Here is a 288358-nt window from a genome sequence, read left to right on the forward strand (position 1 = left end):
CTTTTATATCTTTAGTAATGCTTAGTGGTTACTTTCATCAAGGTGTTCTTACTGACTTCCCTCTAGAAACTTACTGGGTGCACAAATGGTATGCTATTCCAACATATAATTTGCACAAAACTAGCTGAAAAACAACATGCATTAACCTTTTCCTTAACAATTAACGCACCAACATGTCTTCATCACGCTATTTGCCCTTTTGCACCAGAATTCTCTTCCGGGCACTGCAACTGTCAGTAAATGAATGGGTGTAAGGGTTTAATAAATATATATAGCCCAAGTTATTGGATAGAAGGATTAGAAGGCTGAACTGGTATTTATTATACGAAGCCTCCTTGTCCATAGTAAATTTCCTCGGTCATCATTGATGTCGGTCTCTTTTGATGCCTTACACACGCTTGTGTCCATTCTATTAATAAGTTTGGAGTTTCGAACATTAACATTGTTATTCTTGTTTTAGATGAATCCAACATTTTAAAAGAAGGGATGGATGGGTTAGTCAATGAACAAACAGACAGTAAGTGGAATGAACATTTAACTAAAGATTTTAAAAATGTTTTATTGTATTTTCTGGGGGGAAAAAATCAATTATTTTTCATGTGTAGTTCCTCACCCTCTACTTCATGTAACCCGATCATACCATTGTCTGGTCTTTAGAAATTGCATCCTGTTGACTTTCCTATAATATGTTCATAGAAAATTATATAAAAACAAGTTTTTCAGCAGGCATTGCAAGGGACGGTTGCAAATTATTTTGTTTATATGTCCCACACATATCTATCCAGTGCTTAGTATAACATGTTCCGGCTTTACATGGTTTATCATCAAAGCAGGCTTGGTCATGCTTGGTTGTGCTTTTTCTAAAAATCTAGTAATGTTAATTTTCAGATGACCCATTAACCAGCAAGGATGTTCTGGTCAAAGCAGAACAAAGCCTGGAGATAACACAAGAAACCCCCAAAACATTGATAGATCTTGATGTTGCAGGTTTGTAAATACATTTTTGCCCACTTTTTATTTTATTAGTACTTTTATTACTAATAAATAAAGCCCCACATGTACTGAGAAAACCAATATACACCGATCAGCCATAACATTATAACCTCTGACAAGTGACGGGACTAACACTGATAATCTTGTTATCATGGCACTTATCAGTAGGTGGGATATATTAGGCAGCAAGTGATCATTTTGTCCTCAAAGCTCTTGTGTTAGAGGCAGGAAAATGGACAAGCGTAAGGATCTGCGTGACTTTGACAAGGGCAAAATTGTGATGACTAGACGACTGGATCAGAACATATCCAAAACTGCAGCTGGGGCTACATGGCTGCAGAGCAGTCAGGGTGCCCATGCTGACTCCTGTCCACTGCCGAAAGTGCCTACAATGGGCATGTAAACACTGGACCACAGCGCAATGGAATAAGGTGGCCTGGTCTGATGAATCACATTGAACTACTGCAGTAGTTCAGTGAGGTGTATTTAATTCAGCAACACGGGCAACGTTTCCACCTTACGGTCTTTATCAGCCTCACTGAACTACTGGAGTGCTGTGTCACTGTTCAAATAAACCTACCATTAAAAAATGTTATGGCTGATCAGTGTATATTTGTGTTAGTATACTAAACACAAGAAAAAGTAATTGTGGTTGAAAATGGGTTGTCATAAAAATGGTGGGGGGGGGGGACAAATGAATGCAAATTCAAATGGAGTGTCTGTTGTGAATTTTAAACATTAAATGTTAAATACCAAATTACTTGTTTAATGTTTTTATTAGTATTGTGCTTTATCAAGAAACAATTGAACGCTCATTATCTGGTTCATCGAAGGGAAAATGCTTGCTAATCTTTCAGTATTGTGGTCTTTATGGAAGCACCAGAAGCCTTTATTAGTGTGGCATGTTATTTTGACAGTCTAGGCCTATGATATGGTTCAGCTCAGGGCTAGTAGCTTTAAACATATACTATATTTATAAATCCAGCAGATCATTCTAACAGGTCAAGTAGGCTATTGTTGTTTATATATACACACGCACCCAACAGTGGAAGAGATATATTTTATGCATTGTGCTACTTTTCCATTTTTTAATACGGGCTTTAATATTTAATATATAAAACGAATGCTCATTTACAGGTGACCCGTTAGCCAACAAGGATGTGCCAGTCAAAGCAAAACCAGTGTTGGAGTTTACTCAGGAAACAGAACAAACATTCATAGATATGAATGTCGAAGGTTTGTGAAAACAATCTGGTGCCAAGAGGGACTATCATGTCTGCTTTTTTAAATGTATACATGTTAAAACCCCCCATACATCTGTATAGTAATGCATGGTGTTTCTATGTTAAACTGGGGCTATTCACTAAGGAAGAGTTGTCGTTTCCATTCTTATGAAGGTCCAACCAGTGAGTGTTTGTTGAAGACAGACTATGATTTAACTACGCATTATACAGGGCTAGCCAGAGAGATTTCTTCACCCCTTGAATTATGCAGGGCCAGCTCATTGCAAGAGGTTGTTGCCATTGCTGGCCCTTTGGGAGCTGAAACCACAACTCTCAATGCAAACTGACATCTCGCTCTAGTAGACCCCAGTGTGTTTTTTTTTGTTAATCCTCTGCCCTTTTTTGTTCACTGACAACCAAGCTTGATAGCATCTGGATTATTTTCTGAATCCACCAGTCAGGGATTGTTTTGCGATCTATATCTTCACTTCACCAGTTAGAGAGGTTTGTTTTAAATGTTGTCCTACTTTCCCATCCCTAAACATCTTTACCATTTAATTTCATTTACAGGGGAAACATTAGATAAAAATAATGTGTTTGGCGAAACAGCACCAGTCCTGGAGAGAAAACAGGAGACCCCCAAGACATTGATAGATCTGGATGTTGCAGGTTTGAGGAAAAAAAAATATTTTTCATTCAAACGTTTGGTAGGTCAATTTTGGTACTAAATTGTCTAGTTCAGGTATATATCTGATGGCTGATTTTATTTGTCTTCTTCTTAAAGAATAATAGAAAAGGCGTTATGCTGATAAAACATTTTAATTTCAGGAAAACATATCTCGATTCAGAAAAGACTGGGTGACTTGGAGGCTTTTGCCGAACAAACGAATGGTAAGTAAACAGTGTTCAGTAACCTTTTGGTTTTAGATGTTTCCACTGATTCAGAATTGGTTATGGATAATGCGCACACACAAACCCTGTATGAGATACATGTTATCTAAATGTTGATATTCAACTGGTTTTAACTGGAGATAATAATCTGTGTCTGCATTATATTCAGAGCTGACCAAGATTTCCAAGGGGTCTAATGAGACCTCTCTATACTAAAAGTGTTCCCATTTATTTCAATGGGAGTGTTTTCCTTTATGCAAAATGCAGACAGTGAAGCTTTAACCAAGGTTAGTTAGATTTTTTGAACTTACAAAGTACTTTATTACCCTACCAAAGGTGAATGCACATTAAACTGTCCCTTTACTGACACATCTGTTTTAAACACAGAACAGTATCTAAATCATTCATGTTACAGCTCAAGTTTCACTGTTGCATATGTATTTTTTTAAACCATATTTGTGAGTAAATCCCAACGACCTGTTTCAACTTTGCTATGATTACTTCACAAAGCAAAAGCAATTAGTCAAATGGAGTCTATTTCAAGAGGGGAAAGGTTTTATGTATCAAATGCTCCATTTGCTAAATCTGATGTATGTGATATTCTCCAACTTTGTTTTACTCAGATACTTCTAAATCAGTGACATATATTGTAAGAGATAGAGAGAGCATAATCTGTAGCCAGTTTTAATAAATATATTTAAAGACTAGAAGATGGTTCTTGATGACATTGTTTTTTATGTTTTGGTTTTAGGTGAAAAGAAACCTTGTCCTCTGTGTCCAGAAGAAAGGTTCAGGGCCTGCCATATCAATAAGCTCTTTAAACACCTAACAAATTTGCACTGGAAAGTGTCAGTTGAATTTGAAGGTTTGTTTTCCATTGACTTTAATAAATATTTGTTTGGATTTTATCTAGCATGCTGCATAGGTCAAAACTATGTTTTGGAAGGAATCATGCTTTATTAGACAGCATACAAAGAAATGTGATGTGCGGATATAAACATTAGTTTAGCAGAACCATAAACCATAACCTGGCTATAAGATGAGTGATCTAATGGATGTTTAAGTTATAAATATATTGGTTGTTTTATAAACATTATATATATATATATATATATATATATATATATATATATATATATATATATATATATATATTGTTCTTTTCCTCCAAATAGTGTATAATAAAAAAAAATTCTTGTATTTTCAGTGTTTACTTTAATGCTTATGGAATTACACTATGTAATTAACTAGATGTTGTGTTGTCTCTGGGAGCTGTGAAATACAAGCTTTACAAATAAAGACAACAACATTTATATGAGAAGTTGGAAATTCTGTAACATATCACAGAAGTACATTAGTAATGCTTGTTTCATATATGTATAAAAGTGTATATAATAGATAATAACTCCTTATACATAAGTTTTTGTATGTTGTAGGGTCTAAATTCTGTTTTGTTTTCAAGAGAAAAATCGCTTTGCAAAAGTATTGTATTGCATTATTGTAGAGTGTTTATTTTTTCTAGGGTACAGAATGTGTATATGTTGCTTACCCTGCCTGGAACTGAATGCAGTTCAAAATGACGACGAGGTAATTTCTATCCATGTTTTTTCTTAGATTTTAGCAAACATTCCATTAAATGGGGAAAAGAAAAAATGTCGGTGCGCTAAGCTAGTCTCAGGCTCAAATAATACAAATGTATAATACCAGGCCTACCAAACAGTGTAAGCATGCTGCAAATATAGTGTGTTGGCTGTACAATGTATACAAAAAACAAAATACTGTCTGCGCTTCTTACCCTAATAAAGAGGTTTTGATTATATGAATTGGCCAAAGCATAATTAAGCTCACCCGCCATGAGTGTGCCTTGACGTGGCGGGTGAGCTTAATTATGCTTTGGACAATTCATATAACCAAAACCTCTCGTTTATATTATGTTTATATATTTGTTGCCAACTTTATTAGAGTAAGAAGCACAGACAGTTTTTGGTTTTTGTGTTCCATTAAATGGACCCAAAACTGTTGATCTGAAATTTTTAGCCTGTATTTCTTTTAGATTTTTCTTTCAAAAACCCACATATAAAATCCATTTTATTTTGAAACCCATACATGGCATGGTTAATTATTTTATCTCAAACCATCTTATATTGTATTTTTCTTGACAACCAGTGAATTGCAGCTGTTCTTTTAAAGGTAACCCGTAAATGTGTTTCTTTCAGTTGCCTGGTAAGGTTGGGGCACATTATCACTGCATCATCTGCTCTGCTCTTGTTGCTAGAAGACGATCTGAAATGATAAGTCACATTAAACGACATGTTAACAAAGGAGAAACAGAAGTAAAAGTATCATCTGGTAAGCAATCTTTAATTGTACCTTAATGCCATGTAATACACAGTACAGCCTAGTACTACACTGTAAATAATGTGTGTCTGATGCTTGTACCGGTTTAACTTATGTGTGCTCTGTGTGCCTTTTCAGACACTGTCATTATTTCTCTGATTTTTCTTACGTTTATTACATTGGTTTCCTGGATTTCCACAGGCAGGTTGCAAGAAATTTTCCACGAGTCAAACGCTGATGTCCAAGTTCTTCCTAATTCCAAGACGCCACAAAAATCGGGAACATTTTTCAACCCAAAAATGAAAACTAACCGGTGAGCTGTGAAACCCTATGAACGGAGTGGGAAAACCATTTCTCTCTGACCTTTGCAAAGACCCTAGTTGTGCTGTCACTGGTCTGTATAAAATACCAGGAAGTAGCATATTTTTTATTAAAGTGTAGTAGACGGCTGTTTATAATACCCACTGGTGTACTTTATTTTCTTTAAGGCAGCTAATATTCTGTGCTTTGGCAGTACTTGCTGAAGAGAGAAAACCACTGGAGTGCCTCGATGCATTTGGTTCAACAGGTATGCAACATCAAACATTGACACAGCAAAACAGTACCAGGCTTCTGAGAATGGCAGAGAAACCCTGTTAGCAAGGGTTTGTCTAATAATAGTTTTTAATAATTTTAAAGTGTTTTACTTCTATGGTTTTTATTATATCATCCCACTACATTTAGATACATTTGTGTGTGTATCCGTAACTTGTGTATTTTTCACCTTGGTTTTTCACAGGCATCATGGGTTTACAGTGGGCAAAACATCTTGGGAATTCAGTGAAAGTCACAATCAATGATATAAGTGACAGTTCAGTAGCAATGATTCGTGAAAACTGTTGTCTCAACAAGATGAAAGTGTTGATGAAGAGGGAAGAGGAAGCTGAAGAGAAGCCAGAATCATTAGAAGAGGGGGAGGAATATCTGGGGGCTGTAGAAGTGACCCAATCAGATGCTAACGTCTTGATGCATCTCCGATCATTTGACTTCATGTGAGCAACATGCACTGTTTCCTTAAATTAGAGTCCTACACTACAATTAACCCTGCCATGTTCTCTATTCTTCTTTTCTTTATAAGTGTAATTTTTCATATATATATTTGGTCCATCAGACACCTCGATCCTTTCGGGACATCTGTGAATTACCTAGATGCAGCTTTTCGAAACGTCAGGAATATGGGGATTGTATCTGTGACCTCAACTGACACTGGATCTCTGTACGCTAAAAATCTGCATGTAGCAAAGCGTCATTATGGATGCAATATTATTAGAACCGAATACTTCAAAGAGCTGGCTGCAAGAATTATTTTGTGCTCGATTGCCAGGTAATGTCTGCACAGATAAAAAGGCAACTTCTGACATAAAAAAGAGAAATCTTTATATTTTGTTATCCTGGCACTTTTCAGTTTGATATAAGGAATTATTATTGATATATAAAACTTCTGATGCACATTTACATAGCTGACAATAGCCATCTTGTTTCCTTCGTAGCCGTCTCTTGGGACAGGGTTGGTGATGTAAATACCTTGAGATAATGATCATTATGTAAACGTGTCTTTATACATGTAATCACTCATTTTCTTTGATGAATGTTTTTGATTATAATTGAAAATCCAACTCATGATACTTGAAGCAAAAGCAGAGTAAATCCAGCAACTTGCTGACTTTATTCATGCATATAAAAAGATCAGAACTTCACATTTTATAAATTATATCAGGGTTATAGGCCTTGTTTCTATGGTGGTAACTCTTTTTGGCAGAGTTTCATATACAATCAATTGTATGCAATTGGCACTGCTTGCGTTTTTGGGGGTAGCACTTGAATGAATATTACCCAATTGCTTGCAGTGGCAACGTTCGGGTTTACATGTTAATAGAATGATGAAACAAAGCAAACCTTACTTTACAACCCAGCTGACTCGTAAGCGTTTCTTGCTCCATTTATGTGTAAAATGCCTATTTCATATTTTTTAGAGCGGCTGCTCGTTGTAACAAAGGAATTGAGGTCCTGTTTTCTGTAGCTGTGGAACATTTTGTCCTAGTCGTCGTCCGGGTTTTGAGAGGACCTGCTCAGGCTGATGAAAGTTTAAAGAAGATAAACATGCTCATCCACTGCCACTGGTGTGAAGAAAGAATCTTTCAGAAAGAAGGAAACATGGTAGAAGGTGATTACTAGAACTAGGGCTGCAACAACTAATCGATAAAATCGATAATAATCGATAATGAAATTCGTTGGCAACGAATTTCATTATCGATTAGTTGAATCGATTATTATCGATTATAAAATGAGGGTTTTTTTCAGAGCAAACGCTCTGAAAAATCCCCCTCATTATATAATCCGTTTAGTCTGACTCACCGTCTCACAGCAGCAGCTCCTACTTACTCCCCCTCCCTGTAATCACTGTGACAACTGGCCCCGCCCCTTCCTTCTCCAGGCCAGAACCACATGGCTGTGACACTCATCTAACTGTAAGTATATGTATGTGTATATATATATATATATATATATATATATATATATATATATATATATATATAATGTGTATGTGTATATATATATATATATATATATATATATATATAATGTGTATATGTGTATATATGTATGTAATATATATATATATATATATATATATATATATATATATATATATATTTGGGCTACTGAAAGTTAGGGGAGGTGGGGGTTAATTTAGGGGCAGTTATGTTAATAGGGTGTTTAGGGTTAATTTAGGAGCAGCTGTGGTTAATGGGGTGTTTGGGGTTAATTTGAGGCAGTTGTGGTTAATGGTGTGTTTAGGGTTAATTTAGGGGATGCTGTGGTTGATGGGGTCTTTAGGGTTAATTTAGGGGATGCTGTGGTTAAGGGGGTGTTAAGGGTTAATTTAGGGGCAGTTATGGTTAATGGGGAGTTTAGGGTTAATTTAGGGGAATCTAAATCCTGGGGGCAGTGAAGTGACATATCTGGGGGTATAAGGCATATACAGTATATAAGGTATATGTGGGGAGGGCAGTGTGGCATGTCTGGGGAGGACGGAGTGGTGTATCAGGGTGTATAAGGCATATCTGGGGGTGGAGTGGCATATCTGGGGGTAGAGAAGTGGCATGTCTGGGAGGCAGGGTGGCATGTCTGGGGAGGATGGAGTGGGGTATCAGGGGATGTAAGGTGTATCAGGCACAGTGGCAGATGTGGGAGGCAGCGTGGAGTGGCATATGTGGGAGGCAGCGTGGAGTGGCAGATGTGGGAGGCAGCATGGCGTGGCATATGTGAGGAGGGCAGGGTGGCATGTCTGGGGAGGATGGAGTGGTGTTTCAGGGGGTATAAGGCGTATCAGGCACAGTGGCATGTGGGGGGTAGAGTGGCGTGGCAGATGTGGGAGGCAGCGTGGAGTGGCAGATGTAGGAGGCAGCGTGGCGTGGTATATGTGGGAGGCAGCGTGGAGTGGCAGATGTGGGAGGCAGCGTGGCGTGGCAGATGTGGGAGGCAGCGTGGCGTGGCAGATGTGGGAGGCAGCGTGGAGTGGCATATGTGGGAGGCAGCGTGGAGTGGCAGATGTGGGAGGCAGCGTGGTGTGGTATATGTGGGAGGCAGCGTGGAGTGCTGTGGTAGGCAGCGTGGCATATGTGGGGGGGCAGCATGGCATGTCTGGGAGGCAGCGTAGCAAGCCTGGGCTCAAATGTGCATATATTGGGGGGCTGGTTGGGAAATAAAGACAAGAAATGTATTATCAAAGTTTTTTTATTCTGTTGTTTGTATTTAACATCATTTGTTTATTAAATTATTTTAAATACATGAAAAATTTACATTCATTTTTTTTATCCAATTAATCGATTAATCGAAAAAATAATCGGCCAACTAATCGATTATTAAAATAATCGTTAGTTGCAGCCCTAACTAGAACATTTCATAGTCACATCTTTCTCTGATAGAGCCATTAGTCATGACTATAATACCTTTAGTTGGGAGAGTTGTGTTTCAGCTCCTTAACTTCACTGTACATTATGAGTCTGTGCTGCAAGAAGATAGGCCTTATGCAATGTGTAGATAAATCGGCAGCATTAAAGTCTCCCCACCCATTAAATTATGCATTATACAGGGCCAGTTCAGGCCTTAACAATGGAGACAGTTGCTAGTGTTGGCCCTTTATAACAGTGAAGAGACCTAAAACCGCAACTCTCCTACCAACTCTGCCTTTAATGAACAAACCCCTTCTTTTAGCCACCAATACAAGTTTATACATTTTCATATCTCTGAGAAACGTTCACATAGGAAGATCTGATTGAAATGTTTCTATATGTGTAGTTATATTTTATCACTCTAGTAGATGTAATGTGTTTTTTGGTATGTTTTTTTGCTATATATTTATTTTTAATAGAAAATCCTTACAACCAACTACCATGCGATTGTCATAAGAGTATGCCAGGAAGATCCGCAGTTATGTTGGGTCCGATGTGGTAAGCAATACTTTTCATTTTACATAAATCAATGAAATGACAGAATACTTACTGTGAAAATAAAGTACACCCAGTACTGGTTAAAACACCGTATTTGTGTAACGTGATAAAATAATTTAGTCACTGTTCCTGGGAGGATGTCTTTGTGTGTCTGATCACTTTTTAATTTGTTGCTCTTTTGAAAATATTCTATGTAGTCAAAGGAAAAGTATATAAATGTACACTTTCTGTCTTCGCTCCACATGACCGTACTATATGCTTTTATGCTATAGGGCTGGATCTCTGTATAACTCTGGATTCCTCAGGCGAATGCTTTTTGAATCTGTGCAACATGGAGCCGATGACATCCAACCTTTATTGAAGACTCTTGTTTGTGAGGGTGAATGTACAATATTAAAACAATTCACCATACAGTCAAACCTCAGCAGTCAGGGTAGGCAATTGTCCTTTGCAATGGACCCAGGGGTGTATTAAATCATACATCCAAAACGTATTACAAACTTGGTTGCAAATGTTTCACTACTAGGAAGCGGTTAAAAGTTTCCTTATGTTTATTTTGCAGAAGAAAGCGGGGTGTTCATCAAAATTACAGAACCTTCTGCAGACAATGGTATGATTTGAGTTGATGGTTATGATGATGATAAAAGTAACTTAGTAGAGAAGCCTTAGGAGAAGCAAATATTTCTTCTGCAGTTAAATTATTTATGATGGAATAACAAGTTAATTATTGGAAGCAAGTGGTAATGCTTCACGTGCAAAATCATTTTGTAGGTTGATTGAAATAAACGCACTCTTTAATACAGTTTAATACAGTGGAGTATATGGAAGATTGAAACAGACATATTTTTCAACAACACCAAGCCAAGTACTTAATAAATGATGATGATGTACATCAGAAAATCAATATTGCTGTCCAGATTCAGTATCCCATGTGAAGATAGAGAAGCCAATAGTTTTTAGGAAAAACATTTTCCATTAACGCCTCTCGATATTTTGTGTAGGACACAAGTTAATGGCTCAGGGAGTATATTTCAGCTTAGATATCAATAGCTGCACATTCTCATTCTTGCTTAGGGATAAATTATTGCAATACATATGACAGCTTTATTCTGAATTGAGTTTTCAGCCAATCAGAAAACAGTTTGCATTCAAGCAATGGCAGCTGTTTAAAAATACACAGATTTAACTAATGTAAAGATAACCCCTGTTGTAAAAAAGACAGACTTGTTAACATTTATTTCAATCTATCTATGTGTATTCATTAAAAAAGCTGACCTTTTGTTTAGTTACCCTATCATGTTTATAATGGATCCATGTGTGTTAAATGTATGTATGGAACCACTAATTCTTTATCAGCATTAGTAACACTATGAAACTCTTTCTATCACAAACATATATATATCCTATTCTGGCCTAGGTCTATGGTGTCAGGTTACGGTGGGGGGGGGGGGTGACAGCCTATGACCCTCTTTGGTCAGGTCACCCTTTTGGCCAGTCGGGTAACTACTTTAGTCTTTTATATATGTGGGAAGTCAATTAAATGTAATAGAAAAGTGGGTAGCTCAAGAATGAGGATGAATGGCTTTTCAGCATCCATGGAGTGTATTTGTCAATAATAATAAACCAATACTATTTTTTTTATATTCCAGTTAAAAGGAAACGTCAAGATATAAATATGTGTCACATATCCAAACGCTTCAAAAATGAGGCCCGCATAGAGCACCCCCCGTTTTATTATAGCATTCACAGGCACACTATCGGGGGAATGAATATCCCAAAGTAAGTTCCTTACATTGCCTCTTATATTGATGACCTAAAGCACTTTTTAAGAAAAAAAGAGAAAAGAGTTGTAGATAACGCATCAGTTTCATCTTTGTTTAGAAAGTTGCTATTTTTGGTTGTCATTAAAATCCATTGTATTAGAAGTGTAAGCTTGAAATCAGCTGGTGTTCAGATTTAAGTCAACAAGATTTAGCTTAAACAAATGTAACAATGTTTTGGAGTCAAAACGGATAAAGCATAAACTTTAACATCGTATCATAAGCTGCGCCTGTTCAATGTAACATTATTCTGTGGTTGATTAAACGAGGGGCAAGTTACAAGTCAAATCCTGTCATATTACAAGCGACGTCCCCGCTGGCTTTTCCCTGCATGGTTCATATTTAAATCTGTGAGACAGTCACTTCAGTTGGAAAAGGGAGGAAGGCATGATGCGTTGTCCTATCAAATCATGTACTGGGGGGGAATAACGTGTTCGCTATGATAACATAGCTTCACCATACATTTGGAGTTTATCAATACATGATGCATTGTCAAGAGGTAACCTCCAAAATGTATAGAGAAGCCAGTGAGTCAAAACTACTATTCTGCAAAATCGCCTGCTTTAGAGACTTTCTTATCATAGAGATCACGTTATTCCAACTAGTCTTTGTAATCTGTTTAGAAAGTTAGAAGGCCTGCCTCTTCATTTATGTCTTTCACTTTGTGTTCATTATATTTGTTACCTTTATGCTTCTCTCACTCTTGTTCTGTTTCCGCATGCATTCTTGTTTGTAATTAATGTTCTCTTTTTCTCAATTTTGCCTTTTTTTTCTACTGTAACGTATAAATAGATCTATGAATTCTACCAAATTCTATCAGAAAACATTACTTCTGATGATCAATGAGTGCTTCCATTGATTTGTAAACTGTGCTTTTTTCCCATCTTTATAACTAGATTGAACAAGATCTTGCAATATCTGTCAGAAGCTGGCTTCCTAGTAAGCCGGACGCATTTTGACCCCACGGGAATTCGTACGAGTGCTCCTTTGTCCATGCTAACATCTATTCTTCAGAAATACAGTACTCTGTCAAGTACATCTCAAGCAAGCAGCCACCCTGATACCACAGAAAGTGCAGGAGATGAGCCGGACACAGAAGAAACCTCCTCCGTTTCTGACTCAAAATCCATCTAATGTTTTTCATTTTTCCCCCACAAAATGTTACGATTTATTCCTTGTTAAGGGTTTTAATTACTAAACGGTGAGCGTAAACGTTTCAAATTCCCAACTAAATAGACCCAGAGGGTTTCTTCTGTAAGAACGGCTGAGTTGGTCTGACATTTCAGAACTATTTCAGTACAAACCATGTCTTCTTTCAGTAGAAACGTTATGGTTTTTAAGCCATGCAGGTATCAGGGTTGACATATTTCATCCCATCTACAAACACATAGTTTAGTGCACAAACTCATGCATTTATGAACACAATAAAGTTGATTTACGACCCTACAATCTTTATGAAGTTTTCTTTAGAACCGGTTTGCTGCTCTGTAAGCTTTCTAACTGCATTTAATAAGCTGGTAGACACATAGTTTCAGTCTTCTTGGGAACAAGCATATTTAATATATTAAAGGAGTGATTATCCCATGTGTACGAGATTTTTAGGAGCTCAGCTTGAGTAACCCACTACCATGCTGACCCTTCCATCACTTCCATCAAAAAAAAATGAATATTGTTTTCCTGTAAAAATAAAATGGGCAATTAATTGTGTATTCTTCTCTCTCACCTTTCCTTTGTTTTAATTCTCTGACTCCCTAATAAGGCAGTTCTGTAAATCTGTTATTCTCCAGATCCTTTTTCTATCCATATACGTAATATACAATATGTTATGTTTTCTGTTGTGCTGTATGATGTCATCTGCTTTTTCCCTAAGATAACTGTAGTGTGAGCTTAACAGAGGAACAGCATAGTTGTGAGCAGTGTCTAAGTATGCTCATGCTGCGTAACAATAATAATACGTGATAGACGACTCTCGGTTATGTATTCAATTAGAATTTTACCTCTGCCATGATAGTTTGGTTTTAAGGAACTAGGAGGAACTAGCCGTTCAAAGGTGTACCTGGGAACTCGCTGGGTTTTTCCTGGAGTCTCGAATGATTGATATCTTGTTTGATACCCCACATTTCATAAAGTTGTTCCTCACATGGACTTAAATGCAGACATGTATAGGATGGTAGGCTGGTTGAAGAACCTCACTGTCAGACCATGTTAGGAGTTGTAACACCTTACTTGGTTAGAATGTTGGTTAGATTGTAAGTAAGCAAGCTTATGGTGATAGGAAATGCTTACAACTGTTAAACTACTCCGTAAAGTTATCTTGTGCTGAAGCAGTGACCACAACATACAGCATAACAGTGGTGTTTTTGCTATTAGTTGAAAACAAACCACATGTTGCCTATAGGTAAGGATTGGGATGATATGGATTGCATGTTTTCCTATATTCAGCAGTGAATTGCCTTCATACTGCCACGTTAGACATAATTGGAACTTCAGAGGGTATTAGCTAAACAAAGCTGTGCTGAACCATCCTTTGTTAATATATCCACCAACCGGAGTTTTCAGGATGTTTAAAATGTTTGAGTTATTAGGCGATATCTCCCCAATTATTCATAGCTCTAAGCAACAAAGTTCACCAATGACAAATCTGATTATTCTATAGTCATACCACTATATGTATTGGTATATACACCTATGTTTCCACTGGGATACTTTGGAAAGTTATGTCTTTTACCCTCATTAAAGTTCGTGGGTTAATATTTTTTTAAAAGATTTGTAAGTTAATGTTTTTGCTTTTATTTTAAGATAGTAAATGATAAAGCCAAACAAATTTAGCTTCCAGTTGAATTTGGTGTTTTTCATTCGACAAAAAGGCAAAAAAAAAAAAGTTTGTGCTTTCTCCTATGTAATAAAATACATTCCTAACATGCATGTTAATTTTATTATTGTCATGTCAATATATACCTACTTAATATACCTACTTTAATCAGAGATGTCATTAATATATCATCCTACACACCGCTTAGCAATGTTAAGTGTTTAAGGACGGACCAGCCATAGCGTGATCCGGCTGTAATACGCATGCGATGATTGGAGTCTTTAGAAAATGCAATCTACATGGAGTTGGGTGTTCTGCTCTTGGTCACTCAACAGCCATCCATTCATCTATCTATCATATAGCGTGCCAAAGTCCATCATCACCAACTGGTATTTTATTACGAATACAAACACACAGTCATACACATTCACACTGTAACACTTACTGTTGTAACTGGAACCCAAATTTTGGGATAGGACCAACACAGCAGATGACTGAATATGATATATGGGAGCAAGGACTGGTAAGTGGAACAGTATGTCAGGAACAAATCAGAAGACAGAATCAACGTCAGAAGAGCAAACCTGAGGCCTGGGGTTTAAACAAAAACCCAGCGGGCAATGAGGTGACATAGAAAAGTTAACATCACGCATGCACAGTTCCTACAATTGTGCAATCGCAGTGCCATGCGGTCACCAAGCCACCTACTGCAAGGAAGACCTGGAATCGAGGCTTCTCGTGGATGGGGGGAATAGAGAGGGGCAGAATCATGTCAATGCGTGATCCTCACGTGGCCATGGAGGCAAGTTATGGCACATTTATGCTAATACATCCCCACTCTTTTCTTCCCGCATCACAGCTTTAAGCTCGGCCAGAGCCTTTCCTTCTCGCGCTGTGCAAGCAGCCATGATGTTAACGTGTGGCCACATAACAGGCAAACAAGTCAAAAGGTGGCCATAACGAATATTGAGAATTTTAGATTTTCAAAATAAACTAACAAGCTTTCACGATCAGTGTTTTGCTAAATTAATGTATTACCCGAAAGATACATTGTTCTGTAAACTGAAAATATTTTATTTACAATAAAACATGGTCTTCTGTAGCATACACATAATAACCTGCATCGACTAGTTAAAACAAGTTTATTTGTTTGCAAACTCTGACCAATAGTATAGACGCAAACATTTGCATGCCAACAGTAATTTAAAGCACACGTATACAAGTGGCAATGTACAGGGCCCTCTTCTCATAACAGTACTGGTTCTGACGTTATACTTTCTGGTGCGAAAGGCGTTGGCACAATCCTCAAGCGCTAAAAGGGTAAAGAAAGAGGTACGTTCTCAGTTCAAGAGTCAAAATAAAGTCTTGTGTCAGCAGAAACACTATCGTATAAATATTTCACTTGTGTGGATGGCAGATTATGTGTCCAATTTAAATGGTATCCAGCTGGTAATTTCCATTTCCTTTTGTTGTTTTTTTTTTATTATTATTATTATATTTTAGTTGTATAACGAGAACCAATAGCTCATAATCACAAGCATGATTTTTTTTAATCAAACCAAAAAGTTATAAAGAAGAAACTAAGAACAAAAAAGCCTGTATATATATATATATATAACATTTATGTTTGCTTATAATCCCACATCATGTCTATTTGTTTAAGCAAATTTGACAACTCGATCAACGTATTTAATAAATAAATGTGTATTAGAAAAACACAAAAAAAAGTACAAAAACCCCCCCACTCCGTCATGGATTTTGTAATAGGATAAGATCTTCCTCCATGTTGCAAGCCGCTTGTTTTGGTGGCTAGTTATTGTCAGAATGTTTATTCTGAAATTGCATTAGTGATGTCTGCTGTGCAAAATATCCAGGAGCCGCTTGTATTAAAAAGAGGTATTGTCTACGAGAGCGTCTGCCTCCTCTGCTAAAAGTCTGGCACTATTTGTGTTCCTTGGTTGGTGCGTAGTACAGTTCCATTGGCTTGTTCACCTTCCAATATTTTTCACTGACTAACTCCAAGGAAAATGAACCATTTAGCACCTGTGAAGAAAAGGGAAAATAAGGACTGAATACATTGTATAATCAATAAACTTTGTTATTAGAGGGGATACTGAATTTTGAAAATTTCTAACTTTGCTTAATATTCCAAAAACCTTTATGATGTGTTCGGGGGTCTGAAATATTTATTACTGTGTCCCTTTGGTGGGTTTACCAGTAAACATGCATACGTTATTGGACACTTGCTGTTACTGGCCTATTCATCCCCATTCATTATTTTTCCAGGACAACTATAAAAGTTTTGCTATTGTACTATGCAGTTCATACTCTGCAGTAGGAGAGACACAGGTACAAGTTAACATTTTCAGGAAGTCCCGCAAAGAGACAGGGATACCCTCAAGACGTGAATATGGGTAGAGGAGTAAACATTTCAGTCTGAATTGACCAGGATCAATGTTTCAGTCCACACATGAGAACAGAAGTCTGTGCTGTCAAAGGTATAGGCGTTGCTGATATACAGCGTGTCTACGGGATCCCAAGTACGAGGGTGAGGACCACAAGCCAGAGTTAAGGAGGCTAAAATAATTCAGGAAAATTATGTTTTATGCTCCAGAGTAGAGCCCTGCGCGGGATGGCTTTTTTAATCCCACTGCTGCCCGCTCCCGCAATGTGGGTGTTACACTCCTGCCACATTTGAGGCCAATCACGCCCACCTCCTTACCTGAACTGCAGAGTTCCCGCGCAGTCCCGCAAGGCTGCCTTCTCGCTGCTCCCTCACAGTGTCTCTTCTCTTGCTCCGCCCAGGAACAAGGCGGAGTCACGGGAAGTGACATCACATCACGTGACTCCGTTTTGTTCCTGGGCAGAGCAAGAGAGGAGACACTGTAAGGGAGCAGCGAGAAGGCAGCCTTGCGGGACTGTGCGGGATTACCGGGACCCGCAGGTACAGTGCCTGACCGCCCGCAGCACCAGCAAGTTTTTTGTCGGGTCCCACGGGACCCACCTCCCAATGCAGTCCTCTACTCCAGAGTCACATGAAAAGGGAAGCTGAACTACTCTGTCTTTTAATGCTTTTTGATGGGTGGTCTCAGGAAACTTGTCTACAGTTTGAGGATGTCTACTACTTACTGTGAATTGGCCGTTGGCTGTTGCAATGTATATAGTATACTGTTTCTCACTGGCAGCATTGAGGCTCATCTGATCGGTTTCTCCTTTACTCCGAAATTCTTCAAGTGCCAACCTCACAGCTAAATATTTTGATAGGTGGTCAACTGTAGCATTACCTGATGTCTTAATGTACCTGTCAGAATAATTAAAGAATATTTACTTGCAAACCAATTATATCCAATATCCAAGACTGGAACAAAAAGCAACCAATAACAAGAACATCTATTGAATTTGTCTCGTCTAGTCTGCCAGTTTTACCTACTGTGAGACCAGGAGTGCATTACCATTTATGCTTAAATTGCTTTACTATCGTCAACTCTTTTTCTTTGAAACAAATGCCCTGCTTTACTTTGTTTTATCCCTTTATGCTTCTGTATCTCTTTCCTCTTTTCAGAACGCTGTATATGTTAAGGTCCTTTAAATCATATTAATTTTCATTCTTCAAATGCACCAATTCAGATCTACAAAATAGAGAATTTTAGATTCACTGGACTACTTCACTAGCCAACACTACTTTACATCATCAAAAACATACCCGTTTTTCCTTACGATACAGAGACTTGGGATAAAAGGGGCCGATACACCGTTAAAATGCCTTTACATTTTCAGAGTGTATTTTATGTAACCATCACTCTTTAACATAAAGTGACAATCCTCTGCTTTTTGTTTTGCTTACCGGGTCTGAGCATTTTCATCTTTCTCCATCAGTGTTGGGTGAGGTCTGAACACTAATTCAATCTCACTGGCACCATCCAACGCAGGATCCAATGTCACGGTCTCATTGTTTGTATCCAGTTCTAAACCGGAATCATCAGATGTTTTGGTCCTCTTATTACTGGGACCGGCTTCTTGGTTACTGTGTACGGACGCGTTACTGCAGTGAGAACTATCTGCGTTATCTTCGGCTCCGCTCCCATTTTCCACTTGCTGCTTCTTGCCTCTTTGTAACCTGAAACACAACAACCATGCAGTGAATGAAGCCCTGGCTCATCAACCACCAAAGCCCAGCAACACAAAGTCAGAGCTGGCCCCATCACATTGGTGGCAATAAAATGACTTACGGAGGGGCTTTTTATCCTCTTCCTTCTTTTACTTAAAAGATCACACCGCACATTGATAAAATAATCTATTTTTCCAGGAGAGGCATCAGGCATGTTTAAATTTGGTCAGTAAATTTAATTACCATATATTTGATATTTTAAAATACCCTTATATTTTCTATATAAATCTCATGCATAGATGCTGATATTCCTTTGTCTTTAATGATATTTGTGACGAACCCTGTCTGATCTTCACTGTTATTATTATTATTATATTTATGTGTAATAACAGTGAAGATCAGACAGGGTTCGTCACAATATTAATCTCCAAGCTATGTACTATTTTGTGTCTCTTCTTTGGACTCTCTCCAGAATATCAGACTTTAAGAGGACACCTTTGTTGAGGACAAGACAGAGGAATGGCTGCAGTTGTCTTTAACTGTAATCCTAAATCACGCTTTCAGCAAACACACAGCGTGATGCTTCAATGCATCACAAGGTAGCCACGTGGAAGCTGTGACAGAGGAACAGCATATACCTTATGTATTATTATCTTTTATTTATACGGAGCGCTTGATACAATACATATATATTTAAGGGGTATGATGACTAGAATTGACAAAATAAGACAAACCGATACATTAGGTGGAGAGTGCTCTGCTCGCAAGTTTACAATCCTGAGGGAATGGGGTGAGGACAAACATAAGGAACAGAGAAAGGCGAGAGGTAGTATATATAGATTAGTCTCTATAGATCTATCTATCTATAGATAGTCTCTATAGATTTCCCAGCATGATGGGAGATTAGAGGACCTTCCCAATTGACCAAATCCCCCACTGCCTGCAAAAGTGGGACAGTGCGGCAGCTTTAAAAGACACTGCCCAGAATACCAGGGTGTCGTGTAAAAAATAGGAGGCTTGGAAGGTAAGCATCAGTACAATCTGCAGTTTCCATGTGATAGATAACATCTAACTGCTAGTTATTCACTTGCATTTCATCTTGTGATAAAGAAAGAGAAACACTAGGTATACGCCTGGTGTACGTGTGTCCTTTTTATTATGCACTTGTTATCCTTCTCATATTTGTACAGAGCTGTAAAATGTGGCATGTTTGGGGCCCTTCACAGCTGGAGTTGCGGACCTCTGGTCTACTTATTGCAATGTCCAAGCGATACCGCAAGCTTTATTTAAATCAGCAAATTGTATTCTGTAAAGGAACTATTATATTAAAGGGTGCTTACCAAAGATATGGTTCATATGTGGTGACTGAGTAACTGGTAAATGGTATTTGTTTAGAAAAGATCTAAAGAAATTCTGGTTTATTAGAGCGTACAACACTATAAGGCAACTCCTTTATCCTTGGCCTACACAAAAGCACGAAGGAAAAGCACAGAAAGCGACAATGAAATAGCCTCGGAATCCAGGAGTACATTTTAATATGAAAGACAGACTGACTTATTACGAAGACACAAACAGAAGCAGTTGGAAAAACAGCATTTAAACTAAAGTGCTCCTTCATAGTTCAATCCTACCTTTTGTTTCTGTAACTCCACATTGTTATGTGATGTACTACTTGTTTAGTAGAATATGACGGTGCAATAATAATAATAATCATAAAGTCAAATGCAACGAGTCCCTGCATATTTTAGCTATTTAACTGGAATATGAGATTTTTCCATTATCACTATATTATAGGCAATTTTGTGCCTATCGGGTATGACTTATATGTTGTAACGATACACGACCACAGGGGTGGGCCAAAAGTAGTTATACAGTACTGATCAGATCATAGCATTTTCATTTAGTATTTCTTTTACTTTACAGGCATTGGAACTTTACTGTATAGCTACTTTTGGCCACTTTGTATAAGGGAATAATTTTGGTTTTATATTATACTGTGTAGTGTACTGGTTTATTAGTCTTGTTCTCTATTTATGTTGAGGAACACTACATACTGGTATAATATTGTAAAATATAGAAAAAGAAAAATCAGAGAGAACTCTCACCTCTGATATCTTACTACATGCACTGATTAGCTTGCAGTAAAATGCATTGGAGCCCATGCAAAGTGGACGCAAATGTGCATAGTTATTAATTTATATAGCTCCATCATATTGGGCATTTACAACAGGCAAACAGGACATAAGTAGTACATTCCATATCAATTTGGATCAACAAATTTTAAAAATGGGGAACGGAAAATAATCGTCTGGACTATTGCTTGTTACGCATCCAACTGCCAAAGAGTCATCACAATCTTTGGGAAGCCTTGACTTTTAGATTGTAAACTCATTTGAGCAGTTCTCCCTTACCTCGTGTTTCTGTAAGTCTAACTGTTATGTTATTTACTACTTGTTATGCCATGCTTACCCATTGTACAGTACTGCAGAATATAATGGCTCTATAAAAAAATTAATAATTCTACTTCTGCTGTTAATTATATCTATTCCCAATATACTGCTTGAAAACTGGAAAAAAAAGGGATCATCAAGGTAGAATTAAAAAAGCAAATGCTGGGGTAGCAGAAAACAGTACATTTAATTATGTCAGTATCACAGCTTAGATTGGACGCCTGCTTGTCTGCTACAAAAGCAAGATATACAGTGCTAATCTACAATTTGTCTTGAATCAGGCCACTTTATTTTCTCAAACCTGAGACATAAAAAAAAGTCCTACCAGTCTGGCTCAACACAAAAGAATAGCAAATAAAACACTGTCCGTATGAAGTCTTAATATAAACACCTCCTAAGGCAGGTATCTGAGAAAAATGTGCACATGTTTTTTCAGCTGGGAGAAAATGTTTAAATAACAATATGTATAAAAATGTATAGAAAGATATATATATATATATATATATATATATATATATATATATATATATATATATATACATACACACACACACACACACAAACAAACAAACAAACCAAAAGCATAATGAGTTCCATGGTGGAGAAGTTAAAATCTATACCACAAATATTTTTCAAAATCATGGTTGGTTTTAATTTAATTCATTTAAATTGTATTTTGTGACAGATCTGCTTTTAATGTTATCTACTGTTATTAACAGAAATGTTAATTTTACTTTTCAAAAAGATGCAACTTTTCCAACTTTTGGGACAAGCAAAATGTATGACAATGTTTTCCGTGGTCACTTGATTTAAAATTTCACCTAAAAGCCAAAGACTCCCAAAATTCTCAGCCCACTAAGCTATAGGCTCTGTCCTTTCAACTCTGATAACTATATTCTGAGCCAAATGACTGCAATGGTGCACTCGCTGTATTGAAGGGTAAACGAACGCCGAAAATAGCGTTCGTTAAGCAGCGTTTGGTTAAAAAAATATAAATAAATGGATTCACCTATTACAAAAGAACAAGTCAAAAAGTAGTCCTTACAAAATCTGCACTATATTACCTGTGATTTTTATCTGTGAAAATAAAATGCAGTGATTTTATCTCAGTTCACGTCTTGGGTTTATAGTCTTAAGAGTAGCAAGGGGGCTATAAAGACAATTTTTGTGTCCAGAACTGGTAAAGTCCTCTTTAGGTCATATAAGATTACCAGTTTAGGTGGCATAAACCTCATCTCTTGAGAACTGAAGAGCACGAGGTTTCAGTCATCCCGTTCAGATTAATCTTTTTTGCTCTGTGTGCTGTTGAAGATTTCTCCATCTTGGCACTCATCATTTTTACCTGTTCATGGCTTGTATCTTCAGTCCCTCCTCTATGCTGTGACTCAAAGCTTGCTGGTTATTATGTTTGCTGATCCTGGCTAACACTCTTTCTTGATGTGCTTCATATTCATCCCGACTGGGATAGATCTTGCTTATTAGAGCATCGAAATTTGGATCTGGACGAAGAGATCTTTTTGACACCAATTTTTTCCGACACGTAGGACACTCTTTGTTTCTGGGCGGAAAAGAGAAAGAAAAACGAGGTTGGAAAATGAAGTCAGAAGAGCAATGGATATTCGCTAAATCAATTTAAAAAAATAAATAAATCATATATTAAACTCATATTTTTACAGGATGCTTTTATGGAAATGATATATTACACAAATGCACTGAAATATATCAAAATAAAATTCAATGGGAAGTATCTCTAGAGTTATTCAGATACAATGCAATAACATTTCTGTTAATACAGTTTTTATGTTATAGCCATTTGGAAAGAAATGCAAGGATTGTAAGAGCAGACCCTAAAAACATGCATCAACCTAAGATCAGATAAGCATTTCAAAGACAACGGGTATATATATATATAGATAGATAGATATATGCAAGGAAGATACAGATGCATATCTATGGTCCAGGTATTACGTTGAGGTTTATTCACTGAAGGAAAGTTGTGATTCCAACTCTCTTACTTCATTACGCCAGGTTTCTCTAACAGGATGGCCGTGCACAATGTATAATTCCAATGAGTGATGAATTTGAAGAAATTTCACTTATTTAACTATGCATTAAACAGGGTCAGCAAAGCATTTATATATAAAGACTGATGCAAAGTCTTCAAAAAAGTCTGCCTAGACTTCTGCATGATAAAATTAACACGGGAAACATGGATACACCTGTAAACAGAAACAACCGCAAGCAAATCAGTACTTACCCACTTCTTAGAGCAGTTATAATGCAGTCGGCGCAAAACCGATGCAAGCATTCTTTAGTTGTCATTGTGTTCTTTAACATGTCGAGACAAATTGGACACATCAATTCGCTGTGTAGGCTTCTGGGGGACACCACTATTTCTAAACCATCCGTTATTGCTTCCTGTAAATAAATATAATATTAAAAAAAAGAAACATTTTCATTTAGATTTTCAAGAATCTGTGGCTAACATAACACTCCGAAACCCAGCGTCACTTTACCTGTGGCGTCCTTTGCAACTCGTACAGACTTAGTTCCCATGTTTTGCTCAGGGGTTGAGCCCCATTCATTTGCACCGCCTGAGACATTGTGTCTGAAACAAACAACAAAAAAAAAATAAACATAAAGAACCTGCTACATTACTGCAATCTGTATAATTAAAAAAAAAATCTGAAAACGTACATTCTTTTTATCTAATGATGTGTAGATACACACACACCAATAGATCCAAACGATTGTACTATTTCAGATTAATATACAGGCTATTCTTTATCGGTAGAGGGGTATTTTATCATCCCAGATACTGGCAGATTGTTTACACCTCCCCCTTTCTATCTCTAAAGATTATATTAAATATAAATGTAAATATGTGTGTGTGTAATGGGTAAACACATTATTGACATTATGTAGCAACACCACAATGACAGCCCCTCCAACTAAATCATGTTTTATAGATTTAATAAAATGCGTGTGATCTAGATGTCTAGATGCTATTCAAACAATGGTGTGTGTAAAATTATATATATATATATATATATATATACACACACACACACACACATTTATTTTAATATAACCTGGGATGATTAAATACTCCTTTACCTATAAAGAATACCCTGTATATTAATCTGAAATAGTACATTCTTTTAGATCTAATAATATACAGATCTATACACACACACACACACACACCATTGTTTGAAGAGCATCTGGATCACACACATTGTATTAGATCTATAAAACATATGATTTAGTTGGAGGGGCTGTCATTGTGTTGTTATTGCATATCAATCAGCCCAGGTACCTCTACATAGGCAATCTGCATTATACACACATATATATTTACATTTATTTTAATATAATCTTTACAGAGAGGGGTAAACAATCTGCCAGACTCCGGGGTGATAAAATTCCCCTCTACCGATGAAGAATAGTCTGTATATGGCTGCATGCATTATATTCTGCGAATCTATAGTATCGCCGGATGTATATGTGGAAGGGATCACCCAGTAAATACAGAAGAAAGGGGGACGGCTAGCATTGTGTGGGAATCTCTGCCAGATACTACACGGAGCGGGTACACGAAACGGATAATGTTGCCACTCACACTCAGTCCGCTAACAGTCACCGGGCGGCGGTGTCGCGGCTCCCGGGTGGTGGTGTCGCGGTTCCCGGGCGGCGGTGTCGGGGCTCCCGGGCTGCGATTTATGTTGTGATGCTGAACCCAATATCCCTGTGATCGCACAATATGGCGCAGGCCCAGCAGCATCCGCAATGGAGCTCGGGAAGATACCGCACTGTGTGTGAGGGGAGGGTAGACGGGAGGAGGGGGAAGGCAAAAGCGAGGCCGGGGATAGGAGGAGATACGGAAAAGACAAACGTGAACCTGCGGGGATTGAAACAGGAGAGGGGGCCAATACAAGAGGAAGTGACGGCAGCCTGGAAAACCAGGCGGACGGCGGACAATGAGGGAACAGGGAAAAGGACATGGCGGGAGGGTGGATGAGAGAAAAGGCACGGTGTAGAGGGCAATATGGAAGCAGAGCCGTTTGATGACAGGAAGAAAGGGGGGTAATTGAAATGAATAGAAGAAAGGAAGGCGAGAATATTGGCCACCAGGCTTCTGACGTTTTACTTTTTCTGGTTCTGTCGCATTACACATGTACATGCTTATCCAATAACAGCTAGGGCAGCAGGCCATCAACTGTCAGGACTGCTCTGAATAAATTGGGCTAGTTGTCATGTATACCCTATATAAAAGGAGGGAAAACACTATCACCCACATTTGCCATCGGTGGGCATTATAGAATGAGAGGGGGCGAGTAAAGCTGAGCGGCCCCTGGCCTCTGGGACCCTCGCGTAACATACGCTAACACACAGATATACTGTATATATACATGCTCTCTGTTACACACACATATACTCCCGCCACTTACCCGTACGTGTTTGAAGAATTTTGGACCACCGCTGTTGACTATGGTCTCCAAAACCTGCACTGCCGTCACAATATACACAATGTTATCAGTTTTTGCTTCAATATTAGATTGTGACAGCCCATCTATTTATCCCCTATGTTCTTTTGGCCCCATATCTGTTTCCCTGTGTTACACCCCATCCCTGTGGTTTTCCCAAGGATTAAAGGCTCACGGACCCTGTATATCCCTAATATTGGTCGGATTCCTCCTTCCCCTTTTCTTGGCTCCTGACAGTGAGCTAGGGTAGGAACCGTGGTGATGCCCGCCGGCAATTGGAACAGCGTACCTACGGATTGCCCCCCCACATCACTCTTTTAAAGGGTTACATTAAGCGTGTTGTGGGCAACACTCGGTGGTGGTTACAGAGAGGGAGCTTGTTCGGGAACCCTAGTTTTATTACCAATCTTAAGGACCGGGTTTTACCCAGCCGGGGGTTGGCCCGGCTACCGCACAGACTATTCCCGGGGAAGTTTCCAGCGCTGTTGTTCAGGGTCTTGACGTTGGATCACGACGCTTTTTAGATCATAACATCTTCGCACCCTGAACTCTCCATTGGTAGCCAGGATTGATGCTGCACCCTCAGGATCACCCCGAAATAGTGAATCTTTGTCGGGTGGGCATTGCTGGCCATAGAACTGTATGGAGGCACCAGGCTATCTGGTAGTTGATGTGATTAAACCCCTAATGCTATCACGTTTGTTGTATAAATATCTGTGCTGTCCACAATAAAGAGAGTTATGTTTTACCCCTACACTAAGTCCCGGTTAGTGCTTGGGGGAATATGAAGAATAATCCTCTGTGAGGACCAAAATACATTTTGGAACTGTTCTTCAGGCACTCTGTGAGGACCAAAAGACATTTTGGAACTGTTCTACAGGGTTATTGCATTTGCGCTTAACCCAAATTTTAAGTGCATTTCTTTATTGTGTCTCCTATTGCAGAGGTACTTTCACCATTGCGGTCTGTTTCACCATTTTAGATTTTTGTGAAGAATAAAATAACCTTTTAAATAATCACTAGATAGGCCTGATATCTCTATTCAAAGTGTGAGTGGAACTTACACATCTTACACATGTAGTCACACATCTGACAATATCACACTATTTAGATTTTTCCTTTATGTTATTGCGCTCCCATTTTGGACACATTTACACTATTGCACTCTAAGGAAGAGCAGAAATTCGCGAAGCAGCAGACTGCGGGAAGTACTATTATTATATTTTGCACTTTTATATACAAGTTGGTGGGGATCACACATTTTCTACATTGCTAAATAAAAGATAATAATAATAATAATTGAACAATTAAGCCTTCAGTGGCAAGGAATATCTCTACGGCGGAGCTACTCAGTCCAAGTACAGGTCTCCGTCAAATTTGGTGGCAGAAGTGGATATTCAAACCACCACCGGGATACCTTCCTCATCCTCCGATGAGTTACAACCAATGGAACAGTTTTATGGGAAGCTCAAGCCCGGGGTAAAGTCGCTAGCAACAAGCCTAAAGCTGCCCTCATCGCAGAACTGCTGGAGGATGATAGGGCCAGCAACACAACCTCCGAGGCTTTGGATGTGAATGATTGTCAGCTGGAGGTTAAGTGGCGGCTGGCACTGTACGGGGCCACCTATGAACCGGGGAGTTTACCCACCTTCCCGAGCTGCTGCACACTGCCTCCACCAGGACACAGAGGAGGAACATCGCTGGGCAGGTGCACCGCCCCATCAAGACAAGGTACAGGAAGATTGGGGCATTCAATACGAGGCAGACCCTGTTCAAGCGGCAGCCGTCAATATTTTGGTCAGATGGTTTGGATTGATGTGCAGGCTGCCCAGGGCTTGCAGTACTCAGGGGCCACCCTTATGTTGGTCCAGCCTCACCATATTTCACCTTCTAAACACACCGGATGATCGGTGGCAGGCAGGCACGTATTGAAAATTCCTACGGCCCCTGTACATTTGGATTGGGGAGCCGATGCCCACAATCTAGAAGTGGGTCTTATGAGAGACTTACCCGCGGAGATGTTGCTAGCTAATGATTTGGGACAACTTACTTCTACGTTCACCCGGGCCTCGGAGGATGAGACCTTGGCCGTCACTACCTACTCTCAGGCTCAGAGCGCCCCCCAGCCGCACTCAGATGAGACCCACGTAAGCCCGATGACAATGACTTGAAACTCCCAGGAGGACTTGGTGAGGGAGGTACAGCAGAACGAGACCAACTTCCTTCTAGGCAACTGGTAATGCCTTGGAAACAGGGCCCCCCTACAGCATGCTGTGCCGCCCCCCAATTGAAACTCCGTCTTTTTTTTTTTTTTTTGTAATAGATGCGGAGGAGAGAGAGAGAGGCACCGAACGGTCGCTGAGGAATAAGTTTTCAGAAACCGTTCAGCGCCTCTCACTCTTCTCCGCGAGGGAGGGAGAGGGGATAGATAGGGAGAAGGGAGTAAGAAGGGATAGATAGGGAGAAGGGAGGGAGAAGTGGTAGATATGGAGAGGGGTAGATAGGAGGGTGGCAAGAATATTGAAATAAAGAGTCAGAATGAGAGAGAATGAATAGATTAATTTGTGGATGCATTAATGAATATGTGTAAATAAGTTGAGTGAAAGAATAAATGATTGTGTGAATGAAAGTGAATTAGTGATTAACTGTAAAAGTGTTTGTGTGAATCATAGTTGTATTATTAATTTGTCAAAAAAGCTAAGATGGTTTAAGTAGGGCGTTTAAGCACTGGGGACAAAGTTGACACAGGTAGCATGTTTATGGGACAAAGATGGCGTATGCTCAGCTGTTTGGGGACAAAGTTGACTCATGCTGGGCTGTTTGGCGACAACCTATGTGTGTGTAATTTGGGTGCTGGCCAGGTTCTATGTGGGCAATGTGGACGGCAGGGTTGGCTTTGGGGTGTGCGACCTGTGATCGATGCCTGTAATTTAGGGGGTTTTTATCTATACCTTTAATGCAGAGTTTATATGTAATTTCCAATTCATTATACCTGCAAAGCTGGGTTTTGTGTTATTCTGTTGATCTGTATCAGCTATATTTCCATACATTATTTATGTTTACCTGCAAATATAGGATTTGTATGTCTTATTCAGTTGATCAATACCTGGAGTGTTGTTTCCATGTGTTGTTTATTTGATCTATACCTTCAGTGCTGAGTTTACATGTGATTTCCAGTTGATCTATACCTGCAATGCTGCGTTTGTGTGTTCTGTTGGTTTATACCTGCAATGCTATGTTTCCATACGTTATTTATGTATACCTGCAAATACAGGGTTTTTTTTTTTGTCTTATTCAGTTGCATGTGCTGTTTCCATGTGTTGTTTATTTGATCTACAGGGTGTAAGTAAAAGAGCGGTGTGGTTTAGTGAATGAGGGGACAAAGGGACTCTGGGGATGATTACAGGGGAGAGGACTCTCAATGTCACAGTGCAGTCAGAAGGACTGACTCTCACTGTCTTCCCCTGATCTGCAGTCAGTGTGGCAAATATATATTTTTTGGGTGTGGTAGCGGAGGGAGTGATTGCATGCAAGGGAGCGTTGAGCGGGGCCCAAGGAAATGCTTGGGTAGGGTCCAATTTTTTCACTATAAAATATATTGGCAACGGGGTCTAATATTTATATAAATATATATTGACAGCAGGGGCGTTTAAAATGGTCTTTCTGGAACTGGTTAGAGACAGTGATGTATCCAGGCTAAGGCCGAAAAGTCCCCCTGGTACAAATCTTGGGTGATCAAGCCAACCAGTGTCCTGCTGTACAATGGGCCTGTTACAAGGGAGATCTTGATCTCCCCAACCAGCCTATTTATGGCTGAGCCATAGACTTCATTAAAAGAATCATATCCCAGCACGCAGTACCATTACTGAATCAGGGAGGCGACTGGGGGAGCTGCCCTGGGTTGGCCTCAAAGGTAAATACATCATTGGTTATTGGCGGGGTTTAACATGTATGACTTTGGGACCTATTAACCCCTTAACGTCCATTGCCGGGTCAGGCACGTCATGCAAAACGGTCACTTAACGACCTATGACGTGCCTGACACGTCATGAGACTTAAACAAGCTTAGAAAGTGATCAACGATCACTTTCTAAGCTTAAACGGTGTTGCTGTAATGCCTCGATGTCGAGGCATTCAGCAACACCGAGATCGGCATGATGGGCCATGTCTGGCCCCTCCCCGGGGCGTCAACAGCCGCCATACATTGTATGGCGGCGGACGCCCGTTTTAAAAGCGTTTAGGAGGCGATCAACGATCACCTCCTAAACGTCAATGGTGTCGCTGGAATGCCTCGATCAGGAGGCATCCAGCGACACCAAACACTTACCTCTGGGTGGGCTGTGACCGCTCCGGAGAGCGGTCACAGCCGTGGCTGCACGTTGTCTTCGCCATCCGCAAGATGGCGGCGGCCCGGGAAAAAGAATAATAAAGTTTTAAAAGTTGGCTAGACGGTCTCCAGACCCTCTAGTGAACTCTGGCTCCACTTGCAGGTTGAATACAGGTACTGCATTCAACCATACAAGTCAATGGAGCCCAGCTTTCTAATCACTATGTGATTAGGAAAATATTTAAAAAAAAAAAAATATATATTAAAAAAAAAATAAAGGAAAAAAAGAAAAAGCTTAAAAAAAACATGGTAACATTTAAAAATTATTATGCTTTAGAGGAACTATCCAGTTCCAGCAAAATGTAAAAAAAAAGCCCAAAAAGAGTAAAATAAATAAAATAAAAAAATAAAGTTTATTATTATGAGCAAGTGCTAAAATTAGCACCGACATGGAAAAATTTAAATAAAAGCATTTCAAATACCCAAGGGGTGTCTAATTTAAAAAAATGAATGGTTTGATGGGGTAAATTGGAGTGGCCGGGCTCAAAGATAGGGCATAGGCACAGACTGACCAAAATGGGGGAAAAAAAAGCGCACTTCCAAAATGTGGCATTTTAACCCCAAACACCAGACAAACCCATACATGTGGGGTATGACTGAACTCGGGAGATGTTCCTGAATACATATTAGGGTGTTGTTTGATAGTGACGTATACCTAGAGCTATAAATTTATACCCAAAGTACAATTTGTGTGAAAAAAATACAAAACAAAATACTACCACAAAGTGTGGCAAAGGCTGGTGGTAGAATCTGATGCATGGAAAGGGTTAAATACTACCATTTTAAGTACCTTGGGGTGTCTAGTTTTCAAAAATATATGGTTTTATGAGGTAAATTGTAGTGGCCAGGCTCAAAGATAGGGCATAGGCACAGACTGACCAAAATAGGGGAAAAAAAGCGCACTTCCCAAATGTGGCCTTTTAACCCCAAACAGCAGTCAAACCCATGCATGGGTGGTATCACTGTACTCGAGAGATGTTGTTGAACACATATTAGGGTGTTGTTTGATAGTGACATATACCAGAACCTGTATATCTATAACTAAAGTACAATTTGTGTAAAAAAAAATACCAAAAAAATACTAACACAAAGTGTGGCAAAGGCTGGTGGTAGAATCTCATGCATGGAAAGGGTTAAAATACTAGCATTTGAAATACCTTGGGGTGTCTAGTTTTCAAAAATATATGGTTTGATGGGGTAAATTGAATTAGCCGGCTTCAAAGATGGTCCTATTAGGACATGGGGGCAGAATGACCAGAGGTAAAAGTTCCAAGTTAAAAAATGTGCACTTCCTAAATGTGGCGTTTTACCTCCCAAACAACCCAACAAACCCATGCATGAGGGGTATGACTGTACTCGGGAGATGTTGCTGAACACATATTGGGGTGTTGTTTGAAAGTGATGTATACCAGGAGCTGTAAATCCATACCTGAAGAGCAATTTTAGCGATAAAAAAACACAAAATAAATTACTACCACAAAGTTTGACAAAGGCTGATGGTAGAATTAGTGCATGGAAAGAGTTAAAATTGTAGCATTTGAAATACCTTGGGGTGTCTAGTTTTCAATAATATATGATTTGATGGGGTAAATTGCATTGGCCGGCTTCAAAGATACCCGAAATGGCACATGGGGGGAAGAATTACCAGATTTGGAAAAAATGGTTTTGAATTAGCAAAACGCTACCTGTACTTATTGCCCCATAATGTGCAGAAAAAAGCAAAAAAACATAAAAACATTGGGTATTTCTAAACTCAGGACAAATAGTAGAATATATTTAGTAGGTTTTTTCATTAGCTTTTTTGGATGAGTAAAAGATTTTTGGGGTAAAAGTCAGAAAATGTGTTTTTTTTTACATTTTTCATCATATTTTATTATTTTTTTTATGGGAAATTAGGTAATATGATTAAAACAATCGTATCTGAAGAAAGCCCTTCTTGTGCTGAAAAAAACAACATATAATTTGTGTGGGTTCACTAAATGAGTGAAGAGAAAATTACATCTAAACACGAACACCGCAAAAGTGTTAAAACAGCCTCGGTCCCAATGGTACAAAAGGTAAAACACAGCCTGGTCCTTAAGGGGTTAATTGTTATTTACGTACTTTACACATCGCTTTGACACATACATTATTTTAACTGGGGCTGTAGAAGACACCCCAGGGCCGTAGGAAGGGTGAGGCAAGAGAAGCACTGTCGCAGCTGTAAAAAAACAGTAGCGTATCTATAGGGGCAGTGTATGTGTGTATATGCGGGGTAATGGGCAGGTGTGTGTGAGGGCAGTGTTTGTGTATATATATGTGTGTGTTTGTAAGCTGGTGTGTATGGACAGTGTGTGTAAGAGCAGTATAGGTATTTGTATGTTTGTAAGCTGGGGAGTGTATGTGTACATGCGTGTTAATGAGCAGCTGTGTGTAAGGGCAGCTGTGTGTAAGGGCAGTGTAGGTGCATATGTGTGTTTATGGGCAGCCATGTGTAAGGGCAGTGTATGCGTATATGCGTATTAATGGGCAGGTGTGTGTAAGGGCAGTCGTGTGTAAAGGCAGCATGTATGTGTGTTTATGGACAGGTGCGTGTAAAGGCAGTGTGTAAGGGCAGGGTAAATAAAATAACCTCTGTAAAAAAAATAGCTGGGGGCACAATTTTCTATTCTTGCCTTGGGAGCAAAATGAGCTAGCTACGGCTCTGTGACACCCATCCATAGCAGACATTCTTATATTTCCTCCTAGAAAACAGGGACACTTGAGAGGCATGGATAAGAGACATTTAAAAAAATGGAATTGTTTTTATACATAAGACCTACAATGAGCTGTAATATAATGAGCCGCATCTCCTCCATTACAAAATAAAAGAATTTCAGAACCTCTTTACATTTTAGTCTTGAGGTGGATTCTCGCCATGCTTGTTTTAGTATTGTGCGCACGGTGGCGCCGCTGAGCACCCAGGTTATTATTAGCTACTGGCTGTGAATGAGTTAATACTAGGTCCTTCAGCACCGGATCTCCGGGTCCACGTCAGATCTGTGATGTCACACGAAAACAACCTACTCGGATTGGCTACGATGCATTGTGGATCCACACGTCAAGGGAGCAGCTGAAAGCCGGAACCTGAAGACGGCCACTGTCTGAGCGTGTGTCCGTGGTTCACCGGTAGGAAGCAGCTGGACAGGACCGGGGATTAGTAGGCCTCACCGGCGCTCCGTCTCTTTTCTAAGAAGAATGTACTTGCTTTAGGCCTAGCAACTGTTGGAGACTCCCCTTCTCTGTGGTGCTCGGTAATGGGCTACTCGGTTAAAGCACCCCGGTGGCGGGGTCTCATGTGGACATCGGTGGTCCCTTTCTTGGTGTTTCCAGTCGTGTTAGGAACCGGATACCCTTCCATGACCAAGGAGGAGAAGTCTCAGCTCAGGTAACTGCCTCAGTGGAAACTTACTGCATTGTCTCCCGTTCCTGCTGTGATGGAGGGAATGGCTGGGGTACCGTTGTGCCGTATGCTCACCTCACGGCTCCTTACCGGCCTCTGGCACGTATAGTGCTTGCGGGTGGCTCATGACATACATGTGGCTGTACTTATTACATGTAATTATAATGCTTTTTGTTCTTTCTCCCCCCTCTTTGTCTGTTACAGTTGTTTGTCAGGCATGTAGTGTGATGATTGGACTCCATATTAATGATAAAATAAATGCAGGGCGCTTTAACCCCTTCTGTGCCCAGAAACCTGAGACTTTCAGCATTTTTACTTTTTCGTTCCCCGCGCTTCTCCTTTTTAATTTTTTGTGCAGCCGCATACATTATAAATTGTTTTTTTCCAAGGATTCTGACCGATAACCAGCACTCACTACACGTGAATGGAGCATCACATTCATTGGGCATAGTGGGTGACGTGCGTGAATGGCGGCGGGTACCATCATTCATGGCCACTGGAGAGTTGACAGGAGAGTTTGAATGAGAGTTGTGTATCTGCTCCTTAAACAGATCCAACCTGAATGAGCTTGCCTGGCCCTGTATAATGCATAGTCAGATCCGTGAGCTTTGTCTCCTCACCCATTAAATGATGCACTTTACAGGGCTCCTCAGCCATTCCAGTTGGAGAAATCTCTGTTGGCCCTTCATAATGAATAGCGAAGAGAGTTAAAACCCAAACTCTCCTTCACGTACTTTAGTGAATAACCCCCTCTGTTTGTGAGACTGCAACAGAAGCGTTTGAGACGTTTTGATATGTATTAATTACCCAATTGAGTGTGGGTTTGATAGATGGTTTTACTTTAGCAGAGATTATAATCTCCTTGTTTTGCCCTTTTAATTGGAGGTTTTTGGTCTTTGTGTCGAATTAATTTATTCACATTTTCCAATTTCTGAAATAATTTAAAAATGCTCTTAGTTTACGTTGTCTGTAGTTGTCTGTATTTCACACGCTGATCTCCATACTATCGATTTTTGCAACTTGCACAAATATCCAGGTTTTTATATACCCTGGAAAGGTCCGGCCGTGGGTGCGAGGGTCGCTTCTGGCTTCTTTCACAGATGGGTTTAGCCTTTCGAAGCTAGCCAGAGACATGAAACGTATCTGCGGCTTATTCAATAAATCTTGAATTTGCGATGAAGCTGGAACATTTTCTCCATCCGTTACGTAGGTCTAATCCTAATGAGTTTCTCCTGCATATAGAATACTTTTGTTAAAGGCGGTAACAATTAATTGGGCCAACACAGAAAAAGTTGCATAAGTGTGAAGAAGAGACCTCTGAGGTCCTGAATGCTTATGTGGTATCTTTATTTTTGGTGTTGGCCCAATATAAGGTATGACCTTTGTCTGAAAACTATATATTGACTCAGATCAATACAGATGTATCTATTTTGTACAGTTAGTAGAGGGTGTACAGGTCGGGAGTGGATAATGGATTAAGGAACATGTTTTTACAGAACTATTCCGTCCCTCTGCATCTAACAGGTTACAGGATCCCGAGAGTAGCCTAAAGTGACCTTGCACCGGTCTGATGCTGAGAGGGTTCAAAGATGAATCCTGGCATTAGGCACAAATACATGTGCTGCCCCCAAACATGAACATACATGTTAAGTACCGTGTTTGCTTGATTATAAACCACCCCCCAAACATCGGATCTTAATGATCGCCTGTGTGGCGGTGCCTCGGATCTGAGATCTGAACAAAAGAAGACCTCCATTATAAGACAAGATGGGTCTAGCAAATACGGTTCATCTGCTGGCAGCGCTCAGTATACTAAGTGAGTGGTGAGTAAAGGGCAGACATGAAGTGGATGGGCTTACTTCATATATTGAAATTTGAAAATGTAAGATGGGGAAAAGTGACAGATCGGATATTAGAGGCACTGTTCCAATTGCCCTGTATTAAAAATAATCATTCCTATTTATTATTTATTGCTCAAAGCATTTCCAGAAATAATTAATTGTACATTTTTGTCCCCTATTCTTACGAAATGATCAATCAATTAGCTTAACATTTTAGACAGGGTAGTTGATGTTTTGTCTAAGTGGAACCAGCACCTTTTAAAGTTAATTATTATTTAAACATTGTCCCGTAATAAAGCACGAGGTTTGCATGAATATGCGTTGCATGGCGATGGGACGATCTAAGGCACGTTCCAGATCTCCGTCGTTATTTTGTGCTGCAGGCATGTTACGATCGAGGAGAGACTTGGCCTCCTCTGAAAACTTTTAATGCAGTGGTTGTCGTTAACTGGATTCTACCCAGTGTTCTTGGTCGTATGGATGCCTCGTAGGGATGTACAGGAGTCTTAGTAGTGCTGTTATGATTGCTGTGTGTGTGTGTGTGTGTGTGTGTGTGTGTGTGTATAGAAATACCTTTCTCACTTAGAGCCTTTTAAGAACATTATACCTTCAAACCTAGGTTTTTTCCACACAAATCCATTTAAAGCTCTCCACAAAATCTATATATATATATATATATATTCAAACTAATATGTCTGAATCCACCATATACATTTTAGACAAACTTTGGAATGACAATAGTTATGGAGTCTACTGAAGTAATGAACACAATTGCATATGTTGAGAGGAGGGATACACGTAAAGCCCCTCGTGTACTTTTAAAGAGAATTTGCCTCCTGAAATATAGACTCGCCTCGCCGACTTCTCTATGAATTCTGAAGGACTGTCTCTTCCAAGACAGGAGATGACCTGGCTCTTCATGGGCCCTGGTTCTTCATGTTAATATTCTTTATCTCCTGTTAAATATAAAAAGGGACTCTCCAGTGTCACAAGGAGCTCCTTATATAAACAATGCATATGAACATACTATTTAAGTACTTTTGTATGCATTGTTTAAGTTGAAAAGGAAAAGTTACTTAACCTTAGTGAGAAGCAGCAGCTCCCAGCCCCATCCGTGTCCCAACATTCTACGCACCTGATAAGCTGCTTAAAGCAGCCAATCAGTGGCAGGGAAGCGCTTCCGTGTAAATCAGCGGAAGTGCTTTCTGTTCATGAACGGAGGGGCCTAACGAGTCCCCCCCCAGCTGGAGCTGACTGGTGGTAAGGAGACCAAAGAGATCTCCTTCGCAGACAATAGCTGGGGAGAAGGAAGGGGCAAATTCATATGGGAAGATGCGGCAGGATCGATAGGCTAGAATCATGAATTTGCAAGGGAGGGGCGCCACATAAGTTCAAAAGGACCGGTCGTCCATGTGCATTAAAATGCGTACAATAAGTGCCCCTTTAAATACTTTTGCTTTGTGAGTGACTTCAGAAGGCTGGGCGTCACACGGAGTCGGATGATAATTGTATGACTGTTTTGTATAAGTGGTTCAGCGATACATGATTCATTACTATAGCCATTAAACAGTCTGCCTTTTTGAAGGAAAGTTAGTTGTGCACAAATTTCCATGGTCCTTTATTTATCGCAAGGGACCGATGTTGAACTAGCATGAGTTAGTGGTCCATATCTTTGACGTGTTTCCGGGCCATCGTGCTAAACACTACACGGTCATCATGAAGATCAACAGAATGTTCCTGCTGACGGCCCCAGGAAAGCTTTGTATCAACATCCCTTCCATCTGATTATATAACTATATGCTGTATTTTTATAATACTCTATTCTCTGCTGTCTACCCCATTTGGAAAACGCTTTGCTTGCCTTGACATAATTGGTGATATTTATATTTAAACTCTTTTTCATTGCAGGAACCAAGTGTTGGAAATGTTTGAGCACGCTTATGGGAGTTATATGGTATGTAAACAGGTTCTTTATCTTGATCATTCAAGCATTTTTCCATTTTTTTTTCTGTTTCTGTTGTACAGGTATTAGCATTGTTGTATATTTCAGATAGTGTGCCATAGTTAAATTGTACTGACCCCGACAGCTCTGCTAAAGAAGAATACATATTAAAGTAAAAAATAAAACCCTTACATGTGGGCCAGTGATGCTTGTCACTGATTGGATGCTTGAGGCATGCGCACGAGGGGGGTCATCTTGCACATAGCATTTTTGATGAGTGTTGGAGCTGGCTGGTGGTAAGTATATCACGTGTCAGCCAAGCACATCTCCTACTCGGAAAATAGCTTGGGGGGGGTGGTGTTACACTACCATTTAAAAGTTTTGGGGTCACTTAGAAATTTCCTAATTTTGCCCTTTAAAATAATCATACAGATCAGAAATGCAGTGTCCACATGGAAACGGCTGATTTTTTATGGAATATCTTCATAGTACGGAGGTGCTTTATCACTCCCATCGCTCCTGTGTTCCTATGGCATGTTGTGTTCAATATTCCCAGTTTACGATAAGGCTAATTGATCATTAGGAAACCTTGTTTTGCGTGAAAACATCTAAGTGACAACACTTGAATGGTAGTGTTGTATGAGATTGAGCAGATTGAGCGGTTTCAGTTCACTTTTTTAGTGCCTTAGCTACATATTAACCTATGTTAAGATTTGGTAGGCACCACTTGTTACTACACTTGGCAGGTGACCTGTTCTCCTTCTATTTTGATCTGTTAGCAGATATAGCACAAAAACATTTTTTTCTGTGCGATTTAAGGTATCTGTGAAAAAAATGGTCTGCATGTTTTAAAACTGTTTATGTATTTAATAGAAATGCTTTATGGTTGCTTAGGTTTGAGTTTCTTAGAAGAAGCGGTGTGTATGCTATAATAAACCTTAAATTCCTTGAAGACTGTTAAAAGGAAATGGAGTTCAATACATTTAATCTTCCCATATCACAAACAGCTCCTTTTCCAAGTATTCCGTAATCTTCCTAATCAGTAGGACTTAAAATCTGCACACCCTTACGCTCGGACCCGTAAGGATGCATTTCTTCATCAGCCAGCACCTTGTGTCTCTGTTAATGTGATCCACCAATTTCCAGCCTTAATCATCTCCACGTTAACTTACAGATCCTACATGATTCACCTTAAGTGAATAAAGTTTTATGCCTGAATTCACAACACATTGTTGGAGTAGATCTCGAGGGCCAGACCTATTGAAATTAAGTGGACAATAAACTGGTGGATTTGGGCGGTTTTCTTTCTTGATGTTCTCTTGACATCTGGAATGCTAAGCTCGCTCATGTGTCAATATCATACGTCTTAAGCAGAGACGTAACAGGAATGAATTAAAGTAATTTTGTGCAAATTCAGCCATTGTGTCTGGCCACATTTTGACATATAATCGCTCAGTTCCCTGTTGAGATTAGAATTTGACCAGCAGAAAATGAGCTTTTTAATGTTCCAGAACTAAAAATGGGTCATTTTCCCTCTCTGGTGTTGAAAAGGTTGGCAGATGAACTGGGATAAACACAAGTCTACATGTGGATCTGCTGCTAAGCCTGCATTTGTTCAGTATGTTGACTTTTGCGAAGTTCAACTTCCAGGCGTGCATCCAAAGTAAATAGCTTGTGATGTATTTTCATTACAGCAGCGATCTCTGGATTTGTACGCATGATTTGAACTGCGAAAGAGGACTCATTTGTTGATTCCATATTCTCTTCTATTGCTCTTGCCGCGTTCTTCAAATGCACCTGCTCGCAATGGTAGCAGATGGCCCACGGGATACACAGAGGGAGCTGATGATTGCCTACTAGTAATAGTGAAATGACACATTAGTCAACTTAGTGTTTTGAAAGGCTAACTGTAGAAAGTTGATAATATATGCAAATCTTGTATACAACTTGCTTAAAGAGGACCACTCAATTCCATAAATATGTGCAAATTATCAAATATATACATTTATGACATCAAAAAACTGTGCAACTCTATATGTGGGTTCTTGGAAAAACATCATGTTCTGTATTTTAAAGTCTCGTACTTGAAATGAATACTTAAGACGGTGGCCTTTTATGTTTTGATTGACTTTATGTGATCACTACTAGATTATTTAGCAACTGTTAATTGTTGATTATGTGACTGCTTGTACCACAAATCCCCATAGATGATCTGTTTGCCACCTGAATTGCGTTGCACGTCCTCAGTGCTTCCGAAATGTTGTAGGGTAATAGATGGAAATACTAGGTGTATGTGCTCTGTGTGTTTCTTAAGATGTTTTAAACCACTTGTGCATACCTCCCAACATTTAAAAATGTAAAAAGGACAATTTTTTTTTTATGACGCGGAATCACCAATACAAGCAATTCCGCGCTTGCATCGCCACTTATAACACGCATCGTTTTTGCCAGCAGTCATGCATATTAAAATTAACCAACACATTGAATTTACTACTTCCATGATGCTGGCTGAGTGTCATGGGAAGTGCAGCAACAGTAAAGCTGCAGATGCTAACTGTGAACAAAAATTCCCATGATTCTCAGCCAGCCAGGTGTCCACCGTAATGCTGGCTGAGTATCATTGGAATAGTAGTCCACAGCAGCAGAGTTTTTTTTAAATGAAAAAAGGCTAATGTTAGCCTCCCTCCCAGGACCCTTACACACCCACCTGCCCATAAACACACACATACACTGCCCTTACACACACCTGCCCATAAACACACATATACACGTACACTGCCTTTACACATACACGTACACTGCCTTTACACACACATATACACGTACACTGCCTTTACACACACACACACACACACACACACACACACACACACGTATACACATACACTGCCCTTACACACACATACACATATACTGCCCTTACACACAAACACACATGTACACTTCTCTCAGACACACACATGTACACTGCCCTTGAACACCGAAATCGGGACTGTCCCGCGTAAATCGAAACAGTTGGGGGGCTTGCTTGTGTGGTTGGTATGCTTGATATTCCTCTGAGGTAAGGGAGCTTTGCTTCTTAGAAATATGTTAGATTGAAAACTCGCATTATAAACAGAATTATATGGATTTACCTTCTTTATTGGCAGATACAGCTTTTTACCATAAATACCCATAGGCCTGTATAGCTTTATGGTCAAGACAAATCTGAATAATGCTGGTCAAACTCATTTTAATATGAGACAAAGATAACCCGAGTACACACAACATGCAGTTTTTAAATGATTTTATGTATAGAAGGAAAAAAGTTATCCGTTTTCACTAGTGTTTTTCTTATTACTACAAGTGGATTTATAAGAATAAAGAGGCTGTGGAATTATGCTGGATTGTCAGCAACAGCCCTTCTTCTTGCCCTGAAACTGATTGTCTGTCATTCATACTTTTTTACCATAAATGTGTAGCATTACACAGCATTAGCCCTTATACAAGAGTAATATCAGAACAAACGGTGTGTGTGTGTGTGTGTGTGTATATATATATGTATATGTTGTCGTGGTGACTAGAAACCACTTCCTGGCCCCCAGGGTTCTGCAGGGCTGCCATCATGAATCCAGTGTAGCGGGTGCCCAGCACGTGACCCTACTTGGTGTCTCACATCACTGGCTTCACCGCACAACATATCTACTGTATTGTAGTGCCAGATTCAGTGTGTAATTTTATATAGGTGTAGTATTAGCCAGTGTATGTACATGTGTATAAGTGTGGGCTAGTGTGTATGGTGTTTATGTTACAGTATTGAATTGGCATGAGTGTGTGTGTCAACGTGTTGTGTTTAGAGTGTGTGTGTGTATTAGTTTATGGTGTTTAGCATGTGCGTGTTGTTGTTGTTTCTGGGCATAAGATGTTAGCGTTTATCTGTTAGTGTCTAATATGTCGAGGTTCAACAAACTCCGGGCGCCAGGTTGGGTAACATATGAAAATAAAGACATGATTGGGGGGGGAAAGCTGACTCCTAGATCCAAACCAAATTTGTCAACCCCTGATTAATAGATAGATATAAATATTATTTATTTATTTTTTCTCCCAGAAACATGCTTATCCTGCTGATGAACTTATGCCCTTGACGTGTCGCGGGAGAATACGTGGCCAGGAACCAAGCCGGGGAGATGTGGATGACGCACTAGGAAAGTAAGCACAGGATCTTCTCTTATTTGTTTAGGTATTGTTGGGCTGTGGTTCAGCTACAGCGTGGACGCGCAACTCAAATGTGAACTAAGCTGCTCATAGTTTCTCCAGACAGACTGTATTCGCTTAATTGAGTCTGAACTGGGTAGTAGATAATTGTTTAACGTTTAATGCTACATGTAAAAACTGTCTTCCAGGGGTTCCGATTGTTTAGCATATGAGTAATTTGCAGTGGTGTTAAACGCCATTATTTTGGTTACTTAAATATTGTATCCATTTACCCTGGTCTGTCCGTTCTAGTTTTGTCATACCCTTTTATTATATGTACTGTAAGAAGCACTGTGTAAATTATTGACACTATACAAATAAAAGATAACAAAAATATATATAGACTGAATAACAAATCACATGTAAATGTCATTTTTATGTGTTTGAGGGCTTTCCATTTTTATTACCTATTTCTGTTAATTCGTGAGGATAAAATGTTTTGTTTCTCCCCCTTTTCTCTTCCAGATTCTCTCTGACGTTAATCGATACACTGGACACTCTAGTGGTAAATATTTAATTCTATAGCTCTGTGATTATCTCGTTAAATTGTGTGCTCTTTTATCTGAAGGTTCAAAATAAAGTTAATATTCGGTGAAATTGCAAACTTAATTAATTTTGAATCTTCTTTAATGAAACCTGGACACTAGGAATGAAGTTTGGTGCAAGTGACTTTCCTTTCAAGCATGTGTCTAAAAATACTCGTAAATGTGAAAAAAGTAGTTTTCTTCAATTTAGTTTTTTTGCAGCCAACTGAATATATGGCAAATTATCAGCGTTTTAAAGTAGATTGTGAAAGCGAAGCATTATTCCAAATGTTGATTATGTGACAAAATCCAAAACTGATAGGTTGTCACGACTTTGCTAAAAGTTTGGTATTTTTACTTCCTTTCTTCCTTCTTTGCAGGTTCTGAACAAAACTGACGCTTTTGAAGACGCTGTCCGAAAAGTGATTAATGATGTAAATTTAGATAATGATATTGTGGTTTCAGTTTTTGAGACAAACATCAGAGTCCTGGGGTGAGTGTTTAAATACACAAAGACTTGGTACATATTTTAGTTGCCATTCTACAGTGGTATGTTTTATTGATGACAAAGAAATGGCAATGGCGCAGTTATTAAAATATCCTCTGAACGGGGAGTTGGGCTTTTTAGGAGCGACACCAGAGGTTAATTGAATGCTAGCAGGTAAAGTTTTATTTGTGTGCCAGAAGATCCAACATCACTATGAATAAATGTTTGGAATATTATAAGATTTCATTATGAAGAACAAACTCTTTTCATAAACACGCTGCAGTACATTTCCAGCGGACCTTTATTTACGCATACATCGGCTGGCTGCATCTGCTGTATGCCTGTCTTTCTGTGCATTTGTATAATAAGGACTATTTGATTTCAGTTAGTCTGCATCCTGATCATTTTGCCTCACTTTGTTCATTTAAAAAAAAAACTTTTGGAAAAAAAAAGTATTTGAAATCCCTAATAGTCTACCAAATTGCTACCTAGGTTGACCACTGTCATAAAATCAAACTTTGTGAAGACAGATGGCCACTAAAATCATCTGGGTAGCTTTAACAATGATCTCTTTGGGAGAGTTTGCATGAGAGTTGTGTGTGGTTTTAACTCCTTGATGTCATTATGCATTACGAATGTTTAACCCCAGTAACAATTTGCCTTAGAAGTGATGGGCCATTGAATTATGCATTATAAAGGACCAGCTCACTGTTCTTGTTAAGGAATCCAGCCACTTCTGGCCCTTCATTAGGAATAGTGGAGAAGGGCTCCAATAGCCCTCTTTGTTGGGGTAGCTGCAACCTGAAGCTGTTACTGAAATTACTGCCAAGATGAATTTCCATCCAGAATCTCTTAATTTCATTGGCTCTTTACATGAAATAAATTGTAATGATCTGATCTTTTTTTTTTTTTTTTGCTGAAAAATACCTACTGAATTTGGGGTATCTAATTCAGGAGATACCTTTTTTTAGTAAATGGATGTTGGCAGAAAATGTAATTCTTGAAACTGCAATAACTCTGAGTGTACCTGAGATTTAATTATATTCAGGGTGATATATTATGGCTGGCTCAGGGCAATTTGATTAGGAAGATACTTAAGAAATCTCAGAATACTAATAGATAACTTAGTATGTTTTATTAAATTATATGCTACAGTGCCATGCTTGTAAAATAACGGTTGTGCTTAAACCCCTAGCGGTCTCCTTGGAGGGCACTCAGTTGCTATAATGCTGAAAGAAAATGGTGACCGTATGGAGTGGTACAATGACGAACTCTTACATATGGCTAAGGAGCTCGGCTACAAACTCCTACCCGCATTCAACACTACAAGTGGCCTTCCCTATCCAAGAGTATGTTGATGTGTCCAGTCAAGCAGATGTTCAAAATAAGCCTTGTAGTGTTGCTTAATTCTGACATTTCACTGATTTTATGAAGGGGTATCAGGGGTCTGAAAATGCATACACCCAATGTTTCATTCCAATTGTTGGATAAAAAGCATTCTGATGTCTTGAGAAGTTTCATACCTTTTAATGAGTCGGTGTTCATAAAGCAGGATGTCGCATCTCATAACCTTTCTATAAGCCCTGAGGGTTCCTTCTTCAGATTTACTTGAATTGGAGCTCTGAGGTCTTAAAAACTTACGTTAGTCTGTGTTAGTAAGATTTACTATGTTGCCTCACTAAAGGTATTACTGCCTTCTTCAGAATCTGTTCTTATTTGGAACCAATATGGCTTTATCCAATTCTGCGTCTATCTCTTAAGGGATACACCTTTGGTTGCTGCTAGATAAGGGGTAATTATTACTACGCTTTATGTACAGAGCATCAGCAGATTCCATAGCACTATTGGAGTAGAATACAGAAAAGCAGCTGAGGTCCCTGCTCTTGCAAAATTACAATTTCCTAGCAGGTACAGGGGACGGAGACAGAAGGTATGGGACTGCCTAGGGCAGAATGATTTGAATGTAGCAAAGGTGAAGGGGAGAGAAGTCAAGATAGGAAATGTAGATCGTTGTGCATTTTATAAGGATACCATAAAAACTTTCTGAGTCCTTGAGGATCAGAGTAAATAATTACTCCTGTAGACTGCACCCTAAGAGATATTCACTAAATGTTAGTCCTTTGAACTGCTTTCAGTATACTGTGTAGATGACCGTTTTCACTTTATGAGCCTTTCTGTGATAGTTGGCTTTGCGGTATGGGTTGTCCGGCCAGTATGCAAAATAATATATGCGCAATATTTCCTTTCCATCTTTTCTATTTCAGATCAATTTAAAGTTTGGTGTGAGACATCCTGAGGCCAGGACAGGCACAGAGACCGATACATGCACAGCTTGCGCTGGGACATTAATCTTGGAATTTGCTGCCCTAAGTCGGTTTACTGGGATATCCATATTTGAGGTTAGTCAGTCTTCCTATTATTTTAAAAATGACTTTAGCTCAATCAGTTGTAAGTTAATTAAGGGCTATTGGCTGATTGATGTATGGAAAAGGTGTTTTTATTGGTACTGTTTGGCCAGTGGTGGTCATCATCTTCTTTCTCCGGTACCATATAGGACAGGGGGTGTCCAGCCTGTAGTCCTGCAGCAGCTGGAGGGCCGCAGGTTGGACACCCCTGATATAGGAACTAGGTTCAGTGAGGTCCTTTGGTAATTAGGTCAAAGAAGCCTAGGGAACACGGCTAGAAAACATAGTTTGGCTCATCTAGTCTGCACTAGGGCTGAAACAACGAATCGATAAAATCGATAATAATCGATAACGGAAATCGTTGTCGACGATTTCCGTTATCGATTAATCGAGTGATCGATTCGTTGTTGGAGCACTCGGCTCCTTTTACTTACCTCCGCGAGCGTTCCCCGCTTCTGCTACACGCTCTGCAGTCTCCGCCTTCTTTTAGCTACGTGACGGATGTGACGCGTTCCGGAGGTAAGTATTCTTCATGTCTATGTGCACAGATCGCACAGAGCGAATCGCTCTGTGCGAATGGAGCCACTCGCACAGAGCGATTCGCTCTGTGCGAGTGGCTCCATTCGCACAGAGCGGTTCGCTCTGTGCGAGTGGCTCCATTCGCACAGAGCGGTTCGCTCTGTGCGAGTGGCTCCATTCGCACAGAACGGTTCGCGGGGGTGGGGGTGGGGTTTCAGGGGATGCTGGGCAGGGTGTGAGTGTGGGTGCAGGGCAGAGTGGGGGTGGGGGTTCAGGGCAGAGTGGGGGTGGGGGGTGCAGGGCAGGAGACTGGGTGCAGGGCAGAGTGGGGGTGGGGATGCAGGGTGTGAGTGTGGGTGCAGGGCAGAGTGGGAGACTGGGTGCAGGGCAGAGTGGGGGTGGGGATGCAGGGCAGGGTGTGAGTGTGGGTGCAGGGCAGAGTGGGTGCAGGGCAGAGTGGGTGCAGGGCAGAGTGTGAGTGTGGGGGCAGGGCTGGGTGCAGGGCAGAGTTGGAGACTGGGTGCAGGGGCACAGTGCAAAGTGCTGGGTGCAAAGTGCCAGGGCTGGGGCAAAGTGCTGGGTGCAAAGTGCCAGGGCTGGGGCAAAGTGCTGGGTGCAAAGTGCCAGGGCTGGGTGCAAAGTGCTGGTGCAAAGTGCTGAGTGCTGGGTGCAAAGTGCTGGGTGCAAAGTGCCAGGGCTGGGTGCAAAGTTCTGGGGCAAAGTGCTGGGTGCAAAGTGCTGGGTGCAAAGTGCTGGGTGCAAAGTGCTGGGTGCAAAGTGCCAGGGCTGGGTGCAAAGTGCTGGGTGCAAAGTGCTGGGTGCAAAGTGCTGGGTGCAAAGTGCTGGGTGCAAAGTGCTGGGTGCAAAGTTTCTTGAACAGTAATAGTCCACCTCTTTTCAGAATGTTTGGGGTTATTTTGTTTCATAAATAGTGTTTGGGTTCTTGTACTTTGAAAATATTGTTTTTTATTACATCATAACAAAATAAGAATGTTAATGTAAATTTTAAGTTGTTTTTTAACATCCAGTTCATTAAATTATTTTAAATAAACGAAAAATTTGCATATTGTTTTTTTTTATCCGATTAATCGATTAATCGAAAAAATAATCGGCCAACTAATCGATTATTAAAATAATCGTTAGTTGCAGCCCTAGTCTGCACATATACTCTACTGTATGACCTCTGACTCCTTTTGGTTCTTGTTATCCCTTGGCTTGTTTAAATATTATGACTAATTTTATTCATACTTTATGTACTCTAGTTCTGATTAATAGTGAACTCAATAAATGCTTTGGTCTGCTTTCCTTGTTTCCACCTAAACATGTTGGGTAGTCTAGCGTGCCATTATGCGATAGAAACAACCGTTATGGGAGAAAGGATTGGGAACATACAAACGTAATTAATACTGGCATCATTTTATTCAAAACAGGAGCATGCCCGAAAAGCACTAGATTTTCTTTGGGAGAAGCGGCAACGCAGCAGTAATTTAGTTGGAGTTACGATAAATATTCATACTGGCGACTGGGTACGCAAAGGTAAGAACGCACGCAATGGGCTTTCTGAATTGGGTAGCTGGGTTCCATCATATGTCAGAAAATCCAATAAATAAGAGACGGCTCTAATTCAAATAGCTTGGAACCACACTTTCATTGTCCCCCTTCAAGACCAAATACAATATAAATGGGAAAAAAAGTGGACAGGAAAGATAAAAAAAAAACAAAAAAACCAAAAAACATATATTTCTTCTGATGTGATGGCATCTGCTTGGTCTTCTGTCAGAATCCCAAAGAGCAGACCTTCCTGTTCATATATCAGCCGATGAAAGCTCTTACCCCAAACTCCACTTTTTTTTTATGTGTTTAGGAGAGTTTGCTTTTTAAATACACCCTTATAGCATTGTGTTCCTGTCACGCTTACTCCATGAAAACATGAATGTCTAATGAGGAAGGTCATTGCGACCCCTTTGCGCTCCACATAAAACTGACCCTTTCTTTGTATGGAAGGACTCCAGGGTATCTGCTGTGAGGAGAACATTTTGTTAAAGACAAAAAAATTAATATTAGAAAAAAGTTGGCGCTAGTACAGTAGTCCGTGTACTCCTTCCCTTATCTGTATGGATCTACTACTAAGGCACGTTGTAAAGGGTTTATATTAGAAAAACTTTAATTTTGCTTTTTGTGTGTTTGTAAAATAATTTTTTTCTTTTTAAGACAGTGGCGTCGGTGCAGGAATAGATTCGTACTACGAGTATTTACTGAAGGCCTATGTACTCCTGGGAGATGACAGCTACCTGGAAAGGTTTAACACTGTATGTTCATGAACATTTAAAACCAGTTACGTACTGGTTACAGTCACTTATCACGTTACATTTCTAACTGCAGCTTTAATGGGAACTATAATTGTAAAAAGAAAATGCAGACAATTGAGTGGCAGCGATGATAGTCCTTGTGCAAGATGCAGACAATCGGGTTATATATTAAGACTTGGGTAATTCTGGTTTTAAGCAATCACCCCAGGAACTATCGCAATGTTAATTGGCTCAAATTTAGTTGCATTCGTCATAGCATTGATAAATATGCATTTCTACATCTAAATGTCTATGTATATTCAGATGTAATCAGTATCAACAATTTTCTTTTTTCAGCATTATGATGCGATTATGCGATATATCAGTCAGCCTCCACTTCTACTCGATGTACATATTCATAAACCGATGCTGACTGCCCGAACTTGGATGGATTCTCTGCTAGCTTTTTTTCCTGGCCTTCAGGTTAGTATTGTAGAAATTGTAATTCATGTAATATCTGCCATTATAGTCATTCATGATGGGTTCTCAACAGTGTGAAAACAAAGTTGTATAAATGTGAACTACTTACTGCTATTAAGTGCTGTCCCCTTACTCAATAAGAGAATATGGGGAATTATATGTGTATACATACATACATACATACATATATATATTTCTTTGTGACAAATATTTTAAGACGCTTTTAACCTGTATAACCCCAATGTACTTGAAACCTCTTTTTTGCATTATTTGATTTCTATTACTAGTTAACAACATGGTTTTAGTGACAGTTTAATGGATAGCCGCATTTTAAGAGGCACTGTCAATGTGTGTATAGAGGGTATAGAACATGTATTTGTTCTTGCAGTACATTTAAAGTCATTCATAAATCAGAAACATAGAATTTGACCATGGAGTCCTCGATCTTTGTCTTAGGTTCAGGATAGCTTTATGCCTATACTTTGCATGTTTAAATTCCCTTACTTTATTAGTCTTTACCACTTCTGTTGGGTGGCTGTTTTATTTATCTACCACCCTCTCGGTAAAGTAAAATTTCCTTATGTTGCATCTAAACGGCAGATCCTCTAGTTCTAGACTTTGCGCTCTTGTAGTAGATTTCCTCCTCCTTTGGAATTGGAGTACATCCTGGAATGTAAATTAATATTAATATAATATATTAATATATTGATTAACTTGCCGAACAGGCTTTATTGTGAGATCACCAAACAGTTATGAAACCCTGTTTTCTTTTCCGTTGTATATTTTGATCCCATGCAGTTCCGCTGGCGTAGTGTATACAGGAAGGTTAAGTATTCCACACATTTGTCACTCGTGGTTTCTTTTCTAACTAGCTCGTATTTAACCGCTGACATCCTCCCTTTATATCATTTACTAGGTCCTGAAAGGGGACATAAGACCTGCAATAGAAACCCATGAAATGCTATACCAGGTCATCAAAAAGCATAATTTTCTACCAGAGGTAAGAATTTTCATACAGTTTCCTTTTAAGCTAAGTGCCGAAGCTTGTAGAAATGGGATGTTTGATTAATAGGGAATTCACCAAATGGTTTGATCTCCCCTGGCTCCATCTCTTTCTTTCTCTTTTTACCCGGCTCCATCCCTTTCCATTTACCCGGCTCCATCCCTTTCCATTTACCCGGCTCCATCCCTTTCCTTTTACCCGGCTCCATCCCTTTCCATTTACCCGGCTCCATCCCTTTCCATTTACCCGGCTCCATCCCTTTCCATTTACCCGGCTCCATCCCTTTCCATTTACCCGGCTCCATCCCTTTCCATTTACCCGGCTCCATCCCTTTCCTTTTACCCGGCTCCATCTCTTTCCTTTTACCCGGCTCCATCTCTTTCCTTTTACCCGGCTCCATCTCTTTCCTTTTACCCGGCTCCATCTCTTTCCTTTTACCTGGCTCCATCTTTTTACCCTGCTTTTACTTAAACCTGTTGGGTAGCCTAACACGCCATTGTACCAGATAGATCCTACTGCTATGGGAGAAAGCCTTGGGAACGTACAAATGTCCGCTCCACAATGTTTGCATGCTCTAGATCTTAAAAGCGATATTCTTGGATGAAGTGCTAAAATGTACAGAAATAATTTTAGACTTCATTTACTACATTACTACATTTTTGTCATATTGTAATATTGTCGTTACAATACGGAATTATAATACTGCTTTATTTCTTGCTGTTGGCAGGATACTTGAGAACTGTGTGAATGTAGTGATTTTTAGTACCCCAAAATATAAGAGAAAGCTCTTTTGAGTCCAAAATTGAATTGAACCAGTTTCTCTGTTTATAAGATGTCATTTGGAAATGTTAGTAATACAGTTTTGACATTGGAAATATTGGGGTGGGATTAGTGTGAAAATCAGATTCATCTGATACCTTCAGTACGAAATAAACGTTTCGGTAGCTTCCTTCTATCCATGTATAAATTGTATTTCTCGCTTAAATGCATTTAACAAAGGACAGACCGGCCAAAACAATATCAAATTGCATGCCATATGTAAATAATACATGATGTCATTCATGTTGTCTGCAAGTTCATAATGCATTTTCTGATCTTTTGTTCTCTTATTTGTTAAAGGCTTTTACTACAGACTTCAGAGTGCACTGGGCTCAACATCCTTTAAGACCAGAGTTTGCAGAAAGTACTTATTTCTTGTATAAAGTAAGAACTGTTTCTTTGTCGCCATTTTGTAGTTAAAGATATGAATCGGGGTTAATTACATCACGACACATTGATGATGTTCTTCTGCTCTCACAAGCAACACATTAACCTGGCGTTTCCTACTGAAATAGTATTTTTGACTTTTTTCCGGTTGCTTATGTACCGTAACTGACGTATGCGGTTCTTTCCATGTATGTAACGCAGGAAAGTTCCTGCAAACAAAAAGAAAAATGCAAGGCCCGGGTATAATCTCATTTACACAAAAAATTAACCCTTATTTCTGTTTTGTCAATCAGGCAACGGGTGATCCTTATTACTTAGAAGTGGGGAAAACTCTCATTGAAAACCTTAATAAGTATGCACGTGTGCCGTGCGGGTTCGCTGCGGTTAAAGATGTGCGCACGGGAAGCCACGAGGACAGGTATCTTGTTCAATCATTTCTCAGATCCGATAAAGTTGGGAACTAAACATGCCGCGTGACGTTGTACCATATGGACTCCTGTCTTTTTATGAGCGTGTTGGAGCCGGCGTGGGAAATTATAACTTCTTGGCTGAATGATAATGGCCAGGTCTAAAAATCTTAATCTGAAAAGCTGTATAGGTTGGCCGTTAACAAATAATATTATTTAGATACTGTCCCAAATCTTTAGGACATAACGTTCCTATGGGAAAAGTTTCACCTGTAAGCTCTTACCTTCCCGTTGTACAGTTATAGCTGGAGATCCGTAATTGACTACTCATGCGGTAGAAGATCATCTGTCACTTTGAATTATTTCTGTATTGATAATGTTTTAAATGTCTCCTAATTAACTTTTTTTCTCCTTTTGTTTAAGGATGGATTCCTTTTTCCTGGCTGAAATGTTTAAATATCTTTATTTGCTGTTTTCTGAACGGGAAGACCTTGTGTTTGATATAGAGGACTATATTTTTACTACAGAAGCCCATCTCTTACCTCTCTGGCTTTCCACAGCAAACCAAACAAAGCCTAAGAAGAACATGGTATATATAAACTTTTTTTTTTTCTCATCGGGGCATAGCATCCCAGATATCCGGATTCTTTTGATTACCTTAAATATTTACATATATACCTTAAATATATTACAGTTTCATTAGCTCATCCTGCTGGCATGTTTCTCTATAGTAAATACCCTTGTTGCTTGTAAATAACAGTATTTTCCCCCTCAATCACCCGCTCACTCCAGTTTTCTTTCTAAAACCCACTCCAGTTTTCTTTATATAACTGCAAAAAGGCAATCTTGGAGACCTTGCCAGAGCAAAATACCCGTCTGAGGAATGGATGACAAGAAGATTGGAATGATACAGGGATACTAATACCCATGTTGTTTGGGTTTTTTAAAATCTGGTTTTATTGTCTAATTATATTTTAAAGAATGTGTTTTTTAAAACACAAAACTACATCTCCAGCCTTGTTATCATTTAAAATGCATTTGGAGTATATTTTGCAAGGATGCGAGTGCATTACTGTATAAATACAGCCTTATATTTCTGGCTGCCTTTACCAGGAAGCATAATTAAGTAAACCAGTCACAATTCACTGAAATTGGTGTATGCTAGTCGGACATCTACGTTCAACTAGCATGCGTGGAACTGGCTGTCATTACTGCTGTGGATTTCAAAGGGAGCTGAACTGTCATTGACTTCACTGTCGCTTCTATAGGGCCTGTGCAGGAAGTGTACTTAAGTATGCTTCTGCCTTCACCGGAGTCAGGCGGAGGGCGCTACAAAATGAGACATCTCTCCAGCAACTAAAGAACCCCTACCACAATCTTCATGCAGTAAAATGCACTGCAAGATAAACTCTAATTTGCATTTTATATAGGGACACTAGACTGTTCATGTAATATGATCTGTAAGCAGAAATTTATAATTTCTGGTCAAGCCATAATACCGTTTTCCTGTGAGAAGTAGGTTCTTGAATTGTGTGATGTTTCTTCAAAAGCATCCGTAAGACTAACACATTTCGCCTCACAGCGGAAGAATGTAATATATAATATATATATGCTCTTCTTATTAGCTTTGTTTATATTTATTCAGCAAAAAATAGTGTGGTTCTTTCTGTGTTGTGCATAATGGGCAGAACATGTATAGAGGTGATATATTTTTTTTATACACAGACTTCACAATACACCGAGCTGGATGACAGTAACTTTGACTGGTCGTGTCCGAACACTCAGATTCTGTTTCGCAATGATCCCATGTACGCTCAGAGCATCAGAGAACCTTTAAAAAACGTGGTCGATAAAAACTGCCCTCGAAATCCCAGAATGTAAGTGTTTGTTTCATTCACTAAATAATGTTTTTATCAGGAACGTGTTATGAGGCTGTAGTAAGTTGCTTTGTTAATGCTGTGTACAGTCGGTGAAAAGTCTGATCTGGTTGTTGGCAGGGAGGAGAGTTCTGGCAATGGGAACAGGCCCCCGTTACGGGCCAGGGACTTCATGGCAAGTAATTCTGAGCATCTGGACATCCTGAAGAAGATGGGAGTGAGTCTGATTCACCTTAAAGATGGACGAGTTCAACTGGTTCAGCATGCCAACCAAGTAAGAGCATTTTATAAAATGCATTGTTCAGGAAATGTCTCATCGGTCTGGATTGGCCAACTATTAGTAAATAGCGACTATAAACTTTAAGAAGTGTGTTTTCTTAATTACAGAATTAAAACGCAGTTCCTTTTATCTTCTTTTTTTATTAGTTTTTATAATTCTAATGATCTTAAGTTCCATTATTTACTTTCTTAAACCCATAACTCACCCATTTTCTACGCAACCCTCGCCAGACTTTTTTTTTATTACTAGTATCAATTTAAAAAGGGTTTTCAAATATATTGTGCTGTTTAGTTTAAAACAAAACAGTTCTAGGTTTTTGCACATTTTCAGGCAGCAATGTGTTATCTACTAAATACCCTGACCCCTTATTCTACAGCCTAAGGTAACCAATACCAATGGTTTAGCCAGCCCTTCACCTTTTAAGCACATTTTAGTTAACAACTTAGCTAGTGTGTAGAATGCATCAAAATTGATATTTAAATTTAAGTCCTCACTTTTGAACTTTTCAAAATCAAAGCATTATCTATAGTGTATTCTGTGTGTATACATTCATTAAATATTGCGAAATATCTTGCAGGCCGCAAGCTCTATAGATGCAGAGGATGGTTTGCGTTTCATGCAAGAAATGATTGAGTTATCCAGCCAGCAACAGAAAGAGCAGCAGCTGCCTCCGCGTGCGGTTCAGATCGTTTCCCACCCGTTTTATGGACGAGTGGTACTGACTGCTGGACCTGCCCAATTTGGAATGGACCTTTCTAAACATGTAGTGGGGGTATGTAGGCAGCGGCTTGTTTTCTGTATCAACCTATTAGGATTTTTTTCACATACCCAATTGGTGCACAGTGTACATTTTATTAGTTAACTCTTTTTAATTTAAAACGATATATTTGTGGTTTGTATATTACGTTCCTTACAGAGTGAAATGTGTCATTTTAGTTTGTTAAATGTAGACTAACTAAACCAATGAAATAAACTTTGCATCCACGTGGTTTCTTATAATGCACACTGCTTGGGCTCCTTTTAAAGGAGATGTGAGAAGGAAGGAGAGTTGGGTTCAGGGGTATAGTTAAGACACATTCACGCCATCAAACACACTTTAATGCATATGATAGTTGAGTGGGTGAACTGACAATTCTCTTTTTTGCGTTCAGATGTATAAAGCGATTCCTCGCAATCCTCTCTGCATTTGTTATTTTTTCCTGGCCCTTCCCATCTCCGCAATACGCATCACTTTCTAGAACTGGCTTGACTAAAAGATCCAGGGTTCTAAGGAAGCCCTCCGCGTGTATGTGCAGAAAGCTCTCTGATTGATTTCATTGAGAGCGTTTTTCTGCCGGTAACTTGATGAGTAATGTTGTAGGCAAGGCAAAGATCCAAAACATCCTATTGTTGGTCAACATGAATGTTATCTAATGTTGGGCTACAGCAAGGCACATTTATTGCAAAATCCTGTTTTCTGCCAGGTTCGAGGCTTTGTAGCAAAGGCCGAGCCATACAGCGGCTGCTCTGAGATCACAAACCCCGAAGCAATAAAAGGGAAAATTGCACTAATGCAACGGGGTCAGTGCATGTTTGCGGAGAAAGCCCGGAATGTGCAGAAATCTGGGGCGATTGGAGGAATTGTCATTGGTAAGTATCTAATATAAGGTTAATAATTCTAGTTTTGTCATACCCTTTAAATGTATGTACTATAAGAAGTGCTGCATGAGTTATTGGCACTGCATAAATAAAAGATGATAATCATAGAGATATAATATTTTTAATTTCCAAATATAAACTAAAAAAGCGAGAACATCAGATACATTCTTAGTGAATCACTTGGATTTTTTGGCCTGAAATACCTGATATAGTGTCCAGGTATCCTGTTCTAATCATTGATTGCCAACTTTTAATCATACGGTCAGATTCTTGGAATGTGGACGGAGCAGATTTTCTAACCATAGCTAATGAACAGCTTTGCCCTATATATTTACAAATGATTGTGAGTCTGTTGGACCCGGTCCTTATGCTCTGGTTAGTATATTGATAAGTGAGTTGCATGTGCTGTAAAGGTGGGTACAGTCAGCTGATTCAAATGTGACAACCTATTTATTTTGTTACATGACCAAAGTAATCCAGTATTGCCCTGCCCAAACAGAAATCCACATATTGGGCATGAAAATGTTTTGTCCATAACAAACTGACAGCACTGCTCCTATAACATGGAGGCCACATGTCCAACAAAGAATCAGCAACACTTTGTATGCACAGTTACAAACTTACCAACTTTTGTTCATAATATGTGGCACCATCACATTGTATGTCAGTTTGTTACGTTGGACCTCTTGGCACTTGTCTCCGGTATTCTTCCTGAGTAGGGAATATAACAGTGTTTTTTTTTGTTTTTTTTTTGTAGATGACAATGATGGCAGCAGCAGTGATACAGCCCCCCTTTTCCAGATGGCTGGAGATGGAAAGAATACAGATGACGTTACGATCCCCATGCTGTTTCTCTTCAGCAAGGAAGGAAATATTATTCTTGATGCAATCCGCGAGTATCGTGATGTAGAGGTTCTTCTGTCAGATAAAGCTAAAGACAGAGGTAAGTCGTTGTACCCCATGTATGTATATATATGTGTGTGTGTGTGTGTGTGTGTATATATGCGCGCGCGCACACACAAAAGTAGAGCCTTTGATATCATCATTTATGTATAAAATTCTTAAAATATGATACGATCTTCATTATAGTTATCTTATAGAACAAACGCAATCTGTTTTAACTAATAGCACACAAATTATCGTATTGTTATTGTCCGTATTAAATACATTATTGAAACATTCACAGTGAGGGTTGGAAAACGTACGTGAACCCCTATTCTAATCACTGCAGGCAATTTAGTCCTGTGGCTACTCTCCTTAGAAGCAATACCCAGCCTAGATCATTCTAAGAGAACAACGCAGCATGCTAAATGAGGGGGAAAAAAATTCCCTAGGGTAAAAGCTGAAGGAATCATTGGAACTGGTTAACTTCTCTGTTCATGAGTCTACCATATGCAAAACATTGAACAGACATGGAGTCCATGTCAGGACACCATGGAGAAAACAACCAATTCTCCAATTTAACATCGCTGTTTGCCTGAAGAAAACCTTGACGCTCCACAACGCTATTGGTAAAAAAAATGTTTGGACCAATGAAACCGAGGTTAAATTGTTTGGGGAGGGGGTGGGGGGGACACGCAGCACTCCATATGATGTAAAAGCAGCACCTCATACTCCCATGAAAACATCATCCCAATGGTATGATAGCACCAAAGTATGATAGAAGAAGCATCATGGTTTAGGGCTGCTCTGCTGCTTCAGGACCTGGACAGCTTGCCACCATCCAGGGGACAATGAATACCCAAGTTTATCAAGGTATCATAAAGGTTAATGCCGGGGTGGCTGTCCACCAGCTGAAGCTCTGCAGCAGGACAATGACCCTAGACTTTAAAGTAAATATACTGTATTAAAAAAATGATACTGTGGAATGACCTCAAGTGAGCCATTCACAGAAGACATGCCCAGAATATGGCTGAGCTCGAGTTATCCAGGTCTGATCCGCATTTACCGGAAGTGCTTGTTTAAGGTTATTACTACCGAGGGAGGTTCGACCGGTTATTAAATCCAAGGCTTCCGCTTACCTTTTCCACCAGCACTGTGAGTGGTTAAGCAATGTTAGTCTTTCATGTCTTTAATGGTGCGTCATTAGTTGAAGCACATTGCGTTTGTCTATACGTGTGACTAATGTAGGGCAGATCGCATTTTATGAACAATTAATGCAGAAGACCAGCTAATTCCAGAGAGTTCACATACCTTTTCTCGCACTGTACATATATGCTATCCAATGTCAGCTGTTACCCATTACTGGTAGCGGCCATTTTTTTCCTGCGGATATCAGCTTCGGTCTCCAGCAGTTTTACGATAATTGCAAATAAAAAATATTTCATTCTTGAGAGTCTGAAACTGTTTACATTGTGAAAATCATTCATGGGTGGCCCATATGGAACTGGACAGAATATGGTGGGGAATGTTTCAAGCCTAGTTAATATATGTTAAAGCTATTGTTAACACCCTCTGTTAAGGCAATGCGGCATTTGTGTGTTATAAAAATATTATCGCACTTCAAATGAAAGTTTAGTATAATGATTTGTTTTTTCATATAAATAATATCTGAACCGCACTGTATATGTGTACACCACTCGGAGCAGCCATCTTTACATGCTTTTAAGATGTTTTTTTTCTGTTACATTATCCTCTGATTTGTTACGTTGCTGACAGGTGGGTTCTGTTTGTGTTTGGAAGGGTGTGCGCAAAATTTAAAGGGATACTGGGGTCCCAGGGAGTAACCTTAATAATGAATGTATATGAAAGTACATTAAAGTGCATTTGATAGCTGGAGTGCCCCCTTAATTCATGCTTTTTTTTCCCCCTGTCTCACCTCCCCCACACTTTGAATCTGATATCTCCAGAACAATTACAATATTTGAAACACAAAAGGTATAACATATGTGTTATGCTTACAAAAAATGTTCGCATAATGTATACAAATAGCTTAACTTTAACTGGTGTGTTTTTATTTTTAAGTATTTTTAGTGACGCTAATCCTGATTTACTATGCATTTTTTATTCTTTTTAAGCTTGTTACAGCAGGTCCCCAAGACAGATTGCTGTAGTATCCTTTGCCCACTCCTGGTGTCACCGATTCAGTAAATGAATCAAGACAGGCAGGAAAATTGGGCAATTGAGCGTGTCTGGGCCCAAAGCATTGCTTATGATCCAGCCGCTTACCCTAGAGGAAAGCCTGCTAGCAAATGGCATTTAGCCCTCTCAAAAATAAATTTTTATTTTTTCAATAAATATAAAAAATATAATACACTGGACGTAATTTTACATCGATCAAAATGACTAGCCTTAGATAAATAAAAATCCTTGTTTTTATGGAATAGTTACCCAATTTTACTAAAAATATTCATCCAAGGAGAAGAGCTTTAATGCTTGCTTGATGCGTTATCAGCGGCTTTAGTTCTGCACAGGTTTCTCTTACTTGATGCTAACATTTAGGTAAATTTACTAAAACTTTCAAAAACGGCTATATTAACCATTTTTGTAATTATTTCAGCTACGATAAATATAGGTTTCTGTGCCAGGTAATCGGGGTAATTGGGAACACACGAGTAGCTGCATAAGCCCTGTATGGTGGAAAGCATAACTTGCATCCTCTCCGTTATGATGTTCTGAAAATGTTCCTTGTAATTGCCTTTTAGTGCAGCACTTAGCTGGTGAAAACTTCATATTTTAACCCGTTTCTTTTGTTCTTGTTTGTGCTGCTCCTGGGATTTCAGCAACCATTTTTAAAGGTAAAATAGTCCCAAACTACCTTCTTGATAGCAGTAAGTATTTTTTTACACCTGAGAGATGAGCATCTAAGTATGTTGTCCATAAATGTATTTTATTTGACGGCCCATCCAGTCCTTATCCAGTCAATATACCGTAATGCGTATGTTTGATGTGGAATTGTTTGCAGTGATAACTAAGCTTACAATACTTACTTAATACATGGTAAACGGTGATGGCAGATCTGCTGACTAAGCCCAGGAGTTGTTTGCTCATAACGTTTGACATATTAGAACCCATAACAGGCTCCGACAGTGGTAATTGTAAGTGGTTAGTGTATAGTGGATGTCTTTTTAGGTAATAATGACTTTTTCCAGGTACATTTTTGTTATGTTGCTTTGTAAAAACTATTGATTGGGTTTCTGGTTCTCTAGAGCAAGGATAGAACATTTATTATAATTGGCGACATCAAACGTTCTACTCTTAATAAACGGGGTGATGCAAACATTAATCATTCTTTATGGTTTCTTACAATATTGTGATAACAGAAAACACAGGCCAACTGTTGCATTTTTTTTAGAGGAGAATGGATCAATAATACAATTTATTTGAGGAGTTTTTTTTAAAATAAAATTTAATATGGGCTGGCTCCTGGACATCTAATTCACAAATAAAAATCTGTTTAAATAGTGGAGTCTTTACTTGCGCAGAACCGGAACTTATAATGCCTGCACACATCGGTTGCTTTAAACCATATTTCATGATAATGTATCTTTCTTTTTTTAGATTTAGAAGGTGACAGTGGGGAGGAGAGATCAGTAGAAAATATTTCCCAGGTACAAGCCTCAGAAGAAACTTCCAGAGCTCCAGAAAGTGGCGTGAATGGCAGGGATTTGGAATCCAGTTTGGAATCTTCACTAGTTTCTCAACCAGAACCGGGCAGTTCATCTGACTCCGAGGACTCTTCTCATCAAAGACAGGATAACGATCCTTCAGAAAATAGCGAGACTAACAGTATAGCTTTGCAGGGTTCAAAAGACACTCCAGAGGGATCGTCGGACAGTTCAGAAGATCCCAAAGACAAAAAGTGGGACAACAAAGTACAACCAATAGAGTCAATATTAGCAGATTGGAAAGAAGACATTGAAGCTTTTGAAATGATGGAAAAGGATGAACTATGACCAAAAAAAATCTTTATAAAACAGACTCCCTTCCTCAAGATCTAAATGGTGTCGCAAGCCTTTTGTGAAGGTCAGAACTAAAAATGTGAAGATTAACAGAAGTTCTCTGCAAATTTCTAATGGGTCCAGTGTCTTTCTAATGTCTAAGGCATGTCTGTTTTTATATGTAGCGATGGATCCAGTGACTTTATCAGCAGTGGAGATATTTGGAACAAATATAGATTTTTTTTTTTTGTCTGCCATGGTCTTTCAAATAGATCGATGGTGGATTTCATTTAAGGCGCTTGCGAAATTCCATACTTTTCTTCACTAAAAACTTTAATTTATTGGATTATTTTAAATATAATTTTATGTAAAACAAATTATATCACCACCTTTAATCCATATATGTGAGGCATGTGTTTGGAATCTTAACACCTAACATTGATCCTAAATTATTTTTTTTTCTAAACTGTTAAGTCACTCTATTTTTTTTTTATTATTATTTTTTTTTAATATAAACCTTTTTTGTTTTTACGGTTTTAGTATAGAATTAGCAATACAAAATGTCTCGGATCAATCTTAATTCATTTTTCCATGTTCTAACTTGTATTGTTAAGCCATACTTTACACATTTCTCGGCACCTTTACATTAGATCAAATTATAAGTTAAAAAGCGTATTTCATTGGATAGCTGACCTTATCCATTATTCTCTGGATGTAAAGTTATAATACCTGGTTCTGTGAAAAATATGATAAACTCAAAATCTTAATTTGAAACAGAGGCCAACATCCATTTTTTTTTTTTTTTTTTTTTTTTTTTTTAAATGTGCCTCAATCATTAAGACTTTTCAACATGTTGACTGCCGGCAGGGCTACTTGAGCCTTCAATGCACGCTTGGAGTGTTTTTTTCTTAAAGAAGCAAAATTTTTGGCAATATGGGTCCTTTAAGTGTGCCGCGTACGCAGATACCCTTTGCTTGATACAATATCATTTCGAGATACCGGCTCCTCTAATTTTCAGGTCCAAAGCTTAGCCTCGACGATCACAATATTTAATACTTTATACCTTAACACCGTATTTCAGTTCTGTGATCAAAAACATATCCTGTCCTTGAAAAGGGGCATAACATAATTAATTGTGGTGACAAAAACCAGACCTTAAGACGCCTCTTGTAATTCCTACCTCTGGAATGTTCATGGGGGGGGGTATTTTGTTTCAATCTAGTTCTGTGGCAATGTGTCTTGATCATGCTCAAGAAATATATGCTGCACATACGGTGCAGGGAGTATTATAGTACCCAGCAAAATGTAAAGCAATACGCCGATGACACCTCTATAAGGATACGCTTTCCTCAGGGCTGAGAGACGTTGAAAAAAAATGCATTGCCATTTTGACCATTTGTTTTCCTTTGCCTTCTGACTTTGGTAAGTCTGTGTAAAACTTTTTTGCACATCTAGTTGTCCTTTTAGGATAACTCGATTATTAGAGGCAATATGAAGTGTATATCTGCATAATCTATCCACAATAAATACTTAACATTTCAGTGAATCATTTCAGATGTTGTCTGAGGAATCGGTGGCAATAGCGTTAAATAGAAGGGGGTTTAGTCACTAAAGCTGGAGAGTTTTTTTGCAGAGAGAGCTGAGCTGGTCCCGTATAATGCCTTGGTGAAATAGGTGAGATTGAGCAAATCATCTCACCCTTGCATTTATTTTTCTAGGTTTAACCGTTCATAAATCGTAATAAAGCTATGGTGTTGAGAAAGCAGCTCTCTAGCAACATTATGTGCGAAAGCCCAGTTTATTGAATAAGCCCCGTATATATTCATTAGATCTAAATGTAAGCGTGGTAGTTTGTTTTTTTTCTTTTTGGCTAGTGGAGATGACATCCATTTTCCTGCCCATGTTTCTCTATGGGGTCTATTCCAACGTCCCTCCTTCACTATGCATTATAATAGGACAAACCCGGTGAGCTTTTGCTGTAGCATGAGTTTGGCTGGCCCGTATAATGTATAGTTAAATCAGTAAGTTGCATTATACAGGGCCAGGTAAGCCCTTCACCCTGCAGAAACTTGCCAGGGTTGGTCGTTCAAAATGAAGAGTTAAGTGAGGAGCGGAAACCACAACGCTGACTACTCTCCCTGTGCTGAATAAAACCCTATATAATGTTTCCGATCTATGTTGGAATATCATTCTGTAGACAAATTTTGACACGTTGTAGAATTCAGCGCTGCAGTTGTGTTCTGCGATTAGTGCCAATAACTAACACAGCTGGAATATACACAAATATATAACACGCAACCTTTTTTAAAAGTATTTATTTTATAGGCATAAAATGATTCTGCATCTTTTTACTTATGTTTAGAATGCTTGCCTACAATTTGTTATTCGCTTACTAGATAAATGGTAATAGCGTCATCACAAACCTTCGCTGTTGTGCCGTGGAAATTGAAAGTAAATAGTCGTTGGGGATGGTCAGGGAATGAATTGCACACATTTCATAGCCAGATCAATCGGGCAACTCTGCGGAAATGTTACAAAACCACATTTATTCAATGTATTCTTCTGTGAGCTGTGATTAAATGATCGTAGATTCTCATGGGTATTTTACTGTGAATTATAACTGCCAATCATCACTCTTTAAAGGTTCTGCTTACCTGATATGATGGCACTGCCCCAATATTTTTTTTTAAAAAGCTAGAGAAGCAAACCAGAAGTTTTTGGACCAAAGCCAGTTATACGCTGTACGGTTGTAGTGGGATGACAACTTCATGCCAGTAATCTAACTATAAATTAAAGGGCTACATTGGCCCTGCATAGTGTATAGGTAAACTGAGAAAAGGAGTTAATCTGATGGTTTTGATTCTATATAATTATATCTTCTGTTTCTTTTATATTTTTTTAAGCATAATCGCGTATTAGAGAGGCTGGGAAGATACATATGATCTGGACCCAAAAGAGAGCTCAGGCCGGATTGTTAAAGGGGTCTAAGCCGAGACAAAATACTGCCGGAGAGCGAGAATTAGTTAAGGTGCGAGCACTGCCGGTATTACAGCAGCCATCAGTCCTCTGGCTTGGCTCTCCATTCCAGCCCTAGTCTTCTACAAAAGCCACTTTATGGCTCCTATTGCAATTAATCTTTGGCAAAGAAAATTTATTGAAAATATAAAAAAAAATGCTCACTTAAGTTTTAACATAAAAAAAAACTGGGTTAGAGTGAGAATGTGTATTTGTCTGTATATGACTTGTAGATGATTACTGTTTAACATTTCTACTTGCCTCTTGTGCTGAGAACAGGTCCTGTAACATTTTTACCAGCGTGCACCTGGCCACCAGCGCCTGATTTCATCATTTTGCACATTGGGTTAAAAATTTAAGGCTATATATATATATATATATATATATATATATATATATATATATATATATATATATATATATATATATATATTTACACACAATGGAGCGTTGCATGCTTTTCAAATAATCTACCTCAGATGGTTTACTTATGGAAAGGGTAAAGCTTGCATTTGGTTTACTATAACAGGAGAGAGGATTGATGCAGACATCTTGTTTACATTTTAAAGCTAACTAGTTTTAGAAATAACGCATTTAATAATATAATTCAAATCGATGATTATGCGGTATTCTACCATATCTTTTTAATTTAATGGAAATCCATAGTCTAATATATTATTGTAACATTTACCAAAGCAAGGCTTTTCCATCCAATGAGGTTTATTTTATATTGAATTTAGGGCTTTTCTAAGGTTTTGTATCAAGGTGGCTTTAGCTTATTTCTGGTAATTGTGCTACTATTGTAGAGAATATTACATATTGCTGTTATTATAAAGTGGCTAAATCCTTCACAATAATGAAAACAGAATGACCCCAATGAATTAAAATATTAAAATAAGGGGAGAATGAAATGTATAGTGACAATGGGGAAGGTGTCTTACAGCTGGTGACGTGTTGGTCTAGACTGCAAAGATAATCGGGGTTGAGAGTTTGTCGCTAACTGGGGTATACTGGACATTTACATTGCGACTTACAACATTAATGTCTATTTTATTCCCCGATCGTTTGGCTGCTGCATTATTTTGCTGGTGTATGATTGATTAAAGATCTTTAGTACCCCAAAGCAAATGACGTGATGCTTGGTCTAACTGGATCCTTGGCAAATTTAACAACAACTTAAAGCGCACAGACATCACAATTTACCTGCAATTCAGGACATAATTATTTTATCTATTTTTATGCTTCTAACGTAAAGCAATACAATTCTCGTTTTCAATTAACAGCTAATATGCACTTACACCTAAATTAACAATATCCACTTTTATGGATTTTATTATTATTATAATTTAAACATGTACTTACTGGTATACAGGAATACTTAAGGGATGTATCGATACAGAATACGTCATATTTTCATAAGTCGCTGGAAGTTGCAGGAATTGGAGTCCATCAGACTGATTGCATTAAACAAAAATGATGTATTGTGATATGGTTATAATACTATAAATTAATGCCTGGTTCTGAAAGTCTTCCTTCATATTTGTAATATTGGGATTTATTCATTAAAGGGAAGCTCCTTCACGTTGCTATACATTATGAAGACCTACCCCAGTCAGCCTCTACTGCAGGAGGCGCTGGCCTGGCCCTGTATAGTGTCTAGTTAAATCAGTGAAACGTTTCCCTGTACGTTGAACCCATCTTGCCCTTCATAATGAATATTGACATGACTATTTCATCGGTCCACTGGTCCTTAACACAAAAATGTTTGGCGTGTTTACAATTTTATACTGTATAAAGATTTTTTGTGACATTAAACAATCCAGTGGCATTCAAGTATGAAGTGTGACCACATCTTTGCCTACTTTAATTCCACCAGAGCAATCTATTACAATAAAGTATGACCGCCTTCTATCCGCACATCTGAATATTGTATCAGATTCTAATTTTCCACCTTATTTTTTTAAAAATATGGATAATGTTTGGCATACAAGTGCATTGGCACAAATAGATTGTTAGTACTGTAAAAGCCTGGACGCAAGTGTATATAATCCTTGTGTATATATAAATTGTGTATTTGACATGATTGTAAAGATTTAATAAAGAACTGTACATAGATCAATTTGAATTAAAATATTCATTTTCAATTTATTTCATGGTTTGGGAGAGGCTCTCGGCATTCTTGAGAATGTAAGTAATTTTATCACTCAAGTTAAATCTGTTTATGAAATTAGTAAAAATGTGATTTATAGTGTTAAATACACGGAGACCTGCTACTAAGTACTGTGCAGAAAAAAAACCCTACAAAACTATAGTATGAAAGTAGCATACATGATGGTGGGAAAAATCTAGTATAAAAAGTTAATTGTTATAGTAACCCTTGTGTTGCATGACATATGTATACTTGGAGCATAATTAATATATACATATAATACTGATCAGAGGTAGTAGGAGACTATTGGTAGGCAAACGCCTAACATAAACAAAAGTACATTTGTATAAAAGGTGGTAGCAAATATCTCTGCCCCTAAGTCGTTGGTACAACAAATACTCGAACAAGGGTATGTCCGATTGTCCCTGCTCTCCCTGCTAATACCATTGAATATCCTTTAAGATTGTAAGCAGGGCTCTCTCCACCTAATGTATCGGTTTGTTTTAGCCTGTCAGTTCTCGTCTTGTTATACCCCTTGAATACATGTATTGTAAGAAGCGCTGCGTAAATTGCTGGCGCTATATAAAATAAGATAATAATAATAATAATAATATACTCCACTTCTAAATAATCCAGTTACAGGGGTGAGGTCTCTTTTTTGGCCCCACCAAAAACCATGGTCCATCGCACAAGCCTCCAAAGGCTGCAACCTAGAAAATGTTATTGATTGTGTCTTACCCAGTAAACTCACGGGCAGGAAAGGAACAAATCGCCTAAAACATAAGTTATGATGTATGTTTTAAAGAGAAAAGCAGAATGTCGTAATATTTGATATTTCACAAAGCCCCTTTTGAGGTCTGATGTGAACCCAACAGACGTGTTTATCCAATTAACGGCAAAGCTATAGGGCTTGGGGTCTACACAAGTCCATGATCATGACCTTCAGGTGTGACATGATCTCCAAGGATGAATGAATAATCACTTGAAATAACGTGCAAAGAGAGGTTCTGTTGAAGAGACCAATTTTATTTTAAATTAACCCATTTCAAAACAAACCAGAAAACCAATTAAAAACTTGCTTTATAAAAGCAAAACACTGTCAGCATTTTCTATTTTAAGGATACATTTACTATATTTATACAGCATTTACTTTCATCAGTAAAAATCAATTAAATGAAATATCACAGTGCAATTAATCAATTAGTTGTACAATACAGTCCATAGAGATTATGTGTGGCAAAAGGAAGATCAGAATATAAAATATTACAAGAATAGATTTTAATATATGCAAGTAAATCCGTTCTACATGAACACTTTCAGGTTAAAATTCAACATTAAATTGATACAGTTTGCCCTTTGCCCAAATATCTGTTCCTTGGGACAGATTCCATTCAAAATCCTTCTAAATATCAGTTAATGCCTCATTACCACCTGACACCTTTTTAAAGGAGCAACAAGACTGTATATTTGCAGCTTATCCCTAAGGCAGATAAGTTGTTTTATTTAATTACACAATTTTATTTTGTCACCTTCTGCCCAGTTTGTATTCCCCCCCTCCACCATTCTAACCCCAGAAATGTTTGTCTACTTCTCATCTTGACTGAATCAATGGACTGTATCCCATATTGACAATGTGGCCACAGTTATTCCGATATATATTAAGCTTTTTATGCATTCTAAAATATCCTGTACTTAATGACAGAAATCCCAAAGAATAAAATAATGTTACATACATCTTTCTCATAATCAGCACTGACTGCCACAACTATAAAGAATTTAGTAATTTGCTTCCCATCACCATCCTGCGCAAAATCTTAAACAAGGCTCTCCAGGCATCTACTCCAACTTCTAATATGTCATGTACGTGTGGCTCCTCAAGATTCTTGCTTTTCGCCAAGGCTTCTTCCCTCGTTACAGTGTATCCCACCCACTATGTAAAATTTAACTTATTTAGCACAGGCAAGATATGATTTGACTCCTCAAATTATCTACACATTAAAGGTTTCGGTAGGGGTATTACTGTATTTGCACAATTATAAGATGACCCCCAAATTTTGAAGATTAATTTGGAAAAAAAGAAAAAGCCTGAATATAAGACTACCCTATAAGAAAAAAAAAAAGTTTTACTAGTAAATATTAATTCACATGTAAACTATTTAATAAAAACTATGGTTGAGAAAAATGAATTTTTTGTTTTTATTTCCTTTTACTTGCTACTCTGCTCCAGATATGCAACTCTGCCCCACCCAGATATGCCTCATACTCCCTATATGCCACTCTGCCCCACCCAGATATGCCTCATACTCCCTATATGCCACTCTGCCTCCCAGATATGCCTTTTAACCCCCTATTTGCCACTCTGCCTCCCTAATATTCTTTTTAACCCCCCATATGCCACTCCAGAAAGCCCTTACACCCCCCCAATATGCCACTCTTACCCTCCCCCGACTTACCAGTGCTTTCCTAGACTTCTCCCGGTGCTTCCAATTCCTTGGTGTCTACTGGGGCAGCCAATGAAGGTCTGTGCAATGCGTGCAGACAACCTCAGTTTCTGTTGCTGGTACTTCTGCCGTGGCTTCTATGAATGAGTACCAGAAGGTCATGTGACGCCTGCGCTCGATCATAGAAGCCCCTGTAGCAGCAGAGGCTGCCGGAGGAGGATCCGGTTTCCCTGCAGCGCTGCGGGGGATCTGGATCTTAGTCTTGTAGTCAGACCTTTATTTGAGGTGTGATTAGAAGACTACCTTGAATATAAGGACGATGGTTATTTTTCAGAGCATTTGCTCTGAAAAAAAGTCTTATAATTGAGCAAATGTGGTATATGGAAGGAGGAATCAGATCAGGATCAGATTTTCAGATGGCAGTTCTGGTAAACCATGTATACACCACAGATGTCAGTACTTAATGTTTAGATCCCCATAGCCAGGCCTACTAATAAATTGGACTGAATCATACACATGCCCTGACTCATTACTTCCACATCTGACCCCACTGAAGCAATAATTTGTTATTATAGGTGTCTCTAGGGTAGATACAATACTTACTTAGAAATAATTAGAATTATTACAAAACAAAAAATAAAATAATCGGCAGACAAAGTTTCATTACTGTAGCTGTGCTAAAAGATGACAAAGTTCTCCTTGAAGAGGCTATTTGATATGTGTTAAACTATGTGTTCATAAATGGTTCATTCACACTTATGCCTGCAGTATCAAGGAAATTAGCTCCGCGCTTAACTTCTTTAACCATACACAAATATAAAATCAACCCGAATGGAACTCTCGGGCCATGTACACTCCTTGCCCAGGGGACGGGGATTTCCTATCCTAATCTATACAAGTCAAGGTGTAAGAATAATTACTGATTGCAACATATGCTGTAAAAGGAAATGGTTGCCATCAAATCTTTATGCTTAATGAATAAATCTAACCAACTCACTGCCTGTCCTGAAGTTCTCTTCCACTCACCCCTACAAAGACTGTCAGAACATCAATCAGTAACTCAAAAATAAGGCAGAGGTAACATAATGGGAAGGATAACATGCAGATACTAATAAATAGGACAGAAGCTATTATCACCACGGCATTTATTTGAAACTAACATTTGTGCATTTTGTTTCACAACAGGTTTAATAGTTTTGGAGAGATCTAGTTTAAAAGCTTTCTTTATGGAAACAGCCTGTTGCACGGCAAGCATTATCTGATTGATGTCCTGACTTTTTTTTTTACAAAAACTGCTTGAACCAATCAACATCCCCGTTACTTGTGTTTCCAGAGTTTAGATGTGTGTAAATACATTTTTTGTAATGTAATGGTGATAAAAACATGCTGAATTTAAGAAAAAACAACAACAAAAAAGTAATAAGCAACAAAAGGTGTGTTTTGATTGAATACGATTTCTCCTTATATAAATCAGTAATATATTATAGCTATGTACACACATACAATTTAAGAAAATCAACCGTTTCTGTTTCAACAAGAAATATATATATGCTATGGTTTAAAAAATATTCATTTTAGGAACCAACTTACTTGATTTATAGAATAATAATTGAAAAACAAATTCTAAATTTACTACCAAAACATAAGCCTGTTCTTATTAGAGCAGACAAGATTATGGTTGTCAAAGGTTGCAATAAGGCAACTTCTGTTCTCAAACACCTACCTATCTGCCTCTACATGTTAGTGACTCCGAAGAGCGATTCTGGAGCTTCTGTGCAAAGGTTTTAGGCACAGGACCCAGAAACGGACCTTGTGTGCACGGTTAAGATAATGGGATGACCCTAACCATAGATGGAAGACGACTATTTAGGTGGCTCATTTTAGGTGCAGGAGCTGCATCCTATGAGCTCTTCTGTCCTAATGAAGCCTTACGTGAGAATTCTTTTTAAACAATGACCTTTAAATATACTATAAACATCTAGGCAGACCTAATACATATAAACACTGACATATAAACATATAACACAACAAATATGCAGAAGCATTTTTGCTTCTCATGAACATGAGATAATGTAGTCATTTAAGTCTTGGTTAGAGGTCTTAACAGCAGTGGGAGACTAAACTTTTTGTCCTGATCCATTAACTACTTCCAGTCATATACTGTTTTAGCACCTACATTTTCATATAAATTCTATACATACACATACATTGAATGCTATGCATATCCATGTAAAATTCACAAGCCAAATAAATGGGTTTAAATCCAGAATTAGGCACGACAGAAACATTTCAGAAGCCATGGCTACAACAATCCCAGGATTTATCCATGTTTACACACCTTTATACACATAAACTCATGTGCTGATATCAAAATACATTCAGGTGGTATGCATGAATTTCATGTCTATGAGATACACCTAACACAGTTTTTTTATCTTGTGTCATAACATGATAAAATAAAAAATAAAACAAGAACTCACAAAAACATAAAAACTCACAAATTTTTATTTTTGTAGAAAAAAGGGGAGGGTTCAAATGGTTGTGGACGCTTGTATGTGCTGCAGGTCAAACATCATGATTGAAAATCTTGTACAATATGTATGAATCTTCCTAAAGTGGGGAGAGGGCACTAAAATAAGAACCCAAACATCCTTATTAACGATAGGTTCTGCCAGACCAGCCCTTTGCTCCCATAATGCAACACACAGCTATGTATTAAACACCCACTACCACCAGTGATGCCGGCAAGACGGCCCTTTTAAGTCTGAATGGGGAGGATTAACAATTGGTAGCAATAAAATCTCTTACCGCACTCCACCAGCTTCTTTGTAGGCGACAGCCATATCATAGATCCAGAATAATAAGCATTTGCAAGGATACAGCATTAAAATCAGCAGCAAAATGAAAGTCCATAGTTCATTTTGAAATACTGTGTTTTACTGTGGTATTCGATGAGGACTGTCTGTAGGATTCTATCCCAGAGTAAATATCCAGTGGGTTTGCACGTCTCTGTGAGCTGAAGCTATGTAATATCTTCCTCTTCTGAGCAGTAATCACGACCCTTAAAAAAAAAATGCAGAGAAATTATATATATGCCACACATTGTTTGCCCCTTCCTGATTTCTTCTATTTTTGCATTTTTTTGTTCATCGACGACACATCTAGGTGGTCACAAAAGAAGCCCAAGACTAACATGTAAACAACTGCAGGCCTCACTTGCCTCAGTTAAGTTGCAAGGCAAAAACAAGGCTTACCTCACAATTGCCCCCCCCAAAAAACAAAAAAAAAACACATCTTGGTGACTCTTAAGACTTTTGGGATTATAATTTGTGGACTGATGAGTCAAATGTGGAATTTTGTTAAAGATATGGATCCCATTAATCTGGCATAACACAGCATTTCCACAGTAATAACCATACCTGGGAACTTCTGGGCTCCGGCTACCCAGAGCCTTCCCTTGGGGGACGCGTCCAGGACTGCACACTGACGTCAGCGAGCGGTCCCGCTGATGTTGGTGGGTGGTCCCACTGACAGCAGCGGGAAACACCCCCATTTAAAGGAAAAATGGGCGGAGAGCAGGGCGTGTCAAGACCCTGCTCTCGCGACCCGGAGGATTCAGTTCTTGACCCGGAGAACCAGAGGAGGAGCTCTCACCCGGCATTCTCCGGGTCAAACCCGGAGAGTTCCCAGGTATGGTAATAACATCATACAACAGTCAAACACGCTGGTGGTAGTGTGAAGGTCTGGGGCTGCTTTGCTTGCTATAGCGAGTTGCCATAATTGGTAGAACCATGAATTCTGATCTCTACCAGAAAATCCTGAAGTAGAATGTCAGGCCACCAGTTCGTAACCTACAGCTAGAGCGCAGTTGGGTTATCCAGCAGGACAATAATCAATTATTTGGAGTTCTATAGATTTATAGACCAGTTCTTCAGTAAAATGATATGATCATTTAAAAGCTACATTCTGTGTTTACTTAAGTTGTGTGTGTTTTATACTAAAATTTGTTGCATGATCTGAAATATTTGAATGTAATAAATAAGCAAAAATAGAAGAAATCGAGAATGGGGCAAAAACTTTTTGTTTTTTCTTTTCTATAAAATGTGTAATTTTTGTTTATAGACTTTTTTTCTTTAATAGGGTTCATCATTTTAATAATATTTGAAAACACCAAACATTTTTTCATCCCTTGTATTTACAACATAGCACATATGTCCACTGAATAAGGATATCTGTGACAATCAGGCTTAAAATCATTCAAATTTCTTAACTGTTGGATCATTTAAAAGAAAAAGGCGAATATTAAAAAAAAATTTACAGCACTGATCAGCTAATGATAATCTGCTTCATATTCTTTTTATTTTAGAATTACCTTTTCAATTTTTTCATCCAGCATTCTGAAAAACTCCTGTTGGCTCTCAGAGGTGTGTATGCTGGGGAAAAGAATCAGAAATGGTCATTGCTTAAATTATGGTCAGGCTATTACATTGTTAGGGTGGCATATTAAAGCACTTAGTACGCACTTTAATGTGCATTCATAGTATTATGGAACAAAATATGCATTGAGGAAAATAAAAGTTATAAAAAGCAGGCAATAACTGGCAGAAATTAACTTTCTGCGAAAGCATGCGGTTCTCATTAAGGCCCCTGGGACTCTTGCGCTAAGCGCGGTGCAGTTGTCTGGAGGTGAGAATGCACACACATACATTGCTCTGCTCGACCAAACGAGGAGACAGAGGGATTCATCAGGATCCTCTTAAGTGTTTGCTCTATGTATTTGCATGCATGCAAGCAAAAATCTGTTATTTTGAAGGTTACACTCAGTTATTGCTTACAACTGTGGAGTAAATATTTTCTTTTTAATTACATATATACACACACAATACCGCCCATTGCAAGAGTGTCTAGAGATATCCACTATACATTAAGTGTCCATTTAATTGTATTACGTCCGCATACTAAGGTATGTGTTGCCACACTTTCTGGATAAGGCTTAATCTATGGAGGAACTAGGCGGATGAATGAAGCATTAAGTTGTATTCTCTGCAGAGGATAAGAATGCTAAATTCTGGGATGGCAGATGCGCCATGATCCAGAAGCTAAGAGAGGTTGTTTCTAAAGATGGACAAATATGATGCGTCAATAACATTTACTTTGTTATTTGTGTGATGCCAAACAAGTATTTTTAACACTAAAGGTTTCATTAAGGATGATGGGCTGGATTCAATTCCAGATATACAGTATCTCACAAAAGTGACAACACTGAAAAAATTACACTCAGCTACAATGTGAAGTAGTGAGTGTGCAGCCTGTATAACAGTGTAAATTTGCTGTCCCCTTAAAATAACTCAACACACAGCCATTATTGTCTAAACGGAAATGTCTAAGTGGAAATGTCCAAATTGGGCCCAGAGTGTCAATATTTTGTGTGGCCACCATTATTTTCCAGCACTGCATTATCCTTCTTGGGCATGGAGTTCACCACAGCTTCACAGCTGCCACTGGAGTCCTCTCCCACTCCTCCTTGACGACATCACGGAGCTGATGGATGTTAGAGACCTTGCACTCTCCCACCTTCCGTTTGAGGATGCCACACAGATGCTCAATAGGGTTTAGATCTGGACACATGCTTGGCCAGTCCATCACCTTTACCCTCAGCTTATTTAACAAAACAGCGGTCGTCTTGAAGGTGTGTTTGGGGTCGTTATGTTGGAATACTACCCTGTGGCCCAGTCTCCGAAGGGAGGGGATCATGCTCTGCTTCAGTACATGTTGGTATTCATGGTTCCCTCAATGAACTGTAGCTCCACAGTGCCGACAGCACTCATGCAGGCCCAGACCATGACACCACCATGCTTGATTGTAGGCAAGACACACTTGTCTTTGTACTCCTCACCTGGTTGAGACAACCTCTGCATATGATGCTGAGCATGTGCACTCAACTTCTTTGGTCGACGATGGCGAGGCCTGTTCTGAGTGGAACCTGTCCTGTGAAACCGCTGTATGGTCTTGCCCACCGTGCTGCAGCTCAGTTTCAGGGTCTTGACAATGTTCTTATAGCGTAGGCCATTCTTTTTTTCAGATCCTCAGAGAGTTCTTTGCCATGAGGTGCCATGTTGAACTTCCACTGACCAGTATGAGAGCGTGTGAGAGCGATAACACCAAATTTAACACATCTGCTCCCCATTCACACCTGAGAACGTGTAACACTAACAAGTCACATGACACCGGGGAGGGAAAATGGCTCATTGGGCCCAATTTAGACATTTCCACTTAGGGGTGTACTCACTTTTGTTGCCAAGGTTTAGACATTAATGGCTGTGTGTTGACTTATTTCGAGGGGACAGCTAATTTACACTGTTATACAGGCTGTACACTGACTCGAAAAGATATAATAAAGATATAAAATATTTACATAAATGTGAGGGGTGTTTTTTGTGAGATAAATCTACCAGAAATAACTGAAGTGCAATCTGTGCATAGGTTGGAAAACAATGACCCAGATTGATTAAACAAGATAACGCGTATCACAGACTTTTTCCTCACTTTTACACTACAATTTATAGGAGGTTTGCTATTCAATTACTTGTGGGAGATTTATTTCTTCCATTAAATCCAGTCCACTGTCTGATGCTCTGTTTTAAAGACAGAAACCCAGCAAAAGAAGACATCTTCCTGGAGTGGTCATTGACTGTCTAAATCCTTTCAAAGTCTCACACAAAATTACCAGCAGGTGGCATCAGAATGTCGGGAAACACAAAAAAAGGATTGTAGTAAAATCATATTTACAGAAAATACTATAAAAAGCATGAAATTAGAATTTTGCATGGCATCGCTATATGGAAACGAGGCAAGGAATGAGCAGAGGTGCAATGCAGAATAAGACACTTCTGTAGACTTCCCTTAAATCCCAGTTAAAAGCTTCTAGGTACTTAGGGGGATATGGAGACTTCCCAGCAGTGGTTGTCACTAGAGCCAATAAGGAACCTTAATGTATTGTGGTCAAATCGGCAAAAATATTTACAGGTTGGAGCACTCCAATATGCACTCAGTAACAAGAACTTAATGAAGGTATTACTACAAATAGATTTGTCTAAACTGTTGCTTCAGATCCTGACTGCTGAACTAATTTTTTTGTTGCTATGGTGATAAGACCACGTACTAAAATATTGCACCAGAATTGTTTATCTTCAACTTATTCGCGGCTGGACTGGTGATGATGGGGCAGCCCTGGCATGCTAAGGCCGTTGGTTGCCTGATGACGCGAGTGTGGCCGATTTTATGCCCACAGTGTGCAGACAGGCATAGCCTGCCACTGACTGCTTGGCTCTGTTGGTCAGCGACCAACTGGGCTTTTATGGTAAGTTCGGGCCTGTAAATATGTAATTCGTAAAAAAACATCCCTCCAAGTTCACAGTCTACAAGCCTACTACAGCAGACGTACTTAAATATTTTAAAATCTTTTTTTTTGGATCCCAGTTCAGCAATTTAGTAAATAAGGTTTTATCTCTATACTTGCATCTCCCACATTATATCTTCTATCTTTTTATAGAATTTGAATGTTTATATCTCTGCAACTTACAATAATTTAACAAATGTATTCATTTGTCCTGCTGTATCTATGCTTGATTACTATTTGCCCCATTGCATACTTTTATAAGGGTAACAGACAAGAATACCTAAAAAAACAGTATATATATATCCAATGATTTCATTTTGCAGTGAATAAATCAGACGTGCCACAATTATGAGTTTCATACTGTATTATGAAGATACGAAGCTGGATCTGCTGCCAGTAACACCATGTAGGAGTTTGACTTACTTTAATCGGTGGTGATGCCCTGGTCCCGGAGCTTCGGTTTTAGGTCGGATACTGTGAGTGGCACTTTTCTCCTGCAATATAAAAAAAATACTCACATTTATACGGTGTCAATGCGTTTGTGTTTATTTTCATGGTAAAACAGAAATGCAGAATCATGTGTAACATTAACTGCTTATGTGCTAGAGATATTGACAATATTTAATAGGGGCCCCTTAAATCAATGGAGTTAATTCACTAATCAGAGAGTTGGCAGGAGAGTTGTGGTCTTAATTCTCTCGCATCACTATTCACTATAAAGAGCTAATGCTAGCAGGCTAGCCCAATGTGAAGGGTTGAGCTGGCCCTGTATAATGTACAATGCATATATAAGAATATGGCTGACATAACCATTCATAGATGGCCAGCCAAGCTCTTCCTACAACATAGACTACCTGGGTTGGCTCTTCATAATGTACAGTGATGTGAAGAAGCTGAAACACAGAACTCTCAGAAGAGAGAGAGAGAGAGAGAGAGAGAGAAAAAATGGTCTCCTAGACTCAAGGGTCTACAGTTCTGTTACCCACTGACAGGAGGGATGAAAAATGTTAGCCATAAAGGGCTGAAGATATGGTGGGACACACCAAGTTACTGTCCTATTAATGCCACTTGACGATTTTACCATACCAACATATTTCTTGTATTGATTTCTAAATTTGATAGAAATAAAATTAAAAAAGTATAAATCTGTCCCAATTTGCCATATTTCCATTTTTTGGCCGCTCTGTGCTTGGCATTTGATATTTTCTCAGCTCACCTAAAGCAGGCTTGCTAGTGTTTTAGTTATTTATGTACAACACAAACTGTTTGGTGGTATCTCAATGAACATTAAGTGGACCATTAAGCTCCCCAGGATATTGCATATTAAATGCCTTTATTAAAACCAATACCTTATTGCTTACTGGATTTCACTTCAATAAAAATGCTTGTGATACTTAAATTCTTCAAATATTGGGCAAATCTTTAACAAACTCTTCTCGTACCCCTGTTCTAAGGCTTTGTGACCCAGTTTCGGGCAAAAAAGCAGAAGTTTTATATTCAATATATTGAACCATAATATATCGCTTTGTAAAGTCATAATCTGTACCATCAATATTATACTTCATTCATAAAGCTTTGAAAGGATGTCACTCTTTTCCCTTTAACAGTATAAATCCATATATTATCATGCTTTGAAGTGCATGCGATCATATGCAGTATCCATCCTGCTTGCTAAACCAGAGCAATTGTCAACATCTTAATAGATTACACATACTGGAGCCTCTGGTGCCTGTCAATAATAATTAAAAACAATAATAAAAATATTGGTGTACTTTGGATACCATACACCTTATTTAGTAAATTTTTATTTTTTGCAATAAAGCCACGTTAAGAATATCCCTGAAAACAAAAAAGAGCTACAGTTTTTTTTTCTAAAATGGTTTATTTCTATGGGGAATAGTTATTATAGGGTTGAAGGACCATCAGTTCCAGGGTCATAGCTTGCCCCACAACTACTGCATTTCTGCTATGACTTTTAGAATGTAAGCAGTAACTGCCAATCTCCTAATCAGTTCCTCTAACTCGGTTCTTTTGATCTTTGTCAGTCTTATAAGATGCCTTTCTTTTATGTGACCTCAATTAGCCTTCAAAATGCCTTTGATGTTGTCTCACCTCAGTTCCTTCCTGTTGTGAAAACCTGAGTAGCTAGGAAACTTTCGAACATGTTCCATGTTAATGGCACACTGCAGTTGAAATTAGCCATCCTATACCTGAATGTGCATTTACTATTTTTTTTTTTAAATAAAATATTAGTAAATAATTAAAAGTAAATATCGTAAAATTCTAAAAAAGCTGTAGCTTCTGGAATCTAGGACATGTCTTGAAAAATTATTTAATAATTACATTTTATTCGTATAACTCAAATTAAAACAGAATTCTAATAACTACGTGAATGTGGCAATCTGTTATATCATTTGACCCAACGTCACCAATATACAGCCAACTTGTCTTTTAATGGTCCACTAGTAACGGAATGCTCTACGGATGGGTTTCAGTGGTAACCATAACAGTTTGTATGACGTGTCCAATTCCACATGGTTATAACAGCTCTCAAAAACAGGTTTATAAAAGATTTTGTAATTCCTAAATGATCAAGGATGCAACAAGTGTCTGCGCCATTGATGTCCTTGTTGCACTTCAAGCAGTGTTTCACATAAACAAAATACTTTATTCTTTCTTGGAGGAAGCTCCCCATTTTCTGGCGGATAGCACCACTAATTCTCCCAAGAGGTTCAAACCCTGCAGTATGTGCCACTGGCACTCTGGCCTAACACCTTAAAGTGAGTTTGCCATCCACAACTATGTATGTTGTATGACTGGGCCTCCTTTCAACACAGTCACCAGTTTCTGTGGTACAGAAAAGCTCCTATTACCAAGTCATAGAAATAACACTGTAATGCGTCTGCTGCATTCGCATAAACACTACACAACCAGCATTCCCCATTGTACAATATGAGGTATAGTCCACACCCCAACATATTTCTTGGCTTTTGCAGTATTAACAATCATTCTAGTGTAGTCTGGTACTCTATGAATCAGGCTGATATTCAGATTTTTATGCTGCTGACCAATTTCTATGAGCCATATGTGTTTTTGTGGTTTAAATTGATTATTCTTTGTACAACAGAGGCTTTTTGTTACATTTTATACATCATTTACCTACACTTGTTTAGGTTTATTTAGTTTAGAGTTATGAATCAATAAAATTACCATATTTTAGTTCTGCACAATCAATATCGCCTACATCAAGGTAGCCAGTAGGCAGATGTCTTGCTTTATCCACCATGCACATTAATCTCAATTACTTAATTATTGAACAAACACAATCTGTTTTATCTAACTCACAACTTACTATTCATAGTATTATATCATTCAGACATTCACAGTGTGAGTTGGAAAAAGTATGTGAACCCCTAGGCTACTCACTTCAACAAAAGTTAATTGGAGTCAGGGGTTAGCAAACCTGCAGTCCAATCAATTAAACTAGAGTGTGCATATTTATCAGTCCACAGTTAAACTGGTCCCTGTTGATTGATCTACCATTAAACAGATATGGGGTCCATGGCAGGACACCAATGAGGAAGCCACTGCTCTCCAATGTTACATTGTTCTCCACCTGAACTTTGCCAAAGAGCACCTTGACACGCTACTTTTCTGTGAAAGCTGCACATCAGATTTCTTATATCATGATGTTTATGGTATGTTCAACCATCAACAGAGACATAAAATTTTACATTATTTCTCCATTACAATTTTTTGTGCTTCTGATCTTATCCACGCACCTAGAGACGGGCATTGATACAGATTCCTGGCTTCTGAGTTGTCAGTCCGTGTTCTCATCCTATGGGGGTGGAAACCTATATATAGAGTACTCTCTGATTTCTAGTCATCCAGGACACATCAGCTGTTCATCAATGCAGCTTTAAAATGACTTTGTGTGGGTGGAAACCCCTCTCATATAACTAAATTGTGCCAAATGTGGGGATATACAGGAATAAAAAGAGGCTTCAGTCAGCAAGCACTGCAACACCTGGTCTAAACTATTCAGCATAATGTAAAATGTGTACAAATGCATTTCCAGAGACTGCTAGTCTATTTAGTACTCTTTCCTTACGTTATCATTTTTATATAGTATATTCAGAATGTTAATATGTTCTTTGGTGAGGTCCTTAAAATACGTGCTGGCTTTGCCAGATACCATAATAATAATAATTTATCAATTTAATAGATCCTGAAAACCTACACACTTGCAGAAGACCTAAGATGAGCAAATGGTAGGGCAATGAGTCTTTCATCACCTTGCACCCATCATAGAAAAGGCTTGTGCTTGCATGTACCTTGCTTCATTCGTCTGGATGTGCCAGACAGAGCCTGACATATTTAGGTGGTACTTGTGGGTCATTACACTCGGCTATCATTAAGGCTGTGTCGAGGGTTAAAGAATACAAAACACACAATTTTTTTTAATTATTTTTTTTTAACTTTCTATGTTCAGTTTGTGTCTTACATAGACATAGAAGCATGGAATGGTGTCCGGGGCAACTTACTGTACTCGACATATTTGTCACTATCATTGTACCAACTGAATATTCACTACTGTATGAAGTATTTTGCACTGATATCAGCATGATCCTTAGGTGCAGAAGGACCGTTTTAACCTTTGCCCTGACGTGTGCCTCTTTTGACCTCAAAGACAGGTTTGAGAACAGTCTCTGCTAGGGCTGAACATTGTGTGCACAGTGCTGTAATCAGCACTCCGTGGAGTCTATTCTCTATAAGAAAGGTAAAGCTAGGCCTGAATAACATATAGTTGAACCTTATGAACGTTATGAAGAGCCAATGCAGACCCTCTTGCTGGAGCAACTATGGAGTTGAACAGAGCTCTGGCCTACAGCATCTGCATGCTGTAGAATGATATGTAACTTACCAAGTTTTCTTGGTTTCTTGAGACAATTTTCTGCTCTTCCTCTTCTCCATTTTTCATGTATTTGACTTCTTCAACTGGTTTGATCCTGTATTCATCTGAGAAAAAAAAAGACAAAAAACAGTAAAATTACCTAAACATATAAACATGACATAAATACTGCATACACTATTCACAAGAGGTATATCATTGTTATATTATCAATAATAAATCATAATAATATGAAAACAATAACTGCAGCACTGAATCGAGCCGCGTCCACAGCATTCGCCGAGTCAGGGCAAGGCTGGGGTAAATACGGTCATGGCTATAAGTAAATGAACATGCAAGTAAAACGTAAAGAAGCCTTGTGCTATTGACTCACTGACTGCCCTGCCAGGATGACAGATCACTGCAATCTATTCATAACCAACCGATACTAGTTACACTTTTTTCCAGAACAGTATGCCAATCCCCTAGTAATACAAAATGAGCCATATAACCTGTACCATCTGATATCGGGGCACTTCCAAAATATAGGGTAAGCGAAAAACCTTTCATAAAGCACTTGCTAGAAATTTAAAATGGTTTTCAGTGCACATTGAATGCAAAGCAAGCGTTGCTGTAGCTACATTTACTTTCCCCTAGGTCGGATACAATACCAAAATCATGTCAGTCTTGACAATAAAAAGTGTTCCTTTAATATGAAAATCATAATAATACAGCAATGTAAAAATGAGCATGTAAAAAAAATGGGAGATGTCATTTATGTCAACCATAAAATGTATTTTTATAGATTGAATATATATGTGCTTGCAAACAAACAGAAAATAAAACAAAAAGGGACAGCATGCATGTATAATATAAAGAAATGATATATCTATTTCAGGAAAAGCTGGCCTTCTTCCCATAGCAAGATAACTAATATTAACAGAGTAGCATGTGTTCTGATACATCTCATCTGTCATTCTCAGCAGACTGAAAGGACACAATGTATCAGGTAATCAGGAGCAGAAGAAAATTAGCCTCTGTGAAGCATGCAGAGCCAACTAAATAAAGCATAAAAAGAGCAAACCTATTAAAAACATATGTAACCCAAACAGTCAACACTATTTAACACATTTCACAACCGAAAGTTATAACAGGGAAAAAAAGCTCAATAAAAAAAGGTTCACTATAAGCAATGGGGAAACTCAACAGGGGCTGCATGGATCCATCTGGACCTTTTGTGGGATAATGGAGTCCTACTAAAAACAAAAAAAAGATTGAGAAACGCTGAATCTAATGGAATATACTAGGAAACAGTGTTTATTGCAAACGATTCTTATATATATATATATATATCTTCCTTCCCATGTATGCATGCAAGCGTCAGCAGAAAACCTGATTAAATTTGTGTTATGTCCTTGATAACGTAATAATAACGTAATAATGCAATGACCATTTCAATATGCAACTGATGCTTTTATTATACTGACTGCTAACTGTAACCAAGAAAAACTGTCAACTGTCTTTATGTACCTGCCAGCCCCGCCCAGTTGATGACATCATGCTTGAACGGAAGCCAGTGTCATCCATCCAAGCAAGCAGCAAGCACAACACTACAATTTGACAATTTATTACTGTATGGACTTGCCTACACCAACTGACACCACAGATAACCACCAAAAGGCATCATATAAGTATACCACAGTCAGTTTGGGGTTATCTTTTTTTTATTTATTTTTTAACGCACATTTTTACGAACATCCATGCCTTGTGTTCTCTTCTTGCTCTGATTACCTGATACATTGTGTCCTTACAATCTGCCGAGCCTGACAGATGTGAGGCATCAGAACCCCAACCGACCGTTATTAGATGTGTGCCAGTGAAATCTGCCAGCAGTAGATTTATGAGATGTACATTGTATACAGACAATTCATCCTTATTATACGTTTCCATTTAATCAGCCTTTGCATACTGTACATTCCATTAAGGACATATTTAGTCCCCTTTGATCCCACCCTTATTCAGTTGAAGATTTTCCCAAAGCTGCAGTATTTTGAACTAATATTTTCTTGTTCTTTATATTCGGATATGGTAAGACAGTCAGCAACAATAAAATTGTTTATCACGTTTGACCAGGCCTAGTATTGAGTTTTTGCCAACACAACCGCCATCTGGACTGAAGTCGGACAGTTTGCTGCTTATTCTAAATAATCTTTTCTTTGCTGAAGGTGAAAGGCGTTTGCTAAAATCAACCTCATGCAGTCTCCGAATTTTGTATCCAGATGTTTTCCTACAAGCATCACCTAATTTCAACCCATAATTTAGCTATAGCATGAAATCTTTCATTCACTTGATTCAATTAATTGAACTATTGAGACTTTTATTATTGGATGAAAGGAAGAAAAAAAGAAGAATGTTTATTTGTTGAAAAAAGACATGGGCTTGTTGCCGACGACGAATACCCAGTAAAAAAAACATTATTATTTTTGTCTGTATATACCTAGAAATATGGTGTGACATTTTGCTAATTGTTCTAAAATTATAGAAGATACAGGTTTCTGGCTTACACATAAGGCAGCATACACATAAGGCACGTAAACCCCTGGCCAAATTCGTAGAAAGGGAAAGGAAGCTAAAGCTGGTGTAAGCCCTTCCTTCCTGTCCACTAATCTGCCCTTACGGCATCCTTTCAGTTACGTAGAAGGATCCAAGGCTGTATAGGGCGAGTGGTTGTCTCAAGTTTGGCCAAAGTCCAACTCACCACATGCACACAACGCCAAGCTCTCATGTGTCTGGGACATGTATAAAGCAAATCTGAGATATTATTTCCAAGATTTATCAATACAGATAGATCTTATCCCTTGTCGCAATGTACCTCTACATAATACAGGTCCATCACATCACTTGTCGTAGGAGAATATCACTGGTGTGATAACCTTGATAAGGTATAAAAAAAAATATATAAAAATGCTGTCTCGTCTGAACCTTTTGCTTTATGATGATCCATCTTGGGATTTGCACCACAAACCTCTAACATACTGTATGCGTTTGTATTCTGATCCTGTGGAGTGTATGCATGTGCAATGTTACAATAGGTGCAACGTGTACAGTGCAACATCTTCAATATCCTCAAGCAGCCCCCATCCCCTAATTGTATAGCAATCTATTTAATCCAATTGGAAGACCATGATATAAATCAAATGTTTCACCCACCTAACTAACCAACCTCATCCAGCAGCTTTCCTTGATTAGGGCAAAAAATTGTACCCAGCTGAAGCTCAATCTACCGAGAAAGCGGTTGCATAGGAAATGATTGCTTCCCTTAGCTTGCTGGAAAACAGCATGTGTGTTATCGCAGAGGGACTTACAACTCCTACACAACATGTGCTTATTTTTTATAATTATTAGTGCTTAAAGATCAGCATGCAGGGCTTGAGTGAAACAGGGAGGCTGACTTCCAAAGGCTACAATGCTTTTCTGACAGATCCCAAGATCTAAGAATGAATCGAAGAGGGTGCTTTCATGTTTTTCTGGCATGAAATTGTACAAGATAAAGTTTGAAAAAGCAATGAGCTTAGAACTCCTCCAAAAAAAAAAGACAAAAAACTGCAGAGCTGTCTCAAGGCATACTCTAGGCACACTCTAGGTAAACTTGAAATAATATTAAAATAAATATTCTAATAGCGAGTCTGATATAGTTGACAAAGAATTTACAGTAACGGGGGGGGGATAACAACTCACCACAAAATGCATCCCCGTTCTGGTAGTTCTTGCCGTTCTGGGCCTCTTCTTCATTCTGTACAGTAGATACATGCTTTGCTGAAGCACATCCCATATTTAATCAGTCAGCTCTAGACTGACTGATTGGATAAACATTTCTATTTAAATGTCCGCAAACTGTGCCATGAACCCAAGGAGACGGCCACCATTGTTGAACCTGTAGACCAAAGAACATAAAGAGATTACAATAGAAATAGCAATTTTTATGTATATGATAGTTCAGCGTCCTCTTTGGATTATCATTTTCTCTCCATTTCAAATGAATGGGGGGCTCAGCAGAAGCCTTTGCCTTTTTCCTTCCTTCAGATCTTAGGCTTACAGGAGATGTATGTATGTCTATGTTAAGCGATAACAGATTTACTTAGCACATATGTAATAAGTACATTCAATCTACAGACATTTTGATTGGTGTACAATAGGTATGAGTAAATTAGAAGAAATAGTCCTGGCCATGTGGCGCTTACACTGTTTGTTCGGCTGGATACGTGTTATACTAGCCAACGCTTAATAGACAACCAGTCAATTAGAGCTCTCGGTATCTCAAGAGTTCCAGACGTTCTAAAGAGACCAGCCCCACACGTGTTCAGAAAGCACCTCCATTGGCTTCAGAGCTGTTGATTAGATGTGCGTGGAAGCAAAATATAGCGAATAAAAGGTATAAGATAGCGAAGAACTGGCAAACTGTGTTATATGAACTATAATGTATGCTCATGTTTTTCCAAAACTTTTGGGACACCCAGCACTAAACTATAAAAAAGTTTTTATTACTATTAATTTATAACTTTAAAATTCATTAAAGAATGGTTCTCCCATAGCTGCCCATTTGTTAATATTTGCTAATCCTTTCTCTATAGGGGATGCATCTTTAATCTAAAACAAGACCAAGGATTGATTAGGGGCTTTAAAACAAGAAAAAAACGCATTGGCAAAAAAGCCAAACTCCCCAAACCATAGAAGTTGGAAATTACTTCTATAATTCAATTTTGCTAAATCCTGCGCAAAAAAAAAAGAAAAGTTGGTCGAAAAATAACAGACAAATAATACTTGTAAATTAACCAGTTACATATTTTTTAATAAATACACCCAAAGACCATTAAAAGTTGTTAATCTTAAAGTTTAAATTTCCTCATGACAGTGCAGAAAATAGTTCGATCATGGATTTTACTGACTATTAAACACTTGGTACGTCAGGTACATCATGAAAAGATGTCGCTAGAGGACCAATGATGTACCTGGTACCACGTCGTCGCCATTGCCACCTATGACCTAACTCAGCGCAAAACACGTTTTCATCATATCTCCTTTGTGGGCTGTGTAACCCTGCTACTGTATATTAAAAAATAAAATTAGAAAAAAGAGAGGAAACAAAATAAATACAAAAATATATAGCAATAGAGGGTGATTTTTTAATCAGGGGGTACACTAAACTAGAAAGAGGAAAATAACGGCTGAAGAAAGACATGGGAAAAAAAAGAAAAATACTCTGCTCCTGTAGCATAAGATATAAGGCCTGGTCCTTAAGGGGTTAAAGGGTATAATAACTACAGTAGAAACTGAGAGGAGATTTCCTTTAAAGGGAAAATAATAGAAGAATCCTTAAAAGGACACGACATAAAAGAAAACAGCAAGGGAAGAACGTAAAGAAATTATTTTGTCCCGCTTCGCTAGAAAGTCCGATCTTTAATTTTCTGTAACGTGCTTATCCACGAAACTCCAAAAAATATTTATTCCACAGGGCATTAAATTACATTTTAAAGCCTCTTCTCTGAGTGATGTAACTTAAACTAACCTTGGCACTCTTTAGCGGTCTCAAGGAACATCTGATAAGATAGATATGTACGGAGTGACCAGGGGAACAGAATATTCCCAAGTGGTCGCGTATATGCGGACATGTCCATAAGTTCATTGGCGTTTTACATAAGAGAAGAGTAAGCCCTGCTCTACTAAGTGTTTATTCTTAACACTAGAACGATAATGGATTTACTGTCTGTAAATAATGCATTTAGCTTACTAAAACACTCTGGGCAAAGGGGCGAATACATGTGAGGGGATTCTGCACAATCCCCCCATGCATTTCTGGAAGGGACACAATGGAAATAAAGGAACTACACAGCTATCGCATGCATTAAAATATTAATGATGGCTGCAGGGTCTGTTTATAGAGTGGATTGTAAACTGGTGTGTATTTTTCGATAGGACACATAGATTTCTATGTCAATCGAAAGGTGTTTGGCAAATTATATTATAAATCACCACATGAAATGTCTCAGAAAGAATACAGAAAGGGGAGAATACACATTCAGATTCTCGAGTGCTGCTGAAATGACCAACATGTACACACAACAGGGCAAGAGATCAGCGCACACCCAACAAATACTAGGTACCTACCTAAATAATGGGGATTCCGTCACATTATACGATCATGTAGTTCTTAGCCCTCATTAATGGTGTCCGGAGAAGGCTTTAAATTGCTTGAGAATCTCAGTCCCACTGATTCAGCTCCTTGGTAAGCAATATAACCATGAAAAATGATATATCACTCGCCAAACTTGGGGTACTTTGACGTAGTGGCGGGCGAAGCAATATATGACATGGTGTGGCAGAGTACCCAATATTTCTCAGATAGGTGTGTTGTGAATAGGATTGGCTGGGTGTGCGCGGATCTCTTGCTTTGTTTTGTGTACATGTAATGATTCACAAACTAGTTCAGTGACACAAATGATTTGCTTTACTACAGGTAAAACCCTTTTTTTTTGCTAATGCAGCGGATGGAATATGTAGAGCTTTGTGTAGTCACTCTAATTAATACTCCTTGCGACAGGCTTAGTGAACCACGAAAAAGAATTTCATACAAATAGGACACGTGGAAAGTTATCACTGACATTTCCTTTATCATGAAAGGAACGCAGACATTGTTTTGTGTATTTCTTATTTGTTCTCTGTGTGTATTACTCGTATTACTCGTTGGGTTTGGCAGCTTCTCACATGCAAATGATAAAAAAAAAAAAAAAAAAAAAAAAAAGAGGGAAAAAAAGAGACGTCCTCGCAACGCACAACAGTCTGATCAGGACTACACACCTCTGGGGTTTAATCAACCATGACTTGTGATGGACCTGTGCGAGAGAATGAGCTGCCCCTCCAATACGACACAGATACATAGCATGATTAACAACCACTGAAGAAAAGATACCGCCATTTACGCAGCGCTACAAAGCCAGCGATGATTATTTTTACTCACAATATGCAAATGTGTTCTCTTAAAAAATCCTCCCAGCTGTCTTTGCATTTATAGCAGGGTGCTGCCATACTCCCTTTGAAGAGCCCACACAGTGACGTGGCCATAGGTAGCTAAAATCAGAATACATTCTGCCTTAAAGCTGCTGCCAATAACCGTTGTTATGGTAACCACTAATTCATGACTATTCTGCGACACCCTCCATCAAGTGTATCCAGCTATGCAACAAATCCTAAAAGTAAAACGGATACATGATTTAGATCATTGTTGCAGGAAGAACCATGTTACACGTGTGCCGTCCTAGAGGTTGTAGCCTGTATTGTGATTAAATGCTGTAATATTTTGCTACAATAAAGTAGAGAAAGGCTCATGGATTAACAGAACATTATATATAATGTCTCCATTATCTTTGCAGTTCATCAAAACCCACCTCAAAAACTCTAAGCATTCCTTTGATCATTTATTCTCAGAGTCACGTTCACAAACATCTACCTGATACTTCGTATCCTTTCACACTTCACTTGCCATTATCAGCACCAAATACCTACACTGCATTCTTTCACACCACAAACTTATCCGTCAAACGTTGAAATACAACTTACTGATTACCCTACCAGCCGTCATGTGCTCTCCTATCAAGCTGCCGCGTTTCATATTATTCCATGATTTAGATAACAGAGGACAATAGACCTCTGTGCACCACTTTCTCTCAAGTGACTTCTCTAATATCTGCTGGCCAGTTATGAAGCACATCTCTCTGTTCAGGTGCCTATTTATACAATGTGGCTCCACATTGCCAGAGTTTAATTATTCTGTAGTGCTTTTAGTAGCCAATTTTTACTTCTTGCTGGACTATGCCTTTCAGTCTACTTTGACTCTTCAGTCTGGTCATTTGGTGCTTTGCTGACTTCTGGCCTCGACTTCATACCCCACACTGTGGACGCAGCATTTTAAAGGTTGTGTTTATCATGAGAACCTAAGACTCAACCCATGGGGACAATGATTGTTCAAATACCATCACCTTGTTTACTTCCTATTAACATCAATAGGATCGCCTCTGTAAATCCTAGATGAATCCAGTTACTAAACTAAACCTTAGGTAGGCATGTTTAAATAGTTTTGATACAGATAAAAACAGACATTTAATGACTCTATAAATTGAATTGAAACACAAAAGCTTACAGCAACATTTTTTGAGCTACACACTTTGGTGAAAATTTTACGTTTAGATCAATTCTGGCATTGACAGAGTGGGGGGAAATGAAGGAGACCGGAAGCAGTAAGTAAATATATTTTTAAGAAAAAAATAAAAAAATAAAAGGACCACTGGGTAGCTGACTATAAATCCAATATAATGGACAAAACATCTCACAGCATCATCTGCCCAAACACAGGTAGATCGTATGTAGGAGTGATTCAAGTGTTAATTACAATACAAGGACCTCTGTCAGCAACGGAAGAGGAATAAAAAGCGTGTGCCCTTCACATCAGAGCCTATACTATAAAAATACAATCTTTTAGAATACCTAGACAAAACAATATGACACATTTATTAGCTAATAAGCTTTAAAGCTCAAGATTTCTTGCATTGTGGGGGTTTCCGGTACAAAAAAAAAAAAAAAAAAAGTCACTGTCACATGGAGGTTTTGGCAAACAAAATGGTGAAATTCTCTCGACCATGCAAGGAAGTGTGGGGTAATATATAAATATAGAAGCAATGCTGGAAAGATGCCAAGTTTGAGTCTAATCTGGCAACAAGAGGTTATTAACTCACATTGTGACATGATACAGATTGACTTGTTCCCGAATCCAACAGAAGAAAAGGAAGAAAAGAGGTGCATATTTTTAATTAAGAAATATACATACAGGTAACCAAAGTTCCATAAAAATCTAGTCCCTAAAATTGTACTTATTTTGAACGCATGTTGGAGCTCTTTTTGCATGGGGTCCAATGCATTCCTATTGTGGCGGGAAAATGTTTTATTTAACTGCTCTTCATGGAAGCATTTCTATATAGACTTCCCAGTAAAGTAACTTGAGCACTAACCAATTGCATGAATGCTAGTAAAAGAGCAGTGTTCAGATAGCATACATATGATTGGCTGCTGCTACTCCCCTTGACTAGAATGAGAGTTCCAACGAGCATGTGCAGAAGGCAGTTGGGGGTGGAGTTATATGAAACAGAGCAACTCTAAAAACAACTCTTGCACCAATTTGCATGTATGCAGAATACACTGGAGTCCATGCAAAATGGACTACAATATACCTTTAATGAAAACGACTGATTAAGTATTACACCACAATAATTTTTTTATGAGGAACTCAATGTTAATATGGGCCTTTCATAGTGTCTACATGGTAGTGAAATATTATTCACATACTAGTAGGATATTAATAAAAGTCTAATTCTGTTCTGTGACACGTGTTCAAACATACTCAGACACACACTAACATTACCAAAGACATATGTTCACATGCTAAAATACCCCCATGCACTTACTAACATACATACCCAGACAAACACTAACATACACGCAGCTCACTTATCCCACAAAGCTTCAGCCTGTCCTTGACGCAGCTTGCGCTATGAGCTGCTGCGCTACCCCCTAGGGGTCACGTAATGCAACGTTGTGTGACCCCGCCCCCTCCAGGAAGATAAAGAGGTAAATCCATGTTCCAAGACTCACCTACTTATCTCTACTCCCGGAGCATTGCCCCCTCAGATTTGCCAATGATTCCAGACCCCCATGTGTGCAAGTGCAGACAGCTCTCCCACTAACTTCAATAGGAGCACTTTCCTGCCAATGATTGGCTGCTTCAAGTCAATTTATAAAGTACTTCAATAATCTGTTTTTGTTCAGGAGGCTGCCAAGAATAGGGTGCACTTTAACACATATGATAGCTGAGAAGTTCCTTTAAAAATTCCATTGTGTCTCTTTTGCAAAATTATGGGGGTATTCTGCGGGATAAAGCTATATCTTGTCTGCCTCTACTATATTCCATATACAACACATCTTCTCTACCAGTCAGCTCTAACAATGGTTTTGGCGAACACTGTTGATGGGTGTCTAGTCAGACTCTGGTGCTCATCCATGGAAATCACTCCCGCTTTCCTGACACAGATTGGCTACTTCAAGCTTAAGCAGGCGATTGTTGATTGCCTCCTAACTTCCTTTAACAGGTGGCTGGCACCATAATATGGTGCACGTTGATGCTCCGTTGCTGTAATGCCTTGATGTTGAGGCATTACAGCAACACTATTTGGGAGAAGAAAGTGATCTTAGATGGCTTTTTCAAACCCATTTAAACTCATGACGTGTCCGGCAGTCACAGGGTACACATTCTTCTTTAGACTTTCAGGGACTGTAACGTGCCCCTTTAACTAAAACTCAGGTCAACTCTGTCTTGCATTGTTACTTTCAGAGCAGCAAACTAGAAGTCTCCTTATAGAAAGGAAGAGCTGCATTGCTCTTCATCCTGTTTTTAACGTCATCCACATAGTAGGGCACAGAGCCGGCCTTAGGCGTTGTGGCGCCCTGTGCGGACTACTCCTCTGGCGCCCCCCCTCACTACCCCCCCTCTCTGCCCCTTCAAACTACCCGCCCTCTCTGCCCCTTTAAACTACCCCCCCTCAAACTACCCCTCCCCTCTACCCCTTCAAACTACCCCTCCCCTCTGACCCTTCAAACTACCCCCCTCTGCCCCCTCTGCCCCTTCAAACTACCCCCCCGTCGCACACCCCTAAGGCCGGCCCTGGTAGGGCACACAGGCAGATTTTCTGTATTGTGTTAGGACAATATCCGTTACCCATCAATCCGAGCTTTCCTTGGACTGCATTTATAGCAGGCAACATGTGGCCGCCAAACATAGGAGCAATGGCTTCCTTTTCTGTCCAAACTTTCCCAGGCTCCAGACCGCATCTGTACTTTTTCCACAGGTCCTTCGATGTAATACTTGCAATTGTAGAAAAAAAAAAAACAGTCTCTGTTTCCCGGACCCTCCCATGAAAAAAAGCAAAAGAACACAGAGTGCCAAGCCAAACTATTACTGGCTTTTTTATACGTCTGGATTTTAGAAGACTGAGCTACTACATCATCTAAATATTTTGGTTGGTGACAGGGAGGAAAATATTTCCTTGTTAGTAATTTTAAATTAATGAAACATCTGGTAACAGGTCTAGGAAAGTAAACTTTTTATATTTTAGAATATATAGAGGCCCAAAATAGAAAAACTGTGCCGTTGAGATAGCAGAGGGACCGGCGTATCGGACATTAAGGGCAGCAATTCAAACCAATAAAAATACTTGTTTTCGGATACACATTTTGCAAAATGTGTATGCTCTGATAATACAGGGTAACATGACACAAAATCCCCTAAAAAAATAGCAAATACACCTTTGTCCTCCAGTAACACACAAAACCACTAAGCTAATTAATCACTGGGATAAATAACCAACTGAGCAACCTAATGATGACCAATTCAATAAATGAATATATAGGTTGCAAGTAGAAAGTGGAACAACTTATGTTTAAGTCTAATTTGAAGAAGAAAAAAAAGCTACAGTAAAGCATTGGTTAATGATGGATACAATTTGTAAATAAGCCTTGATGACCAATATTAGGGGTGATCAGACATCATTAGAACTTGCTTAGCAAAGTTTAAAAAAAAACAAAAAAAAACCATAAACAAGAGCTTGGTTTCCCTTTACTCCAAATCAACTGTGCTGCCCGCCAGCAATATATTCATACACTGTACAAGCCACATTACCAACAAACATTGGGTAACTTCTATCGCATGGGATCTTTAAATAGCCAGCTTTGGGTAGTCACAAACATTTTTGAAATAGTATTTGTAGTTTAGTTTAGTGTACTTTCCATTACAGAAAAACACCATAGGGTAGGGATATCATTGATATAGTTAACTTTTAAGTCAAAGTATTTTCTCATCCTGGCTGATTTCATTTGAGTTCAAATAAAACATGATTTAGATTATACGCAACCCAAAATATTGAATTTGATGTTCTGGTTTCTATCACATGGTCCTGTACACGTGATGCAGGCAAGACAATGTGAGCTCTGTATTTGGGTTCAGAACCTCAGATACAGGGTATACTTTGATCAGGAAAGCATTGTATGTTCAAAAGAAACAGGAATTCAAAACATAATTAGGGTAGGGGACACCTTAAAGGCTCTGCAGCCAACCTCAGACTCCCAAGATAGAGGAGGATCCATCTCAACAGTAAGGTCCAACTCCAATCCTGGAGTTAGTGAACAAACCGATGAGATGGCATATTCAAACTCAAACAACCCATCCAAAGTGGAAGCAACTAACAGGACACCGATAATAACCTTTTGATAAAAGCTAGACTCTGAATAACCCATTGAGTCATGTAGATAACATTGCTACAAGTGCTAAAAATATACACAATTCCAAAGTGAAATGCAACCTTACGTCACAACAAACATGTGTACACGATGAGTGCTAGAGACGGTGACTCTTGGCACAAAATGCGATACGGTGATAATAAAATCATTAGAGCCAGGGAATAAGTGATGGATTTGACAGAAACTTGAGTTTCAATGGCCATATATATTATTTTTCGTAACAATGCCAATACATTTAATAGACATTAATGTGACAGTAAATGTATTGAAAATTACAATAAACAGATGCAGTTCTTATTCCATCGTGGCTCTGGTTTTTCCATTCTCTCGTAATATTGTTAGTAACTGTTAATATACAGCAAAGCTTCCTGTAGAAAATGATTTTGCCTTCCCAAGGGCAGAAACATTATTCCACATGACACCAACGCCATATGTCTCATTGCCTTTTCATGCAAGGGTCAAGCAGTATCTGCCGACCCTATGAAGATCTCAGTACACAGAGTAAATATTTATCACTTTGTTTCGCTTTGGCCATCTGCCAAGCCGGCTACACAAATCTGTATTCATTCTAAATATAGCGTTCTTCCCGCCCTTCTTCCACCATCCTGTTTAATTTGCGATTTGGTGAACGTGGAGAAGTGATCTTACTGGAAAAGAGAGCTTACCTAATCCAATAAAAAAAAAAAATCAATAATAAAAAAAAATAATTATATATATCTAAAGAAATTGAATTTGTCTCAACAACTGTAAATACCTAATGGCTGTTGCACCGACACAAACTTCTTTAATTTTAGGATACCCCCTGAACATTATGGATTTTGTAGTTCCATTAAAGCCGGTGCTAGATTTTGAACAACCAAGCTAATTAAATGGGGCTACTTGGCTTTGACTGCCCCACACCTTATGGGCCAAATCTGCCAGCCCTCCTACAAACCTGTACAATATGTGTGAAGCACTAAATATATAGCTTTTAAAAACTTTATGTTCTGCCTCATTATCAGTATCTTCTTAAAGAGACACTCCAGTGCCCCATGCAGCCCCACCAATGAATAATGGATATTAATCTACCTTATAATTTGCCAGGTTACCTGTAAGAAAAAAAAAAAAAAAAAAAAAAAAAAGAAGTGTTTTAGAAGGATCTGCTGCTCCAGAGCTACAGCACATAGCCCCTCCATTGTCTTCATTTGTGGGAGAACTTTCCTTCTTATGATCAGCTGCTTCAAAAGGGGGTGCTTACTGCACATGGGGTGCTCATCAGACTTCCTTGTACAAGTCAGTGCAGGAGCTGGCTGACGGTAGACGTAGCTTTCTCACTAACTGGCAGGCAGAAAATGTGTTTAGCCAAATGCATCTGATGCACGCTAAGGTTCATTTACTCTAAAGCAGTGGTTCTCAACTCATGGGTCGCGACCCTGTCATCAGTGGGTCGCGGAGGGTCAGGGCCGGACTGGAGGCATACCAGGAAAATTTCACTTTCCTGGGGCTGCCTTACACATTCTAGCGGCAATCCGCGAGCAGCAGGCTGTCAGGACCGCGGCCGCAACAATCAGGGCCATCAGGCAGCCTCCGGTCCAGCATGTACTTTAGCATTACTCCCCAACCGCAAAGCAAGTTGCTTGATTGGCTTGCGGTCGCTGTCTGTTCCTAGTGGGAGCTGAATAAAGTTTTTCTCTGATTGCTCCTCCCCTCTTCCTGCTGCAGCCCGCGGACAGCCTTTCCCCACTCCCTCATCTTTTCTGAGGTTAATTTTGGGTCGTGACTTAATGACCAAAGACAAATGTGGGTCCTGAGGATACACGGGTTGAGAACCACTGCTCTAAAGTACATATGATGTCTGGAGTGTCCCTTTATTGTTGATTTAAGGCAGGGTGTGTATGGTAGGTCATAAGTCGGACACGGTTTCACATTAGTTAACATTGTTCGGTTCCATTTTGTGGAAAAAACAAAGCCAATGAATGACAAACTAATTTTCAGAGTAGAAGCAGGGTAGATTTTAAGCCAGGAAAACAGAACTGGGTAAAAGTCTCCTTCCCATTATTAATTTTGGCCACATGAGAGTCTGGCTCAATAAGTCTGGAATCTGATTTGGCCCAAACTTGCACACCTCCAAAATATTGATAAAATAGGACATGCTTTGCCACAGTTTTAAAAGTGAAAGCAACAGATCCACTTTAAGCCGAGTAGTTTGCCACACGGGTAATATTGTTTATCAAAGGAATGGAAATATATCTCTAGAGAATCACGCTCTCAGATCTAATAGTTCTGCTGTTGATTTGTAAGGCAATAATGATTAGCACACAATAGGTCTCCTTTGGGACTAAAATTCTTTGATCTTACCCTATTTTATTTAATTGATTTGTACATTAACAAAACAATGCGTCTCCAGAAAGGGCACTTAACATTTTACAGTTCCATAAATAAATCTCTACTCTGGCAGCTCGACAATCATTTCAGATAGTGTTTCTAACATGATAAACTTGCATAAAACTGTGAAAAGGGAAGCCCCATGCAAAATATATTTTTTTCTGACCATAAAAGCATCAGTTCTTCTATATTCTATAGCGAGTACAACCTGGCCGGAAATAAAGCTGGTCATCACCTCTCTCAAGGACCCTCTCTTACTACTGCACCAACCAGCAATACTGGTATAAAATTTAAGATGGCGCCACTTCCCACAACCCAGACATCCCATCTGCTTTAATACCAACTACATTACGCCCATTCATTTAAGTAAACTACTTCCAAGACTTTTTTTCAGTGGGATATTATTATTACCACTTTTTTTATATACACACACACAACGCCAACAATTCATGCAGCACTCCTTACAGAAAGGGGTATGACAAAACTAGAATTGACAGACTAAGACAGATTACAGACATTAGGTAGAGAGGGACATCTATACAAATATCCCTATGCTTGGACATTATTGAAATCCCCAGGTTGTTACCCTTTTGAAATTAGAGGTGCAGCCACCACCTTCTTTCCCATCTATATGATTTGTTGGTGAATTCAAGCTTGCTTTTCTAAACAACGAGAACACACAATCAAAAGAGCACAAATTCCATTAAAAGATATTGCTCCATCTGTACCAAGTCAAGAATACTCTTTTAAATTATTAACAAGGTGGTATTAATACCAATTCATATGTCATAAACAATGCATTGACCCAAAACATTTCAATGGGTTTTAAAGATTTCCTCCATATGTGATGTTCTTGTCCTCCTTATCCAAAAAACCCCCAAAACAAACTAATCTTCCTTTCTTCTCCAAAAGCATTCCTTTTCCACAACTCCCATCTCATGATACAAAAAAATTAAAAATAAAAAAAAATGATGAAGCAGCCAATCAATGTTTTGAGAAGTATTTATACCTCTCCAATGGGAATCACACCCCCCCACACACACACAAAAGTGAAGTTTGTTCCGGGGATGGAGGACCTGGTACATGCTGTTCGTTTTGTGGACTACAAGAGCCCTCAGACTTCCCTGGAGAGAATTTCTTTCGTCAGATCTGTGTAGAAATAAAGTCTTGCATGTGGATATCCACCATAAGCACAGACATATCTCGCCACCCCTTCTATTATATGAGTTAAGAAAACTAAGTAATGTCTGCAAACAGCGAGTACCCCGATTTGGTCTACAGATATTGACTATTGATTCTGACACTGTGTTCGCTTCCATTATGTAACTGAAATTTCCATATCAATAGCGAGACAAGACTACATTTTAATTTCAGCGCTGAAAGTTTTCCAGAGTGTTAGGAATGCCCACAAATGACAATGTTTAGCTAAAACTGAATAATAAGGGGCTTTGCAGTACGCAGTTAATGATATAACCAACCAATAGCATGCAATACAATCCGCTCCACTTTCTTTGTATTTGTGGTGCATAAATTAGCTGTTTAATTGTATAAGTCAATTACCGGTATATGTGTTAGAAAAAAAGGTGTCAATGAGCAAGTTAAACCGGTTTCTGTAATTAGGGCACCTCTGTGATGAAACGCTTACTTAGCAGAAAAATAATGCAGGAAGCCTCGGTTATGCGCTATTCCAGTAGGTTGTACAAAAAAAAAATATTATTGATACATGAAACATAGGAAGAGCTACTGATATGGTCTCAAAATCATGTTTCATTGTATTTCTTTACATTATCTTAGGGTCACATTATATATTCAGGAAACAATGATAAATACTTAACATTTTAACCCCTTAATGACAAAGCCTTTTAAATCACACACAGTAACAGACTGGTAGAAAAGGAGAAAAGGGCCCTGCTTGTGCAAGCTTACAATCTTGTCGGTTTCAGGATCAGGATACTTTATTTCAAAAACCCAGTTTTTAGGTAATCATATATTTCACCCATACAGTTGGATTCTCTATAAAGGAGAATATACGTGTGAAGGAGGCGCCCGCCGGTATTCTCACAAACTCCTGGCCATGTATCGCCTAATATTCTTTGCCTTTTTATACCTTAGCTAGTAAGGGGAACTATACACTTCAATACAAAAGGGCACCTAAAATATAAATCAGTATGGGTGTATTTTTCCCTCAAAATATAGTTTATTTTTTAATTGAGGTGCCCATGTTCAAGCTGAGATATATAAAAACTGCAGCCAGTTTGCGGCCCTCGACACCAAGATTTGTGCCCCAAAACACAGATTCAAGTCTATAGAGAAATAGGGTAATGCAAAACCTCCAAGGAGCGTACCTTTAATAACAGGCACGGCTGCACCACAGGTAGCCTATCCATTGCTTTGGAATACTGTAAGAGAAGATGTTTATTGGCCTTTTTGTATGTGCCAAGGATAAGAGGCATCTCTGTCTGTAAGCGGGTTAACATCTTTAGTTACAAGGCACAGATTAGGTGTGCTCACTGATCAAAGACAATTAGTTGGGACAGTGAGAACGCAGAGGATAACAGGATAAGGTTTAAAGATAAATCACATCCGCTGACAGATCACTACCATCACACAAGTACCATGGCTTCATGATTTCAGACATTACTACTGAAGCTGCTATGTGAACATTCAAAAGCGTCAATGGTTTCCGATACTGTGTCAAAGAAACTCTCACATATTCAATACACACACATACCGTATATCTATACTATATAGAAAATTACACAAAATTCAATTAAGCATTCAAGATTCATATTAACACAAAAGATTATCCACCACCACCTCCAGTTAGTTATCTTCTATATTCTATAGCGAGTACACCCTGGCCGGAAATAAAGCTGGTCATCACCTCTCTTACTACTGCACCAACCTGCAATACTGGTATAAAATTAAGATGGCGCCACTTCCCACAACCCAGACATCCCATCTGCTTTAACACCTACATAAGGGAAAAACTACAGTTTCTTGAAAAAAAATTCGTCTCTCTAATTGTTCTCGAAATAAAAAAAAAAAAAAAAAAAAAAAAAAATTAATTTACAATTATATACCGCCTGTGGTAAACAATAACCCAGCAGGATACTCTGAATAATGAAAGTCTATGGGGAAACATATTTCACAACTACTGCCATAAAGAAATCAGCTCGGCGTGGTGTCTGAGCAGGCAAAGTCACCCAAATTATCACACGAAAGACAACAATGGCAGCCTCCAGGTCTGCAGCTAAAAGGAAGTTTATGGGAACAAAATGGGATAAAACAAAGTTTCTTTCTGGGCAAAACTTGTATTACCGTATGCAGGATATAGCAATGTATATAATGCTCATGTAGAATGTTTCATAGGAGTTCCCATTTAAAAATCATTAAAAGGGGTATAAATACCAACTCAGCTTTCAAAAATGTGATTTCTCCCTTTTAAAAAAATAATGAATTCGACTTAATGGTTTGGCAGCCACATAGTACAGACCTATTTTGATGGTTATCCCCAATTAAGTAGTCAAATACACTATATCATTATCACACTGCATGGCGATAATTACCCAGAACGACTAGCATAGTCATAATCAGTGTTTGCGTAGAAAATGTCACCAATATATCATATGGTTACCTACAATGACGACATCTACAGATAAAGGACATTATCTGCAAAAAACAGACTAAAACCCATTAATCCTTAGCGCAACACTACGTTAGTGTATATAAGTAGAAGCTCCCTTTTAAGATTGTGTATAAATATAGACAGCTACCTGTAGGCAATGTCACTTCTGATTTCATAATTTTCATAAATGTAGCATTTGGCAGCAGAGCAAGCTAACAGCGGAAGGGTAAGACCTGTTGATGTGCCGAGTTCAAACAACAACATTTCAGAGCGCAATGAACCAAATCAGACTTCATCTCCAGTTCATTTATGTAAAGCCATGGAGTACATTTTTATAAACATGCAGCAAAAGTGATAACAACAACAAAAATGAAACAGAAAGCTAAGAGAAACCAACATATTTAAGCAGCGTTTAAAAGGAAAGCGCCTTTCTTGTTTGCCACCTGTGCGCTAGCCACCCTCCTAATGACATCAAAAGTATGTCACTTTGTCACAACACGGTTATCTCAGAAGAACTATACAGTCACACCGGCTTCCCCATCCCTTTTTATTTGATGGCACATTAGCTCATGCATCAGGCTAGCATCACATTGGCAACAAGGTTCAGTTCTGAACACTGACTATAGAGGAGAATGGAAGAATATATTAACAATATTAACACGTGTCCATGTGCAGAAGCCAACACAGAAATAATAAAGCACCATTTAGCTGAAACATTTGTCATTCAGATCTTGGCGACTCTACAGGATATACAAATAGGTATATATAGATCCTATATATATATATATATATATATATATATATATATATATATATATATATATATATACTTTCATTACATAGTTGAAGACGCTACAGGAGGATATTACTGTAACTATCTTAAAAATATAACCGGGAGATCACTTTAAAAACTAAGCTTGCCTATAAATATTTTTCTAGATACTGCTGCCCTTTATAGGCACGATTCAATAACTTTATATTTAATCTGTACAGCCCATTTGAATTATATATTTGACTTGTGTTTAAAAGGAGAATTTAATATGCTATTTTTACACAAGGGCCAATGGGGAGGAGCTCAAACAGCTTGGCACAGATTCCAAATGCTAGTTTGACACAAGACCTAAGATTGAACAGGTGGAACAGAAATGATTACTTTAAGGCTATTGAAATTCGATGATCAGTTCCTCCTATTTTACTAGTAGGCAAAACGGTTTTGTGACTCCAGAATAAAAATGGGGAGTCTGCAGTCACTAAACAGGCAGATGGACTACTTTAGGGCAGAAAAGGTATGCTCCTGTTCACGTACCAAATCTTAGATATGACCATGGACCACAAAAGGAATTAGGCATCTTGGCATCTGGCGAAAGGTCAGAAGTCGGACCCACAAAGTACAAAGAATCAAGGAGGTTCTTCATGCAACCAACGCTGTAAATACGCATTCAACTCCAGAACGGTACAAGCCAGTATCAGGAGCTCACAATCAATATAGTGATAGGTTAAAGACTATCCAAGAAGAAAATCGAAAGCTGGGTCACCTGAAATAATGTGGCATACAACAATCTTTTACTGTAGAAAACCAGAATAAAATAATCCATGGCAGATATCCAAAAGGGTCCAAACAACGCTGGTGAAAAACCTAGGACTTTTCGTGCACAATGGCACTTGATCGTAGGGACTAACATTGTGCAAGATCATGCCTACAAAGACATCTTGTTAATTTCTCCTCAAATCGGTAAAACTAGAAAGGGGAGGAAAGAAGTCGCACTTGCCCTATGGAAGTTACAGCCCTACCATGGACTTTGTTGAGGAAACGATGACTTTATCCTACTTTATTATTACTCCCCCTCCAGACATGCTCCCTTTCGTAGGACCCCTAAAAATCCAGAAAGCTATATCCAGATAAGCTACTCTGTCTCATGCAAACTTCATGCCGGATGTGGTTGGCAGTAATAGCCTACTATATCTCCAGAACGCAGCCAAAAACACAGACTTGGAAATCTAGGATTTAAATGGTCTATATATATATTTAATATTTAAAACAAACCAAAACATTTTAGCTTTTAACAAAATATAAATCATAATATGTCTGCGTGGGTCCTGTCTCCCAAGAGTTTCTAATATATCAAGGGATGAACGTAAACGGCTTCATACTTTTTCCACATAAATATGAAAAGATCATAAAACTAAAAGCAAACACAAAATAGAAACAAAACCCTCAGTAATTGGTGTTGTGGACAGGTTTTTTTTTGGGGGGGGTATTTCCCCTTTTTGTTGAAGAGTAAATACACACCGACAACATTTATTGGAAAAAAAACACACACACAAAAAAAAAATTGATATGAACTTGTAATAGACGCTTTTCTTGTTGGCACTTGTAAAAGTCCTTGGGGCTCAAATTCCACTGAATAACACTCAGACATCTCGGTATGCTATTGGTTTAAGTCTTGTTCAGGACAGATAGATAAAGGGTGTGATTATTTAAGTGAAAGGTAAGGTAATCAGACTTTGGTCTGCTACATGAAAAACATGGTTTCATTTCAAGAAGTTAACAATATACACTTTAGACTAGAAACAGGCGTGTCTGTAAATACTACACTCCTTGCGAAAGATGTTATCAAGACATTACTAAGAGTTAAGTCCAGAATTTTTTCTGTTCATATGCGTAATTGGTTGTTTTTTTTCCTCGTCTATGCACCTTAATTGTGAAATGGAAAAGATGAAAACATTTTGGATTTACATTTTAGAATAAACTGCAATAAAACGCCCATGTTTTTCTAATACAAATCACTGGTCATTATGACCCTGAAATGTCTTTTTTTTCTCATCAATTTCTATGGAATGAAAGATTAATAAAAAAAAAAAAAAAAAAAGAAATTATATATATTCATTGAAACGAAAGATTCATATGTCAAGGCCCCCCAAGTACTCCACATTTAAAGGGATACTCCAGGCATTATATACACTTCAATGCATATACAAAGCTGCGTGGTCCCTTTTCTACAGAGATCCCCCAAACGCACTTACCCTTTTCCCCATCCCCTCGCCCCAAATGAATTGTAGGAGATGAATTCTCCTTGGGATGGATCGCTCTGCACATAATGTACTTTAAACCCAATACGCATGTGTAATTTCAATGTAAGTACTTCCCTGCCACTGAATGACAGCTTCAAGTAATGTTGAATCATGGAGGAAGAATTAAGACATCAGACCATCCCTTTAACATGAAGACTTCCTGTGTTCCTAAGACCATCGTATTACTGAATCACAGTGAATCGTAACTTGACTGATCCATCAAACCTGGGACAGCTTTACTAAACATAGCCGAGTGCTAGCATAAGGTCGATGTTCTTAAAACATGCATTGAGGCCTTTGGAAAATGCACTTTATGAGGACTTCTCTATAGGACACGCTGTGCTTCTAAGACTGTAACCTGAATCACAATGGTGCTGTATTTCCAAGCTGCGTTTAGGATGGCCCAAACTATCAATGTTCTCCTTAATAACCAAGTCACTTTCACTTGATTAAAATGTTTCTAAGCATACACATTGCTCTCTATAGCATGACAACCACACATTTACAACGGACACAGTAGTTACGCCTCTTCAGTTTAAAAGCCCTTCTGCGTTTTTGGAGTTTGTTCAGTTTGAGGGCAGAGATCTTACCTTAATTTGGAAAAGCTCTTTGGAAAACTATAACAAAGAGGGAGCTCGGTATTTAACAGCTGTGGAGCTTGAGTTCTGTCACTCAGGTTTTCCTGGAATATCTTTGTGATTTATTGGCATACATACATATGTAATAATACATCGTAGAAGAGGTTTTGATTAATTGACATACAAGAATCGTATATACAGTATTTATTAATGTATCGCTAGTTCTTCAATCAGTTTCCAGGTAACTCTCAACCACTTCATACGCAAAGTCTCGCATTAATCGTAGGATAGCTTTTTCAAACATATGTTTTCAATCCTCTTTGCCTAAACAAAAAAGATGACATGAAGCAAAGGATCCGACACAGAATCTACAGCTAAAAGCCCTTGAACCTTACCAGGAATCTGAACGAAGACTGTCGCACTCAAAATTGAAATATAGGAAATTAGTTTAACAGATTTCCAAGACTTAACAAACTGATACTAAAATAAACAGCAAGATTCCTGGACTTAATAATACACCAGAGTGACCTCTTGAGTCAACAGCCTAAACTATTATAGGTCTACCAGTAAATTAACATTTTAGACTTTGTGTCCCTAGTTTAAAACATGTAATAGTTTTGGAGATACCAGTGTTTTATGGAGTAGTCTACCTCTGAAAAACGCTTTGCGGTAAAGTGGATTTTGGTTGTACAAATTTTGTAAAACAACATGATTTACCCAATCAGTAGGCTATAAGAGTACCATTATCAATTATCATGCAAATCAGCGGAAGAAAGATACCCCCAGTAAGATGAACAGATAAGAATGTTGAAGCACCATTTCTGATAATAGTGGCGTAATAAGGAAGGTCTCGGGATAAAGTTACCTTGATCACTGAGCCTAAAACTCAAGAGTGTAGCCCAAATACCTTTAACTCACAAATGCAGATTGAACTGTAAAATCCGAGTTACTAACGCTCAATTATTTTTTGGAACCCAGCCTGCGTCTTTAAAAAATGGAGATGAATTTTGCAACATGAAGAAGACCTCAAGTTCATTGTAACCCTTGGATACAAAGACAGCATTTTTAATGCCCATGTCCAAGGTTTGGAACTAATATACAAAAAAGTTGTCCCTTAAATAGATATCTTTACAATTTTATATCGGTTAAAAAAAAAATATGTCCTGCAACAGAATGTTTAAAGTAACTGAAAATAACTTAGTTTTTTTTCGCCTTCAATACATATAAAAGTCAGTCCAACATTTAAAGTTTATAAATAGGTAATGCATGTTACTATACCACTAAACTATATCTGGGTACCTCCCAACAGTCCCTGGAATTTGCAAGCTAGCAACTGAAGGTGGTTATTTGGGTAAGGTGGTTGACCATGCCTACACCTTCAGGGGGCAATGTCTTTCTTGTCACACCTCCTATGCGTGGGGGCTATAGTAAGTGAAAGCAGTGGCAGTTTTACCATATGCCAGATTCTAGCGAATAGATACATGGTCTACTAGGACACAATCAAAGAGAGTGCTCCCAAAAATTCAAGAAAGATATGGCTGAAATCTGTTTCATATACCTGATGTTAGAAGATGTCCAGTCCAGAGCAGGGTCAAGCCTGAGAGGACATCTGATGGGGGTGTCAAAATGCAGATCTGTTAACTGTAATACAAAATAAAAACGTGATGTTAACACACATATATGTGAAGTTGCGTATTAAGAGTTGTATCACTCATTTGTAGTATTACTCAACTTGATGCATCAGGAAAGAATAAAGCTATATTTATTAACTGCAATACACTGTCCAAGGTAGTTCTACCATTGTATATTTAAATGCTCGCATATCATGGATAGTTAACAGACCCATGAATCCCTCTACTGTTCTACTCTATGTTTAGGAGGGATAGTCCCTCTTTCTTCTCTTTGCACCTCCCCTTTACATGGACATGAAAGATGCTCGATGGGTATAAGTGTATGAAAGTGTTGTATACCCCCAAAAGTCACAATAATGTGTATGCAATCAGCATGAAATATTTTCACAAATTAAATATATATATATAGACCATGGGATCTCAGAAACATTCCTGTTGCAGTCCCGCTACTGGTCACATCGTTGACCACTTACTCTGAAATAAGTGCCGCTCTATGGCGACATGAAATGTTGGAAGGTGCGCCAGGTCAAGATTTTATATAAAACGTGTTCATAAATACTCATATACTTTTCAAATCACACAGAAATGTGTTGAACCTTTTCTGAGTAATTTGTGATACGTTGTAGTGAGTAGTTTACCTCCTTATTGCTGTAGTATTACATATAGAACGTGTGTGTGTGTGTGTGTGTGTAAAATGTAACCTAGTAGAATTGTCTGCAAAACAATACTGTACTGTTATATGTGAGTCAGTCTGCTTAATGGATGGATAGGCGTACATGCTCTCCACGAATGTATGCATTTAATGTGTCTATCTTAGAGTCTACTCTAGTATCTGGTTGCATGTATATAACGCGAGACTCAATGGCAGCATTGGATAAATGCACAATAAACATCTTGAAAGACCTATTATAGCTTTCACTGCTATGACAACCAGACTGATATGAAGCATGAATTTGTCTATGACAACTCGGTGAGGACCAGTAAACACGGTAGGACAGTACATACATAATAACTTGATAAACTGACAATGCTTCAAAAATATAACTATATGCCAGACGTGTTTATACTTTCCTGGTAATTATTAGATCTGTAAGTTTTCTCTGATACTAAAATGCAATAACACACAATAGTTTATCCATTGAATAGCTGTTGCAGACCTGAGTGAACTACAATGCCTCCTTTCAGTTGGTGACATGGTCCTTTCACATCTTCACAAGCACACGGAAGGACTTATGGAATTCAGAGGGTAAGTCCATCTTAGCGACATAAGTGTGGTGTCAACTAATGGCACAAATCTGCTCAAACATGATCTACCCCCCTCCCCACAATGTTTGGCTTGGCCGTCTGCTTGGATCCAGAAGTACTCAGGTTGAGTGGCAGCCTAGTAGCTACAGAGTGAAAGATGGAGCAAGTGGTCAACACTACCACTGCATGCATGGACCCTACATCCCTAGCATGATGGATATGATGCTCAAAAGTATACAGCATATGTAAAAACATACACTAGACTTATCTGTATCGTCCAAGGACCAGAAAAACACAAAAAACCAGCGAGACGCAGCTCATTTTACTGCCGTGCATGACTTGTGACTTTTTATCTAAAACTTTGTGGACAAATCTTTTCCTTGACCTTTAGTGCATCTGTCATCAACTCTATATTTTTTCACCCCTGACTATGGTTATTTAAATAATATTTTTGCAAAAATTTAACAAGTTAAAATGTATGCAATGTGCCAATAACCCACGTACTTGTAAAGCAAAACGGAAATCACTAAAACCACGTCCATTGAAGTCACATCCCCTGTGCCCGAGTCCGAAAAACTAAAATGTGGCCACCCTGCCACTTTTATGAAAATATAGATTTTGCATTTGTATAAAGCATATCATTACTTCTGTTAACTATACAACATCCAGATTAATCACAATATTAGCTGTTTGTCATTCACGCTGTGATTTAATGAAGACATTCTTAATCCTGCTCAGTAATACGCAATTAACAATTATCCTCTAAAATGATATTAGCAAAATAATCCCACACTATTTAAGTCAATTTAGAAAACAGCTTTTGCTTTGACAAAACAAAAGCCATGTTTTTTTCTATCTTAACGTCTTGCTGTTGAACAATCCATTAAAACAATTCAACAACGGACAAATATTAACCGAGCTGAATTTTCTGACCTACATTTCAAGAACGGCATCTGCGCCCAGCAGTTAACTCCACACACAACTCAATATCAATGAATAATTTAGTCCAGCGTATAGAGACGTTAAACAACCCTCTTATAATCAGAAACATTTTTCATTTTAAGAGCCGGTCAATTCCTGTACATTTAAAGCACCATATACAACCTGTGGACGGAGTACATGCAATGTTAGTCTATATTTCAAATATGCCCTGCGCACGGGGGGCATAAAGCACTGACAGCTTGGAAGAGAAGTGGCAGAAGAGTTACTTCTAGTCATATGGTTCTATAGAGCAACCAAAACACGTTTAACGTTATGTAGATGTATGAAATTTGTATGGGTGTCCACTCGTATACAGAAGCTCTTGGGGGATGACCTCAGCTCTACAATGTGTATTTACCAGATCGAGAGTTTTCAGTGAAGTTGAATAATCCAGATCCCTTTACTAAGCATTATGGAGAGCTTAGCGTGGCAAGGTTAGGACCAAGGTGGTATTGCAGAATGCACAGAAGGTCATCATCAATTCAGCAGTGTATTATGTAGACCCAAGTCAGCTCTTTTTCAGGGGTAACTTACTGGAGTTGAAGTTTCATAATGATAGACCTCAAGGATCTAGGAACTAGCAGATACCCCTTAAGATGTCATGGAGACATTATGGGGTTCTCAGAATTATTTTTTTTGCCATGACTTTGTGTGTGTGAGTGTGTGTCTGGCTACGTTAGTGCCATGACTGTGTGTGTGTCTGTCTGTGTATGTTCGATTCCTTCGACTAATTCATTTTTATACCTCCTATAAGGAGCTGGCAGGGTAATATGTATGCAATGCACTTACTACCCAAGTTAACACAATCTATATTAAGTCAATGAGATTGAGAGAAACGGATTAATATAAACAAAAAAAAAGTCACACTGGTCACACCCTGTAAAATCGTGCACACTCCATGTATTCCATGTCCATAATCTATACAAAGTTCTATTTGTTGTAAATCTGACCTTAAACCCATCTTCCTATCTAGGTGTTGGCAGTCAGGGGGAGCCCTATAGCAACTATTTCCCTGAATGGTCACTCTAGAAGTCATTAGATAAATCTGCTATACAAACAATATGTTAATACAATATGAATATTCGGGGGAGGGGAATTCACATAAGCATATACATCAAATAGATTGAGCAAATGTAACCTATCTGCCACTCCACTGAGATAGTGTAAAACAATGCTATGTTTCTGACTTTGTGGGGACAGTTTGGGAAAGGCCCTTTTCTATTCCAGCATGACTGCTTCACAGTGATCAAAGCAGGTCCATGAAGACATGGTTGGATGCGTTTGGTTTGGAAGAACTTGACTGGCCCACACAGAGCCCTGACCTCAACCCCATCAAACACCTTTGGGATGAACTGGAATGGAGATTGCAAGCTAGGCCTTCTCATCAAACACCAGTGCCTGACCTCACAAATGCTCTACTGGCAAAAATTCCCACCGAAACACTCCAAAAAATATTGTTGAAAGCCTTCCCATGTATATATGCATTTCAGCAATAAATATCAAGTGAACATGCATGAAAACTAAACATTACCGCACCAGGGACAAGCTGTTCCAAAACTACAGTATGTGTGAATGAGTTCATGTTGCTTTTGTTAGCGATTCCATTATCTCTATTGATTTAAGTACTAGGTCATTGTGCAGCAAAAAGTACTGATGTAGACAGCACGTGCTGGTATAAATATAGACAGGAACAGAAACAGCTTCACACATCAAAATACTAGAAGCTGTTACCACAATATGAGAAGGTGATAAGATACCACACAAGAAGAGGTTTCCCTTACCAAGAAACAGGGAAAAAGTGCTTTACATTTATTTTAAAGGTTCAGTGTACTATAGCCAATACAGGCTCCAGGCAGAGTTCTAGTATGGTTGGGCACTGTCCTAGTCATCCCCAGAAAACTACCTTCATGGAGGCCATCCTCTACACTGAGCTTCAGAACATGAGCACCTCAAAAGGACACGCGATGCCGGTACAGCATACTCTGGAGACTAAGATCAATTCTCCATAAATGGGCTTGTTGGGCAGATCAGTGATCTCTCTTGTAACTGGCCCATTGAGCAGCATTGCGTCAGGGAGCCTGATTGCCCAATAGGGTGATCTGTCCCCCAGTATGAGGCAGAATAGCTACCTTGGAGCAACCGTTTTTGGCATGGCTGGCCAAAGCCAATAAATATCACTGTCAACTGGTAATGAAATTGGCCTAGCATCATATACAGTATAATCAGGTGTAATTGTGGGTATTTTTACATGTGGCCGAGGTATCTCAAGAATAGTTCTGAAATTAATAGTTTCATCTCAAGCTACTTTCCAAAGGTCCTTGCTTGGTCCTCCTCACACAATAAACACACCAGGGTGCCTCAGTACCTCAGAACCTTGCAAGTGCCACACAACAGAAGTATGTTGCGTTTCTGCCCACGGTGCTCATGAAATTAGCCCACAGGAACTAAATCCTCATCAGCTAGCGAAAGCCAGGAGCTCCTTGGTAAATGGTGAACTGACAAACACTCATGTTTTCAGCACATTTTCCATTTCTTTAGTTGCTGCTAAACTGGGGGATTAACACACAATGTTAAGTGAAGGTTTCAAAATTACCTACTTGCCTTTAGGGTAAAACTTAGAGCTTTTAAAAAAACTCTTGTGATACGGACTCATACTAGTTCTCGTGACCTTTTGAACATTCCGTTCAAAGTTCACTAATCAGTAAGTCCCTTTTCTCTGTTAGTATCCTCTAAATTAAATAATATTATTCACAGTTCGAGGATAAATGTAGTTTGGAATTCAATTTTCACCTATAAAGAAATATAACGTTTTAAGATTCCCTCTGGGTTCTGCCCACCAAACATCATGTTGTCTACCAAGTAACATAATAGGGGCAGCTCATGTGCACTCAAGATGAACCACTGAACAGGAACTGAGCAAGTTGCTCAAAGACAGCCAAGTCATGTCCTTGATGATTCCACCTTGAACTTGTTACTTCCAGTGAAAAACCTGCTAAATGTAATCGAGATCTCTAGAGAAGATGGATCTAAACATTAGTACAATTTTGTTTAGCTTTAGAACATATGAAAGATGCTACTAAATTAATAATGTAGTACAACAGGATAATAATCTCAAGCATGCAGGGCTTCATTATTTATTATGAAGGGCCAACACAAGCAAGTTCACCCAGTAAGGAGGGCTGGGGTGAACTGTCCCTCTATAACACATAATTCAGAAAAGTCTCCTGATTTAACCAATCACCATTCAGCCATAAGATTATGACCACTGACAGGTGAAGTGAATAACACTGGTAATCTTGTTATGGTGGCACCTGTCAGTTGGTGGAATACATTAGACAGCAAATGAACATCTCAAAATTGATCTGTTAGAAGCAGGAAAAATGGGCAAGCGTAAGCATCTGAGCGACTTTGACAAGGGCAAAATCGTGATGCCTAGACAACTGTGTCAGAGCATCTCCAAAACTGCAGCTTTTGTGGGATGTTCCCGGGCCGCAGTGGTCAGTACCTATCAAAAGTGGTCCAAGGAAGGAAAAGCGGTGAATCGGTGACAGGGTCATGGGCGGCCAAGGCTCATTGATCCATGTGGGGGGGGCGAAGGCTGGCCCGTGTATTCAAATCCAGCAGATGAGCTTCTGTAGCTCAAGTTTCTGAAACAGTTGATGCCGGTTCTGATGTCAGAACACACAGTGCATTGTAATTTGTTGCGTATGAGTCTGCAGACCAGTCAGGGTGCCCATGCTGACCTCTGTCCACTGCTGAAAGTGCCTTCAATGAGCACATGAGCATTAGAACTAGACCACTGAGCAATGGGAAAAGGTAGCCTGATCTGATGAATCACATTTTCTTTTACATCACGTGGATGGCGGGGTGCGTGTGCGTTGTTTACCTGGAGAACACATGGCACCAGGATGCATCCATGGAGGCCCCACCTCGCAACCTACAGGACATAAAGAATCTAGTGGAGTCTGTTTTCTGGGGGCAAAAGTGGGATCATAATGTTATGGCTGATCAGTATACATTATACAGGGCCAGCCAAGCTCTTTCTGCAGCAGAAGCTGAATGAAGTTGGGCTTTTGTAACGTATAGTGAAGTACAGGAGATGAAAAGACAACTTTCCTGGCAACACCCAAAAGTTACAACTGTCTTCTCCACTCATCTGCAACAATGTCTGCCATATTTTGAATGGTGCCACAAGTGATTTGCAGACATGTAGTCTGTAAACAAAATGTGTCTATTTTCATTTCAAAGAACAAAGCACCAAGGAAGTCGATTTTATTGTCATTATGTAATGACGATATGTTATATGTCCATGATATGTACCGTAATGCAGCGTAGAAGGAGAATGCTTCAAATTACGCAGACAATTAGATTGAAAAAAGAAACATTATCTCTTGTGCTTCATCAGTCAAGAGGCTATGATATGAAACTGGTAGGACTAAAATAGAAGAGAAAGACTTCTATTCTGAAACATCTTCCCAGTAGAAATAACATGGAGTGGATATTAGTCCCTGGAGAAACAAATTCCCAACACTAGTAATGATGGTGTTTTGAGGCCTTAAAACAGGCAAGAAAATTGCTCTGTGACCCAGATATATACGCAGGAGTTTTAATCTGACAGCTAACAAGACACACGATTGGGGAACTTAACCCTCCTACAATGTAACAGTGCGTAGGAGAGCACTTGAGTTTATATCATGCTATTATGTACCGAAGCAGGCTACATGTTTAGTCTATACTCTTCTTCTGCTCCTTCTGTATAATCCCTCCTGCCATCATTCACGTCCCACACACAAAGACAACCAAAGTCCACTTGCAGGGAATAATTTAAAGATCATCACGTATTGCCTGACAAACCTATAATTAAAAATATATATATATATATATATACACACATCTATTTGCAAATACAGAATTCCAAAACAATAGTGACAACTCTACATTAATACTGTTTACTTTACCCAGAAACACACATTTTTTTGAGATTTCCTAGTTTCATTCTATCACCGTTCATAGCAAGTTACCCAGAAAACCTAAAAACCAAAAATCAATTGTCACATTTTAAATTAGTCTTGATATAAGTAATAGAGCCAACTGAGACTTATTTAAATAGTTTGTCTGGCAGACACACAGTATTTATATCTTCTACAGGAAATTCCAGCATTAATATAAATGGTTTCACAGATGACGGGAGCCCTTATAGCATGCAAATAAATTGGAGGTTATAATCTAAGATATCAGGAAAAGTCATAAACCAGGGTCCATACCATAGCCTGTCCAGTAAACATGCGATAACTTTATATTGGAGCCGTCATAAAATCCATTAATTCAGTTATTTGTTCCCAGACATCTTACTATGAAAAAAGTAACGTCTGATTTGCCATAGCGTCCAAAACAATTATAGCAAAGCAAGAACAAAAGGCTGTTCTTAATTAGGTTAATAATCAATTAATCTGGAAGCTTTCTAATCGGAAGTTGCAAATGATTTTTTTAATATATATATTTTATTTATTTTTAAACAATGCAAAAATAAAACCCATGGTTAAAGATACAATAGTAACGACAAACTTGGGGTGTGTAAAAAAATAATAATAACAAACGCAAGATTTCGTAACATATTTCTCAAAGTGCCAACACAACGTAACAGCAGCTATTTCATATTCATCAATCAGAGGCACAGACGACAAGGTAAGAAACGTTGACACTTAAGGTGATGATGGGGTTTATGCATCTGGGCGATATATTCAGTTTACAAAAATACTGATTAGCAGAGGGCTATAAATAGACACAGCGAGGAAATCTAAGGAAGCCAGTCTGTCTGTCTGTCTGTCTGCAGGCCTTATATACATGTATTCCAGAAGCCACGTTAAATAGAAACAGCGTACAATTGAAATCACCGCAATTGAAATCACCACAATTGGAAGCCCCTTTACCCCAACACCAGCACTGACAGTGACAATAGCGTTGCCTCCCCTACCTTTCAGCGATGCTGCTATGTTTAATGTTAGAGGCTTTTTACTCCCAAAGGCAGCGCCGGGAGGTGGAATATAAAAGGGAAGCCGTGACGTTGGGATGAACAGACGTTTAGGGCAACACAAGTGTAAAAGCTCCTTTTGCAGCCGCTCAGCAGGAAAAAGCAGAGACAGGAGAGAGAGAGAGGAGGGAAAAAAAAAAAAAAAAAAGATTAGGAGAAGGGGGGGTGAGAAGGGGGGAGACAGGGAGGGAATGGGAGGGGTAAGGGAGAGACAGCTACTCATTTAGACAGTCTTTCTAGCAGGCCTTCCTAATGCAAGGCAGAAACACAGCTGTGACACAAGCTTCTTAACCCTGAGAGCTGGAGATCTGCAGCTCTGGTTTACAGCTAAAGTTAAGCAGCGACATAAAGCAACGATAACATCTGCCTTTAGGGAAAGCAGGTAGATGGCTGTGTTAAGCAGATTTGGGTAACCAGTGAGCATACCTGGAAACTTACTACATAAGGTGACCCTGAGGCGCTTGAAAAATTAACCCTTTAATAGTCCATCATGACGATTCTATGTAGTGACTCGCCCAATTGTGTTACACAAATTCTCATGGAAACTTGACTTGTCATTATGTAAAGATACACTTAATTGAGTGCATTTAAGCAGGGATATCAACCATAACATACTGGTATCAAAAGCACTAACTAGGAGTCTTAGATATAATCTTGGCAGTGTAGAATAGAAAGGAGTCAACTCCAGACTGTATGACCCTGAGAATCTGCCCTTGTACCCTGAGATTAGGGCAAAAACCCTTCCCGGGTATGCCAGTGAGGAAGAAGGGATTTCACAGGGAAAGAGTTAAAGTGGAGAAGGGATTTCACAGGGAAAGAGTTAAAGTCTGCAAGACTGCTGTGCTAAGCATACAGCGAGAACTTATTAAATAAACTGAGGGTGGGTCAGGATTCACTGTGTGAAAAAGTAAAGATCTATCTACTAAACTGGGAGTCTATAAAATAAAGTTAGATGAATTTGGGGGGACACTCAGCAGTATCCATCAGAGACATGAGGTGTGGATAATCTGACAGCTGGAGTGCCACTGGTCACATAGTAGTAGCCACACTGTGAGGGTTTACTGTAGCCAGGGGTGACCTTTTGCCCATAGTACAAGCACAGCAGGTCCTACCATGTGGCAGCAGGAGAAAACCCACCCACCTGATCTGTAAGGGGATTTATTTTGTGTGTGCACAAGCCTAGGGGCCCCAAAGAGTCTTATCAACCAATGCTCTTCAGGGTTGGCTTTCATAATGCATAGTTTTTTTCAGAATTCTGTGAAACTAGAGGTGGCCAAAATGGCCCATGGGCAGCTCAAGCCAAGCGTGACTCCAAGCAGTGCACAGGCTGAGTCGGAGTAACCAGCAACGGATTGAAAGGCCTTGGACACTGGAACCAAAAGCCCAGACATGAGTCATTTGAGCTTGCTTTAAAAGCCAGTCCAAGCCAGGTGTTGGGTTCAGGGCAACACTGACTCATCCAGCTATAAGCGTTTCTTTCAGTGAATCTAGCAGTGTTTATTGTCTATTTAGCATATGCATTCTCCACCAGCACCAGAGATCAGACTTGAACTCTGTTGGGACATGGCCCTGCCAATGGCACACTGAAAGGGGGGGGGGTGACTGCATACCTTAGCTTTAAATTGTACAGCTCTGCGTAATATGTTAGAGCTGAATAAATAAATAATAATAATAGCGAGCAAGGGGTGGCAGAGATGGTGATTAGATGGCTCTTTTAGCATGGAACGTATATAAACAAATGTTTTACTGCTCCGATCTTAATAGATATCTGCCAGGCCTGGACTGGCCATCTGGCACACTGGGCCATCGACATCCAATAGTCACCCAACGGCAGCAACGTGCAGCCAGCGGCTGGATATACCCTGCCACACACTATGTGGGTATAATGTATGTAGTGTGGGGCCGCTCATACCCAGCTGTCAGCCGCACCTACATCACCTCAAGTGCCTGGGCCACCTAGTGATTGCCAGTCCAGCCCTGATACCTACAGTATACATTTTCTATAGGCATACTCAGTTAACACACACGTAACTTAAATATTTAGTATAAAAGTACAGTCATGTAAAATATAATTGACTTGACCTGTCCTTTTAATGCACTGAGATGAGACGTTTCACCTCACTAGCACCCTATTACAGTTCACTAGTTTAAAAGCCACATAAAAAGTATATTTCCCCATGAGCATAAAATACAGTGTTTTATCCAGTAATGTAGGTTAGCATTCACAAAAATCTGGTTTTATCTCATTCTGTTCCAATAAATTTCCTTTATCTGCAGATCTGGTTGTTGCCAGTAGTGATATTTTGGGTTAATTCTTTATGGCACTGCGATTGTAGTATGATCCTCCATAAACTTTCATTAATCAGGGTGTCTGGCTGGGTTTTTAAGACAGAACCATTCTATTGTTTATCATAAGGCTGCAGGATAAGGAGCCAGAGTGTGTCTAATGAATTGGGCTAAGGTGAAAGAGCTAGAACACATACAAATGAAGAGCATGCAGCTGCTTGAAAACATTATGTTATGCAATAACTAGAGCTGTCATAAAAATAAAACAGCAGAATGTTTGTAAAATCGTAGTTTTATTCTGATAACGTCACTTAAAAATGGAGGAAATTCCCTTTCAACAAATAAACCCCAAACCAGGAATTATTTAATTGGAATAAACAGTGTATGTTGTAATTGTCAAATTATTTGTAGTCTTGCTCTGACATGTAGCTGCTGGAAACACGTATGCCTATCTTGGCACACTTTTAATTTTGTAATGTGCTTTGTTTGGTCAGTTCCTCCTATAAGCAACGTATAAAACTGGCATGGAATTGCATGACCAATTAGTATGGATGAGAATAAGATGTGACAAGCGTGAATCTATTACTCATAATGATTTTTCTCTATACCCACGTGGTGTAGTTACCACCAGTGAACTCCAGCGCTGCCTCAGCATGAGGTCTAATGATTTCCAAGGGAGTGCTTTCCTGCCATTGATAGGCTGCCTTCAGTAACCAATCAGTGATGCCGAAACTGGACCACAGAGAGGATATAGCACTGCATCCTTTCCTAAAGGTAAGTGTATTATTTTAATTTCTACCTGGTTTAAAGCCTTTAATTCCTGACTAATGACAGCTGTACAAATACGGTATATATATTTTTTGGAGCAAGCCTAGACTCTCCTCTGGTGCGTGTGTTTGGCTGTCGGTGTGGCAGAGCCTGTCCTGGTATATGTGTGTGGCTGTTGGTGTCGCAGAGCCTGTCTTGGTGTGTATGTTTGGCTGTTGGGGTGGCAAAGCCTGTCCTGGTGTGTGTGTGTTTGTATGTCGGTGTGGCAGAGCCTGTCCTGGTGTGTGCGTTTTAGCTGTCGGTGTGGCAGAACCTGTCCTGGTGCATGTGTGTTTGGCTGTCGGTGTGGCAGAGCCTGTCCTGGTGTGTGCCTGGGTGTCAGTGTGGCACAGCCTGTCCTGGTGTGTGTGTTTGACTATTGGTGTGGCAGAGCCTGTCCTGGTGTGTGCCTGGGTGTCGGTTTTGCAGAGCCTGTCCTGGTGTGTGTGTGTTTGGCTGTCAGTGTGGCAGAGCCTGTCCTGGTGTGTGTGCTTGGCCATTGGTGTGGCAGAGCCTGTCCTGGTGTGTGTGTTTGGCTGTCGATGTGGCAGAGCCTGTCCTGGTGTGTGTTTGGCTGTTGGTGTGGCAGAGCCTGTCCTGGTGTGTGTGTTTGGCTGTCGGTGTGGCAGAGCCTGTCCTGGTGTGTGTGTGTGTTTGGCTATTGGTGTGGCAGAGCCTGTCCTGGTGTGTGTCTGGGTGTCGGTTTTGCTGAGCCTGTCCTGGTGTATGTATTTGGCTGTCGGCGTGGCACAGCCTGTCCTGGTGTGTGTGTGTGTTTGGCTGCTGGGGTGGCAGAGCTTGTCCTGGTGTGTGTCTTTGGCTGTCGGTGTGCCAGAGCCTGTCCTGGTGCGTGTGTTTGGCTGCCGGGGTGGCAGAGCCTGTTCTGGTGCGTGTGTTTGGCTCTCGGTGTGGCAGAGCCTGTCCTGGTGTGTGTCCGGCACAATTCCTTGGCACAAAATCTATAAAGCATAAAACATGTACCAGTTGATAGACATTTGATTGCATAGGGTCAAAATTCCTGGAGGCTCAAGTTTCCCTCTATCCGTAACCTGTTGATGGGTAGGAATTTGAAAAACTAAAGATGTTAGGGCATCTGTAGAATGAGCCACTTCAAGCTTTGCTTAGCAATTTTTTTTATGTGTCACTGTCCCCTTAAAAAAAAACAACAAATCTGGAAAACACTCAAGCAATTAACTTGCTTTGTCATTTTTCATGGGCATGTAATGTGAATAATTTCATTATCTCTGAAGTTCATATCAACGAGAAAAAATGTTATAGTACTAGTCTCCCACATACCTCCTGACGTCATGGCTTCAATAAATAAACTTGATCTGTCAGCAAAGGGGGATTGTGTGCATTCACGTGTAATTGCACACACTCCTTTTGTAATGCATTATGCTGGTTTGTGGATTCGCTGACTGACAGCACAGAAACCTGTGAAACAGACTGAATATGCTATATAAAATGTTCATAATATTTTATTATATCTTCTGTCTCCTTTCCTCCAAGCTGGACAAGCGCACAGAAATAAGGGAGTTTTTTTTTGGAATTTATTATTCTTCCAGGAGGTGTGAAGGTTGATCCCCAAAAGTACATCCTGTAACAGAATGGTCTGTACACACTGACAAGAATTCAAATGCCTTGGCTTCACAAACCTAAATGTTTATTAAGTTATACCAGCCAATAAGCTGTGCAAAAAATAATCAAGCGGAGCAAAATAATCAAGCGGAGCAAAATAATCAAGCGGAGCAAAATAATCAAGCGGATTATTAGTGCTCTCACCATCGAGCATCCAAACCTTTTGGAATATGGGACAGTGCTCTCAAGGAGCATCATGCGTTTATGCATCAAGCCGAGGAAAACTATGAATGACTGGCTGTAGAGATGGCACCAGGAGATGTCTATTAAAGGAACTTATATTAATAATATGAATTCATTTATAATACCATCATCCTTCAAATGGTTAAAACAATTCATACGTGGTGTCATTGCATAATAATATGGACTGGAAACAAACGGTATGTAAAAATGTACAGTACCATTAATATATCATCTTTAAGCTCACCCTCCAACCTCTTTGCGGTTTCACTTTTTTTTATAAATCGGCAATATTATCGCATTTTCAGCAGAACACTAGAGGGCAGCCAATGTCTAGCTGTTGTACAGGGAGCGGTCCACATTGAAATCAGTTTTGTTACATTCAAAATAAATATACTCAAAAAGTCTGTAATAGGGTAATGCAATAGCTTTGGAAACAGCTATACAAAATAAATTAAAGGTGCAGTTCCATCTACTGAAATTTGGAATTGTATAGCTAAATTTCATATTATAAGCTCATTTTAATAGAGACCTCATAACCATTTGTTTCATTAACTCCAAATTGTTATGTGAAGTTCTAATTGTTATGTCCTGTTTGCAATTGTACAATATAAATCAATAAATACTAACTAGAAACATCACCCCTAGTACTATTATACCCAAACCCTTACTAGAAACAATTCTGTAACCGATTAAATGTGCCCTCATTCATATATTTGCCTGGGACATTTGTCATGTGATGTAAAGACAGGACGCGATAGGTTCTTGCCATAGAAACAGAAAATGCTTCTTTCTGTGTTGTTTATACAATAAAACCTAAAGGGCAAAGAATAAAATGACATCCCGCTAAGGTTTGTTAGCTTTACACATTAAGGACTGCAATTAATGTGTTGTCTAAGTGGAACATTAAAAATTGTAGCCTTTTCTGAAATTCCTAAACTTTTGTTTTACAGACCTAGAAAGAAAATCAAATGCAACCTGACTTAATCTTAATATAACCAAAAATCTAGAAAAAAACAACATCATCCTCCGAAACAGTGACTGACTTGTCTGGATTGCGTGGCGGAAACAAATTTCTTTGAAACCTGTAACTTCATTTGTCATTATCCAGCAGCTGCCTGCAGAATTGCTAAATATAATTGATAATTGTTACTATGTTACCAGCCCTGTGTGGCTTTATTTGTCCTTAATGTCCTCCTGTTGCAAGTCGTTACTATGTTATCAGTACTGTATGGCTTTAATTGTCTCTAATATCCTGCGCTTCCTGTGGTCTTAATTACAAACCATGTCCTCAGGGAAAGCATGAAGCCAGTGATGTTTATGTTTACTTTTTAAATGTAGTCACAAATTCTGGCCATTGATGTACCTTTGTTCTTATTTATAGAAACATAACATTTGACGGCATATAAGACCATGTGGCCGATAGTCTGTACATTTAAACAAACAAACAAAAAACATTATTTAACTATATATATTAATGCAATCACAATAAAATAATTTACAAGAGTTTGATGAACACTCAAAATACACTGGGTCATGCAATCACCAATGCCGGATGGTTATTTTACCGCCAAGTTCATTCCGACATGGTGATTCTGTGTAAATTCAGTTGCAGGTTAGCACTACATGTGTGGTTTCTGCTAGGTGCATTCATTTTTTTAGGCTTCCTTTAACTTTGGTGATCGAGGAGAATATGATAAGCCTACGATATAGTAATTCATAAACCGAGGTTCTTAATTTCAGTTCATTTAAGTGTATTGCTGTTGTTACAGCCATTCTTATGGCTCATACGAAAGATGGCCAAGTTTTTATGCACTTGCCAGCTGTGCCAGATGGCTAGTCTGGGCCTGAATACGGCCATTCAACTAAGCAGAACCCTAGTTCATGATTTAAATAAGAACATAGGAGAGGTGGCAGTTCTCTTGTCTACAGAAGAAAAAGCTATACAAAAGCAATGAAGGATTTACCTAGAAATCTAAACTAGTTTAATTCATTTTAACGTTCCTGCCACACTTTTTCTTATACTGGTCTGCAGAGTTTTTCATTCCCAAAAAGTTTTACATCGTTATAATATATATATTATATCATAATTCGGTGCTACATTAGCGTGGAGTCTACCGCTAACCTGCCGTGCATCCTGTCTAGCACAAGTACCAGTAACAAGTTCAGCATAACAGTATAACCCTGCTATAATGTGGTTAAAATATGTATATAATATCATCTGCACAGATGTACGTGAATACAATCTTCTGGATGCTCCACAAATTGCAGAGCCTTGTCATCGATGTGGCAGTGATACGCAAGAAAAAAGAAAACGTGACAAAGTGGGGGGTGGGGATACAGGCATGTACTTTGATGTTGTCATAAAGGGGGCAAAACTTCATGATCTGTTTGAAAAAGATACACATTTTTCCATTATATGGAAATACAATGGAACCTGAGTTTGCGTGAAACTTTAGAACGGGTGTTCTTTTTTGGTGTAATGGAAATACCCATGACACAACAGTGACTCTTACAGGAAAGTCTAGTAATGTAACTGGAATATGTACGGACAGGTGCGCTGGGCCATCGTTTATCAGAGTACACGAAGTAAGATGGCTGGCACAGACGTTGAAGATAGTGATGCAGATTTTAAAGAAAAACAACAGGAACCATAAACGTAGAATTGATGGGCCTTGGGTTTTTGGCGTGAACCAAGGCTCTGATTTTTATGTGCAAAGGCGTGACAAGAGAAACACTCTTATACCAATCTTTCAATGTGAATGCGAATCAGGTTCAGAGATTCATTCCGAGGAATGACCCGCATATGGAAATCTTAATGCCATCGGTTACAGTCATTTTACAGTGAACCATCAAGAAAATGATGTGGATCCTGTGACAGGAATAAACACGCAAGTGATTGAGTGGTCATGGTTGGATGCCAAAGTACGCCTTTCGAGGAAAATGAGAGGGGTTCCCAATGAGCTGTTTCAATCACATCTAGATGACATTTGCTGTAAAGTGCTAAGAAAGGATGCAGAAAATTTGTTTTTGGTATGTCTGAAGGACATACGGTGTATATATTGTTTAAAGGATTGAAAAGTAAATATATTTTATTCATATGTCATAAAATATAAATGATAAAATTAAATATGCAATATTTGTTTTTTTTTTTATGATAAAGTTCAAGTAGACCACACGCTAAAGTAGCACCCATAAATCTCTGATATTTTCTACATTGTTTTGTCAGACTCTCTAATATTTAAATATTCTTTAACCCCTTCCGTACCGGCGTTCTCGTACTGCGTCTTCCCTTGAAGACCGCAGTTTTATTTAAATAGTTTAATTCCCTGCTCGTGATTTGCTTCAAAGCCATCACGTGCATCATCGATGACGTACCTGGTACGTCCCGGTCTGTGGGTGACGCACCCACGCTCCCGACGAGGAGGGGACGTGGCTTAGCCCCAGAGGGTGTGGCCACCCTCTTGGTAGGACACCAGAGGGAAGGGGAGGAGGTGGAGACTTCCATGTCCCCCTCCTCTTAGGTGTATCTGGGGATCAGGTGATAGGGGGTGGACTACTCAATAACTGCTCCTATATAAACCCCACAGACCTTTTCTCCCAGTGCTTCTTAGTTAAGCTGAGTACTGTCTATTGCTACCTAACTGCTTGATACCGACTTGGATTTTGACCTTTGGCTTTGTTACTCGATACTGCTGTCTGCTACCTGGCTTGACCTCTGGACCGTGACTACTCTCTTGGATTTGCCCGTGTTCCCTCGTTGCTGGACATTGTGTGGTGGCACCTGCAGTTACGCACCGCTCCCCCCAACCTGACACCCATAACTGTATTCCAACTGTTTCCTCTACCTTCCAGATCCTCATGACACTTTTGGAGACTTCTCCGTATGACCTTCAATATATCTTCACCCAAACAGCCACACACAATCTCAGCCTCCTAATAGACTGTAAGCTTGCAAGAGCAGGAGGCTTTTTCTCCTGCTGTACCAGTATGTCTTGAAATACGGCAATGTTATTGCCAGCTTGGCATATTGTCAATTATGTTATTGCTAATTTTGTATTTTCCCCATTTGTAATAGTGGTATGTCTATAAATATAATGTGATTAAGAATTTTGCACTATAATGTATCCTACTTAAAACTTTTTATGCAGTCATTTTTTATACGTCAGATATTTGACATTTGATATATGATCGTCTATTACATTGTAAATTTATCTAACAGCACTCTGTGCGGTTCTATTTAGAAGAAACATTAATTGCACTCTTTAGTATGTCCAGAATATAAACATTAGCACAACTGTTATTTTAAAGGTTAAAATATATAACGTGAAATTTTTTAGATTCTATGGCAACCAGAGGCCTACTCTGACCAAGGTCGACTAGATCTCAGGACCAAAATAGAGACAGATCGCCCTATTGGGTCTGGTCTGATCTACCCAATACTTCCCATTTACACCAAAGGACTGCACCTGGCTGGAACAGCATCCATAACAAGCTGGTGCCAGAAACCACACATCCTTCATAGTCACAGCCCTGGGATATGGCATCATATCCTGGCACTCACTACGAAGGCTAGTAGCCCCTGAGGGTGTGGCTGGGGACACTTCCTTGGCACAGTCCTACATTTCTGATGGAAACAACGCCTGCTTTTTCCCCAACTATTAGGTGTGAACAAAATTTGACAACTCAAAAATTATTCCTGAGAAGGATTTGGGACAAGAGTATCAGCGGCGCTGGGAATATTTGTTGTGATGCGGGGGAGACGAATGATTACTGCTCTAGTTACTCCAAAATTATCACAATGCCTTAAGTCTACATCAAAGCTTTAAATCAGTTTTCGAAGACTTTGTGAAGTAGCGGCCTTGGAGCACAGGTTCTGCCAGGGCCCCAACGGCATTAAAGAGAGCCCTGAAGTTATGTGGTAAAACATTCAGTCAGTAGCAGCTGTTCTTCGTCCATGTCAGAACTGGCCTGGAATGTTAGCATTTACATAATGTGAAGGTGCAATCATTTTTAGTGGGTATAGAAATCCATTCCAAGTGTAATACTTGATGCGTAATATGCGTATATAATCAACAGCATAGATTCCCAGCAGAAATGATTAATATATTTACTTTTAGAGATATGGTTCATTAATGTTTATGAAATAAACTATTCTACTTATGGTCTCCCACTTGTCAAAAACTTCAAGATTCTAGTAGATAAAAGATAGAGAGAAAACTTTCTCTAGGAATACAAATGGTAATATTTTGAAACAGTTAAAGTGGGGAGACACAAGGAATGAGAAAACAGTTAAAAATTGAAACAGTTAGCTCTGGAAAAGCAAAGAAGCATTTTTAATAGAGAGTCAGAAGAAGAAGAAGCCTATGTTAAAGGTTTCAAGCACGAGGAATGCCCATGTTTCCAGGGGAATAATTTTTTTTTTTTTTAATATATCTTTTTGATAATTTGTACAATGCTGCTTTTTGACTTTAGGTGTCCCCTCCTATTTTGGATTAATATAACATTTACATTTATCTCTCTATTACAGTTGGTTTTCCAAATGGATATTGCTTGGCTTCTGAGACATGCCACTCATGTGATATGGCCCAATGTTCATGAAGCCCCTTGCCTTTTCACCTATTTTTTTTAAAAATGAGTAAATATGTCGCAAAATGAATATGGCATCCAAAATAAAGCAAACACAAACTCCAGCTCGTCCATATCATTTTCAGGTCTATATGAAAAATAAAAATACTAGGTAGCCATTTTGTACAAAAGAAGGCAATAACTTATTTCAAGGCTTCTATAGTTAATATACTTTGCTATGAATTTATTTTATTGTTTCATTATGCCATAAAAAAAGCTTATTGAAACACAAAGTTATCTAGTATACGGTTGGTTGCTCATACAACAAAGCGCTTGTAGGCAATGAAAGGTTTACCATAGGTACTCTTATGGTACAATCCCTGGAAACAGAACCAGAACCATAAGTTTGGGACATCTATACAATGAAGGCTTGTCCTCTAAAGTTGCACCATTGAAAGGAAGGTATTGATTTTATAATTGCACCACTGTCTAGGATTTGTTGATGTGTTGGGTCATCCCTTCTAGTAAAGATTAGATCATCAACCAGAAAGTGTGTCTTTGTCTAATATGATGCACCATACCTCCACAAGGAAAGTTTTGGCTACCTCAAAAGTCTCATTTTCTTCTTCTTCCACCTCTTATTGGCCACGTCATCCTCAAAATCTGGTGGCTCTGGTATTACAAATCCATCAGTCAATTTATAATATACAACTGTTGAATCAGATTCAACAATAGCTAAAAGTATATTTGGTGCAGACGATGTGTTTTGATTCTCTGCTGACGTGCAGTCCAGTTTCATAAACTGTTGAATTCTAGTGGAAAGATAAAAAAAAAGGATTTTTTTTAATTCTTAATGATTTGGCAGCATTACAACATACTAAACACCAAAAGAAAAGAAAATGTAAATACAGGGAAAAGCAGGAAATCCATTAGATAGAAGGGTATTTCGCCATTGTTAACATATTATCATAACAATTAATAATATTCTTAAGATGTCTGGTCATATTCTAAGGGCACAAGCAGCACTTATTAAGAATTTGCTGCATTTAATAGCAGACACAAATGTTTAAAGAGAGTATTTTACTCAGAAAATGTGAAAACAAATGGAGAGAAGAGTAGAGTAGTTTTACAAATGTTAAATTATTTTGTTACCCTGGGAACATGAAATGCAGTGTATATAAAAGTATCATGCTTAAAATAAAAGTACAGCTTATTCAGTAAATAAACTAAATTAGCTTTTTATTACTTTTTTTTTTGCAAATGGAACAACAAGGTCTGTATATGGTAAGAACATATCAACTATATATGAGACTTTTCCTCAAATGCAACAAAATAAATGATGAAACCATCAACACAAAAAAACCCCAAAAGATCTCTTCTAACCCTAGGAAGACCTATTAAGCTGATATTCATTTTCTTTCCCTTAAAGCTTACCTTTTAGCTTTGCGGAAAATTGTGGTTTTATCTCTCTCATGTTGAAGCTCACTGATGATGGACCTTTATAATGTACAGTCAACTCTCCCTTTAGTGAATAAACCCCTTTTAAGGACAGGGGCACCCTAAGCTGGAAACTGAGGTACCCAGCAGCGCTTTATGTGGCCCTGGTGTTACCGTGGCAGCGGTGTTGGAGAATGTGTATATATACAGGTGTTAGAGTGTACGTGTGAGCATATAGTATTAGCGTTTGTGTGTTACTTTATGGTCTTAGCATGCGTGTTATCACATGATCTTCAAGGAAATACCGTACCCACGCGTCACCAAAGTCTCACTCCTGTTTAAGGATTGCCAATGGTATTGAATGTCTATGGCTCAGAATTGCCTGTGTTTTTGTAAAACAGCAACACAACGAATAACTTCAAAGAAATATTACATAGTTCACTTAGAGGACAGTTACCGTAGTAAAATTGGACTTTTTAAATGCATAAGCAAGCTCTAATGGAGAGATTCTATTCAACTTAAACATTAAATGTACAAAAGGAAGTTTATGATTATTTGTATTCTTTCGTGTGGCATTACAGTATTACATACGGTACTTTACAAGATGTTAAAATATAATGAACACCCTAAGATTTAGCTGCTGGCAAACATGTACAGCTGCCTTCAAAGCATCATTCGCATGCTCCATATGAAATAATAGACACAAACAAGGAGAAACATTATACATAAAAGGGACAGTTAACTAAAAGCACCACTCAAGGAGAAGGCATATTAAAGTACTCAGCTACTTTCTTCCTATACATCTGATGACTTTTACCACAAATTGCTTGACGCAGACAACTAGTGGCAGGAAAGCGCTCCCATTTAAATCAACGCTGTGCCTTTCTGCACATGCAAACACGATTCTAAACAGACCACCAAAGCTTTGACCAAACTAGCGCTGGAGCTGTCTGGCGGTTAGCATATTACGGTCATAGAAATGGGTTCGGCCAGAGAAATGTATTGTATGGAAAATAGCTAGAGGGACAAAAGGGCAAATGTATATGGGGGATTCTGCAGAACCCCGCACACACTTAAAAGGCCAGGGGACACCATGAAACTTTAAAAGGACCATGCAGCTATCAATGCATCAAGCTGCATATGATGGCTGGAGAGTCCCTTTAATATACTGTTGAAGGTCCGTTTCCTGCGCAGCACTATTTGCCCTCCAGGCAAGTACCCAATGACCTTAAGCAGCCACTGGAGTTTTATGTACAAATTCTGTCTTGGAAATTCAGTACATTTACATAAGACAAGGAAGTATCGCTCATCTCCCTTGGGGCACACATGTTCATGTTTTGCTGCTAAAATTGGCATTAGTTGCACCAAATCCTTAGAGCAGATGTTAGTGCGACAGAGGAATTATTGCAAGCTTAGTTACAAAGATCATGGTCAGGCTTCCAACTGCAAAAAAAAACATGGCTGTTGGTGTGTATACATAAAGATGAAAAAGAACCAATGTTCAATACCAAACCTAGAAACAGGGACTTTAGAGTATTTTGCCTAAACCAGTGTTCCTGAAATATAGGGTCAGGACCCTGTACAGGATCTCAAGATGTCAAAGTGTCACTGTCACTATCTGCACACTGCACGATAGCATTTAACATCATGATTGCCGTTACCAATAATTTCTGAAGTAGAAGTAAGTATATAGAACATATGTAATAATGCAAGAACCCACGTTAATCCATCTTGAAGTTTGGGTTACATTAAATCCTTCATGACATCCCCAAAAATCATGATTTTATCTGAGCGCTACTCACCTGTGTGAGCATTTACTTTTTATTCATAGTAAATGATGGGTGAATTATATAATGAAGTATCTAAAGAAAGTCCTTTCTCTCCAGAAAACAAATATCATGCATTTGGGTGCATTAAATAATGAGGGCATTCATTATTAAACAAAACAAACAAAAAAAAACTAAACCAGGGAAAAAATAGCCATTTTTCTGGGATGAAATGTGTCCAAAAGCATAGACACATCTCCAGCAGCTAGTTAAACAATGAACTTGGCTACCGATTATGGTTACATTTAAATTATGGTTTACTATATAAAAAAGCGTTGCTATTTAAACCCAGCAGTGTAGAAATCACATAATGTAAACAGCCTACTTCACCAAATTGTATGTTTATTTTTTCCATGCAAAGTAAAGTCTATTTTGTATGTATCAGTAATAAAATAATTATCAACGGCAAAGTAATGATAGTGGAGATTTAGAGGCATGAAGCCCCTTCTCCAAACATTGTGTTTGTAACCCTCATATTGAACTCTAGATGGCGCTGTTCTTAACCTCTTGGATGCTGCACCATCTCATATCTGCACTACACATTGTTGTACCATTCTCACTCACTCCTTTCAGACAAGCTTCAGGTCTTTAACGGCATTAAGGGAAAGAGATGTCCTCAAAGGGTTTTCTATTATAATGTAACAAAACAGAGCCAACAAAAGACAGTGTGCATGTTACACTTACAAAGTTACACATGTTATGCTTAAAAGAAACTACCTTTGCTCGATTATAAGACCACCCCCCAAAATCTGAATATTAATTTAGGAAAAAAAGAAAAAGCCTGAATATAAGACGACCCTATAGGAAAAAAGTTTTACCAGTAAATGTTAATTCATGTAAACTATTTTTTTTTTAATAAAAGCTATGATTGAGAAAAAATATTTTGTTTTTATTTCCTTTTATTTTCCAACCTGCCCCCCCAGTTATGCACATCTGCCCCCAGGCTTGCCACTCTGCCCCAGAAATGCCTTATACCCCCTATAGGCCACTGTGCCCCATGATATGCCTTTTAACCCTCTATGCCCATGATATGAGCCCCTATGTGCCACTCTGCCTCCAGAAATGTCTTATACCCCTATATGACACTCTGGCATTTGGGGGTTAAAAGGCATATATATGGGGCATATATGGGGCAGAGTGGCATATAGGGAGGTATAAGGCACTTCACGAGGCAGAGTGGCGTATACAGGGTTAAAAAGGCATTTCTGGAGGCAGAGTGACATTAAGGGGGTTAAAAGGCATTTCACAGAGCACTCTGCCTCCAGAAATGCCTTATGCCCCCCATTTAACACCCCCCCCAAAAAAAAAAAACTTACCGGTGCTTCTGACTCCCGGTGTGTTGTCCAGGCAGCAGGTAGACGTCTACGCGATTTGCGTAGACAACTTCCGCTGCAGCCAGAAGGAGGCGCGGTTAGTAGCGGGGATCGTCTGCGTCCATCGCGCATACACCCTCCGACTGTCAGAGAGAATCTGATTTCTGACAGCCGGGGAAGGTCAGCGCGATGGACGCAGACAACCCCCGCTGCTAACTGCACCTCCTTCCGGCTGCAACGGAATCGCGTAGACGTCTACACGCCAGGGACTCAGGAGCACTGGTAAGTGGGGGGGGAGGGGGAGGATGATCCAGGTCCTCTGCAATGCTGCGGGGGATCTGGATCTTAGTCTCATAGTCGGACCTATTTGAGGTCTGATTATAAAGACGAGGGGTATTTTTCAGAGCATTTGCTCTGGAAAAAACCTTGTCTTATAATTGAGCAAATGCGTTATTTAATTTACATCAATATTAAAATTGCCACAACCACTGACATCCAACATTGATGTGTTTCTACAACTTTCATTATACTGGTATGACTGAGTAGAGTAGCATCAAGGCCAAACATTTATCAACCCCTTAATGACAAAGCCCGTACAAGTAAGGGCTCAAAATGCATTGTTTTCAATGGGTTTAGGGGCCGCCCATTGTCCTTAAGGGGTTAAAAAAAAAAAAAAAAAAGACCCTGCAATCTCAAATCTTTGAATTGGTCGAATAAAAGTGAATCACAGTCCTCTAGTTTGGAGTATCAATATGGAGTATACATGTATCTCTATATTAAGATAACACTATACATAGTAAAGTATTACTGTGGTTATTTATATTATTACGTCATATTATTTATATACTTTTTTGGATTAAATGCCTGGATTACACTCCAAGTCAACCCGCTGACTATATTACTTTCCGAAATGATTGCTTTTAGAAGTCATGCACGTCTTATCTTTATTCCGATATATTCTCATATTTAATATTATATATAATATCATATTTAAGATTTTGGAAAATTCATATTCAATTTCTGCTCTTCCGTTTGGACAAACTAAAAAAAAGGTTTACAGTTCAATGTACACTATGATGAATATACCTTGCTTGTATATCATTGGAGCAGCATGGGAAGTTTTATTAAATAAAGCTTGTACTCTACAACTGCAACAGTGGCAGTCCCTATTAAAGCTTACAATAGAGTTAAATAAAGACAAATGAAGGCTCTCTTATGTATTATAAAGATCAGCTCCTTATGGATTTGCCTCTTTCTTTATACCACAGGGAACATAAACTAGGGGACAATCACCTTCAATCAGCTCCAGCATTGACTCCACGAGAGTTTAGAAGGGAGGAGGGGACTATAAGTAGCCAATCAGCCGCCAGGAGGGCATCAATCTGCTCCAAAATGTCAACCTAAAATAGGAGGCATTATGTTTCTCCTAAAGGTGACTTATTTATCTAACAGGTTATTAAAGTACATTAATGGTGGGCCTGCATGGGAGACTCAAGTGTCTCTTAAGTTTAATGATCCAAGAATGATTATGTCCATTAAAATGATTGATGATGAGTCCAAAATTCTTGAGAACCTTTCAGTTTTTCATCCCTGCTAAATATTCAACGTTAAACTGTAAGTGGGATTATTGGAACGTGGAAGAGTTTAGGATCAGCAGCAACTCAGCCATGAAGCAGAAGACCACAAAGTCACAGAGCGAGCGCTGAGGTGCATGGTGTGTAAAAACCACTAACATTCTGAAAATTTCACAGATGAAGAGTTCCAAACTTCCAGTAGTATTAATATCAGCACAAAAAACTGTGCGGCAGGAGCTTCATGGAAAGGGTTACCGTGGCCAAGTAGCTGCATACAAGCCTCACATCACCAAATGTAAAGCATATCGCCACTGGAATCTGGAGGAGGGGAAACAAGTTACGTGGAGTGACGAATCCCACTTCTCCGTATGGCAGACTTGCCCTCAGATTGTCCTACAGAGAAACGTGATACCAGGAGAACGTGGCCTGTCTGACTGCATTGTGCCTAATGTAAAGTTTGGTGGAGAAGGGGTGATGGTATGGGGCTGTTTTTCAAGGGTTTTCCAATGAAGAAAAATATTAATGCTTTAGAACACCAAGACATTTTGGACAATGCTATGCTTCCAACTTTGGGGGAACAGTTTGGGGGAAGACCCTTTTCTATTCCAGCATGCCTGTGCCCCAGTGCACACAGCAAGGTCCAGAAAGATATGGTTGGATGAGTTTGGTGTGGAAGAACTTGACTGGCTGCACAAAGCCCTGACCTCAGCCCCATCGAACATCTTTGGGATGAACCGGAACAGAGATTGTGAGCCCGGGCTTTTCGTCCAACATTAGTGTCTGACCTCACAAATGCTCTTCTGGATAATTAGGCAAAAAATTCCATAGAAACACTCCAATCTTGTGGAAAGCCTTCCCAGAAGACTGGAAGCTGTTACAGGAAAACCAACTACATATTAATTTATGTATTTAGAATGCAATGTCATTAAATTCCTGTTGGTGTAATGGTTAGGTGTCCCAATACTTTTGTCCATGTAATGATAATCATATTTTGGCTATTTTGGCTATTTCTATATACAATGGTATGCGTCTGACCACTTTTTCTTCGTGTTGCCTCGATTGAGCTTGTCATAACTTATGTAGTATGTAAGCTAGGCGTAAATTGTTTGCAATACACAAATAAAAAAAAAATATACGTTTTTTTTAAAATGTATATAGTTTTATGTTTACCACAAGCTAAATCAAAATGCATTTTTACTTGATATTGTAAGCATTAGGATTTATTAACATTGTATTTTATGTGTAGAATTCCAACATTTTAATAAAACAAAATTCCCCAGTAATGGACTCCAGTGTTTCAATAACCCAAGCTTCTATATCCAAATAACTTCAGCACACTGTAAACCCACGATCCAGTCACATGGAGATGATAGACCCTCTTTGTGCTCTTAAAATAAAAAAAACACCTAACAATGTACATAAATAAAAGCCATTCATAGAAGCAGTGCATCACTGTAGCCTTCAAGGTGAAAACACCCGAGCCTCCAGTACAGCCCTGTTCATCTTGAAGCGATTGAATATGTAAAGGGTAGACAGCGGACACAGTAGCCTATACACTGCAATGCATTTGCACAAGTGACTGCAAGAAATGAAAGGAAGTTGGTCCCTGGTGAGAAAACAGAACAATCAAGTGCTTGTGCTGCAAGCAAGCTTACTTTTGGCTTCATCTTAAGGCCTTTTTATTTTAACTAAAAGATTTTGTGTTTGGCCCGCAATATATGCACTTGGAGTTGAAACCAAACCTCTTACTGCAACTAATTCCACTTAAAAGGTGAAACATGCTGTGCTTATTGCAAGATACCACGAACACATGGCATCAGCCAGTACAAGCTTTGCGTCTCTACCTTTCTTTTATTATTTCATTAAATGAAAAAAAGAAAAAAAAATAACAAATGCTCAAGGTTCAAAAAGAAAATCATTTTTACTTCCTTGTCATATCATAAGACCTGATGAAGGAACAGCTAACACAATAATATTTATTTTATATACTGAATTTTGGAGCATTCCTGTGCTTTTTTCTATACAGTCTCACTTTACTGTTTCTCAGACTGCATTCAACTTCAACATAATAAGGAAGAGCTGTTGATATTGCCTAGATATATCTGGATTTTAGTAAGGCATTCAACACTGTCCCTGAAGAATTATAAATAAATCGCAGTCTTTGGGTTTGGATGCCAGAATAGCTGAATGGAGTGATGAGGGGTTGGTACCTCTGTGATCAATATTGGGACCTTTAGTTTAATATTTTTTTAAAAGGGTAGAGATTCTGGGTGGAACAACTTAAATGGCAAATGACTTAAGTAAATTAGAAGAATGGTCAAGATTGTGGCAGCTGTAGTTTAATATTGCTAAATGTAAAATTCCCAAGGCAGAATATAGCAGTGGTGGCACTGTTCTGTCAGTGACAAGAGAAGAGAGAGACTTAGGAGTAATTCTTTCTGATGACTTAAAGGTAAGCAGACAATGCAATAAAGCATCTCTGGTCAGGCCTCACCTACACTATTATGTACAGTCCTGGAGACCCATTAGGAAAAATGGGCAGACTAGATGGGCCGAACGGTTCTCAGGGATACACCAATATAATCGGTGGGCGAAATATATTATATATAAAAAAAAAACGGCCGAAAATAATTGTTCACAGGGGCCAGGCTGCTTACCTGTGAGGGCAGGAGAATCAGGAACCCAGCAGACTCATGTGAATGCACGTCATATGACTCTGCTCCCTTCCTTCTTCCCATGGGGGCGGGACAAGAGAGGGACTGTGTTGCACAGCAACACAGAGCAGGGCCCCTGCAGAAGTCTACAAGCGAGAGATCTGCAGTTCCGGTAAGGGGGTGGGGGAGGGTATATATGAATGTTTGTGAATGAGTGTGTGTGTGTTTCATAGCATGGATGTGTAAGTGTGGGGGGGTAGCATGGCATAGGGAGCCTGTAATCACACTCCTATCATGCACAGGTTCTAGCATGTACTGGCTGCCTGGGCATCATAGGAGTGTGATTGCTAACTGCAATCACACTCCTATCATGCCAAGTCAGCAAGTACAGGTGTGGGGGGGTTATTTTCGGTTTTGGCCAAGTAAATCCTGAATTTTCTGTTTCGGTCCAGAATTTCCATTTCGGCGCATCCCTAGTTCTCATCGTACGTCAAATTCTACGGACCATACAAAATTTTAATCACCAGTTTCAATAGCGTTTCAATATAGCTTGTAATTTACTTAAACCTTTGGTGGACTTTGTAAAACATGACAATGAGTTCACAGTACTTCAATGGCCTACCCAGTCACCAGAACTCAATCCAATAGAGCACCTTTGGGATGCGGTGGAACGGGAGATTTGCATCATGGATGTGCAGCCGACAAGTCTGCAGCAACGGCATGATTCCATCATGTCCATATGGACCAAAATCTCTGAGGAATTTTTCCAGCACCTTATAGAAAGTATGCCCCGAAGACTGAAGGCATTTCTGAAGATCCAACTCGGTACTAGTAAGGCGTACCTAATAAAGTGTCCAGTGAGAGTTTGTGTGTGTGAGAGAGATATTTATATATATATTTATATATATATATATATATATATATATATATATATATATATATATATATATATATATATATATATATATATATATGTGTGTGTGTTAATAAAGTAAGGTTGCTGTCAACCTTGCCAGGGATTCCATAAAACTAAAGCATGCCTGCAAGCCTATGCTTGGTGATTTTTAAGTTGATTGTTAACAGTGTTGAAACCACCCCAAGGCATTCCAAAAATCCTTCACAATGTTGTCTGACTGCAGCAGGAATTAGGAGGAGGAAACACGTGAGACTTCCACTGGGGATGGTAAGAGACGATCACCACGCTATACTAGCAACTTCTTAGAAAAGCCCCATGACTTCCAATAAGTACACAGTGGTCATCCTAAGCTCATTTTTCATTTGATGTAGCTGGCACTGCAGGGGTTAAAAATGTCATTAGTGGTATTATAAGTCTTAACAAGTGCACCTGACATGCTTATTTGCCAGAAACTAGTTAAAATCATGTGAATAAAGCATTAAAAAAATTATCAAGATTTCATTTCTAAAAAAAAAAAGTCCAGTCATCTTACTAAGTGGAAAGCTTACATCTTATTTTGTTTCGACATTTTAATTGTTCTACAAATATATAAATCTACTAATTCGTATATTCAAAATATGTTGACAGGGTTGACACACAATATATATACACACACACTATATATATATACACACACACACAATTATATATATATATATATATATATATATTATACACACACACACACACACACACACTTTATGCACAAAAGTATTGGGACACTTGATCATTACACCAACAGGGACTGCTGACTTCTATTTTTAAATTGCAGACTAACTGGATAAATCTTTCAGTCTCCATTTCAATAGAACTCTGATACTAATCATCATTTTTTAAATCACCGATGATAGGACTACTTCACAATCAAGGCCATCAACATACACCATTTCCACATCTGGTGTGCTTCTCCTACATGTCACCGTTTACAGTTAGATTTAATGGGTCAGCTCTCAATTTTAAATTACATTTTAGCTGATTGCAACAAAGTTTTTTAAAAGTTACCTACCTAACCCTAAATGCAAGAATCGATATGTTATATTAGAGTATAAGAACTAGTATGTCCAGATCTTCCAAATCTCCTGCGTGCCCAACACAAGTTTTTACGGATGTATGAAGAATACCTCTGAATTATGTATAAATAATATGCGCATATAATGAACAGCACAGATTGCCAGCAGAAATATAATACCGTATTTGCTCGATTATAAGACGAGGTTTTTTTCAGAGCAAATGCTCTGAAAAATACCCCTCGTCTTCTAATCGGGGTCGTCTTCTAATCAGACCTCAAATAGAGGTCTGATTAGGAGACTAAGATCCAGATCCCCCGCACCGCTGCAGGGGACCTGGATCCTCCTGTCTCACCCCCCCCCATCATACACACTTACCGGTGCTTCCTGCTGCATTGCCGGGGCAGCGGGTTGACGTCTACGCGATCCGCGCAGACAACGTCCGCTGCAGCCGGAAGGAGGTGTGGCTAGCAGCGGGGGTTGTCTGCGTCCGTCGCATAGACCTTCCCCGACTGTCAGAGACCAGAGTTCCCCACACCGGTGCGGGGAACTCTGATCTCTGACAGCCGGGGAAAGTATACGCGACGGACGCATACAAACCCCCGCTGCCAACTCCAGCTCCTTGCGGCTGCAGCGGAAGGCGACGTCAACCCTTTTATAATAATATGGGGGATGGGGTCAGTGTTGCGGCTGGATGTGTCTGTCTGCTAGTCCCTGTCCTTCCTGTGCCTCAATGCCCTTCCTTACTCTGGGGAATCAATTATTCTTTTGTAATATGGAGGGGGCCTGTGTTGGAGCTGGATGTGACTGTCTGCCAGTGCTTGCCTGGTGCCTCGATGCTTACTTACTATGGTGGATCAACTCTTGTTTGCTTGTTTCTAATATCAGGGAATATACAGTCGGTCTGCCAGTGCCTGTGCCCACCTCAGCAGCTTAATTTCCTTTCTTCCACTGAAGGATAAATATTTTTCTACTTTTGGGGGAAATTCAGTGTCCTGTACGGTGGGGCTGGATACGTGCCATTGTCTACCGACTCTCAGTGCCTGCTTCTACTTCTGCTGCTGCCCCCATATCACCTTCATTACTCTGAGAGATAAATTAATCAAACGTGTCCAATTTTTGGTGAAATTGAGTCCCAATGCATGTTGCTGGATGGGTGTATACTTTGGTGAAGTGCTGCTGTAGCTGGTGGCTGCTGTAGGTGAAAGGTTAGTCCTGAATTTTGCCTGAGCCAAACCGACAGGAAAGAAAATGTGTTGCCCGAAAACGAATGTGGCATAAACAAAACAAACATTTTCGATTTTACTTGCCGCGCACAAGTCTAGTTTATACAAAGAAACATGCATTTTAGCTTACTCTTTCATTCACAGTCTGTATTGCCAACGTTATCCTCTTATCAATATGAGCTGTTTATCATACATTGGCTATTTAAGATGTAAAAACTACCAAAAAAAGAGAGAAGAGAGAGAATATTTATATTTTCTAGGGAGGGATGGAAAGTTTAAGATGGCTTAAATCATGTCCCCTACATTGAATTAAGAAATGTTTAAGAGGTTAGAAACTTCAAGGTGAAAATTCAAAATGTATTTATACTTCACTCAATTCAATCCTAAATACAAATTGGTTCAAACTATTTTAAATTTTACTTTCCAAAAAAACACTTTTTGTAAAGCAGAGCCACAACAAACAAAAAACGTGTTATGTCTCAATGAGATCAATTTTTGCTTGTGTTACAGGACAATAAAACCACGGAATGATGAAACCCAGCTTTACTTACCTTTCATGACTGTATGGGATGGAGACAGGGGTTGGAATTATTACTTGTGGTGTGAGATCCTCTTTCTCTTGACCACGAAGATAGATAAGATGTAGCTCTGTTGATCCAAATATCTGCACGTCATGCCAGTTTCGGGCTAGGAGAATACAGATTGGTAGAATGTGTTTTGGTGACTTTTATATACGCGTAATTATCTTTGCCATTTATGGCCAAAAAACAGAACAGAGAACATGAAACGCCAAGAAAGTAGTTATGAAAATTCCTATAGTAGGCTTCAAGTGCTTATCCCTGCAGAAAAAAGCACAGCCTAGAAATCTCTCCAGATTTTCCTGGAATGTATTCTTTAAAAAGGGGCAACCTTTCCAGCTTACATTTCATAAACAAAATCAGATTTTTAACTATAGTAAAGTAAAGTAAAAGGTAAAGTAAACATTGTTGACTATACATATACCTACAAATGTAACTCGTAACACATAATGGAATAAAACATGTCAAGAAAACTGAATTTTCTGGCATGCAAAATAACAACATCCAGGGAAACCGAAGGTAAAATGTTTGGCATTGAAATACATATTTAAAGTGTCCTAAACATCTTAATTAATTTTGATTTGTTTGTATTATGTTACTCCTTTGTGAACGGCCCTCCCAATTCTCCCTCTCACTGAAGCACTGTAACAGCTTATGGCATGTTAAAGGGACAGTATATTGTCCCTGACACCTCTACAGAAGAATGTATGTTAAGGTACTCTGTGTGTAATATGCATTCTTGCAGCAGAGTTTGCCCTCCTCCAACTGTTCTTTCTAGTTATTGGCTGTTTGAAGCAGCCAATCAGTAGCAGGAAAGTGTTTCCATTTAATCAATAGTAGCACATTACACATGTGCGCACAGGGGTCTGAATGGGCTACTGCCCACAGCATTCTGAGAGACAGCGCTGGAGCAGACTGGAGTCGAATACATCACGTGTGGGGAGTCTTCGACTGAACACATCAACTGTATAGCATTTATCGGGTGGGAGGGGGCAGTAAAGGGGCAAAAGCAGGTGGAGAGTGTCATGCCATGGCATGAGTAACTGGGGCTTGGCACTGAATGGGTTAACGGATTTGAGTCCAGTGACATTTGTTCACACCTTTCCTTTTGGAGCCAGAACCCAAAATAAAACTTGATTACCCCATGCTGGGTATTGTCACCTGGGACAGGAAGGGATTCCTGTGGAAGAGTGAAAGGCCAGACATCCTGGCAACATCTCCCTGGGGTGTGGAGACAGGGTATCAATAGACACAGGGTAAAATGATGAAATGCATAATGTCCAAAATATGATGGGTACATAACTTTTGCATCCTTATGCCTGTGATGTGCTGGTTTCAGGGAGACCAAACACGCCATGCAGGCATGACCATAACAAGTGTTATGTGAATGTGTCCTTGTGCTAACTGATACAGGTGTGGAGTTTGGTATGAAAATGATCACTAGGACCAGAGAATTATGATGATCCTGGTGTCATAATTATGCCAAGCTCGGCCGGCGTCATATTACATATTTTCTGATCCCAGACCAAAGTTGAGAAGATATAACCCCGCCTTCAGAAGGTCATAGTTCTGAACCCCCTACTCCCATCCCCTTGCTCAGGTAACAGGAAAAGGGCGGTCTTGGGGGGGGGATAAAAAGGTGGGCAATTGGTAATGGAAAGAGCCTGTTTTTACCATCACAGAAACAACATCAAGGTTCCAAGGAAGTGTGGTATGATACTCTGTTTTATCCCTTTTATTTTCTACTGTTTTGTACTTGTACTATTTTAGTCTATGTCTCTTTTTATATGCATTTTTGTGTAACAGCACTGTGACCCATTTTATGCTCAGATTAAACATTTTTAATCAGTTCTGTCTTTGTTCTCTAATCGAACTCAGCCTAGAGATAGCCTTTTGTATACATATAGATATGTCACGTTACTAAGCGGTTAACTATATAGATATCAGTTTGGGGATTGTGTAGTTATCGCAGTCTGATTGTTTTTGGGTAACCTAAGACGCCCGGTTTTAAAGTTCTTGGTGGTGGCAGCGTGTTTTACACTGGGAGTTTTGGGGTGACTGGTTGGGGTTGGTGGTGGTTGCTTGGTGCCCTGCGGGGAAAGTGACCAAACGCACCGGAAGTCTGGTTGGCGTTTGACCCTTGTTACGCCCGTACTCCCACGTCGCGGCTCGGCCGATAGCCCTGTCTGTGACAGAGAGGCTCTGTTAAATGGATCTAACAGCTATTGTACGCTGTGTTGAGATCATTTTTATTTTATTTTATTATTTCTCTAAAGGATTAATCCACGTATACAACATATAAGCAGTAACCTATTGTTACTATGGCAACAATAGGTTACTGCTTTTGTTTCACATGGCAATGTCATGGCAAAATTATGAAAGGATACAATTTTACAATCTTAACCCCTTAACGTCCAATGACGGACCAGGCACATCACGCAAAAATGGTCACTTAATGACCAATGACGTGCCTGGCACGTCATGGCATTAAATAAGATTAGAAAGTGATCTCATAATAAAACATAAAAACCATTGTGTATTTCTAAACTCAGGACAAATAGTAGAATCTATTTAGCAGGTTTTTCATTATCTTTTTTGTATAAGTTAAAGAGTTTTCAAATAAAAGTTAGAAAAAGTGTTTTTATTTAAATTTTTCATCATATTTTATTTTTTATTTTTTTTTTATAGAAAATTTGAAATGATCAAATGAAATATATCTGAAGAAAGCACTTCTGGTCCTGAAAAAAAACCCAATATATAACTTGTGTGGGTACACTAAATGGATGAGGAAGACAAAACACAAGCACCGCAAAAGTGTTAAAACTGCCTTGGTCACAAAGGGTACAAAAAATAAAACCTGGTCATTAAGGGGTTAAAGGCTTACTTCTGGGAAGGGTTGGTGTTTCAACTGTATTAGGAATGCTGTTTCTAGGGCTGCATCTAGAGTTACATTCAGCAGAGTAGGTGGGCAGCATCTTTAAATCCAAACTGTCGTTTTTTTGTAACTGGATATATTTAAAAATAACGTTTTTGAAAATAAACAAATATATAATTGGCCGTTTGTGCGCAGCAGCAACATCCAGCACGAAGTCCGCAATGTGTGTAACATATGTTCATCCAATTCTATCCAGTTCTGGCAACAATTCCTCAACGATCTTTATAATTCACATGTATTTCTTTATGATCAGCACATCTGCGTACTCCTTTTATATACATCTGTAGCGGGTTTGCCTCTACTACATGACTGTTATTGAATTCCTGTATTTATAACATTGCATGTCCCACCAAATTAACCATGTGTCATTTATTATCATCTCTTAATTTATATATTTGTAATATACTTATTAACACAGTAAAAAGAGCGAGTAGATGGCCGTTTGGAATAAACCCAGCACAATGACAAGCGTATACATATACAAACGGGTATAGACAGACACTCTTCAATTGCCAGAACAAACTTTCTGCTCTCCATGCATGTTTGGGGCACAGTTGCCCCAGGAATTGTAGAGACAGGTGTAAGTTTCTGTTTTTATTTGTTCCGTGCTCTTTTTACACTTTTTTAGTATGTAGGTTTTTGTTATTTTTAACTATTCATTATTATTATTACAGGTCTCCCTTCTACTGACCACACATCTACTCTGCTGTAAGTAAACACACAGAAGGTACCTACATATGGCTGGCCTAGTATGGGCCAACAAAACCAAGAGATAGGAAAGCAAACCTATAGCAGCTACAAAAATAATCAAGCACAAAGATGAGGTGCTTAGATATGCCTGTCTTAGGTATGCCCTTTACGCGCTTAAAAATAAATGGAATGTAAAAAAAAAAATTGAAGCACACTCATAGTTAGACAAAATAATTCAAATATTTGTTGATGTTACATTTAGCAGCGCCCGTAATTATTTATGTTTGTTGGCATTTACCCTAAGGCCCAGCAGAGCTCATGGGCGGAATGTACACTGGGTAAATGCTGCCTCCCTTCTCAAAGCCAGCTGCTGAGGGTGGGTGAGCAGATAAAATATCATAAGATTGCAAGACCAGAACCCTTTCCTTCTCTACCAGTAGGGCTTAATGTGCAATAATGTAGTTGTCTAGTTTGTATATTATAAAGGTTATTGTTAATTGTCACTCTCCCCGTTGTCATAGCGCTACAGAAGCTCTTTTGCATCAGAAATAAAATGTGGTGCCACTTTAGCATGTCCTCTACCGTGCTAAACGAATCTCATTCATGAAAGTATACACCATAAAACGCATGCGTCATTGCAACAGCGTATTGATTTGTTTCACAAATGTCAACACCACCAAAATTGGGACGTAGTTATTAAATAATTTACCATTTTCACTTCATTCACAAATGAAATGAGTAAGTCTTGAGTTGGACTATTTCTTAAAAATTTCCAGCACAAGTGATCGATATGCGATTGGAAGAGTTGTCAGCTTGCACCTCTCATTTTCCTTAAAAATCGCTCGACAGACTGAGTGTAAGCTCCGGTCCTTGGGAGGAGGTCGTTTTCCTAGTGATGGACAGTGAATTGACAGAAACTCTTGCATTTAAATTGCCGTATGCCAGTCATTCAACTGAGTGTATTACGAGCACATTGCACACTCCCTTTCAACAATGGTAACCAAGATTGTTGTCTCACGGCGTTCTATGTAAAAGTGGCGACAGTCCGATCCCTGTTTTAGCGCAAACACTTCCGATGAAGGGGGGTAATCACATCTTAAAAGCCTCTCACAATGGTAAAACCCGGCTTTATCTATTTGGATGGGAAGTTCTTTGTTTCCAAAATTGGACCCCTTGCTTCAACAGAGACTATAAACATACAATCGTCCCTGCACATGTTAAACCAGTCTGTCACGGTTGCAGAAGACTTTACTGTCAGGTTATTGACCACGTTTGTTGGCAACTCCAGGATGGAAAAATAAACAAGTTCTAAAATATTACATAAACTGAGGCTGCCATTTTTTTTATTTTTTCCATTTAAATGGAAAAACCCATTACCACTTCCCACTGAGCGTGTAGTTTATTATCATTTTCCTGGACAGCGTAAAAACGGGCAACAATTCTCGTTTTTTGTTTTGTCTCCTTTTTTTCCTGCATGGTAGCTCCACAAGCAAAGCACGGCTTTGTATCCACTGGCTGTTCCTACAGATTAAGGTGTCAGAGAAATGTAACTGCAGTCTCTTTGTTTAATATGATATTGCAATAAAAATCTTTGGTCGACATTGTTTCGGGGTTTAGTCGCCACACAATAACTAATAAATGCTTCCAACTGTAACATCATTTCAAAAAGCAATAATAACTGCCAACATCAAAGTGGCACCAAAATAGAGGACTGCACTGGGCAAAATAGAGGACTGCATTGGGATGCGGGTCCCACCAAAAAACGTGCGGACGCGGGCGGTCTTGCTGGTGCTGCAGGCGGGAGCGGGCGGTCAGACACTGTACCTGCGGGTCCCGGTAATCCTGCGCAATCCCGCAAGGCTGCCTTCGCGATGCTCCCTCACAGCGTCTCTTCTCTTGCTCCGCCCAGGAACCCAGCGGAGTCACGTGATGTGACCTCACTTCCCGTGACTCTGCTGGGTTCCTGGGCGGAAGAAGAGAAGAGATGCTGTGAAGCAACACGCAGCCAGCCTTGGGGGACTGCGCAGGAAATCTGCAATTCAGGTAAGGAGGTGGGCAGGATTGACCACATAGGTGGCGGGAGCGGGCGGGATTGACCACAAAGGTGGCGGGAGCGGGTGGGATTGACCACATAGGTGGCGGAACACACACATTGCGGGAGCGGGCGGGATTGGACAAAAAATCAGCGGGGTTAAAAAAGCTTTCCCGCGAAGGGCTCTACACCAAAACAGCGTCAGGTGGTAGAGTGAGAAAACCTTTAGAGAAGACACTGAGGCAGCATCTGAAATGTAATGTAATATATATAATATATATAATAATGTATTATCTTTAAAAAGGTACTTGAAGGGCAGTTTTACAGTGAAAGTGACTTCCAGATCTGCATTTTCAGACATATTACTGGTGACATGTGCAAACCCAGAAAGGCATGCAGAGATCAAGAATGTTAACGCATGATTAGGAAATAAATACACGGAGGGGCGTCTAGCATTATTATACTGGTAACACTATGGGAAGAATAGGCTAACATTTGTGATCAAAATACCCTCTGGCCCAACTAAAGTTATATTTCATTCTGTGAGGTTTTGTTGTCATATAAAACTCTGAAAGTCAAATATTTTTGCTAACACTAGGCAACTATCTAACTTTGCACATCAGTTGATATTAGCACCTGGTTACTTTGTCTCACCAATGGATGCTACAATTATTCAGATAAAGAAAATACCGGTAGGGCAAGATATTACGTGATTAACCCCTTAAGGACAATGGGCAGTCCCTAAACCCATTGAAAACAATGCATTTTGAGCCCATACATGTACGGGCTTTGTCATTAAGGGGTTAATTATTGCTGGCTTAGAAAAATAAGTGTAACGTGTATGATTAGTCCAATTTTAAAGCTGCTGTTCCACCTAGAGGGGCTTTTAAGACATCCCTTGCTGCGATGCCAGAGATTGGGAGCCGGAGCAGGCCAGACAAAGGATTAATATGGCCTTGTTTACATTTTTTCAAAAAGAATATACGCAAAATGTTATGTTTTTTTTCAAAAAAGAATATGTTTATTTATAATGTATTCCATAGTAGTACACAATAATATAAGGGAAATACTTCAGAAAAAAGTCTATGTGGAACAGCACCCCGAAAAGTTTGAAAACAGGTGACAACATAATTCAAATTCCTCCAAATCTCTTTCTTTGGGAAAACCAAATGATGTAATCTATTTAATGTTAAATCATATAAAGTTATGTATTGCTTTCTACCTGGCTACATTTACCTAGGAGATGTATTATAAATTGTTCAGTAAGTATGGTGCCACACGTTGCTAAACCACAGAGTGCTTTAATGTAAATCCACAATGGGGACCATCTGATTCCAATAAAGCAATCAGCAGGTGATGTATGAAAATATAGAAAAGTTAGCTCCATATCGGCAGATCCATTAGCTTTAATCATATCAATAAGAAAATTACACACACCTTATTTCCCAACTATACCAAATTGCTTGCTTTGCTACAAAGAAGAGTTTGACATGTGGCTGATATAGATTGAAATACAGCAGAACACACATATACCTACATTCAAATTCAATAGTCAAAATGTGAATTTAGTTATGTTTAAAGTTACCTTCTAGGAGATCCATGTATACCAGAAAGGCTGCATATACTTGTACACTATCCGCTACATCCAATGACATCATTTCCCTAAACTGGGTGAAAAAAATGCATCAACATTAATTTAAATGAGAGATTCGGTGAAATACCAGACACAGATGTGAAAATAATAACTGGTAATCCTGCAGACAGGAACACTTTTTCGTCCCCTTGGGAACTCTAGATCCAGCAGGAACTGGCTGGGGTGAGTACACGGCACATGCGCACTACTATCAAAGAGATGTTTTCAGCTAAATGCATCTCCTGACAGGGCCGAGTATCTGCGCATGGGCACTGGTAAGCAAAGAACGTGGTTGGCCAAATACATCCCCAACAAGCCAAGGAGCGAAGAATGGGGACTCTGATGAAACCCTTCATGCAACAGCACTGGGAAAAAAAACATTAATGAAAATGTGACACATAGCTGTCAAAGTGTAAATAATGGCTGCAGTATGCCTTTAAATAGAGATATATCATAACAACACAAACTATATATAATAACTTTATATGCATATCATCAACACTTAACCAAAATGTTTAGGCAGGAGCCGAGGCAGCTTTTGGATATGAAGAATAGATATTTTTGATGGAGCTAAAGTTGATGTGGAAACGTCACTTCTTGGAATACCACATTTCATATTAACCCTTTCTAAAACATATAGTCACCCTCGAGTGGTGTGATCAATGGCTTATGTTCAGCAAATAAGTTTAAAAGTAAGGGTGTGTGGGACATATCCTTAACTCTCTACAGAAGGTCAGTCTAGCACAACCACCATGAATTGCCAGGGCTCTGTGGCTAATATAGCCCATGGCTCATTCTTACACACAAAGGGAGCTGCAGAAAACCGCCTAATATGATGAGCATCGCAGTGACCGATGGAATTACTAAGTGTTCCATAAGCCTCTTAATTACATTTTTACACCCCAACAAAAAGTCAATGAAACCCCCAAACGATCTTGATTTAACGGTTGCTCAGTATGATTTTGGGGTTTTATCAGCATACTGCACAGGGCAACACAATGGGTTAGTAAATCAGACTCTTGACAGGTAGTAACTTTAGATTTGCCTCCAGATGCACCTGATGAGAGATGAGCCTAGCAGGATCATGTCAGACAGGCTATGTGTCAGCATCTGCAAAAGACAGGGAGACCGGGGCACTCCAAAAACACTGTGCAGTAGTAATGGAAAGCAGTAGGACCTCATTAACTATAAAAATACAGATATATGACTTCTTCTAACGCCTGTGCACATATACATATGATTTATGAGCATCACTTTAAGGTTGCTAAAGACCAAATCAGGATGATTACATCGCTGTAGCTGTCAGGTTTTCTTTTTCCTTTAAATGCATATGGTGCAAAGCCTGTGTCCTGTCTCCATAGCAACCAGAGGAACGGGTCTTCTGATTGAAGCATTGATCGCTCTGGCGACCGCCTCCCGAATGGGTTAAACAGGAGAACATGCTGATCTGATGCTGTTTGAATGGCGTCGTCTTGTCATGATATCTGCGCATCAGCAATAATATAATATTCACCCCAAAGCGAAAAACACTGAATTAACTATTTAATTAGTCTGTTTTCTGAAATAAGGAACTTTTCAGCATATGGCGGATAACGACTTGTGACCGACTCCAGCGAGTGACATCACTAAATCTCACTCCGGGGTAATAAAAACAAAACCCCTCAGCCTCTCACCCTCGGGTGTTCCAGTATCCATGGCTCTTCCTCGTCCGGGGCACTGGTGCTCAAACTAGAAGAGGTACCTCCATGTGCTGCGTCCATGACAACCGATGAACGAACGGTGCAACATTCAAACGTCCCCCCGGAAACATTACGTAAAGCATATGGTTCCCGGTATCAGTGGGTTATGATAATTAACTCGGTTATATTAGTAAAATGGCTTGACTGGAAATACTAGTCACCAATACTAGTTTTGTATATTGGTTTATGTGTTGTTCAATTACATTCTAGTTATGAATTTCTAGCATACATTAAAGCTGTTTTAAAATCTATTCAGCAGATTGAAGAATCATTAACCTAGTGTATAGGCGGTCGGGTGCATGAATTGAATATAACTATATGGATGTATTTGTCCAGGACTAACTAAAGGTTGTTTCTTATAATATACATTAAATAAATCAGCGTATTATTAGCATACTGGGGAACTTTCTAAATGAGATGAACCTGAGACTCTTGAAATATTAACCCCTTAAAAGCCCATTAACTGTAGAAAGTCATCAAATGACCATACCCCAGAACTTTATGGCTCTGGCTACCTGGAACCCCCCCCTTGCAGGGTGACATCAGTGGGCGTTCCCACTGGCGTCATGGGGCACACCGCTGTTTAAGGTGGAAATGGACGCCGAGTGGGGCAAGTCCATACCTGGGAACTTCTTCTCTCCGGCTACCCAGAGCCTTCCCTTCCAAGACGCAGCTGGGACTGCCCATTGGCAGTCAGGGGTGTTCCGCTGACGTTGGGGGGCGTTTCTGCTGCTGTCAGCAGGAAACACCCCCATTTAAAGGGCAAATGGGCAGGGAGCTGGGCGTGTCAAGAGCCCACAACCTGGAGGATTTGGGTGTTGATCCGTAGAAGCGGTGCTTCAACCGGAGATCTCCGAGTCAAACACAGAGAGTTCCTAGGTATGGGATTGTCACAATAAACTCCTGCGACCCAGAGTTTTCTGCTGGAGACCCGGAAAAGCAGCGAGTCTCCTGGCGAAAACCAGAGAGTTCTCAGATATGCAAATTACTGAACTGGTCCACATGGAAACCTTGACTTGATTTTTTAAATATACCCTTAATTGAGTCACCTGCATTCAAGCAGGAAATCAACCATAACATACTAGTAGCAAAAGAACCATTTGTGAGTCTTGTATATAATCACGGCAGTGTAGAATAGAAAGGATTCAGTTCCAGACTATGTGACTTTAAGAATCTGCCCCAGGAGAGTCAAATACCCCGAGATTCAGTGTCAGACCTTGAGTGTTCCCAGGTATATTGTCAATGTTGTCAAGTTTTAGAGCCTAGGTTATGTAAGTAAGAGCAAGAGCTTTGCCATAAAATAGACATAAATGTAAACATTTTTGTAACTAAAAAAATAATTTATGATTATTAAAATGTTTATAATATTTTACAATTTAAACTGTCTGCCTAAGTTTTAAATATTCCAGACTTAACATAAAAATTCAGTTATTGTTCGTATAATCGAATTAAATGAATCCAATAGTTTGTGTACGTGAATTTTAACAAGAGTTGTTTTTATTAAATAGACTTAAATGTTTAATTTTTTAACTGGGGGAAAAAATATCATATTATTATTATAATTGCTAAACGTATTTTATAATTTAAATAAAAATCCAGTTATTGTTCTTCAAGTAAAAAAAACCTAATTAAATAAATTCTAAGCTTTAGAGTCTAGTTTGTACCGAGTCTAGTTTGTGTAAGAGAATTTCATAAGACACAGTGATTTGCTGTAAAATAGAGATACATGTTTAATTTTTTTGAACCCAAAATATATAATTGCTAAATGTTTATGTATTTTACATTTTAAACTTGCTGAATTTCAAAAAGTTTTAAATATTCAAGACATCACTATATAAGTACAGGTATTGTTCTTCGAGTAAAGTACAAATACCACTCCCATTTGTATGTTTATATTTTTAATAAAAAATATTTTTCAGTGCCATTTTAAACTAGTGCTACTTTTGACACTATGGTGCAAATTTAACATGCCAACACTAAGAGGAGGAATCATGTTTTCCTGTCAAAAACAATGGCCAGTAAAAGGTGCTTTGAGCTGCACTGCAACATACTAGAGGTTTTTGACAAACAACAACTTTGTAGTATTTAATAAAATATTTACTTGGGCTGCTCATCAGTCCATATGCCTATAAATAATAACAGTTATTGGTTTCAGTGTCAAATAACTAAACGTGGGTTTTAAGATCATTATCTTTCTGAGAAGGATTGTATGGCAGCTGGAAACAATTATTGTGGAGACCTAAACATTAAGAAAAAATACCAGTTTGGATTTTATGAAACTTTATGATTAAGTTTTTATTTTACTCCAAAAGCCCTTTTTAGTTGATGCATGTATGTGCTAAGCCGAATTTACTGAGTTTTACTATAGAAAGAAAAAATACACATTAGTGGAATGGTCAAACGGTATTTTATCTAATGAACAGGAATACATGTATTTTAACATGTTTGGTATCTATCAGTTTGTCAGAATATGTTATATACAGACAGAAAACCAATAGCCCCCCCTCTTAATTCATAATGCCCCTTAATTCATAATGCACCTTACATACAGATATGCCCCTCTGCCCCCCAGATATGCCACTCTGACACCCCAGATATGCTTTATGCCCCCTAGAAATACCCACCTACCCCCTAGATATGCTTTATGCCCACTAGAAATGGCCACCTGCCCCCTAGATATGCTTTATGCCCCCTAGAAGTGCCACTCTGCCCCCCTGATATCCCAATCTGCTTCCTAGAAGTGCCACCCCCCGATTTACCAATGCCCCCCAGACTCCCTGGTGTCTAGCGGGGCCGGCCGGTGGACAGCTGCGCGCAACCTCCGCTGCCGGCACTTCAGCGACAGAGACACATTGGCTGCCGGCAGCGGAGGTTGTCTACGCGCATCGCCACAGCCGGTGAACATCTGCGTGATACGCGTAGGCAACCTCCGCTGCCGGCACTTCTATGGTGGAGCACCAGAAGGTTATGTCACACTGGGGCTCCACCATAGGCAGAAGGTCATCGCGCAGACGTCCACGGCTGCTGGAGAGAAGGATCCAGGTTCCTTGCAGCAGCAGGAATTAAAAGAAAACGGAACTGTCAGGAGGCAGGTGAACGGAGCACAGAGCAGTGAGGTACCAAACACAGGAGATTTCGTAGTGGTTCAAAAAGGAATTTATTCCACCAGTCAAGCATATACTGGAAGCAATGTCGTTTACACAAGCCGTGCTTAGGGGATCATAGAAAAATACAATAGTCCATCTAAACGTAGCCAAGTTTAAGGGTAGTAGATAATCACGTAGTCCAGTAAACAAGCTGAGGTCAAAATAGCCAGGAAATCCATAGACGTGCAAGGAATAGCAAAATTCAGGTTATCAGGATACAGGGACTGGGGTTTATATAGCTCTGCCCGGTCTTAACTCCTCCCCTCTCATTATCCACCCTTAAAGTGGATCTGTCCATTACCTCTATTCCCCGCCTTCTGCCTTACCTCTTTCAAGGGAGCCACGTCATCGCCTGACACTGCTTATTTCTCCTGAGTTTTGGCTGTTTTTCCTGGTTAAATCATACAATAAGAACTTTAGATCTGTTTTCAAGAACACTAAGGGAACACCTACACAATATTTTATGATTTCTAGAAATCTAAATTAATATTTTTTATCAATAGAGGAATTACTTAAATGCTAGGAATTACAACAAAGAACTGCTTGGACGGTATCATCTATTCCTACTAGAATATATTTTCACGTGACATATTTAAAAAGTTCTTTCCACCTTTTAAATGTGTATACAAATATTTGAGGGACGTTTTGTCAGTTTAATAGCCACCTGTACATGAGATATATAGATTATATTAGTACACCTTTAATATGATGTAGTTAAACTCCGCATATTTTTTTTTATTAATAAGTTTAGCTTGGAAAAGTTTTCATTCATGATGTTCTCGTAAAATTTCCACTGTGCATAGAAATGACAACCTCAAAGAGAGACCAGAAATCTCTGTGGAGGGATTTGGAGCCAAACTATGCGATCCGCACAGGGAAGAAGGAATGAATTAACCAAGCTGCTCTGGAAAAGTATCCATGATGTCATCTCTCTGTGCCACAGCTATAAAGATGTACTGTATTTAACTCTCCGTATAGGCGGAAGAATATCTATGAGCAGCTAAGACTGCTGGGTCATATTTTGTGCCAAAATAAAATGGGTAATAAAATATAAAATGCAGCTCACAGATATTCCAGCACAAGCCAGTTATTAATTTTCATTAAGAGATGAGATGACACATCTGGATCTGTTTATCAGTCGCTTCAAACATTTAAATCAATCAAAAAGCCCTAGGTATGGATGGTTTGATCCGGTGCACATATGCTCACTGCCATGTAACATGCCAACTAGGAACCCTGTGCTGACATCCTGGGATGCCGACCCGTTACAAAGCAAGACAAAACTTCACCAATCCTTGTCTAAAATGCTAAATTTCAAAGCAAACATATTTCATTGTTTGTGATGTGTTTTGCTGTTATTCTGTTTACTCCACAATTACTTGAGTGTTGCATTGTTTATATAGTGTGTCTCAGTGTGTGTTCAGAGCTCACGTGTGCCTGTTGTCGACTGTGCTCTCAAAGGGACAGTACAAGTATTATGAGTATTTAGAGTATTAAAGTACTCAGTAATTTACTAGGCATTTTGCGGCTACCCTCTGCTGTTTCACACCAATATTAAAAATATGATAAATAGCCGTGCATGCTCACCGGAAAGCAAGAATTGCATCCAACCAAACACATCCACTGCAAGCCAAGGTTTGGGGATCACACAAAGAGTGCAAGTACATTGGGGAAAATGTTAATTTCAAGGGGACACTCAGCATTAAAGTGCATATGATTGCTGAAGTGTCCCTTTAAACATCAACAAACATCAACAACACTTCTGTATCTTAAACCTGTCCGACCAAACTCTTTATGTTCAGTGTCTGGTTTTAAAATGTGTTTTAATGCAAAATTAGAAAGTGAATGCAAATAATTACTTAATATTTGTCAATATGCCTCAGTTACTGATTGAGCCTGTGGTAAGCTTCTACGCTATATACCCACCTTACTGTGTGTACAGACCAAGTGCTCAAAAATATCTGCCTAGTGTCCCCTTTTGTCCCTTCTACAGAATTAATTGAGCATTAAGATTTGAGACATTCCCTGATGACACTTTTTTTCACCGTTCTGTTAAAAACACTCTTTGGGACACCAAAGACCTTAACCAGTCCAGTTACATTTACAGTCCATGGCCACACTGAAAGGATAGACTAAGAATATTGATGTACATTCCCTGTGCAGGAGGGTGACCAAGTTGCTCAAGTTTCCCAGGACACACAAAATGCTGACCAGTACAGGTAAAGTGCTTCCTCACAGTGCGTAAGGTGTATAACTGAGTAACAGATTCCCTATCATGGGTTTATGGATCCCACATGCCTGGAGGGCATCACTTCACCCTGGGAAGCATTGCCAATGTGGTCACCCTACTGTGCAGTTTCCCCGACACCTCCAAATGACAGCTGGCAGCCAAGGTAAGCAAACAAGCAGCGTTTCTCAATGAAACACTGATGGATTTCACTGAACTAGAAAACAGAGAAGCCAACTCTGCTTGCCTCACTGATCAGATGAGAACAACAGCTACATAGATTGCCCCTTTAATTGTTTATGACATGAATTGTTTATTTGATACGTAAGGTTGCAAATGTTGCAAACTTTAATTGATCCTGCATCATTTCTTTAAAACTATCAGCTTGTGAGGGACTGAGAAATGGTTAAAGTTACATAAAGGTTTCCGGTGCAGTTCCCCTTCCCCATTGTGCTCCTCTGTCTCGAGAACAAAATCCCAACACAAAACAATGAGGTCATCACATCCCAAATACAGATGTCATGTACATTGTAAATACAGAGTTTACTATGCTGACACTTGTAGACAATTGGGGTCAGCATCTGGGAATCCTTTTGGACTCAAGAACTAAACACTTATAGGACTAATTAAAAACGAGAGAGAAAGTTGATTCCAGATCCAAATTGCCCTGACAGTATTTGGAAGTATTTTCTGTTTTTTTTTTTCTGTCAAGGGCATTATTCCTAAAAAATATATGTTTTCACAACTCTTAATTCAATCAGTCCCTTCTCTAGTGTGATGGCTTTCAGATTACGTTCCCTCTCAGTAACACCTCCCTACTTTCTTTTGTGTGTTTATAGTAATAAACATGCCTTGCAGGGTCGCAATCACAAGCGTGGGAGCTTTGTGCTATTGTTTACAGTAGGTGGGAGCACATTCAACCCTTTAACAAGAAACATTCAAATTTGACCTGAATCTAAAATTACCTATGACGTAATTCCCTCTCCGGGGAATATTAGATTCATTAAACTGATCCATTTAAAAAAGCAACATTGTAATAAAGCTCTTCAACCTGAATAGAAAATTGCCCGTCCAGTGAAACCCATTCCAGGGAATATTCGATTCAGATTGTTAGCTTGCAACCAGGTTCTTCTTTACCCAATGTATCGGTTTGTCTTAGACTGCCGGTTCTTTGAATGGATCCACTGTAGGAAGCGCTGCATAAATTGTTGGTGCTATATAAATAAAAGATAACGATAAAAAATATATTAAATGGAGCCACGATTAGCCAGTGACTGATAGTCCCCACTTTCTGCATGCTTCAACTGGCTTCCTTTCATTGGAACCTTAAGCCCCCCTCTGTTAAACTCTCATGCTCTCAAATTACAGCTCCATCCCCCATCCAGCGCTGGTGGAGTCCCTTCAGTGAATACAGTCAGAGCAGTATGCTCATCCACGAGCTGTATGTAACATGGCTGCAGTCCGCACTGGATGTACATTATTATTTCTATTGCATTTTTATTTTTCACTGGTGTGTGTCAAGGGCGAGGAGTTTAATGTGGAAGAGGACATTCTCCATGAGACCCCCCTGCAGAAGCCTACCATCCTTATTGCCATTTTAGCAAGGAATTCAGCTCACACGCTTCCTTATTTTCTGGACTGCATCGATAAACTGGATTATCCTAAGAGCAGAATTGCAATTTGGTAAGAAACCAATTTTTTTTATTCTTCAACCCCGCCAACCCATAAAGAATAATCTAAAACAGCTTGTGGGCATCCCAACCCATCAATGACATTCTTGCTGCCTTGTGTGTGATCTACTGTATACCATATTATACATTATGCCATGTATATTACATTGATAAATATATAGTGTTAAGATGACTTTTTAAGGTTAGGTATACAGTTTTCTTTTATACTTGTGTGTGTTTTTACCGCTTGTTTTATTCTACATGGTTTATGGATAGGAACCTAAGGTAATATCATCAGCAGCCTTCGCTGTGCACCATCTGAACTTTAGCCCCTTTAAATTTCCACGTTAATTCATTTTACCCATTGTGCTTCAGATACAAGTTACGAGATACATTTTAAAGACCAGACTTTAACTTTGATATCTGGTCCAACATGTAAGTATGTCTATAGAAAGCTGGCATATCCCTATTTAGTAATTGTGTTATTATTTTATATTAACTGTTTGTCCCTGGCAGTCTTTTCAAACCTGTTCTAGAATTGACAGATACATTTTTACATTTTTTCGGAATGGATTATTTCTCTACATAATCTATAGTATATTTCACTTCTTCTAGCGCCAAGTTTACAATTTACTTTACAATGCTAAGAACAGTAGGTGGATCCGTATGTGCAAAAACATTAGGATGGGAGGCCCCCGGTCCACAGAGCTTACAATCTAAGTACAGGCCACATTTGCCAACTGTCCATATTTTTCTGTCATTCGCTGGTCAAATGACTTCATGTTCTGTTTCATGCTTCAGTATTTGTCTAAAGCGTGTACTTACTATATAATTACAATTATTTACTTAATACCACATTGATGATTTAGTGTGTTGGCGTGATAATATGTATTCGTATGTCGAAGCGAGCAATATGATCTTTTATGCAATATACTGAGCTCCGCTTTGGACAAATATAAAAGCCAAAAAAACCTGATTGTTATATGTGGTTTTGACATTTGTTCATATTATGGAAAAACCACACTTCATTCTTTTTTTCTCAGCAAATCAATAAATAGATGACTAATCACAAAAATTGCATCTTCCCAATCACTTTGGTTCCCATAGCAACAGACGCTATTGGTACAAACATTCAGCGGTTTGCTCTTTGTCAAAAATTATGCAATTTCTTTATTAGGGGCGTACATACGGAAACTGGATTGTGAGTTGTGTTACTGTGCACAAAGCTAAACAATCATAAAAGGGACATAGCGGAATGTATGGGGTCCCTAATCACACAGAAGTAAAGAAGGTTACGACTTTTATTTGTAACAAGACATCTGCAAAATGGGCAGCTGGCGTATGACCAGCCATTGCCAGGTATTATAGCACTGCTTTTCAAGGTATATTCATTTCAGGAAAATTCAGGATGGATGGCATGATTCTGGTAAGAGAGCATCTTCTGTGTGTGTGTGTAACCCAGCCACGCATGCGCAACTCACGTGACACAGAGCGCCAGCCAGGATGCGCATGCCAGTTGCACGTGTGCAGTCTGTGAGTCCACACTTACCTGCATGTGCAGTTCAAATTGAAAACCGAGAGTTTGATTCAAGTCTACATTCCCCATTTCTCAAGGGACTCCTACATGACAGCACAGAATGATAAATTATTAGTAGCTATTGTTTTATATAGCGCCATCATATTCAGTAGAGCTGTACAACTTGTAGACAAGATATACAACGTGGTATTGTAAGCTTGCGAGCAGGCATTGTATCGGTTTGTCTTAGTCTGTCAGTTCTTGTCTTGTCATATCCCTTGAATTTATGTATTGCATTACGCGCTGCGTTAACTGTTGGCGCTATATAAATAAAAGATAATAATAAGAATATATATATAACATTACAATTTGATTTACAGAAACAACAGGTGAGGAGGGCCCTGCAGGCTCAAATGAGCTTACAATCTAGAGGACAAATAATATTATTTTTTAATAATATTATTATAATATTATCACTATGAACCTTGTTCTTACAGGGTTAATAGCGATACCCTTTTCTTTTAAACATGATCTGTATTGCCTCAAGCATTATGTTTAGCTTGTGAGATTTTTTTTACCGCCCCTAGCAATAAGCAGAACGTACCTGTACAAGTGTACCGAATTTTTCCTTCTCTGCAGATACTAGTGTGTTTATGCCTAGGGTTGCCACATAAACCACGGATTTCCAGTTCAGTGTTTCACTAAAGAAACTGCTCATGGAAGAGATGGAACATTCTGCGCTTTACGTGTCTAACGGCTTAGATTGTATGTGTACTCGGAGAAACTTTATGTGGTGTGATCTTCACTCACACTATCTCAGCTAATCCCTTTACCACAGTCTATGGGGCTGTAGAGAAAATGGATTCATTTAATCAAGATCAACTTTTTTTCTGGCACACAAGTGGCTGTAAATACGATGTAGTGTAGCCCAAGAAATGTCTCTAGACAGCCTGGGCAAGTGTAACATTATGTATTGGCCTGCCACCAAGAATGCCAATATAGGGCATGTGCCGCTCAATCCTATGGCCAGTTCTTCCAGTGTCCTATTGTGCGAAAACACAAATATGAATTTCTGCCGGTTACGCCGCTGAGGATCGTGGGGATTGTAGTTCATTAACAGCTGGACAACCTACCTACCTTCTTCACCCTACATTCAGCAACCCTCACTAAATCAGTTTAGGTTAGCAGGACTGACCACCTGAAGCCTACTCTATGAAGATGACCCAACTGTGTTGGATTCCAATTTTATCATTGCAATGCCTGTGTCTACATATGATGTGCTAAGGGTTGTGTGCGAAGGACCACTGAAACTAGGCATGGTGTACATTAGGAAACATGATGAACCATTAAAGGGTTTTAATAAAATTCCCCAATCCAAGGAAGGGGAAGTCGTGAGGATTCACATTTACGTTAGGGGTTTAAACTGATCACATATGGCACTGATGAGAACGAGATGTGCTGAAACTAGTTTATCATGTCAGAAGGAATGAACAGCCCAGCACCGCATGAAAAAGGTTCTATGCATCTGCTAAGTTTTCCTATGCAAAAGTTTTTCTGATACACAATTTGAAAACTAATTTTATTTCCATAGCAACCAATGAAATGGCCCTGCTGATATGAGTGTTATCTACCTTCTAAACACTATACAAAACTCACTTTATATATATATATATATATATATAAAATCCCCAAGTCATAAATATTGCCCCATGGAATATACAAAATGCTAGATGTCTAGTAATAATGGCTATTCGTAGTAGTAACTTCTTAACACATTCATTACTAGGCTGCAATTCACCTTCAATTGTTTCAATTTTTTTTCTGGAGATATCATTAAATCCACGTAGAGCGAGGCATGTCGGGGCCTGATGTATAAAATGTTTGACTCATGTTACAGCTTTTGATTTATTATTTAATAGAGACCCATAATATTCCACAGTAGTGATGTATCATTGGAACCGGACTAGCATCTGTCACACCGGGCAAGTACTCCAGCAGCACATCTGGCCACGTACGCTGCATGACCATAAAAACGTAACATGCAGCCTCTCGTAACCAGCTGTCGGCCGCACTTACGTCATTCGGTTGCCGCTGGCCAGGGCTGCTTTATCATCCTATAGTCCATCTTTAAACATATATGGGCTACCTGCAATAACGACGAGCTTACCAAAATAAATAGATTTTAATTTTTGGACAAAGTCTTAATTTGCTGGATTATTGTGTAAAACCAAAGCACGAAAAGACAATTCTCTTGTAGAATGAATATACTGTGTGGGTTAACATAACAGAAAGAGACTGAAAGCCCTTTGTGGTTTGTTATTACAGCTGGTTGTAGGTGACATTATATAATGTATGTGTTACCGGACTTCTGAGAAGTGATTCTCTAGTAGCTGTTTCTCCTAAGGGACCCAAGGAAAACCTTGTTTATATCACGAGGGTTCTCCAGCCTAAAGCCTTATCTGGTGTGGTTGGTAAGATATAGGCAAAGGTCTAATTGCAAATCAAGATACGTTGTGTATCCTTATGCAACTAATTAGGAATTTGTGATAGTTTTTCGTTCTGCTCAGGTCTAGGGCTTTTTCTCGAGACTGTCTGGTTTCTGCAGATACCGCATGTTGAATTCATCTTTGTCTGAATCCTAAATAATGTTTTTAAAATTCCTCAGATCTTCATCCAGATATTTTATGCAATGATGTATTCAAGAAAAGTGTCCTGCTCTAGAATCTTAAATGTTTTTTCAGAGTAAAGCTTATAGGCAAGAGCAAGAGGAGAAGTGGAGAAAGCTGACTTTATTGTATGTTGGTGATCTGTTTGTCTCTCTTTTACACGGCTAAAAGTAGTGGCTACCCAGGGACAAATCACCATTAATAGCCCACACCTCTTGCCCACTTGCCTTTAAAGATAAACTGGGAAGATAAAAAAGTCATTATAAGAAGTGTTTTGAGTCTTTGACTTAAAGAGGCATATAATAACTGAATGCATATAATAACTGAATGGTCTCTTTAAATTTAGATGGTGTCCCCTTGCAAATGCATTTGATGTGAACTGTAATTATCACAGCTTTTATTATAGCTAAATGTGTATATAAAGATTACCTATAGCTTGTACTTGTGTGTCAGTGTAATTAAGACCCTTACCAATCTAATGTATCACAGAGCATGGAGAGTCCTTAGCTCCCCCTACACAAAGGTCATCTTGTCCTGCTACTCCTAAATGGTATATGAGTTTCATTATTACAATCACAGTCCCCACTCTTCACCTTAACTCCATAGCTCAGTCTAGGTATATTAATATTTATGGGTGATCAGACGGAGTAGAAGTATAAAGTGGCCGTAAATGGACAAGAAAAACCTTGATACGTCTTTTACCACTCAGCTACATGACTCCCTTTAGGGCGGGGGTGTCCAACCTGCGGCCCTCCAGCTGTTGCAGGACTACATCTCCCATAATGCTCTTTCAGCTAAGGGGCTGGCTGAGGAGTATAGGAGATGTAGTCCTGCAGCAGCTGGAGTGCCGCAGGTTGGACAGTATGTCTATGAATAAACATATGGTAAGAATGATAATTAAGTACAATAAATGATATTCGGATATAAATGAAATCAATTATTTTCAGATTCATGTACTACAAATAGAGACTGTTATGTGGCTAAAAACGCATTTAGAGCAAAGAAATGGATATTAACATAATAGTTCTGATAAAAGCTGTAACTGTTTTTAGATTATTATCACCTGCATAAGGTTTTTTTTTCTTAGCCTTCCCATCCCCTACATTGAAGTTTGTGTATATATTATAGTTAATACATTTTACTGTGTGACTATTTCAAAATGATGTAATAACACAATGATGCAATGTAAATTCAAACGTGGATACCTTGAAAACTTTGTTTGTTTCATTGATTAGATAAATAGCAGCTGCACCTTTAATTCTTAAGAGGCCGAGGCATAGACATATGTTTAGATGTTGTAGATTAGTCATCACAATTATTTAATTATACAGTTAACTTTTTATTGGTGTTAACAAAGAACTGTCACACTCCGTATTATGTTGTCTGTATAGCCAATTCACTGCAATCGTTTTGCATTTTTATCTTAATGTGTTTATTTGATTTCCTTATGTTTATTTAAAACATGTTTTAATATGGCAACATTCTGTAGAAAAAATGTATTTCAATGTTTATATATGGAAATATTTATTTCGTTTAGATTTCCTCTTTTGGGCTATACGCTCCTTATTTTTGCTTTCTGCCAACATCTTCAAGGGTCCCACATAGAATTCTAGTTTAAAAAAAAATGCAACATTATGTAGGCATCATAAATGCCCATAGCAGGATTAGCAGGATCGGCGGGAAATCACATTTCTTACTAATCCATTGAACTATGGCATGAGTGGGTATCATAGTTCCTGAAAAGGCAGGTAACATACTGTTATGTCTATGCTCGGCACAGGGAGAACAAAATAAGGGTCCAGGTATTATTTCTTGACTTATACAGCAAGCCAGGTAGAGCAAATAAAGAAGAGGAATGTGATATGTGCTACATAGTTTTTGGAAAGCTTCTAGTTATTCCACAGGTACATATATCAAATGTTATAATCGACCAAATCTTGGCACTTTTTCTGCATAAATCCCTCTAGGACTAGGTCCCAACCACTATGGTATCTCATGAATTGTCAGGTAAGGGTAAAAATGTGGTCACAGACTTAGCAATGTTTGTATGCTTGTAAACATTCACAGTTCAGGGTAGAATAGTGTGTCAATCCCTAGGTTAGTGACTTCCCCAACAGATAATTCCTTCTAATCAGTGGGGAGAGGATAGGTGGAAGAAGAACAGGCTGTCCGACAGCATCAGCAGGAATCTCCTCTATCTGGATGCACGATGAAACCTTGGAGAAGGTGCAAGGACAAGGAGTCTGAGCGGTTCCAGCACTATCATTCATAATAGAAACACAGATGAATGCCATCATGTAGGACAATGTGAATAACCTTGGCATTGGGAAGAAGCAGGAGAGATTAAAAGCTTATGCACCACAAATGCTAGTTCAAAATACTAGTTAAGTATTTGTGCTTGGCTTAACAAATTAGTGCTACATTTTCTAGCCAGGGTTCTTTAGGTGTTAACCCATTTTCATTTTTAAGCTCATCACTTTAAAGAAACGCCAGAATATAGGCTTCTGGTGTAGGTGGTGGTAGACATCAAGGGTGTAGGAATTGAAACATTTGAGGATTTTACAGGACCTGGGCAAACTACTGGATTAGATGGTCTGAGCTGTTCTTAGTTTTCATCTAATTATGTTTGCCTCAAACAGTGGACCCTTGCATCCTTATATTTTCTTCCTTACTCCCAGATTTATTCATGAAATGTGAACTCCCACAATTTTTTTTTATTGCAAGTATAAGTTAAAATATGTTTTTCAAAAATGTTGTGCTGTTTTTTTTCTAATGTTTTCAGACAACTACATATTAACCATTTATATTTGTTCTAGCTCTGTAACCCGAGTCTAATCTGCTAGACAAACACCGTGACTACTTAACACATTGCCTGTGGTAACATCTCAGTCTTAATCACCCAGCCAGACACGCTGACACTCTATGTATAGTCTATGGCAGGGGTGTCCAAACTGCAGCCCTCCTGCTGCTACAGGACTACATCTCCCATAATGCTCTTTCAGCTAAGGTGCTGGCTAAGGAGTATGGGAGATGTAGTCCTGCAGCAGCTGGAGGGCCGCAGGTTGGACACCCCTGGTCTATGGGATGAACTGACTCCGTTAGCATTGTCTTATATTCAGGCTTTTTCTTTTTTTTCCCTAAATTAATATTCACAATTTGGGGGGTATATATATATATTATATATATATATATATATATATATATATATATATATATACACATCAAGATCAGCCATAACATTATGACCACCTGCCTAATATTGTGTAGGTCCCCCTTTTGCCACCAAAAACAGCCCTGACCCGTCGAGGCATTAGATCTCTGAAGGTGTGCTGTGCAATCTGGCACCAAGACGTTAGCAGCAGATCCTTTAGGTCCTGTAAGTTGCAAGGTGGGGCCTCCATGGATGTATCCTGGTGCCATGTGTTCTCCAGGTAAGCGATGCACACACAACTGGCTACTGGATGTAAAAGAAAACATTATTCATCAGACCAGGCCACCTTCTTCCATTTCTCCATAGTCCAGTTCCGATGCTCACGTGTCCACTGTGGTCATAATGTTACGGCTGATCAGTGTAAGTTACAATACTTTGTGAGACTTTCTGGAGATGTATTAGTTAGCTCTAAGGTAACGTGGGACTGATACTATGTAACACCTACATGAAGAGAGAGGTTGGATTTTTTAGGTCTGCTCTCACACCATAGTTGTTCAAACTGTTTAAGCCTGTTCCAAACTCAATGTTACCTCTCTGTAAGTAATGCAAATATAGTTTTGGGATGCATCCCAAATCCAAACTGTTAATGGCACATAAATTAATTAAATGTTAAATCCATTTATTGAGCCTTTAGCGTGTTAAATAATAAGATTTCCAGGAATTTGAAGAATAGTTAGATTTTTGTTTTTAAATTTATAAGGCAATTATATCACTGAAATTATTTTGCCAAAATGAGTCATTCCAAGAACCTACATACCATTTACATTCTATAAAGGTATTTTAGCCAGATGTTTCTCATTATAATTGCTTACTTTGGTATTTGTAATGCCTGCACTGCAAATGTCTTGTTTGGACATTTATAGTGATCTTAATATAGATCAGGAGTTCTTGATGAGGGGTTAACATGTTTCTATTATTGCCTTTTTTAATGTTTCTTGACATTTTATGTTTGGGGACTACTTTTTAAAGACATTGGACCACAAGGACAATCCCCATATTTCTTGACATTTACAGCCATCATACAATAAAATACAATTTTTTAATAGTTTTCATCTAATACAAAGCCCACGTTCTGGACAGAGGGGAACTTCTAACACATATTATATCGCTACTATCACATTAAAATACTTAAAACAATTTGGGCTTTCTATTTTTAAGAAATTCAAGTTGGAACATAATGTAAGAGAAACATAATTTAACAACAGATAGGAACCAATCGGCCACATCTAGTCTGCCCATTTTTCCTGATGTAAAGACTCAAACCTTAATCTGTCCTTGGTCTCATCTTAGATTCAGGATAGCCATATGCTATGTAATGCATGTTTAAATTACTGCAATAGATCAGTGTCTCTTCTACTGGGAAGCCTTCCACTTATACTTAACTACCACCTTCTCAGTAAAGTAATGTTTTGAGACAGCTACATATTATGTGTTCTTGCCCAACCTGCAAGACAAACACATTATCATACTGTCTTGTAACAAATAGAATGTCTCAGTCAATCTCCCAGACACTGACTAATGAAAGTCTATGGAGAAACTGGCTATATAAGCATTGCCATAAAGGATCTGTTGAGCGTGGTGTTTGAGCAGGAAAAGACACCCCAAAATGTTGCATGACTGTCTATAATGGCAGCCTCCATTCTACAGATACATTTTCTGGAACAAAATCAAATAAGCGTAAGTTTTTTTCAATGTTAAACTCTTTAATGGTAAATAAAAATATTGTTTTTCTAAGGGACTTTTCATTCGAGCATTTATTTAACCAGTAATAGCTTTGTTTGATAACTATCATACTTGTTTTGGAGTTATTTAGTTAAAGAAGCCACCTGATTTCAACAGTATTGAGTGCTTACCTATCTTCAAGGCAGGCATCCATGTGTTTGCCTCCTGCTCACCTCTCAGTACTTTGTGCTTCATATTAGGTATCCACATTTATGTACTTTTGTCATAATCCTGGTTGTTTTTCTATCCATGTTGAGTAGCTTGAGAATTATCCTTTAGTCCTGCTGCCTGTAAGATGACTACCTAACAAATTGTTGCTTCAGTTTCTGTCCAAGAATCCCTCCAATCCAGGTGTCCAATGTGTGGTAGAGAGCGTTATTCTGGCTGACGCCATGTACCTGGAGGCTTAACCAAAGAGAAAAAGGGTCCTGTTGTGGTTAAAAACCCTACATGTGGCACAGGACGAGGAGCAACTTAATAATAGAGCTGGGATAACTTAATGGGGCGGAATAACCATGCAGATCATGAGAAAGGAAGACAGACTGGTTCTCCTTAGCACAAACACATGAAGGGCATAGCAATGGTCTTCACATTGCTTACCATGTGACATTTTTTAACGGTAAATGCACATTAGGGCTGCAACTAACGATTATTTTAATAATCGATTAATCGGCCGATTATTTTTTCGATTAATCGATTAATCGGATAAAAAAAAACAATATGCAAATTTTTCGTTTATTTAAAAGAATTTAATGAACTGGATGTTAAAAAACAACTTAAAATTTACATTAACATTCTTATTTTGTTATGATGTAATAAAAAACAATATTTTCAAAGTACAAGAACCCAAACACAATATTTATGAAACAAAATAACCCCAAACATTCTGAAAAGAGGTGGACTATTACTGTTCAAGAAACTTTGCCCCAGCACTTTGCACTTTGCACCCAGCACTTTGCACCCAGCACTTTGCACCCAGCACTTTGCACCCAGCACTTTGCACCCAGCCCTGGCACTTTGCACCCAGCACTTTGCACCCAGCACTTTGCCCCAGCCCTGGCACTTTGCATCCAGCACTTTGCACCCAGCATTCAGCACTTTGCACCAGCACTTTGCACTTTGCACCCAGCCCTGGCACTTTGCACCCAGCACTTTGCACCCAGCCCTGGCACTTTGCACCCAGCACTGGCACTTTGCACCCAGCACTTTGCACTGTGCCCCTGCACCCAGTCTCTAACTCTGCCCTGCACCCAGCCCTGCCCCCACATTCTGCCCTGCCCCCACACTCACACTCTGCCCTGCACCCACTCTGCCCTGCACCCACACTCACACCCTGCCCTGCATCCCCACCCCCACTCTGCCCTGCACCCAGTCTCCCACTCTGCTCTGCACCCACACTCACACCCTGCATCCCCACCCCCACTCTGCCCTGCACCCAGTCTCCTGCCCTGCACCCCCCACCCCCACTCTGCCCTGCACCCCCACCCCCACTCTGCCCTGCACCCCCACCCCCACTCTGCCCTGCACCCACACTCACGAACCGCTCTGTGCGAATGGAGCCACTCGCACAGAGCGGTTCGCTCTGTGCGAATGGAGCCACTCGCACAGAGCGGTTCGCTCTGTGCGAATGGAGCCACTCGCACAGAGCGAACCGCTCTGTGCGAATGGAGCCACTCGCACAGAGCGAACCGCTCTGTGCGAATGGAGCCACTCGCACAGAGCGAACCGCTCTGTGCGAATGGAGCCACTCGCACAGAGCGAACCGCTCTGTGCGAATGGAGCCACTCGCACAGAGCGAACCGCTCTGTGCGAGTGGAGCCACTCGCACAGAGCGAACCGCTCTGTGCGAGTGGAGCCACTCGCACAGAGCGAACCGCTCTGTGCGAGTGGCTCCATTCGCACAGAGCGATTCGCTCTGTGCGAGTGGCTCTGTGCGATCCGTGCACATAGACATGAAGAATACTTACCTCCGGAACGCGTCACATCCGTCACGTAGCTAGAAGGCGGAGACTGCAGAGCGTGTAGCAGAAGCGGGGAACGCTCGCGGAGGTAAGTAAAAGGAGCCGAGTGCTCCAACAACGAATTGATCACTCGATTAATCGATAACGGAAATCGTTATCGATGATTTCCGTTATCGATTATTATCGATTTTATCGATTCGTTGTTTCAGCTCTAATGCACATTAAGAATTTCATATTTCATTGGGAAGTGTTTCTGCTATTTAGATAAATAATTTAGATAAATAATTTGGAGATTATTAGGAAAAAATCTGCCTCTGTGTAATTAAGTTCCATGTTTGCTTGATCTCCATCATAAAACAGGTTTTGGACTGCTGACTGGCCTTTATTTAAACTGCAAACCCTTTATGCCTAAAGGTAGAGGTTAAGGAGGAAATATGATATGTTAAGAAGAAGGCCTATAATCATATCTCACTCACCTTATCTATCTGTAGTATTGCTAGCTATCATGCCAGGTGGTAACGCAGCGTTGGATACAATCTGGATGAACAATCATGCGCACAACTACACACTCCCTAAAGAGGTACACTTTAGAAAGCTGTCAATTAGTGTTCTAGGTCTCAGTTCTAGATGTTAGTTTGATCAAGAATGAAAAGCTGGGTATTATGGTGCCTGCAGAAAGCTATATAAATAAGTGCTATAATAGCATACTTATAAACAACAAAAAAACAAAGCCTTTATGAGAAATTATTTAATGAACTGTTGCTATGGGAAAGGGCCATAGATCAAGAGCGAGTGTGATGAGAGTTCCCGAGCCTGCTTTTATCATCTGCTTGTTATAAGGCAAAATACGGCATTTGTGTCTGAACATGGAATTTTACTTTTAATGGTTCTTTCCATCACTACTCAGTAAAAAAAAAAAATACTTGATGCCACCTTCAAGCTTAATCCAAGAAAAATATGAATCGCTGGCTCTGGCGTTGTTTTGAACAAGCTGCCGACCAGTCGACAATATTTACCTCACAGACATTTTTTTTTTGTGTGAGTTACAATGTCTGAAGTCATAACTGTCTACTTGGCAAACGCAACGGCTTAAGTGTTCTTCCAACCAAATAAAAAATGAACATGCCAGGATTTATTTTGTCATATTTGTCTCTCAATTACAAAATATGACATGTTATTTTCACAGTTTAATCCCTACCTTCTTAAAATATGGTAAAAACATACTCATATAAAATATTTTAAGTGGTTTGAAATATTTGATTGAGTCTAAACTGAGGTATGGCTGTTTGCAATGTAATGAGATACTCTATTAAATGAACATGTGAAGCATGAACAGCATATATAATATGCTTATACCTTGGCTTTAATTTGGAGCTACCATTTTCTTATTTATAAGTGCGCTGTGTCCTTTAATTCCCAAGCACTGTAGAATGTGATATCACACACGACAATCAATACACAGTAGGATACCTAATGTTTATCCTTGATGGACATATGATAAGATTTTTCTTCTGCATATAATACAACAGGGGAAGCTGAATCTTGTAGCGAAACATTTATGCTCACCTTTTGGATTATTGCTTCTTTGGATTATTTCTGCTTGCTTTTATGGAGCCCATTTTTATTATGAGTTTGATCCTGCCTTCTTTCGTGTAAGAATTTCATTAAATCTGTTGCAGCGGAATATATTTCTCATTGTTTGCCTACTCCATAGGCGATTGCTGCCCTTTCCTACTCCTTAAGGGTGTTACTATTCTAAGGAGCAGATCAAAAGAGCAGGTTTTGCTCTGGAAGAGTAAGTGGGAGCATCTTACGTATCACCTTGATCGTCTTTACTACACTATATTACTTTCTATGTGTATATCTTACATGTTATTTGCTTAAGCATATTTACCAAAGACCATAAAGGAGAATCACTAAGTATCCTTCTATGTATTAAATGTCACGTGTGATAATATATGTTGTATGTTGTTGGGGAATCTTCTATAGTCTTTTGATTTACAATGTCTTTTGACTAATAAGGCACTTCAGTATTCCATACATTAATTTTCTGTTTTATGTTGGAATGAAAGTCTGTAGACGTCATAAAGAATATTTATATTAGGCATCACCTAAGGTGTGATACATATTGTGCAAATGTGATTTTCTCACATTAGAGGGGTCAGTTCCATCCAAATAAAAACCATATTTGACAGCAGTGCCTAGGAAGAGTTCTTGTGTTTTGTGCTATGCTTAGATTTTGGGTCTTCAGGTGAAGCGAATCTATTATATTAGTTAATATAACATAAAAATAATCCTCAAGATTGTAAACTTGCGAGCAGGGCTCTCTCCACCTAATGTATCGGTTTGTCTTAGTCTCTCAATTCTTGTCTTGTCATACCCCTTGAACTTATGTATTGTATTAAGCGCTGTGTAAACTGCGCTATATAAAATAAATAAATAAATCTGCACAACTGTCTCCCAGAGATTAAAAGCTTCCACATAGACCTGCTAATTCCCAATGATAACCCAAGTTTCCAGGTATGTTTACATACTACAAACAAAATATTCTCTAGTAATGTAGCTATATTCAACAGCAGGTCGGCTGCTGGCCAACATGGCTGCATGTATACCTGATCTGCTGCTCATGTTTGCATATGCCCAGCTAAATGCTATTTGTCATGCAAAATGCCTATGTTTTAGGGTTAACAAGGCATCTTGCATGAATATCATAAAATGTAGTTTTTCTTATGTCTTATTGTGCCATAAATGTTATCTGGAATCCTGGCCAGATACCACTATAAAGTAAGCAGAGGGTAAAGATCATCCACGCAGGGCATCTTCAAAGGATGTCAGATGTCCTGTCTTGGGTGCCCATAACATCTTACAGGTTCACACAGAGGACTAAGCACCTTGCATCTTCACGGTTATGATTTGAGAAATATGGTTACGTTTCCATAGCAGAATTATAACTTAAAGATGTTTTGTGTGCTTATAGTGCGGCTTCCAGAATCGTAGGAGACTTGGCAGGAGGGGTTTAATGTGGCCTAAGAAATAACAATGGGTGACCAAGCTCACATGTAGATATGGGGTGTTTGGTACCAGCATGTTTGTAATAACATGGAGGACGTGATCACCCCAGAGTTATTAACATACACAATACCATAACAACAAAATATGACCTATTAAAATATCAGGCAGGAGTTTGCTGCCAGGTTTTACGACCAGGAGTGATCCCCTGTCTTGTGACACCAAAAGGGTGTCTCCCAGAGACAAAGGAGGAAGATTCCTGTGAGAATGGGAATCTGAGAGAAACAATTGAAATTTCCTGGAATATTATTGTGACAGGAGACTGTAACATCTGGAGATTTGCTTAGATTATTTTACTCTTGTAGAAGCCTAAGTTTTCTGTATTTTACACATGTTTATTCTTATACTGTTTTATATTGTGATTTTTGCATGTCTTCTTAAAATTATTTTCAGGAACTGTGACTGGTAGCTTTTGGTGATAGCCAGAGTTGTTATATTACTATTTTGTTTTATATGGAAGTTTTAGCTTTTATGACCCAATTTTTTTATTTTTTTTATTTGGGTAGTTCAAGGAGGTTACTTACAAAAACGATGTCTCAAAAGTCACCATATGGATAATAAATGAAAACATAAAATATAGTGTAATATTGTCAAACAAATACGAGAATAAATGGTTAAACTCCAGGGAATGAAAAGCAGCCCTGGAAACATTTGGAGACCAGCCCCATATAGTTTATCTCGTGGTTGAGCTCTTATACCCTTATTGCCAGAAAGCAAAAGTGTAAACGGCCCTAATAAATTAAATACATTAGACATAATGGAATCAAAACATTTGCTACTGCAATATTTTTTAGATGAAAAAATTCAATTTTATTCAGTGGAACAAAACATCACATTATTCTTCACGATATTGTTGTAAGAAACTTTTAATTCTTTATTAAAAGGCATTTCTGGAGGCAGAGTGGCAAAAAGGGGGTTAAAAGGAATATCATGGGGCACTCTGCCTCCAGAAAAGCCTTATTCCCCTCATATAACACCCCCCCCCCCCGACTTACCACTGCTTCTGACTCCCTGGTGTCTGGTGAGGGCAGCGGGTGAAGGCCGGCGTTCATGAAATTAAAGCGTCCGGCGTGCAAGCACCGCGCCGCCAAATGGCCGTGCCTCATCTCTTCGTCCCACCCTTTTGAGCAGCGCAGTGTGTGGACGACGGCCACTTTTATTTCATTAGGCGCCGGCGGCCAGAGGAGTTGCTTTAAATCCCGCTCGCAGTCGCTCAATGTTGGTCTGCCGGCCGCCTGGCCCATCGGGATACCGGGACCAGTCTGGCTCTGTTAAATTCACAAAGACAGCTCCAATTGTAAATGTGCTTTGCTTGTCTTCACAAGTTTTTTTTCACGTGACTTTTTGTTTCACGGATTTGCCCAGGGTTCAGTTGATTTTCTGTTGTATTAATAGGTGGTTGTGCCCTATTTTTGCACCACTTGCAGCATTTTTTGACACCTGGTATTTTAATTATTTCATTTTATTATTTTATATTTAAAATCTGTTCTTTTTTTTTCATTGGCCACCTTACAATTTCTTTTTGCATAGTTCAAAGAGGTTATCAAAGCCTCCTTAGGTATCTTTAAAAAATTGGTGGTGTTTTGCGGTCGTGCGGTAAACAAGTTTGAGGTTAAGGTATAGTTGGTCTGGGCCCTGCATGAAGAGTGAGCATGTGCACTGCTTTCTCCCATTAATCCTCTCACGTCCCTCTTTAAAATCCCGGTGAAAGCCTGCAAGAGGGTAGCGTTTCGTTTTAGCGGCTTTCGTGACAATGTATGCAGCCTCTGACATCTAGCCATTGGCCGCATGAATGTCATAGGCGGCCGCCGGCCTTAAAGTTCCAGGGCTACCCTTTCATCCTCAGTACGGCATGTTCAGAAGGTGCTGTGTATAGTTATAAGCGGATAAGCAGAGACAAGAAACGGACAGTTAAAAGAGTCTATGTTTTTCATTGATCATCAATGTTAATTGTTGAGTGGGCAATTTGCTGTTTATTTATAATCTCCCTAAGCACCACTCCTCTCCAAACCCCTACCCTTGCTACCCTTCCTTTACTTTATACCTTTTTTCTAATTCTAAAGGGGGCTACCATAGAGATTTTTTAATTACTAGTATTAGCTAGTTTGTTTTAAAAAATATTGTTCTGCTTTCAATAAGACAGACACCTTAACATACTAATTTATGTGGTAAACATTAGAATAGCTCAGTCTTAATCTCTCAGGTACTGACACAGACTAATGAAAGTCAATAGAGGAATGGACAGGACTTCAATAGCATTGTTAATGATTTTTGGACAGTGAAAGTCATTTAAAGTATCACATACCTGATAACAACAGGTCTTAGGATGGAGGAAGCTTGTTGAAAGTTGGAACAAAGTAAAAAAAAACTGTTTGTCAGAGCTGTATACAGATAAAGTCGCTCAGCACTCAAGTAGTTAAATGAGGGTTCCCTTACAGTCTTTATCGGGCCATGGTCGAAATGTTGCCCTTGTTGTTGAATTAAATACACCTCACTTCTGGAGTGCTGAGTGACTTTATTTGTGATATTTTGGGGTGCTGGTGGAGCCCAGTTCGAGCACCAGAAATATTGGAGTGCTATTCTACTATTTCTACATTACTATTTCTCTGTATACAGAGCTCTATTGAATGCTTGAAGGAAAATACTTCTTTTTCCTTGGGGCTTTAATTCCCATACATTTCCATCTATATAAAGGAGGGTCTGGCAACAGAGAGCAGCATTGTTTCAAGGACCATGAAGGAGACACACCTTGTTCCCACAATTGGTGACCCTGATCTTACATATTGTTCTAATTTAATATTTTGTATCATAAGTCTTAACTTTTGTAATATTTCACAGTGTGAGTAATATCTTTACATTTAATGAAATATTAAAGGTAAAAATAAATGTAACTAGCAAATCACAAGACATTTGGATATTTATCCCCACCATACTATACATATTATTAGCTAGATAATTGAGATGTATATCTACTGTATGTATGTATCTATCTATCTATCTATCTATCTATCTATCTATCTATCTATCTATCTATCTATCTATCTATCTATCTATCTATCTATCTTTATATCAATCTATGTTTCTATCAATCATTGCCCATGATTTCCAGAGCTGATCAGCTACTACTGTTCCCATAGCTGGGAACACTTCTGCAGTGTTATTACGGGAGTTTTTGAATTTTGTCCTAAAGGGACGCTCCAGCCATCATATGAACTTTAATGCATATGATAGTTGAGTGGTCCCTTTAAATTAATGTAGTGTGCCCATTGCAAACGGATTGGTCCCCTTTCCCCACCCCCAGCTATTTGCCCAGCTCCTGGCATGTGGGTACTTACTACAGTCACCCCCAGTCCTGGCTCGGTGAAAGCTCTAATGAGACCCCTCTGTGAGGAAAGTACTCCCGCATATTTTAATGGGGGCACTTTACAGCCACTGAGAGTGGTTGCTTCAAGCCGCCAATATATGGCATGTATCGTGGCCATGGAGGAGGTGTGGAGCTGCAGCTTCTTGATTAGGTAAATGTTTCTAGTTTTTATATTTTAAAGTATGCATATTACAGTACTCCCAAGGTACCTTAGAATGCATTCCTCTTTGTGAGGCTTTCTGGGACATTGAACTATCCCTTTAAGGAATAAGCATATGAAAAGTCATTCATATATTTCACTGATTATTTTATGTAATGCAAGTTGGGGTAAAGTTGTTAGCATTCGGTTTGATGGGGATTTGTACTAGCTATTCATGGTATGAAGTACAATCTTTGTGTGTAACCATCTTGGTAGACAGTCTTCCTAGAAATATAAACATAGGCGGTACATAGTTGGCTTATATATAATGTTTGGTTTGACATATGAGACTGTCTTGAGGTTATGTCGTAATTGGATTCAGGTTAAGCAGAAACCTGTAAAGATACATATATTTCACATACAAAGGTCAATGGCACTCTTGAAGACGAACATATGGCTAACATTACAAAAGCATATACAGCGCTGTGAAAACATATCTGGCCCTTCCTGATTTCTTCTTGGCTTTTGTTTATTCGTCAGATTTAAATGTCTTAGATCATTCAATTAATTTTAATATAAGACAAAGACAACACAAAATATAGCCTTTAACTGATCATTTCATTTATTGAAGGTAAAGAGTTAAACAAAACCTATATCACCCTTTTGAGAAAATGAATGTCCTTTTAAACCTAATAACTGGTTGCGCCACCCTTGGCGGCAGGAACTGCAATCGAATGTTTGCGATAAACAGCAATGAGTCTTTTACATTGCTGTGGAGGAATTTTGGCCCATTCTTCTTGGCAGAATTGTTTAAATTCAACCACATTGGAGGTTTTTGAGCATGAACTGTTTTTTAAGGTCATGCTGCAGCATCTCAATCGGATTTAAGTCAGGACTTTGATTAGGCCACTCTAAAACCTTGATTTTGTTTCCTTCAAGCCATTCAGAGATGGACTTGCTTGTCTGGCTCGGTTCATTGACCTGCTGCATAACCCAACTGCACTTGAGCCTTAGGTCACGAACCTTCTCCTTAAGGGTTTTCTGACAGAGAGCAGAATTCATTGTCTCATCAATTATGGCAAGTCAGCAAGGTCCTGAAGCAGCCCCAAACCATCATACTACTACTACCACCGTGTTTGACATGTTGGTATGATGATTTTATTGCGGAATGCTGTGTTAGCTTTACCCATCAGTCCATAGAATAGTAATCAAGTTTGATGATCTAAAACATTGTAGTGGGAGGAATATGGAAAAATAGAAAAAAACATTTTCACAGCACTGTAAGTACATGTGTGGGTCTATATTTTTATCAGGCTGACCTAGGTCAGGCCTAGGACAGTGCCAAAGGTAAATATGTCACACGACTGACAATAATGGCTAGCTTCCGGATATGTACATAAAAGAAGTTTATTGGAACAAAATGAAATAAAAGCAAGCTAACCATTATTTTTGTATTTAATGCTATATGTTATGCTAAAGGAGGAAAATACTTTTTTCATGGGACTTCGCCTTTAAATTGCCTCTTTACCTTTAAGTAATCACAAAAACCGCCACAACTGTTCAACCAGTCTCTGAGAACAGAGGTACATAAGCACTCTTCTAAAAACATTGGAAAATGATGGACATCCACCGCAGTAAATGTGTGACAAATTCCTTCTTTGCACATAATGGGACAGCGATGCAGTTTTCGTTGAGGGATTATGGGAAAAGGTGGACATTGCTTATGAAATTCTCTAGCTATGTCCTTGGTAGATACGATGTCAGAAGATAACATAAATGTACACTCCACTTTAATCCATATGACTGATAGATAAAAGGTCCTCTTAATTTAATATGGCATCCCCCTTGAAAATGTGTGAGGGAGTTAGATGCTTTATATATATTTCAACTTTTAAAGAATGCTTATTAAAGTATCCATAAAGTACTTTAATATCCATTTTTGGTGAGAGTATTTGGGACATGATACAAAGTCACAATTGAATTTTGGAGCATGCATTCTTCCCTTCCCTGCCTGAATTGCTGGGGGTACGTCATTGGAGTCACTGAAACAGCACCAATCACTTGTGTGCTAGCAAAACGTCAGTGTTAAGACAAAATACATGTTGAACAAGGAATATAATTTTCTAACTCATGGAACTAAACAATTTCTGCATTGATTTACATGCAATAAGATGCATTTGGGTTCATGCAAAATGTAAATGTACATTATGTATTAAATGTGAACATAGGGCTCCTTTAAAACTTCACCCATTTCCAAAACAATAAAACTAATGAAAACACATTAGCAAGTGAACAACTAAAACATGTAAAGATAGTCATAAAAAATATCAGAATAGAATTATTTTAAATGGCCGCAAGGCTGTGCATCTGTCTCGTGAACTTACAGGTCACACAGGGGAAATGACAACAATTTATCAATGACGGTGGCAGACATTCCATGAAACTTGTTAATAAAATCTTGTGGGGTGCGGCCTATAATCTGGGTTTAGCGCAGGAATTCGCAATTCGTATCGCCGACATGCAGACATGCCAGGCAGGTAGCAGGGTTAGGATACAGATCACCCGCAGCGATGCAGGGGACCCCCACCGTGCTGCAGCTCAGTTTCAGGGTCTTGCCAATCTTCTTATAGCCTAGGCCATCTTTATGTAGAGCAACAATTCTTTTTTTCAGATCCTCTGAGAGTTCTTTGCCATGAGGTGCCATGTTGAACTTCCAGTGACCAGTATGAGAGAGTGTGAGAGCAATAACACCAAATTTAACACACCTGCTCCCCATTTACACCTGAGACCTTGTAACACTAACGAGTCACATGACACCAGGGAGGGGAAATGGCTAATTGGGCCCAATTTTGACATTTCCACTTAGGGGTGTACTCACTTTTGTTGCCAAGGTTTAGACATTAATGGCTGTGTGTTGAGTTATTTTGAGGGGACAGCAAATTTACACTGTTATACAGGCTATACACTCACTACTTTACATTGCAGCAGAGTGTCGTGTCTTCAGTGTTGTCAAATGAAAAGATATTATAAAATATTTACAAAAATGTGAGGGGTGTACTCACTTTTGTGAGATACTGTACTTCCTGATGCTTTTATATATCTGCACTTCTGGGAACGTCCCAGGGAAGGAGATCTGGAGCTTCTCTTCTTCTTGAGTAGTAACTGTGCAAGGAGGTGGTTAGCAGGGTAGGTGGCACTTGCCCTTTGTGGTGGCACTAGCTGCGCATAGTGATGGGACTAGACAATCTTGACTAGGAGGGGAAAAAAGAGGAAAGTGATCTGTAGTCCCCAGAAAGCAATGCTGCCCTGGGAGACTTAGGTTTAAAACCGTATAGTTCCCAGGTGTGGATATACACACAAACCTTGCCACATGCTGTTCGGACCAAGTCTCATGTAGTGTAACCTGGGATTGCCCTTTATGATGCATAACGAATTGAAATAACCACTGTCCTGCTAACCCCCATTTTAGTGAACAAAGCCCCTAGTATGCTGTCATTGAACCCCTTTACAACTGTGTAATATTTTAATATTAGTGACATTGTCTAGTATGTACCAGACCAGTTTACTCAGGCTGACTGATTCACCTGTGCTTAGGCAAGATATGTGCGGACTGGCTTTTTGAGGAAACAAGAGTACGGGAAACCACTAATATAAATATAACGTGTGTTTTCATATTCGGTGCTTAATACATTCCTGTGATTTTCCACAAATCTACCTGTTTACCACTAAGTCATTAGCGTACCTCTAAAATCAAGGAGTTTTGTTCTAAAAAATAATATTTTTACACACTTTTCATTTATTTTGAATATGGTACTGAAGACAGTTACTGTATTCTCCTGGTAGGATGGAGTGTCTCCACAAATAAACAGATATTTCCTGTAGGCCAGCAATGCAGAAAAAAAATCCTGCCTTCTCTCCAAAGGATCTTTTGTATGTGGACAAAGTGAAATAGTGAGAAAAAAAGATGGTATTCTGGTGAATTAATGACTTGTTTATAAAACTATGACCTAAAAGAAGACTGGATAAAATTACCTGCAGTATTTCTGTACTCAACCTGTTTGTGCAGACATGAATAATCATATGCTTATGCATAAAGATGTGGAAAATTTGGATACTTCTGGGAAAATATCAAATGGATTAAAATTAAGATTTGTGACAAAATTAGTAATTTGGTAAAAAAAATATACTTAGATAAAAAGAAACATTTTAAGACAGCAATAAAGCCAGGTGAATTTCCCGCTCAAGAAAGTGGTTGAACTAGTTGATTACCTAAAAATACTGTCTCTCTTCATCTAAAAAAAAGGCCCAAATCCATTTCTTACAAACTCACCTAATCCTCAACACTATAGAGGGCCAAACCTTCCTTAACATAAAATCACTTGGTTGTGTTTCCATAATTTCAAGGGGTAGTAGAAGTATTATTAAACACTCATCTACAAACACCAGACAAGCCAGAAGGCTTGTTTTTCCCTCAGAAATCTCATGGTGCTGCCACATCCACAAGGGATTCTGGGTAGGCGCATGCAAATAAGGTCAACGATAATCACCTTTTGCCTCTATATCCACTTTATACATGGAACCCTTGAAAGTAATTGCCCGCTGTACAAGACAGCCTTTAGACAAAACTCGGGAAATCCACCGTATAAATGGACACCAATCTTGGTTGAGTCTATAGTATAGGAAGATTCCTGGGTAGAATCATGTTGATTTCATTTCACCTACCAACTAAGTTTAATTTTGGATATTTATCATTAACATATGGATACTGTAAATGCATACATGGTGAATATGATTTTTTTGGTTTTGCTGGCAATTCAAGTTTTTTTTCCTCCTTAATGATCAAAAATCTTTGAATTGGCTTATACTGTATATTTTAGAATGCTCGACATTGAAATGATGGTCTCTCATGTATTCCGCCCCTGTGCCACGGCAGCACGTGCATAGCTCCACCGACCCCACTGCCATGGCAGCACAGCTAATCAAAGCATGACATTGTGGCAAATCTGGGTACTGGGTGGGGGTATAAGGCATATCAGGGGGCAGAGTGTCATATCAGGGGGCAAAGTGGCATATCAGGGGGCAAAGTGGCATATCAGGGGGCAGAGTGGCATATCTGGGGGCAGGGTAGCAAGCCGTGGGGCAGATGTGCATTCTCAATCATAGTTTTTATTAAATTTGAAAAAAATAGTTTACATGTGAATTAATATTTACTAATAACTTTTTTGTTATAGGGTAGTCTTATAGGGTAGTCTTATATTTAGGCTTTATCTTTTTTTCTAAATTAATATTCAAATTTTGGGGGGTCATCTTATAATCAAGCAAATGCGGTACATATATATCTAAAATAAAAGCTCACACTTCTATATCCTGTATTGTTCACTTAAGATGAAGATAAAAAGTACAGCTACTGTTCCGTAATCCTTGTCACTGCAGCTGTTATGACAATAAAGTCTATTTTGGCTGGGACTTGTGAGGGTTGGATTCCATGTCTCTGCAGCTCAAGTAGCAGAGATTGCCCTCTGTGCAAATGAAGACATTTGTCCCCCCCTCAAAAGTATGCAAATCTTTTAAAATAATAAAAATATATCACTAATTTTCTAACAGGACTGCGATCACTATTACATGAAAACCACACCGAGTGCCCATTTGTCTATTAATATTTTATATTTTTCATTTATTCATAACTTTATGTATTGTTTTTTCCACTAACAAAGTTAATGTTTAATGAATAACAGTATGATCTGATGTTTTTCTTTCTTTTTTAATTTAGGGCGGCAACAGATCACAACATTGATAATACTACAGCTGTCTTACGGGAATGGCTAAAGAGTGTTCAGAAGTTATATCACTACGTCGAATGGAGACCTATGTCTGAGCCTCAGTAAGTGTTGAGTTAAAATACAAAATGATGCTCTAATTGTGTAACACTCCTGCTTAACTATGTATGAGAATATAACAATTTCTTTACAAAAATCCCCCATATTTGTACCATTTTTTTCGTTGCAGAACAATATATTCATGAAGAACTGGAATCTTTGATTAAACAAACAATAACCTGTTCACAAAATCCTATAAATTAAGGGAATTAAAAAAGCTGAGACCACATGCACTGCATAGCACGTCTGAGCATCCTAATAAATATAAAATATAATACTAAACTGTAAACACATAACATGTAATGTGTATATAATGTGTATGAGATGCCTCATCCTAGTACATGAATTTAGGTAGATGTAAAACTCTAACACATGATTAGAATTTTCCTTTAAAATAAAATTTGTAATTGTAAAAAATTTTAATATTTTGTAATTCAAAACAAAACTAATAAAAAGAAGAACAGTAGTAACCAATAAATGACATTACAAAAACATGGAGACAGGCTCCTCATCGGCAAGACAGCAAGATGTCTTACCAATAGAGAATAGCTTGCAACAGCTCTAATATCAGTTGTCTAGTTCCCCAGATGTGGGGAAGCATGAAGTATTTGGGTCTGTGTGTTTATTAAAAAATAATAACTGTGATTGGACATGTATTTGAGGGATGATGATTTTCTAGAGCGTTACCAGATTAACTCAGTCTCATGGGTTTTTCTGTTTATGGAAAGACAGGAATGTCCTTCAACTATGACTTTTACAAACCTGCTCTTAAGAAGACCAGGTCATCAGCCTAGCCTTACCCTCTTGAAACTCATTATATCGCGTATATGGGGTACACTACATTCCAGCCTATCTAATTTTACAACTCCACTGCCCTAAAGCCCCAGTGATCCTGCCTCAACATGTAAGCAATTATGGCAGGAATACTTAAATCTCTTAAAACCTGAAGAATGCCTTTGTTCTGCTTTGCTGCATCATGTCGTAGGACCTTTGCTGTTCAGCCAATCATTTTCCAGAAACTGACCAGAGAAACACGGAACACCAGTTTCAACAAGAAACTCCACATTCCCAAGACACAGAAGCCACCTTAATGTTTTTACCCTTTAAAATGCATGAGCAGATTCATCAGAATCCCCCCCCATGACCCTTGCCGAAGGTGTGATTGGTCAAATGAGCTCCAGTGCTGGAGTGCATGAAATCTCTAGGGTGCCTGATGATGCCCCATACCTGTATGTTGAGAAAGCATTCTAATTCATTTTGAATGGGAGTGCTTTCCTGCCAGCGATTGTCCTCTTCAATTAATGTTTCGTTAATGTGTAACAGCAATTTTAAGTCGGCACCTGTTACTATTAACATTTTCATATTGTTTTTCATTTTTTGTAGATTTTACCCAGATGAATTAGGCCCAAAACACTGGCCAAACTCCAGGTTTGCACACGTAATGAAACTTCGTCAGGCTGCTTTGCGCACTGCAAGGGAAAAATGGTCAGATTATATTTTGGTAAGTGTGTGGGAGATTAAAGCAACAGTTTCTGTAGCCAGATTAGTTCATTTGGTAGCCCATACTAATGAAACGGGCCTGTACAAGGTCTCTACAGGATTGAGAAAAGTTAAGCTTTCCCCTTGTCCATGCCTAAGGATGGGATGTGATATCATAACCTAGCGCTTCACTCACACCTCGAAAGACCACTTGCCCTGCTTAAAGGTGGCCCTTTCCACTTCCCCTCACTCTTTATACGTTCATTGACTAGCTACTATTTCTCTATGAGTACCTATGCTTTCTTAGATGATAATGTGTTATAATCTGCTTTTTCAAGTATATAGATGCAGACAACTTTTTGACAAATCCCCAAACGTTAAATTTGATGATCAAAGAAAACAAGACAATTGTGTCCCCGATGCTTGAATCTCGAACTTTGTACTCCAACTTCTGGTGCGGAATGACTCCTCAGGCAAGTTGTTATATTGGGAAAAGAAAAAAATGTCGGTGCGCTAAGCTAGTCACAGGCTCAAATAATACAAATGTATAATACGAGGCCTACCAAACAGGTGTAAGCATGCTGCAAAAACAGTGTATTGGCTGTTGTTATATTGATCAACCTTGTTCACCAATTCATATATCAGAAATACTTTTTTATTAATGTGATATACAAGACAACTGCATATATATATAGAATCTTTTGTAAAAAAAAGAAAATCATAGGTGGAAAAAAAATGAATACACTGAAGAGTGATTACTTCTTTTACTGTTGCCTTTATCATGAGTTAATCCACAGCTAGAGAGAACATACTTAATGTTCATTAAAACAGAGACAATGTGGGTTATGTGTACAAAAAGTTTTTCTGGTACAGAGTTTGGTCTTGCTGTATCAGCACATTTTTTTTGTGCTGATTGGACCATTCCATTGATTTATTTGGCAATAAGTCCATTTTTAAACCGTTCCCCAAATTAACGTTTTTATACATAGCCTCAGTCAGTAGTACTGGTGGCTGCTGCAGATCACAGATCACATACAGATAGCTCAAAAGTGCATTAATTCTCTTTTTTTAATGAATAAATGCCCTTAATTATCAAAGATTGAAGCCTCATGTTCACTAGCCCAAGTGCTTTAGGTAGCGATGAGAGATTCTGTCCTAGGCTTGAATTGAGCCAGCGTTGCTAGCATCTGCCACGTTCTAATAATGATCCAACTCTTTCATTTTAAAAGGGGATTCCTCTGCATTCAAACGTTCCATTCTTTATGTTGTTATGTTTAGATAAAAGTTTAATAATAAAATACTATCTTGTAGCTGATCCCTTTCACCATGGCACAGGCCTATTTAGTACAAGAAGATAGATTATAGCGTGGACCAGAGATGTCCCTGAGCAGTTGTTATGGTAGTACCACCTCTGCCCATCCTCAAATACTATATTACCATGATGGCACAGGTTGCCATCAGGTACCCAAGTGGCAGAAGAAAAGATCCCACTGTAATTTCTCGTGAACTATGGTTGAATTCCACATTGGAATCAATGCTAAGATTAATTTCTTATGTATTATTTAGCTTTCAAATAGTGGCTGGAATTCTGCATGTTGCATCTCAGCTTTTGACAACTACTGCTGACTGTATGTAAAATGTATACACAAACTTATATGAGTCTATGAAATATGATCCAGCATGGATCCAGCAGCCCTACTCTTGTCTCAAAATTAAAAAAAAAAAAAAAAACTCAAAAGTTTTTCAGCGGTTACAAATGCAACACTTATTCAGTTATCATACATACTAAAATACATTTCAAAATAAAGAATGTTTTTGGCCAGAGTAGTCTTTTATCTCACATTATAATATATTTGTCAAATTTGGCATAATCCTTCAAATATCCATACACATTCAAATAGTATCAGCAGTGACCTTCATAACTAACTGTATTTTTACTTTTTGTATTTTTAATTGACAGATAAGGCGTACGTCGCTACATACAAAGATGAATTGACCAAATGATTTCATTTTCCAGGGTTACTATAAAAGAACACCAGACTATGTACTTATTAGAGAGTGGAAGAGAATGGGTTGTTTTCCGGTGCCAATGGTTCACTCGACAATGCTCATAGATCTCAGAAAGGAGGCATCTGGAAATCTACAGTTCTATCCTCCACATGACGATTTCACATGGACGTTCGATGATATCATAGTTTTTGCGTTCTCCAGCAGGCAATCAGGTAGGCATAGGCTTCCATTACAATTAGGTCAAGAAAGTTCTCCCTCAAATCAGTAACAGCTGGCAAGTGCGGGTTAATTTCTTTGCACTTAAATCTATTCACTCATGTGCTTTGGATATCATTTAGAAACTCAATTTGACAGCAGATAAGAACCCCCTGGCCCATCTAGTCTGCCCGTTTTCCTTTATGTAAAGACTCATTCCTTAATCAGTCCTTGGTTTGTTAACCATATACCTATCCTATGCATGCTTACATTTCTGCTTGTACTAACATATACTGCTTCTGCTGGAAGGCTGTTCCACTTATCTACCACCCAACATCACTAATGACCTAATCAATGATGGCAGATGACATCACCAAATACACAATGCACTACGTATGGGCCGAAACAGCTTTATCCTACACCTGTCAGCATAAGAAACTTTAAAATGGCAAACACGCACTAAATGTCCCATTTCCAGTTGGAAAAACATCACTTTATTTATATCACTCGGTGTGACTGGGTGACTGGAAGCTTTGGTTGTACGTTCTTATTTTTTTTTTTATTTATTTAATCTTTACCATTAAATAACTCTGTGTCTACCAATCTGCTTTATTACATTTCAGAACCATTGTCTGATCTCTCTGTTTCAGGAATTCAAATGTACATCTGCAATAAAGAGCACTATGGATATCTTGTTGTACCTTTGAAAGCTCATCAAAGCTTACAGGAAGACATAGAGAACTTTATTCATGTCCAGACAGAAGCAATGAGTGAGTAGCTGTGCACCGATTCCCTCCTGACAACACAGGGTTTCTGTTCAGATAAATGTTTCATTCACAGGGTATGTAACAGAGAACTATGAATGTCAGGGTTGCTGGCGAAGGAACCAGGGAGGTTGTTCTTTGTCCAGAACAAAAGCCCAATTGTTAAATCACTGTGGCCGCAATGGCATTTCACCTGACTGCAGCACAGCTCCATGAAACACTCGGCACACCTGAAATTCAACAAACAAGAACATCTGTTTATATGTTGTATTAAAGATACAATAGACAGACTTGAAGTATATATATATATATATATATATATATAACAAATACCGGTATATTTTTTAAAGCCTTACTTTTATCCATGTATAAAGAAAGGGCTATGTCACATATATATATATATGTGTATATATATATATATATATATATATATATATATATATATATATATATATACGGTATATATACATATATATATATATATATATGTATATATGACATAGCCCTTTCTTTATACATGGATAAAAGTAAGGCTTTAAAAAATATATTTGTTTTATGATTTAGAAGTATGTTTAGGGTTTGGTAGGCGAACTAGAATTACTTCCTAGACTTGCATATTCGTTAATGTGACCGCTGGATCTACTTCTCCGAGTTTTGTGGAAGATAACTAGTAGTAAATAATAAATATATTTAAAAAGCAGATGAATTTTGAAATTTTAAAACGGACAGGGGCATGGCAACCTTCCCCGCTGTCATATTGATGTGTGTCATCATAGATCGAGGGTTGTGTTCATCTGTTTATTATCAATTGCTCTATTCACTTAACCTATGGAAACATAATGTCACTAGATTTAGCACACAGCCTGCAGGGGGTTTGATTAATAATTTCTGAGCTGATTTCACATTACGGGAAATTCGTCCCCTTTGCATTAGTAGAACCCATCTGCTCATTGCTTTTGCTGCAATTACCTAAGTCAGAGATGGACTTGTAATTGCATTTATGTCTGCTTAAGAGGCGACTATATAACAGAATGAATATATACAGGAAGTTTAGTATGATAGCAGTCAACGATAATTCAATTTAACCATTTTCTCAGTTTAAAAAAATATTCTCTAAAAGGTAATTTAATCATAATAAGTAAAAAAGGTAACCATGGTAGGTAGCTCTTGTATTTTTTACATCGTGATTTTCCCACCTGGAGATTTTTCTGTTTCTACAGGTAGGGAGGAAGAGCAATGGAGGGGTCTAGAGCCCTTTAAGCGCATGGATAAGCTGGTCTTTACCTGATTTGATCTTGGACACTTATTTGAGATTCTAGTCCTCTGCCAGAAGGGTTTTTTAATTTCTTAGGACTTGATAGAACTTTTTTCTGTGCTTCTTTTACTGACTTTCCGCACCTTTTCTTTTGAATGTCTATTCGTAGTTAGATAAGGAGTCTTACTTTGAAGTTGAAACTTTCTTATTGGGCAAGCACTGTAAAGCGACATACACTTCCAGGATAGAAAGAAACCTCAGAGGTCCTTTACACCTTTTTCTATGTTGGCCCAATAAAAAGTTTCAACTTTGACTTTGAAAGAGTAAAGACTCGTAAAATAAATATAGAAATATAAACACACCATAACTGTGTAAAATGATAGGGTGATAGGGTATTTGGCTAAGGGCCGACTCTGTTACTACTTTAAAAGTATGATAAAAACCAGTGGTTAAATGTTGCAAACAAAAGGCTTCTTTTACTGGATAATATTATTCTCAATTTAGTCTGTATTCTACTTTTTCTGTGGTTAGACAAGAGTTATCTCCCAAGGAGGCACGTTCCGATTTAGGTTAGTCCACAAATTACCATGCATTTCTCCCAGCACGTGGCTAAGAATACCAGGTTTTATTTGGATTCATTTTGATGTCTGTGCTAGAATATGATCCTTTCATCAGGTCCCAAACCTAGCCATCATAGCACACAAACAGGTCAGGATTTAGAGATTATTCCAACCTGCCCCAATATGGAGATCTACAAAACCAGGACCATTGATGTACTCCAAGGTCTAGAAAGCACTGATAAAATGGGACATCAGTGAGCCTTTCTATCTAGTAATGTTAAGCGTTTCAGAGGATTGGATGCCAAAACAACTGCTAAGGGCACCAATATTCCTTGGGCATAATTTTCTATTAATGCAATGGTGTTTAAACAGACCTATCACCCGAACATCTTTTTGCCATCCTTAAATATAATTATCAGTATGCTTTGTAAAAGTGTTTCAATATGTAAAAAAGTTGTTGACATTTTAAAAGTTAAGGGCCATTATATGTTAGAAGAAAAAACATCATGTGCCGCATAAACCTCTAAGCTATTTGCTCCAATGCTTCAAATGTATATAGTGAGTGTTTCTAATGTTGAGAGAATCAACCTCACTCAATGAGGTGAACAACAGAATGGCCCAGGGACCTTGCCCAGTCAATAAGTCTGACCTTCACACGCATCACAGGTATAAGGTACATCAGTGAAAACACATGTAGAGTTAAAGTTATTCATCTAGGGGATGAGAGGAAGAAGAGTTCAAGCTGTTACTACAAAATATGTCTAATCTATAGAGATGTTAGAAATTCTAGTGTTCTGGGCACTACTGATCTTATCTGTTTATCCGCTCAAGCAATATATTTTAAAAAAATGTATTTAACAAACACTTTAGCTTTAAATTTTCTAACATATCTGAACCATAGACCAAAGTTATCTTGAAAGCTTGTGCTCTTCTTCCACTGAGTCAGTAAAGGTATTTCGGTGACATCGATGATCAAGCATCATACCTGATGGTTGATGGCAGACGAGCCCCCTACCGGCGACCAATAGGGGCAGACTTTTAAAATCCTGGCCCAGCAACTTGGCCAGCAGAGACCACTGGTCTCCCTGGCTTAACAGTTAAAGGTCTGTACAAGCGACTTTATTGGTCGTTCGTACGGACTTTTAACTGTTGGAGAGGGAGACCAGTGGTCTCTGTCGCCCAGGGGTTAATGGGAGTGGAAAGCCGTAGGTTCGCCGTGAGGAGTTAAAAAGGCCTATTGGTTGCCTGCAGGGTCCTCCTCCAACCAATTGGTTGATACCAGAGGAGGACCCTGCATGCGACCAATAGAGTCGTTCGCACAGCCCCTTAACCCCTGACGGCGAACCTACGGATTTACGCTTCCGTCAACCCCTGCGATGCTGCGTAGATAAGGTAGGCTAGATGGGGAAGGGACCGGGGAGATTAGTAGACGAAGATTCTTCGTTTTGTGCGTCTTCGTCTTTGTGTACGTTTCACCGCCGCTATCTTCGCATCTTCATTTCTTCAGGACGAACATAAAAACGCACTCTTCGTGTCCGTTTTCAAGTTTGCCCGAATACGAATGCACAAGTCTAGTAGAGATGGTTGTTCTCAAAGGAATACTAAGATAAACATCTAAAATGTTTTATCTTTTTTAATATGTAAACCTCTTTACATTGTAAAAATGTAAGCGTAAATAAGTTGCTAGGGAAGGTGCAACCTCAAAAGTACTACACGCCTTTAGTGTTATGGACTATTATGCTTCAGGTGGTTGTATATTTAAATGTTTTAAACTGTGTCTCCACATTTAAGTCATAGTTTAATTGACATGTTTCTAGGGTAGTAAAAATAACAATTTTTTGTTTGAATTATTTTTAGTTGATCGCCCTCCATTGGAACCATCTCGATATGTCTTTGTGCCACCCAAGCATCCAGATAAAATGGGGTTTGATGAGGTAGGTTTTCTGGGTTGACATATAAATTTAAAAATATAATTGAAAAATATTCGAATTACATTTATTTCTCTTCACAGTCATTTTTTGGCGAATAAAAACATCTGTGTGTTTTAGAATTGATTCAGGTTGAGCTGTCACTTGATGTAAAGGGTTAACGCCACTGAGAAAACGCAACAGAACTCAACAACGACTCCCAAATCCACCCCTTTAGTTAAAAAAGTTAAGAAAATAACTTTCATATATCATCTTGCATACAGAATAATGGTTATTTAACCCCCCCAACATAAATAAACATAATATTAACCCCTTAAGGGCAATGGGCGGTCCCTAAACCCATTGAAAACAATGCATTTTGAGCCCATACATGTACGGGCTTTGTCATTAAGGGGTTAAGAATAATCCTATCTCTCAAGTATCTCGGGTATTGGGAATAAGGTTCATCCAAGAGACCTGATGGCTGAACAGATAAAACACAACCATCTCTCTAGCTATGCCCCTGACTGCATAGTCTGCCCCATGGAGTGGGGTATTAAAAAAATACAAAAAGCTAGCTGAACTATGAAGAAAAACCCATGCGCTAATGATGGTGACGATCTGAAAAGTGTGTCACTGGATGTACAGGAGCTGGTGCGGACTGGTAACCTGGCACACCACGCAAATGTCTGGTACGCCTATGGCTGGTACTGCTGCTCCAGTGGCAGAACAGATCCTGCAGTGTGCAGCCATTGGCCTCATATGTGCCAGAAACATAATGTGCGGCTGCCGCTGGCCTTAAAGTGCCATGGCTTCTTTTCCACCCCAGTCTGACCATGTGTGTGTGTATATATACACGTATATACCTTATTCCTGTTGAAATTGGCCATGCTGTACGGGACTTAAAGCGAAGTGTAGTATGACTGGAAAAGAAAGAAAAGGAAGGAGAGAGAGAAAAAGAAAAATGAGGGAGAGAGGGGTAGAAAGAGGGAAAATAGAAAGTCCGAGAGAGAGATTAGTGAGAGAGTGAGAGAGAACGTGACAAGAAAGAGAAAAAGTGCACATCATACTTTCATGTCACTAGCGACATCTAGTGGCAGAAGGATGGATTGCCCTGTCACTGTAATACACTGTGGTGTGTAATAGTGTATTTTAATATCTCACTTTAGCATTTTTACAATTTCTTTTGTAACTTGTCAGCAAGTTCTTCAGTTTGCATCACCTACGCTTTGCAGCGGCCAGTTTGATGGGAGTCAGGCACAGTTGCTGTGGAGAATGATGTTTGCTCTATTAAGAAAATATGTGAATTGAACATTTTGTCAAGCCCATATGTGTCTGCTGTTTCAACTGCCATGTTTACTGCGCTAAACTTTAAATGATTTTATCCATATGTTGAAATTTTTTAGAAGACTGTCACTACACATTGTGCCACAGTTACATGAATAAACATACATTGCAATAAAATATAGTATATATCCTATACTACTATTATCCACAAGCGATAGGCAACGGATACAATGTTTCAGCTTAGTGGTTCTTCTCAAGCTGAGTTTTGGATGGCATAGCGTACATGAACCCCACACACCACCGGTAACATATCACACCATAGTTATATAAATAATTAAAACATTCTGGAACAAAACCTACTGCAGATACAATACTCTATAAATGCAGTCCTAGCATTTACATTGGAGATTTAAAGGGGCAGCCTCCTCAACAAAGAATGTATATTAAAGAACTTTAACATGCATTCACTAAAGCTGTAATAAATTATTTCCTTTTAGTAAAAGCTGCAGCTCCAGAAATGAAGTGCAACACCCCCTCCTTGGTCCACGTTTTATGCCATCATTGCATATCTGCTCTGAATATGCCCCCACTTGCAGCGTTTGCTGAACCAGTGCTGGAGCTGGCTGGAGTATAAGTACCGGTATATAACATGCATGGAGATGGGTTCAGCTGGCCACTTCTCCTGCATGGAATATAGTTGCGCTGGGGAATGGGCCGAGAGCTTATGGGGATATCCTGCAAAATACCCCCATGCATTTGCAAAGTGGACCACACAACAAATTAAAGGGACCACTCAGCTATCATCCGTATTAAACCACATATGATGGTGTATCGTATGGCTCTTTTGATCATTAGCCATCTTTTACCAACCCAGATGCTGAGTGAGTACCACGTGAGTGCAGTACAGGAACAGCTGTACTTAATCCTCTTCTGTAGCTGGAACTCTCTACATAGGGTATGCAATAATGACAGCACACTGATGTATATTTTTGCACATTAGGTCCTCAAGACATGCAAACATCAGGTTCTAAACACAATGCTGTATAGCTTACGAAAAATTACTGCAGTTTTTTCTGAAGTAATACTGCAGTTTTTTGGACATGAAAAAACTGCAATACTGCACTTTTACTGCGGTATTACTGCACATTTACTGCAGTTTTACTGCATTTGTACGTCACTGTATTGCAGTTTTACTGCTGTTATTTTTGTAAGGAAGTACAAATGCAATAAAGCTGCAGTACATTGAAGTACAACTGTAGGTTTGCAATATAATGATGTAAAAGTGTAGTAAACGTGCAGTAAAAGTGCAGTATTGCAGTTTTTTCATGTCCAAAAACCCGTATTTTGTAAGGGTATTTGTTAGACTGGACATTAGAATGTGAAAAACTAAAAATTTTATTTTTGGGTTATTTTTTCCCCTGTGTTATAATTTACACTACAGGAAATTGATTTCTGAGCAAATGTAGTGTGTGTGCTGTCCTGCATTAGTTCACTATCTGGCAAAAGCTTCCCAGAGTTACAGCGCTCCCTCATTATGTCCTTACCTTCTCCATCAGACTTACTTCACAATATGGAACCACAGTCATATTGTACAATGCTGTGTTTCTTGTACAGGGTTCTGACGGGGTTATTATCACTTGGCCAGAGGTCCTAGGCAGAAGCTGTATGGTAAATCATGGATGTTCATGGGTCAACATGTCCTTTAGCGAGTAACTCTCTGTAAGTTTAGCTCTACTTTTCTTTTAAGGCATGTACTCAACATATAGCAACAGGTCAAGTGTTAATGGACTGATTAGAAAACCAAGTTCCAGGGATTCCTGGTTAAGAATGTCTTTGTACTAAGAACTAGTTGTTTACTGTCTAACCCTAATTATTCCCAGGTGCCAGAGATGGGGGAAGAGACAGTAAATAAGAAGGAGCCTTAGGAGCCTTAGGCAGTTTTCTTCTTTCCATGAATCAAAAGATTAACATTGTGACCATTTTACTGCAAAAGCCATTTGAGGCCAAAAACCTACATATCTTCCGGTGGAATTTTTGGCTTCTTTGGGTCAGTGATGTACATCTGGGGTTTGTAGACAGTAAACCTGGATTTCATAGTTGAAGTCATATAGTGTCTCTGACAAGAATAGGTTTTAGGTCAAAAAGCTACTGACCTGTAAATTATTGAGGCCTGAGACTCAGAAACAGACCACATTACACAGCAGACTATTCATTTTTGTATACAACCTGAATCAAGAAGGACCCTTTTGAGGCACAATTGGAAATCGGTTCAATATGTCTTTTTCTGGATCAAGTTCAAGTTGATCGACATTCGTCTATTTTCAACCTGAATTACTATTTTACAACCAAATATTTTGAGTCCCTTAATATACCGGTGTTTGCACCAAATAAGCTAACTAGTTTTAAATTCCTTTTGTTCTTTAAATTGATTTACGTTTTCAAGAGTGCTAGTTTTATGGTATAGTAATATACATTTGTTTTTCAGATATTCTGAAATATAAAATAACATTGTGTTGATTAAATTCTGATTACATCTGAAAATGTAAATTATGATTATTTAAGAACTATAAGAAGCAACATTCTACAATTTTTGGTTTGACCCCTTTCTTCTTCTCCTCTGTGGGCCACTGAAAGGAACTCAAGATTGGTAACATTTAAATCTAAAATGGACCTTTTCACAGGAAAACGACATACACATAGAATTCAAATAATACATAGGGGATTGGTAATGATATGTGAGCAATTGTAATGACCCATTTGCAAAAACATGTCTGTATGGCCTGTTTATAGGCTTCCATGTTCTGTCCAGATACAAACCATATACCTCTAAATACATTCCATTAAAGTAAACCCACTGATCACAATGTGTTGGTTCACAATGTTTCGCCTCTTTGTGTTTAATTTTGCCCATATGTTCTTGCTTGTGGATTTTTAAGCATCTGCTTGTTTCTCCTCGATTCTGGATACCACATGTGGGAGACAACAAATGGACCATATTATCGAATATACAAGAGCAGTTTAACATGAAATTCCTTAGCAATTTAATGTGCTCCTGGGGAGAAGAAAGTACGTTTTACATTTCCCAGAAACTTATGATTCCACACTACTGTCCAGATCAGTCTTCAAGGCCTGAGACCCTTTCTAAGTTTTAGTTTTCTTTAAATATTGTGTCATCAAAAACCATATAAATGGGCTATGTACAATCAAAAAAATTGAAATGGACTTTTGAAATTTAACGCCAAATTAGACATTTTAAATAATATTCTGGGCTCTTAGATTTCAGCCGGTTAATGTTTACAAGTATGTATGTTTTGGCAAAGTAATATATTTTTTTGTTACAAAATTTTGTTTCTTGTAATGGATCCCTTTACACTATAGATTGAATTCTGTAAATATTCTCACTTTAGATATTTGACTTTGTGGAAGAGTTATCTTATTTATCTGCTGGTTAATGCATTTTCTTTCCCTTTTATACCAAAATAATACCAATACTAAAAATAAAAGCAAATAACTTTGTCTTTGTGTGTGTCTAGATTTTGTGTCCAGATTTTTGTGTGTGTGTCATCAATTTCATCTGGAAAATGGCAGGCCTCTTTAAGCACCATATCATTTTTCTAGATGAAGTTGGAATGAAATTGATCCATCATCCAATGGAGAAAGTATATCCCTACGTGCAAAATATATCTATATAAGTAGCAGTTGTCAGTGTTGTGACTTATATAACGTCTTGCGCTCTAAAAAAAAGGAACCAATATAATTATTGTATGACAGCCTCACTTTACTTCTTGGAAAATGTACACATTTATTAATATCACTTTTTTTCATCATTTGTTTTCAAAATGGAAAACTGTTCTTTAAGATAAAAATAATCAATCTTTGCATTTGTATTTTGGCCCAAAAACTATGAGGATGTGTAATTATCAAAACTGCATATAGATTATTATTGTTGTTTTTTTTCCCCATTGTAATTGTTTAGGATTTATTTAAGGGACCATTTTAACCCCTTAATGGCAAAGCCTGTACATGCATGAGCTCAAAATGCATTGTTTTCAATGGGTTTTGGGATCGCCCGTTGTCCTTAAGGGGTTAACTAAGGGAAACTGAAATCTGTGGCATAGGGTTATACAGTTAGGGTATTTAATTAACATCCTGTACTGTACATTAAGATGGTTCTTCTTGTCGTATTCTCTCTCTCTCTCTCTCTCTCTCAACTGAACATTTAGAAAATACTATAACTAAATGCACATACAATATTATCAATATTATCTATTGTATTTTATGAAAGTTGAATTTCTGGTACTCTCCCCCCAGATTTTTATGATCAATCTTAAACGTCGGCAAGATCGTCGCGCTCGTATGCTTCGAAGTCTCTATGAACAAGAGATTGAAGTGAAGGTCTTTGATGCTGTTGATGGCAAGTAAGTAATAACAACTCAACTTTATTTCCCCAACTTAAGCTCAATACAGTGTATAAGGCAGCTTGGAAGCACATGTATAGAACAATATTTTTAACCCCTTAAGGACAATGGGCGGTCCCTAAACCCATTGAAAACAATGCATGTTGAGACATATACGGGCTTTGTCATTAAGGGGTTAATAGTGCATAATGTGTATTTTTTTTTAACCTTTTTTCTGGGTTTTCAAGAATATAAAGATACCCTTCTAAGTTAGAGCATAATTGCCTCTCTATTATCAGTTATGCGTTACACTATCCACAGAAAGCTATAATATAATGCAATCCAATTTTCTTAATAAGGCAGGTCTGCGTAGTTGAACCCGAAATGTATGAAATGAGTGCTACAATTAGACAGATAGCTGTTCCGCAGCTGGATAGCCCAGGTGCAGGTAGTGTTGTATGAACATTGGTTAAGTGGGAAGTATATTTTTAGTGTAACAATAGATGGGATTTTTTTTATGTATGTGTTGGTCTGTTATCTATATATTGTAAAATGTATGATGTCATGTCATTTTAGAGCTCTGAATGCAAGCCAGTTAAAGGTTATGAATATAAATGTAGTGCCAGGATATCATGACCCGTACTCAGGAAGAACACTGACACGCGGTGAAATTGGATGCTTCCTCAGCCATTATTATATCTGGAAAGAGGTAAATTGACATGTTTTTGCCATACTAGTATTTTGACATTTCTTTCTAGTTGACTGCCTTTTTTAATTTCACTGTCCTCGATCATGAAATTCTGTTAACTATACACGTGCTGTACACATAATAAGAAAATATAATATAATATATATAATATATAATTAGAAAATAAGAAAATAAATAGTGTGGAAGTACTTATGTCAGGTATAAAATACATGTCAGTTCAAAGGTAGTACTTATCCTTGACTGTGGCAAAGAGACAATGGAGGTTAAAAAGACATGGACCCTAACTCATGTATGAGGTTTGCTAAAATCATGCCTTGAGTGCCACAGATGGAAAAAGGTATAGTCCTAAGAGAAAGTTTTTTACATCTAAGACCTTAAATCCAACTGTTACATCTGGAGCAAGATCAACTTATTTTCCATTGACTAATTATATGGAATGTTTTTTTTTTTTTACAATAAATGGAGGTGCAAAGTACAGGCGTGAGGAAAAACAGACTGTATCACTGAAATGCACGAAACAATGAAGATGATTTAGGTCTGCAAGACTATAAACTAAAGAACTATTGATTAAGAAAAAATTCTGCCCCATTCTGCCTCCAAGTTAATAATTCTCAGGTGAAAATCTAGCGGTCTGTAGCTCCTGAGTGAGGGAATTGACACCGCAGAATTGTTCTGCAGCTTGGACTCTACCAAGCCCAAAATTAACCAGGAGTCAAAACAAGACACTGTTGTCAGGAGAATTTGTAGTTGTGTTTCAGGCACTTCACTTTATTATGTGTTATGAAGGTCCATTCATTGACTTTCTTGGTGTAGCGTAGCTGGCTCTATGTAATTTTGCACTAGAGGGCATACATTAAACTCCAGACGTCTGTTGTCCTCTGATAATATTATTCTGTGTCTGTACAGTGTATGAGTTCCCATCTTTAGTAATGGAGCTGTCAGACTGCTACTAGATGTAGTCGGCTAATGATTAATGTCAGAGGATTTTTATATTATATCAAAACTCCTCTTTCCTGCCCCCATCCCTTTTGCCACAGCCTGTCTATTTCTCCAGGAAAACAAACTGATTTATCACGTTGTATATTTTTGTTCCAGGTGATAGAGAGAGGTCTTGAAAAATCGCTTGTTATTGAAGATGATGTTCGATTTGAGTTGCAATTTAAAAATAGATTAATGAAGGTAATGAATGACATTGAAGAAGCTGGAGTAGAATGGGACTTAATGTAAGTATATTTCATAAAACACTGAGTTTTGCCATATTATAAAGCTGCTCTCTATTTTTGTTGAATTGGGATATGGGGATTATGGTTAGCATCAAAAAAAAATATATATATATTTTTACACACTACAAAAGGTGAGCTTCCAAATACCTAGCACTGATATAAAAGAATGGAGATTGGATACAATGGGTAAACAGGACATAGCAAAACCCGGCAACTTGTGGGCTCCAGCTAACCCGGAGCCTAGCCTTGCAGGACGTGGCCAGGTGTCGGTGGGCGATCCTGCAGACATCAGTAGGCGCTCCTGCTGACATCTTGGCAAACGCCACCATTTAAAGTAGAAATGGGTGGGGAGTGGGGCACGTCGCGACTCTGCTCCTGCAACCCGGATTCTTCGGAAGAAACCAGAAGAGTTCCCAGGTATGTATTTAACATAACATTTTGACTTGCGGAAACAAGAGGTAAGGAGGACCCTGCCCAACAAGCTTACAATCTAGAGGGAGTATTTTCCAAGGGCAGGAGAGGCACTAGGAAAGGTAAGCTAGAGGAAGGTGGAAGGAAGGGCTTTGGATTAAAACGGACATGATGGGACATCCTCCTATCAGAAGTAGTAGATGCTAATACAGTGAGGGAATGTAAACATGCATGGGGCAGGTTTAAGGCGATCCTAAATCTAAGACAATACCAAGGATTGATTAAAGTCTGAGTCTCTACATCAGTTAAAATAGTTATTTGCCATCAAATTCTGTGTTTCTATGAAGATTGTTAAAAATTATTACTATTGTCAATGCTAGTGCCAATAGGTTATGCAGCCGTGAACAAATATATGCAAACAGAGAAGGAAAGTCTATGTTTTTGTTTTATTAAAACCCCCCATCTTACGTGATTGTAATGGATAAAAGATGTTATGAAGGCTGTGCTAGATGAACCTCCACGATATAGTTGGACCACACAGAAAGGAGTTTACAGGCAGCCTGGTCAATCAATAGCACAATCTGACCCTGGTTATGTGGCAGAAGGGCTATTGTTCCCTGGATCTGCCTCCCTTGGTGTAGAATATGCCACTACTGTGCTGGCAACACAAGCAAAGGTCTTGTGCTGCAGAATGAAAGGGGACAGCTCATGGTATGTGTATATGATGTGATTCTCCTTGAAACACTGCTTAGATTTCATTTAAATTTAGGCCACTGAAAAAAAATAAGCATGATTGTCTGTGTAGCAAAACATTAGCCATACGTTGCCTGATACGATTAAGCTATCTTATACGTTAATTAATAGTTTTATTGAGTTATAGGATTAATTATTATAGTCCAAGGTGGACTAATAGGGCTGATAACTTTTTCTCAAAGTGTACAGAGAAAATCAAGTCTGCGGTAGATAACAGACATATTCACTATGTTAACTATTCACTATTAACTTCTCCAAAAGGTGTTAATACCAACATGTGTAAGCATATATTTTTATAAAATAATTTAGTACCACCAGCCTTTTCTTTACATGTGAATAACAGAAGGTCAATAATATTTTGTTTTCTACACCCTGTAATAGATTTTCAACACTTGATTGGGAATCAAGATGCCCTCTTTCTATTGATTTGTTAAATGTGTACCTTGAATAGTATTGTCAGGAAATGTTACGAATGACATGTTTTTAGCTGTATTTTATTGTAGATAAAGAATAATGTACAATATAAATATTTGAGTGGTAGGACCTATGTTCCAACATCCGCTGCAATTAGCTTAATTGAACTTTGATCTCCTCTGTGTTTATGCATCATTAAGAGCAAGTGAATTATGTTTTTATGGGTAGACCTTCCTTTTAAAACACATGATCCTTACATTTCTTGACTCCGATCACAAGAAAAACCCAGAAAAGTGCAAAAAGTATTCTTTTTAATGAACATTCCCACATTCCAAAGACATTACACTATAAAATAAAAGCAGACGGGAGACAATTACATGTCCTTTACAGAACATTCTCATTTAATTGCATACAACTGGATGTAATCTTCTTTTCACAAATGAGGCGTTACTTAAGACTGCAAAAACAGAAATTGGGAAATATGCAAATTAGTGCAAAAACATACCAGTGGTTACGGACTTCAAATAAATACACTTTAAGAAAAAAAAAGAGAAGGGAATGTGTATACACATGGAACAGTAGCATATTTGTAACCTAAACTATATCTCAGGATCCATACACATGCTTACGTATGCAGGGAGGGTTTGGCCAGGAGATAGTGGGCTTGTTGCCTCCTTTGCCCTTGGACCAAAAAGTGCCAGCCTTATGTGGAGTAAAACTGCCTGTACTTCTATGGATTTAAACCTGTGTAGCCTAAGATGTTGACTGATTGGCAACTGCTAATGGGTTATTGGTAGACTGGCATGGCATGGCTGTATTTTTAACACTGCCTGCTATAATATGCCACTTTAGGCACATGCCAGGAACCGGTGTTGAGAAAGTATGCATATGTGAAGTATTTTGACGCGATAGCTATATGTAAAGACTAATATATGCATGCAGTTGTGTGAAAAGGCCACTGTCAAATTTTCTGTATTGCATTGCCAGAACATTCGAATGGAGTTTAGATCTGGACTATGTCTTCCCAAAAAGATTATTGTTTTATCTTCAACCATTCTGGTGTAGTCTTTCTTGTGTACTTTGGGTCATTGTCTAGCTGCATGACCCAGCTAATGAACAGAAGCTTTGCATTCTCTTGTAGAATTCATGGTTTGTTTAATGAGGGTAAGTTTTTTCTGCTCCGAATGCAGCAACACAACCTCACACCATGATACTATCACCACAATGCTTGACCATTAAGATTCTTAATTTAGAATGCAGTATTTGCTTTTGCTAGACGTGTTAGTCTAAAAGTTCCACTTTTTCCATTGAAAGTTGTTCCAGCACGCTTGACAATCATCCAGTTTTTGTCAAATTCAGATATACAAATGTTCATGCTCTTCATAGAGAACAGCAGTTTGAGTCTTTCTACTCAATGATCTGCAGTATTTTAGATGCCCTCCTACCTAATGTCTATCCAGACCAGAACAAACTGTATGGTGGGGAGTATACTTGTGGTTCACATGTGCTTTTCTTCATTAAGATGCAGAGGTGGATCATAAAATAGTTTGATCTGTAGTTGTTAGATTATGGCAGATTACCCTCAGGGTTTGCGTTTGCCTATTTGATAATTACACTGCTATGATGGATTATTATATCATGTGAGTGAAAAATGAGGGATTAGGATGGGCATTGTTTTGGGGGAAATGGTTGAATGATAACATTTATGAAATAGATTAAACATTGTGATGGTAATAACTGAGTGAGTCAAAATAAATATGTGGGTAAGGAGGGGAATGAAAGTTTGCTTTGCTGAATATGTAAATATCTTCTTCATTGCAGTTACATTGGTCGAAAGAGAATGCAAGTGGAACGTCCCGAAAAGGCTGTCCCTAATGTAATGAACCTAGTCGAGGCTGATTATTCCTACTGGACTCTGGGATATGCTATCTCCTGGCAGGGAGCCCAGAAACTTGTCTCAGTGGAACCCTTAAGTAAAATGCTACCAGTGGATGAATTCCTCCCTGTCATGTATAATAAGCACCCAGTGTAAGTACACTCGAGCTTCATATTGTTTTAGTTAAATATGACAGTTCAATATCATTTGCCTTATCGCGTTAACCTTACTTGTTCACTGATGTCCCACGCACATTAAGATTTAAGCAGAGGAGCATGCATGAATCTCTGTTGGGGCTGCGGGGGTAAATATAGATGTACCTTTGTCAGGTTGTCTGTAAAGGGATGCTGGTTGCCAGCCTAGCATGACACTGTCACGAAACCGGGTCCATACGGATAACTGAAAGGACCCAGCACGCCCAAAGATTGTGCGCAGGAGTTACGGTGCAGTAGTGGAGTTGGACAGGGCCTGGTTGCAGGGTGACCGCACTCACCAGGGTGTTGAGTATCTAGGGTTGTGCAGCCAAACACCAGAGCCCTGATATAGCAGCGGATGTAGTCCAGAACAAAGTGAAATCCTGCAGGCACCCAGGAACAGGCATGAGACATCACACAAGACTCATGTGCAGGATGCTGCAGACTGGAAGTATGGAAGCTAAGCAGAGAAATATAGCAGACTCATAACAAGCAAGGGACAGGGAGACCAGGCACGAAACATAACCAGACAAGATATACATGTTACTGAGCACAACAATGAACAAGACAAGGAATAAACATCACCAGACAAGATATACATAACACAGGGCACAACAGAGAACAAGACAGGACACCCCGCTGCCGGGGATACAGGACAGACTGACACACATAAATACAGAAACTAGCCTAGGAGTGTATGATAACTATTGGAGATTCCGTCACATCTTATGGCCATAGTATGCTTAGCCCACCACTACGCCAAAGTACTCCAATGACGGTGGGTCCTAACGCTAATCCCTGCTGACAAAGATACGAAACAAATCAAACATGAAATCCAAACACATAGCACTGAGACATACCTTTAGACTGCCGACTGAGACAAACAGAACACGCGGGAGGGGCACAACTTATAAAGGATACAAAGCAAAAGCAAAGAGCTGAAGCAGAAGCAAGGAATGGGAGATCAGAACAGTGCAAAAGGAAATCCAGGAATGGATTGAAGCAAAACAGGGAAATTGAAACAAGAGCAAGATATGCAGCTCCGCAACCTGGGAAGGACGTGACAGACACTGGTGAAATCAGCCCAGATTCATTCTATAATCAACTGTATTGCAGTGAGGTTATATTACAGGCATAGAAGAATGACTTTTTGGAACTTACATTTTGGATTATATGTGCCTCTAACACATCCACTAGAATCCGCCTATTTTTGTAATTTTTAATAGTTTAATCTATTAGTGTACCCAAACAAGGTTCTACGATAAACAGATTTAAAACGGGTATAGAACCTGCAAATTCCCTACCGGTACACACATTCAGTAAGACTGGTAGAATTTTAACTTTTAATCCACTTTATCCCTTTGATCGAAGCTCAATACTACTACCTCCTGCCCTCCTGCCCAAATCTTGGAGGTTGGGATATTTGGATAGCTGTCCAACACTGACACCCTGGGAGTAAAATATAGTGCTCAAATGTATGCATTGATCCTGTTTAATGTAAATATCTATTAGCATGCTTGTAATTTTTTTTTTGTTCTTTGTTTTTAGAGAGAAGTATACAGAATACTATGAACCACGAGACTTGAAGGCCTTTTCCGTTGAGCCGTTGCTTGTGTACCCTACACATTACACAGGTCAACCCGGATATATTAGTGATACTGAAACATCTACCATATGGGACAATGACACAGTAATTACAGACTGGGACAGAAGGTACTCAGGAAAATCAAAGCAGCAAGAACAGATACACAGTGATGCCCAGAATACAGAAGCATTGCCGCCCCAGACTACTCTCGATGCATCATCCCGGGATGAACTATGATTATTTTAGTAAATGTACAGAGCGCCTAGTTTTTGTATAGAATCTTTTTTATTACTGTGAATTTTTCTAGTGTAACAAATAAGAGACTTTTATATAAGTTACTGGGTATAAAGAACATTAGATATCAAATTCACAAAAAACTGCCATGTAAAATTGCTGCAATGCCATTCATTCCGTTTACATTCCTATTGTGAAGATTTTGTAGAATACTATTTATGTATATGTTACGGAAGATAATATATTATGTATGGCAACATCTGACAATTTAAGTGAAGTATTTGGGAATAAAAAACTAAATATTTTTCCCTCTTCTCTATTATAGGAAAGTTATAAGGGTCTCAGTACAAACTGTTGTATGAGTAATGTTTATTTCAGAAGATAATGCAGAGGCTTTTACTCTGAATGGGAGATGTATAACATTTTTAAATCAGACATTTATGTAAGACATGGAATAAAAGAGAAAAAATAAAATTGTTATTTTATTACAGAAATCGTCTTAACTGGATGATAATTTGAGGTATGGAGAAGTTTACTAAACGGCTTCAGTTTCTGAATGCAAACAAATGCTACATTCAGACTTAAACAATCACAAGGTGCATAGAGAGTGAACCTACTGCTGGGGTGCTGCCGGTGGTTGTAGGCAGCTGTATAATTCACTAAAGAACTGGGACTTTTAGGCTTGTACCCAATGTGCCTTAAAAACCATAGTGTAACCATAGTATCCACCTCATCTTTGTGCTATAAGAGCAGGCATTGCAGCTACTTGGAGTACAGTATATGTTCTGTAGATTGGGAAACAATATGCATTACTGGGAATTGAAAGAAGTAGAAAGCACCAAGTCCATACTCTGCTTGTATTAGACTCTACAATCTTCTTGGAGATACTGTTTAAAAGTGCGTTTTATGATCAGTCCATGAACTGTTTTGCTAAATGGGAAGGCCACCTTGGCTCTTGTGGACTGAGTAAATGATATTACATCTAGTTTCAAGCAGTCTGATTACTTTTATAGATTGCTCAAAGAAGAGTGGCAAGAGTGATACCTCACTCTTACAAAATAAAGTGTTGAATTTAGCTCATGCTGACTTACTTGGAGAATACTTGGGGGCAGAAAAAACTCAAGATATAATCTGGGGGAGATTTATCTGAGAAAAGAAAAAATGTCAGTGCGCTAAACTATTCTCAGGCTCAAATAATACAAATGTATAATATGAGGCCTACCAAACAGTGTAAGCATGCTGCAAATACAGTGTGTTGGCTGTACAATGTATACAAAAAAACAAAATACTGTCTGCGCTTCTCACCCTAAGTGGCCAAAGCATAATTAAGCTCACCCGCCACGTCAAGGCACACTCTCAATAGGGTGAGAACCTACTCTCACCTCTTTCATAGTGAGCTTAATTATGCTTTGGACAATTAATATAAACAAAACCTCTCATTTATATTATGTTTATATATTTGTTGCCAGCTTTATTAGGGTGAGAAGCGCAGACAGTATTTTGTTTTTTGTGGAGATTTATCTGACCAGGGGTATATGAAGAGGTAAAGCAGTATTGTGCCTCATGCACCAGACTGCCAACTGGCAGCCCCAAACTTCATCTAAAGGCATCTCAAATCTCTCCAACCATTATTGGGACACTTTTTAAGGCAAATCGCTTTAGATTTGGTTATACTAGATTATGCCACAGAAGCTCCATGTGTTTTCTCTAATTGTTTTACCAAGGGAAATTTTAACTGACCAGAGTACTGTGTTTGTACGGTTGTTACAGTTAAAATCATTAGGGACTTCTGTGTACCACCCTGAAACTGATGGGCTGAACCCAAGAGGAAAATATATGCAGATCTTACCCCTGAACAGCAGAGGCAAACTAAAGAGATGGTAACAAGAAATAAAGATGACTTCTCCAGTATACTGGGTAGTACCAGTAAAATATGTAATCATAACAATAAGGGTAAAGTCTTATAAGACTCAGTGAGGCAACCAGGGAACTATCCAAGCAGAAGAAGCAAAAATGTAGTAGTCTTTGTACCTAATCCCGATGGGTCAATACATTTGATAAACTCAAAAACAGGCACAAGCAATATTCAGAAGCATGCTAGACTTATAAAGGGTTATTGTCAGAGCACATTGACAAAATAAGCATTTCTTACCACCACAGTACCACCACAGTAAAGGATCTTGGCTTTTGAGCTTCATGGAGTCCTCACTTAAAATACGTTTCTGTATACTTGCAGTCATCTATAGCCAAGACCGGGAGCCCCATTTGGAGAAGATAGATAGGTTAAAGGAAAACCAGTCTTACCGCCAACCCTGCCAAGTGATCTCTTAGTAAAATGGAAGCTTAATATCAGGGTTATACTGGGGAGGGGGGACTGGTGAAACTCAAAGTCACCAAAGTGGAGGCAATTGAAAATGGGCCATGCCCCTTAACCCCTTAAGGACCGGGCTCATTTTTCGTTTTCTACCCTGTGGGACCGAGGCTGTTTTGACACTTTTGTGGTGCTTGTGTTCAGGTGTAATTTTCTCCTCACCCATTTAGTGTACCCACATAAGTTATATATTGTTTTTTTCAGGACAAGATGGGCTTTCTTCAGATACCATTATTTTGATCGTATCATCTTATTTACTATAAAAAAAATAAAAAAAAAACATGGTGAAAAATTGAAAAAAATAACATTTTATGACTTTTATTTGAAAAATCTTTTACTCACCTAAAAAAGCAAGTAAAAAAACTAGCTAAATAGATTCTACTACTTGTCCTGAGTTTAGAGATACCCAATGTTTTTATGTTTTTTTGCTGTTTTTAGTACGTTATAGGGCAATAAGTACAAGCAGCGTTTTATGATTTCCAAATCTTTTTTAACAAATCTGGTCAGTCTGCCTACATCTCCTCTTTGGAACATCTTTGAAGCCGGTTAACTCAATTTAACCCATTCAAACCATATATTTTTGAAAACTAGACACCCCAGGGTATTCCAAATGCTGTTATTTTAACCCTTTCCATGCACCAATTATACAACTACACTTTGTCAAACTTTGTAATAGTAATTTTTTTTTATTTTTTTTTCCACACAAATTGTACTTTAGTTATAGATATACAGGTTCTGGTATATGTCACTATCAAACAACACCCCAATGTGTGTTCAGGAACATCTCCTGAGTACAGCGATACCCCACATGCATGGGTTTGTCAGATTGTTTGGCTGGTAAAAGGCTACTTTTGGGGCATGCGTAATTCAGGTGGTCATTTGGTCATTCTGCCTCCATCTCCTCTTTGGAATATCTTTGAAGTCGGTTAACTCAATTTAACCCATTCAAACCATATATTTTGGAAAACTAGACACCCCAGGGTATTCCGAATGCTGTTATTTTAACCCTTTCCATGCACCAATTATAGAACTACACTTTGTCAAACTTTGTAATAGTAATTTTTTTCACACAAATTGTACTTTAGTTATAGATATACAGGTTCTGGTATATGTCACTGTCAAACAACCCCCCAATATGTGTTCAGGAACATCTCCTGAGTGCAGTGATACCTGACATGCATGGGTTTGTCGGGTTGTTTGAGATTTAAAATGCCACATTTGGGAAGTGCGCTTTTTTTCTCCATTTTGGTCAGTCTGTACCTATGCCCTATCTGTGAGCTAGGCCACTCCAATTTACCCCATCAGCCATTTTTTTTATATATTAGACACCCCTTGGGTATTTGAAGTGCTTTTATTTTAACTCTTTGAGATTTTTGAGAAATTTTAGCACTTGCTCAAAATAATAAACTTTATTTTTTTATTTTTTTTATTTTTTTAATACTTTTTTTATATTTTTTTTACACATTTTGCTGGTACTGGATGGTTCATCTAGTGACATCACTGCATAATTATTTTTAAATGTTAGCACATTTTTTTTTTTTCCATTTTTTTTTATTTTTTTTTTGAATATTTTACTAATCACATAGTGATTAGAAAGCTGGGCTCCATTGACTTGCATGGTTGAATGCAGTACCTGTATTCAACCAGCAAGTGGAGCCAGTTCTCTAGAGGGTCTGGAGACCATCTAGCAAACTTTTTCTTGTTTGTTTTTTTTTACAGAGCGGCGGCCATCTTACTTGATGGCGAAGATCACCGGCAGCTGCGGCTGTGACCGCTCTCCGGAGCGGTCACAGCCCACCTAAAGGTAAGTGTTTGGTGTCGCTGGATGCCTCCTGATCGAGGCATTCCAGCGACACCATTTAAGTTTAGGAGGCGATCGTTGATCGCCTCCTAAACGCTTTTAAAACGGGCGTCCGCCGCCATACAATGTATGGCGGCTGTTGACGCCCCGGGGAGGGGCCAGACATGGCCCCCGATGCCGATCTCGGCCTTGCTGAATGCCTCGACATCGAGGCATTGCAGCAAGGCCGTTTAAGCGAAGAAAGTGATCCTTGATCACTTTCTAAGCTTATTTAACTTTTTGACGGTTCAGGACCGTCAAAGGTCATTTAGTGACCTTCTTGTTATGACGGTCCTGAACCGGCAAAGGTCGCGAAGGGGTTAAAGAAAAAAGCAGGTCAAGGCTTTTTTTGGGAATAGCTGGTTATTTATCAATATAGGAAAGTCTTATGGATATTGATGGAGGTTTCTTGAAACTGCAGTAGTCCACAAATTAATAAATATATTTTGTACACCAGCAGCAAATAGCAATAATCAATAATAACAGATAGCTATGCAAATGCATAGCTGAATCAGATAACAATTAATGATAATAATAATAAATAAGATAATAATCTGCCCAGTCCTGTATCTAAGCCATAAAGAGTTGTCTAGAGAACAAAAATATGCAACAGCAGAAAAAGGGTACTGAAAAATCTGGATGGACTTGTTGTTCCTTACATCCTCTATAGGATCGTTTGTTATGAGTGATTCTGATGGAGAACAGCTGACTTATTATTATGATTATTAAAAATAAAGCAAGAATTCAGCACATACCAAAATAAAACACCTATCTGTGGCATAAATATTGGGGATTCCATCACGCTATATGGCCATATATTGCTGAGCCCACCACCACGTCAAATACCCCAAGCTTCACAAGTCCTATCTATGGCTATATGGCTCACCATGGAGCGGAATCAGTGGGTCTACATTGTTTTTTAACCCCCAAGACTCTCAAGCAATTTAAAGCCTTCTCTGGACACCATTAATGTGGCACCTGTGTGGCAGAAGGGGCTGCTCAACCCTAACGTTTGGTCAGAACCTGGAAATATCCACAGGACAAAAATATACAGAAAGGGGAGCGCATAGCCTAAAAAGCATTAAAGGCTTACACATTCAGATTCCGGGGTTGCTGCAAGAATAATAATAACCAATAAGTACACAAAACAAAGAAAGATTTCAGCTCATACCCAGCATATACCATTCCAGTTTGGGAAGTATCAGGCTTTGTCACAAAAAAATACCCCAGACCGTTATAATTGTGTGACATAATTTAGGTTCTACAACATAAATCAGCAAACTCCTAAATAAAACATAATAATAATAAAAAATGCATCTTGATAGGCAAGAAGACGTCTCTGTATAGAGCGAAATGTTACATATACATGTCCCTACAGGTCTCTAAAAGGGAAGTGGCGCCATTTTGTGCGACATGCGTGAGGCAAACAAGCTAGTGGGCTATAAACCTGAAAGGGACCAGTGTTCATAGAATCACTGCAGAAAACAGAGGCTCGGGGCACTTCATATATTTCTGTTAAAGAGATAGATAGGTAAACAATTTACATGATTGTTCCTTTAACTCAGCCCTGGGCTGTCAAGCTACAAATGAGTCTCTGTGTTGGGTTACATGTGATTGTGGAATGTTGTAGTAACAAATGTGAGACATAAGACAATCAAGCCACTCCTTAGGACTTCACGCTGCTCCCTGTGTTGAAGGAGAATGACTTAGCAACCAATGTGTACTGAACAGAAACTCATGCCCTATCTGATCCGTTCAATCGTTCAGACCTTTGTATGAATTAGGTGGCTTTGAATTTCCTGTACGATTTGTACTGAAACACCTATGGTAAGTACATTTTTTAACGAGGCATTCAATTCTATTTTAATGGGAAGAATGGTTTACGTGAAATTTGGCTTTGAAAGTATTCATTTCTATGTAATATTTTGTTATTGGTGAAAAGAAGTGTTGCAGATCATAGGTATAATCAGCGCACATGCACGAGTCTCAGAAAGTTTATATTTTATACGCAACTACAGACAGTCTGGGGAAAGGGGTTTGTTTCTACAGGTTGCCTAGGGATGAATAAATTGATTTTCATGCATTTTTTTAAATCAAAGCTGTGTACTTTGGAATTAATGTGTATATACCTAATGCAACCTTATGTTTTTTTATGGCAGGATATCTTATACATTTGGATGAATAAGAATTCTTTGCTTTTGACCAAAACAAAGTAAGAATGTTTTGTAGTGTAATTTATAAAAGAAAGTATGAGGTTCTGCTAATTTGCCCGCAAAGTACTTAGCAAGCAGGCTGATAGGCTATTTTTGTAATTTGGTCTACTGACAAACGCCCCATCTCTATTCCTTTGAGTATTCAAAGACTGCCCCCCCTCACTGCCTTCCCTCTCCTCTTCACTAGAGAAAACAGAAATGTTCTATGTGTCCGAGTTAAGGCGATGGGACCAACCCCCCAAAAAATTTGAAATGGGTGGGCAGTAGGCAAATCCATGCAAGAAGTTGTGTTACCAATGCTCGCTCCTCCATCGAGATATTAAACACACAGAACTGGAGGCATGATCCAATTTAACGAATATCTGCAGAAATATATTCAGGTTTAGGATGCAAAACGAGGAGTAGATTGTGCTTTTGGGTGTTCTCTTTTATCACTGTACTGCTGCTGAATGGGCCAGTTACAAGGAAGATGTCTGGCCCCTTTACTCTAGAAAGGGCCGTGCCAAGCCAACACAGCCTCCACAGGATGCATAAAAAGGCGCTATGCGGTGATACGGCTGCTGGTGGCTCTGCCTTGGGATATCATCTACAATAAAACAGCAGTATATAAGTTTAGGTTGCCAATGTTGTCCCAGCAAATTTGGGACTGTAAGCAGCTATGGTCAGAATGCCTCCAGCTAATCATTACTGAAAGAATAAGTACAGAAAACCTGGAAACCTCCACGCCATCTTTTATGGAAATTCTGCTCAATTTATTTTGAATGTTTAGCATTTCTTTTGATTTTTCCTTTCTATTCTGTGTGTGTTTATTATTGTTTCAATTGTAATTTAGCTTAGATTTTGTGTTTGCGTGCAATGCAATTTTTTTTCAATGTATTTATTTCTAGACTACACAACACTGTTTCTTTCTGCAAATTTAAGATAAATATTTCCTGATTACTCAGATTTTTCACTAAATGATAACTACTACAATGTACGTATACGCTAATCTATGATAACTAATTTTTTTACTTGTAAAACATTATTATTTATATTTGGCAGGTTCAAGCTTTTAAGCTACTAGAAGAGTCTTATTCTTCTCAAAAATGGACCATTTTTTCCAAGAATTCTCTGGGTATCATGGAACATTGGTTAAACCTTACTACTGGCTTTATCAGAATCAGGGTTGTTCAAAATGCCCATATCACATAAAGACAGGAGAGGAATCCAGGGTTACCTATGGAGAATTTTATGAAACATTTGGATTTCCTTATGGGCCAACAATGCCAGAAAACAAGCAATTAATATTTTATGAAATTAAGGACTTTTCTGGAGCAGTCTTACAAAGAGGTCAAGTTACAAACTGTGTTAGTGCCAATATTCATGCGGAATCCATCTTGTTTGAGGAACAGGGTTACCTAGACACCTTTCTCTACCATCATGATTATTACATTGGCTATATAACCCTTTATTCAAACTACACACCTTGCAATGAGTATGCCCATTATTGTATCAGCAAAATGGATAATTTCATAGCCAAATACCCACAGATACGCCTGGACATCTATTTTTCACAGTTGTATCATACCGAAGCATCCTATCCCACAGCTCTTTGGAATCGTGAGGCTTTAAGAAGTCTTGCAGGCCACTGGCCTAGAGTGACCTTGAATCCCTTAAGTAATGGGATTTGGAAAAACGTTCTTTACACTTTTGTGAAAGAAGTTCCAGAAACAACAATGTATCAACCCATTCTTCCTGCCCGGTCATCTACTGACAGTCACAATGCATATATGATACAAGTTATCACAGGTATCAAGCCTTATTTTGTGGATGTTCCACCGCAGCCTAAACCCATTATAATTAATCAACGTCAGGAACGCCCGAAAGCCAACTACAATCCAAATCCTCAGCCTCAAACCAACAGTTATCAATATCCACCATATTTTGCACCCGGTATGCAGCTTGTGCCCTTACCCGGCCCAGTATCCCATGCTCAGAATGAAGTTACATCTAAACCTAAGAATATTGTTCGCCATTTAAAAATGCCTATGGATAAGTATGATGACGTTGATTTAGGTACCTTTTTACCCAACGCTAAAAAAATTAATGAAGTTGTGATTACAGAAAAAGTCGTGAAAGAAAAGGATAAGGAAAATGTAGGCAACAGAAAGAAGAGGAGGAAAAATGGACCTTAAGATGGTGACATTCCGTTTGACAAGAGAGTTTTCACACACTGGAAAAAAACTACCAATATGATGTTTTTCCTATACCTAAAATATCTCTATAAATGCGGCTTTACAAACTATATTGTTAAAGATTGACACCTAGCTTTTATTTCTGTATCTATTCTTTTCATTTTAATGTCTGATATGTCCTGTACGTGGGGACAATGTATTACGTTGATTTTTCAGACAGGGAGATCAATGAATCTGGTTCTCCACTATACCTTTTTTAAGTTTTGTCTATTTTTTTCTACAAAGATATACAGAGAATTGCCTTTACAGTGAGAAGGAAAACCTCTGCAATGAGAATTCTAGAGACAAAACGTTCTATTCTAAAAACCTTAGAAATACAGATTTTCAGGATCTATTCAAATATATCACACAATAGATCACAGCAAGGTAGCTGCTCTGCTATGCATGAAACCCTGACTTAGAATCAGGTACTTTACAATTGACTTAGCACAAAAATCTAATTCTTTATTGGTAAATTATTTTTTTTAATAGTATACACTCTACTACTTAGAATATGTTTTCTGTAGTATTGTGTAAGTGTTTATGTTGTTCTAGCATCACGTGATGTCTTGTACACAACAATCAAGGAAAAATGTACATATGATTAACTAATGCTATCAATATTTACTCACTTATTCCATCACACTTGTTGTATCACCAACAATTTACGGCATATAGCTTTGTGTTAATTCCTGTTCTCATTTTAATGTAAATACCTATGTACCTAATCTGTCACACACCGAATTGTTTAGAAGGCTATTTTTATACAACAGTTTTTTTTGTCAATTGGCACCATCAACAAGATATTTCAGGCTAACTTGAATCCGTTGTCACGTGCTGTAACGTTGTCACGTGCATTGTTGTAGTGCTAATTATTAAAAATTAGTAATGTGTACTTGAATTTGTACTTTGAAATGTCTTTAATGTACGTATAAACTGTACACTTGCAATAATTCAAATAATGTTTAATTAAAAAAACTAACACAATTTTGTGATATTTGTCATTGGTATGTTTGGTGCCATCAGTGTTATGGGAAATACAAGATGTCTCCAGATGGTGGCAGCCACAAGCCATAATATGAAAAACCTTTTGTTTCAACTCAAAGAAGCAAAATACACTTTTTTTTAAGCCCAGTTGTAGTTCAGCCCATTGAGCTCTTTATTGTTCAGCAACTGGGGGGAAAGCTGGTTTGACTTTTTGTTCCGCAATGCCCTTAACGTCTTCATTTATGTTCTTCAGCTCATTGATCTGAATTCATACAACTTCTGAATTTCTTTGTTCGGTGGGAATCTTGAAACATGTTTTTTAATAGACAGCTTCCAGTCTTACTGCTCCTTGTTCAGCTTCTCAGAAGAAATTCTTGCGAAAAAACAGAAGGAGATTCAGACGAAACCCTGGATGGCGCATCCACTTTGGCGTTTGTTTTTGATGTTACAGGGTCTATGTATGATGACTTAGTTCAAGTGATTGAAGGAGCCTCAAAGATTTTAGAGACATCTTTAAATCGACCAAAGAAGCCGCTGTATAATTTCGCCCTGATTCCATTCCATGATCCAGGTAAGAATTATTGCGCTAAGAAAGAAATTAAACAACATTTGTTTTGACATTGTTTAAGTTTTGGTGTTTCAAAGTTTTTAACAATGTTAGGACAAAGTTAGTAAAATGTATTTTCTAAGGAGCTATTTTTTTTTTCCGGAATACAGAATGGTGGAAACATATATATATATATATATATATGTAATAAAATATGTTGAAAATTCTTCTGGTGCCCCATGAGTATCCATTTTCTTCCAGTGGATATTTCTTTCAAATTATGTACATAAGTAATGCTATAAACTTCCTGCCACCACATTTTCAACTGTGTGTTTATTGTATATGTATAATAAGCCTTCTGAATGGTGCTACATCAGGTATCAGTATTTAAATATACCGCATAAATGTATATTACATTGGCAGTAGATTATATATATATTTATATTTTTATACCTTTAAACTGCTGTGATCATTCTCCTTAACCCCTGTACTTCTGCCCATGTCTTTTTTAGATGTTTTGTGATTAGTATTGCTTTTGCCTTTATAAAGGGAGGCTAATACCCCGAAAGCTCATCCTTAAAATGGAATATTAGTCCAATAAAGATATTGCAGTACTCATATTATATATATATAAGTTATCAAACTGATTAGAATAGAAACTCCGGGTATTTTTTCTTACCCGGTGTAAGAAAATGAACCTCATCCCAAAGGGAATCAGTATTAAGACCCCACTCATCCCCCTCCCCTCTAAAACCATCACTTGTTTTAAGTAGTAACCTCTGCCATGTTGATCAGTATTTCATCAGATCTGATGAAGAGAGGATAACGCTTGGAAGCTTGTCTTTTAAATACTATGTTAGTCCAATAAAAAAAGTATCACCGCATACTGCAATATTCTGTTTTTTTTGACATCGTGTCTACTGGACTAATACGCCTAAACCCATTTAGAAATATATAATGATGTCTTTTTCCTAGTCACTGTTAGAATCATTATTATAAATATAGCAATTTTCAGCTAGCTAGGATTTTTCTTTTTTTTCACTTTAATTGTTGGCAGCTTGCTATTGTCCATTCACAAACTTGGGACTTACCCAGTATTTAAATTACCTAAAACGACCAATGTTTTTGGCTCATTTTGAAGCGTTCCTTGGTTCTTCCAGCATTCCCTCATAGGATAGAGATCGCTGTCTGGGTCCCATCTGAATCCTTAAGCATCAGTGGTTGAACTTTTTGGAGTCAGAAATTTTGGAGAAGCCAAAACTGAAAGCTTCTGGTTTAGCAGTGGAACTAGAAACTTTTGAAGCGCAGCTGCTCTAGATTTTTAAAAGGAGCAACGGGCTTAGAAAAACTGCTTTAGGGTTTGCACTCACCACACAGTCATTAGCTTCAACTTACATTCTTTGCACATTTAAATCACAGAAGAAAGAGCCACAGGCATCTTTATGTGCACTGCTTTAATGTGTGGGTAATATGAACTATAGAAATTGCATTGGGTTTGTTAATATGCATTATGTGCCATAAGTCGTTCAGTAGAAGACATTATTCTGGGAACGGAGATTCAAGTCATTCTGGATGACTCCTCAGACAATTTGGTCTTTTAATCTTAAGAAAATATCTACTGATAGTAGCATCAGTGTATGGCCATCAGAGGACAATAAAATGATGATCCCATGAACATTAAATGTCTATACGCTATTGGTATAATTATTTATTGCATATGGAAATATCACTGCAATAAAAGCAGTTGGCACACTGCAAAAATCCAATGTAATGTAATGTAAAAATATACTTATATTCTGAAAACTGTCTGAATGTAAGAAGTGAGTGCAATGGCTGGGAATAGATATACTGTATATATATATATATATATCTATATATATATATATATATATATATAGATATATATATATATATATTGTCAGGGTGCACATTTTGTCTTCTACTATTTTAATCTAGTGAGCCCAAGAACATGAAAAAACAAACATCTTAATGTTACTCCTAACTCTACCCCCATCTGCCTCGACCTCCATCACCTTTTTCTCTCTCGATATTTTACTCTAGATATTTTAAATCACTGACATCTGTAAAAAGTTATGACAGACAGGCATCACTGGGAGGGGGGGGGGCTGAATCCCTGAATCTCAATGCCATAGCCCTGAATGGAGACACTGAAGCTAAAGTATACTTTAACCAAGTGTCTGAAGCCAGCGCTGTGGGCATCATTCCCTCATCTCCCATTGCCACCCCAATGCAGAGCTTCTCCTCCTACCCTGCTACTGTGTATCACATTCCACAACAAAATACAAATACCACAGCCATTGTCACGAACGGGGGCTATACAGACGACTGTAATGACCCACAGTGCCCAATGATGGAATGTCAGGAGTCACCGTGCAAGAGAGATACAGGACCAGATGCAGGGTAACCACACTTCCCTGAGCGATGGGCCATCAGGATTGTGTGGCCACATACCAGGATGCTAAGATAGCAGCGGGAGGTATCCAGTGCAGATAACAGGATAAAGAGATCTCTGGCCGCTACGGACAGAATAGGCAGGACAGAGCCAAAGGCTATACATAAGATCTGACATAAATATGACAGGATACCCCTCTGCTGGGGCTTCAGGACGGGGCACCCCTCTGCCGGGGCTTCAGGACAGGACACCCCTCTGCCGGAATTCAGGAAGAGACACCCCTCTGCCTGGGCTTCAGGACGGGACACCCCTCTGCCTGGGCTTCAGGACGGTACACCCCTCTGCCGGGGCTTCAGGATGGGACATCCCTCTGCCGGGGCTTCAGGACAGGATACCCCTCTGCTGGGGCTTCAGGACGGGGCACCCCTCTGCCGGGGGTTTCAGGATGGTACACCCCTCTGCCGTGGGCTTCAGGACGGGACACCCCTCTGCCGGGGCTTCAGGATGGGACACACCTCTGCTGGTGCTTCAGGACGAGACACCCTTCTGCCGGGGCTCAGGACAGGACAACCCTCTACCAGGGCACAAAACAGGACAACCCTCTACCAGGGCACAAGACAGGACAACCCTTTACCTGGGTACAAGACTGACCAGGTTACACATGACAAGACTATACAGAAATAACAGGACTAAACAGGATAGACTGGACAAGGACATGAATAGAACCCCTTTCTATGATCATAAGATTGCAGATTCTGTCACATATTATGGCCATAGCATGCTAAGCCCACCACTACACCAAAGTACTCCCATATATCGGTGGGTCTTAACACTAAAACCTGCCTACTGAATTACTAATAAACAAACTAAACATTGAATCTAAACATATATCAGAAAGACATTCCTATAGACTGCTGACTGAGACAAACATAACAAATGAGTGGGGAACAACGTATAAAGGAAACAGAAGCTGAAGCTAAGAGCAGGACTGAAACAAAGTATCAGAAGTAAACGGCAGAGCACAAGGAAATCCAGGAATGGATTACAGCAAAGGGGAAACTGTAGCGAGACAGGGGAAACTAGAGAGAAGCAGCTCCGCATACTTTTTAAATGTATTATCGTGTAAAATGGAACCTTTTGTTCAGTGATGCTATATAAATGAAATGATGATAATACATACATTGTAGACCTTGGAATTGCTCATTACCCTTGTCTCCCATTAAATTAAAGGTTAGAGACGAAGAATGTATAAAGTTTTGTGTTGCTGATCTGGCTGCCACATTAAGATATATGTTTCCACATCAGCTCATAACAACTGTAGATGTGAAGTGACAAAAGCTGAGGAGATTAGCATGATAAATCTAGAAACAACAACATAACGATTTTATGCAATTCTATAAGGTGCACCTTTTTTCTTGCCAAACTTAGATCAACTGTGCAAAATTTTTGGGATTCTTTGGCCATTCAGATCCTGCAACTGAAGAAATAGAGAGGAAGTAGCAGAGTTTAGCAGAGGTGGCTGAGCATAGGCCGCACTTGGGTTGTGATTGACATTTCCAAGATTTAGGGTACTAATGGGGGCTCACAAACCATGTAATAAGCAAACAAACACCACAGGTATAGCTGTCAGGATTGACACCTTGTCAACACGGCGGTCTTAGTCCTTTGTCAGTCAGTAGCGTATTCCGGCAGAGCTTCCTCTGTGGATTTTGGGATACTGGGATACTAAGGTCCTTAGTTGTTTTTTGGTGCCTACACTGCACATTTTCAACATTTCTGTATCTTCCCTGCTGTTTCTCGGCCTAGATTGATGACCAGTTGCTGGTCTGGACTTGCCTTCAGACTCCATATTGTGTACCATTGCTACCCGAACTGCTAACCTTTTGCTGACCCCTGCATTATGTACCCAGACTGTTATCTGCCATTGACCTCTGTATTACATGTTGCTGCTATGCTGCTTGTATGGACTGTTAACCCTTTGCTGACCCGGGGTTGTCCACAGATTCAGCATTACCTTTTGGCTGTTCATTAGTTTCCTGAGCCACACCAGTCCACCCTTGATCTTTACATCTTCATCCTGCTTAGCTGTGTGTTGTGCATTTAAGACACTGAATTGTTGTAGACGTATAATAAATTAAAACCTGAGGAACATACATCAGTACTTAATACTTCTCAGAAGATATGTGATCTTTTTCTGGAAGAAAATAATCCCTAGTGCAAGTAAAGCTTGGCAGGCCTGGTATAATGTATAGTTAAATCAGTAAAAGTGTTCTTACACATTGAATTATGCATTATACAGGGCCAGCTCACCCTTTCTTGCTGGAGAAAACATCAAGTGTTGTCCCTTCATAATAAACAGTGAGGGACCCACAACTCCTTGGCAAACTCTTCCGTTGTTCTCCATTTATTAAATCCTTTTAGAACTGTTGCATTGTTTTTTAAAGAATCAGATGAGAAAGTGAAATATTTAGATTTTGGCCAAGGGGAAATATAAACAAAATGCTAGAAATAATAATACCAGACATTTGGCAGGGTTATGAAGTGATCAGGGACAGCAAATCTTAAGAATATTTAACTTTTGGTCTCTGTTCATTTTCCCACCAAACGAAACATTTCCATAGTTTATCTCTCACGCCAGCACCAACAGATGCAGATGGTGCTCATTGCATGTTCTCGTTCTGAGTCATAGCAATTACCTTCACGTGGATCACCAAGGTTGTGTCTGTGGTTTCCCTGTAAACCTCAGGTATGACCCTGGTTTGTTGTAGACTAGGGTGTTAGACAATCCTTGCAGACTGATTTGGAATGCAGATTACTGCAGACAAATGAACAAGCTTAAGGTGCGACATAATGGATAGAATTCTTTGTACAAATCTCAAACAATTTTAGATGCAAACGGTGAACTAACCCAAGGACGCAAAAATGGTGACCACAAACATGTTTGCAGGGGTGTGGAGCAGCAAGAGGAGCAGCTGCCTCAGGTTTCGGACATCCAGTGCCAATACCTCCTGTACCTCAATGTGCTTCCCTCGGCTTCTGAAAGAGAATGAGACATCAGATCAGGGCACTAACTTTGCCCCAGGTGTCAAGACCCTTTGGTAAGGGGCAGCATAATTGGCATACACAAAGACAACAATCTCAGCGTTCTTGGCTAGTTGCATTAAAGACAAAGTAGTGCTCATTTAAAGGGTCAAGATTAAAGAGGAATTATCATCTTTCTTGCCTGTAGCTATAAGTAAATTTGATTTATTATCATTGTAGGACGTGGACAACAAAGGTTATTAATTATTTTTGTTTTCTGAAATGCTGACAGAACCAGGGCGACTATAAAATGTCAGTTTAGGATAAACTATGTACTTTAAGTTGCATAGAAGAAACTCAGGAATATTACATGTAGAAAAGACCCAATACCTACATATAAAGCCTAAATATAACCAAAATTACAAACTCAAAATCAACAATAAGCATTAATATAAAATGCTTAACATAGAAGATTTTACCCTATCAAGACCACACCTCTTATTGTTTAAGCCCCTCCCTTGTGGTTCCCCATCTATATCTACCGTATTTGCTCGATTATAAGATGACCCTGATTATAAGACGACCCCCCAAAATCTAAATATTAATTTAGGAAAAAACAAAAAGCCTGAATATAAGACTACCCTATAGGAAAAAAGTTTTACTAGTAAATATTAATTTATGTAAACAATTTTTTCATATTTAATAAAAGCTATGATTGAGAAAAATATATATTTTTTTATTTCCTTTTATTTGCCAACCTGCCCCCCCCCCAGTTATGCACATCTGCCCCCAAGGTTGCCACTCTGCCCCCAGAAATGCCTTAATCCCCCTTTATTTGCCACTCTGCCCCATGATGTGCCTTTTAACCCTCTATATGCCACTCTGCCTCCAGAAATGTCTTATGCCCTCCTATTTGCCACTCTGCCCCATGATATGCCAGAGTGGCATATAGGGGGTTAAAAGGCATTTCTGGAGGTATATATATATATATATATATATATATATATATATATATATATATATATATAACTGCTAACAGCAATCAAACTCCTATCAAGCCAAGGCAGCCAGTACATGCTGGAACCTGGGGATGATAGGAGTTTGAGTACAGCCTCCCTATGCTATGCTACCACCCCCCCCCTACACATCCATGCTATCACACACACACTCATTCACACACATTTAAATACTCATTCATTCCAATAATCACACATACACACACACTCAAACCCCCCACCCCCTTACCTGAACTGCAGATCTCCCACTCGCAGACTTCTGCAGGGGCCCGGCTGTGCGAGAAACTTCTCTGGCCCCGCCCCCAGAGGAAGGAGGGGGAGGCAGAATTATGTGACACTCGGCTAGCTTCCTGCTGCTAATAGAAGAGACGCTGCTCGGGACCAAAGCACCTGTAAGCAGCCTGGACCCAGCAGACATTTTTTTGAGGTCTAATTAGAAGACGACCTCGATTATAAGACGAGGGGTATTTTTCAGAGCATTTGCTCTGAAAAAAACCTCGTCTTATAATCGAGCAAATACGGTATTTTTCAGTATTTGTAGCAATTAAAAAAAGGTAACTTTTAAACACTGTAAACAAATTTTAATTTGTGGTTTTCGCACATCACATAAATATAATTAATATTAAATATATATTAAATAATGTCAGCAACTAAAAAACAAGTAATTCTAATAATAAATATTAAATTAAATTATTATTAAATAAAATTATTATTATACAGTGTGTTGGCTGTACAATGTATACAAAAAACAAAATACTGTCTGCGCTTCTCACCCTAATAAAGTTGGCAACAAATATATAAACATAATATAAATGAGAGGTTATATGGTTATATGAATCGGCCAAAGCATAATTAAGCTCACCCTATTGAGAGTGTGCCTTGATGTGGCGGGTGAGCTTAATAATGCTTTGGCCAATTCATATAACCAAAACCTCTCATTTATATTATGTTTAGATATTTGTTGCCAACTTTATTAGGGTGAGAAACGCAGACAGTATTTTGTTTTTTGTATACATTGTACAGCCAACACACTGTATTTGCAGCATGCTCACACTGTTTGGTAGGCATCATACATACATTTGTATTATTTGAGCCTGAGACTAGTTTAGCGCACCGACATTTTTTCTTTTCCCTATCGCTATATACTGAGCCAGACATTAATAGTCTTACAGCATAACTGCCAATGCTATGTACTGTGCCAGACATTGACGGTGGTACAGCATAACTGCCATTACTATAAACTGTGTCAGACATTGCTAGTGGTACAGCATAACTTCCATCACTATATACTGTGCCAGACATTGACCGCGGTACAGCATAACTGCCATCACTATATACTGAGCCAAACAATGATGATGGTATAGCATAACTGCCATCACTATATACTGTGCCAGACATTGAGGGTGGTACAGCATAACTGCATCACTATTTACTGAGCCAAACAAAGATGATAGTACAGCATAACTGCCATCATTATATACTATGCCAGACATTGATAATGGTACAGCATAACTGCCATCGCTATGTACTGTGCCAGACATTGATGGTGGTACATCATAACTGCTATCACTTTACAGCGAGCCAGACATTGACGGTGGTATAGCATAACTGCTATCATTATATACTGTGCCAGACATTGACAGTGGTATGCATAATCCCATAGGATATGTCAATACCAGGACACAGTTGTAAATTCCCTTTAATTTGATTTTTGCGTCCGCCATATTGGCGTGTACTGCTCCAGCAAACCCGGGATCGTCGCTGACCAACGTGGAGTCCGTCAGGGAGAAAAGGACACCCACATGGGACCTAGGAGCACCAGCTAGGACCCGGCAACGGCAGTAGCGGACCCGAGGACCGCGACACTGTTTGAGGAAAGTGGAAGTCAGAAAGCCACCAGTTTAATCAGGATAATTTTATCCAATAATTATTTATTCTGTTACATTAATAGTAATTAGTGAACAAATAAAACAAAGTCTAGCACCACACAAATTCAGTATAAGTGAGTGAGCCAGATCTCCACCAGTACCCTAAAAACATTGGACATTGATAATAGATAAGAACCATTTGACCCATCTTGTCTGCCCACCTAACATACAGAGGTTAATCTATGAACAACATTGGGTTGTTGGTCATGTCTTATAGAAATGATATGATATAAATGATATAAACTCTGTAGATAAGTTTGTATAAATATATCTATCATGTGCAATATGCAATTATTCAGAATATTATTATGCACCCATATAAATCATTGCTTATGCCTCGGTTTCCCACCTGTTGAAGTTTACTCCTTTAAGGAAAAGTAGGCACACAGTAGGGGGGCCCATATTTTTTAATGGCATGGCTGTGGCTGCTGTATACCCCCAAATGTCCCAGTCCCCATTTACCAAAATCTATGCAGTAAGTCTACAAAATAAGTTGATAGAATGGTTCTCCCTCTAACCTTCTATCATTTCACTGACAAATTTAAAACAATTTCCTTTGCATATGCTGGAACAAATAGAAGCTGGAAACACTGTAGATTTTATTGAAAATTAGAGTATAATTACTTTTAATTTGGTGAATTATGATGTATTAAGTTTTGATGACCGTATTTCTTTAGTTCTGTTTGAACCATGCCAGGGTGAATTATTAACATGTCATGGACCATTACTTGCTATTTTGCATTTTAACAACTCAACCTCAGTTAAGAACATTCATGCATGGATAGCACAACAATTGACCCAATTATATTTTAGTAATTATGAAACTGTCCATAATTCTATTTAAAAAATGAGGCACAAATCAACATAATTGTCTCCACTCATGGGATATTACTACACTCTTTCATTTGCATACTATGTCAGCGGGAGGCAAGCAATGGAGCAAGTGAACTTGTGATATTAGTAATTGATTACTTAAATGTGAGGTTACGCACATCCTTTTTAGCGCCTTACATTCTAGTGTTATCCCGTGTTCACTTGAAACAGAACTTATACTAAATAATTATGCATATACATTAGTACAAATCTAAAGCATTTGTGACTAAAATGCATCCAACGTCTTTCTGGAAAAAAGATGTGTGCTAGATAGGCCTTAACCACATTGCTAATCACCTAGACCATAGTCCCTAATCCAGCCATTCCAAACCCACCAAGACTACCCCCACTCTTAATTTTCTCAGTGAACGAAAGGAGCAGTGTGGTGACCCTATTCTGGTTTGTCCCCCAGCTTTGTCCATTACGCCCCTCATAGTATTTGAACTACTCCATGGATAAAAATATGTGGAACATTCCCTTTGTGTGCTTATCCAGGGCACAACACAGTCCTCTCATCCGTCTCTCCATTAGCCTAATGCTATGATGTTATATTCTATTTGGATCCTAGCAAAGAGTGGAATGTGGGATATAACATCATATCCCAATGTGTCCTCTCTCAGTAGAACCTACACAGCATGCAGAACCTCCACATGGCGGACAGATGTTAATCTGACCCATAAACAGAATAAATCCCTTCTGGTCAGTTGAGCCAATGGAGGCTATGTAAGTGGTGGGGTATGGTGAAATACAGATTCCTCATATATCAGTGAGTTCTGAAATTTTTGGACTCCAGGACTAGGTAGCAAATTGCAGAATGGATGGGCTAAAATCAGGATCACGTACATCGAATTGCAAGGTGACTCAATTTAGCGTATTAAATATCATTGACATTGTTTTGACACGCGTAATGGGAAATAAATCCTGTAAGAGGAAATAATGCTCAAAGAACTTCATTCATTATGCAACAATGAGGTCCTATTGATATTTCTGCAGGTCATTTACAGGAAAATCCGCACTGCTTTCCATTATACCAATGTCCAATAAAACCGTTAAAGCATGTATAACAAAGTCTAGTTAGTCACCTAGTATGAATATTACACATAAACATGTTTTCATCAGATAAGGACCAGTCTGTCTGTTTTTGCCATATGCTGGTAGCTCTGAAGATCAACTTGATCTATTCACCTGTCTCATCTTAAAGCTGATCTCCAGAATCTGCCACACATATTTTCAATGTAAATGATGTAAATAACACACATACGCATTTTTATGTAACACACAAACAGTGCTTTATTTTGGATTGGGAATATTATTTTAAAACCCATGCCGTCTGACATCTGAAGGTTTTTCAGAAGATTGTACTTACACCGGAAAGCTGTGGAAAAAGGCATTGCCTCTGTTAATTATTGTCTCCTGAGACACTATACATTTCTATTAAGACTAATGATCTGTGTATTTTAATGACTGGTTTACAATTCATGGAGTCAGGAAAGCACTGGTATTTCCAAAAGCGCACACATAAATAAAACAAGAATACATTTGAAAACAATTTGGAGATGTATACAAGAATGAAGTGAAGAATATGGTATGCAGTTGGATAAAGTAAAGAAATAAATTAACCAAAACTGGACTTTAATGAAAATGTTTGGTTTGTACATAAATATAACAAAGCAAAAGAAGGGATTGCACAATAGTGTGGCCACTGAGATGAATAATAATAATATAATAATACATGGTTGGGAAAAGGCATCAGTTTTTGCCCACAAAACCAATTTTTCTAACATTTTGATTTTGAATTCTGTTTCAGAAATTGGTCCAGTTACAATCACTACAGATCCGGACAAATTTCAGCATGAACTCAGAGAACTATATGTACAGGTCAGTATAAAACATTTAAACAGTGGTCTTTTTACAGAAATCTCAGCCATTCTAGATAAAATCCATTCTCTTTGACTTGTATGTTGCGCTTGTATTGACAATCTATGTTAGATAAATGTGAAAAGGTTGGTTATAGTTCTGCTGATAAGTATTTTGGCAGCTGTTAAAACATTTAGTTGTATAACAGTCCTAATCAGCATGTTTTTTTTAGACTTTTTTTTGTTTAAATTCCTGGCTTTTTGTGGTATATATACCATTCAACTTCAAAAAGGTCAGACTATGTAATTAAAAAGTGTTTTATCTCTCTGAAGATTTTAGTCCGGTAATAAAATTAATTAACAGCATTTTTCCCTAGTCACATAGGCTCGGTGATCAAAGTCATTTTTTTTAAGGCAACATCTAAAAACAACATGGCATTGTTGTGATGTGAAGATGTGCCTATAACGAGGCTATAGTAGTTCCCCTTATTTAATAACATCAAAGGGAGGATTTCTATAATTGACAATCACTTGGAGCACAAAGGAGTCATATAAGGTTCCAAGACCTCAGAGGTTTCCACTTCAAAAGTAATACAGTCCTAAAAGCCTATAGTAGGTCCTACATATTTCTTTCTGTATTGGCCCAATGAAAGATATCACCTATGACTAAGGACTCCATTTTCTCTTGGACCAATACAGCTATATTCATTTCCATCACTTGAAGCACAAATAAACCTCAATGTGGGTATTCTTGTCAAACAATAGAGGGATAATACTAATTATTGTACAAGTTTATTATCAGATAACAAAGGAAAATAATGTCCTTAAATATTATTATTATTAGACTTGTGCATTGGTTTTCGGGCAAACATGAAAACGAACACAAATAGTGCATTTTCGTTGTTCAAACCGAAAAAACGAAGAAACAACGGTGGTAGACGGTGGTAGACGAAGACGAAGACACACAACATGAAGAATCTTCGTCTTTGTCTACTAATCTCCCTGGTCCCTTCCCCATCTAGCCTACCTTATCTATGCAGCATCTCAGGGGTTAATGAGAGCGGAAAGCCATATGTTCGCCATCAGGAGTTAAAAAGGCTGTGCGAGTGAGCCTATTGGTCGTCTGCAGGGTCCTCCTCTGGCATCAACCAATTTAACTCCTTACGGTGCAACTTGGCCGGCACAGACCACTGGTCTTCCTGCTCCAACGGTTAAAAGTCTGTACGAACGACCAATAAAGTCGCTTATACGGACCTTTAACTGTTGGAGCAAGGAGACCAGTGGTTGCTACTTCAGGATTTTAAAAGTCTGTACAAGCAACTCTATTGGTCGCCAGCAGGGGGCTTGTCTGGCATCAACCAATTGGAAAATAAAAATAAAATAAATAAATAATTAAAATAAAAGCCTAACCCATATCAATTACACATTTGCGTACCAATATATAATTGAAGTTGGAATGACTATGTACTGTACAATAGACATCTGCTTTGTTCGTTTTTGGGCAACAAGTTTCGTTTCCTGGCCATTCGGCTTAGACAAAAAGCTGATTGGCCATAGTAAGGAAAAACTCTCACAGGTTGTTGCCACAACCATCAATGAGACCACTCATTTTTTGGTTACTTCTATCAGTCATTTACCGTATTTGCTCGATTATAAGACAAGGTTTTTCCCAGAGCAAATGTTCTGAAAAATACCCCTCGTCTTATAATCGGGGTCGTCTTATAATCAGACCTCAAATAGCAGCGTGTAGAGCTCTACGCGATTCGCTCAAGCGGAAGTTGTGTATGCGAATCGTGTAGAGTTCTACACGCTGCCCGGACTAAGCACCGAGCACCGGTAAGTTTGGAGGGAGTGTTAAATGGGGGGGCATAAGGCATTTCTGGAGGCAGAGTGCTCTGTGAAATGCCTTTTAACCCCCTTAATGTCACTCTGCCTCCAGAAACGCCTTTTAACCCTCTATACGCCACTCTGCCTCCTGAAATGCCTTATACCTCCCTATATGCCACTCTGCCCATAATATGCCTTTTAACCCCCTAAATGCCAGAGGGGTATAAGGCAATTCTGGAGGCAGAGTGGCACATAGGGGGTCAAAAGGCATATCATGGGGCACAGTTGGCATATAGAGGGTTAAAAGGCTTATCATGGGGCACGGTAGCATTTAGAGGGTTAAAAGGCATATCATGGGACACAGTGGGATATAGGGAGTATAAGGCATTTCTGGGGCAGAGTGGCAAGCCAGGGGGCAGATGTGCATAACTGGGGGGGGGGCAGGTTGAAAAAAAAAGGAAATAAAAAAAATATTTTTCTCAATCATAGCTTTTATTAACAAACAATTGTTCACATAGTTTACATGAATTAACATTTACTGGTAAAACTTATTTCCTATGGGGTCGTCTTATATTCAGGCTTTTTCTTTTTTTAGATTTTGGGGGGTCGTCTTATAATCGAGCAAATACGGTATATGTACCTTCCTATACATGGTCCCTCTCACTTTACCTCATCAACAAGCGCCAAAACGGCTTGTAATGGTGCCAAAATGACTTGTAATGGCTGTGGCTACACGTGGCAACGAATGGACTAATCATGACGAATTTTCATAACGTTTGCAGTTCGCTTTTGCGTGTTTCATGAGAGATGGCCCTTATTTTCATTTATTCGTACAAACGCACAAAACAGCCAATTTTGGTTAAAAATAAAGTTCACACAAAAATGCATACACAAGTTTACTGTACATACTATAAACTAAATACACATACATAATATATATATAAATATATATATATAATTACTAAATATGTACTGACTCACACACAAATATGATTCCAATAAACATGACACACAAATGTATTTCTTTAATAAAAGTCCATTGATTTAATTAAAAATATCCTATACTACAGTGGAATATATTTAGAATAAATTTAGAATTCAGAAATGCAAATTGCTTATCAATCACTGTGGAAATGTTTCCGACTATCTCGCATTTAGCATTTTAGTTCCAGAATTGTTATATATTGTTCTATATTAATATAAACTTACTTATTTTACAACAAAGTACCTTCTATAGCAACATTATCCAACCAAGTAAGTATTTTCTAAAATTATATGCATTAAAGCTATCGATATTAGAGATTAATAAGTATTTTTCTAAGTCTATTTGAATAAGATGTTGGTTTTATTTTTTTTACAGATAAGGATGGATACATTCACCTGGGTAATTTTGCATTTTTATTTGTTCATTTGTATACACAGGGTGGAGGTGACTGTCCAGAGATGAGTGTTGGAGCTATTAAAATTGCTTTGGAAATCTCTCTACCGGGATCCTTTATTTATGTGTTTACTGATGCAAGATCCAAGGATTACCATCTTGCCAATGATGTTCTACAGCTGATTCAGCAGAAGCAATCACAGGTAAAGACCTTACGATATCCACATGCAGAGGAAATTGTTGTTATTCTGTATCCTTTATCTTTGCTAACTAACTAACTAACTAACTAACTAACTAACGGTCATATCAATATGACTGTTCCTTATACATTCCATATGTTCCATATATATTTTCCTGTAGATCCACTTGGCCCTTCCACTTCCCATCATCAATGTACTATTCATATATCCGACTAACATGTCTGTGAAACTGATGGGTTTTCATATGGCTCAACTTAGACAGTCACGGTTTTGAGGCTCAGTTCCAGTGGTCTGGTACTATGATACAAAGATCGGTCCTGTGATGTGGCAGGTCTGAATACTTATCCCTCTCAACAGTCCCTTATGTCTCACGAATTGTGCAGCACAAAGTAATTCCACATCTGAGCATGCAGCACAGTGAGCCATAGAAACTGAGAACGATCCAAGGAATATGCGGAGTAGGGTGAAAAAAAGGTTAGGAGAAGGTATTGTATTGTTGAGAGAGTATGCTTCCATATTCTTCACATAGAAAGTTTTATAAGGGGTAGATGCCAAACGGAAGAGATGAGAATGATTCACTAACACAGTCTTCTTAAATTAAGTTAAACAGTAACATCCTCCATATAAAAAGAATTGCCAGTGTCCGTATGTGTAATTGGTTTGTTGTGCTGCTCTTTCCTTTCATCTTCCTTCCATGATTAGGTAAAATAAAAGAGAAAAGTCACAGCAGAACAGATCACATATGTGATTGTTATATCAACATTTACTTGTAATTCCTAAAACCTTATTTAAAACTAGTTTTAAAATGTCTTCTATCTTCAGCTAGCATGTTAGATAGTATGAGGCAGATGTTCAAAGAAGCAAGCCACGGGCAAAATTAAGTAAATTGAAATATAACCATGTACAATAATCTCTTGCTGTGACTTAACAGTAGGTGCTATGGACTGGAGTAGTGTCTTCACTCCAAAAGAACCTGTTGGATCTAGTCAGTCTGGTCCTGTTCAGTGATCATGAGCAAGGGTCACGGGCCTCCTAGGTTATACCATCTGAGAATTTCCTGCTGTGCTTTAAAAAGACTGCATAATAATGCCTGAATCCTAAAACAACTTTTGTTTAGTATATTTGGGAAACAGCATTCACATAGTTGACTTAATCATAGCAAAAATAATATGGTTGTCCCACCGTATGGGCACCATATCTGTGGCTGCCTACGGTGCTGAGCCCGAAGGTCGCTGTGACAATGATGATATTGAGTGTTTATTAAGTATTTAGTAACGTGAGTCACAATAGTTAACAATTTTTATACATTTTGCATTATTGTCCAGGTTGTGTTTGTGCTGACTGGTGACTGCGATGACCGAGGTCACTTGGGATACAAAGTTTATGAGGAGATTGCATCCACAAGTTCAGGGCAAGTGTTCCACCTAGACAAGAAGCAAGTTAATGAGGTAATATTTCTTTGTTTATTAAGATTTATAAATTATATGTACCTATAGAGATTCTGGGACAGTTTACATTTTTTATTTTATATTATATATTTATCTATTAATGGAGGTGTCATTTTAAGTTTTCTTTTTAATTATTGTGCATATAGTATATTGCCTTTTACCACTATATTGAGAATTTGCTGTAATACAAAACTATTGAATTATCCATAATTCTAAACTTCAATTTTATTTATAATCAAAATTTGGAACAAAATTTGGAACAAAGTAAAATATGTGAATGTTTCTAATATAAACCATTACAAATCCGACAGATAAATATTTAGGTTGTGTTAGCAGAAGAATTATCACATGATAAGGAAATTCTGTTATTTTCAGGATGTAAACGTGAACGGTGGAATTTTATGTTTAATGTATTATGGATAAAATCTTTTGGCATGTGCTCAACAATTATGTTTATTTTAGGCATGCTTATATTGTTCAGTATTCTCAAGTCTCCTTCAGTCCCTGAATGGAATCACCTGTTCTTGGAAAAGACACAAATGCTAAATTATGTGTCCATTTTATATATATTGAAAGTAATGTTAGCAAAAGCAAGACTGGGCTTACATTGGCCTCTGGCCAAAGTACTATACACTGTCTTTAGTCTTTACAAAAACAACACATTTTAATGGATGGAGCATCCATGTTTCAGCTCGATATTTGAAAGTATCCTATGCGCTAACCTTACCATGAAGCAATATGTTATCTTAACAAATGCAATACCTAAATTGGGTGGAATAGCTGGGGAACAATTGCCGCCTCAGCCAGTCTAAATTGGCACACGTTACACTGGGTCATCTTGGGTCTTCTTGTTCTGGGAGGCGACCGCCAACAACACACCCGCCATTGAGCAGGTTAGGATTAAATAAGATGGCCACCACTTTCATCACTTTTCCTCACTTCTTTTCAGTCTCTGGTTTACCAGTACCAAAGAAATAAAGATACACTTAAGATGCAAGATTGTGTTGTTTTTTTGGGGAATGCAACATACATTATTTTTATTAGGAAACATTCAGATCCCCAATAGCATCATGTTTTGTGTTGGACTCTACAATTTTTTTTGTCTCCCTTTTTTTGAAATAGAAACTACAAACTACAAATTCTATAATTATGTGAAATAATGTTTGGAACATCCATTTAGTCAGTTAAAATAGTAGGTTTAACACTAGGCAAACCAAGAATTGCTGTCTCTCCACACACACTTACTACAGGTGTATTTACAGGGATCGGCGCCCTGGTAAGGTAACCTACTTAAGGCCCCCTTGGAAACATAATGCAACTCCGTTAATTATGAATGAGCAGAAATACAATTCAGTTTAAATCTATTTAAAAACTATGATCCTAATCTACTCTACATAGGTTTTAAAATGGGTGGAAGAAGCTGTCCAGGCATCAAAAGTGCACCTGATTTCTACAGATCACTTAAATGGGGCCTCATACACCTGGGAAATTCCATTTGATCCGAGTCTTAAAGAAGTAACAGTATCACTCAGCGGACCGTCTCCAGACATCGAGCTTTATGATCCATTAGGTGAGGTTAAGTAAAATAGTTTATACATATATATTGTATATGAGAACAATCTAACAACAATACTAGCTGCTAGAAGAAAGTCGTACTTGTGTCCTTTATTGCCTCTTTCATTATGCGGCTCTTTCATCTGACGATGATACTATATATACTACTATATACTAACTATATGCTATATATGTACTATATACATATACTATATATATGAAACTAAGAGATGTATTGGATGCTTTTTATGTGTTATATCCCACAGCGTTCTATGTTGTGGCCTCATCCTCTATGCCACAATAGTGCTGATAGAAAGCGATGTTGATAATTATGGTTGTATATTTAAACTATATGGAAATAGGAGACAAATACATAAATAAAATATATATTATACATAACAAGCGAAGTATAACATTTGCTTGCAGTAGATTAATTAACATGTGCATTGCACACTTATACCAAATGTGTTCTGTACCTTTATAATTTTACCATATGCAAAATTCCAGGAACACGGATAACAATAGGAAATGGTGTTAATGAATTACTGAACATATTCAATTCTGCCAAAGTTTTTAATGTCAAGGAACCGGTGCCTGGAATGTGGAAAATTAAGGTAAATAATATGTTTTTATATTTAAAAAAAATATCTGGTGTAAGTTTTCAATTCAACTTCATGTTACATTTCCAACACATTTACCTTTAATAATGAAATATTCTAACTATAAAGTATTGAATATTGTCCTTTATATTTTAGAGATTCATGGCTTAGAGATTTCAGGGCTTATGATAAAACTAAGAATCTTCCTTTTCTGTTTCAGTTGCGATACCATAATACCTTATACCTTTTTCCACCAGGTAAAAATACTCCCTGAAATATGCTGTATATAGGGATGACTGCACTTTTAATTGCATTTTATAATAATCTTCCTTATGATCTATAGTTTGATTATTATACATTCTTAATGATGAAAGCATTACACTTTTCTGTCTTGTTTTATCTGTTTACATATATATGATGTTCTAGTAATGCAAATGTAAAAGCATAGTTGGGTAATATGTGTATTTATTTAATTTCAGACCTCAAGTAATGGACGCCATTCAGTGAGAATCACAGGCGTCAGTACTATTGACTTCCGAGCAGGGTTTTCCAACAAGCCTACATTAGATTTTGAGAAAACATCTAGTAGACCTATACAAGGTTGGTTAGTACAATATGGAAAAGTACTCTTGTAGTAATTAGGGAACATTCTTGGTCATAATGTGTATTTTTGCCAAGTGTACATCTATTATCTCTTGGAGTATGGACATTGACTTCCATAGTGCTAGTGCCCTGGTAAATATCTCATGACTTAACAGGTGTATGCAAACGTTCTATAACTACCTTTCCAGAGATCAACCTTGTGCTAGTGATCTGGCCAGTTATGTACTTCTTATGTCCCCTGATGTTCTCTATCATGAAACTCCCCTGTAACGTCTGCCCTGTTTGTTTGAGTAATAACTGTATGTAGTCTTGTGTGGTGTGATAATGAAAACTTGACATTTTCATTCAGTGGATCTATTTTGTACCACTTTGTACTCTTGCATAAGCCAAGTCATATGTAACCCAGATTTGTACTCAATGTTCCAGCCATCTGTTGGGTTCTTTATGTCCCCCACTACATTTAACATAGTAGACATTTATGAATAGCTTAACTTGTCCTGAAAAAATATGTTACCCCTTTTATGTTTCCCATTATGGTAGATGCATAATTACTGGATCGTATGTTAATTTGCAGGTGTGAAGATTGAAATATTTACACTATATACATGGACAATATTTGTGTATTGTTAGAATTCTCTGAATGATAATTTTCTGCTTTCTTATAGTAATAGATTGGTCTTGTCTTCACAGGGATTCCTACATATGTTCTTTTAAATACCACTGGGCTTAGTTACCCGGGAAGACTTGATCGCCTTGAGTTGTTGACCATTTCAGGAGACCTTCTACAGACTATTCCAATAAAGTATTATCCTGACCGGACACCTTACGAGATATGGAATGTCACGGAATTCATGCCACCAAATCAGCCATTTTTCCTAAGATTAACAGGCTATGATAAAGATGACTACCTTTTCCAACGTGTGTCAAGTGTTTCATTTTCTAATATTATTCCAGGTATTTGCTTAATCTCATATTTTGAAAAAAAAACAATATAATAAATAAAGCTTAATTACGATTCAACAGATGTACTTGGTATATATTTGTTGGTCTGTAACTTTTGGTATGTTTTTGAATGCTTACATGGTATGTTTTGGTCTGTAAATTATGGTACGTTTTTGAATGTTTTTTTCTATGTTTTTCTATGCTGGTATGTTTCGTCCAATTAATATACACCTAGATGTCAATCTGTATTTTTTTTGATAGGTCCTCCAAAGGTGTCAATGCCAAAAGTAACCCCTGGGTATTATCTGCAGTCTGGTGAGATTCCATGCTATGTGGAAAGTCTTCTACCAATTACAGTACGTTTTAGTAAGAATGGATTCAGGCTTGGTAAAGAACAAAAATTTAGGTACGTATTTGAAATACAGACTGATGGACAATAGTTGTGGCTTTTTTACAGTGTCATAGTATTAGTGCATCATAGACCAGCTATCTCCTTGTGTAAAATGGACTCTTAATCTGAAATGGACACAATCGTTAAGGTTTGTCCAATAAATGTAGAGTTGCCGTGAGAGATTCACTTATTAAAATTTATTATTATTTGCTACTATTGTATAGTTGGAATTCAGATGAATAAGAAAGGCCTAGCAGGAGTAACCAAGCGTATTCGTGTTAAAACATTCTCTATTTTAAGGACAATTCTGGTTTGAATATTCTGGCCTATTGAATTGACATTTATGTTTAATTTTCAGAGAGTCGGTTCATGTGAGCTGGGAAATTGCTAACGTCTCCATATCTGATGAAGGCTTTTATGAATGTTTTGCTATTAGTAGCGCAGGAAGTGCACGTGTTCAGACCTTCTTGGATGTAAACGGCAAGTAATTCCTAATTTATATAAACTAGTGGCGGTATGTCATGAAGAAGTGAATTTAAAATATTCCCGGGAAATTTAAATAAAAATAGAGATCTTTAAGTAAGATTTTAAGTAAGAATAAATGATAAATGGTTAAATAATAAGAACATCCATGTCTTTAACCAAGAGTAAAGTAGTATGTGTGTTCTCCTAGGGCAGGGGTAGGCAATCTTTGGCTCTCCTGATGTCGTGGGCTATATCTCCCATAATGCTCTTACAGTCATAATGCTGGCAAAGCATCAAGGGAAATGTAGTTCACAACATCTGGAGAGCCGTAGATTGCCTACCCCCGTCCTAAGGGTACATCAGACCTTTTCACAAATCTAAAAATCTGTGTAATGCTGACAGATGGCCGAAATTCTTTTGAGCTGTTTTTTTTATTGTTTTGGAAAATCAACCCATTTTGGAAGCAAGGGAGAGGCTAGTAGGAGAAGAATTTGATGAACTGTCAAGATATGAAAGGATTTTATTTCGGGTTAATCTCATGCTTCTTAGTTTTGTTTTCTATTTTAGTAAGTCTTGCTTTTGTTTAGCGTTTTATTTAAATGTATTATTATAATCTTAAGTATGCTGAGGTCATGTAGTCTAGCACAGATAAAGCTCGCTAACAAATATAACAAGACTTTGTGCATGAGGAATAGGATAGAACGTGTAATAGAATGGGGTTTCTTTTGCTGGGCTTGGCATGCAAGAACTTCTGATTGCACAGGGTTACTAATCTAAAAACAAATATACAAGGGACTCAAAATATATTCTTTCTTCTCGATATATGTCATGGTAACCTGCATTTAATTAATATCACCAATTAATATACTAGAGATTTTAGAGGTTTACACACAACTTATTTTTATATGTCTTTTTTTTTTTCTTTAGAACCACCACCTGTGATTAAAGCTCCTCACAATGTCACTGCCACTATCGGCAAAGAAGTAATCTTGGCGTGTGATATCTTGAGCACAGTTCGTTACAACCTGACATGGCAGAGAAACGACATAAACATAAAACAAGTAGATCCTTCCAGGATAAGTATTATGAATAATAATTACCTGGAGATCAAAGGTGTAGCTATTAATGATGCTGGAGTATATAGCTGCCATGCTTCAAATGAAGGTGGAGAGTCAACAGCACCAATTATGCTCATTGTCCAAGGTATGATATTTACTATTAACAAAGGTCTCTGATATAACCCAGATTGTGTAGCACTAAACCCTTTTCACTCTAAAGAAAATGATAAGGCAAACCTTATGTAAATCACGGTTTAAACATTTTTTTTATCCATTTGATATATATATATATATATATGTATTTCTCCATGTATAAGACACTCCCATGTATAAGACGCATCTTAATTTTGGGGCCCGTAATTTGAAAAAAAAAAATTACATAAAGCTATTGAATTGGTTGCCTGGGCATTATATGAGTGTGATTAATGTTAGCTACTAGCAATTGATAGCAATCACACTCCTATCATGCTCAGACAGCCAATACATGCACATTACTTTCAGCCTCCCTGTGCCCCTACCTGTACCCCCTATGCACGCATCCATGCTATCACAGACACCCTTACCTGAACTGCAGATCTTCTGGTGCTGCTCGCAGACTTTTGTGGTGGCCTCTGTTTGCTCGAACAGGAACGGAGCGGAGTCATGTACATTCACATGACTCCACTGGGTTCCTGTGTCGCCTCGACGGATCAAGAGACGCTGCTGAGCAACAGAGAGGTAAGCAGCAGGTCCCCTTTCCGGTAAAAAAAATAAAAATAAAACAAAATCTACCACCACTGCATAAGATGTACCCAGTTTTTAGACCCCAAATTTTTCTTTTTATACATGGGGAAATACAGTAAGGTTAAGTTTATATGAAGGTTTTTTAATTTACAGCTGCACACTTTATCCATACATTATTCATACCCTGAATTCACAAAGAGAAATATAAACACTTGATTTTTATTTGGAAACGTTTTTCTTTTAGATCCACCAAAAGTTGTCGTGGAGCCAAAAAATATAACTTTTATGAAAGGAACAGAAATTAAGCTGAAGTGCTCTGCAACAGGACACCCCACACCCCGTATAGTGTGGACACACAATGGCATCTTTATTAGATTTTCCAGTAGGTGAGTTGTGAACACAAATTCTTCACCATAGAAATTTGAAGTTTGGAAATTTGAATACCAAAAATAGTTATGTTGTTTACTGCAACAATATAGTGTAAGTGTGTTCATTCACAACTGGGTGGCACCAATGAAGTGAAATTACAATGCCCTCCACTAATATTAACACCTTTAGTAAATAGGAGCAAAGGATGCTGTGAAAAAATAATCTTTATTGTTTAACCCTTTGACCTTTTCTTAAAAAAATACACAAAGATACTCTGGATATCAAACAATTGCAAGCACAACATTGTGTCTTTTTAGGTATATTTTAACTCAAGATGGGACCTTCATAATTAAAAATTCCCTGGCAAAAGATGCTGGACTGTATTCCTGTTTAGCTACAAACATAGCTGGAACAGATAAACAGATGTCAGAAGTTGTATACATTGGTAAGTGTGGGCACAATTAGCACAAATATGTATCACATCTGCAATGATTTAAGTTTAGCTTGTTACGTGAAATGACTAGATGGTGCTTTCATACTGGACTTACATAGGGGGAGGGGTGACACAAGGGATGGTCTTAATTAAGAGGTACATGAAGAACATTTCTTAGAAGCAACTAAATTCAGCCATTGTATTGTCAAAGCTTTAATCACAAAGTTAGCTAGCTGGCATGTTTATGCTGTATTCAAATTGGAGCCGTCCAATGTATGCACTATGAGCTGATCCCTTCAGAACCATGGATAAGCACATGTAACTTCCCCTTTAATTATGCTAAAAAAAAGAAAAATGTTTATGTGGTTATTTATCACTATTTGATTTTGTATATAATTAAATAAAGTCCTAAATGCTTCATTATGGCAGAAACTAATCTAAGATTCATTATAGTCCTCTTTAGAATATACAGTACTTATGGATCCTGGAACTTTGAATTTTCTCTTTTAATAAAAACTCTTATTAATGAAAGTAGTTGACCAAAAACACAATTGATCTTGAGTAACCAGTTATAATCTTGTCTAACTAAAATTAAGCTTAACTGTTTTAATGACATGTCTATGTGACCCCCCAAGGATACTATTTTAAATCTGTGGTGGTTTCCTAGAAAGTTATAAAATTACAGCTTTGCTTTGGACATATTTGACATATCTTAGATGTATACACCTAAATTATGTTTATAATAACAGCATTGATTCAGTGCACAGAACTACAAAATCTAAAAAAAATATTGGTAATATCTGCTGTAAAAGGTAACTCCCATCATTTTTTTATTACTAGTGTTTTTTCAAAAGTATTTTTTTGCATACTATTGTTTAGACAACTGTATATTAGTCAGTAGTTACTTGTACGACTCATTGGCCAGGTCTTCTAGACAAACATGCCGACTACTTATCATACTGTTTTGTGGTAGACAATAGAATTGCTCAGTCTTAACCACCAGCATAGGCACATGGTACACAATGAAAGAAAGTCATGCTTTCTTTGCCACTATTGCTGTATACATTACTTTATTTAAAGGGACTTTAAGTAGTATATTACCTATTTCAGTATTGTATCCAGTATCTGTATCCGTCTTATTGCATGTTCTTTATTGACCCATGCTATGATCTATGCCCTTTATTGATTAACAGTTTGGCAGAGGGCTTGTTGTGAACACTTGCATTCTTTGTCGACCTTCTTAACCTTAAGAGTTTTGTTTTTAGTTTTCATCCAACCCTTCACTAAAATCTTACCAAAGGAGACAAAGTATTTACATTAATCTTTCCTTTTAGATGCTGGTTGCCTTTAAACTTGCTCTCAATTTTTTTCAGAGGCTCCTCAAGTAACTGTTGTTAGAAAAGATATGTTGGTACCACTCGGATCAGAAACTATAATGGAATGCAAGGTCACAGGAGTTCCAAATCCTCATGTATACTGGCTTAAAGGTAAAGCTAGATTAGAGATTTACACAATTTAATTATATGCTGCATATCTGAATAGTGTTATCAGGTTTCTCTTAGTGTTACATTGTATTAAATGTTTTTTGTGTTTAGGTGACGTTCAACTAAGTACATCGCCGATAGTTACCACTGACTCACTTAATGGCATTTTGAAAATTAAAGATACACAGTATTCTGATGCTGGAAATTATGTGTGTGTGGCCTTAAACAATGCTGGAAAAGCAAGTGGAAAAATCACACTTGAGGTTGGCTGTAAGTATACTCTTTGTCTCTATTTTTTATAATAAATTCACTAACAAAAAAATCATGCTGAAATTACAGATTTGAAAGCTCAAGATGTTAGGATGTGTTTTTGCACAAATTGGTGAATTCATGTGAGCATCACATAGAACTTAAGTTATGTTAAGTGGGGGTCAGGGCATATTTTCCCCCCACCGGGGGCTGGGCTGATTTTCACAGTTTTGTTACAGTTACAATAGTTGGCAATCTTGTACAGATCTTACACTTTAATACGGAAAACATATTGTGTTATTTGGGACATGGTAAGTAATTTGTATATACATAGTTTAGGCTAAAATGCACATTCTATCTCATGACATACAGTTAAAAATATGGAAAAAAACAAACCTTCTCCATAATTTACCAATAAAACCTGCATACAAATGTATTTGGATAATTCAATGTGCTTGTGGTTTTTTAAATTGTATTGTACTTCTTAAATTGGGAGTAGGAAGGGTTTACCGGGTGTGAGGGGGACACTTGCGGTACATGGTGGTAGGAATCAGTCTTTTTTACCAGCATGGCAGCCAGATGATCTTACAATAGATCAGCTGGCAGCATGCTGCCGATCAGACCTTGATTTTAGTTTATCTTTTAGTGTTAGATAAGCTGCTAATTTAACATAGGAGACTTTGGGTCGGGGGTTGGCCTGGGGTCGGCAGGAAGGCAGTGGGTAAAGTAACATGACATTGTAAGCACTGCTTTCTCTTAGAAATGACCTGCATTGTCAGTGAAGGAGACCTTTCCAATGAAGGAGAAAGGAGACCTTTCCAATGAAGGAGAAAGGAGACCTTTCCAATGTGCCCAGACCACTTTATTAAGCATGTTGTTAATTTATATTTTATTGGTAGCCAGCCCTGACTTCACCTGATCCAAAACTGGGCTTTGACCTGACAATGCTAGGGCTAGTGATAATACTTACTATACTTTCTTTGAGAAACCTATATTTACAATGAGCTTCAAACCAATGAACACAATGTGCTCAAGCCAGAGTTTCAGTATTCTGTGATGGACACAACCCAGCATGATGTTTACATTGGATATACAACTTTCCAATGAATTGTAATTTTGACTCCTACATGTTATTGGAATATTTTTAAAAATGTAAATTTGATTACGTAACGCCACTCTGATTTTATTGATGCACCTTTGTTTTAGCTGCCCCTGTGTTTACAAAGACACCTAATGATGTTTCGTCGGATATCGGGTCGGATGTGACTTTGTCCTGCTACGCAGAAGGCTACCCAGAACCGAGGATAAAATGGAGACGATTAAACAACACATCAGCAGCTCAGAAACCACTTGCATATAAATCTAACACCAGGGACAGAACAGTGTCCCTCCATATTAGGAGTAAGTATTATTGCGTTAGTCATACCTATTAGTGCATACCTGTTGTGCATTCACTAGAAATAGTCATGCAATTACCAATTTAAGTAATAATAAAAAAAAAATATATTTCATCTAGAAGAATTTATATAATTCATGATTTATACCAAAGTCAATTTGTTGGAAATTATTTAGATGTTTGCTGTAAAATTATAATAATTGGCATATACTGTGTGTATACAGTTTTATCTCTTTATCACTATTACACTTACCATTTAAGGGTTTTATGTATATTTAAAATGATTTAGTAGAAAAAAAGGAAATGATCCAAATATTTGCCTGAGATTATTATTCAGTTATAAAAATTATATTTCATTATTGAAATTGTACAGATTGTTTGGTCTATTTTATGTATGCATTATACTAACCTAAACAACTATCTTGTAATATTAGTATTAATACTATATATTGTGGTTTGCACTACTGAGCACTACTGAAACTTTATGACCCATTTGGTTATGCTTCTTTATTATAACTTGATTTTCAAAGAAGAATTGGCTATCCAAAAGGTGTACACTTGGGATTCAGGGGGGGGGGTAATGTATTTCTTTACATTTTTAGTCAACTTGGCTTTATATTTTGCTTTTATTTATCTGTGTAGATCTCTGGGTAGATGATGAAGACACGTATATTTGTGAAGCTGAGAATCAGTTTGGGAAAATTCAGACTCAAGCCACTGTGACAATTACAGGACTTGGTAAGACTTTATATCCAAACAGTGATTTGTAGCACACGTAAAAACAGAATGGAATACAATGGAGTGGAATCAAATACAAGTATATTTTCTATAGTCATTTCTATTTAACTACCCAGAATCCTTGGCTACCACAGTGGTAACGTTTTTTGTTCTTTTCGACCTGTGAGATGGGGCTTTGTTGACATATGCTGTTTGGCTTCTAGGTCCATTATGTGCTGCACAGCTTGTATTCCTAGCTTTCTTTCACAGTTAGGAATGTTACAAATATTGTATTAGGCTTTAAAATAGTTGATCTAACCTGCTAGCTTTTATCAATGATCTTTTTCTTTTTAGTTGTCCCCGTAATAGGAGAGAGTCCTGCTGTGGTCAGTGTTATTGAAGGAAACCAAGTTACTTTGCCTTGCATTCTCTTAGCTGGAAACCCTCTTCCGGAGAGGCATTGGGTCAAGAACAATATTGTAGTAAGCTATGTTGAATATTATTAAAAATATAAAATAGCAACTATTTCTGTGAAGATGAGTGGATCATTGATTTTAATGTTCTCCCTATACCTGGACGTGAAATTTCTGGTGGAGTTTTCATAAGTACCTTATGACTTTCTGTAATATTTGCAAATCTCCCCAAGGCAACATCTAGTAGTAGTGCGGATGTCTGCTCAGTTATGGTTACGAGCGACATAGTGACTATATTTGCTTCCTGAAATGTTGCATATGATGGATGTGATGTAACTGACTGTGAACATTCTCAATTGAAACCAATTTTTACAATATGGGCGAAACATTTTTAACCCACGATTGGCTTCCTCTGGCTTGAACATGTATAAATATGTTATACATTAATATAATTGCTGTTTAAGAGTAGAGTGTCATGCAGTTGTTTTATGTTTTAGCCACCTTGGTAACATTGAGATCTATACAAACTAGATAAGGCGATCATAGCAAGAGAGCAAACCCCACAGTATAGAATTAATTGATATAAATTAAAACCAACATAAATGCAGGCACTTTATGTCAACTCCAGTCATTTAATTTCGAAATCATGCATTACGCTCGAAACTGTATGCAATGAGAATATCCTCTTGAATAACATGGTTGTATTTTCCCTTTTTTGTCTTAGCTGGTGTCAAATCCATATATCAATATCCGTACAGATGGGAGTCTTCACCTAGAAAGAGTTCTCCTGAAAGATGGAGGAGATTATATATGTACAGCAACAAACGTAGCTGGCAGAAGTAGTAAAATCACCACTCTTAATGTCTATGGTAAGACTTAAGCAGCCAACTATACATGGCATAGTAAAATTTAAAACAGCGGAACTGTGAAACTAAAACCAGAGGTTACGTCCAAATAAAGTGAGTCATTTATCCTGGCAATCAAAGGACTAAACTAAATAACCTGGTGCTACATTTTCAGTAAGCACTGAGGAAAATGGCATTTTTACATACTTTTTATTGTAATGTCTACACATTTATAGAGGAATATTTTGTTCAGTGCAACTCACCCATATCATTGAGGTATATGTTGGGAAGAGACCTTGATACTTTATGTTCAGTGTCGAATAATAATAGGTATGTGGCCTGCTGCTGGACTACTACTACATAAGCCACATACATATATATACATCTGATGGCTACACGCTAACGACTTACTTTGTCACCTTAGCTAACTAGAAGTTAGTTGGAGCTTCTGTTAGGTACTGGCCCACTGGGCATTTGCTTAGTGTGCCCAATGGCCAGACTGGGCCTGGTGCTTTTCTTCAGGTTAAGCTTCTCAAGTGGTGCTTCTGAATTCTGGTGGAATCAGCTAGTGGAAGTTTGTTATGGGTTAACACTTACAGCTGTGGCTTTCATGAGTTTTCTAGTCCAGATAATTTGGTCTGTATAACATTTATTCCAATAATGTATGGATCAATAATTGTAGGTTAAATGTATTAATTATGTACAACTATGTTGTAATCCAAATATGCCTGTATTTACATTTATCCTTCCATTTTAGTTAACCCTGTCATTGAGCACGGACCCCAGGTTTTCAGTACAATTGAAGGAAATGCAGTTTCTTTACCCTGCAAAGCAAGTGGAGTACCCAAACCATCAATAATATGGAAAAGGGTAATTTAAATAATCCACAAGTTATGTGAGATATAATTGTAACTTCTCTATTTTGATGTACATATCCTGACTTTATAGGTATAGTGCTGTGAAAATGTCTTTTCTGTTTGATTTTATTCACACTAATTTTGGTCAGACCGTTAATCTAAAGAGGGAGTCTTGGAGAATGAATGACAGCAGAGATAGATGTTTGCTTCATTGGTTTGATGTTTTAGGTAATCAAATATTCAATCTTTATGTGTTAAAAAGTAAAAATAATTTTTTTTTAACATTTATTTTTTTTAAGCACCAACTCTTTGTATCTTCACAGAAATCAGAAATAATTGTTCCAACCAATGACACAATCCTAATTGAATCGGATGGAAGTCTGTACCTATCTTCACCAGGAGGAGAGAATTCTGGTGAATATACCTGCAATGCAGTCAATGCTGCCGGCTACGCAGCCCGAAAAGTTCAGCTAACGGTTTATGGTAAGTTGTATATTTATGCTGAAAATGGGAATACAGAAGATGGTGGGCATTGGATTTCTTAAATGAACACTCCAGCTAATTGCCCTGCAACTCAATATTAAAGTACTTACAGAGGGTTAAGGCTACATGATACTTTAATATGCATTTTTCTTTATGGGAGGAGTCAGGGACATTAGACTGTCCCTTTAAACAAATACACCACTACAGTGTGTCTTTACAGGACTAAAATATATTATTTTCAATGAAATGTAAGCACAATGCCAAGGGAACACTAATGCAATATATATGCTAAATATACAGTCCATACATTATAATATGTTTTATTATTGTCCTTATAATTGTAAAATAGAAACGTTTAGTAAGTGTAATCTTATATTGTTGACCATATAAATGTTCAGATAGAAAGGGTTTGTGAAAATACATAACTGGGCTCTTATTAGAATCTTAAAGTACTATATTTATATTTATATATTTGCAGTCTGTAATTTTTTCTTAAAATTCTCCAAAACTTTACATAAACAGCCCCGTCCACCAAATTGTATTTTTATTCTTTATGCATATTGGAGCCATTTAAGTCCCTGGGTTGCTACGACTTGAAACAGCGCACCTTAAATGCACTCAGTAGCACTCCCACTAATGTCATTAAAGGAGCAGCCAATCACATGTATGCTTGCAAACCATCTGCTACACCTATTCATTTCAGTAGACGCTCAGCTCCCATTGACTAGGATGGGAGTTCTACTGAACATGTACTAGAAGTACACCGGGGTATGCTTCATGTTTTCAGTGGAGGTAGCTGGGGGGAGTTAAATGAGAGAGAATTAAAATAATGTATACGCTGATTTGCATACAAAACCATGTAAAAATAGGAATTGAGTGCTTCTTCTATATGGTACTGGCTAACTAGCAAAACCTCCCTGCATAACTTATATATAATAAATAGATATTAAATGCTCATCAATATAATACATACTAAGGACAAGTACTCTCTTTACAACACTTTATATCCCTAATCACCATATAATGTCTGTATTCTATGGTTAGTATCCAATGTAAATAACCAGTGTTTTCATCCATTTTATCTCTAATATTAATCGATGGAAATATTTCTTTCTAGTAAAGCCAAGAATCCTGAATCAAGACGCAATGTACCCCAATGGGACCCAGAAACACCTTGTTGAAATATCAGTGAAAGCTGGAGAAGATGTGGTACTACCGTGTGAGGTCAAAAGTACTCCACCGCCATTTATAACATGGGCTAGAGAGACACAGCTAATTTCACCATATTCCCAGAGGTACAGTAAAATTTAGAAGAATATTTATTTTTTCTTCCTCTGAAATTGAGCAAGATAAGGGCAAATGCATATATTAGGGAGGGGAATTATTATAAAATTAGCCAAAGCACACATGGAGTAGAACATTGCCAGGTTAAAAAAAAAGACTGATGAAATATTTCTAAATATATAAGTGAAAGGAGTGTAGTACCATTTCACAGCTATAGACCAGTCAGGCTTATGTCAGTAATTTTAATGAGCAGTTAAAATAATATATCAGGGAGGAACAATATATATATATATATATATATATATATATATATTGTGAGGTAGGTCTGGGATCGCCCCTCGCTGAGGACAAGAGACAAGTCCCCTTCTTCATTCACACCCTTTTATATCCACCCTCTCATTCACCTAAATTAATCACCCAGCAGGTGGAAGACTCAGGTGTTACTTCACATAGGAAAGGAATCTAGGAGAAACATACCTCCCTTCCACCACCAATCCTACATGAATGTCACAATATATATATATATATATATATATATATATATATATATATATATATATATATATATATCCTATCTAGATTTTAGTAAGACATTTGACACTGTCCCTTATGGATGCCTCATAGATAAATAGCATTGTTTGGATTTGGATGTTAAAATAGTTGAATGGATAAGAGAATGGTAGGGCAACTAAAATGGTAACTAATTTGCAGGATAAAAATATCAGGAAAGACTTGGAAAAAAGAAGAGAAGGGGAAGAAGTGATAGAAATATTTGAATAGAATAAAGGGATTTAACAAAGGACACGAGGGACATAAGGAATCCACAAAGCTTAAAAAATAAATACGAATAAATCTTAAATTTAAGATGGATTAAGGTCTAAGACTTTACATTAGGAAAAAAACTAGATGGGCCAAATGATTCTTATCTGTGGTCAGATTTTATGTTTCTATGTATTTTAGAAGTTCTAACGTTATTTTTCTCAGATGGAAAAGCTAATCTTGAATGATCTGAATTTATTATGATAATGATTAACAAATCTACACTTTCAAAGCAAGTAAAATCAATGGACTTGGCATTACTCATGTTATTGTGGGGAATATTTGTACTGCATGAGTTTTATACACACATATTTGCTATACACAATGACAAAAAAAAAAAAAACAACAACTCAGGTGTATCCCTACTCTATTTGACTTGAGTGAAGCTCCTTTGGTGGTGTGGGAAGTCCCTTTATCCCTGTAGTGTGCGCTATTGTGTTTATTTTATTCTTTTCTCTGCTTAATCATTGTGGAGTATAAAGATCCGAACAAAATTATGAACAAGTCTGTAGGTGGAAGTTTTATGTGGAAACATGGATTTCCAATAATTCCTATAAGCATTATTTATGCAATATCTTTACACAATGGTGTTTTTTCTTTATATATCTATAACTCTCCAAATGTTTTTGTTTTAAACATTTTTGAAAATGCAGGCTCGTGTTTAATGCAGGGTAAAAGGGACAGGTCAGACCCATGTAAAGGGTGGCTCTGGAGAGGGGCAATATTTTATTCCGACATAATCCTGAGTCAAGATATAGCCTCAAACCCACCACCAGCAAGCAAGCTAGCCTTGTCCATCCATCCATGCTTCTACGAAACACGAGGGGTCCAAGCAAATTATTCCCCAGTGTCCAATCAATATTAAAAACGGCCCTGAGAAAATGGTTCAGTAACGTAGAAACGATGTTCAGAATATACCAATAATGTGTGTCAGGAGTTACTGGTGGGTAAGGTTTTGATTTATCCTTCTTTGCTTTTGTTACAGATTATCTGACTCCAATTCTAACCAAACATAACATCTTTAATTTCAGGCACAACATTCTTCCATCAGGATCGATGAAAATATTTGACGCCAGAGTTTCAGATGGAGGGATGTATACATGTGTGGCTACAAACATAGCGGGGAATATCACCCAATTAGTAAAACTCAATGTTTATGGTAAGTGACAGTAACATTGGACCAGTTCTGGCAGACAGTGTAACCCAATCAGGAGTTAAAGGGCCATGCAACCGACTCTATTGGTCGACAGCAGGGGGCTTGTCCGCCATCAACCAATGAAGTACAGGTACACTTCATTGGTTGATGGCAGAGGAGGCCTCTGCAGGCGACCAATAGAGTTGCTTGCACAGACATTTAAAATCCTGGCGCCAAAGTTGCTGCGTAGTGCGTACCATGTTAACCCCTTATAAACCCCTTCTACAAAAAAAAACGAACACGAAGAATGTACACCAATATTTGTCCGAGCCGAACACAGGAACGGGCGAATATTTGTGGAATTTTTTTCCCCCACGAGCACGAAGACGAACACGAAGAGCTGGCCGGCGCCCAAGTCTATTCTGAAGCATTTCATAAATTACCCAATTAAGTTTTTCTAGTTGTCTTCAAAGTTTCATTTTACTGAAGCTACAGTTGATATAGTTGATATACTACAAATGGATATCAACACACTGATTAACAGCAATCCCTATACCTGACAAGAATAATAGAAGAGGAAAACAGTGAATCCCAGCTGTTACAGGTTAATTTAGCTAATTCAGCATTAACCAGTAACATACTGAATTACATTTGGTTTGATATAGTTAACTATATGAGAAAATTCAATTTAAGAAATAGCATAAATGGGAAACAGTTGGTACATTGTGGTTCAATGTATTTTGTTACTCAGAAACATGTTGGCATTCTTTATACCTCATTCTTATGAAAGTGTGGTGGGTTTGATAGACCATGGGGTTTTAAGCTGCATGCATGTTTGTGATTTAAAAATGTGGCATGGAATCAGAGTAGATTGCCAGTTTGACAGATCATCGCTGGCTTGTGTATCACTTAATAACTTTAGGGATTTTAGAATTATAAATTAGGGATATGGCCAAATTCATAAATCAGAAAAAAATTGTTTGTAGTGTAGATGGGGTAGTCATTCTTGTTTTTGATTGTCACTGAAAAGTAAATAAAGTCGTAGCATCATAGTTAAATATTCTTAACCCATTTAAATGATTTTTATTCCATAGTCCCTCCTAAAATTCAACGGGGTCCTAAGGTCATTCGAGTAAAAGTTAATCATCGCTTTGATATTACCTGCATAAGCCATGGAATACCTTCTCCTAAAACCACATGGATGAAAGATGGAAGGATACTGGAGCCAACTCAAGAATTGCAAGATAATATATTAAAAATTGAAAGTGCAAGACTTTCAGATGCAGGGATCTACACTTGCATAGCAAGTAACATCATTGGCCAGGACAAGGCAAATGTTTCCGTTGAGATTCATGGTAAAGTGCTACTTTTTTCTCCATTGAAAAATACCCCATGGAGAAGGAAATCGTTTGGTCAACAAATAGGACTTAAACAGCAGTGTGTTTTTAAGCTATTTAACCAGCCATGGTAGCGATTTTTGGACAGGTTGGATTGTAATTGAATGCTAGAGGAAATGTGTGTGACAATGTTATTCTGGGCTTCTGTATTACTAGTGCTTTTTGACAAGGCTTCCCATGAGGCTTATTATGACCGCAGTTTTATAGTCAGGATGCATCCTATTTATGAATAGAATTTAACATTACTTAACATGCAAGTTCAAACGCATTTTAAAGTAAACTCAAAAAGATAAATGTTGGGTCTTCCTCAGTTTCAGTCATTTTTTTTGTTAAAATAATCTACATATACCTGTCTTTAATCATTTTGCTTACTGAAATACATAAAGTTTCCATACTGTTTTAATGCTTTTTTGGTGTATCCTAGCACCCCCTGCATTCTCTGATCTAGAGCCACCTTATGACAATCCATTTCAAGAGAGGGTTTCCAAACAGCAGATATCATTCCCATGCCCAGCAAAAGGTATGAATTATGCTAAATTCCACTGTATATTAATGAGCATATATTCAACTATCTTCTTCCACTAGCATTCATCTTCTGAAACCTGTTTAGTATACAGTGATGAAAAGTGTTTTGTTCCACATTGTGACTGCAAAATGTCTCCCTACCTTCTCTTCCAACTGCTTCTGTCCGCTTTGTCTCTTGATTCTTTTTGTCCTTCTGCCTCTGGCCGCTTCTCCCCATGTCTAATTTATTTGTCCGCTTCTCCATGAATGTGGCCCCTGGGGTGAACTTCTGCAAAAGGGTGGAGCCTCCAGGTACATCCTCTCCCCCGATAGGATAAATAGGGAAAGGGTTCTCCAATGGCTCCCCCCGCTTGTGGAAGTGCATCGAGAGGCCAGAATAATGAAGATAGATTTGCGGAGAAAGAGAGTTGCAGAATCGCCACTGATTTATAAGGCCACAAACCTTTGTTGTTGCGTTGATAAAAAATATATTATTTCTTCCTTTAGGTAATCCCAAACCAATTATCAAATGGTTACGTAATAACAAGGAATTAACTGGTGCAGAACCTGGGATCAGTATTGTTGATGGCGGCATGTTACTCATCATTGATTCGTTGACACCATATGACAATGGAGAATACACATGTGTGGCAATCAATGAAGCAGGCTTAACAGAAAGAAAATATAACTTAAAAGTTCATGGTAATATGTTATATATTATATCAAACATGTTATTTACTTAAACAGCCAGCAGGTGTTCCATTATTCTGTACAATTTTCCAGCTGTTTAATAACAATGTCGGAAAATGTTAATTTGTACAAATTCATCTTTGCTAAGACTTATATTTTATATGATCAATTTCCCTTCCCTGAGGAATTTATTAAGAGAGAAGTATCAGGAGAGTTTTATCTCTCTGACTTTACTATACAGCACCAACCCCAGTGAGCGTCGACTCCAAGAATGGCTTGGATGGGCCTATATAGGGCATAGTGAAATCAGAGTTCTTGAAAGTCACCTCACTGATCAAACTATGCATTGTGCAGGGCGAGCTCAGCCATTTTCCAGGTAAATGTGCCAGAAATGTCCCTTTATAACATATAGTAAATCCACAATTATCCTACCAGCTCCAACTTTGGTGAAGGAGTTCCTGAAATGGAAATATTACTTGACACGTTTACCAGTCTAGTGTTTCACTAGGTTCAAACCTGATGTAGTTGTTGTGTGTGCTCTTGACCATGTTCCACCACTAATGATGCTCCTACAGTGCTTATTTTTTGGTGCTTAGATGCCACATCAAACTCTAGCCCGGATATGATTTTGCAATAGTTTCCCATATGGCAGTATGATAGGGAACAGCAAAATCTATCCCATGCCATGCAACTTGTCACAGTTCTATTACTAATGGGTAAATAGTGATGTGGTCGGTGAATATGTTTAGAATTCCTTCAGTAAAATAGATCATTAATGAACAAAAACAAATATTGTTTAATGCCGACACAGACGTACTTCTCTATTTAATTTAGGGACTATTATATTAAGCTTTATTTCTGCTTTCATTATGGATCTCCTTTATCAAAACGGTTATGATAAAATACTTTTGATTTGAGTAGTATGGTTAAACAAGACCAGTAAATTGCAGATAATAAAGATAAAAAAGTGTTAAAGAGCACTGCAGGATCTTTGCATCAGGCATCCCAAGGGTCAGTGGTTTAAGTGGTCCCCTGCCCCCACACCTTAACTAAAACACTCACTCACTCTGACATACACTAACTCACTCTAACATAACATAACTGTTCAAAGATTGCTTTGGCTGCCTCCCTAACCTGTGTCTCATTAAGCATTTAATTCCTGCCAACTTCCTAATTTGATGCAGATGATCCGGAATTGCTCTGTGAATCACATATGTTATTAATTGTCCAAACAGTAATGAGTCTAGTGTAAATACGTGCTTCCTTTTGCAAATTCACACATACTTTGCTAATTAGTTAAGGGAAACGCTCTTGGTAATTCTGATTTTAATTATCTGAAATTGTGCTTTCAGATCCTCCCGCAATCAAGGACACGGAAAAGATGACAAACATTTCTGTTTTACTAAATCACCATACACGTTTATTTTGTGAAGTATCAGGAAGTCCACAACCTCTCATCACCTGGTACAAAGGAAACACACAGGTGTGTACTGTATATTACTTAATAACATTTTTATGGGTCCAATCAAGACATTTATAAGAATGTTGCATGGAAGACCACAAGAGCTGGTTTAGGAACATCATGCTGGCAGAGGAGTAGATGGCTAAATTTACTCTTTGGTTCTTTTTTCCAATTGTCTGTAACAATCGGCCATATTTTTTTGTAAAACTTAAAACACATGAGCTTGTTGGCAAGTTGTAGTAGAGACAGAATAGTGTTTCAACTAGCAAATATCATTCTATTTCCTGAGGAGCAGGGAAAATATTTTAAGCAAAAAAGAAATAATTTCAAAAATATATCTATTTTTTTGCCTAAAAAATTCCTTGTTGAGTTGAAGCATGGGAGTGCATGTGAATTATGCCATTTACCACCTAACTCGACTCAGTTGTTTCTGAATAGACCTGTGTATTTGCCTCTGTATGTCATATGCATTGTCTTCTACACATGTCTCTTTGTCTCTCTTACCCACACCTCGCTTCTCAGACATAACACACGTGACGTGTGTCTAGCCAGTTTACAGATATCTTTCTTGATGTTATAAATGACAGCTTCCCACAACTGATGTTATACTTGATGCTTACTCTTTAAGACACGTAAATAGTTTCTTGAGAGTAAACTATTTACACATTACATTTTTTATTTCAGGTTTTTGAAAATGATGATGTCCAGGTTTTAGAAAATGGAAAAGTATTGAATTTTTTAAAAACATCTGTAGAAGACATTGGACTCTATACATGCAAAGCAACAAACATCGCTGGGAACGTTGAAAAACAATACTTTCTGGATATTCTCGGTAAGTGTCAAATAATATACAGGAAATATCTAAATATTCCAAATATTCTATTCTGTGAAATATGCCTAGATATAGGACAAGATGTGATAATGTGCTTACCATAATGGACACAAATTTGAGGAACCAATAACCATCATGCATTAAAAGTTGCAATGAAAGTCATCTCTATGTAATATTGCGTTTAGTGGCACAGATTTTATATCACGTTTTCTGCTTTGCAAAACCATTTTCACATAGTAGCTTTTAGGAAGTTTTCACTAATAAACAAGGCTTATTGGTTACATATTGTAGGAACGTTTTAATGAATACCCCTTGCATTAAATAATGATTTATAATGAAAGTAAGTGAATGTATTAACTGTTGTCATGATTCTCAAGCATTTCAAACTCGCTAGAGTTTTAGGAATTTTCAAATTAACATGCAAAATGATTGGAAAATTATTGGATATATATTACATATATGTACACATATATGCGTGTGAGTTACTAAAGCACCAGGTTTAACCCCTTAATGACAAAGCCCGTACATGTACGGGCTCAAAATGCATTGTTTTCAATGGGTTTAGGGACCGCCCATTGTCCTTAAGGGGTTAAGATTCATAAATGAGATGAAACATTTGTAATTTCAATTCAATGTTCAATAGGATCTACCTTTATAGCAATTCACTGCATATATCAATATCAACTTTAACCAAAGGTAGAAAAGGTTTATGTGAGGGTCTAAATATTTCTACAAAAACAAGTAAAGCTTCAACATCTACAAATTGCTGTTGTAGTCAGAACAGGAAGTAGAAGGAAACAATATTTTTCTCTGAATGCATCGCACAAGCTCCATAAACCGTTTGTAAAGTAAAGCAATGCCTTATTTTCTGAAACTTCTGGATACCTGTGAGTTTATAACGACATCATTGTGGAGCACAAGAGATGTATGTTTTACTACTTTATGCAGATACTGTATTCAAGTAATACCGACACCGTGTATTTTCTTTTATAGAACCCCCCACGATTATGGATAGCGGATCACTTAATGAAATCTCTGTTATTGCTGGGAGAAGTGCACATCTTGTATGTAAAGTGAAAGGGATCCCATTCCCTACTATACAGTGGTTCAAGGAGAATAGGTGAGACTAATTATTAAATGATGTGTTTGGATGCCAACAGGGCTATCTCTTAGGTTAAAGGGAGCTGGAATAGTCAGTGAAGGGACGCATTAGAATTCATAAAGCTTCTTGTTAGCTGAAAAGTATTTCACAAATCCCAGTTTGTTTCAAACCAGATATGAAAAAATCCAACAAGGGAACACATTCATTCATTCTCCAAACCTGTGTACCATTCATTCATAAATGGCCATTCAAAATGACTATTACATTGCGCAATACCTTGAGATGCAATTTCCGGATTGAGTAGGGTATGCAAAAACCTAATAAATACAATAGAGAAATACAAAAGAGAGTGAACCTTACCTACAGAAGTAGTGCAAATTCATTTTGCAGTTGTTGTATTGTCTAAAGAATTGTAGGCCAATTGACATTTTTGTGAAGAATGTTTTCTCCTCTGTAGACCCTTTTCTGCAGGGGATCCTAACGTGAACATTTTGGAAAATGGACAAGTCCTTCATATAAAGAATTCTCGCCTGAGTGACGGTGGAATTTACAAATGCATAGCCAGCAATGCGGCTGGGTCACAAATCAAAGAAATTACATTAACGGTCAACAGTAAGTGACGTTGTCTATTTTAATCACAGAATCAATGATAAAAATAAATGAAAGCTTGTAAATAGAAGAAATTAAGGGTATTAGCAGCATTATTGGATCAACATATAAGTATATTTCCATTTTATTCCTTTTAGTTCAATCATTTTTGACTATGAGTGTATAAATATGTCAGATATTTGACCACCAGTTTTGTGAGACTCAATATATCAATACCATCGTAGCTGTTGAAAGCTTGCGTGAACTGATTGGTAGTACAGAAAACTAAACGTGCCCCCCATTGCTAAAGGGGCAACTCAGATGTAAATATATCCTTGCATTCTTTCCTTTTAGAAATCTGCACATACCCATTTTGTTGAGTTGTTTACATTTTTCATTATGTGACATCATGTGTTTTTGAAGTTCCACCCAGCATAAAGGATGGGAACAGTACAACAGAGCTATCATTTACTGTGGAAAGCGAAATCAACTTGGAATGTGATGCCAGGGGAATCCCATCTCCTACAATCGCGTGGAGCAAAGACAACCAAATACTTCAGCCTAGCATATATGTCCACTATATCGACCAAGGAAAATACCTACGTATCCCGGAGTCTCAAATCACATCTTCCGGCAAATACGTATGCCACGCAAGTAACCTGGCAGGACAGGCAGACAAGACCTACCTTGTTGATATTTATGGTATGATCTGTTGGGAACATTTACCTTTATAAAATTACATTACATCTGAAAAATAAAATAAACACTACAGAAACTACTTAGTTCCTCCAAATTTAGCAGTTGGAGCCTGAATTATTCCAGCTTTGCTTTGAAAATGGCAACCCAATGTTTGTTGCATAACAAATCAGCAGTTATGATTAATAAGGTCAACTAATGCAAGTTACTTTAAAAAAAAATAACATTTTTTAATATTCTTAATTTTGAATGGTTTGCTAATGGAAAATATCTGTTTTGATTTTCAGCCCTACAGGAAGAAACAATATGTTGTAGCGTTTTAATATCATGTGTAATGCTGATTTTTCCTATAGAATTCATTTTATTTAATCTAATAACTTTTTAACAAACAGTATATAGAGTTCATAAAACTTTGCACACTTTGTTTAAGTAAGCCATGTAAAAGCATGACCTTTGTGTTGTTCTAACAGTTCCCGCATCAATTATTGGAGATCTAGGCCAGACCCACAATAAAAAGGTAATTGTTGGTAAATCACTTCTACTTGACTGCGAAGCCATTGGACGTCCCCAACCCCTGTTAACATGGTTGAAAGATGGAGTGCCTGTGGAAACAAATGACAATATTCAACTTCTCTATAATGGGAAAAAACTGGAGATAAAGAATGCGATGGAGTCTGATCATGGACAGTACTCTTGTGTGGCAACCAACTTAGCAGGAGAAAGTGAAATCAATTATGGGGTTACCATCTTAGGTAGGTCATAGACCATGTTTGTATTATAATATATATAATTTTGAGACATATCCAGGAATTGTACATTCATATTTATAGGATGAAACATATATTTTGCATAGTTTGATTCATTTAGGGCAAACCCATCGGCAGCTCTCATATAGGTATGTTGTTTTTGTCAGTCCTGACCGGTGTTGCAAATATTAGATGATGCGCAATGATCATTTGCAAACATATACATTGGTACCTGCAGTCCAAATCTAGTGGTAAAAGGGTTACTGTTTACAGGCTAGATGGGCTAGGACAAAGCACAGAACCTGAGACAAGACGCGGGCAGAGGTGCCTTGCTTTTTTAAGATGTGTTTTTCTTACCAAATATAAACCATCCAATACGTTATATAAACATGCTTATATTTGTGCTGTAATGGCATTGGTCATTATATGTGTACTGAGCCATATGAATAATATGTGCCCCTAACATTTCAGGTGCCCAAAGCAACATATATTACTTAAGGGAACAGTTAGAGGCTGGCAGGGTCATGGTAGGAGGTGGAGGACAGGGTAGCACCATGCATGCACTGGGATGTGTCATCATATGCCGGTGTACAGCTTGTGTCACAAGGAGGCCATGTCGGACCTGTGATTGAGGTCTGTGCTGTTAAAGCATGTTTAATTACAGCTTGGTGAGACATTCAGGGGAGATTCTTTAATCTCCGTCGCCAGCCCATGATCCGCACTGCCCACAAATGGGCTCAGTCCTGTGGAAAACAGCGTGGTTGGAACTAATGTTAATAATTCTTTAAGGAGATTTCAAATAATAGAATTGTGCTGTTGTACCCATGTGGTAGTAAAAATGAATCACGCCACAAATCTCGAAAATTGACAGAGACGCACACTGATATATATGTTTTTAATGAAATGTTTTTTTACTAGTTCCACCATCAGTAGAAGGTGGAAATGATCCTGAAGACCACACTGTCATTGCCAACAGCCCTGTGGAACTGGAGTGCAATGCCCAAGGGACGCCTCTCCCAGCTGTAATGTAAGAAACAGATGATATTCCAGACAACTTGACAAAAGCTGCTTTATTCTACATTTCATGCTAAGAAATACACGTCCCTACTTCCTGATTGTGTTTTTTTTTATAGATCTTTCTTATTTTATGTGTGCTTAATGTGCGTGGTCTTTTAAATGATTAGTAAAACATTAAACTTAACGAAACACATTACCAATTTCTGACACTTTTGATGATTTATCATGACCAATTTGTATTTAAACAATAATTACATAATATTTTTTACAAGAAGGAATTTCTAGAGAATTTCTTTGATTTAAAAAAACAACCACATCAAAAGCTCAAGGTTAATCCAGCCAGATGCTACACAGTATAAACTTCAATACATAGCATTTCCTATTTATGCCATTTTGCTGTAAACAAATTGACTGCTTTAGATGTTTTATCCTGCCTTAATCTTTGGTCCTTTTGCATATGGTAATTGTATCTTTTTCAGGTGGCTGAAAAATGGCATTCCCGTTGAGACAAAGGATGGCCTTAGAATCCACTCAAGTGGACAAAAACTGATCATACCAAGTGCAGAATTAACAGATCAAGGAAATTACCAATGTGTTGTCACCAATGAAGCAGGGATCAGTAGAAAACTATTTGTCGTTAATATTCATGGTGAGTTATGGATGTTGATCAGTTTGTTAAAACTAGCATTTACAAATTAGTAGATTTCAACTAGGCCAGGGGAGATAAATTAGAAAAAAAAATTTGTTTTAATTCATTTTTCCCACATTCTCAGTTACATTTTTCTAGATGACTTCTCAAATATGTGTAATTAAAATGTATTTTGTAGTAAATTTCTTTCAGTTGGTAAAAATATATATAAAAATGCAATCTAACAGTGTCAATGTTATTTTATAGTCCGTCCCTCCATCAAACCCGTGTCCTCCCAGATTTCTGTACTAATGCATAAGTCAGTGACTTTGCAGTGCACAGTGAGTGGAATCCCCATCCCCTTCGTTACATGGTTGAAGGATGGACTCCCTTTCAACTCAGCCAAACCAAACATTAAAGTAAGTCAAAGAACCTTTGATTTAAAAAAATAATGTAATTCTTCACATTCCGAATGTATGGTAGCATTGTAGAATATTTATTTTGTCACAGGATTAGATTTAAGCAAAGTTTCTTCAAAACCAGGGAAAAGAGATATTAAACCATACTTCTTCACTGTACAAATAATTAAGCAAGTATAAAGGAATAATGGAAGACTAAAAATATTGTCATCTGTGGTGTTATTCATAAGAGATTTTCATGAAAAACAAATATCCCATATTATAAAAAAATGTCATTTTTAATTGTACTTTGTTAGTATAAGCAGGTAGTTAAGAAATAGAATGACAAGCAAGGATAACTAAGTAAGCACTGAGAGCTGGTGATGGCATATAGGGCCATTTTTCTTCCAATCTTTATTCATCACAGAGTGATGGAAGCCTATATTCATATTTAAAATCACGTTATTTTATTGGATTTATATGCTACTAGCAGCAGCAGCCATATGGTTTTAGGAACAGTTCATATGGAAATCATTACTGTTCAGGCAGTAAAGACATTCTGAATTAAATAAATGGTATTCAAGTTGGGATTTCATGCCACTAATGAAGGCAACAACTGTGTTTTTTAGATTAATTAATTAAAATATGAAGGAGTTGACTCCAGAACGCACGACCTCCTATTATGAGACTGGGAGTGCCCACATATGACTTTCCATTTTAGCTGTTAGTTTTACTAGGCAACTTGGCAATGGCAATTATGTGGCAAGATTAAATTGAGCTATACGTTACTGCATTGGTCATTTAATTAGTAGCTAAAATGAATTCATGCATTTTAGGATACATTTATCAGTAAGTGAGGCTGAATGCATGCCTGTCATTATGTAAGGCTGAATCTGTTCAATAATTTCTATTACGCAGATGGAATCCCTTGGTCCTGCTCATGTTTTGAAATTTGAAAAAACGTTGTTAGACGATGCTGGAAAATATACCTGCGTGGCAACTAATGCAGCTGGAGAAACAGAGCAAAGCTTTTGGCTTAATGTTTATGGTAACTTTAGACCTCGTCATCCTACACAAATATACCCTTATAGGAGAAAGATATAGTGGGGTGCCTCAAATATTAGTAATAATTTTATATATAATAGGATTTTGTTAAATATAATAATGGTATATTCATGGCCATGTGTTATGTTACTACATGCATTTGCCACCTAAAGACGTGAGGATAAAGAAGGCTTTCCTGAAGCATTTTACAAAGTTAGAGACTATGTAATAAGTCCCACTTTATGGTAGGGTAACATGTTGGCATTAATATCTACATATACCTAAACCTCACCATCAGTCCTCATTTCTATCCCTCATGAATAACTCATGTTTTAACTACGCTGTACGAATGACGAGATAGAACGACTGATCCTAATTTTGGCCGATGGCGATTACTATGCAACAATGCATGGTCATGTGTCATCCATTTTCTTTCTTTAGAGCCACCAACAATAGAGAATTCTGGAGATATCCTTCATGAGATCGTTCTTGGAGAACACTCTGTGACACTTGAATGCAAAGCATCTGGCAATCCTGCACCTGGTATGCATACTTTGTGTGGTAGTAGTTATTGTAGTACATTTTCATTCAACAAATGGAAACGATTGGTAGAGCTACCAATAAAAAAATAAAACATTTTTTATTTATTAAGAACCAAATACTTGTCACCTCATATGAGCAGGGCCCTCATTCTTTTCTTCCATTAAGTCCATATTGTTTAATATATTAATTGTTATGTAATGTTTGCCCTTGGTACAGTGCTGCAAAATATAATGGTTCTATATTAAATCAAAAAGTCAACCAATATAAGATCAATAATAAATACATTTTATTTTAGAACCTCAACAATATATTGTTAAAATGTCGGGACCATATTAAATATTTATATATTTATTTTCTTACAGCTATAACATGGTTCAAAGATAATGTGCCGATTACAACCACTGGAGAAGTTGCCCTTTTAGACAGACAACAAATCCTCCAAATTACCAATGCCCAGATATTTGATGCCGGCGTTTATAAATGCGTTGCTTCAAGCATAGCTGGAGTAGCTGAACTCACTTACTCACTGGAGGTTCATGGTAAGGAAAAGCCTAACATTGTACACGCTTTATTTTGGCGGGAATGCGATTGGTATTGTTATACATACCTCAGATTTATAACAGTTGTGTAATTTAATTAAACTAAAAAATATTGTTCAAATGGATTTTGTCAATACAAGGAATTTAAATCTGTACTAATACTATGGTTACAATATGTAGGAATGTGCTAAAATTCATGGACCAGTCATATCTAACACTATTTATATAAAAATTATAGTAATCAAATGTATTATTCTGTCGGTCTGCATGTTTTAAGGCAATATTGACAGAATTTTTGAGAAATTTATATATATATATATATATATACATATATATATACCGATCAGCCATAACATTATTACCACTGACAAGTGAATAACACTTGTTATCAAGTGGGTGGTATATATTAAGCAGCAAGTGAACATTTCGTCCTCAAAGTTGTTGTGTTAGAATTAGGAAAAATGAGCAAGCGTAGGAATCGGAGCGACTTTTACAAGGGCCAAATTGTGATGGCTACACAGGTCACAGCATCTACAAAACTGCAGCTCTTGTGGGGTGTTCCCGGTCTGCAGTGGTCAGTGGTCAAGGAAAAGCGATTAACTGGCGAAAGAGTCATTGATGACCTCGTTAGTCTGAAGCACATTTTCTTTTACATCACATGGATGGACAGGTGTGTGTGTGTGTGCGTTGCTTACCTGGAGAACACATGGCACCAGGATGCATCCATGGATGCCCCACCTCACAACTTACAGGACTTAAAGGATCTGCTGCTAACGTCTTGGTGCCAGATACCACAGCACACCGTAAGTGGTCTAGTGGAGTCCATACCTTGATGGGTCAGGGCTGTTTCGGCAGCAAAAGGGGGACCTACACACTGTTGGGCAGGTGGTCATAATTTTATGCCTGATCGGTATATATATATATATATATATATTCCCCTCCTTAATGGCTATATAGTGTATGTTTTTTTGAATCTTGGGTGTGTTAGTGTTGAAGTTGATATCTTTTATCGTAGAAAAAGGGTTTTGGGACCTTATAGATTTCTTCCTTAGATCTCTGAGGTTCCAAAATTATATGTGACTAAATTTTTTTCTACACAATCCCTATCAACTTCAATGTAAGACTCTATCTTCTGGCAATACAGCTGCATACATTTTCCTCATCAATTCATGTTTCAAATTCTCACATGAGTCTCATCTTTAATAGTACCACCATCCATATCCGGGAAAAGTGGTGATGTGTCTGTGATAGTCAATAATCTTGTAAGATTGGAATGTGAAGCTTCAGGATTCCCTGCACCTAGTTTAACATGGTTAAAAGATGGGAGCCCAGTGTCTAGTTTCACTGATGGAATTCAGGTATGTATCTAAATGTATTAGTCACACCCTGTATAAAGCCACTATTTTACATGACTGAGGTAGAGCCTAGGTTGGCATCCCTTTCCCCCACCCAAATAAGAGACCACACAAGAAATCAAAGTTGAAACATTTATTAAAGTCATCTATGGATAAAATTTCCTACAGTGCTTTCATCTTGCAGCTCGGCACTGTGAAATATGCTTAAAGAATGTTAACCTTAATATTCAAATGTATGCAAATGTATGTAAACATATTAACATATAACCAACCATTACATGAGCTGGAACTGAGCCAACCCATGTATTTACCAACATACCACTGATAACCCATTTAACTGTAACACCACCACAGGCTGGCATAGGCGTGCCAATTATATCCCTGTCATGCTACTGGTGTCCCATCCACAGCAGCCCATGTCCACCAAAAGAAATCAGAAGGGCACCAGTCCCAAGAGTGTCCTGTACATAACTAGGAGGCTTGTGCACCTCTATGGGGGGTTGCAGCATGCCAGTGACCAACCACACTAAACATAGAACAGCACTAAATAATGGGGAGGGAACGTGGGACAGCAAACAATAAAAGGGGTCAGCTCCCTGAGGTCCCTAATATACCATTCTGACCCACCAACCATCACCTCATTCTGGCGTCACCTCAGTCATGTTGCCCCTGCATCCAATGCTTTCCCTCTGAAGCTGTTCATTTTGGACACTGATAGGAAATGTAATAGGAATCTGATCCAGGATATATTGAAATGTATCTGGGCAGAACTACTAATTATAATATAGATTAACAGCAGAATACATAGGAAAACAATCAGGAATTCACAAACTTGTTTTCAAAAAATAGTTAAAAAAACATATACCCTCTTGATTGCAGTAAAAGAAGCACACAGAATGCTACAAGCTTTAGACGTTCCAAATTATTTGTTTTGTTCCATAAATTACTGTATCTCAGCTTGGCATCAATGAGCATCTTTATTTTTGTTACACAGTAATGTGTAATTACATTACATTTTATTTAGAGCTAAATTACACTTTTAAGTTAGAATTGACAATATACAAAAGTGGCGGCCGCTTGATGATGACAGTGCGGCTAACAGCTAGATATGGGTGGTGTTCAGACATGCTGGGACAGTAGAAGAAGGCCCTGCTTTTGTGAACTTATAGTCTATAAACATGTCCTTTCTGTTTAAATGCAAACCTTTAATTCAAAAACCAGACTAACGTAGTGTGTACTTCTCTGTGACTTAGATACTTTCAGGAGGTAGAGTTCTTGAATTAACAAATGCACGGATAGGAGATACAGGAAAATACACATGTGTAGCAGTAAATGCTGCTGGAGAACAGCTGAAGGACTTTGATCTATCTGTCTATGGTAAGTATCGTTTTTACATTAATTAACAGCAGACTTCTTTGCCGTGCCAACATGAACAGAGTGTTGACTTTTACATCCAATTTATCACTGTAAATCCAGATGTAAATGCAAATTACAAAGGAAACATTTTTGTACAGATCTAAGGGGTGTATAAAAGGACACCACTATTACAGCCTGTACACATTTAAAAAATGCCTCCCCTTTCCATTGTTGCCACAGAGTGATTTCCATACTTTCGAGTATTCTCTCTGCTTTGACTACCCAGATTTAGTTAAGGCTGCCTCGGGTCCCCTCTATCAACTAATTCATTTCTTGTATAGTAATCAGTTATTGCTCTAATTCTACAAAAAAAAGAAATAATACTAACGATAACTCAGAGGTGCATTTAGTTGGATTCTTCACTTTCAAAAAGCCAAGCATTGGAATCCTAATGGGGCCGGAGTAGTTGTTAGTAATGCTGTCTGATCTTGGAAGTGGGCAAGTAGAACAGCAGATTGTAATGAACTACAAGGACTTGAATTATATTCTTAGATCAGGGTGTCTGAGTACACTTGGATGATGTTTTCTCTTCTATTTTATCTGTTTTTAAGTGTTTAGGTGAGGCACTCCAGCTCTATATTAGCTTAACATACATATCACCAATTATAATCAGTTTACTGGTAAGGTGCCACTTAATGTCGCATTATGTGACATCACTGTACGCTTGCCTCTTATAGCCACTTATTTTATTTGTTTTCCATTTTTGAAGAGACCACTGCATACATATAAAGGAGAGCTTGTCCGCTCTGTCCCTTTTAGTGAAAGAGACTGAGCCATGAAGGGCCAGAATTGGTGATGGGTAAACACAAGTTAGTAAGAAATGGTCTGGGCATCCAGCTCCCCAGAAAACATGGCTCTCAATGCACATGCCTTGTTTCCATTGTGGAAAATCTGTATTAAACTGAAGCAATGGGTTATCCGGCTTCATAACCCTGATATAGGCTAGGAATTTACCCAAACACAGCTATGTTTATGATCCAAGAGTTTGACAAATCAAAGTAAAAGCTGGCTTCTCTTTTATTTATTGAATCAAGTCTTTTCTGAATACTGTAAGCATTGCTTTTGCAACCTATTTACAAACGATATATATACATTTTGACTAAAACACACAACTAAAATTAAAATTGCTCCCCCCGACAGTTCCACCAAACATCATGGGCGAGGAACAAAACTTGTCAGCATTAATAAGTGAAACACTTGTGCTAAGATGCCAAAGTAATGCAATCCCCCCTCCTGTGCTCACTTGGTTCAAAGACTGGAAACCATTGGTAACAAGACCAGGTCTTAGTATTTCTGAAGATGGAAGTATTTTAAAGGTAAGTCACTTTTTCAACCAAGAACTTGAATTAATAAAGAATACTGAAACTCTTGTGTATGTCTAATTTTTCATTAAATGTAAAAAATAGACATGTCATTAACAGCAGATTGCCCCCAGACAAGCCACCTCTGCATAGGAGGCTGAATTAATAGTCTGCTGGGTCCTCAGAAAGCATTTATATCCTGGGTTATTTAGGTGCTTACTGTATGATAAAAAAAAATTCTGTGTTATCACTTAATTTAAATATTTTTACCATCATGCTGCCCCTGACCATGCGTGTTTTTTGGTAAATTTTACTGAAAGAGAATTGCTATTTCTTGTTATCCCATTGCAGAAATAAATAACCATGAAATATAATTTTAATTATTTCAATTACATTTAAAGAAAGAGTTATTTAGTTTAAAATAACCAACCCATCATCTTTCATTTTATGCCATTTTTCCAATGCTGTTAAGAAGGATTCTGCATTTAGAAGTTGGTATAATGATAAACTTTACTGTAAAGTGTTGAGTTTTAGAAAACTGAGAGGTCACCTTAAAAAGCTTTGACATTTTTAATTATGCCAATCTGTAGTCCTTACTATCGTGATCTCCTTTGGGAAGGATATTGTTGACTGTTAGTTATCCTTTGTGTTAGTAAAATCCAGCAACATTCATATCTGTCACCCTGGAAAGTGTTTAAAGTGAATCTGTCCTTTTTCCACATTTAAAAACGGAATGGTGTTTGCAGTTTTAGAATATAATAAATATATATATGAATTAAAAACCAAGCTTAAATGCATATTACCTAGAGCATTAAATTACTTAACTTGATTTTATGAGCTGCTTTCATAGAATGGGGGGTGAGTAATATCAAATCAGCAAATTAACTCATGGTGATTATATACATCATGAGGTTAAATGCACTCTTAAATACTAAGTATCTCTAAAACAATAACCTTTATTTGCAAAACAAAAGGACAAAATATGAGTACTGGATTTAATGAATTAAGGTTACGCTAAAAGCTCCCACCCTTATTGTTCAATCTTACAGGTCTATTTTAAAACAAATGCAAGTAATCAGTATATGTATTTGCTCATATTTGAGACAACCCCTTCCGCCCTTTATGAGGTACCATGAAGCCATTAAAAATAGCGAGCTTTAAATACTTCATGACGGCATGGTATATCATGCTAAAATCCTGATCTGGTGCAAAGAATCCCATGGCACTGTGTACTCTTCATTGGAAGTCTTACCCAAGTTCATGCAGGTACAAGCCATGGAAGCCTCTTGTTTATAGTAAATGCAGATGCTGCTGATCTGACCGTGAGTGATCAGCAGCTTCTTAAATGCATGCAACAGGCACTTCTACCGCGGCATCAGCGCCAAAGAAAAAGCGTGCCTACATGCTGGCAGCTGGTTGGCATGTGGGGCAAATTGTCAAAGTTCTGCCATCAAATGGGACTTTTGCCCTCCAAACCTGCAAAGAAAAACATTTTGTGAGCCTTAAAAAGAAAGGTTGGCATTGGCAGCTGCTAGGTAAATAGCCATACATGATTAAAAACGTTTATGCCATACATTATGTCTGGGCTCACTCCCAATTTACTGGGCGGAGGCAAGACATGAAAGTCAAATTTAAAACAAAGAAGAACAAATTACCAGCACTCAAATCTAAACCTACAAATTTCAATTGACCAAAGCACATAATCTCCTAACCAAAATACATTGTCACTAAACATTTGTTATTTAACCAGAACACTATATCATCTGCTGTATGTTTTGATTATGATGTTTGCGTTTCAGATTGATGCAGTCCAGGTGAGAGATATCGGTCGATATTCTTGTGAAGCTGTTAACATAGCTGGAAAAACAGAAAAGAACTACAATGTGAATATTATGGGTATGTTCATTTTTTCGTGGTTTTACTTCATTAAATAATAAAAATCCACACATTTTCTATAAAGCTATAGAGTTGCACTGTGTTAACTGTCGAAGGTAAAGAAGCTACTGCGGTATCATAGATTGCAAACATTAAGACATCTAGGTCTCTTATCATAAGATAGTAGACCTGAAAAAGACACCTAAAGATAGTTTCAAAAACTGGCAATCTATCTTACCTCAGCCAATAAATTATTATATTTACCAAATGTGCATTTTTTCTATTGATGGCTTATAAATGTACAATATTTTGTAATGGTGGTTTTGTTAAACATGGATAAAGTGAGTAAATGGTAATGCCATTGTGCCTTTCCCACATATTTTGTTTAAGTTCCACCTACTATACAAGGATCTGATGAGGAATCGGAAATTACAGTCATTGAAGGAACCCTTATCAGCCTCCTATGTGACTCCAGTGGTATTCCACCTCCATCACTTACCTGGAAGAAGAATGGTTAGTTTAGGATTAATTGTTGCTTATAATCAGTAGTTTATTATAATGTACATTCAGAGTTGAAAGCCGCGGCCTTCTGTTTAATGTAAATAATGTTTATTTTAATTATTTATTTTTATAGATATCCCATTAATAGACAAAGCTTCCAACCGGGTCCGATTGCTATCTGGAGGTAGACAACTTCAAATTACGGAAGCTAAAAAATCAGACACTGCCTTATACATATGTGCAGCATCTAATACAGCAGGCAGTGTAATAAAGAAATACAATGTCAAAGTGTATGGTAAGTCTTTTGTTATGAATATAAAAAATACGGTACATATCCTTCTACGAGGCCAGCCATACCATGGGTCCAGGTGGGTCCATTGAACTCGGGGGGGGGGGTAAACTGACAATTATCACAGGAACAGCAACTATGGTATATTGTTCATTCACAATAACAAATAAAATAAGCTTTCCCTAGTTTTTATCTGAGCTTGGCCTTGTCAGTTGCCCTGCGGGGATCCTTCCCTCCTGTATAGCCAACAAATGAGCCTGTCCATGTCATGCTCAGGCAGAGAACTGCACGAGGAAGTGGTAGGCATCATTGGATGACCATTGGCTAAAAAGCCTAATACCGTGGCTCATCAGCAATCAGTGCGCCAGTGCGCCCCAGCTCACTGCGCCATCAAGCAGTACACAGCACTTGGTAATTTACTGGACACCAGTCAGAGAAAATATATGTGCTGTAGCATATTAGGTATGGATGTGGTTTGGTTGGAGGGGTTTGGGAATGGTTTTGGTGGATGTTTTTTTTTTTGAGGGGGCAGCATTTCATTCTTGGTCCCAGGCAGCACAATGTCTTGGGCCAGTCCTGTTCTTGTAGAAAGAGAAGATGTCCCTCTTTTTTTCAGTAACATGAATGATAAGCCCTATCCATTGATCTATTTGAGTTGTGTGCTGCCCCAAGTCAGCCCCTTGCCCCCTTTTCCTTTTATGTTGAAATGATGCCCACCATAATTATGCATACTATATGCACTTCTCTTGAAGTGGTTGTTCTATGTAAAGAAGAGCTAACAAATTCAGTTTCTCTTACTATTACATGGTGTCTATTATAGTTCGTCCGAGGATATCTGAGCGTGGAACCTTTCCTACTGAAGTTGTGGTCATTCAAGGAAACAACCTCACTCTGGAGTGCGATTCCAGTGGAGACCCACAGCCCTTGCTGACTTGGTTGAAAGAAGGTGTTCCTTTAACTAACACAGATGGAGTCCAAATTCTGAACACAGGGAGGATTTTACAGCTGGAAAATGTTCAAGTGATGAATGCTGGTCAATATATGTGTGTAGCGATAAATGTGGCTGGACAATCTGATAGAAAGTATGACTTAAAGGTCTTTGGTAAGTAATTGTATAAATTGTATAATAAGGCAAATAATAATTCAGGTTAATTTCTGCAATGATCAATGATTCTCTTAATTAATTAATGTTACCTTTTTGGTTCAATCACTCATTATTTTGATGCATCAAACAGTATATTTTATTGATGACATGTTAACATCAATTCATTTCTGTGTGTGAATTAAAGTGCCTCCAAGATTTCCAGAACATTTTAAAAAGCAAGAAAATATAAGTATTGTGGAAAGAAATCCTGTTACCTTGACTTGTGAAGTCTCTGGAATCCCACCACCAAAAGTGACATGGCTAAAGGATGGACAACCTATCAGCCATGATAGCTCTATCTTAATCATGTCAGGTAATTTCATAGCTTTATATGAGTAAAGGAACGTATATTAATAACTGATATTTTGTGCTGCTATTTAATATATCTCATTTTCAAAGCTCATGTATATGCTCAATTGATATACACAGAGCATTGTGCTTGGTTCTGATGATTAATAAATTAATTGTCTTCTTGTAATTCTAGTTGGCAAAGGTCATTTGGTTTAAATGACTATGGCTAATAGTGACTCTAGTTTGTCAGTACATATATTTGAAAATATTTGTATACCAAAAAGGTTTCGTGTTTTCTGGCACAGGTGGTATGGTTCTTCGCTTTTCACACACTACTGTTTCCAATGCTGGCAGATACACCTGTGTCGTGTCCAACGCCGTTGGGGAAGAGAAGAAAGACTTTGACCTTAATGTTCTAGGTAAATGTCTGGCATTAATGTATCTTTATGATACAAAATATTCCTTTGCCCACTGCTTCTCTGTTAATGATAATAAAACTACTTCAAGCAAGTTTAAGAATGTATTTTGGGATCCAAAAATTACATTTTCAGTTGCTTTCACAATTTGTTTGCCTTTTTCAACTCTTAGAGCCAGTGCGGTAGAAAATATTCAGGCTGAGTGCTACATTTAAAGGAAAGTTTTGTTATTATATAGAAGATAAGGTGGCCAAAATCCTATAAATATTTTATGCATTTCATCTTCTTGTGTTTTCTTTTACTTACTTGTGACACCTGTGTCACTTAGATGATAAATGTAACTTGTATATTAATTTATTTCTGTGTGAAATAGATATTATCTATTTTGATTTTCCTTTTTAGTGCCTCCAAGACTATTAGACAAAGTTCAGGGAGATGTTAAAGTTAAAGAAAGAGGACAGATTACATTGTCATGTGAAGCTACAGGTAAGAATATATATATATATATATATATATATATATATATATATATATATATATATATATATATATATATATAATTTTATTTGGATTGTTTGTAAAATAAAGTTCTATTCTCATTTTATATATGTATGCCATTTTCAGGAAGCCTTGATAGATCACAATGACCTTGCCCTGTAGTATTACCAAGTGGTTAGCGTAAAGCATCTAAAAAAAATAAATACATAAATAGTTTTCATAAATAGAGAAAAACAGTTGGGTGATCCTAGGTACATAAAGTATTGACCTATCGACCGAAAAATATATTTCCACTAAGATTCTATAATTATATAGTACTAAAAAAAATTGTTAAAATGGGGCAATACTGAATAGCCTGAGAGATATAACAAACACCAAAGAATTTAGTTTTTAATCACCAGGTTGACACGAATGTTGGATTTTAAAGTTATGATCCACCAAGCAGCAAAGTAATAACATAAATGAAAAGATTAACAACATATGTTTTCGAGACATAGACTAGCCCACGTTTTGGATAGACTGAACACAACACATATTGCATAAATACAACTTGGCATTTAAAGATATGCAGGTAGATTTGGGTAAGTGTGCGGTTCTGATTTTGCCTAGAAAGCCTTGTATAGCCTGGAATTAAACGTAGCAAACAGAGCACTCTCCAGCAGCTCCTCTGTTCCATATGCAGTCTTGTAGCTGTCAAAAGCCTAGTTGAATATTGTAGGAGCTCTAGTTTAATTGTAGTTGTAGAGCTACTTGTTGAGTAACTTTTAAGAATGTTTTTGTTTTGCTGAAAAAAAGATAACTTTGAGTGGTGTATTGACTTCTTAAGAAGGGCTGAACTGGCCCTGCATATACATGTATAATTCAATGTGTAAGGATTTAACTATACATTATACTCTTCTTAATGTAAAGTGAAGCTGAGGATTTTTTCTGCAAACTCTTCCGTAAACCCTCCACTTAATGAACAGGATTATTATTTAATTTATTTCTGTATGATTAGTTAATAAACTTGAAATTAGTTACAAGTCTGGTAACTGTAACATAAGCATGTTATGGGTAATGCAATTCAGGCACTGTTATTCACTTGACCTTGACAATGGACCATATCTATAAGATTAATTCCTATATTATCTTTATAAATTCAGCCCAATTAATTAAAAGAAAGACACGCCAAGGCCAACTAACACTATCAATTTGTCTTTGCTTAGGGACTCCGGCACCACAGATATTGTGGCTAAAAGATGGACAACCTATTCAGGAGGACATTCATCATAAAATTGCACATGGGGGACAGCATCTTCAAATCGTCAATGCCATGTTTACAGACACTGGAAGATATACATGTGTTGCTACTAATTTAGCAGGACACAAGAGTAGGAGCTTTAGCCTAAGTGTTTTGGGTAAGTTTAGTTATTAGTCATCCCGTATGTATTTAACTAATGACTTTATTTGTATTTCAGATAAATGAAGAAAGAGGGATTTATAATAAAAAACAGATTTTCTCTTGTTACCCAGTGCCTCCTACAATCACTGGTGCTCGTGAGGATGGAAGGCCTGAAAATGTGTCGGTGATTCTACATAGTTCTGTGTCTCTAACCTGTGAAGTTCACTCACATCCTGCGGCTACTATCACTTGGCTTAAGGATGGACAATCAGTTAAATTACATGAAAACATAAGAATTTTACCAGGTAACAACCATCTTTGTGTGTGATGTGGGGGGTATTTAGGAAACATTAACTTGGCAAATGAGTAGGTAAGCATTTGTTTTGTATAAACATTAATAAGTCTCTGTTCCTTGTTGCTAAGCACTTTTTATTTTATTTTCGATGTACACTTCAGGTGGCCGAACCCTACAGATACTAAGAGCTCAGGAAGACCATACCGGCAGATATAGCTGTGTTGCCACTAATGAAGCGGGAAATGCTGTAAATAACTATGATCTGCAAGTTTACAGTATGTTTACAGTTTATGGACATTTTGCTAGACTCAATGCTTAATTGTAGTCCAGTAATTTAATTAGTGTACTGTTTTAAAAAAACTTCAGAACTGGTATACTGAAGCCTACTTGAAAATTCTTTCATTTTATTTCACTTATTTGGCATTATGCAACTATATGACTAAATGCCCCTAAGAAAAATTGTTTTAACTTCTGAGTGACCAGCTACTCTTAAATCTGTAAATATGTTTTTTTTTGTTTTTATTTTTGAATGCAAAAACATATAAGAACAGTTTTTTCCCATCTAATCTAATGTAATGTTTTGACCTGTGCAATTTTAAGCAGATACGAAAGGCTAAACTAAGTTTAATGAGGTAGCAGCTATTTAATACATTTTAATACAGATAATATGATATATTTATTTTATTGTATACATTGGTAATTTGAATATTTTAATGGCACTACAGTGAAATATTTATGATAACGGCATGGTTTTTAAGATTAAAAATGTAATGTTTTCTAGTTATAAATTCAGAAGTGATTGTCTTGTTTATCCTACAATTGTTTACCTTATTCTTCTCAGTGCCCCCTCAGATTGCAAAAGGGGATCTTGTGGGAACTGGAGTGTTTTCCAAGGAAGTGAAAGCCAGAGAGAACACAAGCTTTACCCTCGTGTGTGAAGTCAAAGCACTTCCTTCAGCCACTCTGAAGTGGTATAAAGAGGGACAGGTTTGTTAAGGTTTTTTGCAGCATTATATCTTCACTTAAAGGTGAAAACCGATGGAAAATATTTTTCTACCAGTGCTGTATACAGTAACATGGGTTAGCATAAAGTGCGAGTGCCAGAAAGAAAACTAGGAGTAAGGTAAAAAATACTATGAATGAATGTATGCATGTTAGTTAGAATGAAAGTGTATGTATAAGTGTATTTTTTATGATTAATGTGTAGGCCTCAGCCTTATATATGGTTGCTTCCCTCCAAACAAACCAGTCATTTCCCTAATGTCCTCCCTTTCCCATATCCCTTAACATCTATTTTCCACTTTTAACACCCTTCTCTGTCCCACAGAACCTCCCTTGCCCTCCAACCTCTCAACCCAAGAGCTTGCCATCTTCTTAAAAAAACAAAATTGACACCATCTGAGATAACATCCTCCCCCATGGTGTTAATCATATGGTACCTCAACATTCCCTCCTCACAACCCACCCTCACCTGCTTCAGTCCAGTCACAACTACTGAAGTTTCTGAAGTCCGCTTCTTATTTACTGGAACTAGCTCCTCTCCCTTACTGCTATCTGTTGGTCTCCCTCAGGAGTCCGTTCTTGGGCCTCTACAATACTCCATCTACATGTCCCCTCGGACAACTGATATCTTCCTTTGGCTTCTAGTACGACCTAAATGCAGACAACACCCTAATCTACATTTCTTCTCCTGACTTTTCACCCTCTCTTCTAACTCGCCTCACTAACTCGCCTCGGGATTTGCATCATGGATGGTATCCCATTAACTAAAGCTTAACATCTCCAAGACCAAGCTTATGGTAAGCCCGCCACTAGCTCTGTCCACAATTCCTTACATTTCACTCCACTTTCCAACTGACAAACCAAGTTCGTTGCCTTGGTGTCACACTTGACTCTGATTTCTCCTGTATCCCTCACACCCAGTTCCTCACCAAATCCTGACGCCTTCACTTGAAAAACATCTCCCAAATTTACCCATTCCTCGCACAAGAAACAACAAAAATATTAATCCACTACCTTGTGATATCCTGTCTGGATTGTTGCAATTCCCTACTAACCGGTCTCCCCATTTCCTAACTTTCACCGCCCCAATCCATCCTCTACACTGAAGCTAGATTAATCTTTCTCTGTCACCGTTCCTTATCTGCTGCTCCACTATGCCAATCTCTCTATTGGCTCCCTATACCCTCCAGAATCAAATTTAAACTCCTGACCTATACAGTCCTTAACAACTATGCACCACCTGTATCTCTACCCTTCTATCCAAATACACCCCTAACCGCCCTTCTTCATTCGTCTCATGACGTACAGCTCTCTTCTACTGTCATTACCTCTTCTCACTCCCATATTCAGGATTGTACCTGTGCTGCACCCCTTCTGGGGAATTTCCTTTCCCATCCTATCAGACTTTCTCCCTCCTATGCAATGTTCAAAAGCTTTCTGAAAACCCCACTTCAGCAGATCATCCAGACCCTATCAACTAATCCCCATCCAAGCAAACCTCTCCTGTTGTTTCACTTCCCCCTCAAACACTGACAAGATTGTAAGCTTGTAAGAGCAGGGCCTTATTCTCCTTTTGTACCAGTTTGTTATTGTATGTGACTTTAATTTATCCCACTGATTGTAACAGCGCTACAGAATCTGCTGACTCCTCACTGATGTTCCACATGCACCAGGGCCAGTTGCAAGCTGATGAATGCATGTGAATTTTTATATGGGTTCCATGGACATCAATGTCCTTCAAATGCAATCTTCTCTAAAATGAACTGGGATGTCGTAAAAGAAACTGGCTTGCCATGCGGCAACCAGGATTGACTACTTTGGTAACCAGTTGTTCTGTTTAGCAAATGTCTTGAAAGTAAAGGAAACAAACCAAAAAGAGGCACTTTTAATATCATATACATTAGTTAAAAATAGTCTGTCCTTTTGTAACCCGCCATGCTAATGCCAGAGCATGCATTGTGCTGCCAAACTATTATTTTCATTGTATTATAAAGTCTGTGCCCAAAAGGAAGATTAGTTTCATTTCTGAAATGAAACCTTATAATTATCAAAAACAAAACATCTACATAGTAACATCATATATCCAGATGTATCATTTGGGTTATGATGTCTTCTTGGACTGCTACAACTTAAATGACAAATATTATTTGAACGAGCTGTGACTCTGGCACCAGCTACTTGATGGACCTCGGGCTTCCTAGCCACCCCCCAAATAAATACACAAGTTCGAGGCCACAAGTGATTAGGGCAGGGAATCAGCACGGTATTGGCATTGATAGCAAGTAATAGGTGTATTTTAGGTGTATTTTAGGGTTAATTAACTGTAAGGGTTAACCCCTTACAGTTAATACTTAACCTCCAAGGCTGTGCAAGAACTTTTACTCCAAGCAATGAAGCATCTCTAGCTCTAATCTTAAATGTGTTTACTGCTAACTCATTAGGGTTGGATCTCATCCATGATTTTTTGCTTTATTGTCTTGAGTTTTTGGTGTATACTTGTGATTTGTATGTTTTCACTATTACATTCTGAATAAACCCCATACAATAATTTTGCTATTCTATAATAGAATTATGTGTAGAATTTTACAGCATCACCTAAGATCCAAGGGCTCCAAAACCAATGTCCACTCTTGGTACATAGTACATGGGCTAATATTCCCTAATGATAAAGATGTAGCCAGAGTATTCTCCAAGACAAGAGACATAATTACAGCTACCCATGTTGACTTGGGTGGTGAAAAAAGGAAAAAAAAAAACAAGGAAGCATGTTTTGTTTTAAGACATAAATGAATTTACAATTTATAATACATGGCTTGTTTATTGCAGGGTAAAGTAATTTTAAAGTTGTAATATATGTTCCTTCTAAGCATGGATTACTTTTACATTAACATAGCCTCTCAGCCAAGATTACCATCTGACAATAATAAGGGAAAATACCCTCCATGTGGAGCAATCACAGTTGACTGATACCGGCCGATATACATGTGTGGCATCAAATCTTGCTGGAGAAGATGAGATGGATTTTGATGTTACGATACAAGGTTAGAAGCGAGATGTAGTGCGCTAGTTTGTATAATGCCATTCTGTATTATTTCACAATATTCTTCAAAAGCAGAAATCAATGTAATCCCAAATTAAAAAGAAGAATGCATGCCAATGCAGAAAAGCCACAAAATAATCTGCAAATTTAAAATGATGCGCTAAGTGCTTATTAATAATAATGTTTATTTGCATTAGAGATTGCAATAGAGAGCGCAATTACTATATTTTTCTAATTCTAAGGAATTTTAGTTTTAGCTTGATAACCTTATTATTCAAATCAGAGCTACGATGTACTTGTAATCCCTGCAAATTATTATCAGTTTTCTTAGAAACATAATGTTAAATAATGTTTGCTAGAATTTTCTGGAGATGTTTACACTTATTTCTCATCTATTATTTTTATCGCAGTTCCGCCAAACTTCCCAAAGCTCTCTGGCCTCTGGGCGAGCAAAGACAGCAGCATCATGAACAGAAATGGTGAAAACAAGGAAGTGATAATGAACAATCCATTATCTCTGTACTGTGAAACCAATGCTGTTCCCCCTCCAACAATCACATGGTACAAAGATGGAACCCCTCTGACCTCCAATGACAAGGCCTTCATATTACCAGGTTCATTTTTTCATTACAATGTTTAGCAGAAAACTCATACATTTTTCATAATCAGTCAAACAATTTTGCTGAATAGAATAATTACCTTCATGAAGATAAATATTTGAATGATTATTATGTTACATTACATTTATTTATAAAGCGCCGGCAGATTCCGTAGCGCTGTTACAGTCAGTAGAACATACAAAACACATACAATAACAAACTGGTACAAAAGGAGAAGAGGGCCCTGCTCTTGCGAGCTTACAATCTAGTTGATGGTTGAGGGGGAAGTGAGACAATAGAAGGGGGCTGCTTGGATAGGCACGTGTTGATCTGGTTCCGATGGTGTTGTTGTAGCCGCTTTCTGAAGTGGTACCTGGCATGTAGTTTCCCTCCCGTTTCCCTCCAGTGTAACTCTTAAATAGCCACTTATAAGGAGGTTACTTGGGAAGAGGCCACAGCAGCTACATTTCCAAGCAAGCTTGTTTCCAAGTGAGGTCTAGGAGTATATAGTGCTTCCTCACAAGTGGTCAGATAAGGTGATTGCATACAGGAGGCAGATGTTTCACACCTTGGCTAACAAATACAATTAAGCTAGACTAGAGGGCACCAAATGCAACCCTCTGATAGCAGCAGGGTATGGAGACAGGCAGGATACAGCTGAGCTGAGGGGTTTAAATGAAATATGGGATATTCATACCAGGTGTATGTATATCGTCTGTGGCAACTCAGGGATTGGCAACATCATTTAATGCTTGGTAATATTTCTTGTACATGGTCTCTTACATTGCCTCTGATAATATCACAATGTGCATGCCTCCCAAGTGTCCCGGTTTTTACTGGAATGTCCAATGTTTCGGGCACCTTCTCGCATAGCTGTCCCACTGTCCCACGTTTGCTTGTAGTGGGGAATCATGGGCTAGTTGGGGAGATGCGTATATCCTTTTTCAGCACAGACCTTCATTGCTGCCCCCAAATGGCCATGCATCCAGCCCTGCCACCTCTGACCCGACCCACTCCTGATTCTGGTCCTGTACCTCCCCACCTCCAGTCCTGCCCTTTTGTGTCTCTATCCTCACACCCAAAAGATTTGGGCACCTAAAATGTTTGGGGGAATGCGTTATTTAATATATTATTAAAGTGAAGGGGTAGTTGACCTGCAGGTTTATTTTACCAGGAGGACACACACTACAGATTGCAAGAGCACTGGAAGCCGATGCTGGGACATATACGTGTGTTGCTGCAAACGAGGCAGGAGAAGATTCAATGCATTATAATGTCATTGTACTTTGTGAGTACTCAGTGCTTTTCTTTCTTATTAAAGAATCATCCAATTCTATGAAATAACTCCACATAAAGATTATATTATACAATTTTTTAATGAATAAAATGTAGCTTTATATATCAAAAATATGGTATATTGTTTGTGTCTACTAAGATTTCTGAGTGTTCCATTTATTTTGCTTCATATTAGTGTACCTTTTAAACATAATTATATATAATTGGTATTATTGATTTTGCTATATAGTGCCACCAAAATTTGAAGGAGGTGAAAATCTGCTGGAAGATTTGACTTTTCTGGTAAATGAGACAGTAATTTTGAACTGCTCAGTAAATGGTTATCCTGTTCCAACAATATCCTGGCAGAAAGATGGACATCACATTAAAGCAGGGGAACAGTATCAGCTTTTACATGATGGAAGATCTTTGCAGGTAAGGACCAGAGCCAAATGTCAATATGTAGAGGGCCAAAGATGTTGACTCTCCTTGTAAGCAGTATTGGCCCTAAATCTCAAGTTGCTTCTGAAAATAATAATGGAATTTGTTTAGCCGTTCTTTTTATAGAAGTTGATGGTAGAGATGATCCATTTGTCTCATCTTGTCTTCCCATTGTATCCTACTGTAAAAACCTCAAACCTTTATTTGGTCCTTGAGTCTTGTTTTATATTCAGCATAGTATGTCTAAATCCCACAATGTTATAACCTCTACCACTTCTGCCATGGAGGCTGCTCCACTTATCTATACACCTCTCAGTGTACAAAAACTTCCTTATATTAAATCTAAGCTTCTGACACTCTAGTTTTAGACCATGACATCTTGAAATATATTATCCTTTGAAATATATGTCCCTATTGTACTTTGTTAAATCCTTTTAAGTGTTTCTATGATAAAGAACAGTTATCATAAAAAGACAGCAGAGGCTTTCCTTGAACTGACATACTCAGTCTGTTATCAAAGATGCAGCACAGTTTTATTCAATATTGTGTCAAAATATCAACTGTAGCTTCCTGAGACGGGGAGAAATAGGCTTTTGTATTAATGCCTTACACAAGCCTTCAAATACGTGGTATTTGGAATAAAAATCACTACAAGGTGCAGTGTCAACACATGATCATTCAACGAGGCAAAGTTATATTCAATTTTGAGCCGAAACCTAAATGATCACACATTAATGTTTGTTTTATTTATTTTTGTAGATTGTGAATGCTCAGTTAATGGATACCGGCCGGTATGTGTGCATTGTTGAAAATGTGGCAGGGAGTGTGCAGAAATCCTTTAACTTAAATATTTATGGTAAGTTTGAGATATATTTTTTTTATAAAATGCACTAGATCTGGCATAGCAATACTTAGAAAATTTATATTTTTAAGGAGAGAACAATTAAAGTGAAGTTGCTTTTGTATCAGAAGAAAGCATGCATAATGCATAATAATTATAGGCACATTTTATATCAATGGCAAATTGTGTTTTTAATATATTTAGATTTATATTTTGGGGCTTTAACATTCAAAAAAGACATAGCTATGGTATCTTATGCAAAATTCCATTTATTTCTCAAAACCCCCAGCAAAGATTGTGTTGACATTCTTCATAGTAGTAAGTAGTAATGTACTTTTTGGATTGTTTTAGCAGTAAGAGAGCTAGAGGGGTTTTTTTTTACAAGCAACCCCTATTCCTCTATTAAATAATTATTGCAAATAGCTAAGAGCAAGGTAGCTCAAATCATAAAGAAGTGTTTTTATATTAAAACTAAAAAGTAGAAAACATGGATAGGTGTAAGAACTAAGGCCAGGTGTAATCTTGCATTATTATTATTATTTATTGTTGTATATAGCGCCATCAAATTATGTAGCGCTGTACAATAGGTAGACAGGACATGACAAGTAGTATGTAACATAACAAATTGACTTACAGAGACAACAGGTGAGGAGGGCCCTGCTCAAACGAGCTTACAATCTAGAGAATTTGATCATGTCTTTCATTTATTTACACTTACACATAATTTTTGATTCCAGTGCCTCCCAACATTATTGGCAGCCATTTTGAGAATGTCACTGTTGTGGAAAATAACTTCATCTCGTTGACATGTGAAGTGACTGGATTCCCACCGCCTGCAATCAGATGGGTAAAGGATGGTAATGTCCTCCGCCATAACAGCCACCTAGTTATTGTGCCAGGTAAGAATATGATAGCGCTCAACTTTTCATTTGTCCCTTTTATTATTAGGGAAGGTAGTTACTTTATAAGCTGACCTACAAATTTTTCGAAGACCCTAGTTGATCTGACATACTGTGGAACTTTGCTAGGTATATAAGGTTTATATAAGCCAAACATGAATTTGAAAAGTGGACAGGAGCAGGTACTTATCCACAGAGATAAGTATTTATTAAAAAGAGCGGTTAGTCATTCAGGAGACCACAAGATAAAATCTGAAAAGTGACTATTTTGTCACATTGCTCTACACTGGAGAAAGCACTAATAGAGCATGTTTTTTACAAAATTAAATCATGTGCTGTTCCACTTCGAAAAAACATTAATTGCAGTATGTATCTAGAATGCTAAACAAGATTCAAGATTATTTTATTTTTCTTTGAAGTTTGTAATCACATAAAAACAAGACAGAAAAGTTTTGGGTGCTTTTGTTGTTTCTGTATGAATAATCTATTGCTACTTCTCTTTGTGTCTGCCGACAATTAAATGTAAAATCTAGTGTCCTATACAATACAACCAAGGAATAATGCATAATAGTTTGTGAGTACTTTAAAATGCATTATATAGCCGGTGGGGAAGGTGCAGTACGTGTGTTTAGGAACAGTTGCTAACATAGAGCTGCAGCACACCTTCTCCTTTGTGGTCCCGTTTTCGCACCATTTGTGGCTGGTGACAGAAAAGCACTCTAAATCAATGGAAGTGCTTTTTGCTCTTGCTTATCGGGGGTTAGAGCCCATAGAATTCTTACACAAGCCAAAGCTGGAGGCAGTTGGTGGTAAGCAGGCCCGGACTGGGACAAAAAATAGGCCCGGGCATTTAAGCCTGAGCAGCCCATATTTATTTATTTATTGTTAAAGCCCACCCTTCATGTACCATCTTTGCATTTAATCATTCACACAAATCATTAACACATTCATTAATGCAGTCTCAGAAATCATTCAAGCAATTCATCCACACATGAATTCATTAATTGTCATACGCATTCACACAATTCATCCACACATTTATTCATTCATTCTCATACGCATTCACACTACCCCCTCTCATCATCTTATCTGCCCCTTCTCACTATGTTCCCCCTTTTCACTATGTAACCCCCTTCCCCACTTATCAATATGTACCGCCTCTATCTATCCCCTCTCCCCCTTTCTCACTACCTAACCCCCCTCTGCCCCTTCTCACTGCAGCCCCCTCCCTCACCCTACTTACCTTGTTGCCAGAGCAAGCAGCAACTGCGACCGCGCCTGTGGCAGGGCAGGATTGACTTAGGGGCTGATGGAGCTGCAGCTCCAGGCTAGTACCTTAAAATATGGCCGCATTAAGGCAGAGCCTGTCCGTCTCTGGAGGGGTGCCGGGTGCCGCAAGTTGGCACCCGCTGATGAGCGGCACCCGGTGTGGACCGCCCCCCGCCCCCTAGAGTGTGACGCCCTCAAAAGTATTACATTCAGCAGATCAGAATATATAGCACCTGGATATTATTTAATATGACTGCAACATTAACCATTGGTTATCTTATCCAGGAGGAAGAATACTGCAGATACCAAAAACTAAATTAACTGATGCTGGAGAGTATGCATGTGTTGCCATCAATGAAGCCGGAGAACACAAGAGAAATATTTTCCTAAATGTTTATGGTTTGTTTTTTTTTTGCTATTCCTTCTAATGCTTTATTTATAGCAAAATGTAAACATCTATTTAACAAAATAAAGCAATAAGCATTTTTTATTACAGTGCCCCCTAGCATCATGGGTAATAGCAAAGACGCCTCCATAGAAATAAACATAGGAGTAAATGGATCTTTAATGCTGGACTGTGAATCTGATGCCTACCCGCCTCCCCTCATCGAATGGTACAAGAATGGTCATGCGATTACAGAATCAGTCAATCATAAGGTCATGGAAGGAGGGAAGAGATTGAATATTAAACATGCCCAGGTAGTTTTTGAATGGCCAGATGGCTAAATTTTGTGTATGATTTGTTTATTTATAGAATAAATATGGAGGAGCCTCATGGTTTGTGGGCATAAGAATCTCAACTCTTCTGGGAACGCTTCCCACATGATTTTGGAGTGTGTGGGAATTGCCCATTCAGCCAAGAGAATATTAGTGAGGTCAAGTACTGCTGTTGGAGGAGAAGGTCTGGCTCGCAATCTGCATTTAAATTTATACCATAGGTGTTCGATGGTGTTAAGGTCAGAGCTCTGTGCAGGCAACTTGAGCTTCCTCACACCAAACTTCTTAAACCATGTCTTTTTGGCCCTTGCTTTGTGCATAGGGCACCATCATGCTGCGAAGGGAAAGGGCCTTCACCAAACTGGCGCCATAAAGTTGGAAGAAAACAATTGTCTAAAATGCTTTGTATGCTGTAGCATTAACATTACCCCCCACTAGAATTTATGAGCGTCAACCTGAAACACAGGTTATACCTTCTCCACCAAACTTTACAGTAGGCACTTTGGATTCCGGTTAGTGGTTTTCTCCTGACATCCGCAAAACCAAGGTTGGTCCATCAGACTTCCAGATAGTGAAGCATGAGAAATCCCTTCAGAGAGCATGTTTCCACTGCTTCAGAATCCAGTGATGATGTGCTTTACACCACTTTAGCCAGACCCTGGAATTGCACATACGGCCTGTGTGCAGTTGCTGGGCCATGAAAACCCAGTTCATGAAGCTCCTGACGCAAAGCTATTGTGCTGATGTTGCTTCTAGAGGCAGTTTGGAACTGTAGTGAGTGATGCTACAGAGGACAGGCAATTTTATTTGCTACATGCTTTACTGCTTCTTGACTAAGCTGTTGTTACTTCTAGATACTTTCATGTCACAGAAATGGCACTTACAGTGGACTAGGGCAGATCTTCATGAACTACTTTGTGGCTTAGTTTCCATGCTATGACTGGGCCACGTTGAAAGTCACTGAGCTCCTCAGTATGACCCATTTTACTGCCAATGTTTGACTATGGAAATGGCTGCCTATGTGCTTGATTTTATAACACCTGATAGCAATGAGAATGGCTAAAACACCTAAATGCAATAATTAGGAGGGGTGTCCACATACTTTTGGTCATATAGTGTGTTTTAGTTAGATCCTATGACTTTAGCTGCATTTGGTTTGCTGAGCATAATGATGTCGTTATATAATGTTTTAGCAAAACAGAGAGTTTGGGGAACAGTTGTGAAGTTTTTTCAGGGATTTAATTAAACATTTTATTTCGTTTCAGGTATCTGATACTGGGGAATATGAATGCGTTGCGACTAATGTTGTAGGGCAGGATAATAAGAAGTTTTTTCTGAGTGTTTATGGTGAGTTTTAAAATGATATGCTTTCTAGAGGCCAGCAAATAAAGCCACATATAGCCGCTTTCATTGGCATGTTAAAATGTATATTGCTTGTGTCCAAGTGGCACAAGGCAGGCTGTTTTAATAGCTGAACTCCTATGCTTGCTGTATCACCTGTATTCCAACCATATAATCGGATTGGAACACATTATTGCCACCGGGGCAAAATGTCTCCTATACATGTACATACAGCAAAGAGAGAAACATTTCTGTTTTTTTAATTTTACCTTAGTGCCACCAAGCATACAAGGTCCACCGGAGGAATATCATAATGGGACAGTGCAACATTATGTTACATTTTCATGTGATGCTTATGGAATCCCCACACCTACAATAAAATGGTTAAAGGATGGAAATCAGATCAGTAAGTAAGCAGTCTATGTTCTCATAAGACACACAATTTTGCTTAAAAATAAAAAGCCCATATTGAGGCAGGAAAGTCATATAGTTCTAGAGCAATTTCTGTAAAATAAGCAAGCACATGCAGGGCATGGTTTTTATTGATATAAACGTTTTTATGGTTTCTTATTGGCACAAATAGGACAATAATACACATATAAGAACGTTAAGTGGTGGGAAATTGTTTCTACATTGCCAACAGTATTATTAAAAAAACTATTTTAATCTATTATTTTACATTATTACTTAGTGTACAAACTGCCTAACCATGCTTATGAATGCTGCTTGGCACATAGAAACACTATCCTTTTCTTTGAGGAAGGTTATGAATGTTTCAATAAAACACACATTTAATTAAAAAAAAACAGACATGACTGTGTGTAAGTTAATGATCACAAGCGATTTTAACTTTAGGACACTCCGATTCTTTGGACGTTCAGTTTCTTTCCGGTGGGAGCAAAATGAAAATGGCCAGAATTCAGATTTCAGATAGTGGAACGTACACCTGTTTTGCATCAAATGTAGAAGGAACAGCTCACAAGAACTTTGTTTTAACAGTTCAAGGCAAGTCTATAATTCATTGTTCCCCCAAATATTTTCTTGTAATCTGGTTATATGATTTTAAGAGGCTTAATTTTTTCAGTGAGTCACGCGTGTAATTATGTAAATATTTAAAGTTCCTCCTAGCATTATTGGTTCTGGAATGTCAGAGGAGGTCAGTGTTTTACCCGGAGAAGATGTGCAGCTGGTATGCAAAGCTCATGGAATTCCTGCGCCTGTAGTTCAATGGATGAAGGATGGCAAACACATTAATAACATTGACCTCAACGGTATTAGGTATGTCTCAACTGTTCAAGTGGTGAGAAACATTCTGTACATTGGTTACAGCTCCGAATTAATGTTTTGAGCTTATATGGGAAATGAATTCAACTCCCTTGTAGAAGCACAAAAACATGGAATTTGACAGCAGATAAGAACCATTTGGTTCATCTAATCTGTTTATTTTTCCTGATGTGGAGAGCTGAATCAGTCTTTGGTCTTGTCTTAGATTGAGGGTAGCTTAATGCCTATCCCAAGCATGTTTTAATTCCCTCACTGTATTAGCCTCTGCCGCTTCTGATGGGGGACTGTTCCATTTATCTACCACCCTCTCCTAGATATATAAGCCTACTAGCTTGCAAGAAGCAGCAATGAAAAGTATGCCAACGTCGCACAGCCAAAACAAAATCCGTTTCCTAACCCTCCTCAACTCTGTATTGCCCAGACTCTCCCATTAGACTGCCAAACAGAGAAGCGTGATTTGTCACTCGACATAACACGTTTCCACTGCTCCAGAGTCCAGTGGCGGTGTGCTTTATACCTCTTCATCCAACGCTTGGCATTGTACTTGGTGATGTGAGGCTTGCATACAGATGCTCGGCCATGGAAACCCATTCCATGAAGCTCCTGCCGCACAGTTTTTGTGCTGATATTAATACTAGCAGAAGTTCGGAACTCTTCAGCTATGGAATCAGCAGAGCATTGGCAACTTTTACGCACCATGCGCCTCAGCACCCGGTGACCCCACTCTGTGACTTTACGAGTTTCTGCTGTTCCTAAACGATTCCACTTTCCAATAATACCACTTACAGTTGGATGTGGAATATACCGGCTGTGTTATTTACTACATATCATATGGCTGGGAGTTAATAAGGGATTCTCTTCTTTTTCAGATAAAATTGCAGGGACGTACAGTGGAACCCTAATATGTTGCTGATATTATATTCAATCTTCACGTTATCTACTTTTATTTCTAGTCAGTGCTTTTAAATCGTTAAAATAAATGTATCCCGCTCTTGAGAGACAATTGTTATATTTTAATGTAAACTATGTACATTAATATATTAATATTGTGGTTTTCTTATTTCTCAAGTGTAACCTCAAATGGACAGACCCTGACCATTTCCAATGTCAAAACAAGAGATATGGGGAAATACACATGTGTAGCTACTAACTCAGCAGGAGAAGATGACAGAATATTCAACGTAAATGTTTATGGTATACATGCTTCTATTTGTGGATTTTTGCTAAAAAAAAAAAACATGGATTAGTGACTGTGTGCTGTTATCACACTACTTGAAAATAACAGAAAACTAAAATATGTTACTTATATTACGTTTAGTTGCCCCCAGGATTGCTGAGAATGAAGGGAATGCAGTGCAGATGACAGCTGTTTTAGACACTTCAATAAATATTGAATGTTTTGCAACTGGGACCCCGTCACCACAAATCAATTGGCTAAAAAATGGTCTTCCTCTTCCCGTATCATCGCATGTTAGGCTCCTATCTGCTGGACAAGTGTTAAGGTGAACTGGAAATAAGCAATGGAAGTTGTGTGTGTGCCTGTCAAAAATACTTAATATGTTTCATTACATTAATTAACAAATTTACCAGAACATTCATTCAATGCCAGATGACCAATGAACCTTCTATTTCCCTATCCATCGACTCATAAAGCTGGATGGGCTGGTGTTGAATCCAGCTGGGTACAAGTCTGGTGGCTTATGTGAACTGGAACTAGTTTAGAAAATCTGGTAGTGATTGCTGTCATGCAGTGGCCCTTTAGGGGGCTTGTTAATGTAAACTGGTCTGAAGACTAGCTCGATGTTGGCTTTGCTTCTGCCGCACAAGGTTGCTTTACTAATTCAGGTATTCTACTTTCGTTTATCCTAAAATCAATTTTATTTTTTCACTTACTTACTAGATGAATTGTTTATCTATTTCAGTCTTTCCTACAAAGTAAAAAAAGCTGATTGAGCAGTGGTATCCATATAGTTTCTAGAACCTTGGGTTCTACTGCATATACTTGCTTGCTAAGAATCCCATTATAGGCTTTACATCAGTAATTACATTTAAATTTCATTGTCATTAGCGTTGAAGGGTTAATTTCTATAAATGGCCATTTAAATCAACTTTATTATTCTCTTTTACAGAATTTCAAGGGTGCAGAAATCAGATGTGGGAACCTACACGTGTGTTGCCTCAAACAGAGCTGGTGTAGACGAAAAAGATTACAACTTACAAGTCTATGGTATGGATTCTCAGTACAGAACATATCAATCAGTTTCAGGATTACTAATACTATGATGGTTGACACACTCAACTATATTGTGGAATACAATTTCCACTAAAGAATACAATTAATCGTTTCTGCACTTTATAGATGGGCTGTGCAATATGTACTGTCCAATAGACAACAGCCTCTTTCAGTCTGTAAGCTCAAATTGCTTTTATTGAATCTATTTGGCAAATAACTATTTTAAATGTTCTCTTTGTACAGTACCACCCAGCATGGCTGACTCTGAGATAACTCATCAGCTGACGGTGGTAAAAGGAAATTCGGCCACCATGACATGTGTTGCCGATGGATTGCCCAAACCTAATATATCATGGCTGAAAGATGGAAAACTTTTGAATTCTGAGTATGTTTCGAGTCTTGAAATTAAAGGAACACTACTTCGGTTATTAAATGCTGAAATGGATGACATTGGTAGATACACTTGCATTGCTTCCAATGAGGCAGGGAGTGTCAGTAAGCATTTTAATCTAAATGTTATTGGTAAGTATAACTCTATTGTACTGTCCAGTTGTTGTTGACCCCAGCTGGCTAGCTGAAGATGAATTTCCATATGCTTTTGATCCTTTCCCTACCCCCAGCTAAATGACTTGCAGGGTAAATGTTCAGAACACATCTCCCTGTATATGATATACTCGCCTTCAGCCTCGGATTGGGGGAAAGCTGGGGTGAGGGTTCAGACCCCAGTTCCCATGGAAAGTTATCCTATTATTTTCAATGGGAGCACTTTCCTGCCACTGATTGGCTGGAGGAAGGCAGCTGCTGCAACAGGGCTGCAGCTTCTGTCATAGTCAAGTGCTTTATTTTGTTTTCGTTTTGGATTAATGCATATGAAAGTACCCACAGAGTGGGGGGGGGTTCAGATACACTAAACTGTCCCTTTAAGTGTCGCTAATCTGCCATGAGACGTTTTGGTTGAGATGACTTCCTCCTATTAAAAATATTGTAGCAGAATGAGTTGTCCTTTATCAAATTCAAATTGTTTATTTTGTCATTAGAACCTCCACACATTAATGGATCTGAGAATACGGAAGAATTATCAGTGGTTTTAAATAACCAATTAGACCTCATTTGTTATACAACTGGTTTCCCACCTCCCACAATAACATGGCTGAAGGATGGAGAGATACTTTCTCAGATTGAAAATGTGCGTTTACTGAAAGGAGGCCAGATACTTCGAATAGCAAGTGCACAGGTAGAAATCATTGATTTACACTTTTCGCCAGTGTCTTATTTATTGTTTATTCTCTCTATTGTAATTTCACTATGTGTGGTTGTTACTTAAGAAAACATAGGGACATTACTTCTGTCCTAACCCTAATTATTTCTGATTTATGATGAATAAAAATAGGGGGCAGGGTGGTTGGAATGACCTGGGTTATCAGAAGAAGGCATAGAACCCTGCCAGGAATTCGTTACTGCCCTCTTCTGTCCAAAGATTAACATGCTATTCTGGAGGCCTAGCAATGAGCTATTATACTTGGAGTGTTGACAGGTATGCCAGGGTTAACATGCATATATTGATAGATTATCCTCTGTTACTAAAGCCACATAATAAATAAATATGTATACAGTTTTCAGACAGTCCATGGAGTATGGAAAAGTCTGAGTTGACCTCATCTGCACAACTGGACAGTGATATATTGATGCTTGTGTGTTATCATTAAGAAAGCAGTACTAAAATACTATGTTGTCATTGCTTGCAGGAGGAGAACATAGGTCGGTATGTGTGTTTGGCTTCAAACAGCGCAGGAGACAACAAAAAGGAATTTTCAGTAGATGTTCATAGTAAGTCCTGTACACTGACACCGAGATCTCTAGATTGTAAGCTCATTTGAGCAAGTTCTATATACTACTCGTTATATCCTATTTATTATTTTACAGCACTGTGGAATATGATGGCACTATATAAAACAAATAACAATGATAATAATATAGTCAGTATTAAACTGTACCTTAAATATATGTTTCTCCTAAAGTGCTATTGTATTTTATATTGATATTTTATATTGATACAAAAGTTACATTCAGCTAATTCACAAATTCTTAAGGAGATAGATATTCCCAATATAGCAAACTCCTGTCATACAGACACAAAGTATACAATTTACAAACCATAACATATAATTTAGGCACTTGGTAGATTGTTTGAAAGAAGCTGAAAGATAAAATAATGTATTTATATGAATAAAATGTTATTAGAAAAATAACATTTGTAACATTTGTTTCCATAAACATTTCCAGACATTTGTCTTGGCAAATTATTGTCGACTTATTGCCATATTATAGTAGTGGCCATCTGTTTAAAAAGTGATTAAATATACAGTAAATCTTTACAATCAGGAAGCGAGGACTGCAAATGCAAACTGCTTGCAGAAATGAATAAAATGTTCTTTCATACTAGGAAATATGTATTTTGGCTCATATTCACATAATTAGTACATGTCATTCTCCTATAAGAACTGTGGTTTAAACATTATATTTGTCATAGACAGACAGAAAATATACATATATATATGAATGAGCTTTTTCAAATACACTACCATTCAAAAGTTTGGGTCACTTAGCTATTTTCATGGAAAACAAAGACATTTCCAGCTGTGCCAATAGAATTGCAATATAATTTCTAATGATCAATTAGCCTTAAACTTAACCCGGATTAGCTAACACAAAGTGCCATTTATTTTTTGCTTTAGAACATTAATTGATGACTTATTCATGTTTCTACACTGACTAGATATGTTATCTTACCTAGATTTTTCAGATAATCATTATGGTTCAAATAGTGTTCAGAATTAAGTGTCAGTATTTTCATTTAACATAAACGTATATCATTACAGATGTGTTTGATAGCATTGTTATTAATTATATTCACTTTGCATTAGTGTTAAGTATATTGAACGTGTATTCATTAGTATGGATGTGTTTTTTTAGTGCCACCTAACATTGCTGGTATCAATGGGATTCATAATATTACATCTATATTTAACAAACAAATTATGCTGGAATGCAAATCAGATGCTCTACCGCCACCTAAGATCACATGGCTGAAAGATGACAATCCACTGCTGGTAATGTACTTTTCCACTATATCCACCAAGTGGGGAAAATTTTCTAAGGAGTGATGTGTTGAAGAGGTTTCGCTCTATAAGGTTCCTATGTTATAGACCTTTTTACTAGAACTGCATTGGGCATAATTAGAGTTAGCAGAGGTAGGCAGGTCACTGACCTAGTGAAAATGTGTGACTAAATCTCCTACATACTGTAAACCAGTTACTTTTTATGTATTACTTCTATATGTAGATAGTTTGCTAATCCATGATCATCAGCTGATCCTCCGTTACCTTTAGGATGATAGGGGGACGTTTACTAACCTAGAAAATATGTATACAATCGTGGCTGAATTATACTGAAACAATTCTAATATGTGTTATGGATTTAAATATGTGTAAGTAAATGACTTCTACTTCTAAGTGTCTTCTACTTACATTTAATTGTATATAACTTAACTATGTAATATTGCTCACCCTTGTGTTTGTTATTTTATATTAGCCCAACTCCAGAGTGCATGTTTTATCTAATGGGCGATACCTGCAAATTGACAGAGCAGAGGTGTCAGACACTGCAAGATACACCTGTGTTGCAAGCAACATTGTGGGAAAAACTACAAGAGAATTTATGCTGAACGTTTATGGTAATTGGTATTTTGTATTTCCTTTAAACACAGCCATTAAAAAATAGTATTGAGCCAAGCAGCTGTCCTAGCTGCTTTAAATACATACACTTTAGTTGAAGAATGAAGCCTTAAATGTGTTCATTCCTAATGGCCAAGTTTTAATTATTTCACCATTTATTTTAGATATTTCCTTAGGTAAACACTTTGCAATCCAGAAAGCTTACACCACTGCCAATTTAGTCTTTTTTTGTCTGCAATGAAAACTTTAATCTACAGCCTAAAGTCTGTAGAATTCTGAGTCCTGTGCCAACAGTTATAATATTGTTATTATGAGAAAATGCCAGAAAAGTTGGTTAATGTTCTTTGACATTGTCACAATAAGTGTGAAAAATTAATTAATACAATTGTAAAATTGAGGATAAATATATAAAACCATATACATGGATTACTCAGTTGATCTAGAGTATTTGGCACCCGGGGAGGATCCTGTATTTGGCACGAATATTTATTTCACAAATTTGTAAACTGTATGTCAACTGGAAAAACCAAGCAAATCTGAAAAAATGAATTATTTTATCTTTATTTTATGAATTAATTTTAATAAATGAAGTTTAAATAAATAACATTTACGAAACAGATATGGTACAGCATAACTCCCATTACTATATACTGAGCCAGACATTGACGGTCAGAGCCGGCCTTAGGTGTTCTTGCGCCCTGTGCGGACTACTCCTCTGGTGCCCCCCCATCCCAAAAAAAGAAAGGAATAAAAACTTGTAACAAAACCCCAATCACTATATACTACGCCAAACGTTGATGTGGTGTAGGCCTACCACTTCATTGTCTGGCTTAGTAGTAGGGATGCACCGAAACGAATTCTGGACTGAAACCGAAAGTGCAGCATTTACCTGGCCAAAACCGAATATGACCCCCCCCACACCATAAAGAAATCTAACACTTTTATTTAAAGTAAGTAACACACCAAAATAGGACAAAACAATTAAATAACAATAATATATATATATATATATATATATATATATATATATGATTAACAGCAATCACATTCCTATCATGCCCACGCATACCCAGATTCCAGGATGTACTCGCAGACTTGGCATGATAGGAGTATGATTGCCCTATCTACCCCTTCTCACTCCCTTCTGCCCTATCTACCCCTTCTCACGACCTTCTCCCTATCTACCCCCTTTCCCCTGCCTCACTCCCTTCTCCCTATCTACCCCCTCCTAACTATCTACCCTTTCCCTCTTTGAAGTTCACTTACCTTTCAGGAGTCCTGTGGTGGGGGTGCAAGGCCTCTGCCTCCCAGCTCTGTCACTGTATGGAACAGTATAGAGTGATGGGAGTTATGATGTACTTTTAGAGCATAATTAGAACATGAAAAAGACATTGGAAATGGTACAGCATAACACCCATCACTCTCACACACTTACCAATCCACACATATACTAATCCACACATATACCAATCCACACATACACCAATCCACACACATACCAATCCACATGTATACCAACCCACACGTATACCAATCCACACGTATACCAATCCACACGTATACCAATCCACACGTATACCAATCCACACGTATACCAATCCACACGTATACCAATCCACACACATACCAATCCACACATATACCAATCCACACATATACACCAATCCACACATATACACCAATCCACACACATACCAATCCACACATACTAATCCACACATACTAATCCACACGTACACTAATCCACACATATACCAATCCACACATATATACCAATCCACACATATATACCAATCCACACACATATATACCAATCCACACATATATATACCAATCCACACATATACACCAATCCACACATATACTCATGCACACATATACCAATCCACACATACTAATCCACACATACCAATCCACTCTCACTGAATGCTTTCCTACCTTTCCTCTTTTCTCCTTACAGCTTCTTTTCCTCCTCTTCTTCAGTTCTTCTGTCCTCTCTGTCTTCTTCCGGGTCAGAGGGCACGGACAGCGGTGGGCGCGGCTTCAGTTGCTGCCTTCAGTTCAGCTGTTGCCGCGCGGATCACAAGGGAGCGATATCGGAGGTCTTTAACAGACCTCCGGCTCCCTTGAGCCATTTTAAGCCGGGTTCAAGGGAGATCCTTGAACCGGCTTAAAATCACTCAAGGGAGCCGGAGGTCTGTTAAAGACCTCCGATACCACTCCCTTGCGAGCCTGCTCCTCCAGCGGCGGACATTACTGTCCGTCTCTGGAGGGGTGCCGGGTGCCCCCCTGATGAGCGCCACCCGGTGCGGACCGCCCCCCCCGCTAGGTACGCTACTGGACCCCGCGGCGGCGCCCCCCCTGGAGTGTGGCGCCCTGTGCGGTCGCACAGGTCGCAAACCCCAAAGGCCGGCGCTGTTGACGGTAGTGCAGCATAACCCCTATCGCTATACGGTAAGCCAGACTTTGACGTGGTAGGCCTCTGCCACTAAAACAGCCTCCCATGCCACCGCCGCTGTACCTAAAACAGCCTGTCTGTGCTTCCGCTGCCCCTAAAACAGCCAACCTGTGCCACAGCTGCCCCTAAAAAGCCTGCCTGTTCCACCGATGCCCCTAAAACAGCCTGATTGCGCCACCTCTGCCGCTGAAGTAGCCTGTTTGTGCCACCTCTGCCCCTCAAGCAGCCTCCCTGTACCACCTCTGCCTCTCTAAACAGCCTGCCTGTCCCATTTCTGCCCCTAAACACTTACTGACAGGCACGCTGTTTAGGGGGCAAAAAATGGAAAGGCAGGCTGTTTTAGGGGCAGAGTTGGCACAACCAGGCTGATTTGCCTCCTTTGTCTCTGAAGCAACCTGCCTATGCCACCTCCGCCCCTCTAAACAGCCAGCCTGTCCCATTTCTAACCCTAAACACTTCCTCACTTCATTCATTCACTCTCCCTCACCCCCTTACCTCTCTTGCAGATTTGACTGGCCCTGCAGACCTCTATGCGGGCCAATGGCAGCTCACTTCTGTTGCGCACACGCACTGTTTCCTCGAGCAGGCGCCACAGTTGTGAGCTGCAGGCCCACATTAGGCAGTCGTCACGGCACCCGGGGTGGACCACCCCTCCCACCCCTTTTAAGTAGGCTACAGATCAACTGTGGAGAAGGAGCTAAAATGAATGATGCTTCCAAACCTGCTGTGTTAAAAAAAACATTTGTCTAATGATTTTTGGATCCAAGGATCTATGTTACTTATTTAAATCATATGTTGAATTAAACATTCAGTGTCTTAAGAAGTGAATTCCGTTTCATTTTAATGGTGGTTCCTGATGCAAATTTCACTAGCCTTTTCAGACAGGGTTTGCAGGGTATCCTATGGAAAGGAAAGCTGACAGGCTATTCTACAACAAATGTGCAACATATCGTACATTGACAGTGAACATATGTGTTATAAATGTTATATTTTGGTCCACAGTTCCACCTACAATAAATGAAGGTCCTCATTTAGTGACTACATTTGTCAACAAGCCTGCTTTTCTTGAGTGCACAACCACTGGCGTACCTTCCCCAAAGATAGCTTGGAGAAAGGATGGGTCTATTCTACAGGGTAACAGTGACAGGTGAGCTAATAGATATGAATTGTTCTCTGCCTAATATTATGACAGGTGAGCTAATAGATATGAATTGTTCTCTGTCTAATATTATCACAGGTGAGCTAATAGATATGAATTCTTATCTGCCTAATATTATCACAGGTGAGCTAATAGATATGAATTATTATCTGCCTAATATTATGTAGCAAAAGATATAAAACACAATTGTGCAATCGGTATTGACATTTTTAATGCTACGCAGCGGTGGTGGTATATATAGAAATCTTTGGTACCGTGAAAAAGTGGGATTTGCGCACTTTATATAAACTTTCAAATTTTGTACTATTGTTCAGTACTATTGTGAGTGTACCTAATTGCTTATTTGCTAACCTCTTAAGGCCCTAAAAAGTAATTTACTTGGCACTTCACTTAAAATATTAAAAACTTAATATAGATGTGTGTATTTATTTAATAATTTAATGTTATTCTAAGTGAAGTGCCAGGTAAGTGTCAATGTCAATGAGGAAAGGCTTAGCATTCATTTACAATGTTTCATCTAGAAACATTCTATGTGGCACAGTATGGCCTAGGGGGACTTCAATCAATAATAATCAATAGATCTCTTTCTTTTTTTTTTTGCATTCCTCTAGTGATTGTCTATATAATTATAATGATCCATGAAACATGTCTATGAATGCACATGATGTATGAGGGTCTTCTTGCATCCCAGGCATCCAATCATTGCCTCCCAGCAATTTGTACATTGATACAAAAGAAGGGTATTACTTTTTGTGTGCTCCCTAAAACATCATAGCTGAATTAATTGTTTTCAGATTATTTGGGTTTGTCTCACATCTGATATGACAAATAATTACAATAATACAATATAATGTATTGTATACAATATATTAATACAATATAATGTATTGTTTAAAGATATATAAATACATTTAGAGGTAGGAGGACGGGTATGGGCTTCATAAAATCTGAGATCTGTGTAGGTAGATGTATTAGCGGTTGCTTTGCTGGGGGCTTGTTTCTTGCTTTACTTGGGTCTGGACCTTTAAATAATGCAACAGGAACCAGAGTCTTTTTTATTCATTTTTAAAATATAATCATATGTATCCAATGATAATATACAATGGGGTACATAGACTTCTAGTAGAATTGGCTGTGCACAAAAATAAATAAATCTTTTTTTTTATCTTTGCGCCTTGATTTAGATATTTCATAATGGAATCTGGTACACTAAACATTCCATCGGCAAGTGCCACAGACTCTGGACAATATTTTTGCTTGGCCACTAATGCAGCTGGGTCAAGCCAACGTCAAATTGATCTTCTTGTCTATGGTAAGCATATAGTTTGAAGTACTAGGAAGGGTTTAACAATTAGAACAATCCTAGTATACCCTTATATCATGTTTTACTCATTTTGTAACTGATAGCTTCTCACCTCCACAGATGACTATACACACAACATCATCTGGCAGATACTCCACACATACCATACAATGGACATCTTCTCTCCACACCCACCATGTGTGACTGACAGTTCCCACAGTTATCTGGGTGTATTTAAAACATAGGCTCCCTGTTCATTGCCCACACAAGCAACCATCTATTTGATTGTTTTATAGTATATACAGTAAAAAAAATAATTATAATATGTGGGTTATTTTAATAGATGGTACCAAATATTCTGTTTATTCTGGGTTTTTTCTTCCTACTGTTTTGTAAATGTAACACAACATGTGTCTGAGGACACCTGATTATGTCACTTTGTAAAATCTAAAAGTTTGAATAGTCTGTCAATACATACAATATAATTTGTAATTGTTAATGCACAGTGTATAAACATTTATTGTAGCTCCACCGTTAATACTTTCTGGGTCAGCAAATGTTACTGTGATGGTAAATATCCAGGTAACACTCCCATGTGAAGTCTCGGGCATACCTAAACCAAAAGTAGAATGGATGAAGAACGCTCTCCCAATTAATACTCATCTTAACCAAAATATGTACAGGTAAGAGAACTAATGAAGTTTTAATTGTGGTAAAGTGACTCAGATGAGATTGTCAATGATAACACCAAATGTGAACACTTTTTTTGCTTGTTTTTTTTATCTTAAAATATATACCAAATATTAATAATGATGTGTATGTTTTTAGACTTTTATCTTCAGGATCACTTGTAATTATCTCACCAAATGTAGAAGATGGTGGGGTATATACATGTTCAGCTTCCAATGATGCTGGTAAAGATGAAATAGAAGTGCATCTTTCTGTGCAAGGTAGGAATCGTGTTATGTCATTCTCTCCTGATGAGTATAAAAAACACCTTGAAGCACTAATGATGATGCAAATGTGAAAAAAAAATAGTCACTTATTGTCAGTACATCCAGTGTTAATAAAACAAAAAAATATTGGTTATCGCAAAATGTCCATATATAATATAAAAAAAAGAAAACAGATACATTGGAGTTTATTCACTAAAGAGTTGGCATCAGAATTGTTTGTTCTACTAAACCCCGCATGCAATAAGCAAGGTTTTTTTTGGTATACAATTGTTTTTGTAGTAAAAAAGAGAGCTCACAAAGTTATAAGTACTCAAAAGGTGGTGCTTGTGCAGTGACAGCAATAGCAGTATCGATGTACCCCAGCATTTTAGTGAGTTATTGACTGCCTGTTCATTTAACTGCATAGAAAATCTTAGTAACATATTTTATAATTATGGCACAAAATAGATAATCAGCGATAAGGCTTCGATAAGTGTTCAAGTTACAATGAGCTTCAGAAAGTGATGCATCCATTACTGTCTATTTGTGATGCGTGTCTGCGTTGTGTAAACAGCCGTGTGCTACTGCTAACGTCATTGTAAGCAACATGATACAAAACTGATAATGTGCAGGCCTAAATACTCACAGCTATCTTCTTTTCCGTAGTGCCACCCTCCATTGCCGATGAAGTTACCAATATCTTTGTGACTAAATTATTTCCTGCACTAATACCGTGCACTGCGTCCGGGGTGCCATACCCATCAATTCACTGGTTGAAAGATGGAGTCCATCTTCCTACCGAAGAAGCTACATACAGGATACTTTCCTCAGGTAACTGTAGGGCTGCAACTAACGATTATTTTCATAATCGATTAGTTGGCCGATTATTTTGTCGATTAATCGATTAATCGGATAAAAAAAAATGAATGTAAATTTTTCATTTATTTAAAATAATTTAATAAACAAATGATGTTAAATACAAGCAGCAGAATAAAAAAAAACTTTGATAAAATGCCTTTATTGTCTTTATTTCCCAACCAGCCCCCCCAATTTATGCACATTTGAGCCCAGACATGCCACACTGCCTCCCACATATACCATTCCACGCTGCCTCCCACGTATACCACTCCACGCTGCCTCCCACATATGCCACTCCACGCTGCCTCCCACATATGCCACTCCATGCTGCCTCCCACATATACCACTCCACCCCCACATATGCCACTGTGCCTGATACGCCTTATACCCCCTGATACACCACTCCATCCTCCCCAGACATGCCACGCTGCCCTCCCCACATATGCCACTCCACTCTACCCCCAGATATGCCTTATACACCCTGATACACCACTCCGTCCTCCCCAGACATGCCACACTGCCCTCCCCACATATGCCTTATATAATGTATATGCCTTATACCCCCAGATATGTCACTCTGTCCTCCCCAGATATGCCTTATACCCCCCCAGATATCTCATAGTCCCTTCATAGAGTCACAGCCCCTTTCGCATCACACTGACACCATACTTTTATAAATAAGTACTGGGTTAATCTTCACTGCCCCCAGGATTTAGATTCCCTTTAGTCTGCCCCCCCCCTTACCTCTAACTGCACCTTAACTTAACTTTATTAAATTACCCTCAGTCCTCATCATTAAATTAACCCTAAACACCCCATTTACCATAACTACCCCTAAATTAACTCTAAATACCCCATCAAAACAACTACCCTAAATTAACCCTAAACACCTCATTAACCATAACTGCCCCTAAATTAACCCTAAACACCCCATTAACCACAGCATCCCCTAAATTAACCCAAAACACACCATTTACCACAACTGCCTCAAATTAACCCCAAACACCCCATTAACCACAGCTGCTCCTAAATTAACCCTTAACACCCCATTAACCATAGCTGCCTCTAAATTAACCCTAAACACCCTATTAACCATAACTGCCCCTAAACACCCCATTAACCATAGCTGCCCTTAAACACCCCATTAACCATAACTGCCCCTAAATTAACCCTAAACACCCCATTAACCATAACTGCCCCTAAATTAACCCCCACCTCCCCTAACTTTCAGTAGCCCAAATATTAATTTAATACTTACAGTTAGATGAGTGTCACAGCCATGTGGTTCTGGCCTTCTGGGAGAAGGAAGGGGGCGGGGCCAGTTGTCACAGTGATTACAGGGAGGGGGAGTAAGTAGGAGCTGCTGCTGTGAGACGGTGAGTCAGGCTAAACTATTATATAATGAGGGGTATTTTCTGAGCGTTTGCTCTGAAAAAACCCTCATTTTATAATCGATAATAATCGATTCAACTAATCGATAATGAAATTCGTTGGCAACGAATTTCATTATCGATTATTATCGATTTTATCGATTAGTTGTTGCAGCCCTAGGTAACTGCATATCATATTTCATCTTAACTGTTCTATGGTGCGCCCATAAATATTAAAGGGACACATAAGAAAATAAATTGTAGTAAACATGTTTAAATCCATATTACTGCTGTTACAAGTCAACAAAAGAGTAAATTTAATGTTTACGATTTTCTGGGTACATTGTACATGTTTATAATGCTTTATAGCAGAATAAACACATAAAAACACTGTGCATTGTAAGCACTGAAAATGTTTTGGGACTAACACATAGCTAAATGTCATTTTATGTTGAATTATTTGTTTTCTAAATACACTTTTTTGCATATCTATGCTATGGGAAAATATTTCTTTTTTTTTTTATTAACCATACTACCTGTGGCATAAA

The 288358-nt window shown here is 38.3% G+C and overlaps 8 protein-coding genes across 12 annotated transcripts in view; 5 read left to right on the forward strand and 3 right to left on the reverse strand.

Annotated features, from left to right (window-relative positions):
- Window positions 1–2094: 2094 nt before the first annotated feature.
- TRMT1L (tRNA methyltransferase 1 like) lies at window positions 2095–13200 on the forward strand. Its single transcript, XM_053469764.1, has 16 exons — window positions 2095–2229; window positions 2787–2885; window positions 3045–3107; window positions 3859–3972; window positions 4630–4694; window positions 5324–5456; window positions 5646–5757; window positions 5933–6012; window positions 6223–6475; window positions 6595–6807; window positions 7457–7647; window positions 9859–9937; window positions 10210–10370; window positions 10500–10547; window positions 11587–11716; window positions 12654–13200. Exons 1-16 carry the CDS (start codon window positions 2217–2219, stop codon window positions 12889–12891), a joined length of 1992 nt encoding a protein of 663 aa, XP_053325739.1. The 5' UTR covers window positions 2095–2216; the 3' UTR covers window positions 12892–13200.
- Window positions 13201–16236: 3036 nt separating this feature from the next.
- RNF2 (ring finger protein 2) lies at window positions 16237–25036 on the reverse strand. Its single transcript, XM_053469768.1, has 7 exons — window positions 24750–25036; window positions 23644–23735; window positions 23385–23545; window positions 22470–22685; window positions 18414–18686; window positions 17699–17870; window positions 16237–16612 (listed from the first exon to the last, which is right to left on the reverse strand). The coding sequence occupies exons 2-7, from the start codon at window positions 23728–23730 to the stop codon at window positions 16511–16513; spliced, it is 1011 nt and encodes a 336-aa protein (XP_053325743.1). The 5' UTR covers window positions 23731–23735; window positions 24750–25036; the 3' UTR covers window positions 16237–16510.
- A 7912-nt stretch (window positions 25037–32948) lies between these two features.
- Window positions 32949–59869, forward strand: EDEM3 (ER degradation enhancing alpha-mannosidase like protein 3). 3 transcript variants are annotated; one of them, XM_053469761.1, is made up of 21 exons: window positions 32949–33407; window positions 37172–37217; window positions 41293–41393; window positions 41904–41943; window positions 42343–42455; window positions 43645–43798; window positions 44714–44848; window positions 46804–46909; window positions 47585–47682; window positions 48019–48144; window positions 49058–49141; window positions 50264–50347; window positions 50644–50768; window positions 51181–51346; window positions 52483–52634; window positions 52755–52908; window positions 53492–53686; window positions 54378–54543; window positions 55310–55495; window positions 58275–58322; window positions 59053–59869. In XM_053469761.1, exons 1-21 carry the CDS (start codon window positions 33277–33279, stop codon window positions 59445–59447), a joined length of 2805 nt encoding a protein of 934 aa, XP_053325736.1. In that variant the 5' UTR covers window positions 32949–33276; the 3' UTR covers window positions 59448–59869. The 3 variants fall into 3 exon arrangements, with proteins under 3 accessions (XP_053325736.1, XP_053325737.1, XP_053325738.1); XM_053469762.1 differs by having other exon boundaries at window positions 58275–58289; XM_053469763.1 differs by lacking the exon at window positions 58275–58322 and having other exon boundaries at window positions 32952–33407.
- Window positions 59870–69524: 9655 nt separating this feature from the next.
- On the reverse strand, window positions 69525–111385 carry C6H1orf21 (chromosome 6 C1orf21 homolog). Of its 3 annotated transcripts, XM_053469771.1 has the most exons (8): window positions 111200–111385; window positions 102927–103009; window positions 85496–85609; window positions 83069–83264; window positions 79364–79458; window positions 74860–74930; window positions 71410–71470; window positions 69525–70098 (listed from the first exon to the last, which is right to left on the reverse strand). In XM_053469771.1, the coding sequence occupies exons 4-8, from the start codon at window positions 83160–83162 to the stop codon at window positions 70060–70062; spliced, it is 360 nt and encodes a 119-aa protein (XP_053325746.1). In that variant the 5' UTR covers window positions 83163–83264; window positions 85496–85609; window positions 102927–103009; window positions 111200–111385; the 3' UTR covers window positions 69525–70059. The 3 variants fall into 3 exon arrangements, with proteins under 3 accessions (XP_053325746.1, XP_053325745.1, XP_053325747.1); XM_053469770.1 differs by lacking the exon at window positions 85496–85609 and having other exon boundaries at window positions 111200–111384; XM_053469772.1 differs by lacking the exons at window positions 85496–85609; window positions 102927–103009.
- A 10095-nt stretch (window positions 111386–121480) lies between these two features.
- Window positions 121481–143382, reverse strand: TSEN15 (tRNA splicing endonuclease subunit 15). Its single transcript, XM_053469769.1, has 4 exons — window positions 143269–143382; window positions 141548–141629; window positions 134279–134414; window positions 121481–122547 (listed from the first exon to the last, which is right to left on the reverse strand). The coding sequence occupies exons 1-4, from the start codon at window positions 143353–143355 to the stop codon at window positions 122337–122339; spliced, it is 516 nt and encodes a 171-aa protein (XP_053325744.1). The 5' UTR covers window positions 143356–143382; the 3' UTR covers window positions 121481–122336.
- A 6733-nt stretch (window positions 143383–150115) lies between these two features.
- Window positions 150116–195648, forward strand: COLGALT2 (collagen beta(1-O)galactosyltransferase 2). The gene is made up of 12 exons (XM_053469677.1): window positions 150116–150390; window positions 173796–173906; window positions 175285–175402; window positions 175719–175853; window positions 177398–177602; window positions 178236–178355; window positions 182022–182098; window positions 187670–187776; window positions 188332–188464; window positions 189560–189687; window positions 193087–193293; window positions 194884–195648. Exons 1-12 carry the CDS (start codon window positions 150158–150160, stop codon window positions 195155–195157), a joined length of 1848 nt encoding a protein of 615 aa, XP_053325652.1. The 5' UTR covers window positions 150116–150157; the 3' UTR covers window positions 195158–195648.
- A 5529-nt stretch (window positions 195649–201177) lies between these two features.
- On the forward strand, window positions 201178–203752 carry APOBEC4 (apolipoprotein B mRNA editing enzyme catalytic polypeptide like 4). Its single transcript, XM_053469686.1, has 2 exons — window positions 201178–201192; window positions 202620–203752. Exon 2 carries the CDS (start codon window positions 202664–202666, stop codon window positions 203750–203752), a length of 1089 nt encoding a protein of 362 aa, XP_053325661.1. The 5' UTR covers window positions 201178–201192; window positions 202620–202663.
- A 1338-nt stretch (window positions 203753–205090) lies between these two features.
- HMCN1 (hemicentin 1) overlaps window positions 205091–288358 on the forward strand; it is a 115257-nt gene continuing 31989 nt past the window's right edge. Inside the window, exons 1-77 of the mRNA XM_053469687.1 lie at window positions 205091–205349; window positions 216384–216454; window positions 219682–219840; window positions 221163–221285; window positions 222684–222855; window positions 223347–223453; window positions 223918–224038; window positions 224732–224995; window positions 225245–225389; window positions 225733–225854; window positions 226767–227042; window positions 227865–228006; window positions 228307–228434; window positions 229796–229909; window positions 230018–230176; window positions 231362–231556; window positions 232194–232289; window positions 232623–232750; window positions 233406–233550; window positions 234284–234396; window positions 234707–234866; window positions 235984–236161; window positions 238001–238128; window positions 239199–239459; window positions 239926–240021; window positions 240513–240707; window positions 242048–242178; window positions 242842–242989; window positions 243983–244109; window positions 244549–244703; window positions 245103–245381; window positions 245846–246127; window positions 247040–247148; window positions 247618–247787; window positions 248034–248185; window positions 249083–249212; window positions 249650–249751; window positions 250114–250290; window positions 251497–251648; window positions 252899–253022; window positions 254202–254377; window positions 256162–256258; window positions 256628–256750; window positions 256872–257033; window positions 257848–258129; window positions 258317–258484; window positions 258768–258881; window positions 259281–259364; window positions 260582–260773; window positions 260889–261062; window positions 261214–261327; window positions 261894–262039; window positions 264948–265095; window positions 265505–265708; window positions 266868–266981; window positions 267219–267403; window positions 268169–268265; window positions 268988–269149; window positions 270704–270817; window positions 270915–271117; window positions 272401–272482; window positions 272751–272882; window positions 273332–273481; window positions 273595–273754; window positions 274830–274954; window positions 275079–275262; window positions 275890–275987; window positions 276237–276515; window positions 277031–277227; window positions 277739–277820; window positions 278967–279103; window positions 279585–279726; window positions 283188–283332; window positions 284529–284656; window positions 285174–285330; window positions 285476–285597; window positions 286249–286413. Coding sequence (XP_053325662.1) covers window positions 205091–205349; window positions 216384–216454; window positions 219682–219840; window positions 221163–221285; window positions 222684–222855; window positions 223347–223453; window positions 223918–224038; window positions 224732–224995; window positions 225245–225389; window positions 225733–225854; window positions 226767–227042; window positions 227865–228006; window positions 228307–228434; window positions 229796–229909; window positions 230018–230176; window positions 231362–231556; window positions 232194–232289; window positions 232623–232750; window positions 233406–233550; window positions 234284–234396; window positions 234707–234866; window positions 235984–236161; window positions 238001–238128; window positions 239199–239459; window positions 239926–240021; window positions 240513–240707; window positions 242048–242178; window positions 242842–242989; window positions 243983–244109; window positions 244549–244703; window positions 245103–245381; window positions 245846–246127; window positions 247040–247148; window positions 247618–247787; window positions 248034–248185; window positions 249083–249212; window positions 249650–249751; window positions 250114–250290; window positions 251497–251648; window positions 252899–253022; window positions 254202–254377; window positions 256162–256258; window positions 256628–256750; window positions 256872–257033; window positions 257848–258129; window positions 258317–258484; window positions 258768–258881; window positions 259281–259364; window positions 260582–260773; window positions 260889–261062; window positions 261214–261327; window positions 261894–262039; window positions 264948–265095; window positions 265505–265708; window positions 266868–266981; window positions 267219–267403; window positions 268169–268265; window positions 268988–269149; window positions 270704–270817; window positions 270915–271117; window positions 272401–272482; window positions 272751–272882; window positions 273332–273481; window positions 273595–273754; window positions 274830–274954; window positions 275079–275262; window positions 275890–275987; window positions 276237–276515; window positions 277031–277227; window positions 277739–277820; window positions 278967–279103; window positions 279585–279726; window positions 283188–283332; window positions 284529–284656; window positions 285174–285330; window positions 285476–285597; window positions 286249–286413 — 11839 coding nt within the window. The remainder of the gene's footprint in view (window positions 205350–216383; window positions 216455–219681; window positions 219841–221162; window positions 221286–222683; window positions 222856–223346; window positions 223454–223917; window positions 224039–224731; window positions 224996–225244; window positions 225390–225732; window positions 225855–226766; window positions 227043–227864; window positions 228007–228306; window positions 228435–229795; window positions 229910–230017; window positions 230177–231361; window positions 231557–232193; window positions 232290–232622; window positions 232751–233405; window positions 233551–234283; window positions 234397–234706; window positions 234867–235983; window positions 236162–238000; window positions 238129–239198; window positions 239460–239925; window positions 240022–240512; window positions 240708–242047; window positions 242179–242841; window positions 242990–243982; window positions 244110–244548; window positions 244704–245102; window positions 245382–245845; window positions 246128–247039; window positions 247149–247617; window positions 247788–248033; window positions 248186–249082; window positions 249213–249649; window positions 249752–250113; window positions 250291–251496; window positions 251649–252898; window positions 253023–254201; window positions 254378–256161; window positions 256259–256627; window positions 256751–256871; window positions 257034–257847; window positions 258130–258316; window positions 258485–258767; window positions 258882–259280; window positions 259365–260581; window positions 260774–260888; window positions 261063–261213; window positions 261328–261893; window positions 262040–264947; window positions 265096–265504; window positions 265709–266867; window positions 266982–267218; window positions 267404–268168; window positions 268266–268987; window positions 269150–270703; window positions 270818–270914; window positions 271118–272400; window positions 272483–272750; window positions 272883–273331; window positions 273482–273594; window positions 273755–274829; window positions 274955–275078; window positions 275263–275889; window positions 275988–276236; window positions 276516–277030; window positions 277228–277738; window positions 277821–278966; window positions 279104–279584; window positions 279727–283187; window positions 283333–284528; window positions 284657–285173; window positions 285331–285475; window positions 285598–286248; window positions 286414–288358) is intronic.

The sequence above is a fragment of the Spea bombifrons genome, chromosome 6 (assembly GCF_027358695.1).
Source record: "Spea bombifrons isolate aSpeBom1 chromosome 6, aSpeBom1.2.pri, whole genome shotgun sequence".
Lineage (NCBI taxonomy): Eukaryota > Metazoa > Chordata > Amphibia > Anura > Pelobatidae > Spea > Spea bombifrons.

Bases quoted from the DNA above. Each gene is read 5' to 3' on its own strand.
- EDEM3 (XM_053469761.1), top strand. From the start codon at position 33,277: ATGGGCTACTCGGTTAAAGCACCCCGGTGGCGGGGTCTCATGTGGACA. The intron at 44,849-46,803 runs GTTAGTCAGTCT...TATTCAAAACAG, and splicing joins CTGGGATATCCATATTTGAG to GAGCATGCCCGAAAAGCACT. The intron at 47,683-48,018 runs GTATGTTCATGA...TTCTTTTTTCAG, and splicing joins ACCTGGAAAGGTTTAACACT to CATTATGATGCGATTATGCG.
- RNF2 (XM_053469768.1), bottom strand. From the start codon at position 23,730: ATGTCTCAGGCGGTGCAAATGAATGGGGCTCAACCCCTGAGCAAAACA. The intron at 22,686-23,384 runs GTAAGTACTGAT...TTTTCCGCCCAG, and splicing joins ATAACTGCTCTAAGAAGTGG to AAACAAAGAGTGTCCTACGT. The intron at 16,613-17,698 runs GTAAGTAGTAGA...TTTTCTTCACAG, and splicing joins CAGCCAACGGCCAATTCACA to GTGCTAAATGGTTCATTTTC.
- COLGALT2 (XM_053469677.1), top strand. From the start codon at position 150,158: ATGGCTGCAGTCCGCACTGGATGTACATTATTATTTCTATTGCATTTT. The intron at 173,907-175,284 runs GTAAGTGTTGAG...CATTTTTTGTAG, and splicing joins AGACCTATGTCTGAGCCTCA to ATTTTACCCAGATGAATTAG. The intron at 188,465-189,559 runs GTAAATTGACAT...TTTTTGTTCCAG, and splicing joins ATTATTATATCTGGAAAGAG to GTGATAGAGAGAGGTCTTGA.
- TSEN15 (XM_053469769.1), bottom strand. From the start codon at position 143,355: ATGGACGCAGCACATGGAGGTACCTCTTCTAGTTTGAGCACCAGTGCC. The intron at 134,415-141,547 runs GTAACTTTAAAC...GTATTCTCCTAG, and splicing joins ATACATGGATCTCCTAGAAG to CCCGAAACTGGCATGACGTG. The intron at 122,548-134,278 runs GTAAGTAAAGCT...TCTTTCCACTAG, and splicing joins ATCCCATACAGTCATGAAAG to AATTCAACAGTTTATGAAAC.
- C6H1orf21 (XM_053469772.1), bottom strand. From the start codon at position 83,162: ATGGGATGTGCTTCAGCAAAGCATGTATCTACTGTACAGAATGAAGAA. The intron at 71,471-74,859 runs GTAAGTCAAACT...TCTTTTCCCCAG, and splicing joins GGGCATCACCACCGATTAAA to CATACACACCTCTGAGAGCC. The intron at 70,099-71,409 runs GTAATTCTAAAA...TTTTTTTTTAAG, and splicing joins TGGATGAAAAAATTGAAAAG to GGTCGTGATTACTGCTCAGA.
- APOBEC4 (XM_053469686.1), top strand. From the start codon at position 202,664: ATGGACCATTTTTTCCAAGAATTCTCTGGGTATCATGGAACATTGGTT.
- TRMT1L (XM_053469764.1), top strand. The intron at 5,457-5,645 runs GTAAGCAATCTT...GGATTTCCACAG, and splicing joins AGAAGTAAAAGTATCATCTG to GCAGGTTGCAAGAAATTTTC. The intron at 7,648-9,858 runs GTGATTACTAGA...TATTTTTAATAG, and splicing joins AGAAGGAAACATGGTAGAAG to AAAATCCTTACAACCAACTA.